We start from the raw sequence: 288358 nt of genomic DNA on the forward strand, positions 1-288358 counted from the left end.
GAATGTGGCATTATGCCTGACTTAAGTATAGTACATTCAAGACTGAGTCTTTTCTCTTTTTCCTCTACACTCATACTGCTCACAAACATTGGCTAGTTAATCGCAGTGTCTCGTGTGTGTGTGTGTGTGTGTGTGTGTGTAGTGTGTGTGTGTAGTGTGTGTGGTGTGTGTATTTGGGGGAGTGAGAACACATGACATTACCAATGTGAGAGAAGAAAACAGGGTCTGAAAGAGTTTTTAACTTTTTTTCTGATACAACATGAGCAGCCAAGTAGGACAAGAGTCACAATTCTCTTTACTAAAGTCTTATTGTTCCTCCTGGCAGTTCTGGCCTTCATTGAATGTTGTCAAAATTTTCAAACTTTTCCCCAAACATTTGGAGTTTTCAAAAAAATGCCTTTTGCTCCCAGGCAGTTTTCCATGCACTATGGGAGAATTTGAAACAAACCCAGAATTGCTTATTCAAGCAAGCTTAAATCCTTATAAAAATTAAAGCATGCTCAATTTCCAACATTTTTAAAAAGTTTAATGTATTTTGTCCTATTTCTTCAAATTGCTCTTCAAATGGTTTGGATTTACCCAAACATAAAATAGAATTTTGCCAAGAATCTTCTCCCCACCCTTAATTTTTAAACCCATGTGTATTTTAAGGGAAATTTAATACATGTGTTTCTAATTCATGTGCACTTAACTCATCAGAATCTTGTTTTGTAAGACCTGTTTGAAGTTTAAGAAGTCTTTTTGGAGCCTCCCTTTAATAACTCTTTTCAGGCCTTTATTCTTAGACGCAGGAAGTCACATTTTGCCAGGAGTAAATGAATGTCAAGCCCCAAAAGTTCACATTTAGTCCAAAACTGACAGCTAGGACACTTTGTTGGTGACTTTCAAAATTGAGTTCTTTCGTCCTTAGACTAAAGGTGTTTGATATGTGTAAGCCCCAAGCTCATCTTGTTTGAACATATATAAAAATCATCAGTGGTATTCGTGAAAGAACAGAACGCTAAGCTAATTATTCTAAACACATCATAAAATGATTAAAGATTTGCTAACAGACTTTTCTAAAAAAGCTAAGGTTGTTCCTGCAAAAATAAAAACACATAAAGGAGTGGGTACTAAGCCAGAAATAAATGTTAATGGGGGAGTGAGGTGGTGATGTGAGATACAGACAGATATCATTTACAGGGTAATAGACGACAACAGCTCAGGGCATGTGAGCACAGTACAGCAAAGATGTTGATGAGTTTGTATCACAGGTCCATGTATCATAGAATCTGACATATCTGGAATATGAGGATTAAAAAAGAACAAAGAGGCTCAAGACAGGATGCTGAGGAAGATGTCACTAATGAATTACAAAGACAAGGAAGACAACAGAGAAATCTGTGTTTCAACAATTACTACTCAGAATAGGATATTATCCCACCAGATTCCGTTGTCACTTCCGGCTGCTGTCAGCAGCTGTTCCCTCTGATTTTCTGTCTGTAGGCGGCCTCCTAGGTGTTCTGCGGACACTCAGGGAGAAGACGCATCCTCTATCCCGTTGGCCCAAAGAAGGGAGAGTCACAAAGACAGAACATCACAGTTCCCTTCGTTTCTTTTTTTTTTTAATTTCTTTATTGATTAAGGTGTTACATATGTGTCCTTATTCCCCCATTACCCCCCCCCCCCCCGGTCCCCCACCCCCACCGCACTCATGCCCTAGAGATCAACCAAAGGACTTGTATGCATGCATATAAGCCTAACCAATGGACACAGACAACAGGGGGGTGAGGGCATACCTTGGTTTCTTTATCCTTATTCATCCATCTATATATATAAAAGGCTAATATGCAAAGTGTCCCTGCAGGAGTTCGACTGGGAAACCAGGAGGTCTATCACTCCCTATCACTGCACTGACCCCCAGGAGGTGGTGCAGAATGAAGGAAGGTCCTGGCTGGCAGCCGGCAGCCAGCAGCCAGCAGCCAGGGAAGAGAGGACCAGCTGGTGGTGGGCAGCTGGAAGGAAAGCCCTGGCCAGCAGCCAGAAGGCCCTGGCTGGCCCTGATCACCAGCCAGGCCTAAGTATCCTACCTGTGCATGAATTTCATGCACCGGGCCTCTAGTTTCAAATAAAATCGGTAATGCTCCTGGTTGTCATGGGATAAGAAACATCACACGTTTCATGTTGCTCGCTATGGGAAAGAACATGTGCGCAGCCCTGGGAGGGTCAGGGAGAAGGCTGCCGTGGCTGGCCGGAAGAACCGCCGGAGGTGAAGAGAGAATTACGCATGCGGAGTTATGCTTGAACTGAAAATGAGTTTTGCTTGTCTCCGAAAGAGGCTCTCATTCCACCTCTCAGTGAGAAAGAGGGTGCGCTGGCCTCGCGGTGAACGGAGGCAGCCCGCCGAGGCATCGCCTGCCCGGTGACAGTTCTGAGAGGAGGCCCGGCCCAGCAGGAGCACATGTGTTCTTCCTGATCTGTCCCCTGCTCCGGAAAGAAAGCCCTCCGTGGAAACCACAACGTTACTTAATCAATTACGTCCCTTCTTCCTTTGCTTTGCATCTTCCCTCTCTGTTTGCCGTGACCACTCTCTGATGGTATCTCATTCTTTCTAGGGTTTCATTCCTCCCCTCCCCCCCTTTTCCTTCCCCCACAGTCTCCTTACTACCCCAACGTCACGTAGCCTTCAGCCCAGTTGCATTTCTCACCAATCTGTTGCTCTGTGCCCGCCTCCCATCCCATCTGCTCTGCGTCCCCAGCTTCACCCCTTCCCTTGGCTGTGACGGGTCGGCCTGCCTCTCCTCTGTGCCTGGGAGCACACCGGCAGCTGCTCCTTCCTTGCATTTTTTTCCTTTTCCTAACGTCACTTCCATCCCAAGCCTCAGCTCTGGACTGTTCATTGGTCATGTCGTCTGAAAATTGCACATTGTATTTTGCTTGACAACAGACAAGAAGGTGTCCTGGCCAGGTAGCTCAGTTGGTTAGAGTATCCTCCCAATACTCCAAGGTTGTGGGTTCGATCCTTGGTCGGGGCACATTCTAGAAACAACCATTGAACGAATAAGTAAGTGGAAGAAAAAATTGATATCTCTCTCTCTCTCTCTCCCTCTCTCAAATCAATAACTAAAAATAAAAACAGAGAAGGGGAGAAATGTACAAATAATTAGGAATTGGCTCATTGTAGAGGCACCGACGTACTTGATAAGCTAGTGGGTCCATTGTGATATTAACCATGAAGTTCTCACCTGCTGGGGCCTCTAGCCATCGCATTAAGAACGAGGCTTGGCTGAGATCCATGGAGGTGGTTGCCTAGGAGGATGCTCAACTTGCCAGCTCTTAGAGGAAACTCAAATATACAAATGTAGAGATAGCCACTGCTCCTGCAAGACCCCTGGGGGCTGAATGATCCGCTTCTGAACAACAACCGAGAGAACGGGACCGAATCGGGAAGTCTGAGAAACCCAGGAAGCTCTCTGCCAACTGGGTGAACTCTCCCGGCCAGAGGAGCCAGCGGGCACCCCTGTGTGTGTCCTCCTCCGGTTTGACAGGGTGGGCAGAACCTCTGTTCGGGTGCTCTGGACTCCCTGTGATACCACCAAGACTCTGTGCCCACCCACATTGCCTGGGAGCGAAGGGTGCAAGCAAGAGGTCACACAGCGGCCTCCCTGCAGGAAGCAGCATCCGCCCAGCCAGCCAGTTCCCTAACATGTCTTCTTTGGAGAAATGGGCATTGGGGTGCTTTGCCCCTTTTTAATTGGGTCATTCCATTTTAGTTGTTATTGTTCTGGAGTTGTATGAGTTCTTTCCATATTTTGCTTATTAGTCCTTTATCAGATAAATGGTTTGCAAATGTTTTTCCCATTCCATAGGTTGCCGTTTCTCTTTGTTGATGGTTTCTTTTACGATGCAGAAGCTTTTTAGTTTGATTTAGTCCCACTTGTTCACTTTTTATTTTGTTGCTTGCGCTTTATGTGTCATATAAAAAATCATTACCAAGACCAATGTCCAGGAGCTTTATACCTAGGTTTCCCTTTAGGAGCTTTATGGTTTCAGGCCTTACACTTAAGACTTTAATCCATTTTGAGAAGAATGCTTAAATTTAAATCAATCCTATATTCAATATGTGTTTGAGCATCTCCATAAACCTGGTAGCATAGTGTAGGCAACTCGAAATTACCTTGTGATTAGCATTTGTCCCTAGAAAATACTTATGTGTGTAGAAATAATCCAAGGGAAATACATGAACCATGAAACAATGCACACTGCATAAAGTGCCACAAGTAGAGTTTCATAAAACTCTATTCAGTGACGTTAGAGAGGAGTCATTGTTATTATTTTTTTAAAAAATAGTTTTATTTATTTAAGAGAGGAAGGGAAGGGAGAGAGAGATAGAAACATCAATGATGAGAATCATTGATCAGGTGCCTCTTGCACGCTCCCTACTGGGGATCAAGCCGGCAAACCCTGGCATGTGCCCTTGACAGTAATTGAACCTAGGACCCTTTAGTCCACAGGCCAATGCTCTATCCACTGAGCCAGACCAGCTAGGGTGAAATAACTCATTTTGAACTGAGACCCTCTAGCTGGCTGTGCAGAGGACAGGAGGGTGTCTTTCAGGTTCTGAAGGATGCCTCAGGATTGACCCAAGACAGGAAGGAGAGTACACCAGAATGTCAGATGAAGAAAACGAGGCTACAGGTGGGAGGTAATCAACCAAGGACCTTGTATGCACATATGCATGGCCCATGGACACAGACAATGGCCTAGGGCGGCGGGAGGCAGGGGCGGGCTGGGGGGGATGAATGGGGGAAAAGGAGGGACATATGTAATACTTTCAATAATAAAGAATTATTTAAAAATATATATTTTATAAAAAGAAAATGAAACTAAAAAGCCATGTTTAATTTTTCTTAGGGAGACAGCGTTGCACAAGTTTTAACAAGTCATGGAAAAGAGAGGAAAAAAAACAAAGGGATGTCAGTGCAGCTATGAAAAGGGTGCTGAATTCCGACTGGAAAAACGAGGGTCCTCTGCTCACATGAGCACTAAGGTACTGCATGATCCTAGTCTGAGACTTAACTACTAGGGTGTGGGCTGGAGGTCACAGCCTCCTTAACTATAGAATAAAGGCAGAGAGTGACATGAATTTGAGTTGTCCCTTCTCACCTCTGAGACTGCTTGTTCTCAGCTAAATTGAATACTCAGCTGCAATAATCCTATCTAATAAAGAGGGGATATGCAAATTGACCATCATGCTGTCACAAAGATGGTGGTGCCCAAAGCGGAGGCGGGGTTTCTGTGACACAAGATGGCTGCACCCACAGCTGAGGCCGAGTTCCCTTAACAAACAATCAGCAGGGACCTGAGGCTTCGCTCCCCGCAGAGTGGGGCTTGACATGGGACCTCAGGCTGTGCTCCCTGCCCAGCAGGGCTTGACTGGGGACCTCAGGCCACACCCCAGCCCAGGCGCTGGCCCGGGGGACCTGACGCCTCGCCCCCAGCCCGGCAGGGCTTAATGGGTCTTCTTGCACATTCTGGTCATTTCACGATCAAAGCGTGGTTCAGACTGATTATTTGTTGTTGGTAGCAATCAGTATTAACGGTTTCACCTGGTTTTAGAAGCTCATAATACGCCACACCTTCCTGATCCCACCAAACGCAGAGCATTGTCTTCTTTCCGAAGAGATTTGGCCTTGCAGTCGATGTTGATGGTTGACCTGGATCAACCCAAGATTTTGCGCATTTAGGATTTTCAAAATAAATCCACTTTTCATCGCCAGTCACAATTCGATGCAAAAAAGACTTTCTTTCGTGCTGTTGAAGCAACATTTTACTTATGACTTTTCGGTTTTCCATTTGTCTTTTGTTCAGTTGATGTGGCACCCATTTTCCTTCCTTTAAAATCTTTCCCATTGCTTATAAATGATCATAAATTGTTCGCTGAGCAACATTTAATCTTTCTGCAAGTTGTTTTTTAGTTTGACACGAATCTTAATCCAATAATGCTTGTAATTGTTGGTCTTCAAACTTTTCTGGTTGACCTAGACGTTCTTTGTCTTTCACATCAAAATCATCACTTTTAAAGCATTTAAACCAGCATTCACAAGTATCTTGAGATGGAGCATGTTCACCATAAGCTTCCCGAAATATATGATAACTTTTTTCTTCAAAATAAAGTAATGAATTAAAACTTCCCGCAAATGCTCTTTTTATGGCACGAAATTCAACATTTTTAATCGTAAAAATATCTATGATGTTAACACCTTTAGCAAATTTGACATATGAAGTTTTGAAGCTTGCTGTCAATACAATAAAATAGCATACATATCAAATTGCATATATATCAACATATGTGTAACTCCATCTAGTGAAAAAAAAATCCGCATTATTAACTGGTACACCTAGTATGTAGTAGTTAAGCAAATTGCCAAATTTACACAACTAAATCAGGTACAGAGTCCTCACACCTAAGTTATCTGGCCCCAGAACTCGTGCTTTTAAGTCCTTGGAGATGCTTGATAGATGTTTGTTAAACAAGTTAATGCAGCGTATTTATAATACAGGGGAAGGGCCTCTGACCTGGGGGCCAGAGGAGGTGGCAACTGGCAGAAAGCGTCTGCACGTCCGCGGGAGAGCCATAAGTAAAGAGAAGAAAGCTGCATTATGGGAGGGTGGAAGCAACACGCAGTTTGGTGGTGTTGGAGAACATGGGAAGAACGTTTTCTCTTTTCTTTTTCTTTTTAAATATATATTTCAGAGAGGAAGGGAGAGAGAGAGAGAAAAACATCAATGATGAGGAGAATCATTGATGGGCTGCCTCCTGCGCACCCCACACTGGGGATCGAGCCCGCAACCCCGGCACGTGCCCTTGACCAGGATCAAACCCAGGACCCTTCAGTCTGCAGGCCAACGCTCTATCCACTCAGCCAAACCCGCTAGGGTAAGATAATATTTATTATCTTTACATTTCTAGTGCCTAGCAGAGTGCTGGAGAACAGGTTGCACATTTAATGCGTTGATTTAATAGATGACTTTGTTTCAATGGTATTACCATTGCAGTTGACAGTCTGTTTCTCTCAAGTCTATTAATCATTTGCATTGATTTAAAACAAGAAAAACGATCAAGAGAAATAATCCTAAACCGCCACCCTCCCCCGCCCCCCGCCCCAGCTATTTATCCTGTGGGTTGATGGAAACAATAATATGAAGAGCCTTGAATATGAGGGCCTTATGGTTTCCTAACGCACCACCCACCCCGGCAGATGACTCTCAATGCCAGCCATCGATAATGCCTTTCACTGCCTATTCAGGCATTGACCATCAGAAACCGAACCTGAACTTCAATGATTCATTCAAAATAGACTTTCTATCCAAACCTTCCCGAGTCTCCCCTCCCTCCGGTCACTGCTCGCTCCCAACCATGAAAATGTCACCGCAGCACACTTGCGACAATGGCCCTCAAAGCCTGAGAAATCAGCAGGGGGCAGAGAGAACAGCAGAAATCAAAACATCCCGCAGCAGCCTTCCCATCTCCCTGTCATTTCCTGCCAGCCGGGCCTTCCATTCCTGTCTGGGTGCTGGTCCTCTCCAACTTTGGTCTTGTATCAATTTTTAGCAGCATGTATAATTTATTGCATGGAGGGCGAGAGAAACCCGGCTTTCTACACCATTGCGCCTGCAAAAGATGTGGCGCTTCAGCTCCTTAATGGTGTCATTTTGGCTGAATGCTATTAACAGATTACCCCTGCCTCCGGGCAGCGGAGCATGTGCGACAGAAAGATAACCTTGTGTTCCTAATTTAATATTAACTGTTTTCTCCATAGTACCTCTTTCCAGTACATTAACAACAAACCAGTATGGCCTTGTCCCCTGTGGTCGTATTCTGCAGCAAAAAAAAAAAAATAAAAATAAAAAAATAAAAAATGGATTACAGGATAGCAAGCTTCTGAAGATTTCCAATGAAGTATTACAAATCACTCACCACCCACTCCACCGACATGAAAAATAAACAGCCTCAGATTCAATCACGTTCAAGTCCTCCGATTGGGCTTTCCTGCACTTCAAAGGGTGCTCTTATTAATGTCGTGGCGAACAAATTTAACAGTCATTTTTCCTCCCTTTTTTTTTTTTTTCCCTGTGAAAGCCTCCAGTGGTGTTCAACATACAGTGAGATCAAGAAAGTGTGTTGTGTTATTTTATTTTTTTTTTAAGTGACTACACTGTCACAGTTAAAGATAAAAGCCTAAGCCATTTACCGGAACCCCTTTATGGGATTTTCATCCCATTCCATCCCCGGTAGCTAAATGTAGATCCCGCATTAGCTATCATGGCACGAGGGTATTAGTCGGCTCCCTTTGCGAGCGGTTCCGGGCCGGCGGCGGCCCTATCGCTCGCCACCACTCACATCCACGGGCATTGTGAGTTTATCTCATCTTCTGCAGCGAGGGCCCAGCCCGATTCATTCCTGCAGGCTACCTTACTAATAACCTGCTCCTTATCGGGCCCTCTCCACCTCAGCTTGTGATCAAAGACCCAATTAATAGAAGGGAGAAAGGTGAAGCATTCAAATAATGGAGACAGCTGTTCTTCTCTGGTGGAGAAAATCCATTTGTATTGTGATCACACTCCCAAGTTCTGCGGCTCCCGTTGAATTGTCTCCCTCTATTTCCGCTGATGATTAAAAGAAGAAGAAGAAGAAGAAAAAGTCACAATGAACTCCAGAGAGAATGGCAGAAACATCACCGTGGCTCAGCTCAGTCTGGGAATTATCAACCCCAAAGTGAAAATACAAGCAGATAAGGGAAGGAAATATCCAACAAAGGCCATATCAAAAAAAAAAAAATTTTAAGTTTTCTTTTCAAGCAGCATTCTCTATTCATCATTCTCTCTCTCTCTCTTTTTGTTCCCTTCTTGCCCTATCCTGTATTGCTCAACAGTCTACCTCAGAAAAGCAGAGGATGATAAGATCTTCAGTTCCACATGAGTTAAAAAGTAATTAAAGGCAGAGAGGAATCATAATTGGTTGGTGGAGACATTTTTTTTTATGAATTTCATGTGCTTATGGATGCAAAGAAACCTTATTAGAGCTCTGACAAGAAGTTGGATGTTTCTCCCAGAGTCACATCATTTTCCCCTACGCTGGTTTTTAAAACTGTTTATGTTCCCCCTTTAAACATTTTAAACACTTCCTGCCTTCAATGGCATGTATACTTCTCTTAACGGAGCCCCAACATGAAAAGATGGTATCAGGGATTCTCAGACACGAAGTATGTATGACCATGGCCACATCATTCCTCTGCTAAGAAATGGTTCTTGTCTGTGGCTGCTCTGGCCCTTCGGCCTGCTAATGGAGCAGCAAAGACCTCTTGGTATTTCCTCTTAATAAAAGTGTGTCAGATTGAAAAGAGCTGGAAGAGAAACAGCGATAGTCCTTTGCTCTGACTTCGTGTGGAACATATTTCCTTGTAAGTGTCTAAATCGAGATAGTGTTTGGCTTTGCCAAATAAGAAGAGAAACATGTATTGTTTTTCTTCCCTCAGGATAATTCTCTTGGAAAGCAAGAATGAGAATCACATATTTGAATTCCTGCCTGAACACATATAACTAGCAAAATAAACACATACAAAGCTACAGTAATGCAGTAAATAGAGACAGAAAAATCTTAAAGGGATGCTCTCCAAGGCTGAGAGCTCACAGGGGATTCCAGGATTTGTGTGAGATAGAGTAGAAAACAAACCAAAAAAAGCATTATGCATTTGCATGTAAGATAAACCCTTAAAAGAAGATTTTATGGGAATAAAGGATAATATGGACTAGTAAACAGGTTGGGTGTTCTTATCCTTTATCCTTAACTACAACTGTTAGAAACAACAGTATTGAATTGACTTTTGTTGTTGTTGTTAATCCTCGCCTTAGGATATTTTTTCCATTGATTTTTAGAGAGAATGGAAGGGAAGGGGAGAGACAGAGAGAAACATCGATGTAAGAGAGACACATCGATTGGTTGCCTCCTGCACACACCGTGGCTGGGGCCAGGGATTGAGCCTGCAATCGAGGTACACTCCCTTGAACACAATCAAACCTGTGACCCTTCAGTCTGTGGGCCAGTGGTCTAACCACTGAGCCAAATGGCTAGGGCTGAATTGACTTTTTACTTTTATTCTGAAATAAAGCAAACCTTGTTTTATTCACATGTTATAGATCTGCATATCCTTTTTTTAATGTTGAACCTAGAGCAAATAAATATGAAATAAAAACAATTCACCTTCCTCAAGAAGAAAAAAATAGTAAAAGCAGAACTATCGGTCATTTTCCTTAGGCATACTAAAAAATAGACACACTGTTGCCGAAACCGGTTTGGCTCAGTGGATAGAGCATCAGCCTGCGGACTGAAAGGTCCCGGGTTCGATTCCGGTCAAGGGCATGTACCTTGGTTGCGGGCACATCCCCAGTAGGGGGTGTGCAAGAGGCAGCTAATAGATGTTTCTCTCTCATCGATGTTTCTAACTCTCTATCCCTCTCCCTTCCTCTCTGTAAAAAATCAATAAAATATATTTAAAAAAAAAGTACACATTAAAAAAAAAATAGACACACTGTTGATGCCGATGAAATAAAAAACAAAAAACAGATTATGAAATGCAGCTTTAATTTTTCAGCCACAAAAAAAAAGATCTACAAACTTTTCAGTTTTTAGTGTATTTTCACTGTATCTATATAAAGGCAATAACATAGTTATATAGTTAATTTTGTGTAACAATCTCAGAATCATGAAAAAATATTTTTTTTAGATAAACAGACTTTGTTAGTCAACATATGATAGATTATGTTGTGGTAACAACCAACCACAAGAATCTCAGTGGTTTAAAATACTAATTTCTCATTTACACTGTGACCAATAGGGGTCAGCAAAAAATAAACTGATGAACAAAATAGATCCAGAGACAAGGAAGAATGGAACAGGCTGATGAATCTCAGAGAAAGGAGGGAGAGGGAGGTGAGAAGAGATTAATCAAGAAACTTATATGCATATATGCATAACCCATGGACACAGACAATAGTGTGGTAAAGACCTGGGGTGTGGGGGTGGGATTGAGGGGATCACTGGGGTGAAAAAAAAGGGGACATCTGTAATACTTTCAATAAAGATAAATTTAAAAAAAAATAGGATTGTAAAAGTTTTTTCATCTTTAAAAGAGTATAAATCCGTATAACTTCTTTCCGGATTGATCTGGCAATATCTAGCACATTTTAAATGTATTTTATTGATTTTTTTACAGAGAGGAAGGGAGAGAGACAGAGAGTCAGAAACATCGATGAGAGAGAAACATCAAGCAGCCGCCTCCTGCACACCTCCTACTGGGGATGTGCCCGCAACCAAGGTACATGCCCTTGACCGGAATCGAACCTGGGACCTTTCAGTCGTCAGGCCGACGCTCTATCCACTGAGCCAAACCAGTTAGGGCATCTACCACATTTTAAGTATATATCCTTTAACCCATCAAATCTAGTTCTAGTTAATTAACCTACAAAGATGTATGTATAAGAATATTCAATATAAGAGAAAATACTGAAAATGACCTAAGTATCCTTCCCATAGGGTACTGAGTAAATAAATTGTAATAAATACCTGTGGCAGAATATTAAGCATGCCTTAAGAAGAATAAATTATGACACTATGTGTAAACCAGAAACATTTTAAAGATCCACTCAGACATTCGTTTGTTCATTTATTTGTTACTTCAATATATATTTATTGAGTTTATACTGCATGGTAGGCACTGTTCTAGATACAGCAATTCCACAGTGAATGAGATAAACAAAGCCCTGCTCCATGGAGCTTATACAGGAAAAAGAAACAGAAAATAAATAAATTAATAGATAATATATTCTACTAGTATAGTGTTAAAATGCAGCGTGAAGGACTAGAGAGTGATGGGGGCAGTACTATTGTGATAGGGTCATTTGGGAAGTTCTTTCTGAAAATATAATATTAGAGAAGGGAACCGAGTTAAGTGAAGATGTGGGTCACACAAATATTGGCAGGAAACACAATGCAGGAGAAACAACAGTAAGTGAAAAGTCACTTGCTAAGTAGGGAGGGTACTTGTCCATGTTTGAGAAATAGTAGAAAGGGCAGTGTGGTTGGTATTCTAAGAAAGAAGAGAAGTAGAGGATGAAGTTAAAGATTTAAATTTAATTTATTTTGTAGAGTTTGACATCTTTTTAATGAAAAGAATTCATTTTGAAAAGCATAACAAAAAAATCCTACATAATAAAAAGGTAATATGCAAATTGCATCACTCTGCTACACCCATGATTGGGCCGGCTGGAGGTGCGGGGGGTGGGACTCAGGGTGGCCGATTGGCTGGCGGTAGGAGTGGGGTGCAGGGACTCGTGAGTCCCAGACCCCTGCTCCTCCTGCTGGCCTAAATGGCCGGCACTGCGGAAGGACCCATGGGGCCGGTGGAAGACGCTGGTGGCGGAACTCGGGATGGCCCATTGCGTGGCTGCTGGCACCAGTTTTCCGCCAGCAGCAGTTTTCCTCTGGCCACCCGCCGATCGGAGCGCCTCCCGATTGGAGTTCCTCTCGGGGTGGCCGATTGTGCTGGCTGGAGGCGCTCTGATCGGCGGGTGGCCAGAGGAAAACTGCTGCTGGCGGAAAACTGGTGCCAGCAGCCAGGTGAAGGAAGGTCTATTGCACGAAACTTCATGCAACGGGCTTCTAGTCTATAATAATAAAAGCAAAATATGCAAATAAACCGAACGGCCGAACAGCGGAACAACTGCCCAGACAACTGTCCGGACGACCTTCTGGACGAAGCCAGGGCTGCAAGGGCTGAGGCAGCCGGGACTGGGAATGCCTACTCTTGCACAAATTTCATGCACAGGGCCTCTAGTTACCATATTAAAAAACATGAAATTCATTAAGGTTCTTGGTGAATCTATCAAATTATTTTTTATAAAATTTATAACAATTTAAACATCCACCCACAATGTATAAGTATTCCCATGACAATATGTTCTTATCAATATAAAAATTATAATTTTTAAAATAACTGATCATTTTACATATGATGCTTTTTTGCTGATTTAATTTGCATTTTCAGAGTAAAAGCAGTTAGATTTTTGGGACATTCAATTTTCTCTTTAACTTATTTTCCAGATTCCAAACCATATTGTAAGAATAAATTTCTATTGTTTCAAGCCACCAATTATGTGGTCTTTTTGTACCAGAGCCTAGGAAACTAATACATTGACCACCACTAAATCTTTTATTTATGATAAAATGAATCAATTCTCATAATTAAAAAACATGATTCATAACCATTCTCTTGCCTGTACTTTATGAAACAGAGAATTATCTTCTAAGAGAATGCTCATGTGATATTATATTTTTATGAATAAAATTATTTGTAAAACTGCATATATGATAAGTAATTAATAGTGTGAATACACATGCCTTTGTCAGGAAAACTGCTTATTTTATGTTACATATCATTTCAAAATCAGGAATAATTGAAATAGAACAAAGAAATATTAAAATGTAAACATAGTATTGACTTCCTGAAGAAGAAAAAAAAAAAGCTGTGATCAAGGTTTATTAATAATCTACCAAAATAGTGAAAACATACTGAAAATATATTTCTACAAAATCCAGTGGAGCACAGACTAAGCGATCAGCAGCATGAGTTATAAACAACCAGCCCATGCCAGAGGAGCGTGATTGAGTTCCTTCCAGTTTCATTACAAAATTAGCGCACTAAGGAAATCCTGGAGTAGAAGCGGTATATTAGAGCATTACAAAAATACTTAATTGGATCTCATAAAATCCTACTTTAAAATTGAAGTAACATTGGCCTGCACACATGCACATTCACACAAATGGAAAATGGGTGAAAGGAGTATAAACAAGGAATAATGATCAACAGCAGCAGACTGAGTGTGTCAAAGAGCTATCCAGTGGTGAGTCAAAAGGATCATGCTTAGCCTGAGTTCCACTTACCATCGACTGTAATAATGAGGGAGAATGGCTGGCATTCCATGTGGTCATTAAAACAGCACAAGAGACTGACTCGTGGAGCCCTTGAACCCTATGGAGAAGTCGGACTCCAATGGAGTCGCCACAGCACAAACATGTAGGCAAGATGTAAAGTGAGTTTTTTCATGAAAAAAAAAAAAAAAGATGAAGTGCTAGGAAGCAGGGGTAACGGTAGGAAAAGTTAGAGCATTCAGTGAAATAACTACACAATGGTGAGTAAAACATAACACAATGATATTAAAGCCGAAAGAAGAGACTTCACGTTGACCTGGAGGCTGAAGTGTGCTGTAGTTAGAAAAGCTCACTTCAGTCTAAGACGCCTTACATAAAGTCTACTAACAGTTAAAAAAGTAGTTTTCCCCACTGATTTGTGTTAAGAAAATTAAAAATTGGTGAAAACCTTTGTCATCTTTATGGTAGATTCCTCAGCTGATCACAAAAAATAATTCTTACTGGCATATGTCTTAAAGCAGGCGTCCTCAAACTACGGCCTGCGGGCCACATGCGGGTGTTTTTGCCGTTTTATTTTTTTTACTTCAAAATAAGATATGTGCAGTGTGCACAGGAATTTGTTCATAGTTTTTTTTAAACTATAGTCCGGCCCTCCAACGGTCTGAGGGACAGTGAACTGGCCCCCTGTTTAAAAAGTTTGAGGACCCCTGTCTTAAAGCTCTCCCTCCTGATCTATAAGGGTGTTGTTTAGAATAAAAATGATTGTGTGGATTGATTGGAATGTAAATAAACATTCATTGAGCAAATATTTGCAGCACGAAATATGTGATAGACACCTACCTAGGGGCATGTCATTTACTAAAACAAAAACAAAAAAACAAAAACAGAAAATAAACAAACACAATACAGACAAATAAAGCAAGTAAGATGGAGTGTGATAGAGCAGGAAATGTACTATTTTGGATAGAGAGGTAAAAGACGTCAACTTTGGTAAGGGAACTCTTGAGTGGAAGGAGCAAATCCTACAGATATACGTGGTCAGAATTTTCCAGGTAGATGAATCAATGCAAAGGTGGGAAGACAGGAGACTATTCAGTGTGTTCAAAGGCAGCAAGGAGGCCAACAGGACAGAAGCAGGTAAGCTAGAAGGACAGTGTTTGGTGATACAGCACACAGTTAACCAAGAGACTAGGTCTTATTTACTGATAGGGTCTTATTATAGCAGCAGCTGGCATGGAGAGACACTACTGAGGCCTCCTGCTGCACGGAGCATGATTGACTGGCAGGTCCAGCAGCTGTCCGGCAGGATTCACCCCCACATGTTTGCCAAGCCACACTGCCTGCAGGCTGCCCCCTGTCAATGCCTGAGCACGTCAGGGGTACCGCTATAGGCACATTCCTGCCCAACGCCGGCCTCTCTGAAAGGTGTCTTTGGCTTGGATACTTGTGAACCTGCCACTACCCTGTCCACAGCTGTCCTCCATCACTGATCACCACCACCGCTGCCATCAGCCCGGCCTTCCGAAACAGGACTTCACTCACCTCTTGTCCACTTCTTCCCACATGTGGGATCAAATCATCAATGCCCTTCGTTAAATAAGTTGGACAGTAGAGGCATATGTGCATTTAACTTACATGCATCAAGAATCAACTGCAGCTACCCAGCAGCAAGAAAAGAGGGAGACAGGGGTGGAGGGGGAGAGAGATATGATTAAAAGAATAAAGTGTGGGGCATTCTGCCCCAGTTTTCTTTCAACGTGACTGTTCTTTAGAGGTTGGTCAAGCCACTTATTGTGGGAGTATTTCGCAGCTCAAAGTATGATTTAAAGACATGTATTTTTGGAACAGGTCATGCAAGAGGATCATGGATATCCCTAAATAGTGCCACATAGTACAACTACAATATAGAGCTTATTGGGGCAAAACCATAGAAGGAGAGATGTAAAAGAACATATGCATTGCACGGTAGAATAAGGATTCTACAGCGTAGGTAGTCAACACACACCATAGCCAAGGTTCCTGGAGAGAGGGGCCCGCCCACCTAGCACACCAAGAGAGAAGGAGGTATATAATTACAGGTTAGCCTGCGAGGTGCTGGTGAACAGCTACATTCTTTGAGTACCAGAAAAGATTTCAAGGACTCTCTAGGCCCAGAAACGATGCTACAGGTTATATCTTCCTAACTCCAAAGTCCGCATGAGGGCCCCCGGAAGATCCGTATCTACCCAAATGCTGACAGTAGCTAAAGGCCTTGCTCTATCTTTGCAAACTGTCTCCATCCAGCTCAATCAGCTCTCTGCTAAGCCACCAGGAGAGAGAGTAAATTGGCCTCCAGAATCATTCAAATTTTTCTTTCATCAGTACCCATCAACCCCTAAATATCGTTCAACATCTGATCAACAATCAAAGAAACAGCAACTTGATGGGCTTTCCTTTCTGCCCTACTCATTTCTTTGTCTTACCTTGAACCAAAATCACTTTCTTAGCTACTTTAATACGATGTATATAAGTACTAGAACTTGCATAAGTTTTTTTTTAATTTTTATTTATTTTAGAGAGGAGGTGAGAGGGAGAGAGAGATAGAAACATCAGTGATGAGAGAGAATCATTGTTTGGCTGCCTCCTGCAGGCCCCCTACGGGGACCCTTCAGTCAGTTGGATAGAGCATCGGCTCTATCCACTGAACCAAACCAGCTAAGGCAAAAACAGGGTTTCTTTAAAAACATTTTTCACCAGGAAACTAAGCATACATACAGATAAAAAATTATAACGAGCACACTGAAATGGAGACTGAGCCTGCTGCTTTCTCTAGGTGAAGCCATTGACAAGTTAATAACCTGTGCTCTATACGTCATCGTGCTTTTCAGTTCTTGCTTGAGATCCAGAGTGAGAACAAGTGCATTGGCATACTAGCAGATTTTAGGAGAATTTTTTAATTTCACTCTTTAGAGGTCATCAGAGGGCAAAGACAGGCCAGTGAGTGAACTGTGGGGAAGGACAACGAGTCAACTGAAAGAAGCAAGGGATGATGAGTGACTGGAGAAGAAAGGAGTCTGTTTCAGCACTTCTTGTCCCACTGTAGAGACTTGGCTTAAAAGTAATATGGTAACTGTTTTCAACGTGTTATAAAAAAAAATGCTCTAGACTTAGTATCGTGCAAACGATTATGGGGCAAAATCACTTCTCTTTGAAAATAAACTTGAAAAAATTTAAATATATATATGGATGAAAAAAATAGCATTTTCTCCCTAAAATTACATGTACTGAAAAGCAGATTGTAAACACACACACACACACACACACACACACACACACGCAGAAAAAATACACATTGTGTAGACATCTGGAATGGAATGCAGGAATTATCTTTTATATTCCACAAAATAATATACCAAATTATCTCCATTCACTCTCCATTTTTAGACTGTACTCAACAGGCACATTGTACAGGAATGATCAGCAGTTAGAGACAAATAGTGAAGAAAGAACATATGCACAGTCACAGAGCCTGTTACATGATTAGAGCATGCTATATCATTGCTAATGATACAAAGCTACGAGAGGCATCTTTGTGTTGAAGTTTCCACTGGGATAATTAAGAGTGATGTGAAAAAAACAAGAGTGATGTTGTGAGCTCAGAGGATGAGATGAGCTTCTAAAAGAAGGAATTTCTCAGAAAAAGAAAATGAATACATCATTTATTTAATGACTTTTTCCTGAATGTTTACTCTGTGGCTATAAGAAGTTTATAGTATACTAGAGGCCCGATGCACGAAATTCATGCAAGAGTAGGCCTTCGCAGCTGCGGTGGCTGCCTCGATCCTGCGGCTGCAGCCCCAGCTTCGTCCAGAAGGTCATCCGGAAGGATGTCCAGTCTAACTAGCATATTATGCCTTTACTAGGGGCCCAGTGCACAAATCTGTGCACCTTGAAAGGAACTGTGGGCCATGAGGCTGCGATAGGCACAGGGGCGGGTGTTGGCCCATCCTCCATGCCCCCGCCCGGCCTCTCCCACCATGGCCCCTGGTCCCTGTCTACCGGCAGCCTTGCTCCCACACGCTGATGACGCCAGCCCCACTTTCACCTGCTGATGGCACAGAGTGATTTGGGCTGGCAACAGCAGCAGGTTCGAGCAGTGGCTTCTGCCCAATCATACCTCAGGAGCAGGGGGAGGTGGAGAAGCCCTCAGGGGCAATCAGGGCCAGCAGCCACTGCTCACACCCGCTGATGGTGCTGAGCAATTGGGACCAGCGCTGAGCACCAGCAGTGGGTGCAAGCAGTGGCTCTGGCACTGGCATTGGGTGCGAGCAGGGCCGGCACTGGCAGCAGGTGCAAGTGCCGGTCTGGACCATGGTGCGTGGGAGCAAAGAATTTTCAGTAACCACCAGAGGCTCGCCCTGATGACAGCCACCGGGGCCCCGCCTTGGTCTGGCATCCCCATTCACCTGCTCCATCATCCGGCTGCAGCCGACACCTGCCATGTTCTGCACACACACCCTGGTGGTCAGCATACATCATAGCGACCAGTTGGTTGTTCTGGTTGTTCCACCATTCGGTCAATTTGCATATTAGCCTTTTATTATACAGGATTAGTATACATCTGTAGGTGTTTATGTATACACTGAGTGGCCAGATTATTATTATCTCTGAATGCATAATAATCTGGCCACTCAGTGTGTGTGTGTGTGTGTGTGTGTGTGTGTGTATTAGAGGCCTGGTGCATGAATTCGTGCATGGGTGGGGTCCGGCCAGCCTGGTTAGGGAGAGGGGACATGGGCGGTTGGCCAGCCTGCCTGCTGGTCGAACTCCTGGTCGAGGGGTCAATTTGCATATTAGCCTTTTATTATATAGGATTATTATAGATTTGGAAATAGAGATAGTAAAGAGGTAATTACAAAGTAGTGTGATAGCAGTAATAAAAATTGCTAATATTTATTGAGCACTTTAATACCACATCTACACTAATAGAAGAGTAAGATGCAAATTGACCACACCTTCATGGCGCCCACCAGCCAATCAGGAGTGAGTATGCAAATTAACCCAACAAAGATGGTGGGTTAATTTGCATATACAGGCACTGACCACCCCAGCCGCTCCGGGCCTCTGGGCAGCATGGGAAGGTGGAAAGGTAGCTCCAGGCCAGAGCAAAAAGGTGGCTCTGGCTGGAGCAAAGGTGGTACCGGCAGCCAGGGGAAGGAAGGCCCATTCTTGCACGAATCTTCATGCATCGGGCCTCTAATTAAAATATATTCTCTCTTACCTAATTTAGACTTCACAAAAACTTCACAGAAATTTATTATTTCTATTATAATACTTATCACAATTACTACTGTTGCCCCATTTTTCAGATGAAGAAACTGAGGCCCAAACAATCTAAATATGTCCCTGAGCTTACTCAACTGGTAAGAGGAAGAGATGCAACGTTGTGTGGCTTCAGGGGCATATTTTAAGCTCTCCTTTACACAGCCTGCAGGAGAGGAGGGCTGGTAAGGAGCAAGGAAATGGGGCAGTGACCTGGCCTTGCAGAAGGAAGAAAGAGTTGGGCAATGCTTCATTGAGAAAATAACTTACTGGTGACTCCCTACACTTCCCTCTCCCACAAGGATTTATTGATCATTTTACCATCAGAAAAGTCTAGCCCTAACCGGTTTGGCTCAGTGGATAGAGCGTCAGCCTGAGGACTCAAGGGTCCCAGGTTCGATTCCGGTCAAGGGCATGTACCTTGGTTGTGGGCACATCCCCAGTAGGGGGTGTTCAGGAGGCAGCTGATCGATGCTTCTCTCTCATCGATGTTCCTAACTCTCTATCTGTAAAAAATCAATAAAATATATTATTATTTTTAAATATATTTTATTGATTTTTTACAGAGAGGAAGAGAGAGGGATAGAGAGTTAGAAACATCGATGTGAGAGAAACATCGATCAGCTGCCTCCTGAACACCCCCTACTGGGGATGTGCCCGCAACCAAGGTACATGCCCTTGACCGGAATCGAACCTGGGACCCTTGAGTCCGCAGGCCGACGCTATATCCACTGAGCCAAACCGGTTTCGGCCCAATAAAATATATTAAAAAAAAAAAAAAAAGAACAGTCTAGAAGAAAATGCCTGGTTGGCTCCCTTCGAGAGGCTGCACAGCCTGGTGAGAAAGAGCATTGCAATTGAGCCAGACCTCTTTGGGAGCGAAACCTTTGCTCACCCTTCAGAGCGATATCACCTTGGGCAAGATTCTGTAAAAGGGAGATAAAGAGTCCTACCTCACAGGTGTATTATGGGAATGGAATGAAATAAGCTTATCTCTGTAAAACACTTACGCAAAGCACACTACAGAAGCACCAAAGAAATAAGCTTGCAAAGGTTACAACACCCAGTGCATCTGCAAAGATTCTCTGGGAGAGGAGAGCACAGATGGCTCTCGTCTTAGGAATACCTCCTCATTCCCAGCTTCTCTCAAGTGGGACCGTGAGGTTCTTGGTGGCTGCTGTGCAGGAAGACCTGGGAGTGAGAGGGCGGGAGGCTTGGTCTTGGCTTTTTATGAAAAGAGCCAGAGATTTGGATATAGACATCCCTGGATTCAAATCTTGACTCTGTTTCTTCGTTCTTGGACAAATAATTTAATAACTTGATTTTCAATTATTTTTTTATTGGTGCAATAAAATAACAACTCCTGGAACTAAATAAACAAAGCTTGACATCAAGTAGGAAGTAAAATGGTGACTTATTAAGCAGAGCATTTTAGGAAAAACCAATTTATCTCTGGGCTTCACTTTCCTAGTATATGTATCAAAACTTATGGAAGGCCCTAGCCGGTTTGGCTCAGTGGACAGAGCGTCAGCCTGCGGACTGAAGGGTCCCGGGTTCCATTCCGGTCAAGGGCACAAGCCCGGGTTGCGGGCTCGATCCCCAGTAGGGGGCACGCAGGAGGCAGCCGATCTCAAAGCCATGAAATCTGGATCTGTGGGAGGGGAATTCCATGTGCTGGTTGTTTGAAAAGTCCTCCCAGCAATTCTAATATGCAAATAACACTAGCCTATGCCAGTGGCTCTCCAATATGATCTTCATCAGAATGCCGGAAAGCTTGTTAAAACGTAGAATTCTGGGTCCCACTCCCAGAGTTTATAATGGGCCCGCATGTCTAATGATTACCAGGTGAGGCTGGGGATGCGGGATTGGGAGCCACGCTTTGGGAACCACTGGCCTATACTTTCATGTAGATTGCGTTGGACTTTGGGAGAAGCAACGCCAGAGGGGCTGTTTTATGGAGGGAAACAAAAAGACGAGAAATGAAATAACAGGCCGCCTTAGGCATAGTCGTTTCCAATGTAATCACTTCCATGCTGCTCACAATTGAATAGAGATGCCAGAAATCACAGAATGCCATTCAGCTGAGCGATGGAGGCAATAGAAGAGCCAATACTTGGGCAACACACTCTGAACTAATTGTACTTAAAGAATCCTGAGAAGGAAAGGGCCCCAGGCATGCCATGTGTCTCCAAAGAGCCTATCGCTTCTCCACCAAAGCGGCCATAAATTCAATTCTGGTAATAAAGCTCTATTTGAGTAGACTGACTTCTATTGGTGATTTGAAGAAATATCGTTACATCTGCATGCCGTACTCGGCCTGTTGGCTTCGAGTTAGTTAACAGGCACTTGGAGTAGCAATGAACGGTGCTGTTGTTTTCAACTTTTCCTTAATGTTTAATATTTATGGCTGCATCCTAGTTTTCCAGAAGTCTGAGAGGGTCAGTTTCCTGGGTAAAGGCAGGGGATGCAATGCATCTTGAAATGCAACGAGGGTGATCTGAGCACTTAAGAGCTTCAGTTCAGCGTTTTGCAATCACATAGCTCAGAGTAATTTATACAATCAATTAAAGAACATTATCAAGGGATGATTTGACTATTGTTGCCATGCCAACCAGTGAAATAGTGCCTTCATGTTTAAAACCTGCACCTGGTGATGGATGAAGCTGACTTTGAGGACTCAGACACAATCACAGATGTCCAAAGGTGTGGAGGGAACGTGAGTTAGAGCTTTCATGTTGTACCATTTTCCTGGCAAACGGGTGTTGATGGCATGTTGCTCACTTTCTCATTAAAATTCTGTCATTTATCACAGTGTTCTGTGTTCAGAGCTGAAACTGAAGTGAGAATGCACTTAGGAAAATATGATAGCAAAATGGATGCTGTTCATTTGCAGGGTGAGTTAACTTTTTTAAAAGTTGGTGTCAGCGTATTTATGAAAAGTCTGTTAATTGGGCACAATTTTATCCACCTAAATGGGTATGTCTTAAATACTTTCACAATAATTAAAATTTTGGATGGCCAATGGCTTCCAGTGCACTGAGCTGAAAAGTATTTGAAGTGGGTCTCTGTAGAACACAACAGAAATAGAAAATACACTGTCCAATGTCTGTATGTGGCCTGATTTTTTATGCTAATGGCCACGATGAAATCAATAAACCTTAAAGACTGCAAGGTAGACTGGTCTTTTAATTCACTGAATGCCAGAAATCAAGGGAGGTCCAAAGGCATTCTTAAGTATAGTCTATATTGGTAAGCAACAGAAATGAAATTAGAGCTTATATATATACTAGAGGCACTTGGGGGGTCCCTCAGCCTGGCCTGTGCCCTCTTGGAGTCCAGGACCCCTCGGGATGTCCACCTGCTGGCTTAGGCCCACTCCCCAGGGGATCGGGCCTAAGCTGGCAGTCAGACATCCCTCTGGCAGCCCAGGACCCTCGGGGGAGCAGGCCTAAGCCATTAGTCGAACATCCTTAATGCTGCAGCGGAGGTGGGAGAGACTCCCGCCACGGCCGCTGTGCTGGCCAGCCATGAGCTGGCTTCTGGCTGAGCGGTGTTCCTCTTGTGGAAGCGCACTGACCACCAGGGGGCAGCTCCTGCATTGAGCATCTACTCCCCTGCAGGTCAGTGCACGTCATAGTGACCAGTCATTCCTGGTAGTTTCACAATGAGGGTCAATTTGCATATTACCCTTTTATTATATAGGAGGATATGGGATTGGCAAGCCAATTCTCTTTCCAGCATGCCAAAATTGTATGCCTTATTAAATCAGGCCTTTCCTCAAGCAATTGATTATATGCTAATATGTGTGATAGATGCATTACCCATAATATTTTTAATAGTGTGATAGTTATACATTTAGACTCTGGAGCCAGACTGTTTGATTTTCAACTACCCCCTTTGCTAGCTACGTGACATCGGGCAAGTTATTTGATATTTCTGCCTCAATTTCCTCATCTGTAAAATGATAACAGCATCCACATCATAATGTTGTTGTGAGGATTAAATGAGTTACAATAGGTAAAGCTCTTGGAATAGTGCATGGTCGTTATTATATGTATCATTATTATTACTGCTTTATCTTTCAAGACTTTATCAATAGTGGTTGAGGCAATTAGTAAATTTTGCTTTCCATTCGTGAGTCCGTGGAACCTGGAAAGTAAAATGCAAAGTTCAACCAATGATATGCTGGACTGCATGATCTCAGGAAAAGTTGCATTGAAATAAAGAAACAATATAAATAAGATGAAATAAAAGGTGGTAGATCTAGGCACAGGAAGCAGACAATGTGATGGTGTCATCTCATGTTCTATAGCAAAATGCGATTTTCTTCCACCTCCAGCTCCTTTTTGAGGTGTAACGGATACTAACCAAGGGCACCTTTTGTAGAACGTAAAAAAGCAGCAGAGACACTTTAAAGGAAAACTATCCCCAAAGTTGTGCTCAGAGACCAGGTTCGCAATAAAAAGATGATTTTAAAAAAAATTTTTATGTTATTGTTTAAAGTATTACAAATAGTAGTACATATATCTCCTTTTTTTTCCCCCATAGACCTTCCCCCATCCTCCCCTACCCCCTGGCGCATGCCCTCATCCCACCCCCCCCAACCCCCCCCCCCACCCCCAGTATCTTGAGTCCATTGGTTGTGCTTATACGCATGCATACAAGTCCTTCGGTTGATCTCTTTCCCCTCCCTCCCCAACACTCCCCAGCCTTCCTGCTGTATGATCTTTTAGAGGCTTCCATTTGACACTGGAACCTAAAAGCTGCTGTCCTTTATCCTGACACTCCTCTCTGATGGAGAGAAACCAGATGGAATTCAAAGATGGATTGACATTGAGGGGAAAGAGAAACGGGACCATACAGGTCTGGGCGGAAGGAGGTGGCAAGCTGTGCAGGAAACCACACAGCAGATACTTCCTGTGCCAACGTGAGCAGGACTCATGTGAACCTCTAGGTGGCTCATTGTCTGAATTAATAGTTTATATAATAAGATTTTTATTTTTTATTATAGACTATACCTTCCCCTGTTTTCAACATTGAATGCATAAAAAAGGGGGATAATTTACATAATCAGGAAACATCAGAAGCTAAATTATTTTCTTGGCCACTGTGAGACATACTAATGATGAATTTAAGAGTAAGTTTGTGTTCATAAGTTTCAGTTTTATATCCCACATATGAGTGAAATCATATGGTTCTTAGCTTTTTCTGTCTGACTTATTTCACTTAGCATAATGTTCTCAAGGTCCATCCATGTTGTTAAACATGCCATCATCGCCATTATCTTTGAAATAAAGTCCCAATCATCCTCGGCCTACAAAATCCCCCATTGTTTTGTTTTGATATTTACTGAGAGAGAGAGAGAGAGAGAAACGTTGATTTGTTATTCCACTTATTTGCATTCATTGATTGCTTCTTCTTTTTTCCCCCCTTCATATATGTGCCATTTCCCAGTGCCCCATTTCCCCCTGTTTTTGAATTTATTGGGCTGACACTTATTAACAAAATTACACATGTTTCATATGCATAACTCCACAACACATCATCGTACATGCATCACCACACCCCCAAGTCAAGCCTCCCTCCATCACCATCCATGGACAGTCAGCTGGTGGTTGGGGAGGAGGGTAAGGTTGCTTGTTGTATGTGCCCTGACAGGGGATCAAATACTCAACCTTGGTGTATGGGGACACCACTCTAACCAACTGTGCTACCTAACCAGGGTTGGCCAGGGGGTTTGATTTTCCTGCCTTTGTTCACCTGACATCCTCAGCCTAGACTGACCTGCTCCTGCCAGCATGGTGACGACCTACTGTGTCAGCTGCCCTTCGAAGTCTTCACTCATTGTCACTGGAGAATTGAAAACGCCGACTTTCAATTTCCAATACACTTCTATTGGGCTTTATTACAGTGTTTATTTACTCATTTTTCTCAACTACAGTGCTTAAAGTCAGAATTTGTGTCTTTTTCAAATTGGCACCCCTGACAGGTTGGACAGTTCCTGGACTGTGGTAAATGTTAACAAAAATCTGTTGAAAACATGAATGAATGAGAAGATTAGATATGGGCTATATTGACAGACACACACAAGCCTTCGTGTACATGCCCGTACATTATTTATATAGATACATTATGTGTATCATATCTCTCCTCATGGCACTAACAAAGCTCCTCTTTCAGAGAGTTCAAAGAAAAATATTAGGACATTGGGCCAAAAATGAGTTTGGTCAAGCATATGTTGAATGACCGGCCACAGGAAACTGCCTATTTTAGAAAACTGTCTAAAAAGCTTAGTGTATAATATAATACTTTCAACAATAAAGAATTTAAATGAAAAAAAATTCTCTTTACCATAAAAAAATAAAAAGCTTAGTGTACAGGGATTGGCAAAAGTAGGTTAAATTACCTGCTATCATTACCTAAAAGCAAGGATATGAAATAATAACAATAAGAAGACAATACAAATAAATAATATAATAATAAATACAGACTAGTACATACATACATACTAGAACAAGAATAAACTCTGTTTCAAGTACTCACAACGATAAACATACTTTTGCCCACCCCTGTATTATTACCAACCTCAACCACAAACACAAATACCCACAGGCTCACTGAACTGCAGAAATAGTCAGAATACTGTCTGAGAAACTCAGGAGGGCATAAGACCTTCTCAGTGATCATGGAAGACAGTTTAAGACTCAATGACTTTCGATGGGACAGAAACATTTCTGGTCACTAGAATGGTTTTTGCTCTCTTTCTTTCATCATAAAAAAACAGTGCAACATAGTTCCCCTTCCAACGGGGACAGTCTTTCCAGGAAAAGACTTGACTTCAGGTATTGGAGTCTCACACAAAGAAAACGGAGCAGAGTCCTCCCGCCACGTTAGGAAAAAGCCTGCAGAACATACTTGCCCTTTTCCACCTCTGGTTTCTCCGACTTCCTAGTTCTAAGAAATCGTTTTTCTTGAAGGGTTATTAAAAAAAGGTGCACGAGGATTTTTAGTCACTGAATAGCTCTTATGAAACGATATCACGATGAGCTAAGTGAAAATTAGAGCCACATGCCTAAGATTTCCCTGAGAAACACACATATCCCTTAAAATAAAGAACATAAGTGCCAGGAAAAAGAGTATGTTTTTAATTTGTTTGAGTTGAAAACATTTGAAACACATTTTTAGATAGTTGCCCACAATTTTCCAAAAGCCATTGAATTTCTTATAACCCCTAAAAGATGTCTTTCTTCTTAAGGAATGGCAGGGAGCCCTGGCTCATTAACTAACTCAAAATCCTACCTTCCATTGCCTTTCACCATGACTTTCTCCCCCACCCCTACCCCCCAATTCTAAGTTTCTTATTGTGGGCCCTTCTTTCAAAATCACTAGTATCCAAATTCTATATTTTCCCATTGATTGGAAGACTCACACGGGTAACTGCAAAGCATAATGCAGAGCCATACTGAAAAAGGAACCCTAGTGCACTGCTGATGGGAATGCAGAGTGGTACAGCCACTACGGAGAACAGTACGGAGTTTCCTCAAAAGAATGAAACATGGACCTGCCATGATCCCACTTCTAGGAATATATCCTAATAATCCCAAAACACAAATCAGAAAGAATATATTCACCCACCCCTATGTTCATAGCAGTGCTATTTATAATAGCTAAGATCTGGAAACAGCCCACGTGCCCATCAATAGATGAGTGGATAAAAAAGCTGTGGTACATTTACACCATGGGATACTTTGCAACTGTAAAAAAGAAGGATCTCTTGCCCTTTGAGACAGCATGGAGGGACCTGGAGAGTATTATACTAAGTGAAATAAGCCAGTCAGAGAAAGACAAGTATCACATGATCTCACGCATTTGTGGAATCTAATGAACAAAATAAATGGATGGACAAAATAGATCCAGAGACATAGAAACATGGAACAGACTGATGAGTCTCAGAGGGAAGGGGGGTGTGGGGGCAGGGAGAGTTCAACCAAAGAACTTATATGCATACTAGAGGCCCAGTGCACGAATTCATGCACCAGTGAGGTCCCTTGGTCTGGTCTGCGAGATTGGGCTGAAACCAGCTCTCTGACCTTCCCCGAGGGGTCCCGGATTGCAAGAGCATTCAGGCCAGGCCGAAGGACCCCACTGGTGCACTATCAGGGCCAGGGAGGGATGCGGGAGGTTGGCCAGCTGGGGAGGGCTCATGGGAGGGCTCCAGGGCATGTCCGGCCCATCTTGCTCAGTCCTGATCAGCTGGACCCCAGCAGCAAGCTAACCTACTGGTCAGAGCATCTGCCCCCTGGTGGTCAGTGCACGTCATAGTGAGCAGTTGAGTGGCTTTAGCATATCATTAGCATATTACACTTTGATTGGTTGAACGGCCGACCAGTTGACCAGACACTTAGCATATTAGGCTTTTATTATATAGGATATGCATAACCCATAGACACAGATAATAGTGTGGTGAAGGCGGGGGAGGGGGCGGGGGGGGGCGGGTGTGCAGGATGGAAGGGGTCAATGGGGGAAACAAAAGGGACATATGTAATACTTTCCACAGCAAAGATACATTTTCAAAAAGTCATACTGTGCATAATTGATATAATTTCTTTAAATGAAGGGTGCTAGAGAATGACCAGAAAGAGGGAGGATAATCCCTGGAGCACTTTTTAAAAGTCTGCTGGTCAGAGAAAGTACCCTGCAACTTTGCATTTCAGAGTAGCAAGACATTATGAACTGAATTCATGATGAAAACATATGCTCTTCTTGTTAGACCATCCTCGAGTACATCTGGAAATCAGAACATAGATGGGAGAAAGAGCAGCTGGGTTTTCTTAACAGAGACCATTGCAGTTTCCTCAAGCAGGCTGGAGGAGGAGAGGGGGACGTGGAAGATTCTGATAAATTTCAGTGGTCTTTCCTCTGGACAGCTTCCTTGCTCTCTTCACCTCTCCCACCTTGTTATATTGGACTAAGTGAAACAGTTTCTGGTCTTGGGAGTTCATATTTTTAGAGAATTTGTTGTGCCATCAGAGAGAAAACGGAGGAATAACCATTCCAATGCTTGACATAGATTGATTTCGCCATAAAAAAAAAAATCTGAGTGAAAAAAAAGCAGTTATAAAATGAAAATGGCTTCACCAAATTTGGATTTGGATGCCTGACTTTGGCAAATGACAGAAACTACCTGGTTTTGGTAAAGTCATTTGGGTGGAAAACATGTTTATTTCAGCTCTGATCGGGTGCCAAGAAAGGATTGTTTCTTAACATATTTTAGCAATTGTCTCTCTCAAGGTGTGATTCACCTTTTCCATCTTTCCAGTAGACTGAGGTCTTCATGGAGCGTCTGATTTCTATTGTATCCGAGGGCCCCAGATGTCTTTTGTCCTACCTTGCCAATGAAGGCTCCTCCCCTGTCACTTTGAATTGAAAGTGGTAACCCGAGACCAGGGCTACTTTATTTCAGTAAGGCCTTTGTAACAACTTCAGAAGCCTTTTCCATCCTGCACCGGAAGGCCTCAACTTAGCCTGTGAAGGTGTCCATAAACACCAGGAAAGGTCTACAATTTCCAGCGGCTCTTGGCATCACCCTAAAGTCTATTTGCCAATTATCTCCTGGTCCTGTCCCTCAGGTTTATACCCCTTTTATTACTGGAGCTGACCTGACTTTAGGATTGTTTCTGGTGAAAACCAGGCAATTTCCTATGACCTTTTCTATGGTCTTTTGCATTTGTGGACTGACGATAAACTTTGCAGCCAATGAAAAGTTGGATCCCTACCATAATGGGTTTCTTGGTGTCAATGAGTAATCATCTGTCCCATTCAAAGTCCTCCAGGCTTCTTCAGTTGTTCTGTACTGAACATCTAAGTCTGGAGAGTTGGCATGAAAATCACCCCTTGTCTGCTCTCTGGAGATTCGTTGTTGAATGCTGTGGCTTAACCGGAGACAAATCCACACTTGGAGTGATTGCTAGATCTGTAGAATTTGGGTCTTTGGTTTATGCCTCCGGTTTTGTGGCTTGATCGGCCAAATTATTTCCTTTTGCTAGATAACTATCAATATTTTGGTAGCCCTGGCTAGGAATTATGGCCATTTCTTTGGGCATTATGACAAAATCTAATAAGGCTAGTATTTCTTCTGAATGTTCAATTTCTTTCCTGCCTGATTTTAATATACCTTTTTCTGTCCATATAGAAGAAAACAGTCAGTAAAATCATAGACATTTCTTGTAATGGTATTTTTTCTGATATGTCTCCTCAAGCACGGGAAATCAAAGAGTAAATAAACAAATGGACTATATCAAACTGAAAGGTTTTGCACAGCAAAGGTAACCCAACCAAATGAGAAGACAACCAACTAAATAGGAGAACATATTCTCCAATGATACAACTGATAAGGGGTTAATATACAAAAGTTATGAAGAAGTTATAAAACTCAAGAACAAAAAAAGAAACAATCAACTTTTAAAAATGGGCAAAAGGGGAACAACTATAAAAATGTCAACATTTAAAAATTTTTATAAAAAAAGTAAAAGAAATAGGCAAAGAACCTGAATAGACACTTCTCCAAAGAAGACATACAGATGGCAAAGAGGCATATGAAAGGATGCTCCACTTCACTAATCATCAGAGAAATGCAAATTAAGCCACAATGAGATATCCCCTCACACCTGTCTGAATGGCTATCATCAATAGATCAACAAACAAATGTTGGTGTGGATGTGGAGAAGGTGGAACCCTGGTGCACTGCTGGTGGGAATGCAGATTGGTGCATCCAATGTGGAAAGAGGCATGGAGTTACCTCAAAAAATTAAAAATGGAACTGCCTTATGACCCAGCCATTTCACTTCTGGGTATACATCAGAAGAAGGCCGAAACACTAATTTGAAAGAATGTATGAACATCTATGTTCACTGCAGCCTTATTTGCAATAGCCAGGATGTGGAAGCAACCTAAGTTCCCATTAACAGACATCTATATATATAAAAGCCTAAGCGATCATTTGACTGGTAGCTATGATGCACACTGACCACCAAGGGGCAGATGTTCAACGTACAGGCATGGAAACATGGAACAGACTGATGAATCTCAGAGGGAAGAGGGGAGTGGGGAGGTTGGGAAGAGATTAACCAAAGATCTTATATGCATACTAGAAGCCCAGTGCATGGATTCGTGCACTGGTGGGATCTCTTGGCCTGGCCCTCTTGCAATCTGGACCCCTTGGGGGATGTCAGATTGCCAGTTGTGGCCTGATCCCCACAGGCCAGGCCAAGGGACCCCACAGATTCATGCACTGGGCTTCTAGTTTGAATATAAAAGTTGTAGGACATGTACACAGTGGAATATTATTCAACCATTAAAAAGAATATGAAATATACCCACTTGTGAGAGCATGGATGGACCTAAAGGATACAATGCTAAGACTGAGAAAGAAAAATATCATATGATTTCACATATATTCCCAATCTAAAGAGCAAAATAAATAAACAACATAGAAATAGACTCATAGATACAGAGATCAGGCTGTTGATTGCCAGAGGGAGGGGGCTTAGAGGCTGCGTGAAAAAGGTGAAGGAATTATGTAGTATAAATTGGTAGTCACAAAATAGTCATGAGGATATAAAATAAAGAATAGAGAATATAGTTAATAATATTGCAATATCTAGGTATGGTGCCAGGTGGGTACTTGAAATATTGGGGGTACCATTTTGTAAAGTATATGATTATCTAACCACTAGGATGTACACTTAAAACTAATCCTATATAATAAAAGACTAATATGCAATACGACTGAACGGCAGAACAACTGGTCACTATGACGCACACTGACCATTGGGGGCAGACGTTCAATGCAGGAACTGCCCCCTGGTGGTCAGTGCACTCCCACAGGGGGAGCACCGCTCAGCCAGAAGCCGGGCTCATGGCTGGCGAGCACAGCGGCAGTGGCAGGAGCCTCTCTCACCTCCGTGGCAGCACTGAGGAACAGCGAGCCGAGCGGTAAGGAGCAGTGAGCAGGCGGGTGGTAAGGAGCGAGGGGTCCCGGACTGTGAAAGGGCGCAGGCCAGGCTGAGGGATCCCCCGCCCCCAAGTGCACGAATTTCATGCACCAGGCCTCTGGTACAAAATAATGTTGAGTGTAAACTGTAATTTTAAAATTAAGAAAATAATTAATTAGTTAAGAATTGATACATAGTACAACATGAAGTTTGTGAACATTTTGCAGAGAATCAGTCTCAAAGGATCATATGTTATATTATTCTATTTATATAAAACTTTCAGAATTGGCAAATCTATAGAGACAGAAAATTGATTAGTAGTTGCCTAGGGTTAGTAGGAGTCTGCAGCAGGTCACTGAAGGATAATGGCTTAGAGCCCTGGCTGGTGTGGTTCAGTTGGTTGATTCGCAGTTGGGCATATGCCCTGGTTATGGACTCTATCCCATTAGGCAGCATGCAGGAGGCAGCCTGTAGATAGATGTGTAGATGTTCCTCACATGGATGTTTCTCTCTCTCTCTCTCTCTCTCTCTCTCTCTCTCTCTCAAATCAATAAAAACATATTTTTTTAAAAAAGAGAAAATTGGCTGAGAGGTACAGGGTTTCTTTTTGGGGCGATGAAAATGTTCTAAAATTGATTGTGGTGATGGAGGCACAACGCAGAGAATGTAATGAAAGGGTTTGAACTGTGCCCTCTAAAATGATGAATTGTGTGGTATGTGGATTATATCTCAATAAAGCTTTTCAAGGAAAATAGAAATACTTCTCCTGAGGTCATTGTCCTGAAATGAAATATAGTAGGCCTTTTGTGGTTTAGCCACCAAGTTTTAGTCCTTAATTCTCTTTGAATACATGTTCTTGAATGTACACTGTGTTTCTCGCTTAGTTAATTTTCTGGTCTTCCTAATAGAGCTACAGTGCCACATATTTCCACTGTTTGTGCAGATAAGCAGCCTTCGCTTCCAATGGATGTTTTTATTAACACTATGCCTAATGATTGAAAATAAACATGTGCAAGTCTGAGCTCTGCTGCCTGCCTCTGACTCTCCTCCTGCTGGTTCATGCTGCGAAGCCTTGATTATAGAAGCTTGCAGGCACCCTGGTTTATCTGAGCATGTCCTTAACTGGCAGTAATAAATGGAGTTCATCCTGAAAATGAACATTTACATTTTTCTTTTGATCATCCTGATTAAGAAAATTCATAAACATATACCTCTAAAAAGAGAAATAAGTTACGTTCCATTCAAAAGAAAAGGCTCTACGCATGATAGACTGGGTTTTTAAAAGATAATCCTTTTTTCTTGGATGAGTACAAGCAGAATTCCAGAATCTGAAATCAATGTCCCAAAACTAAAATCAGGAACGAATGCAGAATACTTAAATTAGAGAGAGAGAGAGAGAGAGAGAGAGAGAGAGAGAGAGAGAGAGAGAGAAGACACCTAATAATCTCAACTAACAAAACTAACACTTTTTGGGGTGTGATAAGAGGTGTTTTTTTTTTCTTTTTTGCTTGCCTATACGCTTTCAATTGCATTACTCACCTTCCTTTTCAATAATTCATACTTCACTCCATTTTTATGAAACCAGAAATTCTCTACCCTCACTTTCACACATTGCGTCAAAACCATTCCATTAGTAGGGAGATGAACCTTCATGTCTGCCTGGGAAATTGTCCTGACAGACACAGTAGATAACCCTTGAAGGTTTCTACCAAGTGGAACACAGATATTCCTTTTTCATAGAAAACATTTAAGTCAATATACAAAAACCAGGACATGAGATAAAATATATTTTCCTTCAATAATTAGGTAATCTACAATAAACATGAAAGAATTTAGCAAGATATTACATGTGAAGTGATTCTACAAATTACAAGATGTTATACAAAGATTGGTTAGTACTGGTACAGTCAAACCTTGGTTCTCCAATGTCTCCCATCTCCAGTTTTCCGGTTCCTGACCAAGTTGTTCCAGGAAAAAATGTCTCAGTCATTGAACAAAAATTTGGTTCTTGACCTGACAACCCTTTCTATCAGCATGACAAAAAGCACCTCTCAGGCCCAAACAAAGGAGAGAATGCAAGTCAGTTTACCACTAAACCTGGCTGTGAATATTCTGTGGATGGATTGATTGATTGATTGATTTTTGCTTTGTTTCTGGTGAAATGGATGACTAGCACAATTCTAAAACAAAAAAGAGGCCATCAAGGGTGCTAACGTGAAAGAAACAACAATCACAGGCCATTAAAGAGGTAGAAAAACTGTAGTTAATTTTGATAATGAAAAAGCAGTTAGCTGATGACAGCATTTCAGAGGCAGTGATATGTGAAAAGGTGAAGATGCCGAATACTGACTTCCTGAAAGACACCCTTGGAACCAGTGCTGAAAGTGGTCCCTTTAAGGCTAGTTGGGGGTGGTTTGAGAAATTTAAGAAAAGAAGTGTTTGTTTATAGATTAACCAGTACATTAAACATGTACTGCATATGAAAAGGGTTAAAACAAGAGATCAACCAAAGGACTTGTATGCATTCATATAAGCCTAACCAATGGACACAGACACCAGGGGGGTGAGGGCATGAGTGGGGGTGATGGAGGGGCAATGGGGGGATAAGGACACATATGTAATACCTTAATCAATAAAGAAAAAAAAAGAAAAGAAAAAGGTTACAACAGGGAATCCTTTGTGGGTCTGGAACAAATTAATTTAATTTACATTATTTCTAATGGAAAAAAATGATTCGTGTTTTTTTTTTTTTTTTTTTTTTTAACGAATTGCTTCTCAAACAGCCTTCTGGAATGAATTAAGTTCCAGAACCAAGGTCCCACTATAATTTCTAAGAACATATCTATTGTTACTCATTTGTAAAGCTGATGATTTGAAGAATTCATAAGATTGAAATGTCAATCTGTAAAATTCTATGGATATCAAATTATAATTCAAATTAAAATAGGAATTTTAGAGGTGAAATAGGCAAGTTTAGGGAATTTTTAGAGTTAGGGGTCCATGGAAAAAAACACAGGGCTACAGAGCAGAAGTTATATTTCCATAAGACAAGGGAGCAGCAACAGCTACATTTCCGTAAGGCAAGGGAACTGGGAGTAGCCAAAAGGTCTATATTTACAAAATAAAGGAAGAGGAAGAAAGCCCAGAGGGAATAGGAGAACGATGAGGGAGGAGGGCATCACATGTCCCATGTGATGTTTGACCTTTGAGCTCAGGAGTTACTATAGTAACCAAATCAAAGGGGATATTGACCAATCAGAGGGGATATAAGGGCACAGGAACTGCAACCTGTATAAACTGTGGAAACAGGAAGTTGGTGGGACTCTTTCCCCATCCCCACGTGGGAGTCTGTACTTGTTCTTCAATAAATTTCCACCTTTTCTATACCATCTTCCATCCATGGACTCCAACAGACCAAGAATTCGGAGAACCACCCTGTCTAGGGGAACACTACGTGTTCCAGTTAAAAAATCCCCTATCAAAATTAAATTTACTCATATTTGATTCTACAGTGTATTTCCATTTTTCTAGGAAACATATTGTACTTATCAACATGACTTAGTTGTAACAAGATTTTCTAATTACTGAACCTACTGAGGCCTAGATCTTCAATAAACAATGATAAATAAGTTTGCTTCTCCCCACCCCCCCAAAAAAAAAACAAAAAAACAGCCTCTGCTAATGAGATTTCCTAATGCAATACCAAGGCAAATTTTATTTTATTTCATTTAATGATTTCACAGCCTCTAAATAAGAGGTTCTTACGAATTTCTGTAGTTTAGTAACTGAAAAGTTTGATCAATTTGTAAGCAAATGCTTCAGAAAGTTAAGACTGGGTACCCTTTCTCTGTGATATTTGTTTTATGGAAAATGGTTTAGTAACTTAGAGCTCAATTCTTTGGAGGAATGGAGGAATTCATGACAAGAAATCAAGACCACCACATTTCAACTGATTCCTCCTTCCTCCCTGTGAATTTGTAACTGTGATAGAAAATGCTGTCTTTAAAAACTTTCTATTTTATATGAAAACAGAAGTGAGGAGGAATATAGGGGCAACCTGGGGTGGGGGTGGGGGGGATAGCTAGCAATCTGAATCTGTGCCAGTGACCAGTGTCCTAGTGCACATTCTTGTTAGCCTATAACTAAGTCACTGCCCTTCCTTAGGCAATAGTCTGTTTTCCTGGGTGCTCCCAGTTTGCAGGGGCCACGGGCTGGGAATTTGGCAGCTTGGCCGGAGTGGGGGTCACTGGCGCCACCCAGGCCAGGCATTTAGATACAATCTAACTTCCCCATTCTAACTGACTCAGGAGGGGCTGTGAACGCCCACCACAAAAGCCCGGAAGTAAGGAAACAGATAGGAAACAATGACACTTAGGGATATATAAGGGGTGATCTCCTTGTATTAGCTGTTCAGGCTTTAGATCTGCGAATCCCCTGAGCCAGTGGTCGGCAAACTCATTAGTCAACAGAGCCAAATATCAACAGGACAACGATTGAAATTTCTTTGGAGAGCCAAATTTTTTAAACTTAAAATTCTTCTAATGCCACTTCTTCAAAATAGACTCGCCCAGGCCGTGGTATTTTGTAGAAGAGCCACACTCAAGGGGCCAAAGAGCCGCATGTGGCTTGTGAGCCTCAGTTTGCCGACCAATGTCCTGAGCCAGCAGCGCTGCTTTAAATAAAGGGCTTTTCCTGAATCTCCAAGTACTCGCTGTGTATTTTCCAATTGCCAGATAAATTCTGCAACAGAAGTAAAGCTGATAAATGGCTGTCTTGAGCCCCAAATAAATATTTAATTTCAAAATACTTGAGGTCCTTGTCCCTATAACTGTCTAGTTGTCTAGTTTGTGGTTAAAGGGGGGAAAAAAAAAGGTTAGTTTGAGATATTATCTGGTCTGAAATCTGTTCTTGTAACTGGTGTGTTTTTTTTTAAGCCAATCATATAATTTTTTTGTTCGATGAATAATAAAATACTTGTAATTTGAATGTTTTCCCAAATCTCCAATGATTTAGTTTTTAGAATGAATGATTTAATTTTTATACGAAAGTTTCTAACAATGGTTGATTCATTATGAATCTGTAAGAAAAACTCTTCAAAACATAAAAATTTTTCTTATTTCTTCAATAGACTAATACCATATTTCATAGACTCGAAGACTCCACAAATTGCAAGAAACACAAATATTTTGTATACATTTTAAAAAGTGATGCCAATTAAACTATGGCACAATGCTTCTTATCACTTAACACTTATTTTATATTTAACAAAAGATCTTTTTGAGACTTATTTGGACATAAATATTCATAGAAAGGGAAATATAAGGAAAATAAATTCATTATGGCTTTGTGACAGGTAATTCTTCAGAACACATCTCAGTAGCAAATATAATATAGGGTGTACTTTGGGGCATCTCCCTTTCTAAGATTCCATAAAGTATGTGGTCATTGCCTCATAAGAAAACATAGAATTATGGTTATTCTTCCATAGATTAATATTTGCTTCACTATATCACATTTATGCTTCATTTTTCTATGTTCTTCTGATAAATAACTTTCTGTTTCAATGCCAGCTCATAGTGTAATATTTTTATAAGATTTTTACAGCATTTACCAGATTCAATTGAAATAACAAAAGTAAGAATAGCAATGATCAAGTTCACACATAAGCGGGCAATGACTACTATGCCATGCTTGCCTCCTGACCATCAATTGTAAGATGCATGCTGGTTTTAAAGATGTTAAAATATGGAAACATTTAAATCTTTTTTTAAAATATTTTTTTTAATTGATTTCAGAGAAGAAGGGAAAGGGAGAGAGAGATGGAAACATCAATGATGAGAGAGTATCATTGATCGGCTGCCTCCTGCACGCCCCCTACAGGGGATCAAGCCCGCAACTCGGGCATGTGCCCTTGACCAGAATTGAACCCGGGACCCTTCAGTCCACAAGCTGACACTATCCACTGAGCCAAACCAGCTAGGGCGGAAACATTTAAATCTTAGAACTGATGGAACCCAATAACAATCTCTTGTATCTGTGTCATAGTGACTATTAGCATATACTTGTCATGAGATGGACATGAGTACTGACTCAGTCATTTAATTACTATGTTAGCAAATTACTTAACTTCTCTAAGCTTGAGGTCTCTTGCCTAAAAATAAACATTATATTAGAATCTATTATATAGAATTATTATAAAGATTAAACAACATAGTTTCTAAAAATAAACTTCTCATTAAATATTAGATATTAGGATTTAGATGATAAGCATTGCTTTTCTTGGTCTTCACAACTGCCTGTGTGGTCAGTAAAAAGACAATATTATCCCCCATTATGCCACTGGAGAGAACAACAATCAAGAGATTATGATCTGCTCAAGATCACAAAGTTAGTAAATGACACTCTGGGAATATTAGAGCCCCTTCCATATTCCTCCTAAATTGAAATTAATAAATACACATATATTTTCTATTCCCATAAAAATGTTGAATTAATTTGAGGAAAATGAAAATAATCTGAGCATTATAGATATTTTTTTATGCCCCAGCAGTCCATGTGTCTTTATTCTAAAAATAATACCTATTCCGGTTATGGAATTAGGATAACGCTGGCCTCATAAAATGAGCGTGGATGTCTTTCCTCCTCTTGAATTTTTTTGGAATACTTTGAGAAAGACAGTTGTTAATTATTCTCTGAATAGTTTGGTAAATTTCACCTGTCAAGTAATCCTTTCCCAGGCTGTTGTTTGTTAGGAGTTTTTTGTTTGTTTGTTTTTAAATTTATCTTTATTGTTGAAAGTATTACAGATGTCCCATTTTATTCCCAGTTATCCCCCTTCCCCCTGTGCCTGCTCCCCCCAGGCCTTCACCACACTATTGTCTGTGTCCATGGGTTATGTATATATGCATATAAATTCTTTGGCTAATCTCTCCCCTCTCCTTCCCCTCCCCCTGCCCTCCCTCTGAGATTCCTCAGCCTGTTGGGAGTCTTTTAATTACTGTTTCAATTTCACCAGTTGTAATAAGTCTATTCAGATTCTGTGATTCTTCCCGATTTAGTTTTGGAAGATTTTATGTTTCTAGGAATTTACCCATTTCATCCAGATTGTCCAATTTGTTGGCATATGGTTATTTATAATATTTTCTTACAATCTTTTGTATTTCTTGGGTGTCAGTTGTCACTTCTCTTTCATTTCTGATTTTATTTATTTGGGTCCTCTCATTTTTTCTTCATGAGTCTGGTTAAAGGTTTGTCAATCAAGTTTATCTTATTAAGGAGCCAGCTCTTGGCTTCATTGATCTTTTGTATTGATTTTTTAGACTCTATTTTATTTATGGCTGTTCTGATCTTTATCATTTCCTTCGTTCTATTCACATTGGGCTTTATTTATTGTTCTTTTCCAAGTTCTTTTAAGTGTTAAGCCAGATAATTTATTTGAGCTTTCTCTTGTTTCTTGAAATAGGTCTGTGACTATGACTCATCCTCTTTGAACTGCTTTCCCTGTGTCACACAGATTTTGTTTTTGTTTTTTTGTGTGTGTGTGTTCTCATTTTCATTGCTTCAATGATCTCATTGTTAACCTATTCATTGTTTAGTAAAATGCCATTTAGCCTCCATGTTTTTGTACGTTTTCTTCTTGCAGTTGATTACTAGTTTAATAGCATTAGGGACAGAGAATATACAAGACCATAGTTAGCAAAACAGCATGGTACTGATATACAGACATATAGATCAATGGAACAGAATAGAGAACCCAGAAACAAACTCATGCCTTTCTAGTCAATTAACATTTTATAAAGGAGGAAAACACATACAATGGGCTAAAGATATTCTATTTAATATATGGTGTTGAGAAAATTGGACAGATATGTGCAAAAAATGAAACTAAACCACCAACTTACACCATGCACATGAATAAACTCAAAAAGAATTAAAGACTTTGGACTAGAAACCATAAAAATCCTAGAAGAAAACATAGGTAGTAAAATCTCTTGCAGCAATATTTTTTTCTGATAATCTCCTTGGGCAAGGGAAGCAAAAGAAAAAATGAACAAATGGGACAACATCAAACTACAAAGTTTTTGCACAGCAAAGAAAACCATCAACAAAATGAAAAGACAACCCACTGAACGGGAGAATATATTTGTGAATACATCTGATAAGGGGTTAATAGCCAAAATTTCTAAAGGATTTCTAAAACTCAGCACCAAAAATGAAACAATCCAATTAAAATAAGAACAAAGGACCTGGATATTCTCCAAAGAGGTCATACAGATGTCCAATAGACATATGAAAATATGCTTATTAATAGAGAAATGCAAATTAAAAGCACAATGATGTATCACCCCACCCCAATCAGAATGGCTACCATCAATAAATCAGCAAACAAGTGCTGGCAAGGACGTGGAGAAAGGAGAGTCCTCGTGCACGGCTGATGGGAATGCAGACTGATGCAGCCACTGTGGAAAGCAGTATGGAGATACCTCAAAAAATTAAAAATGGAACTTCTTCATGATCCAGCAATTCCACTTTTGGAAATTTATCTGAAGAAACACTAATTTGAAAGAATATATGCACCCCTATGTTCATTGCAGTTATATACAATAGCAATATTTAGAAGCAGCTCAAGTGTTCATCAATAGATGAATGAATAAAACATCTTTGGTGCATTTACACAATGGAATACTCGTCTGTAAGAAAGAACACTTACCCTTAGTGACATCATGGATGGACCTGGAGAATATTATGCTAAGTGAAATAAGCCAACCAGAGAAAGACAAATACCATATGATTTCACTCATACGTGGACTCTAATGAGCAAACTGAACTAAGAAGCAAAATAGAGATAGACTCATAGATAGAGAGCAGGCTAACATCTCTGAGGTGGGGGATGCATGGGGGAATAAAGGGATTGAGCAAAAATGAAATAAAAAAGAGACTTTACTCATGGACACAAACAACACTGTTGTAATTGCCAGGAGAGGGGTGTGGATGGAGGTGGAGGAGGGTATAGAGGGGATAAATGGTGATGGGACAAAAAGAAAAATAACACCTATGTCAAACTCTGTATCTATGTGCTTTTAATTGGGCCTCAATTCCTGGTTCCAGATGGAACCTGGGCCCAAATTCAGCCAATCAGAACTTTAAGTTTTCCTGGCTGCACAGAGTGATTCCGAAATAGGCCTTTAATTCATGCCAGGACCGTCAGAACTTATCAGGACTAATAGCAGGACTTTTACTGGGGTAACCAAAAAAAGATATTGCAATAGAAAGAGCATTGTGCCGTCTGCTTGGCTTTAACTTGAGGAGGTATGAGGTTGAAGCAGCCGCTGCTATCTTGTCACATCCTCTTAGTGAAGCCAAAACACGAAAGGAAAATGGGCAACACTGAATTGGATATGTGATCTTCTAAATCCAGCCATGCTTGATTTTAGCCCCAATTTTTTATATAATTATCTGCGATAATAAATTCCCTTTCTGCGCAAATTATCCCTGTGGGTAGAGGCTCAAGGTAGGGCAATACGGTCTAAAAAGTGGCATGTGTTTGACAGGCACCATGACTGCCAGGGCCAAACGTAATTATTTATCTTTGTTCTAAAAAAGCAGAATTAGTCCAATAGTAATGATGGAACAATAATGCTAACAGATTTTACATACAAACAATTTTTTAACTGTTTACTTGGTTCATTTCCATGCTGCTTGCCAAGCACCCCGAGGCCTTTCTATAATAATGTACAGTAAGCAACACTGTGGAAAGAGTTGGTTTGGAAATATTTTAATATCCTGCGATATGAGTGATATGGACATGGAATTGTCCCTTTCACTAAGGCTACGTTCACTCTGATTGACGTCACTGTGCAATTAAATTTGCTTCCTTTTAATACCCTGATATCTGACTAGTCAGGACCCCAAATGTAATTAGCTAGTTACAATGATTTATTCAGACTTATTGTGTCTATCTAAATATGCCACAGAGTAAAATGTAGGTTCATCAAGGAAATCACTAACACTAATATTTAAATATAAAAATATATAAAGAGAAAAGGGGCAAAATGGAAAATTAGAACATCTCTTTTACCATGTGTTTAGTTAATTTTCTTTGCTGAAATGTAAAATAATACTTACTGAGGTGTTTAGTGTACCTGAGGTTCTTTCATGAGAAATTAATCACTGGGACATTTGTATACATGTGGAGAAATCTACATCTCCCCACATTTTATTTCCACCAGCAGTAAAATTACAGTACTATTTTGATTTTTTTACATTCCTTTAACATGCTGTTTTATGGTGTGTGTTTTTTTAACATAACATTTTATTTATTTATTTATTTATTTATTTTTATTTATTTTTTTAATATATTTTTTTATTGATTTTTTTTTTTTTTTTTTACAGAGCGGAAGAGAGAGGGATAGAGAGTTAGAAACATCGATGAGAGAGAAACATCGATCAGCTGCCTCTTGCACACCCCCTACTGGGGATGTGCCCGCAACCAAGGTACATGCCCTTGACCGGAATCGAACCTGGGACCCTTGAGTCCGCAGGCTGACGCTCTATCCACTGAGCCAAACCGGTTTTGGCATTTTAACATAACATTTTAAAACCATCTACTCCTACTACTAATTCACATGTATTGTTAAAATGCTTGTACATAGCCCTAGCTGATTTGGATAGAGCGTCAGCCTGCAGACTGAAGGGTCCTGGGTTTGATTCCAGTCAAGGGCACATGCCTGGGTTGTGGGTTCAATCCCCAGTAGGGGGCGTGCTGGAGGCAGCAGATCAATTATTCTCTCTCATCATTGATGTTCTATCTCTCTCCCTCCCTCTCCCTTCCTCTCTGAAATCAATAAAAAAAAGTATGCATTAAAAAAATAATAATAAATTACAAATTAACATTAACAGGAAATGTAAGAAAATGGAAAAAGAGAGTGTGCAAAGAGTAGTGCCATTGATAAGGTTGAAGGCATTAAACAAAGAAAATAAAAGAATGACTCATGGACAAAGACAACAGTATGGTGATTGCCAGACGGTAAAGGGGGAATAAATGGAGATAGAAGGAGATAATGAGACTAAGAGGATTTGACTCCACCATGTATTTTGCCTCCTTGATGTGACCACACACCAAAATAGATTCCAAAGACCATGATACATTTGACATTTAAAAACTAAAATATGTATATGCCTTGTTTATTTGATCATGGGAGACAAGTGTGAATGTGTATTGAAAGTGCTATAAATTCTTGCTATGCAATTCTTTCTGATTACACTTAATAGATTATTGCTATTGAATTTTTCTTCTGTATGCTGCCTAAGGAGGTCATGAAGAGATTTTTATGTTGGCATTTTTCTTTGTCTAAAACTTAAAACTCCATTCATCTAAAAATTCACATGAGAACACCACGAGGGGCTATTTTACCCTGAAGTGGTATAACCTTTTGGTTGAGGCTCTGTCGGTATGCAAAGCAGAGTGTATGATCTGCTTTGTCCTCCCAAGTTCTGTCTCATTTATTCAGAAAATGCATAGTTTGAGGGACAAAATCAACTCTATGAATATCTTTCAGCTACATCTTCACAGTGGTGAAAAGGGGTGTACAAGTGAAGAAAAAAAAAAATAGCCCACGTTGACTGCCAAAAGTCTCTTCTGTATTGTAAAAAAAAAAAAAAAGAAAAGAAAAAAATTAATTGCATTCACTGATGACAAGTGTGGGAGCCTTTGGCAGACAAGGGGAAAGGACTCTGCCATGTATCTGCTGTTCAAAAATCCTTCTCATTCTGTTTAACACTTTCTTCCTTCAAGTCATCAAAAATAATTTTTTACTGATTATGCTGACACCCTCAATAATGCCAGAATTTTTCTTGCATTTCAGATGTAGCTGTCTGTCGTGATCCGCATCAAGTGTGCTGTCTTTTTCTTAAATGTAGCATATATGTAAAAATAATAAAAATACCTTTTGAAATCATTAAGCTGAAGTTTGACTTCGCTTTATGAACACTAGTTCAAATCTGCCCTGGAAAGGACAAGGAAAACATTCGTTTTCAATCCTCAGAAACTAATTTTACCTCCCAGACCACGTGATGTCTTAAAGCAGGCTAAGCCGTATGTGTTTGCTGACCGCACAGTGTGGTATAAGATAAGACAATTTTAGAAGGTGAATTATTTTAGTCATTTCCCTTGTAAAATGGTTTCTTTCAGAATATTTTTAATGTAAAAGAGGAACATAATTTGCCCACAATAAAAAATGGGAAAAGTAAAAATTCACTACAAGTTGTTTCATGGAATAATTGTATTACTGAAAATGTAACTGCAAACTGAGTCATATTTTTCCATTGACTTGTTTTATATGAGAAAGATGTGATCAGTACCTATATAATATATCATTTGCCGTATTCTTGGAACAACTTTGATTCTGCAGTGTTCCTAATATCTGTATCTTTCACTAACTGACCTCTTCTTAACCCTTTTATTACAAGTGTGAAAGAGTGTAACTTCTTCTTCAGATTGAAGCATATGGTTTCTGCAAATAATCCCCCACCTTCTCCTTCCTTGATTCTTAATAGTATTAAATGGGATACTCTTTCTAGCAGATAATCTTATGTATAAATTGAAAGTAGAATCCTCATTATTTCAGTGGCTTTGTGCTCTAAATTACATTCAACTGAATATCATTCTACCTAGAAAAATGATCACCTAGCTAAAAATAACCAGTCAATAAGATGCGTGCGTACACACACACACACACACACACACACACACACACAAATAATGAAAGATCAAAGACACAGAACAAAAGCAAAATATCAAGAAATAGAATTAAATCAATAACAAGCCAGAGAGGGAAATATATATGTTTTTCCCATTACCCTATAGAATAGGGTAGCCACTGGGTCCATAAGGCCCACAAAATCATTTGGTCTGGCCCTGCCAAGGCATTAGGGATGAGTTAATTAAATGTTTGACCAAATACAGCAGGCTAATTTTTAAGTTGATAATTGTGCATGGCACCCAAATGATGTCATAGATATCCAAATGACCCTTGGCAGAAAAAAAGGTTCCCCACCCTTGTTGTAGAGGAAAATTGCTAAAACAACATGGTGCCTCATGGAACCCATTTAATGTGCACTCATGGAACCCATTTAATTAATCATTAAATCTGTTGGTTGAGTCATAGATATATGTAGTAACTATCACCACAAGGACTACACACATCAAACATGTTGCCTAAGGTTGTTTTATTATTAAGAGTTTCAGAAACACAAGTCTCTAGTTTGCCAGTAGATTTTCCAAATCTGTTTAGGCATGGTTGGGTACCACCAAGGGACACATTAGAAACCAAAGGAAAAGAGGATTTCAATGTAGCAGATGTGATAAAAAATTCTGTCACACATCTCTGCCTTACAAACACTGTCTACACAGGTAGCATAATCTACTCAGATTAAATTTAATATATTACTGTACAAAAATGTACAGCTATGAGATACAAAATAAATACTGGTCATAATAAGGTTTGGGAGGGGGAAGCAAAACAAAGAATTAATTCTAATTTATGGTGGCTCTCTACTCATACTCTTGTTTACCAAATAGTCTTGATAAAACCGGATTTGTTTATTTTATTTATTTGTTTATTTTTTAGCGTCTTTTATCTCTGAGTGCTCGGTGTTTTTGTTGTTGTTGTTTTGTTTTGTTTTTTGGTACATTTTATTTATTTTTTTATTATTTAAAAGAATTTTTCCCAGCACCTTCTCACCCCTCCATGCCCTCTTCCACCTTCACCCATCCTCCCCCACCCACCGCAATCACCATAATGCTGTCCATGTAGCAACTACACTTGGTTCTCCAGGAAGATCCCGCCTGAATAGAAGCATTTCAGGAGCGTGACTCTGGCAAAGCCCACTCCCCAGCCAGAGGCTAGGAAGTCAAGTGTTGGTTTCCACAATGAGTAGGTAGGTTTCCTTGTGTGGGAAGTTTCCCAAACATAAAAAAAGTCTGTGTAAAATCTGTTCAGTGACCACACATATGACATGCACACAAGATAGCAACTCCAAGTCACGTGGAAGCCAAGGTTACAGAGAAATAGAAACTATGGTCCTTTGAGAGGAAACTTGACAGAGCAGAGGTCCAGACAAAAGCAGTCCCAGGAGAGACAGAGCCTGTAAGGGAGGGGGAGGCCGGGCTGTCCTTGCTCAAGCTGATTCCATGTGTTTTCATCAGACACAGGTCCCTGGAGTACTTAAACAGCAAGTTTGTAAAGGCATGCCAGACAGTGAACTCCTTCAAAATGTTGACAGAGATAAATAAATCTAATAGTGAGCCTCTCAGAGAACAGAGGGGTGATTATGTTTCTAATGGGTTTAGGAAGTGCTCTTTGATGGTGTTTAACAGAACTGAGCTTTGACAGCCCACACACTTGGTTGGAATCCTGGCTTCACCGATTGCCTTATCGCCTCACCATGTTCTAATGTCATGAAATGATGAGTCATTTACATGTGTATCAACTATCGCTGCGGCCTTGACACAGAACTTAGCAATTAATGCTGAACAAATTCTTTCCATTAGTAGTAGCAAAATAGGACTGATTTCATTCCTTTAGATTAAATAGATTAGACAAGGGACTACTTGGTAATTAGGGAGGAAAATGCACTGACAATATGGGTTCCCAACAATCCATGTTGGAATGTCTCATTTCTAGAAGGGTTGCTTTAGAAAATTAATCGTATATAAATTTTTTAATTGCCACACATGCATACAGTGGCTTCAAAACACCATATCATGATTACGGTGACTATATATCACATTGGCTGTGACGTGGCTTCTTCCAAGTCCAAAAGCTAGTTAACATCTCATAGAATATTCACTACCCTCTCCCTTTCCAATGTTTGTGTCTAAACATCGTTTCTTAAGTACTCATATTGATCATACTGACTAATACTCTTGGTAGCAATGATGAAACACTATTGATTTCCTCTTGTAAACCCCAGCTCGAACTAACATATCTGGAGTGTTGCTTCCTTGAACTCCATACGAGCTCTCTTTTCAGACCTCTTCCATTCTTATTGATTACATTGGCGGATGGAAATCAGGTGTGAAAATCATTAGGCCTCCTCACAATAGGACAGATTTTGACTCTTATCGAACTCTCATGTTCTCTCTTCCCTAATTAAGGCACAAGAACATTTTATCATGGAGAAAGAATGAGCTAGATTACAGGTCTTATTCCTTCTAATGGCATGCATTTCACCCAATTGGGGGGGAATAATACATTTTTTACTTCATTGCTTTGCAAAGAGCCACTCACTCAGTTCTTCCAAAGGAAGAATAAAGAGCGTGATTTTACATAAAAAGAGCGCTCTGTTATCCAGGCTACAAAAGAGAAATAAAGTCTACAGCTGTTCTCATTTTTTTTTTCACTAAACATTTTAAAACACAAATAAAGAATAGCATGTAAATGAGTTAGTGGCATAGAATCTTATTTTAGAGCTAGAATAACCCTTAACGTTGACAGTACAAAAAAAGCAGTGACAAGCATCGGCTTTGGAGTCAGATGACCTGGATTAAAGCCGTGGTTTTAAATTGGCTGCGTTACCTTAGGCAATTTACCAAACCTCCTGCAACCCAACATTTCCTTTGGTACAGTGATAATTTAATAACAGTTATAAAAATAAATCTTAAAATAGGCTAAAATGCATTAAAAATAAATAAAAATGATGAAATAGGACTGTAACAAAACCTTCCTCATAGGTTTGTTGTGAGGGTTAAATTAATGCTCAATGCATGTTCTTTATTCTTTTAATATTCTGTGCATTTCAATCCCATAAGCATAGCATGTTAAAAAAAAAAAGCTTTCCATAACCTTTTATCAGCTTTAGTAATTAAATGAAAAATCCTCAAAAATAATTTTTTAAAGCCCCACTGAGAATGTGTGATGAGGAAGAAAAGAAAAATCATTGATCTCTACCAAAAAAAAAAAAAAAAAGTCAAAATACAGAATTGCTCCAGACTGGTAGTAGTTTAGTATAAATATGCAGACAGAATAATCTGGTTCACTTTTACCAACTTATTTCTACTGAAGTATTCATAAGAGCAGGGCCATTCGATGAAGATTCAGCCTACAATAGTTCAGCTTTTGTTGATCCCAGATTTAAATGATTATTAAGAACAACAACAAAAACGCATTAATATTAACATCCCTGATAAAGGCTAGATCTACCAACTTGCACAGAAGTAGACACTTTATAAGCAAAAAGATGGGCGTTAGGAATTTGAAAGCCCAGAAAATGCAAATTAGACTGCATTTTACAAAATACGGCTGCTGTCCTTTTCAATGACTTTCTAGGGACTCAAACAAGGATGAAGGAGTAGTAGACCCCCTTCCACTTCTGAAGTATGCCTTCTGCCTGCTTTATATTTAGGTTTAGACAATACAATAACGATTGTAACGGCTATCTAACGTCGTGCCAGGCATTCTACATCGTATTGTACGTGCATTCTTTCACTGAATTCCTACGACAAGTCTATGAGGAAGTCAATTCCTTTTTCAAATTTTACAGATGAGGAAACCAAGTGTAGAAAGGTCCCCGGTCAGGGCTGGTCCATTGTTCATCAGTCCTTCAGCTGGGCCCAAAGCTGGGCTGTGAACAACCCTCCAGACAACCTCTAATTCAGGTGGACTCACTACCTGAGTTATTCCCAGACTCCCTCCTGCCTCGTCTATCCTGTAACGTTGAGTCTAAGGAGCTCCAGACCTGGTGCAGCCCCGGGAATAGGTATGTGGATAACTGAATTCTTTCTCATGCTTTGCTCCTTCCCCATTGCCAGGTGTGTACCTGTCGGAGCACAGGTCCTCAGACGCCGGGTGTTAAACAGAGAAGACATGAGAAGTCACAGGCACATACAGGAGAGACTATTGCAGGCCAAGTAGCCGTTGCTACTATAGGAGCCATCAGACAAGGTCGTTCTTCAAACTACAAAAGCGGCTGCACACCTGGCTGGTCAATGGCAACTTATATACACGCTCAAACAGAAGAGGCCTCATGTTAATCCGTGATGCTCGTGCCATGTTAACATAAACAGGTTACCTCCTCGCCTGCACACATGTGTATGGCAAATTGGCCTTGATCATCCGGCATACTCTGATTAGGGTTCCCACAGCCCCTGGGGCTGTTTAGAGGTGAGCTTTCTTTCTTGATGCCAGAAAAGGAGAAAAACGTGCTCATTTGCCTTAGAGCTCCTGGTGCTAAGTTCTGGGGAACAAGGTGGAGCCATAAGGTTCCTCAGAGAAAGTCACCCCTGTGAAAACTGCTCCTTTAAGTTTTTAGGCCACTGTGGATTGTACCGATGTAATGCATTTGGAAGGCATTCAGTTGAAGAGAGGAAATGTGCTATACCGAAAAAAGCTTCAAAATCGGTTCTGAGACAATAGGAGGCTTTTTTGTTCATTAGCTTTATAATAAAGAGAAAGAATTTAACTCCTTTGGATCTCATTTATAATGTGGGCATCCTATCTAATAAAGAGGGAATATGCTAATTGACCCTCACACCATCGCAAAGATGGCGGCACCCACAGCCAATAAGGAGGGAATATGCTAATTGATTGCCACGCCCTCAAAGATGGCGGCGCCCACAACCACAAGATGGCAGTGCCCAGTTCCCTCAGTCCCACCGGGGTGCCTGCCTCCTGAGTTCCCCAGTCCCCTCAGCCCCCCAACTGCCCAGGGCCGGCCTGAGGTGCAGGCAAGCTTGGAATGGCAGCTGCCCAGCCAGCCAGGGCCATCCGAGTCTTAGGTAACCAGACCGGCCAAGGCTTGCATTGCCAGCAGTGGCAGCAGCAGAGGTGTGATGGCGCATCGCCTTCCCCTGATTGCTGGGTCGCCTCCCACCCCGGAGGGCTCCCAGACTGTGAGAGGGGGCTGGCCAGGCTGAGGGACCCCCCTCCAGTGCATGAATTTTCATGCACCAAGCCTCTAGTAATATAAAAATTCACTTACTCTAAGACACACCTTCTTTTGCATTTTAACATATCTGAAATGGAGGTGTCTTACAAGCGATAGCATCTTCCAATCTCTGCTTGCCAGGTGGCGGTGATGCGGTATATGTTATTACTCGTGTATGTGCAAACGAAAGTCACAGATTGGGTGGCAGTGGAGACAACAGAGCATTCCGTGAATCTCAAGGCTCTCCACTAGGAGTATGGGGAGGATAAAAGATAGGGGTACTTGTAATGTGTTTACACATACAAAGCATACACATAAAATGTTAACTCTGAGTCTGTTTTCAGTTTATAATATCTCCTTCCAAAAATTCCTTGGGGGCAAACTAAGTTTAAATTATCTTGTCCAAGATCGTTCAGTTAGGCAGACTTGGTAAGTGGACCTATTCCTAGCCTATGCTGACCTTAACCACTCAAACTCAACTTTCCAACTTCCCGTGGGCGAGAGCAGCAGCACAGGCTAAAGTGGGGAGAGTTTAGAAAAGGTGTGATTTTGTTTGTGCTGCAGGAGAGATAAAGTGGGGTCGGGGAGCCAGCGGGGACTTTTTCCACCAGAAAGGAGCATCAAGAGCACTCTAGGGAAGAGGGTGTGGGCAAAGGCACAGAGGCAGGAAGAAGATAGCAGATGTATCCGTAGAGAAATATGTGTGGTTGGTAAGGAGAGTGGTGGATTGAAGTGGAAAGAAGGAACATTCATTATGAAAGGCCTTGAATCTAGGCCATGGTGTTCAGCCTTTATTCTGAAAACAACTGAGCTGCCAATAAAGATTTCTGAATTCATCCAAGTTGAAAAGTTGCAGCTGGGGAAGACTACTCTGTTAGGTGTATGTAGTTAGGAATGATAAAGAGCTGACCTTTGTAAATTAAATACAAGGGGAGGGACTGGTAAAGTTTATTTGTATGTGAGGTCATGTTTATAATAAATGTAATAGGAAAGAGGGGCAATACATTACAGGAGCTCCAATGAAGAGTGCCTTATAGAAAGTGTCCCAGTAAGATTGGGAACTGTAGCAGTACACAGAACTACCTGATTATGCCGATGCTAGACCTTTCAGATCCTTTAGGGATATAAATTATAACATCACTCACGTGTTGGTCATTAAATGGTATTTACTTTTTTTTTTTTCCCCACGAGGTGCCTATTACCTACTTCTGAAACCAGAGTTTCAATGAACATAGTTTGAGAAATGCTGAGTTACTCATTAACCCAGTTACCCCTCTTTTTATTAGTAGTTTCTATGCCAGCCTTGAACGAGCAACCTCAGACTCCTTATAAACATCTTTTATTCTAAATTTAATACTTTTGATTCAGAAAGACAGGTGACCACGCTACTGAAATTAACTTAGATGATAACGTTGTAAGAACATTTTATGAAAGTAGGCAGTAATCACAACTGGCATGGATACATATATAACATCCGGATGTATGTCGTCTACCTTCCCACCCTCTTCATGGCATCTTCCTGACCTCGTTCTTGTGTAGCTCCTCCCAAGAACATTCCTGAGGCAAGTGCAGGGTCCCCAATAAGTGAGTTGTGAGCTGAACTGTTTTGGAAACCTGTGCAGCCTCTACCCCCTGCTCCCTGAGGACCACGTGTTCTCTCCAACCCTCCAGGGAGATGGGGCTAGTTCTACAGTAAGCCCAGACTCACCATGGCTCCACCGTCATCAGGAGCTGCTACATGTGGGTGGAGATCTCGCATAGAAGGGAACAAAACTGCCTCACGTGGCCTGTAGGGCTGCAGAAAAGCACAAAGTGCTGCATGCTCACCTGGACCTCAGCCCTGCCATTTCCTTTCTCATGCATGCCACCATTAACATGTTCTCATGTTTTTCAGCTAGTCCCCATCTAGAAGCCTTCATATACACTGGGTGGCCAGATTATGATGATCTCTGAACGCATAATAATCTGGCCACTCAGTGTGTATCCTATATAATAAAAGGCTAATATGCAAATTGTCCCCTTGACCAGGAGTTTGACCAGCAGGCAGGCTGGCCAACCGCCCATGTCCCCTCCCCCTGGCCAGGCTGGCCGGACCCCACCCATCACGAATTCATGCACCAGGCCTCTAATATATACATATACTGAGTGGCCAGATTATTATGTGTTCAGAGGTCATAATAATCTGGCCACTCAGTGTATATTCCCTCAAACTCCCAAATGCTCATGTGGCTCACTCCATAACCAGGATTCTTCTGAAATACAACTTCCTTAGAGTGACCTTCCTACGCCATCCAAATTAATACAGTTCCACCCTCCGGCCCATCACTGCTCTTCCCCTATCCTGCTTTATGGTGTGTTTTTTCCCTAGCACTTATCAGTAACTCCATATTTATCTAATGACTTACCTTTCTCTTCCACCAGAATGTCAGCCGCAGGAGAACAGAGATTTCTTTCACTCCCAAATGTCTCCCTAGAGATGTTGGTTCTGTAGGCCAGCAGTTGGTCCCAGAAAACTAGTGTTGATTGGCAGCCCAGGTTATGTTGAAACAACTAAGTAGAGCAGTATTTGGGAGGCACCAATTGACATCCAATTTTCCCTAATTTGAACTTGGTGGTTGTTATTGGAGGTTTACTTTGTGGTTTTTGTCATCCCATTTGTTTTGCTGGTTTTTAAGAAAAGAAAAATGTCTCCACTTTCCGAGTCCATAAAACCTATGACTCGGTGTCTTGGTGACTTGCCAGGACTCATTTAAATAGTGACAATGGTAACTGCAAAGGGAATTAGAAAGCAAGAACCCCCTGGAGAGATGGGCTAATCTCCAGATAATTGAGAAATGACTCGATGCTGAAGAAAGTATATGCTGCTAATTTGCTGGACCCCCGTCTATGAAGTATGGTCATGGTTATCTTTTTTGCTCATTTTCAGCTCCTGTCACATAGTATTTATGTGAAACATTCCCTACTATTTTCCTACCCCCAATGTCTATGTTATTATCATCCATTCCTCTCACGTGGCTTGGTGGGTTAGGCTGACATGCTTGAGGGAAGTGGAATGGGATTTTCAATCACATCAACTGCTTAGGTTCGCTTTTTTTCTGGGAAAGAACTAGCTCTGGACTGAGACTCTATCTCCTGGATCTGAGTTATCTCTGTCAGAGCAACTCAGGGGCAGCAAAATGCTGGCAGACTCACCAAGGGCACGTGCTGCCTAGACTCTGTTTCTGGAGAGAAAAGGGTGAGCAGATTTCCTGCTCTCGGTCTAGGCCAGTGGTCGGCAAACTCATTAGTCAACAGAGCCAAATATCAACAGTACAACGATTGAAATTCCTTTGGAGAGCCAAATTTTTTAAACTTAAACTTCTTCTAACGCCACTTCTTCAAAATAGACTCGCCCAGGCCGTGGTATTTTGTGGAAGAGCCACACTCAAGGGGCCAAAGAGCCGCATGTGGCTCGTGAGCCGCAGTTTGCTGACCATGGGTCTAGGATAAGCTTCACAGAAGGGCCTTCATGGGATTTCAGGAAGGAGGCAGATATGATTTGATAAAGTACTAAGATCAAAGAAGGGAAATAGCCTGGCCTGTATGGCTCAGTGGTTGAACATCGACCAGGAAGTCATGGTTTGATTCCCGGTCAGGGCACATGCCCCGGTTGCGGGCTCAATCCCCAGTGTGGGGCATGCAGGAGGCAGCTTATCACTGATTCTCTCACATCATTGATGTCTCTCTCTCTCTCTCTCCCCTCTCTAAAATCAATAAAATATTTTTTATAAAGAAGGGTAATAGTTCTGAATATAAAGAGGTCTGTTGTTTGTAGATGTAGGAGGAAATGGGAGAGCTAAAGAGAGCAAAAACTCAAGGTGAGCTAAGCAGTCAGAAAAGGGAGCAGAGATGGGAATCCAGAACCTAGAACAGCCCTACATACTCGTCGGTGAGACCATGAGGTCCCGACGATACCCGTTGTCCCTGTACTAGTAGGCTGTTCGATGACTGAAACCCCAAAGGGTTTTCTACTGCCCTGCTAGTGGCAACTACATGAATAAATGAACAGAGAACTGTAATCATGAACTGTGCGTCTGTCGCCAATAACCACAGTAAACCCATCAAATAGTGATTGAACAGTTCCCTCACCCCTTTGGCATTTGTACCCTCTGATGTCTGTAAACAGTGGCCACGCTGCCTCTTCATCACCCTCTGACCAAATTGCACAGGATTTAGTCTTCAAGACACTGCTCCAGCCGGTTAAATCATTCCCCTGGCTTTCTGTACCCCCAGCCAATTTGTTCATTTCTGGAAAAGCTGGCACCGCATTACTCTAGCTGCAGACTCAAGGCTGTATTTACAGTAAATATTTACTGAGTGCTAACTGGGTGCTTGGCCCCGAGTTAGGCCCAGGAAAGAGCTCCCTTTGCCACTGATTGATGCAGGTACAGTCATGGCATCTTCCCCCACCCCACCCCACCCCCATTTCAGATTCTCACGGTGTAATTGATCTCTTTCTTGACAGTGGAAAACAGAACTCCAACACAAGAACGTTAGCATTAAGAACTAAAAGCAGATATTCCTTCTCTTACCCATCAGGTGTTTTCTCTCCAAATAATTTTTTTTTTTTTTTGTAATCCTCACCCTAGGATATTTTTCTATTGATTTTTAGGAAGAATGGAAGAGAGAGGGAAAAAACAGATAGAAATATCGATGTAAGAGAAACACATCAGTTGGTTGCCTCCGCACTTGCCCCGACCAGGGTCTGCAACCCAAGTACGGGCCCTTGGTCGGAATCGAACCCGGTACCCTTCAGTCCACAGGCCAACGCTCTACCCACTGAGCCAAACTGGGTAGAGCCCAAGTAATTTTTATTAGAATAAAATCGACAATGATATTATCTTCACCTTAAGGAGTTCTCACAGGCTTCCTGTATATAATCTTGAAGTGTTTTCAACAAATGTTCTAGGATGCTGAACATTCCAGAAGCAAATTCCCAAATTAGGTTGGCCCTACTGCCCTGCTTCTATGGAGAAGTGGCCTGGGAAAGAAAATATTTTCTGTATTTGTCTGACTCAGTTTCCCCAGTATGACTGAGAATAGACTGCACAGGGACAGGTTTGAGCCAATACAACTTTATTTATTCACCTTGGAGTACAGGTATCAACACCCACCAATACAGAAAGAACCCCTTTGTTCATTCCCTCCCCACCCATTTCAGAAAAATAGCTCTATGTTCTTTCATAGTAATCCAACATCATTAACACATCTAAAAAATGTTGTCCACCACCATTTGGATTTTGCTATTTTTCATGTAAACTACAAAGCATTTCCTATTTGTCCAACATATCAACTTGCATGAAAACATCACAGAGGTGGTGTGTTCAGGAACTACTTAGAAGGGAACTGTTTCAATGTGTCTCATTTCTTTCTTATCTGCTAGTTTCTGGCCTGTTTTATTCTGAAGAGAAAAAAAGATATATAAACACATTAAAGGATAAGCAACTTAGGTCAGGCTGGCCTGTTTAGGGAAAATAAATCATTAACTACCGCATTAAGTATCCAATACTAACTATCACAATGGGGGGGGGGGATAGGGAGATGTTCATTATTAATTTAAAATTTAGTTTTGTATGTTTTTTCCTTGTGTGTATTGCCAAGTTCCTCGAGTAAGAAATGTGAGAAAAGCCACATTTCCCAGGAAGACAAGTTAGGGAAGCCAGGCCTTGGGACAGGCACCTTGCTGAAGAAGCTGAATAGATGGTCTCGGGACAGCCTCCCCCGTAACCCGCATCCACCTTCATGCCTTCTCCACACACAGGTGTTTGCACGTGTTTTGTCCTCTTGTTCTTTGCAACCACCTTTTTGGCCCATAAAGTTGAGAACATTCGGGAGGAAGAGGTATTTCCGCTACAATGTAATACATACATTACTAAAAAAAAAAAAAAGAAAAGAAAAAAAGAAAAAGAAAGCACCAAGAGAAACAAAACGATAAAACAAAAATCTTGTGTCATGAAAATTACACATAAAAATTAACAGGAGCAGAGAGGTTGGGGCTTCAAACTCCAACCAACTTTATAACTACCGTGTGAAATAAATGTGTGGATGTTTAACAATGTACAAACACAAGAGTGCAGCCCGGCCGGCGTGGCTCCGTGGTTGAGCATCGACTTACGAACCAGGAGGTCATTGGTTCGATTCCTTGTCAGGGCACATGCCGAGGGTTGTGGGCTCGATCTCCAGTCAGGGCCGTGCAGGAGGCAGCCAATCAATGGTTCTCTCATCATTGATGTTTCTCTCTCTCCCTCTTCCTCTCCCCTCCTCTGAAATCAATAAAAATATATTAAAATAAAAAATAGTAATAAAAAAAGAAGAGTGAAAATGCTGGCGAATTTAACTAGAGCAGCATGGTGGACAAGGCAGCTGGAAGCCAGCTCTGCACCAGGGGCCCTGCCAGTCAAGAGGGTCTGGGGGAGCTGAGCAACCCTACAGCCAGAGCCTGTAAGGTTAGCATGACCCTCTCTGGAAAGGTGTAGGCACTCACTTCTAATTTGCAGTTAGCAAACCAAGCTCTTCTTCCCTCTGATGACCGATTCACCTCACACTCTTCCAGGTCCTCTTGCCTGGGTAGCACCCCCCACTGAACTAACCTGACGTTTGCATCATCCTGACATCATCCTCTACCCACCAATCATGGATGAGCCACGTCCTGTGACAGAGGCATGCTTTGTCACCGAGGAAGCTCCACAGATGCGCTTCAGCACCCCCAAGGCTGGACCCCCGGGCCAGGGCCACTGGGTAGACAGCCATGGCACACACAAGGTAAAAGGGAGGCAGAGAATACAGATTTTTTTTAAAACTTTATTACACAGTAAAGAATACAACAATACCTGAATCATACTTTAAAGATTCACAGGTTGACAGACCATACATTACAGTCCAACTAAGGAAAAAAGGATAAACAAGAAACCACAGTTCAGACATAGTAGACTTAAAAGCTCAAGAGTATGCTGACAAAAGCATGATGCCTAGACCCCACCCCCCAGTGTTAGTCTACCATTAACTTGTGGTACATGTCTGAATTAAGTATTGCACAACAACTTTAATTTTTTCACAAGAATGTCGCAGAACCCAAAATAATATTTTAAAAAAAATTACTTTAAATCTGCATTTCAACAGTCTCCAATTTTTTTTTTCTTTTCTGTCCCTTGAGGAATTCGGACAACACGGAGTCACTTTCTTTCCCTAAGTTATTCCAGACATAGGCATGCTTTGCATAAGTAAACCAGCCTTGAAATTTTTAAATCCCCAAGACATGCACCTACACATAAAAAATAAAAAAAAAGTTAGGAAAAAAGGAAATTTAAAAGACAGGTAGCCCCGTCACACACAGTCTCATGACAGAGGAAAAAAGAGTCAGAGACAGAAATAAGAGATGGGGGACGCCCTATTTCTATCTGCGACCACCATTCAATTCTATCCAATGAAGGTAACTTCTTAAAAATGCGTTATACCTACAAATTATACTCTCACATAGCCTGTACATACGTGACAAGCAGAAAAGGAAAGTAACAAAAGTTTTCTTTTCTTTCTCTTCTTTAGGTTTATGAGGTCTGCATTGTTACCAAGGAGTGATATGGTTTGCAGCTGTATGAGCTTAACTTTTGGTATCCTGGTTCTTTTGTGCCCATTTGGTTTGACTAGACCAGTTTTTTGTTAGCTACTGGTGCAATATACATGCTGTCAAGAGGTAGAGTGAAACTTTTTGCCACTGAGGAGAATGTAGCAAAACAGGAAGAGGAAGAGGAGGAGGAAGAGGGAGAGAAGGAAGAGGAGTCAGAGACAGAGCTCAGAGTTAGGGATTTTTTTTTTTTTCTTATTTGTTTTCACTCAGGGTGCCCTGAATTAAAAGGGATGAGACGTACTGTTACTAATCCTTATTTTACACACTAGTGTGAAGATAACAGTGCTGTTTCACATACATCACAGCTTCTAGAGATAACGACCTGTGGGTATGACATACCTCATTTTTTTTGTTGTTGGTGGGGTGTGGGGGGGGATTATTTAACCCTTCGTAGCCTAGAACATATAATAGCTCTGTAAGAAAGGACTGTCCAGTGTCACAAGCAGACTAGAAAGCAGAGTGAGGTCAAAGGATTCTGGGAGCACCATGATAAAAGATCACCCATTCAGAGCCTGGTTATGTGCTTTCGCTTCCCTTTAAGCAGGTGTGCTGGCAGGTGGACTTCCGACATGCAGATCGATGGATATACTTGCTCATCAGAACTTTCTACACTAAAAAGCCATTTAAAAAAAACAACAACATCATGACGGCACCCAAACAAAAGCAAAGCCAAGGTGAATAGGAAAATAATGGGGATGGGGAGAATGCTTAAAAAAAAAAAAAAAAAAAAAAAAAAAGGTCTAGGTTTAGGAGACGTAAAGCAAACAGATTTAGGATTGCCTCTATGCAGATACTGAAAAGCCGTTTAAAATGGTATCCAAGGGCTACATTAAAAACGAAACACACACACGCACGCACGCACGCGCCAAGAAACCAATGGATCGTTTCAGGTTTTTAGGTAAATGCCTGGTGTGTGTATGTGCGTGGAGAAGGGTCTTCCCAGCCTCGAAAACTTTGGTTGTTTACACAGCCTGCAGCACGGCTTCCCCTGAAGCACACAACCACATCCTGGGCTACTGGTTTCAAAACTAACAAGTAGTTCTGGTCTGGACCCCGGACAAAGAAGGGTTCATGGATTCACACGAGACCTTGCTGAACACAGTTCACCTGCTGATCACTGGGCAAGGAGTACTGGTGCTTCTCAAGATTCGGCTTTTGGTCCGTCCGATCAGTCTTTGGCTGACTTCCCTTTTGTAAGAACACTGTGTAACCTGGCATTCAGCACTTAAAGCTGTCAGTCTACACCTCAGCATTTGGAGCTCTAATGATTTAACATTATTTTATTTTATTTTTTTTGTAAAATTAGAAATACTTAAACAACCTTACAGCAATATGCATGCACTGTCTTTTTTTTTTAAAGTAGAATATCTTATTTTTTTTAAGAAAAAGTCCCAATAATGATTTTTCCAAAAAAAAAAAAAAGGAAAAAAAAAGAGGAAAAAATCCACTACTACTCTGTGCTACAGCTAAACTTGGTGAAATGGCTCTAGCATATTCAAAAAGTTTGCTTAAAAAAAAAAAAGCATGCCTAGGGAGTCATTGTGACAGTGCACAATACATTTATGTACATTCCCTCTTACAAAAACACCGAGGTCAGCATTCCATGAACATGCTGGTTTTCAGGAAAAAAAAAAATCCTAGAAGAGAGTGAAATAGCAGCTCCGAAAGATTTTTTTCTTTTCTTTTTTCTTTTCTTGAGGACAACCAAAAAAAAAAAAAAGTCTTTCCCTCCCACCCCCGAACTACTAGAGAAATATCACTAATACATATAGATATAAAAGCAGCATAGAAAGATACAGGTTTCTCACCAACTAGGAATAAAGAGACTAAATGTGGGCGTATGGTTAAACTACAATGCATCTTCACATTTGTCCAACACATTTACAAGAAAAACACCATTGGAAACCTCACAGGACAGAAGTGTCTTCACACGAAGAGAACTACGCGCTTTTAATTAAAAAAAAATCTAAACAGGGCCGGGCTGGAAATTTGGAAAGGGGCTGGAGCCACCATTTTTTTTTTAAAAAGTATTTTTCAATATAAAAATGAATGAGCTGGAAAAGACCCAATGTCTTACTCTGTGGAATCTCGCAAAAGTGAACAAACGTTGAAGGGTTAGTTAGGGCAGCCGGCTGATGTCAGAGCTGCCAGAATGCTAATTAACTGCAGGCTGAGTCTCTTAACGTGTGTACACGTGTGTGTGTGTGTGTGTGTGTGTGTGTGTGTGTGCATGTGTAAAGGAGCCTTTTGTATTAGGGCATTTTTTTTTTCTTGCTGCTGTATCCATACATCCCACTGCAAATCACCTTTCATTTTTCATTCTGTTGACCTGGATATTATTTCTTTTCAGAAACTTGGGGGGTGGGGGGTTGGGGGGGGAACGAACATCTGTTTCTCCTTCCAATATGCTGCACATATGTGTGTTTTGTAGCGGGTCTTCAGAGTTCACTTAGCAACCCATGGATGCCATTCATCTTCTTGTTAAAACGTCTACCACTGTAGCCAATGCTCATGCCCTCGAGGGTTTTCCTCTTTTGTTTCCCCCCCATTACTGTATATCAGGAACACTGTGTCTTAATCTTAGCATTTTTGCTTTCAACAGCAATGAGCAATCTCTTGGTTTGCTGTTTGGTAAAGCATCGGTTAATGAGGTCATCTAGTTTAAAATCCCAGCTACTGGCGAATAACAGGGAGGAGGTCAAATCTATCACTTCGTGTTATATTCTCTGCTCTCTTTTCAGTTCTCTAAGGAGGAGATCATCTTTGTTATCCACAGTAAGTCCTTACGACCCGTGACTGGCCCTCTGTTTGACTACCGGTTAGGTTCTCTCTTGCTCAAGGACTGCAATAGGAAAGTTCATCTACACACAAACAGACAAACAAAAAGAACTTCGAGCATCTGAGGATGGAGGGTTGGTTTCGTGTTGGTTGTGTTGTGTTTCCTTGGACAGTTCGGAGTTCACATCTAGCGAGGGGTTGTCTCTATGGTGGAGGGGGTCCCCGGGGTGGTTGACCTCGGGGTGGCTGCTGGTGGCGTGTCCATGGGGCTCCCGGCCCCGCTGCTGGGCGTGACCGAGGAGCTGACCGCAGGCGTGTCCCCCTGCGGCTGGGCCTGCAGGGTCTGTCCACAGATGTGGTGGTGCTTTTCCCAGTCTTTGTGCTGGCAAAACGAGCCACAGTATCGAGCCGTGTTGCAGCCGCTGCAGGTTTCGCTTGCTTTACGGCCACAGTTCCAGCAACTCTAAGGGAGAAGGCAGAACAAAGCAAAATCCCAAATGAATCCACTGTCCAAACCGAAGGCTGGGGAACTGTGCTGGGCAGCACTGCCCCCTTTTCTTTTCTTAAATATTTTTTTTATTGATTTCAGAGAGGAAGGGAGAAGGACAGAGAGAGATAGAAACATCAATGATGAGAGAGAATCACTGACCGACTGCCTCCTGCACGTCCCCTACTGGGGATCAGGCCTGCAACCCAGGTATGTGCCATTGACCGGAATCGAACCCGAGCCGACACTCTATCCACTGAGCCAAACTAGCTAGGGCCTGCCACCTTACTTTCAAGAACTCTGTGGTAAGAATGAAAACTCCAGGTGTATGTGTGTGCACACACTAAACACACAGAGATGCAGGTTTTGGTAAGATGGCTGCCCAAACTTTCGGCCAACAATTCTTATGACATCCAACACCCTGGCTGGAGCAGCTTTCTGCTTTACCTGTCAAATCCCTTCCTTTTAGGTTTGCTGTATCATGGTCGCACACAAACATGTCACTCTTGGCAGAAGCATCTTCCTTCCAGAGAGAACAGAAATTACAAAGGGCCTACAAGAACCCTATATTAGACTCAAAGAAATGTCATGAAGATAGAGTAGTCTATTCCCTGCTCTATCAGACTAGAGATTGAGATAAGACCCTTTAACCGCTCCGTGCATTTAGTTGTTCCCACCACACTCAGTCGGTGTACCTGATAAGCAAACTCAAACAGTCCCCTTGACTTCCGCTCCCTGCAGGGCAGGGTCCCTTGGCTTGCTTGTTCTCTGTTATTCTCTAAGCACCCAGAAAAGTGCCTGATATTTTTGGCAGGTGCTCAATAAACATTTGACTGAATCTGAGTATACTTAAGTTGACTTTGAGAAACTAGAGATACTCAAACTGCATCAATAATAAGGCATTTTATTTACACACAATGCATTCCAGCTGATGGAGTTCCTTCTAGCTTAGCGACCCTGTGTAGTCAGAAAAGTGGAGGAAACGAAAAACTTAGACATTAGCAAGCCCAATGCTCATAGGCAGTGCTTTCAAGAAGTGAAATAAGCTCAAATGAGGTTGCCTCTGAGATTCAAACTTTGAAATAGACACATCATGAATCAGAGCACAACGTATTAGAGACGGAAGAGCACCTGTATAGGATCGATCACAGGGAAGAAAGGAGATTTGGGGAGGAGGTAAAAGTCTCTCAGGCACCCTAGGAGGAGGCAAAACCTCAGGAAGCCAACTTTAAATTTTCCTACTGTAGTTCCTTTGGCAAGACCAACCCCACTGCGAATGCTCTATAAAGGGAACTTAGCCTTGTGCGTGCATCTTTTTGTCTTCATCTTCCTTGGTTTTGGTTATTTTCTTGCAAAACAAACTTCTGTTGGGCGCAACGTAATAATCTTTAGTGTGAATTTAAGTTGTGTGGCCTTCTTTTACTTTTGGGAATGGCTGTGTCACAATTAAAATGCACTTTAAAAAAAAAAGTCCTAATATATATGAATATTAACCCTTTGCATTCGCTTGCTTTTTTCTCGAGCTGTTACTGATGCTAACCGTGTCCAGTCACACTCGACATCCGAGTGCAAAAGGTTAAAATCCTCTCCACTGTGTGCCCTGCATTTGTTTTGATTTAAGCATGCTGGTGGTGTGGCTTCAGGTGGGCTCAGGAGCCTACTTTGAACATCCCAGTGGAAGGTCAGCCTGCCACCCTACTATGTGTGGCTTTACCTCCGTGCAAAACGTGCAGAGAAATGTTCAGCAGTCGTCCTAACTTTGTTAGGAAATAAAGGACCTCCTGGAGTTTCACGTGCTTAAAGCCTATGAACTCAAGAACTTGACTTTAAAACTTCTAGAAAGAGCTCAGCTCTACATGCTTATTTTTTTACTCTTCAGAAATTATGGCGCCAATGAAGGTGGGGGATAAAATCCAGAAAAACCTCAAGATCTCAAACGCTGGTCCATGGGGGGTGTTTTACATGAACATACCTGAGGAAATACATGTTCACAGCATGAATAAAATTACAATTCACCATCAGTCCTGGCACAAATTTTTCTTTTTTCTCCTTTAATTTAACCAGGAAAATAACTCAAAAGATGTGTACTTCTGACCCGAGGTTTCATTGCAAGACGTGAAGCCCTTCTTCCTCAGAATTAATTCCATCACATTTGCATGTACAAACGACCCCGTAAAGTCGTGAGCAAACGTGGGCGTGGCCCTTAGGAGCCGTGAGGCCTGACATGGCACTCAGAGTGAAGTTTAGTCACTTTTAGAAGAATGCCAGGTGCATCCTGGAACAAACGCAGCAAATACTAGAAATTACTAAATGACAGCAGAAAATTCCAATGAGAGAACAGAGACTCAGATCCAAAACAACATTTTAAGGAAATTAAATATCTATCTAAGTCAAGTGGCTTCTTCAAAATATCCCCTGGTGTGAGGGTATTCTTTGCTGGCAGAGGCACGTTTTGGCAGACACAACAGTGGTAACTGCCCGGGACTCAACGCAGCCGTCAGATTGAAATCAGATGTAGGCAACCTTCTCAATTTAAGCTGATTACACACACAGACGACACCAGGTAATTATAGATGCATGTGTTGGGGGGTTGGATCGAGGAGACAGGATGGGGACTTCTTTTATTTTTAAAGTGTTTTCAAAGATGGGAACAATTTCACAAATAGAAAAAAAAATGGAATTATGCCAAATATAGAAACAGATGTTTTGGATCATGAAGCTGCTGGGAATTGAGCCTGCGTGTCTCTGTATGGCCGGATTCTGACCCAGGATTCAAGGGCCCTTGCTAATTTTACCTCTATCCCCATTCCCAAGTTGTTGGATCAAATTCATTTACCACCCACCGCTGGGAAAAAACAACCTTCAGTGGTCGGAAGGTACAACAAAGAGCAATTCAAATGACCCGGTGGGGGAAAAACACAAACAAATGACATATTTTTATTCCTCTAGACAGCGCACTGCAATGACTGTGCAGGGAACTTTAGCATAAGTATTCAACTAACAAAAAAAAAGTCCAAATTGCACATTCCCTTTAAAGAGCTCATTAGAAAACAGACAAAGCAATTTCTATGAATATATTTCTCTTGGGTGGTCCTTCTGAATTTCCTGTCCACTAGTCCCGTGGTCGGCAAACTGCGGCTCGCGAGCCACATGCGGCTCTTTGGCCGCTTGAGTGTGGCTCTTCCACAAAATATCACGGCCTGGGCGAGTCTATTTTGAAGAAGTGGCGTTAGAAGAAGTTTAAGTTCAAAAAAATTGGCTCTCAAAAGAAATTGCAATCGTTGTCCTGTTGATATTTGGCTCTGTTGACTAATGAGTTTGCCGACCACTGGACTAGTCCATACCTGCAAGACTGATGTGTGCCCAGTGACACTCAGCCCCTCACTGCCATGCTTCTGGGGACAGGGAAATGTACAGAATCCTGTGAGGACTGTCATCTGGATAATTTTACGTTTCTAAGCTTTCTGCTGTTCACAAAGGTGGGAACTAAAAATTGTGTATAATCCCCATAAATTGTGTACAGCCATAAAGGGCAAGGATACAGTGGTCAATGATTTAATCCAATGTTACATTTTTTTCAATTTGTGCTTGTTATATTCAGGCTAGTATTTCCCGATACTTGCTCTATTTATTTGTTTGTTACCTATTTTATTTTATTTTTTTTAAATAACTGAGCCTGCTGGTGACTCAATTACCACAATAGTGTAGAAGGCTCAAGAACAGCATTTCATAGCAAATTTCATTCCCAAATCCAATGGCACTTTAGAGTCTTCCCTTACTTGTGACAATATGGTCCCTTTTCAGCATAAGGAATTTTTTATTCCCTATCTGAAAAGTGGGAATTAGTTCACTGACCAAAATTGGGCTGAGTCAGATGAAGAACATGGGGCTGAACACCATGCTCCCCTTTGCTAAATGTACTAATGCCACAGAGAACATGGGATGATGGACTGAAGCTTTCGAATGCCAAAGCTGTATGTCAAAGACTATTAATACTTTGTTACATATCAGCATTTCTCTTCATTCCTAAGAACAAAATTATTTCTTTCATCTTGTTATTTTAGATCGAGAATGGACATTCTTCCCTACTGGCACAATAATATCTTTTCTGGTTCCTATTGTTGAAAATTCCTTTTCCAAGCAACAAAACACTTTCTCCTGAATTACCGTATTTTCCGGCGTCTAAGACGACCCCCAACTTTTCCAGTTAAAATATAGAGTTTGGGATACACCCGCCCTATAGATGACACCCGGTGTATAAGACGACCCCCGACTTTTGAGAAGATTTTCCTGGGTTAAAAAGTCGTCTTATACGCCGGAAAATACAGTACTTTTAAGTTTCTCCAGTTCTTACATACCTATAATTCTCCAGAAAAGAAAAGAAAACCTCTCACATGCAAAGAATGCTCAATGAATTTAGTAGAATGTTTACAATTAAAATTCCCCAAACTAAAAGAACTCTACACAAGGTAGCACAACCTACATTCACACTAAAGAACACATCTTACATTGCGCTCAACAGTTTAAAACCACTTTAAAATACATGTTGCAGCGTAGGAAACTGAGACTCAAAGAAAACTGAGGCTCCAAGAATAAGCAACTTTAGAGTAAATGACATGTAAAATCACACAGATAGAGTACATCGCTAATGTTTGATTCACCCAGGTCTTAGGACTGCAAACTAAATACTTTCGAGAATGTCACACTCTGTCCATTTCAGCTCTTTCTTAGAACCTGTTTTGGCAGGAATAAGGTTAGCAGGGTGGGTGCTCAACTCCTGAGAGTGGACAGAGGTTGGGCCAGGAATCTGGAACACTGAAGACAAGGTATCATGTGTACTGGAAATGGCTTCCAATTTTGTGTGGCTTGAGTCAGACTGTCCTGGGTTTCTCCTCCGACAGGCATGGACGACTACACAAAGAGGATTCCCACTTACTTCCCCTGACACTTCACTGGTGACCGGTTCCCTTTCTCCATCCTCAGTGTCCTTAGACTTTCTAAAGACTCACCACGACTCACTCTTTCCCTGCCCCTCCTTTTCCAACTCCCCTTGTTGAAATTCCGATATACTAAGATTCTGATTCTTCTACTGTAACTTCTTCTTCAGTTTGTTCCTTTTCCTCTAGATCAGTGATCAGCAAACTCATTAGACAACAGAGCCAAATATCAACAGTACAAACTCATTAGTCAACAGAGCCAAATATCAACGATTGAAATTTCTTTTGAGAGCCAAATGTTTTAAGCTTAAACTTCTTCTAACGCCACTTCTTCAAAATAGACTCGCCCAGGCCGTGGTATTTTGTGGAAGAGCCACACTCAAGGGGCCAAAGAGCCGCATGTGGCTCTCGAGCCACAGTTTGCCGACCACGGCTCTAGATATTTGGCGAGTGGGAAGCTGGCATAAAGGAAAGAAGCGAAGCTTCTCTTCCCACCAGCTCCCCTGTCAGGATGTCCTGGCTTCAACTGTTAGATGTAAGAAAATGACGATTGAGCCCATTTCTCCAGCTCTCGTTTCCTTCCTGAGCTGCTGTCCAGGATGCTCCCCACCCCCTAAGTCAGCATTCCCTAACCCTAACTCTCCGGTGGGGTCCATTTCAGTCATTGGCAACATTCGGGCCCAAGACTTTGGAAACTCCTATTGGAAACTCCTATTGTTTTAAGTCCCTGCAACCACTCAGTGCAAACCCCCCCAGACCTTGCTGCCATGGTCCCTCTCCCTTCCTTTCCCATCTCACGGTTACTGCCCACCTTCCTCCCCTGCCCTTCCTGTTAGACTATCTTCTTTTTTAAAATATAAATATATTTTATTGATATTTTTACAGAGAGGAAGGGAGAGGGACAGAGAGTTAGAAACATCGATGAGAGAGAAGCATCGATCAGCTGCCTCCTGCACACCCCCCACTGGGGATGTGCCCACAACCAAGGCGCATGCCCTTGACCGGAATCGAACCTGGGACCCGTGAGTCTGCAGGCCGATGCTCTACCCACTGAGCCAAACCAGTCAGGGCCAGACTATCTTCTTAACTGGTTTCGCATCTCTCTTACACAGACACACTGCTCATCTGTAAGCGGACCTGCTTATAAAACAGTTCCCCCCATCTCATTTGCACCTCTCTGCAAAGCGGGTCACAGAGACATGACCCCAGGTTTGCACAGGAGAAAACCGAAGCTCCGAGAGGCAAACCGCTCAAGATCGTTCCACACCCAGAGTTCCAACCCCACTACCACACAGCGATAGATCTAACAACTGGCCTTTGAAGAAATGAAACAAAACAACATCACAACACAGAGTCACAGCTCGTGCTCTGGGAGCTTCAAATTCTTTCGGGGGTCAAGGGGTCTGATGACGCGGCGCGGCTTTCCAGGAGCAATGCTTTGAGAGCCCCGTGTAGTGATATGTGGGAGCTACACGCTCCGGAGGCCACGCGGGGGGTTCGGGCCACGCTGTGCGAGTCCCGCTGGGAGTGGGGCCAGTAGTTCTGGAAGGAGTAATTAGGATGACTCTCTCAGAGGGACCTGCTCACACTATCAGGATTTGCAGATTCTAGAAACAGAAAGTTTCAAGATACAGTCAGTGTTTCTGCTTTGGTGCCACAAAATTGCCCAACTTCGATATACACGGTGCAGTTCTGCACCTGTGGGGGAGTATTGAATAAGGGCTGATTTAATCTGGGGGGAGATAGCACTTTAGTGGCTTAAAACTCAAGACTAATCATTGGGACAGTGCAATTATTTACTATCTGTTCTACGTTCACGTCTAGTAACTTGCTCCGATCACCTAAGCCAGTGGTCGGCAAACTCATTAGTCAACAGAGCCAAATATCAACAGTACAACGATTGAAATTTCTTTTGAGAGCCAAATTTTTTTAAACTTAATCTTCTTCTAATGCCACTTCTTCAAAATAGACTTGCCCAGGCCGTGGTATTTTGTGGAAGAGCCACACTCAAGGGGCCAAAGAGCCGCATGTGGCTCGCCAGCCGCAGTTTGCCGACCACGGACCTAAGCTAAAGCAAGATATGGATCTCAAAGAAGAGCTGTTGTGGGTTCTTTTAAAATAGGCCCTATCTAGCCCTAACCGGTTTGGCTCAGTGGATTAAAGCGTCAGCCTGCAGACTGAAGGGTCCCAGGTTCGATTCCGGTCAAGGGCATGTACCTTGGTTGCGGGCACATCCCCAGTGGGGGCTGTGCAGGAGGCAGCTGATCGATGTTTCTCTCTCATCGATGTTTCTAACTCTCTATCCCTCTCCCTTCCTCTCTGTAAAAAAATCAATAAAATATGTTAAAAAAAAAAAAAAGATAAAATAGGCCCTATCTTACTTGGGGGTGGGGGGGAGAGGAGGGACTATATAGGTATAAAAAGAGGAAATAAAAATGGAAAATAAAAAGTTTCAGATGGCCAGATTCAGCAAATGTCCTTTCTTTTGATGTATGCTAATGTTGGCAGTACATTCTTGGTGAGATAATGTAAACACTGTGAAAAGAGAAACTCCAGAAAATATCCCGTTGCTTAGATATGTCTGAGGTCCAGCGTCATTCTGCTATAATAATGACAGACAATGAACCCAAGCCAAGTCAGAGAACTAGGTGGGAATCAGCGGAAGGAAGTCCAGTGAGGGAACAGAGACACGGCCGCACAATCAGGACAGAGAGAATCCCACTCCTGCCGCATGGCCATCAAGCAGGTGGGATGCGGAGCGGCAGCCTGGCCTGAGGCCCAGCTCGCGCTCACTGCTGTGAGGCCTCTTGACCTCCTTAAACGCAAAATGAAGACAACAGCACCGTGGACTCCACCTGGGCTCATAGAAAGAGCAAATGAGCACAAGGACAGAAAGCACTTTCTACCACATCTGGCGCAGAGTTAAACATTCACTGTAGGTCTTCTTGTTTTACCCCAGGCAAAATAAACTCCATGTCACCCCCCAGGAACTATGCTGAGCAGGGGTCCCATGTGCTGGGACAGCCGGGGTTACAGGACTGCTCTGTCCCGGGAAAAGCTCGCCCTTTTCCTCTGAAAAGTGTTCCTGTTTGAATGATGCATTACATGGCCCCCTACAAACAATACCCATGTGTTAGCTGCCTTACTCCACACGTTCTTCCTGCTGTTTTCTCCAGTTCAGTTCTTTCCACCCCCTTCTTCCTTTCTGGAACTTTTCCATTCTTTACAGCTTACCTTTCAGAGCCGCTGGGTTTTCTAAGCAGAATGGACATTATTAGGTCCATTCAACACGTGTGAAAACGCAGGCAGGAAGAGAAAGACTGAATTCAGATATCATGGAGAGAAGAAGTCCTTCATGTAAAGAGCTCAGAAGAAACACATGAACAGCCACTCCAAGCTAGAACTCTGGTCTTCTGACTCCGAAGTTCAGATTCTTTTCTTTTCTTTTTTAAAAATATATTTTTATTTATTTCAGAGAGGAAGGGAGAGAGAGATAGAAACATCCATGATGAGAGAGAATCATTGATCGGCTGCCTCTTGCATGCCCCTACCGGGGATCGAGCCCACAATCTGGGCATGTGATCTTGACCGGAACCGAAGCCGGGACCCTTCAGTCGACAGGCCGATGCTCTATCCACTGAACCAAATCAGCTAAGGCCAGGTTATTTCTTAAAATCCCCCTGAAGGAGAGAAGTTGTGCTTTGTAGTTTTATTGATTCAGATTATAAAGATCATATGATCTAGGCAAGGGATGCATACATATCTACAATTGGAGGTTGCTTCAAATAAGAAAGGGAAAGAGCAAAAAGAATGTTTTAGCCAGAAAATTTCCTCTATCTTGTGATAAAGGACTGTGGAAAATATGGACAGATGATGCCCTGTGCTATTGCTCTCAAAACATGTGAAATTAAAATATGTATATTAAAAAAATCTCATTCCTTACCGAAAAAAATGGAGGCTGACAGGAGTAAAATGAATCACCCCAAAATCCCCAATGCAGTGACTGAGCTGGAGCCAGAATTCAGTCTTCTGAGCCCTCCTCCTGCCACACCCATCTGCCCCTGAGCTTTGCTAGCAGAAGAGGATCATCTGATTGGCTGAACGTGGCCTTTTAAGGGGTAGGACTCTATAATCTATTACCCAAACCAGGACACCTGAGAGTGAAAGGGGCGCTTCTGATCATTACATGGGGACAACAGAAGGAACCTGAGACTGTCTTACTCAAACTGAGATGCTTGGCACCTGGAGCCCCACCTTTATATATTACAGTGCACTGTCCTCATTTCCACATTCGGCCGCATCAACTACGTAAGCTTTTGTGCTCTAGCAGCCCTTTCCAATCCGCAGAGGAGATCTGTCCGGGTTAAATAACTGCTTTGAGCTCTTTTAAATATTTGAACTTGGGTTGTTCATGCACAAAAACTGAAGGAAACGTACTCCTTCACCACCGGCACACACGCCGTGGACAAATCAAAGCCACTAAGTGTCTGAAGGTTGCTCAAGGAAGACCACCCGATCGGGACACTGCAAACCCTACAAGTCCACTGAAGAATCACAGCTCCTTCTTCTTCCTTGACGGCTAACGGATCACCAAGTCCTACCCAGGCTATCTCATGGGTATTCAGCTAGTCCACCCCCAACACCACTACCAACCAACCATCTTCATCCAACCAACTACCACTAACCACGTAGATTGTTCCGGGACAGTCTTCCCTTGGGAGAATTAGAGACACAAAGCACTTTTATAGTGTGTGTGTGTGTGTGTGGGGGGGGGGGGGGTACGTGTGTGTGGGGGGGTATGTCTGGGGGGTGGGTGCATATAGACTGGTGTGCAAGTCTGGAGGATACCCAGCTACATTCAAATGAAATATTTCTTCCCTATCGTTCTTTCCTCTCTCAGGAAAATGTCTACATTACTTTTGCAGAAAAGAGGCTTAATCATAGGAGAGATCGCTCCATCTTGCTCAATCTTGAAAAGTGGCCTTGCAGTTCAAAGAGAAGAAAAGTAGGAAACAGGATCTGCGCTGCGTTTCTGTATCTGCACCCCCAAATCTCGGCCGTGATCCTCATGAAAAGACCCTTCTTCCGCCTCCCAGCTGTGTGACGCTAGCCAGGTGAGTGCCCTCGTGGCTAAAACTGTCACGTCTCCAAGTTTTAGCCACTGGATAAGACAGTTTCACACCTCTTCACATCATGGGCAAGACCAAAGCTTGTAGAGCCTTTGTGGCTTTCTCAAAGCCACAGAATTGTGGGAGACGGAACCAGGAATTAAATTTGGCCCTCTGAGTTCCACACCCTTCCTCCCAGCACACTGTGCTTTAAAATCCTTGGAAAGTGTCACCGAAGATAAGGATAGTGCCATATTAAAGATCAGTTTCCCAAGAGAGCCCCAAAGAAAAACAATAACTGTAGAAAATCACTCATACCTAGGTTTTTTCCTTCCTATCTACTATTATCATAGCTACTATTTGATACACCATCTATGTATATAAAAGCCTAGGCGACCGTTATGACTGGTTGACTGGTCGCTATGACAACACACTGACCACCAGGGGGCAGATGCTCAACGTAGGAGCTGCTCCCTGGTGGTCAGTGCACTCCCACAGCCAATCTCCCACGGCCAGCCAACCTCCTGCGGTTCCTCCCCCAGACTGGGCAAGATGGCCCCGATCGCCGGCCAGGCTGAGGAACCCCACGGGGGGTTCCAGGAATTTGTGCATCGGGCCTCTAGTATTTTTATAATGCTGAGTACTAGGGTCAAGATCATACATTTTCTAAACAGGTTTTATGAATAAAGATAAAAAGCTTATAGACACTGAAGGGGGGTCCTCAAACTTTTTAAACAGGGGGCCAGTTCACTGTCCCTCAGACCGTTGGAGGGCTGGACTATAGTTTAAAAAAAACTATGAACAAATTCCTATGCACACTGCACATATCTTATTTTGAAGTAAAAAAACAAAACGGCAAAAACACCCGCATGTGGCCCGCGGGCCGTAGTTTGAGGATGCCTGTTAATTAGAGCATGTTATAGATGAATACAAAGACCTAGTTCTCAATTTCTTTCCACACATTTTCTCTTCAGGATTTAGTGATTTACAAAATACTCAACCTAAACAACAGACCTGAAACATTCATGTGAAAGTGACAATGTTTTAATAATGCCAACAACTGTGTCTCCCAGCATTACTGACTTGAATAGAGCGGGACAAATTCTCTCCAAAAAATGCGAATGATTTTTTTTTTTAAAGCACAAAACAAGGACCTTAAATATCTTAGCCACAGATGCCAATAACACTGAATTTATGTCTAGGTTAACTTAATAATGAAAAAGTCAGCAATTGAAGGGTAGATAAACTTCCCTTTGTCCCTCTTTTCCCGAGCAACTTTCAAATGCTGAAAATCAATTCCTTTTGTCCTCTTAATATTCATCTGCTACACATTAAATACAAATTCTGGGCACCGAGGGATTCCCACAGGGTCTTTCATCTACAGAGAGGCCTGGTACAAATTAAGTTCTTACTCTCCCTCCCAAATTATAGACATGTATTCTGGTAGACCATCGTTTTACCAGCTCATGGTTGTGCGAGTTCAGTTAATTGTCCTTTATGCACACTTACTTTGGGCTTGGGCATTGTGGTGCTGTATCAGTGCGTAGTAGTGCCACCTGCTCCGACTTACAGACCATTTTAGAAAGCAATCTGTTAGAGACTGTGTACTTCCCAGATCCTTGAGCCATTTAGGCTCTGTGTGTGTGTGTGTGTGTGTGTGTGTGTGTTTTAATATCCTGGAACAGTGGTCGGCAAACTCATTAGTCAACAGAGCGGCAAACCGTGGCTCGCGAGCCGCAGTTTGCGGACCACTGTCCTGGAACAATACAAAATAACATCGCCCCTGTCAGTGATGTCACCTAATAAAATGATCTTAATAGTTATTAGAAATAATGTGGAAAAACAGACTGTGCAGAAGATCTCTTAGAAATGTTTAATTGAGGCAAACATGGTTCTAGCATTGGATTTAGGACCAGTAGTCAAGGAAGTGACTTTGATCCCAGGCATGTCATGCGTGTTTGGGGAGCAGCTGACACAGGGTATCGCTGTTAAAGCCCTGCCTTGAGAAGGAAGCCTCGTGCATACGCTATCACACACAGCTGAGTGTTGAGTCTCCAAATGGGGCTAGGAAGTTATAAGAATTTCACTTCCATCTGGTACCTCGCAAATACATTAAAAATTTCCTTTGGCGGAGTTGTTCTTTTAGGTCTCTAATAAAGGCAAAATTTGATCAGCTTTCAACCAATTCCACAAGTGCCAGGACTCCCCTGATTATTCTAAGTTTCACCCCAAAGATTTGTTGGTCTCAGTCCAGTAGGTGCTTTGATTTGTGATCTCCTGGATCACAACTGGGCCCTCCAAAAAGAAGTCTGACCATTTGCAACAGCCTGGGTGGACCTGGAGAGCATTACGCTGAGCGAAATAAGCCAGTGGGAGAAAGATAAACACCACCTGATCTCCCTCATTCGTGGAACATAAGGAACAACATAAACTGATGAACAAAAATAGATCCGGAGACACAGAAGCATGGGACAGACAGTCAAACCTCACGGGGAAGGCAGGAGAGAGGGGGGTGGGAGTAAGAAATCAACCAAAGGACTTGTATCCGTGCATAGAAGCTTAGCCAAATGGACACAGACAGTAGGGGGTCAGGGCATGGGCTGGGGGGTGGGGAGTGGGCGGGGAGAGGCCCATGGGGGAAAAAGGAGACAGATGTAATCCTTCCAACAATAAAGAATTTAAATAAATAAAAGATTGGGCGCTCTCATCAGCGGAGCCCCTGTCCGCCCCGGGGGGCTCCCGGCCCTCACCTCGCTGGAGTCCTCCTGCTGATTGATGACGGCCAGCGCGTCCTCCGCCGCCTGCCGCTTGGCCTCGGCCACCGTGCGCTCCATCTTGGCCCGCTCGCTGGTGATCATGTCGTGGGCTTTCCGCTCGGCCTCGGACACGGCCTTCTGCAGCTCCGTCATGGCCTGGCGCTTCACCTCGTTGACGGCCTCCTCTGCAGGCCCGCGGACCACAGGGGACAAGAGGACAGTTCTCCGTTAGCTCGGGGCGCAGGGCGCGGGGCGCTGTCAAATGGGACAGGTGCATGGGGCGGCGCTCCTGGCTACCTACCCACACAGCAGATGCCTGACATTCCTTGGGAAAGCAAAGGCTGGGGCTTTGACTTGCATTTCTAGGGATATTTTTTTAAAAAATATATTTTTATTGACTTCAGAGAGGAAGGGACAGGGGGAGAGAGAGAAACATCCATGATGAGGGAGAATCATGGATCGGCTGCCTCCTGCACGCTCCCTACTGGGGATCGAGCCCGCAACCTGGGCATGTGCCCTTGATCGGAATGGAACTCGAGACCCTTGAGTCCTCAGGCCCATGCTCTATCCACTGAGCCACACCAGCTAGGGCTGGGAATATTTTGTAAACTACTTCTCATCATTACTACAATTTTCCTACCACCACTAGGACCTCCAGAAAGGGTTGAGAGACCAGGCTAAGTGTTTAAAGGACAAAACCACGAGAAAGCTGTCCAGATGATTCACACACATAAAGAAGGCGGCCTGCCACCAGGCTATCGGTCGGCGATTTTCAACCGGTGTGCCCCAAGGATTGTTAAAACGTGCAATACCTGACTACTGAGTCAGGAGCACTGACCTCTTTTCCGTTAGATTGCCAAATAACACTTTTTTCAAATGGCAACAGCTAACACAATAGTCACTGGTGTGAATGAATCAACATCATGCCTTATGCCTATTTTTTTTTTCAGAATTTGATCATTAGTTTATGTGTGCCACGATATGAAAAAGGTTGAAAATCACGGCTCTACGTTAATACGAACATAGAAAAGTACATGGGTAAAGTTTTCAGAAAAAATAAAGGAAATACATTTTACACATACACATATTTAAGGGCAAACAACTGTTTTAGTGGTTAAAAAAAATAAAGCACAACAGTAAAAAGGTACTTCGTATAGCAATTAAGCTAGTGCAGACCTTTTAAAGAAAATCGATGATAAAACAGACAGATGATTCAGCTTTTCTTTTTCTTTGATCATTTCCTGAGTAATAGGGATGTGTACCTTTATAGACTAACTGACGGAGATTTTTAAAAATCACTTTCTCACTTACAGATTTTAAGCTGTTGTCTAATAATCAAATCCAGTTAATCAAGTAAGTGCACAGTTTCACATAACCAACTGTTGCACTGGACAAAACAGAACTGAGTCACATCACAGGCCGAAACCATCGGGCCTGACCACAGACCTGCAAGGTGTCCAGTTAGCCTTTTTATTTTAGCTGCGGGAAGTGTGCAAAGATTTGGCTAATGTACAACACAAGATTGACAACTAAAACAAGTAATTTCCATTTAAAAAATTAACTGTCCTAATTAACAAGGGAAAATATCCTCCCCCTGAATTAGTTTATCTAATTTTCATCTCCATTCAAAGCAAAATGACAATGATTAATTGAAAATTTAATAAGGAGTAATTATTAACTTGGCAAACCTAGTACCAATTAACACTCTATTAAAACTAATTATGACATGTTTCAAGTGCTTGCACTTAATTGTTTCACCCACTTAAAAAGCACCTTAATTAAATGTTCTGTTTAATTAAAAACATAGATTCCTAATAAAAATGTTTTACTGTAGATTAAAAATGTACGCGATGCAAATACTCCTCTGGTTTCTTAAATGTTTATGGTTTATTTCACACATCTACCGTCCGTGACTTGAGGATCATCAAGAGCCCTCCACTGGTAATTAACTGTCATGACTTCTGTAGCCTTCCTCATTTGAGCAGCGTTATTCCTGAAGTTCATTCATTGGCAATTACTGGCTGATGGGTTTTATAAAACTAAAATATAAGGGAAGAGAGCCAGACTGTAAATATGAAGTAAAATACCTTAAGCTTTTACTGGCTGCTTTAAGATATGCAATTAAACTCTGAATGGAAACAGCACTGCAGAGCGTGCAGCACCTTCTTCAGGAACGGGCAGGGGAAAATGCCTTCATTACACCATCAGAAATGCCGTGGGGCAACCAGGGAAGTACTGCCCTTCTAGCCATACAGCCAGGGTCTCATGTAGCTTGAATATTCAAAGCGAATTAAAATTCTGTCTAAGTGGTAATACAGGACAATAATTTTTGCTTACCATCAAAGCTGTAGCTTGACTAATTGTATATGCAAATCAGGCAATTTGTATTTAAATTATGCATTCCTATTCTAATCCCACAGGCATCTACAGATCAGCAGAGAGAATTGGTAGGACATTTTCAAGGTGCTTGAATATTTATTACCAATGGCAAACATTCACTGATCAGTTGGAAAGATATATATATATATACACTGAAGAAAACATTCAGTTGCAATTTAAGAACCATCTTTATGTTAGATTTGTTCCAATTTTATAAAGACCTTTTGTAACACTAGAGTATGTTTGGTTTCCTTTGCTTTTAAAAAATACTACTTGAGGGGAAAATTGATGGGACCTTTCGCATTTGTTAAATGACTTTAAAATGTATACTGTTATGTTGTACCGTATTATTGAGCAACATAAAAATTTTGAATAAAGTCTGTAGATTAAGTAATAGTGATGTAACAATGTCCCTGTTCTCATTTTGGTAACCACATTGTGGTTATATACGAGAATGTCCTGTTAGGAAATACATGCTAACGTATTGAGAGTAAATGTTTGGGTTGGAGGTGGATAATAGGATGCATAACAGAAAAAGGAAGGGAGGGAAGAGAGGAAAAGAGAGAAAATACATTAAAGCAAATACAGTAAAATAGGGGAAAACTGGGTGAAAGATTTAAGAGAACTTTTTAATAATAATTCCTAGAACTTTCTGCACGTTCGACATCATTTCAAAATAAAATGGTGGAAGCTACTATATGCTGTGCCTTTAAGTACAAGATACGCTTTTTGCTATTACAATTTTCTGTGAAAAGGAATGCAGGAATATATGGATGTGGTTATATTGCCACTATTCTTGTTATACTACATTGTGGTTATACTACATCGACTTTTGAGAGCTCTAACCTGGATATTTTTCAAATGCTTTCAACTTTATTTCTTATCAACTGTCACAAAGGTAACATATAATATTTTCATTGCAAAGACACGCTTTATAGGTTTTTCTCTAAAGAAAAAAATAATTTGCCCACAGCAAATTTCAGAATCCTGGAAAAAGCTTTCAAAGTGTAATAAGCTGAGCGCAGACACCACTTCCGTGTTTTCATTACGATGGATGCCTGGACGCTGCTAACACTAGGCATGCTTTTTAAGACGCCTATGAAGATCAAGATTATAAGCAGTTATTCGAGATTTCAAGAGGAAACTGTCATCTATACTTTGGGAATTTAATACACTCCTTAACATGTAGCATCAAGCCATAGAAACTATTTGTAAACTATTCCTATGCGTATTAGGGATATCATATTAGACTGAAGACCTAATACACCTAAGAGGCATATCTAAAAAGTATTCCAAACATTTACTTAATAACGTTTAACTCTTCTTAGAGCAGGCATCGACACAATACACAGGTGCTTATCTTCCTCTACTCTTGAAGTCTTCACAATGGAAATTATACCCAGAATTGGTTATAGAAACCCACAAAACCGACAATAAATCATAGTGAACTCAGTAGATTACAACATGTCTACAAAAAAACTGATTAAGTGGACAATACATAGTGCAGTTTTTGTCTTTTTGTTAAAACAACCACTTAGTTGTTATATAATTAACAAATTATGAAATTCACTCATTTAAAGTTTATAATTCAGTATTTTTAGTATATTCAGAGTTGGGCTACTATCACTACAATCCATTCTTAGTAATATGTATAATGCAATCTGGAATCTGCTTCCAATTGCTTACCACTTACGGTAGGACTTCCTTTGTGCATAGCTATTCCAGTGGACTTTCCTACAAAGGTGGTACAGTCAGAAGGAGAAATCTGCTCTCACTTAATAGCAGCCAAACAAAGAGGGGAGCACATAAGAGCACAGAAGGAATTCGGATTACACAAGACGTTGCTGTCAATTTTTCTTTATGAACTATCGAGGATTTAATCTAAATAAGGGAAATGCAAGTAAAAAGTCATCCTTCTGCCATACAAAATAGGAATTCTTTGCACCTCGTACTGGAATCAGTTGCACTGACAGCTTAAAAATGGGGGAGAAAAATGGCCAGGAGAAAGATGTAGCAATTCTTTTTCCAGATAGGTGGCACCCAGCACATTTTAACAGCTTAGGAGCATCCCATCACCGTTGTTTACACAGAACATCTTAGAGGCGATGTTGTAAATCTGGGAAGACTATGCAGCTGAGCAGGATATATAGTTGACCTTCATTTCAAGCTGGATGGGTCTATCTAATTTGCATATTGACATGCAAGAGACTTTTCTGGTTCTCAATCTAAGGTACTAAGCCTAGAATACGATCGGATTTTAAACTCCTTATTGCTCTGGGGAAAAAAACCACAGGTAATTCTTAGAAAATCTATAAAAAACAAACACTTGGCTAAGAGCCAAGAGACCAGAGTCAGCAAGTTGCATAGAACTACACACACATCTGAGTCAAATAAAAACTGAAAGAGGAAACTTTTATAAAAAAAACAAAACAGGAAACCCTTCCCTGGTTAGGGTCACTAGCCCTACACCCATCTGACCGCTTGCAGAAATAACAGTTTTCAGTTTCTCAGCTCAGAAAAACTATTTTAACGTTTGAAGTCACAGCAGCTCCAAGCCACACTGTGTGTTTGTCATGTCATCTTTAACTCTTGAAACAGGTTGATGCTTTATCTCCTGAGTATGTTTCTGTAAGATTTTTGCTCAACTTCTCTCGTGTTGGTGTTCCACCAAGATTCTGCCAGATCTGAGCTGCTTTAAGCCAAATACGTCAGTGAATCAGCAGGAACTTTAAATCTAATTCCAAGTGTAGGGCAATATCTCTTAAGGACAATCAAATGGAAAAGAAAAATAGCAGGAGGTTAGCAACTTTGTCATTTAACTTAAAAAATATGTCGCTGTGATTACTGAATATTATTAATTAGCTCAGAAGATCCACTTCAAAAATTGGTTATAACCATAACATTTCTGAGTGTCTCAACAAGTCTGTTAGTTTTGATGTGGTCTTCATTAAAATTTAAAAATTCAGAGGAAAAGCCTAAAAGTATGCAATTTAAATTAGAAAACACCAGATTTTTTTTTCTTTCATGAAGAAAACATTGCATGAAATGAAACCATTACAGTCCCTGAAAATCAGGGGTTTATAATGAAAATATTGTCAGCCTCTCAATTACAGCGCCCCTAGCAAATGCTACTAAAATAAAAACTATCGCAGGTTCCAATCATGCCTAGTGTAAGAATATTAGTCAGGATTTTTACATTTTGTTTTGTTGGGGGGTGTTTTGCATTGTTTTGTGATGGTGGTGGTTGTTAGCAGTAGAGTCCTTTCTTGTCATTCTTCACATCACTGCGTTTAACAACTGCACACAGCTGCCAGAACACTAAACTCGTGTTTTTAAACAATTCTTACCAGCTTTCTTCCAGATCTCCTCTGGCACATATCCAGAAGCAGGCCTGTGAAGGAATTCCCGATGTGCATCTATAAAAAGGATAAAAAGCAGTGGAGAGAGGAGGAAAGCACATGAGCACCATTATGTCATTATAAGGAGGAGAAGTTAGCTATGCCCATTCTATTGGCTTCTTTACAAAAACAGCTTTAAAAGGCTAAGCATTTCACGTCTAGAAAATAAACAAAAAGAGCAAGACCAGTCATCAGGGCTGGGTCTTGGCCTAAATGCCTTATATGCTTAAAGCTGAAGCGATTTGAATGATTTCATTACACAATGTGTTTGGAAACACTGTTCCCAGCGTGGGTCACTGCAGGAATTTCCATGCGTATATTTTATTTACAGAAAACAAATTGCATTGGTAGTTTTTCTTTCAAGAGTCAAACTGGTAGTTAAAAAAATAAAAGGTTAGGATAATAAAATTTTCACCCAGCTTTGACTCTACCGCCTTTCAATAAATGGTGAGCCTTACTGTGTGGCTAACCAGTTCTCACACTCAATTACTTCTTGTCAGCTGATTTCTCAACAGAAACTTTGCAGGCCCGAAGGGAGTGGCAAGAAATATTCAAAGTGATGAAAAGCAAGGACCTACAGCCAAAATTACTCTACCCAGCAAAGCTATCACTTAGAATTGAAGTTAAGATAAAGAGCTTCCCAGACAAGAAAAGCTAAAGGAGTTCATCACCACCAAACCAGTATTATATAAAATATTAAAGCATCTTCTTTAAGAAGGAAAAAAAAAGAATATATGAACAATAAAATGGCAATAAATACTATATATATACATATACATGTGTGTGTGTGTGTGTGTGTGTGTGTGTGTATACTTTAAAAATTTTTACACAAATTAGATCACATGGATTTGACATGGATGAAAGCAAGAGAGAATCATTAGAATGGATTCAAATATTCAGTGGACCAAACATGCTTTATAAAAAAGAAAATGAAGTTCCACTTTAAATGAAATACTGTCCTTATTATGCTTGTCAAAATTCAAGTTTGAGAAAACAGATAATATAATAATAAAGCTGATATAGGAATGCTCATCTCCAAATAACATATTCATGGAAATAACATGGAACCTTTTGTATATTTTTATTTAGGCATGAAAATAAACTTCACGTGTATACAATCATCTATAGCTAAAATATTCACTACATGTCTTTCACATTGGATTTTCAATAAAAGCATATGTAATGAGACATTCTGAAGAAGAAAATCATTTTAACTTTAAATGATATAATAATCATTCAATTATTGATAAACTTCAAGTAACTAAAATTTTCTCTACCTGTATACAGCAGGTAGCAGACTGATTTTTTAAACAATATTTTAACTAATGGTATGTTGAAGGTCAAAAGAAATTCAATCCAGATTTCTATATTTTGGGAAGCTACAGAATATTGAAAATGGAAAAAAAACAATCATTTTAGCTAAGTATATGTCATTTTATACTTAAACGCCTCAAATAAATATGAATGTTTTGAAAACTGTAGGGTATATAGAATATCAACTGACCAGCAAACAAGATATCCCCAACTCTTTTGAATTAGGAAAGGCTTATTATGGTTTGGTGAAGGGTATATGAAGCCTCTGTATTATCTTTCCAATGTTTCTTTAAAACTAAAATTATTACAAATATATAAAGTTTATTTTTAAAAGCTTACATAATTTTATGACTTGATAATCAGAGAGACTAGACATATGCATGCTCATGTGCACATTCATTTCTATAAAATAAATGATAAAAACCAAAATGTCTTTAAGTAATTTTCATTCATAAAACAAAAACCTAGGTAAAATAGTTTGGTGCATATGTAACTTCAAGGAAATGTGATATAGCTAATTAGATTTGTCGATATTACTTTCTACATCACCATAAGGGAATCTAGAATAAATGAAGTCAATCAAGTTCACATTCAACCATATGACACAATGGAACAGAGAGATTTACTTAAGACAACTTTTAAAGGCAATTTTTTGGGAACCCTTTGACTTAAGACTAGTTTATTCTTAAAGGAGGCAAGAACACACAATAGGGTAAAGACAGTCTATTCAATAATTGCAAAAAAATGAAACTAGACCACTTTCTTACACCATATATAATTATAAACTCAAAATGGAATAAAGAATTAAATTAAGACGCAAAACCATGAAACTACGAGAAGAAAGCACAGGCAGTAAAATTGCTGACATTTCTCTTAGCAATATTTGTTTCTGATATATATCCTTGGTAAGGAAAACAAACAACAAAAAAGGGGGCCCCATCAAATAAAAAAAGTTTTTGTACAGCAAAGGAAACCATCAACGAAATGAAATGAAAAAAGCCTACAGAATGGAAGAAGATATTCCCCATTGATATATCTGGTAAGGCATTAATATCCAAAATTTATAAAGAAGTCATACAACTTAAAACCAATAATCTAACTAAAAAATGGGCAGAGGACCTGAATAAACACTTTTCAAAAGAGAACATACAGATGGCCAAAAGACATATGAAAAGACATTCAAATGTCACTAATCCTCAGAGAAACGCAAGTTGAAACTACAATGATAGATCCCCTCAAACTTCTCAGAATGGTTATCATCAATAAATCAACAAACAACAAGTGTTGGTGCGGGTATGGAGAAAGGAAACCCTTGTGCAACTGTTGGTGGGAAAGCAGATTGGTACAGCCACTGTGGAAAACAGTATGGAATTTCCTCAAAAAATTAAAAACGGAACTGTCTTATGACCCAGTGATTCCACTTTTGGGTACATATCCCGCCAAAACCCAAAACACTAATGAGCCCCCTGTTCACTGCAGCACTGTTTACAATAGCCAAGATATGGAAGCAACCCAAGTGCCCATCAATAGATGACTGGATGAAAAAGCTGTGGTACACGCAGGGGTGGGCAAACGCAGGTTTATTGTGAGTATGCAAAACACAGAGTTTGTTCTTCTATTATTATTAATTTGTATTGTTTCCATGCCAAATAATGCAAATCTACTTTCGCCCACTCCTGTACCTACAATGGAATACTATACAGCCATAAAAAAACAATGAAATTTTACCATTTGAGACAGCATGGATGGAACTAGAGGGTATGATGCTAAGTGAAATAAGTCAGAGAAAGAAAGACAAATCCCACATGATTTCACTTTTATGCGGAATCTAAAGAGCAAAATAAACAAACAAAAGAGCAACAGACAGAGAGAGATCAGACTGATGGTTGTCAAAGAAGACGGCGGTTGGCGGTTAGGGGGCTGGATAAAGGGATTCAGAAGTACAAATTAGTCACAAAGCAGTCATGGTCCTGTAAATTATAGCACAGGGACTACAGTCAACAATATTGTAATAATGTACGGTGCCAGGTGAGTACTTGAAATATTGGGGGGACTGTTTTGTAAAGCATGTGATTGGCCACTATGCTCTACACCTGAAACTCACACAAAACAATACTGAATGTCAACTGTAATTGAAGAATGGATGAATAAATAAATATCACAAACACACAAAAGGAGAGAAAAGTCTGAAGAGAGAGAGGAAAAAAAAAAAACCTCACCAAAAACACACACATAAAAAAACAAACATGCAAAAAACAACAACAACAAAAAACAAACAAACATGCCTTCACCAAAGTAGCAAAAAGAGTGTTTTTCACTTATTGGGTTATAGAAAGATCAAGTGCTCCATAAAATTATTTTTTATAAATGGCCAATCATTTTATAGGGAACAGGCAAGGTCCAGTATCCATGCATAAGATATCAGTTACCAGTCCCAGGCAGCAGAGTCAGAAAAGAGTTAGTTCCGGAGCCCAGTGAAGCTGAATCTTGGCTCTGGTGTTTACTAGCCATGTGACATTGGGCAAGTTCAGGGCTACATGTCTCAGTTATCATATGTATAAAGTGGGGACAATATTACTACATTTGAGAGCACTGCTGTGAGAATTGAATGAGGTTCTTCCTATTATATGCTTAGCACAGCACATCCTAAACTCTCATTAGATGTTGTTGCTATTATCCTCATTATTATTTAGTAGGTTATCCAGTAAGACTATATACTTAGGTTCTCATAACTAAGGTGAAAAAAGACCTTAAAGTTTGTTTTTTCTCCTAGCACTTAAGTCAAATAGCATAAAACTTTAAAGAAAACAAAACCATTGTAGAGGTTTAAATTAAGCAATACATACCAGTAATTTTTTGTTCCCTGCTTTTAAGTCACTTGAGGATAGATGTTATTTTTATAGTTAGCAATTCACTGTCTTAGTCTTCGATGAAAACTCCTCCAATTCCTTAGATGGTATTTTTATAAATTTTATTCTAACCTCACAAATGTTTATACCCTCCACATTTACTCAATTTACTCAAAGATAATGTATATGGCTCAGTCATCTGCCCACCTTCCCATATGCTGTATAGTAGACATTGTCCATACACCACATGCTAGAAAGTGGTGCAATCTTTCACCTACCTGGCTACATCTCTTAATGGGGGGAAAAGGGGAGACATATATAATACTTTCAACAATAAAGAATTTTAAAATTAAATAAATAGAAAAAAAAGAAACAAAAATTTTTTTGCGTGATACCATAATCAATAAAGAAATTAAAAAAAATTTTTTTTGCAATGACACTTAGGTTCAAACTCCACTTAACCTAGAAACCTGATAGAAATACTAAAGCCAATCAAGCAAACACTTTCTTAATCCTCTACTACTTCATTAATCTTTTTTTTCCCAAACAGCAGCAGAATCTGAAGGCAAATTGTTTTTATAAAATACACATGCATTGTCCTCCATATATATACTTTACAATATCCTCTTCAGTTCTAAGTGTGTCCTACCAATGGAAAGAATGGAGTAATTAATCACAGATGTATTCCTCAGAATCTATTCTGATACACCGATTAATACCATAACAGCTACACAAACCAAATGACTAATAAATGTAATATTTCTCTCCTGATTAAGTATCAGCAATAACAGAATCTATATAGGCAAAATTGAATTTTAAAAACAATAAAAATCTTGTAGTTGATCAATGTTATGAGAGAAAACTTCTCTCCTAGGACTTCCTTATTTTAGAACAGTCGCTAATTTAGACAAACCTATGCAAAAGACCTTACATTTCGAAGGCTCAGAATCTAAAGCAGCTGTGTTTTAATCATTAACTCTTGACTCCCTATAAAATATCAGTTGCTATAAAATGGATAGTTTAATAAAATGTAGTGGTAGAAACAAAGAAGAGCTTATACGAGATGGTTTAAAATGTGAGACATTTATCTGTGTCTACAGAAAGATGAAAAAAAAAATACATAGCAAAGTCCTCCTAAAGTAAGTTCAGCTTTCCTTGGGATGCAAATTGCTTAAGGGGCAAGAGAAGAGGAAAGCCCCCAGAAGATAATACATCTATTAAGAGAGAAGCCCCAGCCAAGGTGGGAAAAATGTTATAAGAAATGTGAAAGAACACAAAGCAATAGATGATGTATGAAAAACATGGTTGATGCACTACACTTACGACAGAATGGAGACCATTGGATACTAGATGCAGCGAGGGCCGCCATCAATATACATGAAGGGATGAGCTGATAGCCTTTGGAGAACCAATGTGACCTCACATGACCCAGGACAGCAAGGCTCAAAGCTTGGCAGCACCTAGGCATGGCCTTCATCCTGTAGTGGGCAGAATGAGGCTGTGATCATGATAATAGCTATTACAAAACCATCAAAAAACAGGACGGGTTAAGAAAGTTCACTTTTTACAAATGCTACTTATTTTTGTTTTTAAGGATAATCAATTCAAAAATTTCCATATTATGTTTTAAAAGCCCAAACCCAACCTTCTTTAGGATTTCCATCTTTAATAATAAAAATACCTAATGCTCCAGGAGGCAGTCATCTCTTCTTGTTAAAAGATGGACATCTTTTACTGAGATGTGACTAAAAATAGTCACATCTTTTTAGACATGATATACTTAAATACACTAGGCACTTTACATCAGGAGCTCAGCTGAATGGGTCTTGAAATGAATTTCATTCTGTGATTTAAAGGACTCAATGCAAACGTATAAAACTCTAAACATTTATATGCAGATATACTCTGAAGAACATGTTTGTGGTTTTTAGAATTTGATAGTATAGAAGTTGAATGCTATATTTCTTTGGTTGGAAGTAAACTATTTTTCTATGATCTTCCATTAAGAATCAGGGTCCCAAAGGTACAAAAAAAAATCTATATATATAAAAGCCTAAGCAACCATTCGACTGTTCGACCGGTCGCTATGACGTGAACTGACCACCAGGGGCAGACGTTCAACACAGGAGTTGCCCCCTGGTGGTCAGTACACTCCCACAGCAGGAGTGCCTCTCAGCTGACCAAGGGGCGCCAGATGCAGGGCTCGCAGCTGGCCGCTGCAGCCCGGAGACTGCAGCAGAGCGGCAGCGAGCCTACCGAGCGCCGGCAGGCACAGCGGGGCCGGGATGAGCAGAAGCGGCAGGCAAGAGCAGCAGGCGGCCTCAGACAGCCAGTTTCAGCCCCATCCCCGCAGGACACGCCAAGGGACCCCACCAGTGCACGAATCCGTGCACTGGGCCTCTGGTTTATTATATAAGACAGAATTCCCCTGTTCTAGTTTCTCTGCCTATTAAACAAAGCTGTCACCTAAAAATTACTGCCTGGACTACTTTCTAAATAAAAAAAAAAAAAAACACCTCAGAATCTACTATAACTTCATAATATCAGCTGCCAAGCAAAAACACTAGTTTCTTGTACCACTGTCCTTTGAAGTTCCTTTTGGGATTGCATGTTAGAAATAATAAGGATAGCAATTACTTATATCATGCCTACTATGTGTCAGGGACTATCTGATATGCTTTACACATATTAATTCATTTAATGTACAAATACCTATGAGCTGTGTATTATCATCATCCCCGGATTACAAATGAGGGAACTGAGGCAGAGAGTTCCTTGCCAAAGGTCACAAGACTACGAAGAAGAGAAACCAGGGATTCAAATCCAATCATTCTGCTCAGAATCAGTGCTTTTAACCTTCATGCTAAGCCGAGCATGTAGACGGTACTGAGAAATTCTACAATTCAATATGACAATCATAAAGTTTGCCAGCCAAAGGAATTTTAAATGCCAATTCCTCTACCAATCTATTTGGGGCACAGAGTGGTATGTATTGAACAAATTTCTAAGATTTTTTAGGAACCATTAACTTAATGTTTCATTCCATTTAAAGCAAACAAAACCTCTCTCTGAAATGTCTCTTTCTGGCAAGAGGCTAAACCTTTACCAAAACACACTGGTGTTTTCTACATTTCATACCCTCTCGCCACAATATTAAAATTTTTTTTTTAAAACCACACACAGGGGAAAATGTGATCATATTTCAGCTTTATGCTTTCGTCTCTAACATTAGTCCTAAGTCTATTTTTAAATAAGACTCTCTAATGATGCAGAAGACTTCTGGAGAAAAATAGCCATTCTAGAATATACAGATTCTAGAATAGTTTAAAAGCAGTAAAAATAAAGTAATTTAGAGACTGAAATGTCAGGAGCCAAGAGAGTAATGTGCAGAGCATATTGAGATGAAAGGAAATGAAGGCAAAGGAGGAGAAGCAACAGCACAGAGGCCCAGATACTCCAGGAGCAGATCAAGTGTAACCAGCAGCGCCCTCCCTACCTACCTGTACAAAAGTAATTGTACTTAAGCAATAAAATGTCAATTCTGATGGCACTAACTTGTTTTCTGTAAAAGTACAAATGCATCAATATGTCATACTTTGAAAATAGAAAAAAAGTGTTTAAAAATTTACCTTTACAATTTTGTGAAGACTTGGATATTTAGAGTTTTTCCCTGGAGTAAGTTAATAATAATAATAATAATAAAATAAAAATCTATTATTTTAAGAATAAATCTATTATTTTGAAAGTCCTCCAAGATATTAACCTATTGTTAACTTAAAGAGTAGAAATGACATCATAAGTCCAATGTGTACTCAATTTTAAAATTGTTTAAGAGGCTATTCCAAATAGTCCTCATTCAGTATCTGGGGGAAAAAGGCCCAAAATTCAATTAGGAATAGTTAATCATGTTATCTTACTAATCCACACAATGACTGAATAATATGGATATATTTCGAAAGTAAGAATGGTGATGGGCTTAACAGATACAATACAGCAGTCTTCTAAGTTACATTCTCTTCTGTGCGGCCCCCAAACACAATTTTAAAATGCTAAGAATGTGTATGTGAATGAACCCTGCCAGAATTTCCAAGCTAGAGATATAACCAGGGCAACCTTGTGAACTAAATATACTGCCTATAACGTTATTCTCACGTTCTCAAGTTCTCATTTGAAATCCGACAACAGCTGAAGAATTCAGAAAGTCAGGTGAGAAAACACACAACGTAACTCTAGGATATGGAGATCTATATGTACATAAATATCTAGACGTACTATAGCTCCATCTGGATTCAAATACCTCACTACACACTTTACAGAGCCAACAACAACAACAACAAAAGATTTACCAGCCAATAATCTCCAACCCTTTCATTACACATCACTATATTCAACTCCAAAACCTAGGTGAGAACCTTAGAAAGCACTGAATGCAAATGCTATGGCCCCTGATCACAAGCCACCTGACCTGCTGTGTCATTTATAGCCACAGCTGAATTGGTACATATAGCCACATGCCGACCCCACAAGATGGAACTCCAAGGCCTCAAGAATCTACTGCTAAGTACACAGAGTGAAACAGCTGCTGCCTGCTCAGATGTGCGCATTGGCTGGCTCTTGGCAGGTTTCCTCTGACGTGGCCAGAGTTTCTGAAGAGGAAATCTAGGGTCAGTGTCCCTAAGGACATGACTGTCTTACCGGAATCCAAACCAATAAATGAAATACTTGTAGCCTTTGACTAATACCATCTACAAAAGCTTAAAGCCAAAGCAGTTGTGCCAAAAATATAAATTCCTTAAGCATCGTTAAAAGTAATATAACTCCCCTTAAGAAGGAGTTCTTCTTTTGGTCGAGAATATGATTGTATATTTTCAGAAAACAACTCCAAGACCATGTGGATTCCAGCAACAGAGAGGAATCGACAGGACTACTCCAGCCATGAAGACAGAAGAGAAGCAGTCCAGAGATGGAAGACACCGACGTCGCCTTGCCATACTAGCAGTTAGCAGCTGTGCGTCACTGCAGGTTGCCCAGGACCAAACCAGAGAGAGTCGGACCTGCATTATCACCATTTGTCCACCATCCAGAACTGAAATGTCATTGCTGACATGTACACATAAGGAACTGTTGGACATTGAAGTTGGGTCTCAAAAGAACTGTTGGCCCAGAAAGAAACCCACTACAGACTGATTCATTTGACTGTCAGCATAACTACTATTGCTTTTCTCATTTTCGGTTCTTATAAGTGTATTTCTAATAGCACATGATCTCACTCATCTAGGGGAAATAATGAACAACATAGACTGATGAACAAGAACAGACCCAGAAACAAGGAGGCATGGATCAGACTGTCGGGCCTCAGAGGAAGGGTAGGGGAGGGTGGGGGTAGGGGGGAGAGATCAACCCAAGGACTTGTGTGCATGCATATGAGCCTAACCAATGGTTAAGGACAACAGGGGGGTGGGGGCATGCGTGGGGAGGGGTGTGGGATGGGAATGGGGGGATGAGGACAAATATGTGATACCTTACTCAATAAAGAAATTTAAAAAAAAAAGGAGTCTTTAGAAACAAGTTTACTCTTTCGGTTGCACAACAGGAGAACGGAACCTCTCTTTCCGGCGAATGACCAACTTTGGTTTCGCCAGGATCCACGTGCCACAGGGGCAACTACATAATGAGTGTCCTCTGTTCTGCGCGCTGAAAATAACTCACTTAAGCATGAGGTTCTATCGGTTTCCGACATTTTTCTTTTCCAGAGCACAGCAGATAGCTAACACTCATCCTGTCAGTTCGGGGACTGAGCTGAAGTGGCCATCTGGTGCCAGACCTCTAGCTGGCTCCTTTCCTTCCTTCTCCACCAGGTCAGAAGTTCCTCAAGGGAAGGAAGGAATGATTCACCTCTTCCCTTTATCACAGTGTCTAGCATATTCCTGGCACCTAGCGAGCCCTCAATCAATAAGTACTGACTCAATCAATGACTCCATGAACTTGTTCAATATGTGTCAGATATTTTTACTCCCAAAGTTTTATTTACTTGAAAGCACTCGATTTTTGCTGATACTGAATGGTTATAAATACCCACCCACCCCCCTTTTTTTTATCCTGAGCAGATCTGTCATGATTAACCAATTTTTGTTTCCAATAAGGAAATAAAAAACAAGATGCTTATGCTGCTCCAGTCTAAATAGCTTTATTTGGACCAATATCAAGTGCAAGTCAAGCTTGATATTGCTTGCTCTCACATAACCTAACAAATACAGACTTGTCTTTAAAATATGCTTTCGAATGATGCCTGCTGAGTAAATTAAGTGACTTAGAATCTTCCTTTTTTAATAGTTAGTATGGTAATAGGCACTCAGCATTCAGGGGTTAGTAGGAATCACAAACCTAAGTGTAAAGGAAACTGTGTTGGCTAGAAATACTTTTAATTAAGAAGATCATATAATCAATAGTGATAATTAGGCCAACATCCTGAGCTTCATCCAGCATGCTTTACAACATGGGCTGGACCCTAACCTGAGTCACCTGACAGGTGTGGGGTTGAACATAAGAAAACAAGAGAGAAGAGGTATCCACATCGATCCATCTCCACTAAGTTTACTCACATGATATACAGATACAATGTCCAGCAATAAAAAGGACGACAGCTCATTATTCATTCCAGAAAAACAGTTCACAGGCCGCTCAAAAATTATTTCAGGTTTAAGATTCCTTCCACACTCAGGAACCAGCTCGGAGACATTGCACGTACGGTTCCAGACCACCACAATGAAGCACGTATCAAAATAGAGTGAGCCACATAAATTGTCTCGCTCCCCGGTGCCTATAAAAGTTACTACGTTCACACTATATTGTAGTCTAATAAGTGTGTAATTGCATTATGTCTAAAAAAACATGCACATACCTTACTTGAAAATACTGTATTGCTAAAAAAATGCTAACCATCATCTGAGCCTTTGGAAGGAGCCCATACACCTGTTCAACACAGGGTAGGACACAAACCTCCCATTTGCACAAAACGCGGTATCTGCGAAACGCAATAAAATGGGGTATGCCTATAATTCCTAATTATAACCCCAACAAGCTCCACATATCAAAAATAAATATGGCTCCATATTAGCTTTCTACAATGCTAAAGTATGGCTACATTAAGAGTCCTACATGTAACTAATATTAACAAAATCATGGTTAAGGAACCTAAGTCAAGGTAAAAATCACACAGTAAGAGAGCTACATCTTCATCATTATTTTCAAGGGGCGGTGGGCAAGGGATGTAGCCCTTAGGTCTCTCTTCCTGGGGGAATTCTGAGGTCATGCGGTGGCTGGTTTTTGTTTGTTTGTTTTTGTTTTTAATGTAAGATACAGCTAAAAAATACGATTGTCTTTGCGACTGTCTTTAATTACCAATCAGACACCACACGTCCCTGCTGGCAGATTCCCCAGAGCATGCTGGAGGTACAGCAGCCGGGGCCCAGTCCCTGAGCTACTGCTTCTGCACGTTAGAGGGAGGGTCCGAAGAACTACATGATGAAGGAGCACATGTGTTCGTGACGTGTGTGAAATTCCGGTTTAGCTTTGAAGCTGCACCACGAGCCCAGCCCCGTGACCTGGGGAAGAAGCTCACGCTCTGTGGCTGCCATGCACACTAAGCCCATCGGCCCCGGCCCCTGACAGGCCAAGACCGATCTGAAGATGTAGGAAGTGTTTAGGGGTCTAAACGCCCTGCATATCGTTATCTTGGAAAAGACGAGTTCGACGGGGAAATCAGTGCTAGCCTCAGAAAGAGCTGTTCCATGGGCCCAGCTGCAGCAAAGATACCTAATGCCACTGGGTCCGGGTTGACGGGGCTCTGCTGCCGGGAGTGGCTGCTGCTGCCGCCGCCCTTTTTCAAGTCCTCGGCGTCGCTGTAGCGCCGGATCCAGTAATTCAGTTCCTCTCGGTCCGCCTCCTGGCATCGCCTCAGCACGGTGAGAGAGCGCCGTGTCTTCTCCACCATGTCCATTATGCAGTTCAACAGCTACGTGCAAAGCAGGGGAGAGGGAAGAACGCACATGTCAATCACTACAACTTAAAGACTTGGGTGGGTGGTGAAACGTACTATGTTAGGGCAATGATGGGTGCTGTTTTAACTCCTGAAGTCTTTAGTCTAATATTTGCAAAAGGTTGGATTTGAAATGGAGACCCAATGGATGAGTCAACTCAGTGGGAATGAGAACAAAGGGGGGGGGGCATGAACACGAGTCACAACAAAGAGGGTATACAGCCACCTTTCCAAGTATTAATCCCAACACTGCATCGGCCACGTGAACCTTCCACAATAAAACTATTAGCCTGGTTTTAAGAATTCCCTTCCAGGCCTAGCCGGTCTGACTCAGTGGATAGAGTGTCAGCCTGCGACGAAAGGGTCCCAGGTTCGATTCCGGTCAAGGGCACACGTCCAGGGTTGCAGGCTTGATCCCCAGTGTGGGGCGTGCAGGAGGCAGTCGATCAATGATTCTCCCTCATCACTGATGTTTCTCTCTCTCCCTCTTCCTTTCTCTCTGACATCAATAAAAATATATCATAAAAAAAAAGAAGAACTCCCTCCCATGATCTAAACATGTCCCTTATGTAAGTGGCTTTGGTATCAATTTAGAAATCAAATCCTATATTGCACTTCAAACATTCTCATTATTTTTCCCCCAAGGTTAGCAGAAAACATAATGCCTTCAAAATAGCCCCACACGTTTATTTTATCAGGTAACCGCACTCTAGTTGCTTTCAAAACGTTTAAGCTAAACAATTACCAACATCTTACATGGTCAAGGTGTTTCCACTCCTCCGCCCACTCTCTGTCAGTTAGCCTGTGGTCAATCATTTCTTCTTGACGTGTGCCATGCAACCCTACAAACACACAGAAGAAGATTACATCGTCTTGAAGCATTCAGGGCATAAGTCACATACACACAATGTGAAACAATTGTCAACCTTTTCAATGGAGACACTCAGATTCAGAATTACCTTACAGGCAGGTTCCTCACAGTGACAAAATGTTAGAACCAGAGCCCTAGCCAGTTTGGCTCAGTGGATAGAGCGTCAGCCTGCGGACCAATGGGTCCCGGGTTCGAGTCTGGTCAAGGACACGTACATTGGTTACAGGCACCTCCCCGCCCAGGGCCCTGGTCGGGGCACGTGCAGGAGGCAACCAATTGATGTGTTTCCCTCACATCGATGTTTCTCTCTGTTTTTCCCTCTCTCTTCCAGTCTCCCTAAAAATCAATGGAAAAATATCCTCAGGTGAGGACTGACAAAAATTTTTTTTTAAAAAAAGTTAGAACCAGAAAGAATCTTAGAGGCGATCTGGTCAGAACCCTGTCTTTTACGCGTGAGGGAGTAAAGTGACATTAGCCCCTGAGCTAGCTTCCCAAGTTAACATCCTTTAAGTGAAAATAAAGACAGCAAAAAATCATTCATGGGCAGGAATATGCTTTTCTAAAACAACATGATAAAAAATTTTCCACATTTCAGCATGTCATAAATGAGCACACTCCTATGACATATACCATACCTCCGTGACAAAGTCAGGTCATAAAGAGGGGGCTTACATAACATGAAAGCTGCACGGACCCATTCAATTTGCCAACATACATAAAACAGAAATAAATCGAACATCCTCCCTGAAAAAAATCAATATACCAGACACAGTTTTGGACAAATATCATAAATCCAAACCAAGAACCTAAAAATCCTAACTTGTAGTCCATAGCATAAGTATATTTGCATCACAGTGAGGATGCTACCATTAAAAAAGTAACACATAAATGCTTACCAAGTGAGTAACAAGAGCAAAACTCATGAGCAGTCCTCAAAGATGCTCATCAAAATGGAAAACAAATGTGTCTCAATAGCCAAAATAGAAAGCAACCCATGTGTCCATTGATAGGTGAATAAAGAAGATATGATCACACACACACACACACACACACACACACACACACACACACATATCAACAGTAAATATGCCATATTATGCAGCAATGAAAAATAATTAAATCTTGCCATTTGCGACAATATGGATGAATCTGCAGGGTTGGGGACCCTTTTGTCTGTCCAGGGCCATTTGGATAGTTATCATGTCATTCGAGGGCCATACAAAATCATCAACTTAAAAAATTAGCCTGCTAGCCCTAGCCGGCTTAGCTCAGTGGATAAAGTGTCAGCCTGCAGACTGAGGGGTCCCAGGTTCGATTCTGGCCAAGGGCACATGCCTGGGTTGCAGGCTCGGTCCCCAGTGGGGGGCGCGTGAATCATCCGATCAATGATTCTCTCTCATTATTGATGTTTCTATCTCTCTCTCCTTCTCCCTTCCTCTCTGAAATCAATAAAGAAATATATATTTTTAAAAAATTAGCCTGCTATATTTGGCCAGACAATTAACTCACCCCTAATGCCTTGGCAGGGCCAGACTAAAGGATTTCTCAGGCTTTATAGGGCCCTCAGGTCGGACGTTCCCCACCCCTGATCTAGAAGGCATTATGCTAAGGAAAATAAGTCAGACAGAGAAAGACAAATCCCATAAGGTTTTGTTTATATGTGGGACATAAAACAAAACAAAAGCAGACCCACAGGAATAGAGACCAAAGGATGATTAGCAGAGGGGATGGGGGAGGGGAGAGTGGGGAAATGTGGAAGGGGAATATTGTTGATAGCACTGTGAATAGTTTGTATACTGACAGATAATTACTAGAATTAGAGGGGTGGTCACATTGTAAGGTATAAAAGTGTCGGGTCACTATACTGTGCACCTGAAACTAGTATAACCAATATAAGACTGTACATCAACTATGCTTAAATTTAAAAAATTAAATGAATACCAAAACAACTTGTTAAAACATGAAGAAACTGACACAATTAAACTGGGTAACACAATAAAACCTTTTATTTGCATTGCATAAAAAACGCCAGTCAACTATAGCATAAAAAAGAATAGAGGGGGGTTGGGGGTTAATGGGGGGATAAGGACACATATGTAATACCTTAATCAATAAAGAAATTAAAAAAAAAAGAATAGAGTGGAAGGCTCTGATAGGCGTGGAAAGGGGTTGCTCTTCCTACAAAGTCATTATGCATGAAACACCTTAGGTTCCACTGTAAATGAAAGGCATTGGGCTATGGCAATTTCTAGTTTAAACAACTGAAACGCTTCTTTTTGCTTTGGAAACTCTGAGTGGCAAATTAAGAATGGCATGAATTGGGCTTCCGGACACCTGGGGTCTTCCTCTGAGGGACTATGTCAGAGTGCAGTCACCACAGAGTTATGAGACCCTGCATCACACCCCTATGAAATCTGAGTGGCTCAGAAACCCCCTCTTCGATCTGATTTGGAAAAATAAAGATGAAGAGCCACATGCCTGTTCTCAGCCAACCATAAAATAGGGGCAAATATCAACTGTGAACAATGAACAAATGTATGGCAACTTTTTCTCAGACTAACTCCAAAGCTAAATATAAAACACTCTGCATCATTCCTGCCCAAGGAGAGCATAACCTGAGATATATTTTAAAAGTTAAAATTGTCAATGCCACCTATTGGTAAAACTGTAGAACTGCAAATATGCTGGGGGGAAAGTAGCATTTAGTTGTTGCTGTTTGTTGTGACTATTTTAAGTGGAAATGTTTGCAAATGTGTAATTTTTGTTGACTATTGGTTGCCAGTGTTTTAAAGAAAAAGCATTGCCGCTGAAATGAATCATCACAGAAGAGAACGAGAGAGGGATGAAGGTATAAAAGTAGCACCGACTTTCACAATGGAGACCTTTAAGAACCAAGAACTCCAGAGATTTCGGAAGTTTCAAAATTCAGCTGACTAAATAAGTAACGATACAAGTTCTAACATGTGGAATGATAATAAAGTGAAACAGGGTGTCTGTGGCTAATGAGATCCCAACATTTGTGGAACAGAATTAAGCTTTATATAATTTTTTTTTTAAATGCAAGTTTTAGAAACATGTCTGAGCCCAAGTACTTGGTGAAAAAATATAGGACTCATTTGCTACCTTTGAACTCTGAAGGTCATTTGTTAGAGTCGAGTCTTTAAAAGGAAAACATAACACAACTCAAATAATGTAAAAACTTTACATTATTTCATTTCTCTATTTCAGATGCTTAAATTTTCATCAGCACACAATTTTTATTTATATTCCTAATACCAGGGAGATGTACTAGGAGACAGTGGCTCATCGGCATTAAGGAGCACATGTTCATTTGTGGGAAGTTTGACACTAATGTTGAGTCTTAACCGATTCTTACGCTTTAGAAGGTTTTAACTAACTAGGCTAAAACTCTAAGTTTATTTATAATTAATGCTGCTGATAAAGTTATTTTATCAAAGGATTCTAGTGAGTATATGTCCCTACATATAAGTGGCATTTATAAATCATATCAGACTAAGTATAACTTTATGACAATTTTTTAAATCTTCACCTGAAGATATGTTTATTGATTTGAGAGAGAGAGAGGAAGAGGAAGGAAAAGAGAAGAAGGGAGAGAGTGAGAGAGGGAGAGAGGGGGGTGAGGGGTGGGGTTGGAGGGAGGGTGACATCAATGTGAGAGAGAAACATCGATTGGTTGCCTCCCTCACGCACCCCGACTGGGGACCAAACCAGCAATCTAGGTTTGTGCCCTGACTGGGAATCTACGCCACAACATTTTGGTATATGGAACGATGATCCAACCCATTGAGCCACCCAGCCAGGCTTTGACAATTTTTATATTTTCAAAAGGGCAGCCTGGTATTAGCACCATAATTTATCTCTCATACACCAAGATTTAATTTTATTTTAACACATACTAAACTCTGCCAGATTTTAAGGATGATTAAATAGTTGCGCATATTATAGATATTAGTACTATTAATCTTAGAAGCTAATATAATTTTAAAATAAGAAACATGGTCTGAAAAAAATTACACAAAACCAATAGAAGTAATTCATAAAGGGATTTTTAACATTACTAGATGAAAACATAATCATTGCACATAAGTGTAATTACCTCCTTGATGGTTACTTAATAGTGCACTAGAACTAATAATACCTAATAAAATGGTAATATGCAAATTACCATCACTCCGCTATGCCCACGATTGGGCCGTTGGGAGGCTGGGGGCGGGACTCGGGGTGGCCGATTGGGCTGACTCATGAGTCCCCGCCCCCCGTTCCTCCTGCCGTCCCCAACGGCCGGAGCTGCGGGAGGACCCATGGGGCCAGCGGAAGGCGCCGGTGGCGGAACTCCAGGTGGCTGATTGCGTGGCTGCCAGCACCAGTTTTCCGCCAGCAGCAGTTTTCCTCTGGCCACCCGCCAATTGGAGCGCCTCCCGCCAGCGCAATCGGCCACCCAGAGTTCCTCCACCAGCGGCGCGGAAACGGAGCTGGAGGAACTCTGATCGCGCTGGCGGCCAGAGGAAACGGCGCTCCGATCAGCGGGAGGCCAGAGGAAAACTGGTGCTGGCGGAAAACTGGTGCCAGCAGCCAGGTGAAGGAAGGTCTTTTGCACGAAACTTCGTGCAACGGGCTTCTAGTATTTCATAAAATAGCATTTGCTAACTGAAGAAATGGACCATTTCCTAGCACCTACAAAGTGGGATATCTTGAATTGCCCTTACAATGACCTGGTGACTCCACTTCTACTTGAAAATGAACAATCAGGTGTCTGGGGCATTGAGTTAGAGACAAATGGCCAGGCTTTTGCTTGGAGGGGGTTGTTACCACATTTGATTTCGGGGTCAAAATATCAACCCTGCCTGAGAAATCACATAACCACTTTTGAGAGTTGTTCAGAAATGGTACTGAGAGAACATTAGATTGACTATGAGGAAAGCACACATTATATGCTTAGCCCCTTCTCGGACACATTGTGATTGCAGAACTGACTACTGTAGGGAAGCAGAACTACTACTTTGCTATCTCACAACCTGGGCCTTAACTGCCCCTCACCTTACCCTACTGCTTTCTAAACATTTAGAGCAGGCGTCCTCAAACTACGGCCCGCGGGCCACATGCGGGTGTTTTTGCCGTTTTGTTTTTTTACTTCAAAATAAGATATGTGCAGTGTGCATAGGAATTTGTTCATGGTTTTTTTTTAAACTATAGTCCGGCCCTCCAATGGTCTGAGGGACAGTGAACTGGCCCCCTGTTTAAAAAGTTTGAGGATCCCTGACTTAGAGGGTTGTATGTGGAAAGGCAAACAGACCTTATATATGGCAGCCCCATGTGCTAGTAACCTGCTTAAACATCTACTGTACACTGCTGCTCACCAGGCTACCTCTGCCTGTGGCTAAAATCGCTGTCCCGACTATTCAGGCATTGAGTCACCGGCTGCACTTCCCAGAGCTCTGCATCCTCAGGTCTACGCTCTGGTTTTCCACTTGCACTTTCTCCCTTCCCGTTTCCAGCATCCTTGCCCAACAAATCACCCATGTCAGGAAAATTAGTCAGCAACTAGCCATGAGGTAAAGAGAAGTCCTGTTGGTGGGTGGCCTAGACACAGAAGATGGAAAAAGAGAGGGTTGGCTATTGCTCTCCGTCAGCTTATAAATAGCTTGACTCGCCAAAAATTAAGAATCACTGGAATCTAATGAACAAAATAAACTGATGAATAAAACAGACCCAGAGACAGAGAAGCATGGAACAGGCTGTCAAATCTCAGAGGGAAGGAGGGGGGTGGGTGGGTGAGAAGAATTCAACCAAAGAACTTGTACGCATTTATGCATAACCCATGGATACAGACAACAGTGTGGGGAAGGCCTGGTGCGGGGGGCCGGTGCAGGCTAAGATGGCTAAATGGAGCCAAAAGGGGGACATAGGTAATACTTTCAACAATGAAGATTTAAAAAAGAAGAAGAAGAAGAATTGCAGGAGCTCCAGGAACAGTGCTCTGATGATACCTTCACCTCAACCACTGATCATGCATCAAAACCCACCTTGTTCATCTTCCCTCTCATTTTTCATGCTGTTCACTTGCTCTTTAGAAGGCAATGTCTCCTACATGCTTCGTTTCCCCTGGTTTTATTCAAAGAATGAATGGAGGCAAATGGAACACATCTTTATCCAAACTCATTCCATCTCTGGAATGATAAATCTTTGACACGAAATTTCAATACTAAATGCATTCACTGGCAGTTTCAAGTTAAAAAAAAAAAAAAAGGCACCGAATCCTTCATTCCTCAAAGCACATTGGTTAAGGCAGAGACATACATCCAATCCCATAAGAAGCGAGCAAATCGTTCCGTCTTACCCATAGGTCTGTTTCTGTCCCTGAGGTCCCTGTGGCTGGGGTGTCGATAGGAGTCCCTGTAGTGGTGGGCAATGGCCATATCGTCCAAACGGTAATGCTGAGGTGGAGGTGGGGTGGGGTGAGGCAGGCCATTGGGCTGGTAGGATAAGCCATTATTTGGACTGTACCGCTGGCCTGGGCTAATAGTGCATGGTCGCTTGCTTGGATGTTCTGAGTGCAAAGGCTCTCTGTCAAAGCCATTTTCTTTGGTTCTGCGGGGGCGGGGGAGGAAGGAGAGAAAGATTTTGTTTCATGATATATTCAGAAACCAGCATAATTCAAGCACTCACATTTGAACTTGCAATATAAACAATATTCCTGTATTGGTCAGAAACTCTGTAAACTCAGAAGATCACTGACTGGTAATTCACTGAAACCCATGCTGAGGTCTACATGATCACCGAACTGCCCACAGGAGAAAATGGTTCAATTCTCAAACATCTCTTAGGAAATACATTTTCATTTGAGGCTCATACATGTTTAGGGTCATGAATAAAAGGAAACCCCAATCTCACTCCGTAGATAACATTTCTATTCAAAAGAGAGTAGGTGATTCCTAACATATTACCCTAAGACATTGCATCTAGTGAAGGTTCAAGTCAGACATCATTCTCCTGATGAATTCTTCAGGTTAGACACCTACTCCATGCATCCAGCCTGGCTAACTTTCATATCAGAGAACACCTAACAGCTGTGTTGCCCAATGCAGTAGCCACGTGTCTGCTTAAATTTAAATGTAAGTTAATTAACATCAAAGTTTACAATTCGGGTCTTCAGGAGCAGTGGCCACATTTCAGGTGCTCAGTCACCACTTGGGGCTATGGCTACAGACGGGGACTGCACGGACAGAGAACATTCCGGTCATCACAGACAGCTCTGTGGGAAATTGCTGATCAAATGAGCTAACACAATAATGCAATGCAATGTCTGGCACTCTCCCATTGCCTGGGGTCACCTGGGCATCAATCGGCGGTCACACGGAGCTAGCTGCGACTAAAGAGATATTAGGTGAGCCCCCTTATTTTAAAGTTGGGGAAACATGCTCAGAGATCATACGTGACCTCACTGGGGTCATCAGGCCTCGGGGCAGGACAGCACACCCTGACTGCACTTGATTACATGACACGCAAAACTCTGCACTTGGCTTTCGGACGGAATACACTGATATAAATGAGACCCGATAACTAATCACCGCTCCTACATTTCTTCAAAAAGAGGTGGGGCTGGAGAACCATTATCCGGCTGACTAGATCTCTATTTGTAAGGACAAACTTCATATACTCAAGTAAGACAGGAACAAGCCACATCCCACTGTGATGGGAATAACAGCTCCCACGCTAATTTCTGATGAAGGAGCTGGCCCTCACCGCCAGACCAGCACTCTATCGTTAGACCCGTCGTAAAGTCTATTTCCCGTGTACAATGTCCCCATAAGAATTCTACCAAGTCGCAGCAGCTACAGGTTTCTGCACGCCTTTTGGATTCTACGTTGGGAAGAACAGCATAGAGGCCTGAAGACATTTCCCCCCATGTTCCTGGCTTTCAGGATAGTCTTTGTCTGGTAGTACTAGAGGAACCGGAGTAGCAACTGTCTTAACAAGGGCGATCATTAGGGCCAAGAGATTCTACAACGAGCCATCCTTTACATCGAGTAGGGTAGGCCCCCAGTGACAATTTACACGCATGAGATGGAGAAGGATAAAGGATTTGGAGAGAGAAGGTACGGCACACAAAAAACTGAGGAAAACTCAGAGTTCAGTGTGCAATGAATACATGCCCACTGCATCCTGGAGAAAGATGCATTGTCCTGGAGACGGCAGACTGGCCAATGCTGGCCAGATGTCTCAATGAGGCTCCCATCAAAGTATGTGTCTGTCCTAAAGCATCATTAATATCAGACAAAAATGTCCACTATAGCTCAGACATTGCCTAAACGTGTTTCTTTAACGTAATTTTAAAAAGTGAAAGGAAACATTTTATATACTGATTTATCTTCTAAGAGTATATCTATGTGATTCTAATCTGTATTTCCATGTTCTATACATTCCTGAAAAATACACTTCAACATTCAATGCATATGGCCAGCACAAATCAGTTGAAAAAATACTGCAGACTATTAGTAGCTATGAACATAATGCTAACACATCACCTACCTTACGGGCAGTGTGGTGTAGTGGAAAGAGCTCTGGACTGGGAATCATGAGCTATGAGATCTAGTCCTGGCTCTTCCATGACTAGCTGTGTGACCTTGGGCAAGCCACTTAACCTCTCTGGACCTCAGTTTGCTCATCTGTAAAATGAAAGGGTTGGACTAAGTCAGTGGTTTTCAAACTGTGCCACCTGAGGCACTGAAGGGATTCTGCAGGCAATGAAGAACTTTTCCTGCAAACAATCAAGATTTAAAGGGCCAGAGGAACCCACATCTTCTTATCTGGTTTTTTATAAATTTAGGTTCCATTTCATTTTATTTTTTTATCTTTATTGTTCAAAGTACTTTATAGGAAAAAGTCTGCCGCTAAAATCAAGTTTGAAAACCACTGGACTAGATGATTTCTGAGGTCCCTTCTAGTTTGACACCTCTTTAATTCTATTTTCCTATATTTACGTCTAAATGTAATGGTGCTGGCCCTAGATGGCTTGGCTCAGTGAACAGAGCCTCCACCTGTGGACTGAAGGGTCTGGGATTCGATTCCGGTCAAGGGCACATGCCCAGGTTGCGGGCTCAATTCCCAGTAGGGGGCATGCGGGAGGCAGCCGATCAATGATTCTCTCTCATCATTGGTGTTTCCATTTCTCTCTCCCTCTCCCTTCCTCTCTGAAATCAATCAATCAATCAATCAATCAATCAATAAAATAAAATAAGCGGCATGGTTCTGCAGATCCAAAGACATAGGGCTGATGGTCCTCTGGCCAAACGGTGCCTGTGTCAACCACTTTAGCCAGCAGAGTAGTTCTCTGTTCTTTGCTTTGAACGACGTATTATTTATAGCTAATTCTTTGTGCAGAAATAGGAAATATCCTCTAAATACCTTATAGCGGCCACTGTTGCACTTCTAAATATACAAACGTTTTTGGCCCACTTGTGTTAAACCATTTCAACTTACGGGTTTTGTCTGCCCTTGTTCAAATATAACAACATACAACAGTAAAAGAATTCTTAGAGTTTTTAGAATGTTGTTTACCTTTCCCCTTAGATCAGCCACCTGGTCAGTTATTATCCAAAGAGATATTTCCCCCTCAGCAAGGACACTGACATCCTAAGCAGGGCTCAGTCCCGAGTCTGTCCTATCATTCCTATCAGGACTCCGCTGTCCAACCCTGGGCCCTAATACTCCGCTCGCTATGGAAACAATAGAGCTCATCACCTCACAGAAGTAGTTAGATGCTAATAGCACAACATTAAAACACTCACGGCGCTCAAAAACAAGCCTGTGAAAGGTCTGACTGGTCCTTCCTTGAATCATTCACGTCTAGTAAAAGGTTAAGCCTATTTAAAGGATGCATGTCCAGAAATGTAACTCAAACAGGTAACTAAAGCAATGCAATTGTTATTTGTCTGTCTCCTTCTTAGAATGCCTACAACTATCTACACCTCATTTGCCTGAGCAGATTCCAAATTTGTTTATTTGTTGCCCTTTCAAACTGTAGTAGGCAAAACTAAGTGAATTTAGATAAGAATTTTACATAATACCTTACTTTTTTTAAAATATATTTTTATTGATTTCAGAGAGGAACGGAGAGAGAATCATGAATCGGCTGCCTCCTGCATGCCCCCTACTAGGGATCCAGCCCACAACCCGGCCATGTGCCCTTGACCGGAATCGAACCTGGGACCCTTCCATCTGCAGGCTGATGCTCTATCCAGCTTGAGCCATAATACCTTTCTATTGGTACAAAAAAATGTATCTAAAACAAAATATATTACAAATTCCCTACCTCCTTAAAAAAAAAAATCAAACCTAATTCTTCATGACAACCCATAGTGGTTTCTGGGTTTTGCTATCATTTTAGAGGAAGTAGGATATTCCCATGAGAGATAACAGAAAGCTGCATGACACGGGACCATTACTACCGGGCCATATGGTAGGAAGAGCCTTCAGTCTCTCCATGGCCAGGCAGCCACGGAGATACCTCCCAGGCAGCATGCGAATACCTCCAGGAGTGAATGAAATGCAGGTGGATGAGGACCACTTCAGACAAATAAGCATGATGCCTGGACCTTCCAGGATGACAATACAGCAGGTTCAGAGCCATCTGAGCCTCCTTCTCTCCCCCAACAAGAAGGTGGCATGTGTCTCCCAGAGCTCGCCATCTGCTCAGCGGATAACTCCTGTTACTGGCTGTCCCCTGCCTTTCCTAATTCCTGGCCACTGCTGGCATCTTCAATTTATACTGCTCCTACTGTCCGGGGCTGTGCTTTCTTACTCTGTTCTGTCAACGTTACATTTGGAGTGAAGCGCTCCAGTTTTTTTTGGTCAGTGAACCAATCATAGCATTTTGTTCCTGGGCTGGTGATGGCTATTTTCATTGTTGTGTGTCTCAGAGATGCAGCTTTTAAAATGGTAGAAAGCAAGAAAGGCCCTAGCCAGAGTATCAGCCTGCGGACTGAAGGGTCCCAGGTTCGATTTCGGTCAAGGGCATGTACCTTGGTTGCGGGCACATCCCCAGTGGGGGTGTGTGTAGGAGGCAGCTGATCAATGTTTCTCTCTCATGGATGTTTCTAACTCTCTATCCCTCTCCCTTCCTCTCTGTAAAAAAAAAAAAAAAAAAAATCAATAAAAATAAAAAATAAAAAGAAAGCAAGAAAGACTCTTAAGGGAGAGACTATTTTGTATCATACTGAAAGTGACTACATTAAGTTTAACTTTAATGATTTATTGATTCAAGGAGTAGGGTTTTGTTGTTGTTTTGTGAGTGGGTGTACATAGATACCCACTATGTGTAATACACTATCCCGAGCTTTAGTGGGCATACAAAGATAATCAAGAGATAATCCCCCAGCACCCTCCATAAAATTATTTAATACCAGACAAACATTCTTTGTGGAAGTATACTGGCAATAAATCTTTTACCGTGAAGACAATTCAGTTGGAGACATGACTTCTATATTTTCACACAGGACCTGCACTTGGCAGGTACCATAAACATCATACCAAAGTAACATGGAAGAGTAGAGTGAGAAAAAAAATCACTCCAGAATGTGCACTTGAAAGAGCAGGGTCTATGAAGTTGGTTCAAATTTTGGCTCTGCTATTGGTTGGACATATGAACTTGACCTCTATGAGCCTCTGTGTTTTCATCCACAAAATGGGAATGATGACCTCAGAGTTACTGAGAGGACTAGCTGAAAGAATCTACATAAAGAGCTTAACACATAGTTAGCACTCAATAACTTCAAGCTGATAGTGTAGAATCCTAGTTATGAGCAGAGAATCTAGGGTTAGAATCCCATCCGTGCCTCTTACAAGCTATGTGACCTCAGACACATTGCCCTGCCTGCCTGAATCTACGCAATAGGACTGTTAGGAAATAAGTGCTATGTGTTAGCATGTAAATTATTTAGCACAAGGCCAGGCACATCTTAAGGTCTCAGGGAATAGTAACCATTTATGATTGGGAAGCCTGTATTAAATAGTAGATATTGTCTGAGTTAGCCTGTGAAGCATGACTAGAATTATGGCATGAAGACATGAAGAGTATTCAGCAGTGCCCGGCTGATGTGGCTCAGTGGTTGAGCGTTGACCTATGAACTAGGAGGTCATGTTTCGATTCCCAGTCAGGGCACGTATCTGGGTTGTGGATTCGATCCCCAGTAGGGGGTGTGCAGGAGGCAGCCAATCAATGATTCTCTCATCACTGATGTTTCTCTCTCCCACTCCCTCTCCCTTCCTGAAAAAAAAAAAAATATATATATATATGTATTCAGCATGGCTAGGCTAGCATGTCCATGTTGAGACCAGTATGGAGAGACCAAAATGTCCTCTACAAACCATGCTATCTCATCATGTAAAGCAACTTAATACTATTTCACTAGAATCCTTCACAACTGGAAGTATTTTTAAAAAATTCATTTCTACATGGATGATTACTCCTTGAAAGTTAAATATGCATAAAAGATCTGACACAAAACAACAATATATTAATATAAAATTAAACATATTTTTCCTACAAAACTGAATACTGTAGATAATAGATTTAATTTTTAACTTCTAGTCTCTTATTCATAGTTAATTAATCTTGCAATTCCTTGTAAAGTGTACCTATTTACCTTTATTCTTAATAAATACAAAAAAATAGAAACATCATTCATTTTACAGAAAAAAAATGAACCTAGTAGTTTCAGCTTGTGTGTACTGTGTTGGCAAATGTTATATATTCAGTGAACATGGTTTCAAAATGATAGCCTTCTGCCCAGCTAGCATGGCTCAGTGGTTGAGCATCGACCTATGAACCAGGAGGTCACGGTTCGATTCCTGGTCAGGGCACATGCCTGGGTTGTGGGCTCAATCCCCAGTAGGGGGCATGCAGGAGGCAGCCAATCCATGAGTCTCTCTCATCATTGATATTTCTATCTCTCTCTCCTTCTCCCTTCCTCTCTGAAATCAATAAAGATATATATTTTTTTAAAAAAAGGAAAGAAAAGAAAGTAAATTTCACTGCTCCATACAGGGGAAAAAATGATTTTGTAGGCTTCCCCAGAGTCTTCATTTCTCTGTAAATAAGAATAATGCTTTAAAAAAAGAGAGACATAACCAGTGACAGTCATATTTGAGGAGCGAAAAAAGTTAAATTTGCCAAAAAGCCATCCCTAAAACATGTGACAACAGTTTAGTAGATTAAATCTGCAATTATCACAAAATGTAAGCCCCCAAAGTTGTAAACAAAATGTAGAGTGCTCTTTGGTTCGTGACGTGTCATGGACAAATTACCAGGATGTGTTTTCTCCTCAGGTGTCAGTCTTTCCCTCTCCCAGTGACTGATGGTTCCCTGTGTTATTACAGAAACAGATTGATCTTTTTAATGAGCCAGTTTAATAGACTCCAGCATCTCGACGTGGCTGCTCATCCATGTCAGACCATATGCGCCCGCCAAACATTCAGGGAAACAAAAAAACCTCTGCCGTCAGACGGCTCCGTCCTCTGCAGTGGGTCTGGAGGCGCAGATAAATAACCAGAGGAGAGCAACATGCATGTGCAAACAAGATGCAGGGAATACAGGCAGAGACAGACGGGAGGGGCCCATGTTATCTTGGCTCCGACCGAATTCCCACAAGATGCAAGTGTATTTACACAACACGCTCTCATTCCCCTTCCTCCTAACGCGAAGGAAATCCACTTGCCATCTTTCCGTTGCAACACACCTTCCGGGGTTCCACGTGAACAAGAAAGCTCCATCCCAAGAGCAAGCTTGCTCCTTCCCGCTCCAGCCGCCAATTCTGTGGATGAGTCACCCCGGGGACAATGACACTGAAGGCTCTCTGAGAGTCTGTCCTACCGTAGTGACGGCAAGCATGCATGCACACACATGGCTACAGCGCACTAACATGACGTTTCCGTATGATGTCAGCACGTCCTTCAGGGCTGACCTCAGCACTGCCTGAGGAATGGCTAAAGGCACAGCACTTTCAAATGGAAATCACTGGGAAAGAACCCGTGGGGCAATGGCTGGGCATATAGGGAAATGAATGAAAAAGTGTTCAGGCTGCCTGTTATGGCTCCTTAGCACAGTGGTTCTCAACCTTCCTAATGCCGCGACCCTTTAATACAGTTCCTCATGTTGTGGTGACCCCCAACCATGAAATTATTTTCGTTGCTACTTCATAACTGTAATTTTGCTACTGTTATGAATCGTAATGTAAATATCTGTGTTTTCCGATGGTCTTAGGCGACCCTGCTAGCGGTTCTCAACCTGTGGGTCTCAACCTGCTGTAGAGCCTAAGACCATTGGAAAACACAGATATTTACATTACGATTCATTAACAGTAGCAACATTACCTGTTGTGACCCACAGGTTGAGAACCGCTAGCAGGGTCGCCTAAGACCATCGGAAAACACAAATATTTACATTACGATTCATTAACAGTAGCAAAATTACAGTTATGAAGTAGCAACGAAAATAATTTCATGGTTGGGGGTCACCACAACATGAGGAACTGTATTAAAGGGTCGCGGCATTAGAAAGGCTGAGAACCACTGCTAGCAGCTTTCTAGAATACGTTGTGTCCATTTCCAATTTTGCCTATAGGATGAGTTTTACATTTATCACAGCTCTCTAAACCTTTCCCTGTTACCCTCGCCTCCACCCAAGCAAATGCTTTTTCTCCCCAATTTTCCACCCGGTCTCCCCCTGATTCTTTTCCTACACTGTTCTGGAAGAAATGGAGGTGCACCCGCTTTTTTCTCATCTCATACCTGCACCCAGTACCGCCTTCCTGCAGGGTAAACAGGATCACACAGAACGCACAGGGGAAGCGCCTATCCTTGGGCCGCTACTTGGTTTTCAGGTTGTGCCATGCAGACACCTGGGTTAAGTAGTTCCTTTAAAAGCTAAAGGACTGAATGCTTACATGTGGCCGAGGAAAGACGACTTGCAAGAATAAAAATAAAAAGGAGCACTATTGGTAGGTCACATATGAAAGTGAGTCTACAGTATGTCAGAAGTAAACCAGTGTTTAACCTTTGCTTCGGGAATTTTGCACTATTAAGAGAGAGGTCCTATGTCAAGAGGAGAGAAATTCCAGAGATTATAGCATAAAAACTATAGTAACTGTATGTAAACTGGCTTGCTTTTAATGACATTCTGTGTGCCCTAGCCAGTTTGGCTCAATGGATAGAGCATCAGCCTGGGAACTGAAGGGTCCCGGGTTCGATTCCGGTCAAGGGCCCATACCTCGTTTGCAGGCTCCTCCCCGGCCCGGGCCCTAATCGGGCGCGTGCAGGAGGCAACCAATCGATGTGTTTCTCTTACATTGATATTTCTCTCTGTCTCTCCCTCTCTCTAAAAAATCAATGGAAAAATATCCTCGGGTGAGGATTAAAAAAAAAAAAAAGAATTATATTTTTTAAGTGACAATTTTAATACTGTGTGTCTAAGAACCATCAGTGGCAGTTAGCACATTTGAATATCATTCATCTTTACCTTTTACTTTACTTAATCTTTAAAGAATTTTTTATGTTTTTTTTTTTTAGAAAGGGAGGAAAGGAGAGAGAGAGACAGAGACAGAGACAGAGAGGCGGGGGGGGGGAGGGGTGTTGTTCCACTTAGGTATGCATCCATTGGTTGATTCTTGTATGTGGCCTGACTGGGGATCAAACCACAACCCTGGCGTGTTGGGACGATGTTCTCCCCAACTGAGGGAGCTACCTGGCCAGGGCCTGCCCCTTTGACTTCAATATTATAAGCAACAAAGATGAGCCGTCACCAAAGCCTGGCACAGGCCGGAGCGTCATCCCTCTGTAACATCCCAGGCCAGAGCGAGGCCCCCAAGAGGGACCCTTCAGCTTATGGCTATTTTGCAGCAGGTGCAGGTGAGCAGTGTAGACATCCCGCGCAGCAGGTCCGCGCCCCACGGGTACCAGGCCAAGGCCGGGCCAGCCCGGCCCTCTCCCCCTCACCTGTCTGGAGTCCGCCTCTTCCCGTTCTCGTTCACGTCGAGGAGCAGCTCGGAGGAGTCCACAGGGGAGGTGGTGCTGGCGTCCAGGAGCAGCTGCTCGTGCTGGGCCAGGTACTGGGCCGGGTTCTGCTTGGCCAGCCTCGCGCAGTGCAGGAGCTCACGCTGCAGCAGCGGCAGGTTCGCCTGCAGGAGCGGGAGGGGGTGAAGGCAGCGGGTTTGACTTCCAGGATCTCCGTGCTGGGCGACAGGGTCAGCGGCTCCCTCCCCTGGACTGCCCCGAGCATGAGGTGCCTGACCTGGGGGAGCCACCTCACCTCTTCGGCTTCCAGGACCACGGGGAGCACGGGGATTGGGACGTATTTATTTTTAAGGTCCTTCAGATCTGTATCTATTATAATACTAAGCTCCCCAGGATATCAAGTTCCGGCTCCATCCATCAGCAATTTCTGTTTATTCCTCATGGAAGACACAGGGTAGGTGAAATACTTACACACTTCATTTGTGAACCTAGTAACTTGCCCAGGTAAAACGGGCTAATCCTATGAAACATCTCTGGTCTACTACGAACTTCAAATAATAATAATAATAATAATAATAATAACAATAATAATAATCATAATAGAGATGAATGTAGAAATTATATTTAGTAATTGTCAGATTCATACATTTAAGTAATGCCCTGAGTGTGCTCAGATATCCCAAGTGGAATTCATGCACAAAGTAGCATATATGAGTGGTCTACGAAAATAACCTGCTTTCTTTATAGCATCCTTATTGTAAAAATTGCACATAGTTTAATAGTACTCTCCTTCCTCACCGAGCCCAGCACTTGGAAAAAGATTTCCAGAACTTGTTTGTGGACACAGAATCCTGGCAATCTCAAAGGTAACGAAAGGGAAGGAGACAATTCCACGCAGTAAACTGTTCAAATGGAAATGGAATTTTACTCTAAGAAGTAAATTTGCTCTGACATTATAAATCCAGGTTGCTGTTGTATTTTTCTCTCCTCTCATTCTCTTTTATTTTTCTCCCTTGGGAGGAGGCAGGGGGGACAGAGTGAATAGGTGGCAGAGTGAAGAACAACACTTACCTCTCCAAATTCAAGGGAAGACCCATAACCTAAACCTCTCTGCAACCCAGGGTCTTATGGGTAGGAATACGATGCCATGCATATTAATTAACCCGTCAGTTGAAAAGCATTTCTGAACACAGGAGGGGCCAGCTGGCTTCCTCTTTGGGCCTCGAGTCTAGACTATCAGGGACAGGCACCAGGGCTGGACTGGAAACTCATTCCATTACCTGAGGTGTTAACCAAGGATCCATCCCATAAGAATGCCAAAGCGTGTTTCTGCGCAAGGTATAAACTACTCGGATATTTGCTAAAGATAAGCACATACCACGCGCTGAAGCAAGATGCTAAAAATAAACCATTTGCAGTTAGTCTAGAGGGTCATGTGGGTAACAAATACATTTTCAAATATTTTTAAACTCTGTTTCCTCCTTTAGCGAAGGCAGATCTCAGACACTGGGTGCCATCCATAGGTAATAAAATAGCAATGCCACCTGAACATTTAAAACGTTTTAAGAATCATTCTGAAGCCTATGGATGAGATAGAAAAATTGTCCAAAACAATATACTGCAAACCTCTCTAAGTCCTGGTTGTTTCAAAGGATTCCAAAGATTTTTTTTAAAAAAATGATTTAATAAAGGAGGAGACAAAAAACACACACCACAAACACACACAAAAATAGTATCTCCAGTACTCCATTAACAAAGCGTGAGATTCAGAATGATGGGGTGGGGGGGGGATGGGGGCCGAGGGGGGAGTAACACTGTCCCATGACCTTCTTCATCTTATCTTCAGCATTCTTATCAAGAGGAGGCACCTGGGATATATCATAACCCCCACCTCCCACGTACACTGCAAACCAGACTGTGGCCATGCTGTATGAACTAGAACCGGTTGGGATCACAGCGCCAGGCTCTATCAGATTCCTTCTGTCAGGCATGCCAGCAATATTTAAGCAAGCAGGCAAGCAGAGTTCCGCCAGCTCCGAGAGACAAATTCCTGAATGATAATCAGGAGGGCTGACTCCCCGGCTGGACATCTTGTGTGCAGATGTGTTTTGGCAAAGCGTTCCCGGGCTCCGATCCAGAAACAGCCTTAAGATATGCAGGACAAAAGTTGATTTGAAGACACACAAAACAGCAATCCCGAAGACAAGTTATACAACGCACATCTCTTTGGCTGTGTGTTAGAGATAATAACTTCTTAGTTGCAGACTCAAATACGTTTCTGCAAAGGAGACTGTGAAAGGGTGGATGTGGTTAAAGCATACCTATCCTTCTTAACGGATGTCTACAAGGGAAGAGGCTTATAAGAAAAGAAGCTGTATCTAGGACTGTTTTCACTAAACAAAAAAAAAGTTTCCTTTAATCTGTATTTTGGTGGGATCCCTAACTTCATGTTTAATACAATCCCTGTCACACAACTGAGTGATTAATAGTAAACACGCATGCCTCCAGTTTCAAATTTAAATGTATGGATGGCACAAGACAAGAGGCTTTCACGTGGCGCTCGGCTTAATTTAGTGGTTCCATAAACATCTTCTTTCAATTTAAAAAATATGGTAATACAAAGCAATTCTGCTTGCTCTAATTCTGGTGCCAGATTAGGTAATTAGAATGGTGTCTAATATCTTTCCAGTAAATGTTTCTCCATAAATGCAAAATGGAATCGAGGGTCTGAGGGTTACATTAGCTTAATGAAAACAAGACTTTAATGCATATTGTTAGAGCAATGTTTGAATGCACTTATTAAGGCCCGAGTTCCCACAACCATATGGTTTTTGTCATTAATGTCTCCTTTGAGAAAAAGCACTAAAATTAGAAAAAAAAAAGTTTTATCTTTGATTCCAATGATCCCAACTAAATGATATGGTAACCATATGGTGTGCAGCAGCGATAGAAGAACATGGAAGTGTCCTTGTATGCTTTTAAAATTTTTTTTGGCTGCCAATTTGACCCTGAAAGGAGCCACCCCACCTTTTTTTTTTTTTTCCTCCTTTTCTTTCCTTAGTTTTTTGCAAGCAAAGAAACTAGTGGTATTTGCACAGGAAATGGAATTCCTATGATGAAATCTTCACAGAAAGCAACTCTCTTAGAAAACCAAAGATTCTAGACTCAACTGACATGTTCAAAAAACAATTTGCTTTTGAAAATACATGATTGTAGTCGAAGCCATTTTGGAGGGAAATACTGACACATCATACCTGTAACCTTACGTACACAATATAGAAAAGAATGAAAAGAACATAATGGAAATCTGGGTTTCCATATAAAAAGATATAATTTAATGATTTGTCAATATTCTCAGAACAGAACTATGTCATTTCACTTCAACTAGAATAACAGCAGGAAAGACTTATCATCCATAAATTTCTGAATGTGGGCTCAGTTCTGACAGCTTTTCTAGGTTTTGGGGTAGTTACTTGAACCTTATATGTCTGATATAAAAAAAAAAAAAAAAGATGGAACCTCACAGCAAAGAGGAAGGCAAAGCAGGATCTTTGGATGCTCATTTTGAAAGTGACCTTTAAAGGTGAAGGCAGCAAATGAGTCTTTCTCATTTAATCCAGCTGCAAAGCCCACGGTTAGGATAAAAATGGGTTTGTTCCTCCATGTGGTATTCACCGACAACCCACTATGCCCGAGCGGTGGACATAATTTGCTTTTCTATCAAAAATTTGTTTTTCTATCAAAAATTTGTTTTTCTATCCAAACTGTCAATTCTTTTTTAAAATATATTTTTTATTGATTTTTTACAGAGAGGAAGGGAGATGGAGAGAGAGCTAGAAACGTTGATGAGAGAGAAACATCAATCAGCTGCCTCTTGCACACCCCCCACTGGGGATGTGCCCGCAACCAAGGTACATGCCCTTGACTGGAATCGAACCTGGGACCCTTAAGTCTGCAGGCCGACGCTCTATCCACTGAGCCAAACCGGTTAGGGCAAAACTGTCAATTCTTTTAGTATCAATCAGTGAAGGAACCGCCTGCTGTCCCAAATAAAAATGTCCCTTCTTTCTCTTGTGAACTCCTTTTGTGTTTTTCAGTTGCTTTATCGGAGAGGCAGTAGTTGGAGAAGGTGAAGCCCACGAAACTGAGGATTAAATACAGTTTCTAAACCACACCTCAGACGATCTCAGACAGACAGACCCTGCATCTCACTGACTCCCAGTTTCTTCACTGGCAAAGGGGGCAAGAGTCTGCTCTTCCTATCGCATTAGGTTGTTGCAAAAATAAACTAGACGGATTTTTAAAACTCTGAAAAACTAAAAAGAACCAATCTCACGTTCATTCTAAAGACAAGCAAAATGTCAAATATAACTCAAAGGACCCAAAACAAACAAACAAACAACAAACAAAACCTTTATTCAAAGAGATTTCTCCATTCTTCTCCCAACTTAGCTATTCAAAACACTCTGACTTATCATTTTAAGACTGCTTCAGAAACGATCAGAAAAACCATATATATTCAGCCGAAACCGGTTTGGCTCAGTGGATAGAGCGTCGGCCTGCGGACTCAAGGGTCCCAGGTTCTATTCCGGTCAAGGGCATGTACCTTGGTTGCGGGCACATCCCCAGTAGGGGGTGTGCAAGAGGCAGCTGATCGATGTTTCTCTCTCATCGATGTTTCTAACTCTCTATCCCTCTCTCTTCCTCTCTGTAAAAAATCAATAAAATATATTAAAAAAACATACATATATATTCAGATAGTTTTCACCCAGTAAACTAAGTAAAAGCACCCTTAAGTTTCTGACCCCCCCCCTCCACTCCTAAAAAGAAACACTGTTGTGACCTAGCAATAATATGCTTTGAAATACTTTCCACCTGTCAGAATGGCTATTATCAACAAGTCAACAAACGACAAGTGCTAGCGAGGATGCGGAGACAAAGGAACCCTCGTGCACTGCTGGTGGGAATGCAGACTGGTGCAGCTACTGTGGAGAACAGTATGGAGTTTCCTCAAAAAACTAAAAATGGAACTCCCATTTGACCCAGTGATCCCACTTCTAGGAATATATCCCAAGAAACTAGAAACACAAATCAGAAAGGATATATGCACCCCTATGTTCATAGCAGCACAATTTACCATAGCTAAGATTTGGAAACAGCCTAAGTGCTCATCGGCAGATGAGTGGATTAAAAAACTGTGGTACATCTACACAATGGAATACTACGCTTCAGTAAAAAAGAAGGAGTTGTTACCATTTGCAACAACATGGATGGAGATGGAGAGCATTATGCTAAGTGAAATAAGCCAGGCAGAGAAAGATAAATATCACATGATCTCACTCATTTGTGGAATATACTGAACAACATAAACTGATGAACAAAAATAGATCCAGAGACAGAGAAACATCAATCAGAACGTCAAACCTCAGGGAAGGTAGGGGACAGTGGGGTAAAGGGGAGAGATCAACCGAAGGACTTATATGCATGCATATAAGCCTAATCAATGGACACAGACAACAGAAGGGGTGGGGGCATGAATGGGAGGTGGGGGGGAATGGGGGAATAAGGACACATATGTAATACCTTAATCAATAAAGAAATAATAATAAAATAAAATCACTGAGGGAAAAAAAAAAGAAATACTTTCCAGACAAGTGAGCTGTACAGTACCTTCAAAAATGGGATGACGAAAGGTCGCAGTGGGAAGTTAGTAGCTTCTTGCAGTTTGGAATGAAATTCTTCAATTGTCAAAGTAGAGTTCTGTGGAAGAAAAGATGTAGTATAAACACATTTGTCTCTTGGTAGATAGTAAAAACAACGAGATTACTACATTACTAATATGGTTAAAACACTGTAATAACCAGCAGACACATATACAGGAAGCAGTATTTTCCATATAATACCTTTGACTTTGTAAAAAAAAATACTGCATATTATATTCATTGTATCATCCACCTTTTAAAATAACATCTGAAAATGGAAGACCATAAATATGGAACGTGGAGAATAATGTGCATACTTTGGTTAGAGAATTTTTCCTCTAACATTATGAAGAACCTTTTAATATCACCCTTTATGGGAAACTCTTTATTTAAAAGCACAACTGATCTCATAGTGGGCCAAAGGCAAGTGTCAGAATCTCAATCCACCCCGCAGGTCACGTCTGAATTACTGCGGGTGGAAATATTCTTCTCCCGTCCTTCCATCTTACATTCATCCTATGTCTACCAAAGCATCTTTGCTCAGAATGAACAGCTAAGTTGGGTGGTGTGCTGCACTATTGAAGCCAAGGAAAAAGTTTGGGCCTTCTCCGATTCATTGAGTCTTAGAGAGGGTGAAAAAACTCCCCAGTTATCCAAGGTATTTCATTTAGCATAGAGGCAATGTTTATTGCTCAACCCAAAAGAGACTACAAAAGGACTCTATTCACTCTAACCTATGCCATATAAACAAACCCCAAATACTCAGGGTTTGTATCCTGCAATGGGTGATTTAACAGGCAACAGCCTATTGTAAAGGTGTTGAGTAAATTAACTATATTTGGTTCATTTTCCTTAGTCCCTAGGCAGAATTGCAACTGTAAACTGTAGTCTGAACTTCAAGCCTTCAATTATCCTCATGCCTGAAAAACTGGGATGTTTGCGACCTAACAGCTTTAGAATATTGTTCCCCACTTTTTGGTGCAGTTCCTTTTACTGTTATGATAAAGTATGCGGTACCAAGTTCTAAGCTTTTTATACCCCCAAATTCAAAACATATTAACATGAAACTATGAATAAACACTAGCTTTCTAACTGTAATAATAGAGGTTAAGGAGCCCTTTTTTTAATCTTTTATTTTGCCTCTTTATTTTCAGTTAGTAAATTTTTAAAAAAATTTTAATGTGTTAAATATATTGGGGTGACATTAGTTAATAAGATCATATAGGTTCAAGTGTACATTTTCATGATGCAAGATCTGTATACTGCATTGTGTGCCCAATAGACAAAGTTAAATCATCTTCCATCACTACCGTATTTTCCGGCGTATAAGATGACTTTTTAACCCAGGAAAATCTTATACGCCCAGTCGTCTTATACGCCGGAAAGTACGGGATATATTTGGCCCCCTTTACCTTTTACTACCCCTCTCCTCCCATTTTGTTTCTATGGCTCATTTTCCCAAAAGCCATTTTGGTTGTGTTTTGCACATTAAAACAGTTACTAATATTTTTTTCTTAACTGTCTAAATAACAGCATAATGAGATTCATTATGATTTACTACCTGAGTGCAAATCGTAGGTCTATCACAATATATATTTGACTTCTGCAAACCTCATTTTCCCCACATATAAAATGTGTATAAAAATCACTACCTCAAAGGATGATCCCAAGATTTAAATAAAATGGCTTGTATTCAATGCCCAAAACAAAACCCATTACCTAGTCCCTAGTCATTCACTCATTTGACAAATGTTCACTGCCTGCCTCTTATGTACAAAGCACTATTCATTAATGTTTCCCCCTAACTTATCTCCATACGGTTTTCAGATAAATAAGATGTATCTTCAAAGTATGCCACTTAAGATGTGGAAAAGTCTACTTAAGGCTACCAAATTTTTTATATGTTTAAAGTTATGGAAACCACTGTTAAAGACATATCAAATTTATAAAGCAGTTGCCAAAAGAAATGTTTACTAGTAACAACACATTTACCATGTTCTTAATACAATTACTGTTTTGCATTTACTTTGTGGTTCTTCAGTCTAACTTATTTAGGTGTTGAAAAGCCTATTATGCAAAACGTGAGAATGGATGAAAAGGAAAAGATAAGCTAGTGACAGAAGTAACTTCAGGATGCTGACATTCTTCTGTCAAATTCACCTTCCTGTCCTGAGGGGGACAAGGTGAAGCTGATGGATTGTGGGGAACGTGGGAGCTTTTGTTCTTAGAGTGCAGAGGAGAGGGAGACGACATTGAAAAGTTCCACATACTTAAAAAAAAAAAAAAAAGTTGAATTGCAACATCTCTGGCAATGTGAGAGGCCGTGATTTGAAGCATGTCTACTGCCTTAGACTCTCAGCCAGACTTTTCATTTGGGAACTTCTTTGACAGAACACAACTGGTATGTCTTTGCCCTTGATAAATCCACGCAATAAAAACAAATGATCTATTTCGAGAAAAAGGAAACTGCTGCCTATCATCTGAATCTCAGTTCCACGATTAGCCCAGATACTGAAAGAACTGACGTTGTGACTCAGAACTTCTCCGTGATTCCGTCTGCTATGGGAAAACCACCTTCCTCCATGGAAACCCTCCATGTGTACATGAAATCATGGAAATGCAAAAGTGAGTTAGGACTCTAAAAAAGGATGTATGTTCTCGTGGCTAGAGTGATAATGTATAGACTATACTATAATGTTCCTAAATCAACACTTTTATTCTCAAACTAATCATTTAAGTAATTCTACCTATACCAAAAAAAAAAAAAAAAGTTTTTATTCAAAAACCAATTAGTGGTTGCAGGAGTTGAGGGGAGATAAAATTGGGGTGTTCTCGTTTTATGGGGACACAGGTTCAGTTTGGGGTGATGAAAAAGTTCTGGAGATGAATGGTGCTGATGGTTACACAACGGTGAATGCGCTTAATGCCACTGAACTGTATGTATAGTTAGAAATCCTTAAAATGATAAATTGTATGTTTTATATATCTCACCACAGTAAACAACTCTTAATGTGATTAGCCCTAAAAATGAAAACACATACGAGACATACGAGGAGAATGTTATTTGTTATAAATTCTAGTTCACCATCTAGGCTAACAAAAGTCCCCCAAAACAACGAAGTTAAAAAAAAGGCACTGAGTTACATTAAGTGAATCTTTCACATACCCCAAACACTTTGTCATTGTTGAAAGAAACTTAGCCATGCCAGGAGGATATACGTATGGAATTTTAGACACGCCTACCCATTTATGGCCAAGATAGCAATAAATACGCATATAGCCATATCTTCATTAGTCAGATAGTAATAGAAACCATGGTGGGGGTGGGGAGGTCAACACACAATGCAGAATTTAAAACCTTGTTACATAATGATCGGACCTGGACCCAATGTCTAGCAGTAAAAACCACTAGAATAAAATACCCACGAGAAAGGAGACTGTATTTTTAACCCCCCCCCCCCCCCCACACACACACACACACGCTCCCTTACCCCCGAAAACTGGGCCAATTTCTGTTTGCTTACCACCAGTCCTAGGACGAGGGTGCGGACTCTCTCTCCTATCTCTGGTGAAATGTCATTGCCAAACTGCTGCAGGGTAGTAAGGAAGCGTTTCAGTTTACTGAGTTGCCTGGCGCCACAGGCTGGGGGCAGCTGTTGATTAGCCAGGGAAGAAGAGGAAGAGGAGGAAGGCCCATTGCTAAAGCCATTGGGCGGCGAGGGGGCACCATTCAAGGCTGTGGGTGAATGGCTTGTGCCATTAGTTACTGTCAAGAGCACAAAAGCAGAGAGAAAAGGTAAACTTACAGAGAAAATGCACAAGAAAACGACAACCAAGTTTCCTCCCCTTTTAAGTCTAGTGAATTTTCTTAAAAGCTGCTAGATACAATATTGTATTCGTTTCAGGTGTAGAACCCAGGGACCAGACATTATATAACTTACAAAAGGATCACCCCAATAAATCTAATGCCCATCTGACACCATACATAGTTATTACAATATTACTGACTACATCCCCCTATGTTGTAATTGAAAAAAAAATTTTTAAAGAAATTATTTCAAGTTAAAAATAAATACAGCCCCGCCGGCATGGCTCGGTGGTTGGACGTGGCTCAGTGGTGGAGCGTTGAACTATGAACCAGGAGGTCACGGTTCGATTTCCCGTCAGGGCACATGCCCAGGTTATGGGCTCCATCCCCAGTAGGGGGCGTGCAAGAGGCAGCTGATCAATGATTCTCTCTCGTCATTGATGCTTCTCTCCCTTCCTCTCTGAAATCAATAAAAGTATTAAAAACAAAACAAACAAACAAAAACACTAGTGGAGCTTTTTTTGCAAAACGCTTTGACTTCACAGGCTCACACCGGCTCAGGTATTCTATAATTAAGTGGGTCTACTCCTCACACTGCACAGAAGCTGATTATAAATGGAGTCGGCTGTAGCACAGAGACAGCCCTGCCGCCCATGTGCACATATGCCAACCACCTGAAATGTTTCAAACACAGAACAAACAGCACTTGGATGTCAGCCTTTGGTCACCAGCTTACATCAATATAACGGGACTATTTCTTTCTCAGCTGTCCCCCTCCTAGAGAAAGTGTACATTTGGTGGAGACTAAATTTATCACTGGACATTTTTAATCATGTTTTATACACACAAGCTGACAGCTATGTTTATAAAAATTGGACTTTCCAGCTTTAACCTTACACCACCCAATTAGAAGGCTATTTTCTTCTCCGCATAGTTCTTAACCCCTTCTTTAGGGGAAAGCCAAACTAGATAGGATAATTATCATGGAGTTATTTCAAGAAATTCAGAAGGTACATATCTATCCCATTGACAAGAGTTGGTGGTAATCCGGTAAATTCATTTCTGATCATATTTACTTGAACATCGAGATGCTAATTGATGATAACCTGGAAAGATTTGGACATTTCTCCCTAAGGAAAATGTTGGTTTTACGTTAAATCAATTAATTTGACAAACTGATTTTTCCCAAACACCTTTTTAACTATAGTTTTGATAAACTATCCCCAACAATAGTTTGAAGATGTTTTAAGTACTCTATTATTCTTCAAGTTTCAGGATAGTAAGAAAAGAAAAAAATGGTCGCTTGTCCTACATGAGCACCAAAGCAACCCGTCAAGAAATGACAGCTCACCAGGACTTCTCCCGGGAGACACTGCCGATCACTGTGGTTTGGGATAACAACTGAACAAATACAGGACGCCAGGGTCACAACTTGGCACGGCCGCGGCCTCCCGCTCCTTACCCATTGGGAAAGGCCTTTTCAATGGCAATGCAACTCTGCATACCCAGTCTAGACCAGGGGTCCTCAAACTTTTTAAACAGGGGGGCAGTTCACTGTCCCTCAGACCGTTGGAGGGCCGGACTATAGTTTAAAAAAAAACTATGAGCAAATTCCTAGGCACACTGCACATAGCTTATTTTGAAGTAAAAAAACAAAACTGCAAAATCACCCGCATGTGGCCCGCAGGCCATAGTTTGAGGACGCCTGGTCTAGGGTGTGTATTTTGTCCGTTTTTAATCCCATGAATCTATTCTTGCCTGTTATTTTTTATGCATATAGATTTAATGGCACATCGTCTATCCATACTATTATCTGCAATAGATAGCTTCTTTTTTTTTCCCCACAAATCCTTGATGACAATTTTAAGCAAGACTTTGAGACAGATGAATACAAAGCTACCTGCTATCCCTACTACAATATACTGGAAAGAAAGGACAGTTGAGATTCTGTCAGAATATTCCGTCCTTTCCTTGCATGACACAGAAAGCAATACACTCCACTGATTCAGAACAGGAGACCTGAGCCAAGATGGAATGAAGTCTGGGAGTTTCATGTCCTAGCTGGTTTGGCTCAGTGGATAGAGCGTCAGCCTGCAGACTGAAGGGTCCCAGGTTCGATTCCAGTCAAGGGCACATGCTTGGGTTGCGGGCTCGATCCCCAATGTGGGGCGTGCAGGAGGCAGCCGATCAATGATTCTCTCTCATCATTCATGTTTCTCTCTCTGTCCCTCTCCCTTCCTCTCTGAAATCAGTAAAAATGTATTTAAAAAAAAAAAGTCTGACAGTTTCACAACAAGAAAAATGCTCCTTATTTTGGAAAGATTTCTGTATACAACTGTTGCATAAAGTCATTTTGTGTGTGTGTCTAAACATTAGGTTTTAAACATAGAACCTAAAAATGTTAGATTTCAAAATGATTTGTAAATAATAGAAGAACACAGTATTAGAAGATCAGATGTAACCTGGAAATAATTATTACATGTTCCAAGTCAAAATGAACAGACTAAAATAAGAAGCTCCACATTAAAAGTCGGATTAAAAGTTATAGTGGTAATACAGACCAAACGTAGTGTTCTTCACTCACGGAGATGTTAGTAAAAAACATTTCTGAAGCAAGCACAAAAGACGGGCAAATATTGCCATTCCTACAAATTATACCTAAGATACAACATATATCTGTACTCAATACCTCACTGGAAAATAAATGATTTTTTTTTTTGGCTTCATTTCTGCACAATTCATTGATGCTGGATCTTCTTTTCTCTTAAGTTTCACTTGCCGCAAAACTTTTAAACTTCAAAATGAAAACAGGAAATGCAGAAATGCCTACTCACGCGTTGTTGGAGTAAAGGAACTGGTTCTTGGGGCTCCTTGAGTTGTCGGGGGAGGCGGCATCGTGGGAGGAGTCAGCCTGGACGGAGTCTTCACATCCACAGGTGAGTCTGGCATCGTGGAGTGCTTCTCAGTGCGATCTGGAGGATGCCACCGGGAACATGTTACTTTCTCAAGCACCTCAGTGTTCTAAGTGGGGGGAGTCATCGGTTTCACAGGCAAGTCAACGCAAGAAATCCATCATCTCCTATCAGTCAAACAAGGCTTATCTACTGAAGTTGAAATCAGGGCTTTATCATCCAGACCCCGCTTATGTGGGAGCAGCAACAGATTGCAGGGCCTCATTGGTAACGGGGTGGCTTTACATCCTCTTGTTATTTCTAGCGCGGGCAAATGCTCCCTTGTTAGTGTTACAAACAACAGCAAAACTTCACTCAAGGCAGGAGCCAACATTCGCAAGAGGTAAAAAATAGATGAGGAAGTAAGACGGCAATGAACCCCTCCGACCGCTAAGAAATAACACCCATCTGAAGTTCTGTGGTGTAGACGAGATACGGGTAGGAGCCAGCGATGTTCATAACCCCTCTCAGCCCCTTCCCATGCTGAGTTTCCCAGCCTGTGGGGTGACACAGGGTATGTGTCCAGGACCTAGATCTCACATCAGTGTTTTCTGCCCTGTTTGAAAAACCACCTCCCTCAGCGGCGTATGGCACACAATGAAGTTAAGCTGTTGTTTACTTAGACTTGGTGAGTTTCTGACCCACCGCTTCAAAAAACATGAGGCCAATATTTCAATGAACAATCTCAGGTAGAGCGAGAATAAGAAAAAGTCCCAAATTGAGAATTAAAAAGAACTAAAGACCCTCCATATGTTTTTCATGAGCAGGTGACAGATCTGGAGAAGTTTTCTGATTACCCAATAATGAACATTTGCTCAGGCCTGTTTTCTACTAAGTATACGCTTCTCTTGAAATGTTAATTTTTTTTCCTCAGTCTAATCTCTTTATCAAATCCCCAGTAAAAAATACAAGTTTCTGTTTGTTTCTTTAGATCCAATTTTCCTCAAACATGTGTAGAGATGTACACACACACACACACACACACACACACACACACACACACACCAAACGCCTTCTGCAGCCTTAGATACAGATATTCGCACTCCGGGTTTTTGAAAAGTAAAATAACACAGACTATTGGTAAAGCATGGGTCTTTAAAAATATTATAGCCATATGGGTACAGAGTTAATGACTCAAAATAACTGAAAAGTCAATTATTACAAGAAAACGAAAAGCCCAAATTACTACTCTGCCCATTCTAACATTACCTCACCTTTACTCACAGCAGATTCCTAAGACTTGGGTTGCCAGAGGACACAATATTTAAACGCTGAAATTATGTTAATGCCATGCTGGGGGAGGTGTAATAAGAGAAAGACCATCATCATCATCATCATCCTCATCCTCATCATCATCCTCGTCGTCCTCAGAAGAGCCCTCTGACCGAGGATCTCCCTGGTCAGTGGCATCAGGGCCTCTGGTTGAGCACCGCTGAATGGCGCTGTCGTGACTGAGTGCTCTGAGCGAGGTGATGGCAAAGACACCGGGAGAGAGCACGCCCACCTTTCTCTTACTGCTAAAAATGGCCTTCATATTGCTTTTCCACGTTATTTAAAAACCAGAATCAGTAGCCCTAGCCGGTGTTTCTCAGTGGTTAGAGCGATGGCCTGCACAACCCCACAGGGTTGCCGGGTCTGATTCCCAGTTAGGTTAAGGGGGGCACGTACCTAGGTTACAGGTTCCATACCTGGCCCCAGTCAGGGCACATGCAGGAGGCAACCAATTGATGTATCCCTCTCACCTGGATGTTTCTCTCTTCCTTCTCTCTCTCTCTCTCTCTCTCTCTCTCTCTCTCTCTCCCCTCCCCCCCTTTTACTCTCTAAAAATCAATGGGAAAACATCCTGGGACGAGGATTAACAAACAAACAAGAAAAGGATCAGTCAATCAATTATTCTAGAAAAACACAGACGTTAGGCAGGTTCGGAACCACTTCTTCACTCGTTAAATCCATTCCACAGTCTACTCACCTCAACCAACCTCAGCAACAAGGGACTAAACAGCTTTCTGCTTATGTTGCAGCTGAGGGAAGAGGTACAGCAGCACATACGAGTCACCCTAAATAAAAGCAACTATTCCTGTTATGCCAAGGAAGGAGGGATAAGGCGGGCCTGCCAGAGGCAGCTGGGAGATAACAGTGGGAACCGCTGGTCCATCTGGTTTTCATTCTGCTAACACTCACGCTGAACTGTGAGAGAAGCCAGGCCAGACACTCAAGGGAAGCACCTCGTGGCACAGACGGAGGAAGGAGGAGCAGGAGGAGGGGGGGGGTGGGGGAGTGGGAATAATGAAAAAGTAAAGTAGTGAAAGGAAAAGAGAAGAAAGAGAGAAAAGACCAAAACAGGGAGAAAAGAGCCTGAAGGGGGGAGAAACGTGCCCCGGACAGCTTCGCTTACCTCCGGAGCTAAAGGCTGAGCCTTCGAGGACACAGACCCCACCTTACTCAACTTGACCTGATTCTTGAGCAATGCCTACACTTGAAAACATACCTTAAACTCATATTTTTAAAATTTTTTTAAATAAGGACAAAGAGAAATAAACTAAGACAAAAAGAAATAAACTACAGAGATGACAATGGGTTTCCTTTTCAAACTTCAGATCATCTTTATCATTCTGAATTCATCTCTCCAGTGTTAGGAAAAAAATTGATATAGCATAATTTTTATTTGAAAACGTTTTGATTATGTGTCTTGGTCCGTATTTGCAACGTAACTCTCTCCAGGAAATCATCATTATCATCATCATCATCGAAGGTAGGCAAATGATTTTAAATTCCTGAAATGCCATCCATATTTTAGGAACCATAACAAGTAAGCAATGCATAGCAAATCACCACAACTTCTAACGGGAACGTGTCCATTGGAACTGGAGTACATGTGGAGCTCTACGCATTTGACATGAGCCACATTTCTGAGATGGTTAGCTTTACTCTGATCAAATGGAGTTCCAACCCAGAGGTCCTACAAACTTAGACAAAGTGGGACCATGTGGAACTCATTCTGGGCTGTTCGGTGCAATCAAGCCAGGATGGAGATAGATGGTGAAATAACCAGTCAGACCTAACCCTTACACACACACAGAACTCTCTGGAGTCAAAAGATTTAAAATAAAATCAGAAAATGTGTTTCAAGTATGCTGAGTTCTGCGGCATTTGTTTTGAATTAAAAAAACATTCTGAAATATATATGCTTGTAATTTTTATGGCAAACAGTAAAAAAAAAAGCTGATTTAACCGCAGAAGCATTTCACTCCATTTCAAATGAGAAGATATGCTAAAACCAATGTTGTTGTAATATTTCTTATGTAATTTTTAAGTGCATGTAAGTATGTTGTTCTTGTACGTAATTTCTATTTTTGGTTGCTGTAGGAGAATGCTGACATTTATTGAAGGGTTTTTTTTTTTCGACTAAGTATATTCATCTCTTGAAATTTCAAACTTTTTTTTCCCCTCAAGCTAATATCTTTATCAAATGATAAAAGAAAAACAATTTCTATCAGATCGGCAAGGTATGTGTAATCAAAAGAACTGACTTTACTTTTACCTTAATGATTCACACCAGTTCTAAACAAGATTTTCCATATGTGGTTATTTCAACCCATATGGCATCTATCCAACACATATGTACTAAAGATGGCTGATGCATGGAAGAGAGTGTGGCATATATAAATACATTACGGATACCATTTCAATGTCAGGGTCTTCCAGAAGTGGTATGTTTTCCATTTCCTTTTTTTTTTTTTTTTTTTTAAGTAAAAGGGAAAAGGTATGTCATAATCTACCCTGACACTTATTTTACTTTTAGTGAGTTCAAATAGTTCCAGACGTGTTTTTAAAGTATAAAGAACAGGCAGTCTACATTCCCCTTGTTTACATACTACTCAGGAGGTGATTAGTGTAAAAAGACAGAAAGTTCAGTATTGATAGATTGTATATCTTTTTCCATCAGAGTTTATTATGTCAATTAGGGTATCTATGCCTCAGAGGTGTTATGGATTGAGGAACTTCTTGGTCAGCTAGTAGTTAGTCCAGAGTTAGTCCTATTGGAATAAGTGTTAGTTAAGAAAGCTAGAAGGTATGCACTAAAGAGGATTAATCCCAAGCTGAACCAAAATACTACTAAGTGAAAAAGAGAAGACAATTAGGGGAGAAAAACACTGTGTTTAGGATTTCCTTTTTATTTCTCCAGAAAATATGGCAAACATAGTTCTGACAATACAGCCATTTAGTGACTCCAATGTTTGGGTGTGAGATTTTCCAAGAGACTAATGGAGACCAGATGGTGGCCAGCCCGCCCCCACAATGGTGCCATCTTATTTCCCGGAGAGCACTCCTGGTAATGTTCATTCCTGCTCAGAACCCTTCACAAAACAATGCCTGAGAATAAAAGGGAAATGCTCACATTTTAAACATGGCAAAGTTATAAAGTGGGAGAATATTTGGCATAATAGGAGAATTTCTAGGTTTCAAATGTAGACTCAACAATTAGTTGAGTAGTAAGGCCTCAGGCAAGGTAGTTATCCTGAACCTCAATCCCTCATAAAGAGAATGGGAATACAGCCTGGCCTGAGTGGCTCAGTTGATTGAGCATCATCCTGTGCACCCAAAGGTTGCTGGTTCGATTCCCAATTAGGACATATAGTCAGGTTACAGATTCAACCCCCAGTCAGGGTATGTAGGAAAGGCTACAGAAGGCAGCCGACTGATGTTGTTCTCTCTCTCGTCCTCTAAACTAGTCCTCAGATAAGGATTAAACATACACACACACACACACACACACACACACACACACACACAGAATAGAAATACACCCCTCTCTACCTCTTGAAGAGGTAGTACAGTGTCTAACGTACATGTTGGGCACCAACATGTGTGAGCTTCCTTCCCTTGTGTCTTCCTCTCTGTGATCCATTCACGGCTTTATTTCCAATGTCTTTCCCCTGACACTATGCTCTATTTATATGCACCTGGGTATTCCCTGGTTTTTCTGCCTTTCTTTTTCATGCTGTTGTTTCTTTCATCAAAAAGGACCTGTCCTTATAAGCCTAACAAATGGTCACAGACAACAGGGGGGTGAGGGCATGGGGGGGGGGGAATGGGAGGAGTAATGGGAGAATAAGGACACATATGTAACACCGTAATCAATAAAGAAATTTAAAAAAATAAAATGACAAAGAAAATAAAAAAAAAGGACCTGTCCTATCTTACGCGTTCTTCAGTACCACATCATTTTACGCGTTCTTCAGTACCACATCATTTTATAGCTTTCCCCCGTTTCCCGAGGCACCAACCACATCATGCTTCCTCTGACTATCCTTTAAAATTTACCACAGTAGCCTAGCCAGCGTGGCTCAGTGGTTGAGCATCAACCTATGAACCAGGAGGTCATGGTTTGATTTCCCCGTCAGGGCACATGCCCAGGTTGTAGGCTCGGTCCCCAGTGTGGGGCATGCAGGAGGTAGACGATCAGTGATTCTCTCTCATCATTGATGTTTCTATCTCTCTCTCCCTCTCACTTCCTCTCTGAAATCAATAATATATTATATGTATATATATATAAAGAAAAAAATAAAATTTACCACAGTAAATTTTACAACAGTTATGCATGTGTATTATACATTCAAATAACCCAATCAGTAATAATAGTAGACACCTTGATGGCAATTTTTTTAAATGCCTCCTCAGGAAGCGTCTAAAAGTAATTGTAATCATAAGAAGGATGGTCACATTCCTAACTTTTACAAATCCATTGCTATAAAAGTTCAAAGATATCAACCCTAATTTCATGGCGAAAGACAAATACACAACCATCAGCAGCATATACATATATAATGAAGAATGAAATATGGGTAATGAGGGAAAAATACTGGAGACCTTCAATTCATTTCTACCCTGTGACTAACTTATTATGTAGTTTTAGGAAGGTGTAAAAATGACCTGTTGTTACTTCATGTCTTATCATAGGTATTTTATGAAGGTTGTTACTTCTCAAACATAAATCTGATTTTATCTGTTCCTTGATTTAAAAGATTTTGGGAGTATCTCATTGTCCACAGAATAAAATATAAGCTCTTTAGCTTACTTATGTACTAACACGGTTGAGTTCCTACTCAAACGCCCTCTCTCCTCTTCCTGGACAACCCCGATTTTGTTCAGGTACACAGTTCTTGGGGGCGGGCCCTCCTCGTTTTACATGAACAAGGTCATCACATTTCTTTTGTCAGCAACAGGTCTCAGAGTTGGGTGTTGTATTCTGGACAATGGCTCATGAAGGGGCGTCTATGGAAGAGGTTCTAGGAAAGACTTCGCTCTCTAAACGCGAGGAGGAAATTCCCCTCTTCTTCTGATGTTGTACCTGTGTGATTCCTTCACTTCACTTCTCTGGAGTTTATTCTTCTTACATATAAAATTAAGCATCTTTTTGGCCTCAAGAATCTTTTGCAAAAGCTAATATTCTCTGTTTTTTTTCCTCCAGGTATAATCATCCCAAACACAAAGAAGACTACGCAGAGAACATATATCCGACAATAAAGTGACCACAAATAAAAAATTTCTGAAGTTGGCAGTTATTAACCAGATTTCCTGTTCACATAAATGTCTTAAGTCCACAGTATATACCCGCATATAAATTTTTTCGTAGACATTAAAATTAGCATGTATACCTTGTTTTCAAATACATTTTCAATCCTCATTCCTAAATCTCCATCAATGATTTAGTTATAAAATAACCATACCAAGGTCCAACTGTCCCTGTTCAGTTACCATCAAAACATTCACTTTCCTGGCCCAGGTTCCCAAAAGAGTGGTCTACACTCACTTTCTCTGTGTCCTCGTTTCCTATTCCATCTTATACCTACTTGTAGTGGAGACCCATGGAACTGCCTAGAAAAGTTTCCCTCCCCATAATGGGACCTGCCATACTCTCGTCTCATAAATATATTGGGAGCCACCATGTTTTTTTCATGACTTTGCATCCAGTATATTAGCAACTGGCCCAGGAACACCCCCAGTCCCTTCTTGCAAGGGGCTCACCTCGTGGCCCTGGCTGCCTTGCAGCGCCATGGCTCCACCCACTGGTCATTCTGGAAGGTTGTTCCGGAAGGTTGTTCCACCATCTGTTCTAATTAGCATATTAGCTCTTTATTATATAGGACTAGAGGCCCAGTGCATGAAATTCATGCACGGGGGGGGGGGGGGGTGTTCCCTCAGCCATTCCCTAAGACTTTGATACTCAGAACATTGATTAAAAAAAAACACAAAACACAATCCCACTCCAGAGGTAGAAGACTGCACTATTTATGTCCTCCTCCATATCTAGAAAGCAGTCTTTAGTGAAAAAGAAGGTCACTAACAGGCATAAAGAAGCAGAGAGAAATGGCAAGAGATGGTCTTGATAGCGTTAAGTCAAGGTCCTCAGTTTACTGGATCCTACAGGCTAGCTGCATCACTCAAATTCCTGCAATTTGCATCTCCCAAACCATCTACAGATCCTAGTCAACCAACCCTTCCTTTACCTGAAACCTAGTTGGAGTTGACTTTTCACTTGAAACCAAAGAATCCAGACTAAAATAACCCTGGAATATAGTAGCATCAAGGTATCCTAACTCTAATTAAAATTCTTCTTAATTACCTCTTCATTATTAATCCAAAAGTACTTGTATGCTTTATCTGATATCTTTGTAGCATCTGACACTGTTCACCACTTCCTCCTTCTTAAAACATTATTGTACCCAGAATTCCCGTTATTCAAACACTCTCATTTTTCTCAGGCCTTTGTGGCTTCTCCTTCTCAGTCTCTCTTATTGGCTCACCTTTCTTCACCTCTATGATAACTTCTGATAACTATTTCTCCCCATGTTATTTCATAGTTCTTCTTTAAAATTCCATTTTATTCCTTTTTCTTAGTGACTTCATTTGTGCTGTGATGGTCACACCATGGCCATAATGTGGATAACTTTACCTACAAATATAGCCTGTAACACCCTTTCAAGTTCTAGACTCAAACATCCAGATGGCTACTCATTTCAACAGCCTGAATTCGAACGCTAATCATCCCTCATCTCTCACCTGGCCTAATCAACAAACCCATTAAATGACTCCCTGCCCCCATACTATTCATTTCTATCCATCTCCAAATGACATCCAATCATTTGACTACATATCTCAAAGGTGATCAGAGATCTTGCCCCTCTCCTCTTAATCATCTTCAAAGACCTATCATAATGCTAAGCATAAAGTCCAGGTGCCTTAATAGGGCATAGAAAGACTTTTATGACCCATCTGGCTCTTCCTAACATTCCAGAACCATATTCATTTCTCCCATCCAATGCTATCTCCATCACAGAACTCCATACTGCACTACTGTGGGTCTCTCTTAGGCTTCCATCACATTGCATCCTTTTCATAGAATACTCTTTACCCCACCACCTGGTTAAGTCCATTATTCCTTTAAAACTCCATTCATGTGTCACAGAAACCCTTTGCTGATCATCTTTCCATCCCCAGCTGGCCCAGACTGTCCCACATTCCCCTATCACACTGTCTAGATCCCCTTTACAGTACTGATCACACTGTATTTAGAACCAAGGTCAGACCCTCCCACTGATCATAATCTACTTAAGGACAGTGATAACATCTTATGTGTTTTTATATTCTCAGTACTTTTCACAGTGCCTGACACATAGGAGACACTCAATACATTTAGTATTTTAGATTAATATACATTACATTACTATAATGCCATAAGTCATGCCCATAGTCGGAACTTTGAGACCTAGAACTTTCAAGAGACATGACATTTAACTAAAGATAAATTCACCTATGTATCTTTTTCCATTATCCTAAAAGAATCCTAAAAAGAATTTCTACATTCTGAAAACACTAAGTATCCAAAGATGAATCTAGAAAAAAACACTAGTAAGTTACTGAATTCACCAGTTTTTAAATGCCTTTCAATAATCACACTTTATTTCCTAAGATCTTTTATATTAGGGGGGAAAAGACTTTATAAGGTAACTTATACACGTATGACCTAGTCTCCAAAAGCACCATGTGGGTTTTTTTTACAATAATAGTATCAGTACAGAAAGTATATTATGAACCAAAAACACACAATTTTGTCCACATAAAGTTTTTCTCTTGCCTGTCTATAGATGGGAAGATTACACATTATTTTCTTAATTCCTTCTTGTTATTTTTCTCTTTCATGTAAATGTTCTACAGTGAGCATGTTTTATTTTTACAAGCAAAAACTACCCCAAAACTCCTTAGGATGAATCACCTAAAATCAAGCATTAGGCACTGTAGGCAAAGTATCAAACACTCGGCATGCTTTATCTCATTTTAAATCTCACTGTGAAAAGGGTACTTATAACTTTCCCGTCTTATATACAGGAATTGAGGCTCCGAGGGGTTGGATAATTTGTCCAAGGTTACAAGCTACAACTTATTCCAGGCCTTCTCAGCGTTTATTATCTGAAACTAATGTTATTTTATACATGATCTGAAAAACTGACATAAAGACATTAAGTGAACGTTAAATCTAGAGTTAGCATTATACTAGAACTGCACCTTCCAATACTACTGTATTAGTCACATGTTAATTAAAGTTAAATAAAATATAAAATGTGGTTCAGTCACACCAGTCACATTCAACTGCTCAAGAGCCATGGCATGTTGTCCGCAAAAGGACAATGCCACATATGAACAATGTCTCTGAAATGCTATCCTATATAACAAAAGCCTAATATGCTAAGTGTCCGACAGATGGACCAGTCACTATGACGCGCACTGACCACCAGGGGGCAGATGCTCTGACCGGTAGGTTAGCTTGCTGCTGGGGTCTGGCCGATTGGGACTGGGCGAGACGGGCCAGACACACCCTGGAGTCCTCCCACAGTCCCTCCCTGACCCTGATCATGCACCAGTGGGGATCCCTCAGCCTGGCCTGTGCCCTTTCACAATCAGGGACCCCCCCTCAAGGGATGTCGGAGAGCTGATTTCGGCCCCATCCCCGTAGGCCAGGCCGAGTGGCCCCTAGTGTTAGAAATAATGGCTCCATGGCAGGAGTCTGAAAGGGTGGGATGAGAGGGGGAAATGCCTTTGGCCTCATTCTAAATCCCTTCCTTTCCCAGTTAGGTCTTTCACTTGTACAGAATGGGCCTCTGCATACCATTTCATGTGATGGTTAACGAGTAGGAAAAATAAAAGTTTGAAACCCGATGATTAAGATAAGTGAGGTCTGCGTTCTGAGGAAGCGGGAGGATAAGATATGTTCAGACTAGGTAATTAGTAAACATCTAACTACGCTAATGAGAACAGGGCCAGGGCTCAGTCCTAGAACGAGCCAGTCAGCAGCTAGGTCAGCAACAGGTCCTCCATCAGGCATGACAGCCTGAAGCACGGCTTCATGCCCTGAAAGAGCCTAGATTTGGGTTAAGACTTAGGCCCAAAAGAACGAGGTGAACCCATACTGATCTATTACTATTTCTAGAAAAAAACAAACGCCTAAGAACAATGTTTTGGTCATTTCTGTATAGGAACCATATTGAATTTCCCTTCCCTTCTTTTACAGCACTTAGCAGCTAGCACTTGACACATTTACCTTGTTTTTTAATGTCCCCCAAACACAATGTCAGCTTCATGAAAGCAGAAATTCCCACCTGTTTTGTTAACTCCAGCTTCCACAGCATTTAGAAGAGTACCTGAAATAGCAGGCATTTGATAAAGATTTGTTGAATGAATGAATGAATGAATGAATGAATATATGAATAAAGTAAGCAAGGAAGAAAGCAAAGCTAGTTTCTATAAAACAGCTAGGGACATATTAGTGATTCTATGGTTATTAACTAGAGTGGGACAAAGGATTGAATAAACATACTGGATAAATGCTAAAAGCACACACTCATAATGAGATATCACCTCACACCAGTCAGAATGGCTATCATGAATAAACTAACAAACAATAAGTGCTGGAGAGAATGGAGAAAAGGAAACCCTCATGCACTAATGGTGGAAATGCAGATTTGTGCAGTAACTTTGGAAAGCAGTATGGAGTTACCTCCAAATATTAAAAATGGAGCCCTGACCAGTTTGGCTCAGTGGATAGAGCGTCAGCCTGTGGACTGAAAGGTCCCAGGTTCGATTCCGGTCAAGGGCATGTACCTTGGTTGTGGGCACATCCCCAGTAGTAGGTGTACAGGAGGCAGCTGATCGATGTTTCTCTCTCATCGATGTTTCTAACTCTCTATCCCTCTCCCTTCCTCTCTGTAAAAAATCAATAAAATATATTGTTAAAAAATAAAAAATGGAACTGCCTTTGACCCAGTAACCCCACTTCTGGGAATTTATATCAAGAAACACAAAAGAACATTATGCACCCCTATGCTCACTGCAGTGTTATTTACAACTAGAGGCCCAGCACATGAAATCGTGCACAGGTAGGGTCCTAGGCCTAGCCTGCAATCAGGGCCATCTTCCGCCCGCTCACCAGTCCCCAGTCCTGTCCCACCGCCACCCACCCAGTTCCCCAGGGTTCCCTGTTCACCATGCTGCGATCAGAGCCTGTGGGCCGAGGGGAGGGACCAAGAGGTCGGCCGTTCTGCCCGCTCGCCAGTCCCCAGTCCCGCCCTGCCGCCACCCACCTGGTTCCCCGTTCGCCATGCTGCGATCGGAGCCTGCGGGCCAGTGGGGAGGGACCGAGAAGTGGTCAGTGCACCTCCTAGCAACTCGTTCCAGTCAAGCGGCCATTCCAGTCGTTACGCCGTTATGGTCCTGGGCTTTTATTATATAGGCTAACCAAGATTCGGAAGAAGCCCAAGTGTCCATCAGCAGATGAGTGGCTAAAACAGCTATGGTACCTTTACACAATAGAATACTATGCAGCTTACGGCAACAAACTTTTATGACCTACTATATGCAAGAATCATGTTTAAACACCAGAGATAGAGAGTTAAAAATTATCCTATATAATAAAGAGCTAATATGCTAATTAAAGGAAGAAAATTTTACCTTTTGTGAAAGCATGGATGGACCTGGAGAAAGTTAGCTAAGTGAAATAAGCCAGTCAGAGAAAGACCAGTACCATGTGATTTCATTCATATGTGGAATTTAAAGAACAACCTTAACTAACAAGCAAAACAGAGACATTCATTCATTTCTGAGAGAATAGGCAGACAGCTCTGGTGAGAGGGGTTTTGGGGAGGTAGAGGGATTGAGCAAAAAGGAGAAAAAACTCATGGACATAGACAACAGTGTGGTGATTGCAGGAGGTGGGGAGGGTAAAGAGGATGGAGGTGAAAGAGGTATTGGGGGGATAAATAGTGATGGAGGGGAAAAAATCATGATACCAAACCTCTCCATGTTTAGAACTGAAAATAGGATGTATAAAATAAAGAAATTTTAAAATATTGTCTAACTCAGACTGTTGGCCACTCTTGCCCACCAATAACCACAAATTTTAAACTCATAAAGTAATCTCAATATCTTGCCTACTTTAAAAAAATCACAACAAAGATGCAAAGAAACAAAAAACACAGCAGAAAGAATTCATTTTGAAAAAAAAATTTTTTAGCTAATGTTTTGAGAGTTTAACCTCACTAGTATTTTTTTATTAGAATAAGATAAGCTTTTTCATCTAACAGCCTGATAGACAATTTATGATAATACTAGAGGCCCGATGCACAAAATCCATGCAAGGGGCTCAGCCCTCGCAGCCCCTCGCAGCCCCGGCTGGCTCTTGCCGCCCGGCTTCGCCCAGTTGTTCTGCTGTTCAATCTAAATTAGCATATTAGTTCTTTATTATATAGGATAATTTTTAACTCTCTATCTCTGGTGTTTAAACATGATTCTTGCATATAGTAGGTCATAAAAGTTTGTTGCATTAATAACACATTTTTTATTCAATTATCAAGATATCCATTCTACCCCCACTTACTATTCTATATACTGAAGAGCTAATATGCTAATTAGACCGAATAGCAGAAAGACCATCTGGATAACCTTCCGGATGAAGCTGGGGCTGCGGCTAAGGCTGGCTGGGGCTGCAAGGGCCGAGCCCCTTGCACGAATTTTGTGCATCGGGCCTCTAGTATACTATAATCATTAGATATAATGCAATCCCAATAGAAATATCAATGCAATGATCATCCATTTATTAAGAATCACTTATATTTCATATAGCACTTGAGATGTCTTCTCTGAGCATATGAAGAATTATAGTGGGGAGAAAATCAGACCAAATATGGATGGAAAACTCCAAAGAGCACCCATGTACAAACAAAAATGTTGCTTGCTAGAAAGCTAAGATCATTTCCAAAAACACAAACTTCTTGAAGCTATTTGTCAAATAAATTAACCACAAAAGTAATAAATGTCTCAATACAAACAAAACCATGCCCCCTCAAGGTTCACCACAACATTAACTTGTTACTAACAATAACTTAGGATTAGGATATATCCAAAACCATCCTTACAATATCACTACTACTACTTCCTTAAAAAGCAAAGTGGTAGAATTTTAGGAACATGGAAAACACTACCATAGAAGTCCACTATAATGGTAAATGTCTACATTCCTTGAGTAGCAGTTAAAAAAAAAAAAAGTGGGAACCTTGTTTCTCGAATTTAATTCATTCCAGAAGGCTGTTCAAAAACCGAATCATTTTTTCCCCATTAGAAACAATGTAAATTGAATTAATTTGTTCCAGACCCCCAAATGATTCCCTGTTTTAATCTTTTCATATATAATACATGTCTGATGTACTGTCTAATCTATAAATAAACACTTTAAAAACAAAAAGGACATGAAATGTACATTTAACAAAAAGGAAAGGAAATATACAATAAAAAATGAAAATCTACACTAATAAAAGAGAAAGATGCAAATTGAATTTACCTTCGTGACACCCACCAGCCAATCAGGAGTGAGTTTGCAAATTAACCCAACAAAGGTGGTGGGTTAATTTGCATACACAGGTGCCCAGCGGCAACAACGTAGGCATTTCGCACTGCCCCAGCTACTCAGGGCCTCTGGGCAGCGTGGGCAGGCGGAAAGGTGGCTCCGGGCCAGAGCAAAGGCTGTGCTGGCAGCCAGGGTAAGGAAGGCCCATTCTGCACGAATCTTTGTGCATCGGGAGTCTAGTTTAATAATAATAAGCAGCAACAAAAGCAAAACAAAACAAAACAAAACAAAAAACACAAAAATATTCACAGTACAATATCCTGATATTTTAACAGTGATAAACTGACTCACACTCACACATTCTCTCCTTTGTTTGATGCCTGAGAGACTTGTGACCAATCGTATAGCTATCATCATGAAAGGGTTGTCAGGCTGAGAAGCAAATTGTTTGAGATGGGGACAACTGAGAATCGAGGTTTGACTGTACTGGGGATCATATTTAAGTGCCTTTCCCTTGTCAAAAGTACTGACCAGAATACCTAAAGAAAGTGACTAAAGCCTTATAAACCATTTCTCATATTCTTATCTAAATCTTCTTTCTCTGAAAAACAATAACTTACTAGTACTTTTACAGACTTAGACTTGCAAGAAAACACTAGATTCTGTCCTGGTAGATAATATTTTCTGTCTACTTGAGCTGACTATATGCAAAATTATGAAGTTAGGCCCAGCCGGTGTGCCTCAGTGGCTGAGCGTCAACCTATGAACCAGGAGGTCACGGTTCAATTCCTGGTCAGGGCACATGCCCGTTTGTGGGGCTCGATCCCCAGTAGGGGGTATGCAGGAGGCAGCTGATCAATAATTTTCTCTCATCATTGATGTTTCTATCTCTCTCTCTCCCTTCATCTCTGAAATAAAAAGATAAAAGAAAAAAAAGGTGAACTTCATAAAAAAAAGTATATATATATATGAAGAGAGAGAGAGAGGTATCTTCAGTGGGCCTCCCTCTATTCCTCTCACCCCGAAGAAATCTGGAACTCTCATCCTATCTCTTAGCTAAAGATTAAATTTTGACACCCACCTAGTCCCAAGGTCAGAAGCTTCAGATCTGTCCCAGAAGTCTACTTCTGGACTAAAGTTGCAGTAATAATTTAAAATAATTCATATAAAGATGGTGGCTACACACACACACACACACACACACACTTTTCCTCATGGGCTAATGAATCAGAATTATCTGAGGTGAGGGAAGGAGAAGGGAATAGGAAATGCACAGAGAAACACCACCCAATGATGAAGGGGATATATTCTTATATATTCCCTTCTGCCCCGCTCTGAATACATCACTAGGTGTCAATAACAGCTGCCCCTCCAGGTAATATCCCTTTAACAAACAAACATAGTCCCTCTCTGCCTTAACTTGAAGAATAATCTGGTATAGATCTAATATAGGTCCTTCACTAATCAAAGAAGTATCAGTGGAAAAGACAATAGTTCCAGGCAGTTACCTACTCACGGATATAATCTAACTAGAGGCCTGATGCACGAAATTCACGCAAGGGGCTTGGCCCTTGCAGCCGCGGCGGAAGGTCATCTGGAAGGACGTCTGGAAGGTCTTTAGGCTGTCCAGTCTAATTAGCACATTATACTTTTATTATTATAGACTAGTGACCCAGTGCACGAATTCGTGCACCTTGAAAGGAACTGTGGGCTGCGAGGCTGTGGTGGGTACAGGGGAGGATCTTGGCCCATCCTCTGCGCCCCCGCCCGGCCCCTCCCGCCGTGGCCCCCAGTCCCCTGTCTGCCAGCTGCCCCGCTCCTGCCACCCCTGCTCCCACGCGCTGACAGCACCAACCCCATTTGCACCCGCTGATGAAGCAGAACAATTGGGGCTGGTGCCAGCAGCGGTACGAGTGGGGCCGGCGCCGGCAGTGGGTGTGAGCGGGCAGTGGGTGTGAGCGTGGGAGCAAAGAATTTCCAGTAACCACCAGAGGCTTGCCCTGCTGACAGCGACCAGCACCCTGCCCCGCCTTGGTCTGGTGACCCCGCTCACCTGCTCCACCATCCCGCCACAGCCAATGACACCCACCATGTTTCGCACTCTGCCGCCTGCTGCCGATGCCCGCCATGTTCCGCGCACGCCCCCTGGTGGTCAGCACATGTCATAGCGACTGGTTGTTCGGTTGTCCCGCCATTCAGTCTATTTGCATATTAGGGTTTTATATATACATAGCTGCCTATGGAGTGTCTACTTATGAATTTGGGAAGTACTAGGAAAAATAACTATTTTCCTTGTCCCTCTATAAGTGGTCAGCTCATTTTCCCCGTTTCTGTTTGAACATCAATGTCACCTCCTCAGAGCAGCAAGCCTTCCCTGGCCATCCAATGAAAAGCAGATTTTCCCGCCCCTTTGCTTGCTTCCTTCGCAACACTTGGAAAACTCAAAACTCTCTTTCGTCCTTCTCCTTGGAGTTTAGTGGGCTCCCACCCCAGAGCATGGCTGTATCCCAACCCCAGCATAGTGTCTGGCACAGAAGTTCTTGAAAAGATCTGTTGAAACAAATAAAGAAGATGGGATTCTAACTTTCAACAGGGCAACAATAAAATGTGAACTGGTTATAACATCAGTCAGGAAAGAAACACAAAGGGAGGTTAATAACCCTGAGTTCATCCTGAAATCAAGGTTAGATGTGTGGTGTAAGAAAGCAAAGAAGAAAAGCATAATAGGACAGAGAAAATGAAGAATTCCCACATTAATGAGCCTGAGGCCCTCCAGCCTGCTAGGGCCCAGACAACGTGAGGCAAGAAAGTCCTCAAAGGAAGTGACATCAGCAGCGTGGCGGCAGCAGGAGAAAACCTCCAGGTCTCTTCCTTCGAAGTCACAGGTTGGGCAGCTATAATCCAACAAAGGACGCCTTGCTCACCACATGAGCATGGATTAAAAAACGAAACCCCAATATTTGCTGCCTTCACAAAACCCATCTCAGCTGCAAAGACAAACACAGACTCAAAGTGAGGGGGTGGAAGATGATACTCCGAGCAAATGGCATCCAGAGAGAGCAGGTGTAGCCATTCTTTTTTAATCCTCACCAGAGGATCTGTCTTTTTATTGGTTTTAGAGAGAGAAGAAAAGGGAGGGAGGTAGAGAGAGACATCAACGTGAGAGGGAAACGTGGACTGGTTGCATCCTGCATGCGCCCCAACCAGAGACGGAACCTACAACCGAGATCCATGCCCTGAACGGGAATCGAACCTGCACTCTTTTGGTGCATGGGCCAATGCTCCAACCAACTGAGCCACCCAGCCGGGCCAGGTCTAGCCATTCTTATATCAAACAAAATAGATCTCAAGATACAAAATGTATCAAGAAACAACGATGGATACTTTATAATGATAAAGGGGACAGCACATATCAAGAAGATAACACTTATATAAATTACATAAAGTAATTAACAACAGAAGAAACTGACAAAAGTACAATTCTACTAGAGGACTTATATAACCCACTGACAGCAATGGGTAGATCATCCAAATAGAAAATATCAGTCCTAAATGGCACATAAGCCTAAATGGGCATAATCGATAGTTAAAGAGCTTTTCAGCCCTTTAAACAGCAGAACACACATTCTTCTCTAGAGAACATGGGACATTCTTATGGACAGACCATATGTTAGGTCACAAAACTGGTCTCAAAAATGTTTAAGAAGATTCAGATCATACCAAGCATATTATCTGACCACACACGTTGAAAATAGAAATTAACTGCAAAAACAAAGCTGGGAAAACCACAAATATTTGGAGTTTAAACAACATGCAACTGGACAATGACTAGGTCGAAGAAGAAATAAAAGAAGAGATAAAAAGATGTATAGAGAAGAGTGAGAATAACAATTCAACATATCAAAAAATTGTGGATGTAGCAAAAGTGGCAATAACAAAGAAGCTTATAGCATTTACAAGCCCACCTCGATAAACAAGAAAAATCTCAAATAAATAACCTAACATTTCACCTTAAAGAACTAGAAAAAGAAGAACAAACAAAGCCCAAAGTCATAGAGGGAAGGAAATAATAAAATTAGAGCAGAATTAAACAAAACAGAGAAGAGAAGAAAGAGGGGGAGAAATAATAAACAAACAGCTGTGTTTCTAAACCATAAAAAGTTTTTCACAAATCTCTGCAGAGAGTGAGAGAGAGAGAGAGAGAGAAATAGAGAGCACGCTCAAATAAACAAAATCAGAAATAAAAAAAGAAGTAACACCAGACACCACAGAAATACAAAGGACTATATAAGAACACTATGGAAGGCTATATGCCACTACATTCAATTACCTAGAAGAAAGGGACAAGTTCTTAGAAATATATAACCTGCCTACACTGAATCATGAAAACTGGAAAAAACATCAATAGGCTAATCAGGAGTAAAGAGATTGAAACAGTCATTAAAAACCTCACAAAAAATAAAAGTCCAGGACCAGATGACTTCACTAGTGAATTCTACCATTCAGAGATTTAATACGAATCCTTCTCAAGCTCTTCCAAAAAAAGTTGAAGAAGAGGCAATCTCCCTAACTCATTGTAGGAGACCAACATTACTCTGATACTACCACCTGGAGAGAGCGCGCGCGCACACACACACACACACACATTACAGACCAATATCTCTGATGAAAATACATGGGAAAACCCCAAAGAAAATACTAGCAAACCAAATAAAACAACACATTTTAAAGTATTACATTACAATCAAGTGGGGTTCATTCCAGAGGTGGCAAAATGGTTCAACAAATGCAAATAAATCAATGTGATATGACACATCAACAAAATAAATAAATATCACGATTATATCGATAGATGCAGAAAAAGCATATGATACACTATCCATTTATGATTAAACAATCAATAAATGGGTATAGAAAGAAAGTACCTCAACATAATAAAGGCCATATATGACAAATCCTCAGCTAATACCATACTCAATGGTGACAACTGGAAGTGTTTCCTATAAAATCAAGAATAAGACAAGCAGGTCCACTCTCACCACTGTTATTCAACACAGTACTGGAAGTTTCAGCCAAAGCAATCAGAGAAGAGAAAGAAATTAAAGGCATCTAAGTTGGGAATGAATAAGTAAAATTGTCACTTTTTGCAGATGACATGACTTTATATAAGAAAAATCTAAAGACTATACCAAAAAATAAAACCAAAAAACTATTAGAAACGATAAACAAATACAGTACAGTTGCAGAATGCAAAATCAATGTACAGAAACCTATTGCCTTCCAATATACTAACAATGAAATATCAGAAAAGAAACAAAACAATTCCATTTTCAATTGCAACAAAAAGAATAAAACAGCTAGGAATAAACTTCACAAAGGAAGTGAAAGACCTACACACCAAAAACTACAAATTGTTAAAAAAAAAATTGAAGAAAACACAAAGAAATGAAAAAATATCCCATGTTCATAGATTGGAAGAATCAACATAGTTAAAATGGCCATGCTATCTAAAGCAATATACAGATTTAATATAGTCCCAAACAAAATCCCAAGGGCATTTTTTAAAGAAATAGAAAAAAAAAATCATCACATTTGTATGGAACCACAGAAGATCCCTAATAGCCAAAGCAATCCTGAGGGAAAAGAGAATAATGCTGGAGATATCACACTCCCTGACTTCAAAGCTACAATAATCAAAACAGTGTGGTATTGGCCGAAAAGCAGACACACAGACCAATGGACCAGAACTGAGAAATAAACCCACATGTGTATGGGCAACTGATTTTCAGCAAAGGAGCCAAAAACATGCAATGGAGAAAGCAAAGCCTCTTCAATAAATTGGAAAGACACCAGACATAAAAATGAACTCGAAATGGATTAAAGACTTAAATATAAGACCTGAAACAATGAAATGCATAGAGGAACACATAGGTACTAAACTTAGGGACCTTGGACTTAGAGAGGATTTGATAAACTTGGACCCAAAGACAAGGGAAGTAAAAGCAAAAATAAGTGGTACTACATCAAACTAGAAAGCTTCTGCACAGCAAAAACAACAACAAAACAAAACAAAAAGGCAACCAACCAAATGGGAGAGGACACTTGGAAATAATACCTCGGATAAGTGGCTAATATCCAAAATATATAAAGAACTCATACAACACAACACCAGAAAGTAAAAAGTGGGCCAAGGATCTAAATAGACACTTTTCCAAGAACACAAGAAGACAGATATATGAAAAGATACTCAACTTGCTAGAAGGGAAATACAAAAAAAAACCCACAAACAATGAGCTACCACCTCATACCTGTTAGCCTGGCAATTATCAATAAGACAACAAATACCCGTTGGAAAGGATGTGGAGAGGATATGTTCTGTTGATTGATTATTCAACACCTGAATTCTGAACAGTGGTTAGTACATAGCTGATCCTGAATAAATATTGGCTGGAAAACTTCGGTAAGTCAAACACACTATGATTTAGGACAACAAATTAAAGAAAGTTACCAAGTTATACAGAGAAAAGCAGAGAGGGTGAGAAAGCAAACAGCACTGCTATATTAGACCCTGCTCTGAGCCAACTGGGAGTTGGGAAGTCTGGCTCTATCCTGTACACCCAAAGCCCTCTGTTCCTCCCTTCCCTTGTCATAACACAATACTCACCTTACTGTAAATATCTTTGTGTGTGTGCATCTTCCTTGCTAGGGTGAAATACCACTACTATTACTAATGTTGCTGAAATACCTTAATAGCAGCTATAGTTACTGAGTGTTTACAAAGTGCCAAGTACATGGCTAAATGCTTTATATGTGTGGACTCATTTAATCTGTGTAAGCCAATGCTATGGATGTTATTAATATTATCATTTTAGCCTGGCCGTTGTGGCTCAGGAGTTGAGCGTCAACCCAGGAACCAAGAGGTCGCCGGTTCGATTCCCAGTCAAGGCACATACCCTGGTTGTGGGCAGCCGATCAATGACTTCCTCTCTCGTGGATGTTTCCATCTCTCTATCCCTCTCCCTTCCTCTCTCTCTAAAAATCAATAAGAATGGTTTTTGGTGTTTTGTTTTTTTTTAAATATTACCATTTTACAGGTGAAAAAAAAAACACTGAGTCTTAAAAAAAAATTAAACAATTTGCTCGTTGTTGCATAGCTAGTGAACAAGATTAAACGCCAAGGAATGTGGTTTCAGGGCCCAGGCTCCTGATTTAACTATTATAATACCCTCCTCATATCCTCCGTGAATAATCCCCCACCAAATACATAGAGGCCACCAGGGATCTATGAAGGCCTGGGCCAGGTTTGGCTTATTTGCTCCTTGGCACATAGTAAATACTCAGTAAATATTTGCTGGCTGGCTGGCTGGCTGAATGGAAGACTTTTTCATTTGAGCCTAAGGTTGTTGTTTTCTGTAAAATGAAGCTGTGGATTCTTAAGGTTTCTTTCAACTGTAAAAAGCCCAAGGTTGTATAGGAAGGTAAAGTGCCTGCTACCTTTGACATGATGACGCTATTCGGAAGAGAACAGACAGGCAGCTAAGAGGATGGGGTTGGAGATCAGAAGAGCTTGAATGGAATCCTCAGTCCAGCTCCTAACCTGGGCAAATTCCTCAATCTCTGAACCTTCATTTCTTCCCCTTTAGATATGGGTAACCTAACAACTGCTTCAGGAGGTGATTTTTAAAAAAATATTTTTTTTATTGATTTCAGAGAGGAAGGGAGAGGGAGAGAGAGATAGAAACATCAATGATGAGAGAGAACCACTGATCGGCTGCCTCCTGCACGCCCCCTACTGGGGATCAAGCCCGCAACCCGGGCATGTGCCCTTGACTGGAATCGATCCGGGGACCCTTCGGTCTGCAGGCCGACACTCTTCCACTGAGCCAAACCAGCCGGGGCTCAGAAGGTGATTTTGGAGGATTAAGTGAGAAAATAGGAATGTGAGCACTTACACAAAGCCCAGGACACAATCAAGCACTGATGAAGGGCAGCTATTACTTAGGGCCACGCTCAGAATCAGAGCCTGGCTGATGCACTCACACACAGAGGGAAAGGTAAGCTTCTGTCAGGATGCAGCACAGCTCTCTCAGCGGAAGACCGTGCCTGATTTCTTATTTTACTGCCCTGAGCTGCCTTTGGGAGTCAGCACGTGCGTTAGATAGGAAACATCGAGCAAATGACTATGTTAAGTCAAAATGGTGGGTTCTTTCTTATTCCTTTCTCCTGGTGTCCCTACGTAATCTTATCCAGAGAATTCATCTAGGCCTCATTCTCTCCCATTTCTCATTCCTCTCACAAGAAATACCTGTTATAAAAAATAATGGGTGAGTGTAGAGAAAAAAGACTCTTCCTGAGGAGGAATCTTAATCCCTACAAACATCTCAGATATCTTCCGTAGCCTATCTGATTATAGAGCAGGCTGTCTACCGACCTCATAAAAAAAAAAAAAAAAAAGTTCCCTCTAAAAGTTAATTTTATTCAATTTAAAAATCATTTTAAGAAAACTGACATCCATTATCTAAGATTAGCTACACTATCCTCAAATATCCCTAACCCATGTTTATGAAATCCCTTCCCAACAAGAAACATTTATTTCTTTTTTCTTCGTTGAGCCCCAGTATTAGCAACCAAGAAAAAATCTACCAAAAAGGGGGGTGGGGGGAGGAGAAGAACTAGGTTCTTGCAGATCCCACAAAACTATAAGAAACTTTATGAAAGCCTCTATAATTCATTATTTCATTCAATTTAATATGTATACATAGATAAAATTTTAAAGTAAATGAAATGAAACAAAAAATAACATAACTATTCTGTTTTTTAAAGTAACCAACATAAAATATTAGACTAACGATGGCATATGGAAAACTTGTCAGTCCTATCTTCCTTAGAGTTTTGGAAAGACGGTACTAAAAATCATAATACCTTGTGCTAAATTTACCCCGAATTTTCTAAATTGCTTATCAGATAATGCTTACTTGTTTCACACAACTACCAATTGTTACCACCCATAATAACAGGAGTCAGAAATGGCATAAAAATAAATAAAAACTCAGACAAAGCTCATGCACAGTAAACAATGCACCTCCTCTGCCCACTCTCAAAAACCCTCATTAACTAATTTTAATTTTGTTTGATCATTGCTCTTGCTTATTCTCTTGTGCAGAAATTAATTAGCAGTAATGTGGGCAAAAGAGAGGCAGCAGGAAAGAAAAGGTCAAAATCAATTCACTCTGAGTAAACAGGCTGTAACTGACAGCTGGCTGTTTTCACATTTTATGAATGAGAAGACGGACGTGACTTCTGCAAGGTCTCACAGGAAGGCAGGTGTGAAGTCAAGGACAGACTGAGAACAGCTTCTGTGGGAAACATGGCTAACCAGGACCAAGAGGACGTAAGGCTGCTGTGTCCTATCTGTCATTTCAGGAGTTGATAAAGTGACTTGCTAGACAGGGCAGTTGAGGAGGGGAGGTGGGGAGATGGGGGTTGGCCTGGTGTGCATTCAGTACCTCGGGGACGTTACTGTGTGTGCAATGGCCCTTTTGGGGATACTCTTGCACAGAGTAAGACATGTTTTGTTTTCACAGACCAAAGATGTGCCAAAATGCAGAGCTAAGTCCTCCAGTTCTCAATACACTGACAGTCAAGGCCAGGAAAGGCCTCCCGGAGCTGTTTTGGGTGGCATGAACTTATTCAGGAGACATCTGTATGCCAGGATCCTACTTGTGCAAAGGTGGAAGAAACTGCAGGATTAAAAAAAAATCTATAATAATAAAAGCATAATATGCTAATTAGACCAGACATCCTTCCGGACGTCCTTCCTTCCTGACAAAGCCACAGCGGGCGGGAGCCTTGGCAGAGGCAGCAGAGGCCCCTAGGCCGTAGTCGTGGCGGGCGGGGGCCAGGGCCAAGGCCCTTGCACAGATTTCGTGCATTGGGCCTCTAGTAAAAAAAATAAAAAACTGAATCATGTGGTAGGTGCAAGGAGGACCCAATCTAAACACTACACTGAAACCAAAGAAAGTGAAAACTCTATCTGGAAACAGGATACAAAGCAACCAGATCAGCAAACTGCAGAAGGGATCGAAATGTCACAACTATGACGCTCACTGTACCACCGCTGGTCCCTCCCCAGCTCGATCCCCTGTTGTGGTAACCAGTCAGAAGATGGCGCAGATAAATAAATGGCTTCGAGCTCTAACAGAATGCCAGGTTTCTCCTTTTCAAATATATTTTTATCTATTTGGGAGAGGGAGAGGGAGAGGGAGAGGGAGAGGGAGAGGGAGAGGGAGAGGGAGAGGGAGAGGGAGAGGGAGAGGGAGAGGGAGAGGGAGAGGGAGAGGGAGAGGGAGAGGGAGAGGGAGAGGGAGAGGGAGAGGGAGAGGGAGAGGGAGAGGGAGAGGGAGAGGGAGAGGGAGAGGGAGAGGGAGAGGGAGAGGGAGAGGGAGAGGGAGAGGGAGAGGGAGAGGGAGAGGGAGAGGGAGAGGGAGAGGGAGAGGGAGAGGGAGAGGGAGAGGGAGAGGGAGAGGGAGAGGGAGAGGGAGAGGGAGAGGGAGAGGGAGAGGGAGAGGGAGAGGGAGAGGGAGAGGGAGAGGGAGAGGGAGAGGGAGAGGGAGAGGGAGAGGGAGAGGGAGAGGGAGAGGGAGAGGGAGAGGGAGAGGGAGAGGGAGAGGGAGAGGGAGATAGAAACATCAATGATGAGAGAGAATCACTGATCAGCTGCCTCCTACACGCCCCCTACTGGGGATTGAGCCTGAAACCTGGGCAAGTGTCCTGACTGACCAGAAATCAAACCATGACCTCCTGGTTCATAGGTCGATGCTCAACCAGTGAACCGCACCGCTGGGCCCAGTTTCTCCTTTTTAGATCTCACATACTGGAAAGGACAGAAAATACGTTGTGGGATATTTTTCATGGTTTTATTTAATACTCAAGAGAATCAGATGAGCAAACTGAGGGACATGGAGCAAGGAAGAGGCGGACAAATGAGGAAAGCATACCAAGTTTTGTTTAACTGCAAAGCCCAAGCTTTCAACATCTATGTTATCCTCCACCTGCACACCATGTTGTTATAGCAAGCACACTCAGGAGTCAGCTAATCCCACGCTGAGGAAGCTCTTTACAGGGTACAAGTAACAGTAAGTGGGAGTGAAAGGGAGGGCCTAGATAGGATATTCAGAGAGGAAAGGAGAAAGTATCGATAATTATGAGATGTGAACTTAGCTCTGATGATAACAAAAAATGCATAAATGACATCTCGAAAAGATGGAAAATACATAAAAGTTAATTTCCAAATGGACATGTATGCATGAGCACAACAAACCATAATTTAATAGCAATGAAATTCAAAGCTTTGACAAAACATTAATCTAGCATTTCCCATTTTCTCAAAATTGACTACCCATGGTAGTGATGCACAATCTAATTTTTCCACTTCAATTTCTACATCTCAAGACTTGGTTCCTCGCCCAAGCTACTGTTTCACAATTCCAACTGTCTGCAGAACAGCGGCTATTGTAAGGGTCTCAAACTCAACCTATCAGTGAGATGATCCTCTCTCCAAAACCACGTCTCCCTCCTACCTTTCTCAGTTCCACGGAGGCACTACCATCCTGCCAGTTACCCAGGCTCATATCAGTAGCAGCTTCTTGAGTCTATTCCCTCCTTTCTCTCAATAATAGCATGGCACTGCTTGCCGTCTCCTAAACTTCGACTCCTCCCCGCTTACAAATCTCCCCCCCACCCACCCATCCCTGTTGATCTGGGTCTTCACTGCTTCCTTCAATTCATTCCCAATTAATCTCCACTGGCCTGCCCGCTCCATCTCCATGGCAATCATTAACTTTACATCCCCGGCCAGACGTCAAGTCCCCCTCCTCTCTCTGACCCCTGCAGTGCTGTGCACAGTCTTGCCCAGAGCCGGCACCTCCATATTTTCCCTATCAGCATGCAGCCCCTCTGCTGTGCAGCCACTGAAACTCAGCCCTACTTTGTGTGGAGGGCGCCTGTGCAGCCAGTAGGACAGTTACTTCGAGAAGGAGCAGCAATCCCGTGGAGGTCAGAAATTCCAAGTGGGCCCAAGGAAATCATTCACATGATGAAACCGACACGACTGTGCCACACCGGGGAGCCGGCCCCACGGCCCGTCTTCCCCCAGGTGATGCGCCTGTGCCCTCAATGCGTTATTCCCATCGGGGCGGGGGGGGGGGGGGGGACCATGTCCCGCTGCCTCTGCCCAGGAAGGAGTGGCCTGTTCCGCAGTTGCCTCTCCTGTGCCGACAGGTACTAGGGTGACTGGCCCCTTCCTTATCCTGCTCGGGTTTTTCGTAATGATCGTTTCCTAACGCACCCCAGATTTCACTGACAGTTTATGTTTATTCCTTGTTGTCTGCTCCGTTTCCCCCACTCCCACACACACGAGGATATAAGTTTTACAAGGGGCAAGGCATTGTACCTGCTTTATTCTCAGACTCGCCCCCAGTGGCTTAACATAAGGTGGGCGTCTAATGAGAACTCAATCAATACTTGCTGCATGACGGATGAGCTGAACGCATGCACCATGGGGCTGTCATAATTGAGGAGCAGGTCCTTTTCTGAAACATTCATTACCCATATGACGTGTAAAACACTGTGCTACTGGGCACTACGAATCAAAAAGGAGTAAGAGTCGAGAGTCCTTGACCTCAATTTGTGCCGAAATTGCTTCATAGGTTATATTAGGTCAAAGGATGCCACCCCCCACTTCATCCGTTCACCCACTTCCTCCGACATCTGCCACCCACCTGCTTCGGTGCAGAAGCTCACTGTGGAAAGGAAACATTTGGTTCAGCGGGGATCTGAGCTCTGAGCAGCTGAGTGGGCCTCTCATTTCCCACGTTGTACTTGTAAGTAAGACCAAGAAGGGCCAGATAAAGAGTACATACAACCTGTGGGTCTTACAACCTGTGGGTCTTTTGAGCGGGGACCCCAGCCGGGGCGCCATGGTCTTCCTCGGGGCACTTCCAGGGGAGGAAGAACGGCTGGGCTGACCGTCAGCACTGTGATCGGAGCGTTTGTGAGAGGCAAACCCGGAGACGCAAGGAGGAGGCTCCTGTGGACGCTCTGGATGAATCGAATTGCACAGCTGCGTCCCGGGAACGCGGCCTGCAGTGCCCGGCGCTCACTGGCGATGTAATTGAGTGCCAGGTGGAGGGCATCGGGAAAGTGCTGGCTGATCTGGCCATCGATGGACCAAGACTTTTCCATCCTTGGCCGCTTTGGCCCAAAGGAGGCGAGAGGAAGGATCGGCCGCTGCCCTGGGGGACGGGAAGGGGTCTGAAGGCATCGTGTCCAGAGAGGCACAGGGCCACTGGGGCGGGCGCCCACACCCCTGCCCTCTGCAGCCACGTGTCCTAGGAAAAGGCGCTTCCCCCGTGATCCGAATGAAACCAGGGGCTGAGAATCGGTCGCCAACAATGTGTTGCGTTTGACTTGCAATTGTGTTCATTTACGTTTCAGGAGGGTAGGAGAGAAGACGCCTGTCTGTCCTCCTGGGGACAGACCAGCGACAGCGCATGTGGACTGTGCAAATACGCTAAGCTTGGTGGTGATTAAAAAAAAAAAAAAAGAGTATAGCCCGTGTACTTTCCATACATGCTAAGTAACAAAAATGTTTCCAAAGAGTCAGCTCACCAAATGGACTAATTCAGGCCTCCTCAAACTACGGCCCGCGGGCCACATGCGGGTGTTTTTGCCGTTTTGTTTTTTTACTTCAAAATAAGATAGGTGCAGTGTGCATAGGAATTTGTTCATAGTTTTTTTAAACTATAGTCCGGCCCTCCAACGGTCTGAGGGACAGTGAACTGGCCCCCTGTTTAAAAAGTTTGAGGACCCCTGGACTAATTCAACTGATCTGTTTTTAATAAATGATGAACTTGAACTGTAAACATTTGTCATTAGCGCTGATGACTTGAATGAGCATTCAATACGCGTTTTCAGCCCTTTAAGGACTTCTGGTTCGGTCGCAATTTACGAGGTGTCAGTCAATGACGTGTAGGCCCTGTTCTCCCTCCAGCCTTCAACGGGGGGCAGAGGATGACGGGTCGTTATTAAGAGCCTGTGTTGAGCACTATGACTTCACCATGACTAAAGCTGGTTATGGATTTCAACCCCGAGAAATACTATCACCTCTGTGGTCAAGCGTGTCGTGGGAGAAAGGAGAGAGGCAGGGAGGGAGGGGAGAAGGAAAGAGAGAAACAGGCAGGAAAAAAACCACACGATTGACACTCCGCCTGGTCTTTTGAAGGTGAGATGCTCACTTCACATAGACTGTGTGGTATGTTTCTTTTTTTTTTTTAATCCTCACCCGAGGACATGTTTATTGATTTCAGAGAGAGAGAGAGGAAGGGGGTGAGAGAAAGGGAAATATTGATGTGAGAGAGAAATATCAATCATATGTGCCCCGACCAGAATCCAAGTCATAACCTAGGTCAGTGGTCGGCAAACTCATTAGTCAACAGAGCCAAATATCAACAGTACAACGATTGAAATTTCTTTTGAGAGCCAAATTTTTTAAACTTAAACTATATAGGTAGGTACATTGTTATTAACTTAATTAGGGTACGTGGTATTTTGTGGAAGAGCCACACTCAAGGGGTCAAAGAGCCGCATGTGGCTCGCGAGCCGTGGTTTGCCGACCACTGACCTAGGTATTGTGCCCTAACCAGGAATCGGGACGACACTCCAACCAACTGATCCACCCTGCTGGGGTAGTGTAGTATATCTTTAAATATGTTCTAAGAAAACAAGTTTTGAGGAGGTACACATAACTCTTTCCACTACTGAAAAGCAAAAAATCATCTGGGAGAATTGGTCAAAAATAAAGCCCACATTTGGACTTCAAAAATACAGTAACTGAAGCCCTGGCTGGTGTGGCTCGGCTGGTTAAGCACTGGCCCATGCACCAAAAGGTCACCAGCTCGATCCCCGGTCAGGGCACATGCCCAGATTTTGGGTTCGATCCCAGTCGGGGTATGTACAGGAGGCAACTGATAGATGTTTCTCTCCCACATCAATGTTTCTCTGTTTCTCTCTCTCTCTCTCTCTCTCTCTCTCTCTCTCTCTCTTTTTCTCTCTCTCTCTTTCCTTCCCCATTCCTCTCTCCCTCCCTCTCCCTTCCTCTCTTTCTCTCAAATCAATAAAAACATATTGAAATAAATAAAGTAACTGAAAATAAAAATTATCCAAGATGTGGTCATTGTGTCTAGTAGGCAAGAGCCGAGAAATCTGGTGCGGGAAGCCGCCCATTGTCTTCACTAGCAGAGAGGTGTGGACAAGGAACCCGGAAGGCTGGTGACCCTTGAGCTCTGGCAAAGGTCAGGGCTGTACACCCACTGTTTAGTCCAGACAATGGTAGCTGAAGCAACTTCCCTACCAGACAGTCATGTAAATCCTTACTGATAAGATAGTCTGCCTGTTACTGGAAATTGCCTGCCTGAGGGCTATAGGTGTGTCCCAAATTGAATAAAAGGATGGCAAGACCAGTGCCCAAGCAGAGTCCTTCCTCTTGACCTGGGCTTCCGCCTGGTCCCCCAATATTTCCAAATTATTATTTCTTGTCTCATCTCTTTCATCTGCATGCGGCCCCTCTTCCAGAGCCCGAACCCTGAACCACGCGGGACATGGGTCACTTCACAATCTGGTAGTGCAATCTGCAGCATTCTATCATGTAAACCCAGCAAATTAAAAGGAGGAGGCATGGTACCAGGGCAGCTGTGGCACGGTGCCATGCAGCTTCCGCGTGTGAGAGCCCTGTCCTGCTAGACCCAACACCGCTTCCTGGTCGCATGGGATCAGTCTGGCTTTCTCCCTCCTCTCTTTCTAGAGGAAAACAAAACAACGTTTAAACATCTGAGCTCCTGTCATCCTGCGGCTTAGAAGGAGAGTGCACGCCGGGCGCGACCTGACAATATCTGGAATGGCCAGTAAGACTCTTTCTCAGGGAGGTAGCTATCCCCCTCTCTGAATTTTCCTGAAGCCTTGAAAACCCATCACTTCTGAAAGATGCTGTTAAAAATCCCACTGGTATTTAACTAAGGAAAATGATCAATCTTAGCAGCCAGCAGGCACTGCCTTATTCTGAACTATGATTCCCACCTCTCAAGTACCTATAGCTCTTCTACTTGGCTCCTCTCGTTCTTACATTCCAGCCAGAATTAAATAATGCTCAAAGTCACAGCAGCAATACATGTGACTCCTCTCACACCACGTGCAGATGGGGACAGCTCTGTGGGACATCAAAGAACACTTCAAGAGTCTCATAAGTGCTGACAAAACTTGCCTGAGTTACCCACTGTAACTCCTCCTTCATATTCTTTACACATAATTTGTGTTTCTGAATGTCTGAAGGAAAAATACAAAAAAAATCTACCAATTGAAGGGGGCAGAACTTCTAGCCAAAAATCCTATATAATAAAGCCTAATATGCTAAGTGTCCAACCAACCGTTCGTTCAACCATTCGACCAGTCACTATGACGTGCACTGACCACCAGGGGGCAGATGCTCCAACCAATAGGTTAGCTTGCTGCTGAGGTCTGGCCGATCAGGGGGACTGACTGATCGAGACGGGCTGGACATGCCCTGGAGCCCTCCCACAGTCCCTTTCCGGCCTCTAAAATATTTCTTCTAATTAATTTCCTTTCGATGTGCACAAATCCATGCACCAGGCCTCAAGCAAATACATAATTGAAAAGCAGGTGCTAAAGAAACTCCACTAATCCATATGCTCAATCAAGATATGCCCATGCCAATAGTAATGGAACTCTCTTTAGATATCCAACATCAGCAACATCTGCCCTTGCTCCTAATCCCACATTTCTCCTACAGAAAGTCTGACCAGCTACACATCGCCTTAGAGACCAAAAGACAATATTTGGAGGATTGTTTCTTGCTATTAGTGCATCATTCATGCAAAAACAAAGGAGCTCTTAATTTTCTCCATTTCCGTGAACTTAAAAATTCCTTACGAAAAGCTTACATCTAGTAACTATGCAACTGATTGATAAACACAGTTACTATTTTATGAATCAAGACTTTTTTCCTTCATATAACCACAATATTCAGAAGGCAATTTGGCTTCCTCATATTAAACCCCCCCCACACACACACACAAACAAACACAACAACAAATATTTACAGTCATGCACTACTTAACAACATTTTGGTCAAAGACAAGCCACAGATGCAAAGGGGTCCCATAAGAGTATAAAGAAACTGAGAAATTCCTGTTGACTAGTGACATCATAGCACAGCGCATTAATTACATGTTCCTGGTGACACTGGTGTAAAGCAAACCTACTGCCCTGCCAAACCTATAAAAGTATAGCGCACAGCCCTACCTGGTTTGGCGCAGTGGGTAGAGCATCGGCCTGCAGACTGAAAACGCCACATGCCCGGGTTGCAGGCTCAGTCCCCAGTCAGGGGAGGGCAGGAGGCAGCTGATCAATGATTCTCTCTCAACATTGATGTTCCTATCTCTCTCCCTCTCCCTTTCTCTCTGAAATCAATAAAAATATGAATGTGTGGTGTTTTTTTAAGTATAGCATATATAATAATGAACAATACATAACACTTGATAATGATAATAAACAACTATGTTCCTGGTTAATGTATTTACTATATTGTACCTTTCATCATTATTTTAGAGTAAATTCATTCTACTTATTTTTTTTTTTAAAAAGGTTGCTGTAAAAGAGTATGCCATGTTACCACGGCAGCAGCCTCAAACATCTTGTGATTACCACATCTCTTGATTGCATCCTTTTCTCTTGAGCTTGATTTCATCTCTTGTTTTGTACAGTAACATGCGGTACAGGTTTGTAGTGGCCTGTATCATCTAGGTTGGTGTACATGTGCTCTACGATGTTCGCATGACAACAAAATCACCTAATTACACATTTCACAGAACATATCCCCATGGCTAGTTAAGTAGCATATTACCATATGTATGCATGTATGTATGCATGTGTGTGTGTGTGTATCCTATATAGTAAAAGGCTAATATGCAAATTGTCCCTTCGGGAGTTCAACTGGGAGACTGGGAGTTCGACTGCTCATTATGATGTGCACTGACCACCAGGGGGCGACGCGGAATGAAAGAAGGCCTCAGCTGGCAGCTGGAAGGCCCTGACTGCCCCTGATCGCCAGCCAGGCCTAGGGACCCTACCCATGCATGAATTTCGTGCACTGGGCCTCTAGTGTATATGTGTGTGTGTGTGTGTGTGTGTGTGTGTGTGTAGTAAATGATAGAATTTTACTTGTAAAATAATTTCCAAGTTCACTGAGATACATTTTGGTTAAGAAGAAAAGAAAAAAAAAATCCCAGGTTGTTTCACTGGGCATGGGTTTTGTATAGAATTCCTTGAGTTTTCTTCCTTAGGTAATTCTAGATCAAAGGTAAGAGACTGCAGATGCTGCTGAGACTGTTAGCATGCAATATTTTAAGAGTACCAGAAAAATAAAAGTACCAGAAGAGGATTCCCAACAAGATGCTTCCAGCCGTTTAGTTTAAATATTCCTCGAAACCATCCCAAATGTTTTGTTATAATCCATGTGTCAATGGTAGATCAGCCACCTATTAGGAACTGGACACTGTTCTGGGTCTTTTAAATGAATGATCTCATTCCATTCTCACAATAATTCCATGGTTTTAGCGACTAATTATCCCTTTCCACCGAGGAGAAGACATACTAAAAAAGATTAAATAATGCTCAAAGTCAAACATCAAACAAATGGCAAGGCTAGAATCCAAGAGACATCTTACTGCTTCCAAGAATCCATGCTAATTCCAACTCAAAAGAATGCCTCAATGGATTTAAAGACTCATGGCGTTCCTTCAGTAGAATTGTTTAGTGCCTCCTCAGAACATGGCACATAGAGGCTCTAGTCATCCTTGTAAAAGGTAATTTAGATCGTATCACTTGGATGGCTTCTAGACACACCCAGAATGAATCCCCAACTCCTAGCAATGGGCTGGCCTGAAACGGGCTCAAACTACTGAAACGGGCTCAAACTACTTTTGAATATGCCAATCGTGTTCTCACCTCAAGGCTCTTGAACCTGCTATTCCTCTGCCACTAACCCGTCATACCACTCAGGTTTCAGCAAAAATCTTACCACCTTAAAGGACTTGATGATAAAGGGATTAACAAATTGATAGTTACAGAACAGTCAACAAATTGATAGTTACAGAACAGTCATGGGGATATATAAAGTACAGCATAGGTAATCTATATTAATAAAAGCCTATGTGGTCGTCACACCCTCACGCCATGATGCCCTCACACCATAATAATCCATCACCAGGAAGCTGCATGCACAGCGGGCATGTGCGGGTGGACGGGTCCCGGTGGCTCCATGCGGCGCAGAGGCGGGACCCCGGACTCCAGCCTACCTCTTTGGGGCAATCCATTGAGGAGTCCCAGGTGGGTGGGCAAGGCCTACCTCTTTGGGGAGGCCGATCGCGGGGCTCCCGCACTGTGAGAGGGCTCAGGCCAGGCTGGGGAACCCCCCTCAGAGTGCACGAATTTCGTGCATCGGGCCTCTAATGTAGTCAATAATATGGTAATAACTATGTATGGTGCCAGCTGGGTACTAGACTTATAGGATCACTTCATAAGTTGCATAAATGTCTAACCACTATGTTGAACACCTGAAACTTGTATAATATTGAATGTCAACTGTAATTGAAAAATATTTAATTTTAATTTAAAAAAATTAAATTTTCAAAGTGTCTTCTTCAAATGATTCTAAAATATTTTTTGTGGAATTTTAAAATATATTTGAAGACATTTTGCCCGCTGTGCTTTATTTTAATTTAAATAACTTTTTGTCACGTCTACCACCATTTTCTTCTAGTTTCATTTGTCTGTGTGTTTTTTGTTTGTTTTTTGCTTTTGTGAAATATAGTTTGATTCAATAAGAATGATATGGAACTTACATAACCGTGTGCCTCTAAACTGGAAGCAACACTTGCCCAAAATAGCTTTCTTTCCATTTTTCATAGAATACCCTGGCCCTGAATACTCCAATGAGGCCAAAGAGGGCCATACGCTCTCTAAAAACAAACAAACAAAAAACAGTCACTATAAATAAGCAACCCACCGACCCTCTATCCTGCTGTGTGTGTGAGTGTGTGTGCGCGCACGCGCGCGCGTTTCTTTTTGTTAATCCTCACCTGAGGACGGACATTTTTCCCATTGATTTCCCCCATGTACCCTGACTGGGCCTGGGATTGAGCCTGCAACCAGGTCTGTGCTCTTGACCAGGAACTGAACTTGTGGTCCTTTAGTGCACATGCTGTCGCTCTAACCACTGAGCCCCAAGGCCAGGGCCGTGCCCTGTTTTTAGCTGTATTTATCCCTGTCTGGAATTATCTTCCAGATGTGTGTGTTTCCAGTTTGCCTCCTGTCTAAACTGTTACTGCCCCAAGAGGAGGGACTCACTCGTCTTGCTCACCGCTGATTCTTCAGCACTCAAAACAGCGTCACACCCACAGTGCAGGCTCAATAAAAATTACTTGTTACGTGAATGACTGGACTCCAGATGCCATGGAGATCCATACAGAAATAGACACAGGCCTGACTCTCACAGGTAGCCAGTCTGTATTAAGGGGACAAACACACCAATAATCCCACAGGACAAAATGTTTTAAGGCTATGTGAACTAACAAAGTATTATAGGGTTTCAAAAAAAAAAAAAAAAACAGAAAAATCATCTATCAACAGAAGATTTAAAACTACTTATAATTTCATCAAGAAAAAATAAGAGGGAGGAAAATAAATGGGGGAATAGGAGAGAAAACTCCCTCTCTCTCTCTTTCCGTTCCTCCCTCCCTCTCTCCCTCCCTCCCTCTCAAGATATTCCTCAGACCGGAAATGCTCAGCTCAGTCAAGGCTTGCAAGATATAAACATCATTGAAATTCAAAAGCAGTTCTGAGAGAGAGGATGCCTCAATTGGTATGCAAGGGATGTTCCTCCCCCTGAATACATTATGAACTTGCAGCATGCTAATACGCCACGCAATCATAAGCACCAGATGGGGCAGTAGGCAGTACACGTCCCATCAAACCTCCAGAAGATGTATTAATGTTCATGCTCTTTAAAAAAAAAAAAAAAAAGAAACAACCCTCTGCCCGAGTCCCTAGACTTCCACATTTCTTAGCATTCAGTTACTCTCTCTCCACGCACAGTCCTCCAGGGCTCCGGGCGGCTCCTCTTCACCAGATGGTGCCAGGAATCATTTCCATCTATTTTATCGCAGGAGGCAAAGGCCACAGAGCGTGTCAGACGGCGCTCACCGAAGGCACACCAGGCACAAAAGAGAACAACGGGAGATACAGGAGACAGAAGAAGTAAATCTTCTCCAGGCACTCCCCATGAAACATTTTTTATTTTATTTTAATGATGCTGAACCCTTCTTTACATTCAACAGAAAAAAATAATAAAAAGAAGACTTTCAACCGTCCCAATTTTCAAGACTACCTGATATTATTGTGAAATTGAGGTCCAAACCAGTATTTTCTAAATACGACCAGCTAAACGAACAGAACTATGAATAATCAGAAGGTGGCCTCAAAACGAGGCAAGGGCAATAATACACCGTACCTGAGCGCCCTGAAACGGGCTCGCTTGTTTAAAAGTAACTCTCTAAGCAAACACAACCAGAATTCGGGTTGAAATGCACAGCCTCTCAACGATCTCAGTCAAGTTATGCCATCAGAAACCAAGGCTCTCAACCAACATGTGATTTGTAATTTCTTGAGTATTACTTTTTCAAGCACATCATTTAAAGGAAATAACTTGCCTTGATTTCTATTCACCTGGGACCTGACTGGTTTATTTACGATCAAAAGGGTCAGTGGGGGTGGGGGTCCTAGCTGGTTTGGCTCAGTGGATCAAGTGTCTGCCTGCAGACTGAAGGGTCTCAGGTTGGATTCGGGTCAAGGGCATATGCCCAGGTTGCGGGCTCGATCCCCAGTCGGGGGCATGCAGCAAGCAGCTGATCAATGATTCTCTCTCATCATTGATATTTCTCTCTCTCCCTCTCTGATGTCAATAAAAATATATTTCTTAAAAAATGGGGGGAGGGGTTTTCTCTAGAATATACAAGGAGACAAAAATTATAATTTATAGTAGTGATTCTAAACTTCAATATGCTTCAGAATTCCCCGAGAGCAAGTGCAAACAGAATGCTAGCTCACCCCCACAGTTTCTGATTCCATCGGTTTGGGGTGGGACAGAGAATCTGCATTTCCAGTAAGTCCCCGGGTGATGCTGATGTTGCTTGCTCATCCAAGGACCCCCCCTTTGAAAATCACTTATTAACATCATTCTGAACCAGGTTTCCAAAGTGCTCCATGGATCCTTGGAAAGTGTGTAATATCAACAATATTCTTTTATTTTTATTATTAATTTTTTTTACAGAGAGGAAGGGAGAGGGATAGAGAGTTAGAAACATCGATGAGAGAGAAACATCGATCAGCTGCCTCCTGCACACCTCCCACCGGGCATGTGCCCGCAACCAAGGTACATGCCCTTGACCGGAATCAAACCCGGGACCCTTCAGTCCGCAGACCGACGCTCTATCCACTGAGCCAAACCAGCCAGGGCAAGCAATACTCTTGCAAAAATGGAGCCACTGTCAGCTGATAAGCTGACTATCTATGAATTTTTTCAGAGGCACATATCGAGAAAAATACAAAATATTGTCAAATTAGCAAGACTGTTTTTTTCACATGTACATATGTATTTTTTTATTTTTCAATTACAATTTACGTTCAATATCGTTCCTTATTAGTTTCAAGGTATATTATGTAATGATATTCTCTGAAACACAAAAGTCCTGCCTATCTCCTTTCTTCTTCTTCTTCTTTTTTTGTTAACCCTCACCCGAGAATATTTTTCCGTTGATTTTTAGAGAGTGGAAGGGAGAGGGAGAGACAGAGAGAAACATCGATGTGAGAGAGACACATCAATTGGTTGCCTCCCGCATGCACCCCGACCAGGGCCGGGGAACCTGCAACCAAGGTACATATGTGCCCTTGACCAGACTCGAACCCGGGACCCCTTCAGTCCACGGGCCGACGCTCTATCCACTGAGCCAAACCGGTTAGGGCCTGCCCCATCACTTTCCAAGTGATTCCATTTAAATGTTGAAACACAGATAAGAGGGCAAAATATTTAAAGAAAGCTGCATGACTATAACATAGCCAATGGTTTTCAAGAAAATACATACCATGTACTACATGAATGATCTGAGAAATCTCTCTGGAGTCTTTAGGGTAAATGTTATCAAATTGCTAGTCATCTAAGATTACTGGTGGCTGAATTTACTGTATAACTGAAAAAGATAAAAAATATATATTTCATTAATTATTTGTCTTTTGCTAGACACTTGCTCAAGATGTCTGCGGGAGACTGAAAGCTCACACCCATCCTCCTCAACGACATGCAGGCGCTCAGGTAGCGGAAGAGGCAATTTCTCCAAATATTATGTACAATCGTCAAAAGCCCTTGACTTTGCTTTTGATTTTAGTAATTATGCCAAGAAGGTTTTCTGAACGTTTATATGTTGTATTATACTTTTAGTAAATATGATAATCATCAAACTTGTAATAGATGCCATTTTCACTACTATGCAACTAGCCACCACCAATAAAGTTGTATGGTCAGAAAATAAATTTGTTATTTTTCCTTAACTCTAGTGGAAAAATGCCTGATTCTTAAATATTATTTACCAAAGTTTTGTAAGATTCCATCTTAATTTTTTCTTCGTAATTAGCATGCTTTGTACATCTTTCTTTCCTTTAAAATCTGTGAACCCTGGTCCACTTTTCATTCACTCACTTATGCATTAAGCGAGTATCTGCTGATTGCCTACTATAATTCCAAGCTCACAGGTAGCCTAGAATAAAATTATTAGAACTGGGAAATTAAGATCTTAATTTAAATGGTAGCTTTATCAAGAATAATTTGATGCTTAAAATTTTAAACAACACAGAGGAGTCTGTATATTGGGATCCATACAAGATTGGAGAGAATTCAGATCTCTAGCAACATCCCCTACCAAGAGACATGCCTCTGTCACCTAAACTGATGTCACAAATGAAAACTGCCTCTTGCCCTCGCCGGTTTGGCTCAGTGGATAGAGTGTCAGCCTGCAGACTGAAAGGTCCTGGGTTCAATGCCAGTCAAGGGCACATGCCTGGGTTGTGGGCTCGATCTCCAGTGTGGGGCCATGCAGGAGGAAGCCAGTCAATGATTCTCTCTCATCATTGATGTTTCCATCTCTCTCTCCCTCTCCCTTCCTCTCTGAAATCAATAAAAACATTTTTTTAAAAGTATCTCTTATTCATATCTGACAAAAAACTAAGATGGGCTTTTCAGCCTTACACTTAAGCATGTGCTTCATTATTTTTACTCATCTACCTGGTTTCCAAATTAGCAAATTACTGAATGGATTAAAGGGTGAGCACGTGAATAGAAAGGGGGTGGGTAGAAAACCGAAAGAGATAAAAAGTCCTATCACGTGTGAATAAAACTCAGAAAAACTCATCAAATGTAGACAACACTCACTAAGCACAATTAGTCTAGAGACTAATGGGTCTCTATGGGTGCTTCAAACACTATCCCCTATTTTTAAGTCCAGGGAGCATCTACGGTTTGCCTTTAATAACTACCACTTAGCCATACCCGGTTTGGCTCAGTGGATAGAGCATCGGCCTGCGGGCTGAAGGGTCCAAGGTTTGATTCCAGTCAAGAGCACATGCAGGCTCAATCCCCAGTAGGGGGCGTAAAGGAGGCAGCCCGTCAATGACTCTCTCTCATCATCCTTGATGTTTCTATCTCTCTCCCTTTCCCTTCCTCTCTGAAATCAATAAAAAATATATTAAAAATGTATTATTATTAAATAATAATTACCGCTTGCATGTAAACTGTGCTTTTTAGGGGCACACAGGTTTACAATCATTATGACTGCCGTCATGTGAAGTAAAAGTGAGCTAGACAGAATCCCTGTATCTAAGGCAAGTAAAGCAAAGCTCAGGCAAATAGTAAAATGACTTGTTCAGACCCCTACGTGGAAGAACCTTGATTCATACTCAGGAATTGGCATTCTCAGTGCCCTTTGCTTTTGATAGATGGCCCCCCAAAACACAACATATTAAGTGTTTATAAGTCCTAGTCAAAAAGCATAAGATAAAACATGCTCAGCACAAACTGATCAAAAATATTGCTAAGTATGGGGTGGAGGGGGAAAAGTGAAAAAATAAATAAATATATAGCTAAGTATAAAGACCATGACCACTTAAAATCATTCATCAAAAGTTAAAAAAATTTAAACAAGTAAACATAAGCAATTTTGTGGCTTAACAAGATTATCTTCTGCTCTCTGGAAAACACTACAAAATGGTTCCATTTTCTTAGAGGTTTTGGTAAAAAGACGTATTAAGATGACACTGATATGATATCGAATGCTTTACCCCCAGAATATCTGAGTAAATTGTAGAAAAAAAAGGAAAACAAATACAAAGACATTCCTCTCTGTAGCAAATAGTTAAATAACAGGTCACTTCTTTCCACAAAGCTCTGTAGAAAAACTCCTAAATGTACAAAACAGAAAAAGTTTTGAAAGCCTGATCACATCTACATTTACTAGCCCTTCCTTTTGGCGATGTCAGGCTCCGCAAGCAAGCGCCGGTATATAGAAGCATGCCCAGGTCACTAAGGAGTTAGGTTTTGCCTCTGATTTTTGACACTACACGGTATTTTATAAAGCAATGATGAAGCAAAAAAGTCCAGAAAAAAAAAAAAATACAGTGCTTTCTAAGGACAAAAATCTTCACTTTGATTCTTTTCATATGTTCCTGTCTCCAGGCTATACAAACACAACTCATCATAGAGCAGAAAGGAAGGAGACAATGCATGTTCTCAGGCCTTGCAATTGCCTAGTTTATAAATTCAGATCTAACCAGGGGAAACATTGCCCATCTCAGAGGGAAAGTGCCAGAATCAAGGCCTTTCTTCATTTCCGTCACATCCTCGGCAGGACACGTGTTAAGCATCTCAAATGCAAGAATATAGAAATTGTTACCACGGGACCCTCAAGTTTTACTATGTACTTTCTTCCCAATAACTTGAGAATCATTCAAGCAAACAAGTCCGGGGAAAGGCAAGGCAGTCAAATCATGCGAAGTTCGCATGTAAAGGAATGTGATCAGAAGCACAGCAACTCTTTCTCCGGGTGCCAAGTAACTGAGCAGCCCGTTAAAATCATCCCGGATTATTAAGAACGCTGTTTGTTTTGCCCAGCTCTTTAAGAGTCTTGTGAAAGCCATAAACACGTGATAAAGACGCCTCCTACTATCCCTTCTTTCTAAAGAGAACGTCTGCCTATCCAATTCCATAGCTCTGGAGGCCAAACTCTCAGCAGTGTCATGCTCTCATCGGCACTTTCAAAATTATTGTCTTGCATGAGCATCAAACACTGTATGATGTTAACAAACCGCACAGAATGAAGCGAATTCCTCTAATAAAGTGAGGAATTTTTTTTTTTCCCAGAGTACACTTACCACTTAGCCTTTAAAAGGGAAATATGAAAAACAGAAGTGAAATCTTTTAAAGAAAGCATCCCACAATTTTAAAAATCAATTGCTTATTTATTTTTATTTTACTTTTTTTTGGACAGGGAGTGAGTGCATGGTGAAAAAAGATACCTGCTTTCCTACGGCATACGCGTCTTCTGGAAATACTATTTCTACATGCCTAGAACCTCCTGGGGCCAAAACGTGGGTACCCAGCATTCTCTCTACCAAGAGATCTGATTCCTTTTTAACCACACAATGTTTACCAATGTTGTCTGCCAATGTGTTGAATGTATCATTTGCTTTCCAATTTTCTACTCATCCAAAGCATACAAAATCACCATCTGAGCTTCTCATCAACAAAAGATAGCCAGGATTACCACATTCCAAAAGCTTTAAAAGGTGAGGTTTTAGTTAACTCTATATACAGCTTTGTCAGTAGTAAATTTATTACTTCTTTTGGGCTTTTCAAAATAATGGCATAACCCCCCTAATGCCTATCACTCCCACTGCACTCTTTGGAGAAGGAGGGATACAGAGAAATCACCACCATCCTAAACTGTTTTACCCAAAATCATTCTTGATGATTAAGGCCAATGCTTTTACATTTTAATGTTTCAGCAAAGAGAACTCTCTACCTTCTATGCTACTAGACTTGAAATTCACATATTCCCCTTTAAATGTTTCTATCTAGTTCCCATTGTAAAAATACCCTCTCATCAAGCCACAACATCCTCACCCCTCCTCAAAAGGGAAAGAAGAATAAATAAATAAAGGAATCTAAAACCAACAGGCAGATCTGAGAATGCCATCTCGGCCATTTAACTATATCTATATGTCTTTGGGCAAAACTGCTTAACTTATCTGGTCTTCAGGTTTCAAATTGATCACATGGTCACAGAAGCCATTTGCAGGGCTGCAGTGAGAATTAGAAAGTATAGAAGGTGCCTAGCCTGGGGCTTGGCCCATCCAGGCTTTCAATAAAAGGCTGCTTTTACTCTGCTATCAGAGATTTATTCTGTTCAGAGATGACAGGTATATATTCCCTTTGAGATTAAGAGGATCTCCTGGTTCCTTTGATTGGAACTCTTGACGTGTTGAAAAACATAATTAGGCTAGACATTCTCAGAAAGTACATTTACATTAATATTAATTAATGCAAACAGCTGTTAGAGAAAAGCCGGCCAGGCAGACCTGCTTCTTGGTCAGGTGTAAAATCTTATTGTACTCGAGTTATGAGTCATTTCAGTCAATGACTTATTTCACCGAAGAACTGCACTGTATACATTACTTTTGAGAAATGCCATGCCTGCTGTCACACAAATTAAAATTTGTCACACAAAATAAAATTTAATGAAGGTCCCGTCCTCAGTGTCAGAAAAACAAACTAGCCCTAGGCGGTTTGGCTCAGTGGCTAGAGCCTCAACCTGCAGACTGAAGGGCTCCGGGTTTGATTCCAGTCAAGGGCACATGCCCAGTGTTGCGGGCTCGATTCCCAGTAGGGGGCGTGCAGGAGGCAGCTTGATCAATGATTCTCCCTCATCATTGATGTTTCTATCTCTCTCTCCCCCTCCCTTCCTCTCTGAAATCAATAAAAAATATAGTTTTAAAAAAAGAAAAACAAACTAAAAACTATTACGTTACATTAATGGAGGGACTGACTGAGTCATAGTCATCTCGTACCTGGAACATTTTTCAGCATCCTACAAATCTCTACTTCGGTACCTGAATCTCCTTATTACAGTAACCTTTCAGTTGTCAGACCTTTACATCATTGGATCTGCTTAACTCGCTGATAATTAACTACAGGGAGGCTTTCTCGTTCCCAAACAATTCTTAGATGAATCTGATCACACACCTTTGCCCCAGGCCAAGTGATTACTGTTAACGCGATTTTCTCCTACACAGCTCTGCGGTCCTGGAGGAGGTGAGAAAGCATATGGTAAAAGCCATCCAGGGCAGACCATAAACGACCACAAAGTAAGACTGACACTGATATGGTAACGTGACTTCAGCTGCATCTGAGGTTTAGAGGAGGCCTGGTAAAGGGGGTGGTGAGCTGGGAGAAACCTCTCACTTTAATAAACCACCTCCGCAAGTCCCTTCCCCTCCAGGAGCTTCCGCCTCAACAACTGTGAACCGAAGGCACGTGCAAGATAACCCTCCCGGCTCTGGGCTCTGAACGTATTTGTTCCTCTAACGATTCAGGAGGCGGTTCCGAATGTTATAATCACAGCATCTTCTTTGCAAACATCAAATATCACTGGTGGTGAGATGGTTAGTCAACATTTCTACACTCTATAATGCCCACTAAGTGAATGTTTACGGTAAGAAATACAAATTAACTAGTTGTCTTATGAAAACTTCACAAATTATCACCCTCCCCAAAAGATTAAACACTTACCCTCCTTTTTTTTTTTCAATAGGTCATTAACTACACAGGAAGGTGCCTTGTGAAAGTTTCCAAGTATTATTTTAAAATAAAGAACTAAAACGTCAAATACTCCAAAATATTTACTGGAAATAATTTTAAAAGAAAAAAGGGATAGGGTGCCAGATTTTGAAGAAAAGCTGGAAAATCTAAATGTCTGCTACGAAGAAGTCATGTTCAATATAATCTACATTTATAATTGGATATTTGCAGTGCATATAGTTTTCTTTTAATAGCTAGCAGGAGGCTGGTTTGAAGAATTAGCCTAACACAATGGCAAACCAACTTGCAGGGTAAAACTGAGTGACAGTGAATGAACTTCGGTGTGTTTTGTTCTTGTATAAGAGCATGTAAATGCCTCTATTTAAGTGTGTGGGGGGGGGCGGGGGGGGGGATAACCAGGTGCATTATCCAAATGTTCAGTTACCAGGGACACTAACAGTTGTCGATCCATGGCAATTTCATTGCTGTTTTTTACACAAATCATCGCTTGCGAGCACTGATGTTAAAAACAGAAAAACAGTCTAGTACACAGTGGCTATAAATGCCAAATCAATTTTCAGCAGATAATAAAGTCCATGTTTTACAATCAGCAATGCACTGTTTTACTACCTAAAAATGTAAGCTAATAATATATAGCTCTACTAAATGGAAAATGCAGATACGCTGTTAAAAAATCGGCCGGCTGTGCGAGGATGGCTCGTCGCTGCAGGGACCTTCTCAAAGCTATGTGTAAGTGTTTTGAAAATATCACATGATGTGGCCATGTGTTAAGAATTACAGCCAGTTAAGTTCTCTGCTAAGAAAAATATGTGGGCAATTTATGAAATGCACTCCAGAATGGAGATGTCTTAAGTAAAACCAGATTTTGAAAACAAACCTTTTTCTTTTACTTTTTCTTTTTTTTTTTTTGAAACTTGAACTTAAAAAAAAAAAAGTTCCATGCACATCTGGAGAGCAGGGCCATTGAGAAAGGGTGGTCTGACCTCATATTAGCCATCTTCTGAAAGAGCAGCACTATTTCTGAGCTACACGGACTGCGCTCACTTATTGTCCTTTTAAGGAAACAGTCCGGAAAGCGCTTTGGAGGTCAACATATGTTCTTTGATAATATTATACCAAGATTGATTAAAAATATAAATGTTCCAGAAAGCTGGGAGTCATCTCTTGAAACAATCTAATGCCCAAGGTCTCACAGCCTTCTCATAAGAAAACATTTTCCGTTTTTCTTCTCTTAAACCCAGGATCTAGTTATTACAAAGTGACAGGCAGTGAAATGATATCTCCTTATACTGAATTAAGCCATACACATCATTGAATTGATTTCTTTACAGCATGCCTGGCCTCTTTTGACTTTTCCTAGTTCCTTTCTGTAACAATATGCTACCCAAACAGCGAAAGCATGTTTTTCTAAATGAAACTAAGGCTAGAAACCCCTAAACTGAAGACTTTTGTGTCCACCCACCCCCACGAATTGGTATGTCTTTGAACAAATTCAGTCTGTGTATATCTGTTTCCAGGCATCCCCATCTTTATGAAAAAGGTCTGACATCTGAGAATTGTTCATTCAAGTTTGATACAACCAGGAACCAGTTCTGACACATGACCTACCAATAAGTAATAATAATAATAATAATAAGTGGTGTTAGATAAATATATAGTCCAATTTTAAAAAGTGTCAACACCAGATTACCGGAAACACATCCTTTTAATCTTCTACATATAATGTCTTATTGAAAAATATAAAATATGCCCCAGGAGGTTAAAATTGTCCACTAATATAACTACATATGTACGGCCTAAAATAGGCTAAAAACATAGTCCACCCAATAGTAAAGTTTAAAAAGTGCAAATGGGTGTCAAAAATAGCCAAGTGTCAGATCTGCTCAAGTATCTCCATTCTGGCACATGCTCACAGTCACAGCTGCTAATATATTCTCTGCATCCAAGTAAAAGGTTTTCTAACAGTTGATGAGAGAGAGAGAGAGAGAGAGAGAGAGAGAGAGAGAGAGAGAGAGAGAGACTGCCCACACCTCAGGCTTCAGAACCAGGCAGATACCAACAACTCAACAGTAAAACAAAACTTGTCAATGATTCCAAAACTTTAAAAATAGTTCGATGCATTTTAAATAAAAATACTTGAAAACCATATAATTAGGGGTGGCCAGGGTCCTAACGAATCCCTTTCCCCATTATCATTCACAAATGCCTTTGGTTTACTGTGGGTTTTGTTTTAGCAAAACAAAATACAGGTTCTTCAAAACACTGGTAAGTCAGATCACTTCACACATGTATGGAGAGCATAAAAACAAAGAAGATTCCAAGGATGACATCCAACGAAAGTGTCCCAATATCCCGGCGAAGTAAAAAACACACACATACAAGCACTTTTTCACACTGATTACAAATAAAGAGGAGAGCTTCAGAAGTTCAAAATGACCCTTGCCCTACCTTGGTCATTGTCTTTTTTGGTAAACCGATGTCCCTCCTATTCCAGCCACATCCAATCCTCACCCACTGAACTAATGCAAACCTGCCGCTCTGTCCCGAAGGCCTCCCGTCTGCACATGTATTAATAGCGATGAGGGTCACAAGACACATCCTAACGGGGGAAACATTCTTCAAACGACTGCAATACCTACACACAACTGTGGCTGCGGAAAAGCGGCAGATAATGTTTCAAAACACCATCTGCGAGGTGTCCAGCCTCCGACCAGGCACAGCCTCTGCTGCCTGTCCTACCCGGGTCATCGGCACGGGGGATGGGGGTGGGGGTCCCCTCTGCCTTGTCCCTTTCAGCTGCAGAGAGACTGCAGGGAGCAGGCACCGTTCTGGGGAAGAGCAGAAACCCACCCGCTCCCCCGCCGCCTGCTCCTCCCAGCCTTCTCCCCCATAAGCAGCGCCTTCGCTGGCAGCCACCCCCGACAGGAACAGGCTGAGGCTCCAAAGATAATATTTTCCCGAGGAAATGGACGAGCACTCAATTTCCAGAACCACGACGACGACGGCTTCAGTAATTCGGCAGACTTTTTTCTTTATAATGAAATGATTTCGATGATTTGCCTGCGACATCCAAGGACTGTGAGCGAGGGCTAAGACCGGAATCATTTGCAGCTCCAAAGCATTCTTTACTTTCTCTAACACAAACAGCTTTTAAAAAACAAACAACACAAAAAAAACAGACCTCATCCCAGGGTTCCGCCATCATCTGACAACTCTCCTCACAGATGAAATGTCCAGGACACACCGATGACAAGGCACGAAATCCAGAACAGAAACAACACTTCTAAGTTGAGCTCCATCCCTCCAGCAAATGGCTCTGGCAACACAGACACGGCTCAGCTTTCCAAACACACCTCCCGAGTAGTTGTTTTGTTTAAAGGAAGGACTCCCACACCCCGTACCCCTGGATCTAGATCTTGATGGCTCGCTCTCTCTCTCTCTCTGCCACCTTCCACCTATCACCTCTGTCACCCCCAGCCCCTGCCCCCCAGAAGGCACAGCACGCCCCGGGGCAGGAGGTCTCTTCCAAGCCTCATCCAAAGTGAGCTCCCCTCCCGTTCAGATCAGAGAGAGGAGGTGCGGCGGCGCTCACTCACCGGGCATCCTGGAAGGCAGCGTCCACGCAGAGAGCGCCCGCCTGCTCAGCGCCAGCGCGGGCAGAGCTCACGCCTGGTGTTCTGGAATGAGCGCGGGCAGGCAGAGGAGGGCCATCAGGAGGGGCTGGGGCGGCATAGCCCCGGGCAGGGTGCTGGGCGCGTGCGCCTGCCAGGCAGAGACAGATGGAGAGCTGACACTCCGGGTTGCACTTGAAGCAGAAATGTGGATGATGACAGGAGCACATGTGGCCTTGAACCCAGCCCCTGTCTCTCCAGGCAGAACAATGACAGGGATGTGTGTGCAAAGGACCGCAACCGTGGCCTCCCCTTCTTCTCTCTCTCTCTCTCTCTCTCTCTCTCTCTCTCTCTCTCTCAGAAGTTCCAGAGCTCCAAAGAACAGACAGTAAAAAAAAGCAGAATGATAAGCTAAATGCTGAATAATTCATTCGCCGCCACCCCCAGCCAGTTACCAGTTAACCCTTGTTGTGCCAAAAGAATGACAAGGAGACCTGGGCCCCCCCCCCCCCCCCCCGAGAAACGATTCCTCTTCATCTTCTCATCATGGTGAACTATATTCAAAACACAAAAATCATGGGCACCAACTTCAAAGCTTGTTTATGGAACTGAAAAATCCCAAACAGGGGGAAAACGTATTTGTAAGACTGTGTCTGGTGTGCCAGTTTATCATACGGAGCCGAGTATCAGAATCCTGCCTTTTGTCAGCGTCTCGGCGGTGTGTGTAAAATAGAGCCCTCTCCAAGCAAAAGCAGGCCACTTTTCTCTTACTCGCCTGCTTTTAACCCCCTGTGATCCCTGCGCTGATACGCTCCAAACACTGTCAGCTTACTCTCCTCTCGCCTGCTTAGAGGGATCCCTGGGAAATGAAAACTAAATCTTCACTGTAAAAAAAGAAAAAAGTAGAAAAAAAAAGGCTTTTCAAAAGCTGAACGATCCTGCCCTCCTGATTTTTGATTTTTTTAAAAAAATTTTTTTTGCTCACCCTTCAATGCTGATCCTTCCCATGAGTAACACATACCCAGCCCAGTTCAATGGACTCTTCCCTATTAAGCTTTAATGGACACCGTGATACATAAAACGACAAGGCTTTGTTATGGGGCTTTATCTAAAGCTGGCTATTTCCCTCTCAGCGGTCCCTCTTTAGTCCTTTGTAAAACATCCCTGCCTCACAGGAAAAACATACGCCTGTCTGCCTGGCATGCTTTTTCCCCCCTAAACGCACAAGAACGCTGGGCAGGAGAAAAACACTGTTCTCCTCTGGAACTCGCCCTCCCTTTCACACAGGCACGCCCGTCCCCAGGTTTGTGTTTGTTTTAACCACGGGGCAGGCACGTGATGAGACGGATAGAGGCCTCCTCCCGGCTCACCTTCCCCACGCCTGTTCCACCCACTATCAACACACAAACAACTCTGCCCAGGAGCCTCTGACAAGCCTGCAAGTTCAAGGAACATGGCAGACGGGATCATCCCCTTTAACTCTTGCCATCCCTTCACAGCCTTCCTCTGCTTATTCTACCCTTTCCACACGCTTTTAGCCTTTGTCAGCTGGATTTCCCCCCCTCTCCTTGGGGCCTCGAAGAAACCATAAAAGCCCATCTGAACACACAGGCCGTGACTCCGACCTCTACCTCCTCACCAGGCCTACACTTCCCAGCAAGAGTGCACCCAGCCTGTTTCACAGCATGCCCATCTACGCGCGCACACCCTGCAAACCCTGCAGATAGATCACCTTTAGTCAACAGCGTCAACCCCTAAGCACTTCGACAGCCCCCCCAAATACCGCACCCTAGAAGCGCGGCGGCATCCAGTGAAACCCTCAAAATCCATCATTGCCAGGGACAACCTGTGAAAAGACTATAATTCATAATGATGACTCTGTTCTGTCACTAGTCGTATACTGCACCCTATTTATGGGGCCAATCTTTTTGTTCATCTTAGTTAGATGTCACTTGTAATGAGGTTCTGTGTAATGGATTTCGGTATAGTTAAGCACCAGGCGCAAACATTCTTATGACAGAGAGCTTTCCAGCAGGCATGAGAGTGGTAATCAATTAAGTCCTGCAGTAAGGGCCTTTCTGGAACCCAGCATCCTAAACCTGTATATCTTCACTTTTTTTAAAAAAGAGTGTTTTTTTAAAGCCACTCAATGATTTTTTTTTTTAATACTTTTACCTGTGTTAGAAAGAAAACATTTTCACAGTGGGAAACCCATCCTTTCATCAATATGCACGGTGAATCACTTCTGAAATAGAAAATCATACGACAAAAATGCATTACACTTTAGGAAAACTGGATGATATCCGGTTTTGAAACCAGGTCTTAATATCGGCACACTGCAAGCCGCTAAACCACAGCTCAGAAAATTGAACTTCCATATGCCGTGTGATTATGTATCTTTCCTATGTGTAAAAAAGCTTTTTAAGCTGTTATCTGACTACAGTAATTGCCACTTTAAATTGATCCACGTCAACAAAACCTGGATCCCTGGAGATTCTCACCTAGAAATCTGATTGCAGGAAGGGCCTGAATGAATGTGTGTGCTTCGGAGACTAGTTCAGCATTTTCTCCAGGAACCAGTTTCTTCTTCTGGTTCTTTAATCCAGGGAGGCAAGCAAAGCCGCAACCCTATTTGGCAGTTCACCTTGAACATGGACACCTGCATACATAGTTCTGTACAGTCACTTAGACAAAAATAACTTCCCCTTTAATGAAAAACAAAACAAAAGAAGCATATAGGTGCCAAGATCTCTAACGTCCAAACTGTATAATAAAAATGGACACTCAATAGCATGACAAATGCATGTATGTAACGTGAATGGGGGATGGGTGGGATTGCGGGGGGGGGGGAGGGGGGAGAAAGAATCTGAATTGCAAAAGTTTTCTCCAGTACAAAACACAGTCCTGCATCACCCCTGGAAAACATATTTTTAAAAATTAGTTATATTCCAAACAATCACAAGGGATACATGGCTGACCAATTAAGTACTTCCTCAGGAAAGCCATGCCAGGAAGCCATGTCTTTTTTCTTTTTTCTTTTTTAATATATTTCTTTATTGATTTCAGAGAGGAAGGGAGAAGGAGAGAGAGAGAGATAGAAACATCAATGATGAGAATCCTCGATCAGCTGCCTCCTGCACGCCCCCTACTGGGGACCGAGCCCGCAACCCAGGCATGTGCCCTTGGCTGGAATCGAACCTGGGACCCTTTCAGTCCAAAGGCTGATGCTCTATCCACTGAGCCAAGCCGGCTAGGGCTAAGCCGTGTCTTTTCATTAAGAACACAGAGCATGGTTAAGGCCAATTCATTCAAGTGAGTCACCAAAATTGGTACACTTTCCAAATTGGTACATTTCGTCAACACCTGAACGCCAGGCTCCCCCCCCCCAAAAAAATACACAAGCTGGTTTTTGACAACACATTGACATCATTCTCTAGAAAGGCATTATGGTCTTGTATTCCTCCCAGGTGTTTTTCACTTCTTTCCAAAACAGAGGAGCCCTATCATCGTACGTAATTTTCCTTTGTTCAAAACCTGACTTACCAGGAAGGTCTAGCGGTCTATGAAAATCGTCTGCAATTCATGAAAAGCTCTCTACACCAGTGAAGGCAGGGTTGGCCTTCCAGCTTTTCTACAGGTTTCCTCAACTTTTCCTCCCTGCGTCTCGCAGGCTGCGACTTCACACAGTGGGTATTAAGTGAGTTAATTCAAAGGAGCTGAAACCTCATTGATCCTAATTGAAAGCAATACACCCAACCAAATACGTCCCTACCCCATCTGCTCTGGCCTGCCACCAGCTATTCAATACAAGAGAATTAATAGTTTCAGATATTCTAACGGACCCAATAAAGGCACTCATTTAAGCAGGGCTGCATTAACAACGTGAAAAAGGGGGCAAAACGGGTTCAAGTGGAGCCTTTTACTCGGCGTTGCCTGTAACAAAGCTGAAGAAGGCTTATTCTGACTTTTTATGTGCAAGACTTGATAAACTGAATGAGAAGGCCCTCGATGGTCAGCCGAAGAGCACTGATGAATGGTCATTAGGGACCCCCCTGCTCTTGGAGGGGAGACTCCGCCACAAAGTGGCACCCCGGCTTGAAAAGGGTGGACCCCGCTAACGTCCAGATTTCTCTGCTGGCTCGTTCCCCTCTCAATGTCAGACCACTGGCCACCAAATGAGGCTGACATGTTGGGAAAATAATGTTTTATGGGCGAGTGGTAAAAAATAAAATGGACGCATTAGCTCTGCTTTCAAATTCAAATCTGCTAGATTTGTCAGAGCCCAAAGGGTTTGATTTTCCACCCAGCTGGGAGCTATTAGTGCTTTGTAAAGGCATCCCACTGACAGGGCAGACCTACCTCACTTGTGAGCGGTGGGGGCTGCGAGAGACGTGGACCTCACTTTTAGACGGTTTCCTAACTTCTCCTCACGTGGACAGTCAATTAGATAGATACCACCCCTGAGAAAAAGGCACATGAATTTGTGTCCGCCACTGGGAGACATCGGAAACTGTACGAAATAAAGGCCCTAACGGATCATCTCATGACAAAGATAAAATGCAATCATGTTGTGTCTACAAGAAAAGTAGTTTATGTGTTCGTTAAGAAATCAGAGGAATAGGGGGGGAAAAAACGCCAGAAAGTTCATTCAAGTGTTTCATCAAGGTCGGGGAACGGTTATCTGTTATTTAAACTTCTTCCTATACATGTCTGTGGTAAACAACTCTGTTTCCTTCCAATACCTATTCCTCTGGAGGAAATGACTGGCGAGCACTTGCACCTCCTGGACTTTGAACCGGTCCACAGAAGAGCTCACAAGAACTTGGCTTAAGTGACCAAAGCACAGAGACATGACTGCCATTTAAAAAATCTGAAGGGTGTATAAACACTGTGGGGTCAAAGGGTTAGTTAGGGCTGCCCAGGAGGCCTCAGGGCCAGCAGCAAGATGGAATACTGTAAAAGGAAACGTGCTAGAGAGAGGAAACTTGCCTGAACAGGCGCTTAGCCCAGACCGCACAGAAGCAGAAAAGCTCCAGTGCTTGGATCATCTGCGAGCTGGTGACAAAAGCACCATCCCACACAGTGTGCCATGAAGGACATGCGGGACGGTCTGTCCAGGAATCCTAATCTACGGGGGCAAGTGGCAGGTCCAGAGCTAGAAGTCACGACCCTTTCCTTCATCTGTCCAACTGGAGGATGGCGTAGGTCACTTTGATTTTTGTAGCTTCTTCAGTTCAAGTATGTTAATAGTGTGATCTGAACTGTAATTTGAAGGTTCCAACCATAACATGTTTTATAAATAATAATGATGTCCTAAACTGAAAACCTAAAGTCTCTGTATTTTTCCATCTTCAATGTGTCAGAATAAAATGTTACAGTATTTCAACAATTTTTCAAGCAACATACTTGATTTTTTAACTCTGGTTGAAGTATACTTTTCTATATTTCATAGAGAACATTATTTCCTCTACTTTGAATGAGAAGATGTGTATTAGTACGTTTAAATATGCAGGGTACACTTGTATGTATTTATGCAAAATAAGATGTTTAAGGTAAATATCATGTGCTAGAAATAAGCTAAATCTATATTTAATTATTATGAATTGTTTCTGACAGTGCCAATGCCTTTAAACTATTATAATGTATTGTGGTTCTTTTCCAACAACAACTTTTTAAAAAATTTTTATCGATTTCAGAGAGGAAGGGCAAAGGAGAGAGAGAGAGAGAAACATCAATGATGAGAGATAATCATTGATCGGCTGCCTCCTGCATGACCCCTACTGGGGATCAAGCCTGCATGCAACCCGGGCATGTGCCCTTGACTGGAATCAAACCCCGGGACCTCCAGTCCACAGGCCAACACTCTATCCACCGAGCCAAACCAGCTGGGGCCCAACAACAACTTTTGATTTTCAATACCTAATACTAAAAAAAAAAAAAAAATTTCTGAAATGTTATCATAGATTTAACACTTGCCTTGATTGACTGTTTTATTATTTAGATGCAAACTTCAGACCTGCTAATATTATTAACTACAGATTACACCATATGCACCAGCAAAGGGTTAAATTATGTTTCAACTTTTAAAGCATAACACTTCCTTCGGTTATCGACAAGGCTGAACACTGGCTCTATTAACTCTGTTTCTTCAAACGAGAGCATTTTCCTAAAAAAAAAGCCATCTGAAGTATAACACGGGCATGTAAACCTGCAAATAAGTGGGCATTTATCACTTCCTCCTATTTTTCATGACTATAAAAATCACTCGGGTAATAGAGAGGACACCCTAACTCCACATCCCTTCTCCATCTGACAAGGACTGGAACACGGGATGAAAAAAACCTTTGTTTCAGTGTCACCACCTCCCCGTCCTGACGAATGGCGAGTCCGTTTTGTGCAAAAGCAAGGGGGATGGCGTCTGCTCCGGTGAACTTTCCCTCCTCTGGGCACCAGAGACAAAACCTGCAGCTCGGCTCTGGGCAGCAGCCATCTGGCCGGCTCTCCCCGCGGCCCGGCCCGCCCCGTGCTGCGGGCGGCAGGGGAGGGGCCGGCGCTCTGCGGGGCTGTTTAGGACAGACCAATTCCGCATTTTCTGCTTGTAGGCTTGCAACAATCAAACGCTAATGAGGGCTGTGCATGACAATTTTGAAGACAATAAAGAGGTCTCCACATCTCTTGCCCAGGAAGACACACTGTTTTCAAAACGTCACCTTCCGTCCCAGAGCTGTTCTGGTCGGAAGGAGAGAGAAATACATAAATAAACCTGTGGGAGACAATAAGGTGATCAACGGGCAACTGAATCCTTAAGCTGTCCAAAGGAAGCAATCTGTGTAAGCCCATGGAACAACAGACCTCATCACCCTATGGACAGCCCTGGGACCTCTCTGTACTACCTCCTGTGGACACAGAGCTGCTCAACACTGATGGTTTTGGAGCCTGGGAATTCTAAGAGTATCAGTTGCCCCCCCCAAAAAAAATTATAATAATAACCATCACACTTCAACATCGTATATAACGTATCACATATCTTTAAATAAATGTTAATGCAAAATTGGCCTCTTCTGATAACATCTACCATTAAAAATAATGCAACAGTTCTAGGTGGTGAACTTATACATCGTGTTTATTTCTTTCTTTTTTTTAATTTTTCTTCATTTTCCAAATATTTTATTTTTTTCTATTTTCCAAATGAGCATGTGTTACATTTTGAACCAGAAAAAAAAAAAAAAGAATAAATATTCATGTCAATGCACTGGTAAAACTGAACAAAGACATCCATGTTTTGACCTCGACTGGAATTAAACTATTTTACACAGCAACAAAAATAAAACAAAATATTTATGTTCCTATAAATGTGTGTAAAGGGTATTCTTTTCATTAACAGGAATTAAAACACTTTCAACAAAATCCACCAGGTGGAGCAAATACACAGCAATAAAATATAACTCCCAGAATTTTTTCATCATATATATTTTTTACAGGACTTTTATCTCTAACAAACTCTCCCCTTCTATCTCTCCACACTGCAAATTAGGAATATCTATGCGCACACACTAATTTGCCATGTTTATAAACAAATTCAAGCTTACTCAAAAATGATTCTTGGCTACCATGGGTTCCATTCCAAATTTTCATTCCAAAATGAATGAAAATGCACACATACTAATTTGCCACATTTATCAACAAATTCAAACTTACTAACAAGGATTCTTAGCAACCATGAATTGATTCCATTATAAATTTTCACTTTCAAATGGATGCTTTATTTGTGCAAATAACACCCAGTACAGTATCCTTGCCTTTATGACAATGTAATTTTTAAAATGTTTCACTCCAGCCCTACTGGGTTTCCTCATGAATGCCTTACCCGCCCCCCCCACCCCCCCACCCCCGCCCCCGACCCAGCAAGGCCAGGCAGAATAGGGTTTGATGCTGTCTATTCTGAGATGCGCCCAACAGTTGTGAAAACTTGTACATCTCAACTTAATCCCCTTACTCTGTATGGAAACTTCAATTCCCACACTTCTTATTAAAATTATTCTTAATTGTAGATACCAAAGTCTCATTCAAGTTCTGGAATACTGTGACTTTTTGATGTTCTTATCAAAATGTCCTGTTTTCATTCCTGCTGGTAAGTTGCCACAAGTCTGCAATTCCTAAAAGAGTTTGGTGTTGCCCTAGCCCCATGGTAGGCAAACTGCGGCTCAAGAGCCACATGCGGCTCTTTGGCCCCTTGAGTGTGGCTCTTCCACAAAATACCACGGCCTGGGCGAGTCTATTTAGAAGAAGTGGCGTTAGAAGAAGTTTAAGTTTAAAAAATGTGGCTCTCAAAAGAAATTTCAATCGTTGTACTGTTGACATTTGGCTCTGTTGACTAATGAGTTTGCCGACCACTGCGCCTAGCCAGTTTGGCTCAGTGGATAGAGCGTTGGCCTGCAGACTGAAGGGTCCCAGGTTCCATTCCCATCAAGGGCACATGCCCGGTTGCAGGCTGGATCCCCAGTAGGGGGCGTGCAGGAGGCAGCCGATCAATGATGCTTTCATCATCGATGTTTCTCTCTCTCCCTCTCCCTTTCTCTCTGAAATCAATAAAAATGTATTTTAAAAAAGAAGTTGGTGCTTTCCTTCTCTTTTCTACTAGAGTGATTCACTTCCTCCCACTCTCTTCTCCCATAGATCTGACTTTTCCTTGCCATTCCACTCCACACTTACACGCAGGCACTCAGAACAAGGCACCGACACCATCTTCTTGTCCAGATGTTCTTCTTTAATTCCTGATGCCACCTGCAAGCGTAACTCCCTCCATTCACTTTTCAAAACCTCCACGCTTTTCTCACCTTATCCCCTCTCTGCTGCCAAGTCTTAAAGCTACACATGGCGCTAATGTTACTTCCCTTAAGGAAGCTCCAGTTAGCGAGAACTAGGAAAATAATTGGAGCTTAAAAATGGGGAAACCCCGTCTTTCTGTGGAGGGCACCAGTTAGGAATGTTGACTGTGGCTTAAGATGTATTTATGTTTTCTTCCCTCCTATTGATTCGGAGGTTGAAAAGAGAAATACAGTGAAAGAAATGCAGCCGGCTGATCCATACACAAACATGCGCATGCCTGAGGACACACGGAGCCACTCTGGCAGAGCCACTTAGGGCAGAACAGACCATGGTGATGCCGGCCCCGTCACAAGACACACCAAACACACACCAGGCTAGTCCAAGTATTGAAATGTGTATATACTTTCCACTGGAGGGGTCCACAAATACAGCAACTATGGACCTTGCCTTTAGAAATAGAATACAGAAAGAAGCTTTTAGAATAACTCCTACCCAACTCTTCCCTGTCAAGTCCAATCCCTTTATCGATGCAAAGAATGGGATCAATCCCTGGACCTGGGCTCATGCACACGCAAAGGTACCTACTGCTCTCTTTCCGTGCCCCTAACCCCTAGTAACAATGGGACACAGGTATGTGCGCCTAGAGCGGCGGTTCTCAACCTGTGGGTCACGACCCCTTTGGGGGTCGAACGACCCTTTCACAGGGGTCGCCTAAGACATCCTGCATATCAGATATTTACATGACGATTCATAACAGTAGCGAAATGACAGTTGTGAAGTAGCACCGAAAATAATGTTATGGTTGGGGGTCACCACAACATGAGGAACTGTAAGATCACCACAACATAAAGGGTAGCGGCATTAGGAAGGTTGAGAACCGCTGGCCAAGAGGGTAAATGCCCTTCAGTGTGCACGACAGAACCCTAACGAAGGGGCAGAAAACCCACATCACTGCCCGTGTCATCGCGCTTTCCCTTCCCTTTGCAAGAAGCCCACCCCCACCCACGTACCCCCCCCCCCCCCCGCCACCCCGTGCTCCCTTCACCCCCCCCCCCCCCCCCCGTTTGGACTTTCAATCAGCCCGCAAGTGAATCAAGACCCTGACAGGTTTCCTCTTGGTCAAGATAACCTTTTGGCTAGTCTCTGGGAATCTCCCATATGGTTCCATCTCCAAGCATCCCTCAGGTTTATCCTATACCACCCTCAAACCGGCCACACACTGCTTTCCAAATAGTGTATCGCACCACCCCCAGCAAGCTGCATCCAAGGCTGGGCCCTCCCCCCAGCAAATGTCCAAGGCCATGTTCAAATTCCGAGGAGAGAAAAATAGCCCCGGCCTTAAAAGTTCTCTCACCTTTGTTTCAAGATGGACTATCTCATTTTTTTTAACATATTAATTTGCCAAAACTGCCTCCTAAAAACCACCTTTAAATTACTGTTTCCATCCTGAACTACTAGAACTATTCGTGAGTCTGACCCACCCCCCCCACCCCCGAAAAAAAACCAACCAAACAAGAGCACATGTAGAACGTTATGTAACAAGACTTAGGGAAATAGGAGCCCGTTAACCGAGGCCAGTCCTCAGCTGGGTAATGCCTGTGGCTCTCCATAAAGGTCCTGTTCCACAGCAAGGCCAAAGTGTGAAATGAAAGGGCCAAAATTTTAGATCCATTTCAACCAAATAAATACTATCTGTCAGTGAACCCAGAAGGAGAGAGCAGGGGCCCAGATTGGCAGAACCTCCCATCCCTGCCCAAACCCCCTCGCACAGGATGCCTCCAGGGAGAAAGGAGCCCCGGGGCGGGGCCGCCTGGCGCTGGAGGACACGGGGCTGGCCTTGCAGGATGCCGGAGCGCCAGGCGGCTGCCAGGGATGCTGGCTTGTCACACACTCGCAGTGTCACACACTCGCAGGCGGCCTGTTTTGCTCTTCAGGTAATTAAACAAGGAAGCAGGGCTGCTGGGGCTGCGTCTGACCCCAAAGCTGCGGCTCCAGGGTTCTGCATATCAACTTCCGTAAGGACTGCCTGGAGCATCAACACAAGGTGCTTCTTTCTCTCTCTCTCTCTCTCTCTCTCTCTCTCTCTCTCTCTCTCTCTCTCTCTCTCTCTCATTTCAACCCCCCTCCCCCCCAGCTTTCTAAATCTGACCCAGAAACCAATCCTCCCAACAAAAACATCCACAGAAAGGTCAGAATCTATTTGTAATAATAAAAAAGAACCTCAATGCTGTTCCCTTCCAAATTTTACCTTCCAAATTTTACACAGCAAAAATATTACCCACATGGCAGGAACTTCGTAAAAATTCATACATAACAAATCTATGTAAAGCACTGCATCTTAATCAAGATGAATTATTCAAAGGAAAGAATACTGATATAATTATCATTTTTTATTTAGCACGTGCCTGCTTAAAGTGGGATTCTTCAAAATCAAAAAAAGCTCCCCAACGCGTAAGTCATTTTGAAAGTCCAGTTCACAACTTAAAACACTTGTTGTATCGTGTCATGAATATTGTTCTTTTCAGCTTCGATCAGGGGCATTATGGTAAGCAAATGCTACCTAGGATCTGGTTTATGGCATGTCTTCAGAAACCTTATTTGAACAAAACTCTAAAATATTTCCTGTGTACAAAGAAAGTCACCAATAAAACTCAGGAATATGAAAAAATACCCCTTGAAAGATTAAAGGATAGCTGTGGCATATTATATATAGGCACATCTATAATATACATGCACACAAAATATACAGATTAGAATCATACAAATAATATATTCTTCCTTCATCTCAAAATCCATAGAGTAAAATATTGGCTGAAAGAGATAGAGACCAAAAGGGAGAGGAATACAAAAGCGTGCCTGCCCGTCTGTGTTCAACACAAAGAACATTAAATGAAAACAACTGGCACGCTGCCAAATTCCTATAGAGGCAAAGAGATTCAAATAAATTGATTTCACGCATCACATTGACCCGAGATCAGTGCGCAGGGCTCCAATGAGCTCCGAGCTCCATGTGGGGTAAAGCCCATTAATGCTACCAGACCCCTCAAACACGACCAAGGAAAACGATGAATAAATGCAGAGGCTCTAAAAAACAGCACCCTTCCCTGAGAAAAACAACTTTCCTCTTTTCCTAGGAAATATACCAATATTTAAAAGTGCACAACATCATCTACATCACCTTTATAAAAAAAAAAATAGCTTTCTTAGAAATCCAAATGTGGCTTTCGAAACACATCCATTTCTATAAACGGGTCCTATGCAAATACCCCATCCTAGGATATGAACATAAATGCTGCTTTGCAACCAGTTTACTCTGACATAATTGCCTCCCAGGCTATTCCCTCTGCATCTTCTAGGAAACCAGTGGATCTTTTTTTTTTAATATGTCAAATATTGGCCATCACCCCTGGCTGACCCAAATCCACCCACCCCTCCCAATGCCACCCATTCCAGGACAACAGCCCCAAACCTCCTTCTGGAGTACCAAGCATCGTGCAAATATGGGGTACAATTTAAAACGCTGGCGGGAAACACACGAGGGTTTTCCCTTTGTCAGCTCTCCCCCAAGCTCGGGGCTGCCCCTCCGCAGCGTTTCCTCCTGGGCCCCCGGTCGCGCAGGCCTGTCTCCTGGTGACTTCCCCCTGGCGTCACCCGCTCCACAGAGACTCTCTGGGGCCACTCCAGGCCTTTCTCACTCACAGCCCGAACCGTTCAAGGCCAGAGTTCTTAGCTTTTTCTGCTTCCCAAATGACAATCCCGGGACCCCAATGGGTTCCTGGTGTTTGCCAATTTCAAGTATGTGATTTCTGTTTTCTACTTCTTGGGTCCACTTGAGTCTGAACCTCATATTTCTATACACCCATTACTATGACCAAAGGAAGAAAAATTAGAGGGGTAACTTTCCAATGCCACATTAAAAAAAGAAAGAAGCTGAATAGTTATAGCCAACACAAATATATACACTGAGTGGCCAGATTATTATGATCTCTGAATGCATATATATATATATACACATATATATACATACATATATATATATATATATATATATATATATATATATATGTATATTGGAGGCCCGGTGCATGAATTTGTGTATGGGTGGGGTCTGGCCAGCCTGGCCAGGGGGAGGGGACATGGGCAGTTGGCCGGCCTGCCTGCTGATCGAACTCCTGGTTGAGAGGACAATTTGCATATTAGCCTTTTATTATATAGGATATACACTGAGATCATAATAATCTGGCCACTCAGTGTATGTATGTATGTATGTATGTATGTATATACACATATATATTCACACACACACACACACATATATGTGTATATGTGTGTGTGCATACACACATCTTTTTAAAGAATGTATGCATACATGCATGCAGAAAAGAGAGAGAGAGAAGAAACTCAACATAGTGTCTCCGATACATGATGCTGAGAATTTGGTATTTGCATATTATAACAAATACCAGGCATTAGGCTGTTTTAAAATTCACGTCCTTGTCATGCAGTTTTTGTTTTTAATATGGATCTTGCATGCTGCCAGCAGGCCAGATATATACATGCCACATGGCTAGAAGACAATATGATAGCAATTAGATGGGGTGGGTAAAAACAATGATTTCTAGCCCTAGCCTGTTTAGCTCAGTGGATAGAGCATCGGCTGTAGACTGAAAGAGTCCCGGGTTTGATCCCGGTCAAGGGCACATGCCCAGGTTGTGAGCTTGATCCTCAGTAGGGGGCGTGCAGGAGGCAGCCAATCAGCGATTCTCTCTCGTCATTGATGTTTCCATCTCTCTCTCCCTCTCCCTTCCTCTCTGAAGTCAATAAAAATATATTTAAAATAATAACTAACTAACTAACTAAATAAATCAAGCACTCTCTTCTGATGGAAGATGACAAGAAAATTCTAAAGCAGGAGTGGTGGTGGTGGTGGTTATTATTACTAGTTTATCTCTTTATAATAAGATAATCTTTCTACTCTAGACTTTAGAAATCTAATCAACAGAGATTTGCATTCTCAGGAAATTAATGTTTAGTAACAATAATACATAAGGTAACAAAATAGAAGCAGAGGTAAGAAATGTCTCGACTACTTATTAAAATTGAATTCCCTACCTTCTCTTTTGAATTTGTCTCTCTCTAACTGCAGTAGAAGACCATCATACAATGAAGAAGGGGCAGGAAAGAAAGAGAAATACGGAGAAACTAAATCGTGACTTAGGCTACCTGAAAGGAGTCTGTAGCTGCACAAGTCATTATCTCCTTTTCTCTGGTCTTTCAGAAACAAAAACACCCTCCCTGGCCAGCGCCTTCCTGGGAGCTTTGTGAACAAGCCAGTAAGTATGTGTTAAGAATTGTAAGAGTAGATGTTGTGGGGCGGGCACCAGCAGGGATGTTTCCAGAACACTAGCCCCAAATGAATCCATCTTCTGCCACCCCTGTTTTCATATATTGAGACGGGCAGTCACAGAACCTTAGAATCTATCCCCAGAATCTAGTCCCCAAATCGCTTCCCAATTACTAGAGTGCCAGCCAGCAGCACGTAACATGTATGTTAGCTCTCGGTTTTTTCTTGGCGGTTGATCCTTATTCATCTGTGCCTCCGTACAAGTCACCTAAATCTGAAACAGAGCTGACTGTAGGAGACATCAACTCTCTAGAATCCATAATTCAGGAATCCCTTTAATTTTTAAATGCTGCAGACCTTCAGAAGTCTCTTGCTAAATGGCAACACACTTAGTTTATATTTGCTGTCTTCCTAAAGTTAGATATCATTCTTTTCCTTTTTAATGTGCCTTCTGACATGAATTCTGCTCAGGAAGTTATATTTGGCCAAAACATTTTTTTAAATCCGAATCAATAAGAGGTAATAAATTGAAAAGCACTTATTCTCCTCCTTCGTCAACAAACTATTTCTGAAAACACCATCTCTAGTTACAATAAACACAGAAATCATGGCATAGCTTTTACTCTTTAACTCCAAGTACTGCTCAGCTTATAACAGATGGGTTAGGAAACGTGGCAAGAAGCACCACACAACAAAAAGAGGGTGAAAGAAATGGGGTACTTGGTCATTTGGTATCTTCAGACCCAGAGCTATCGAACAAGGGCTCCCACAGCTAGGCTGACTGACCCAAACCCACACCCCAAAATTTCTAAAAGAAATGACTAAAATATATAACACAAACTCGTTACCAACAGGCACTAGCAGAAATACGGAAAAGAAAAGAAAATCTTCACAATTATAATGTATTGGTGAAAAATAACAGGTTGCTCTTTTTTTGGCACTTAAGGAAACTGCAAAATCAAAATACTTCTCTGTTCCTTACCTTGACAATATTCAAAGCTCCCCTTTTTCCGGCAGTCACCTATTACTAAGCTCAGTGCTCTCCAAGTGTTGCTTTTGACAGATACCATGCTCCACCAATCGCTCTGCTAATCTCCTCTCTCCTTTTCTGACTTGGACAGATACTATGTTCACCAGTCCAGAGATCAATCTTTTCTATTGACAACAACAAAGGGGGAAAAAAAAAAAACGCATATATCACAACCAGTCTGAAGTAGCACCCATCTGCTTATCCTATACTAGAGGCCCAATGCATGAAGATTCATGCAAGAATGGGCCTTCCTTCCCCTAGCTGCTGGCACCACCATCGCTCTGGCGGGAGCCGCCTTTTCACTCCAGCCCGGAGCCATCTTTCTGCCTTCCCACGCTGCCTAGAGGCCCCGAGCAGCTGGGGTGGTGCGGAATGCCCCCCTGGCCGCTCGGCGCCTGCATATACAAATTAACCCTCCAGTCTTTGTTGGGTTAGTTTGCATACTCACTCCTGATTGGCTGGAGGGGTGTTGTGAAGTTATGGTCAATTAGCATGTTACTCTTTTATTAGTGTAGATAATAAAAGGCTAATACGCAAATCAACCGAACCGCTGAACGACCAATGGCTATGACATGCACTGACCACCAGGGGGCAAACACTCAATGCCTCAACGCATGTGGTCAGTGCGCTCCCACAGGGGGAACGCCACTCAGCCAGAAGCCGGGCTCACAGCTGGATAGCGCAGCTGCGGTGACGGGAGCCTCTCCCGCCTCTGCGGCAGCACTAAGGATGTCTGGCGGGGAGCAAGCCTAAACCTTCAGTCAGACATCCCCCAAGGGCTGAGGAACCTCCTCCCCAACCCCCCCACCCCCGGCTCCAAGTGCATGAATTTCATGCACTGGGCCTCTAGTAAGATAATACTAGACCAGTGTGTTAGTTTGTTTCTTAAGAAATAGATACAAGCTCTTCAAAATTTGGAAGATACCAAAATAATCCCCATGTTCTCAGTCCTCATAGTTGACTTGCTCTAAAGGACTCTTAATTCTCCAATCCTCTGGCTCAAAGCTAGATACAGTCTGAACCTGACAATTCCTCTTTCCTTAAATTGGTATTAAAACATATGTACATCAATGCCTTAAAAGAATGTCAGATCTTACCTGCTTTGATAAAAAGTGAAATGAAATAATCTGTCAGATATTATGGTTTATTTAGAAAATGCTTTGAGACATGTGTTGCCACTTTATATTTTGGAATTTTACATGCAAGTTAAATCCTGTCTAAAACAAAGTGGTGTTTCCCTGTTCTGAAACTTAAATATTGGCATTAGTAGCTAAAATGGTCTGAAACTATTATAAATAGTAATGAATGAGCTTTATGTAATTAACTAGTTTAAATATATTAGTCACAATTATTGGTGAATTGTTTTACCAAATGAACAAACTTCTATCACATTTATTTTTCCTAGAGTGATTCTAATATTCTAATTTTCCCTGCTACATTTGAAAGATTTAGAATTCACTCATTTATCCTCAAATATTTACTGAGTTCCTATTACTCACTTTTGCTATTACGACCACTACTATGAATAGAAAAAGGTATCACTATTTAGTTCATATAATCTATGAAATAGAAAGCTAGCACAATCATATGCACATAAGGTAGGAATTAAATAAGTGAAAAAACAAAGATTTATAACAGTCTCAAAAAGTATTACGAAGGCTGTTGCTATTATTTTTAAGAGACCAAATTACTTCCTAGAAATTAAAAGTGGTGAATATATTCTAATGTATATAAACAAGCAGATTCTATTTTTTAAAAATCAATACCCTGTTGAATCTCAGAGGGAAGGCTGGGGTGGGTAGGTGGGTGGGTGGATGGGAAGAGATCAACCAAAGAACTTGCATGAGTATATGCATAACCCATGGGCAAAGACAATAGGGTGGTGAAGGCCTTAGGGGGGGGGCGGGGGGAAGACTTCAAGGGTCAATGGGGTCAGGGGAAGGGGGACATACGTAATACTTTCAACACATTATGATTCTGCAATCAGTTTTTTCTCTTTTTTTTAGAGTAAAAAATCCTAACATTAATTTGTACATACTCATGTGAATTCCTAATGCAATAAAACATAAGATGGTATGTATTATCACTGTCTTGTGTCAGGTCTTGCTTGACTTTCACCATCTCCATTGAAAGTCAGTTGCTTCTCGTTCTTTATGGCAAAAAATCAAATAAGCAAATGTTTACCAATACTAGGTACTTCTTAATTGGACATTATCTTGAAGCTCAGCAAAGATAATTAAAGAAAATTAGCTGAAACTGGGAAACGTTTAGTTTCCCATGAAACCTAATAATTTCATCCACAAATGGTAAAGCAAAACTTTCAGTAAGTAAATGACCACGATACATAGATACACATACACACACGTATAGATACTCAAATATTGGGGGGCCGGAGGGGGTGCAAGGAAGGGAGATTGGAAGGAAGTAAATACCTCTAGATGTTAAATATGATTATTTCTGGAAATGAGTCATTCTCTGCACAATCCTGTTATTTCCAGTGTTTCCATTCCAAGGGAAAAAGTAATGTAAAGAGGACAAACAAGTATCAGAGGGGGAACGAACATGGATACTTTTCTTAGCTTCAATCACGATAGTTGATACTTGTGCTTCAGCAACCATCAGCAAGAGATGTGAGAGAGCCTGAGAAAGTGGGTCATGACTGTGGGCAACAGCTCACAAGTCTCCAGTGAACAAATGAAAGAGGCAAAGCACAGTCACATCCCATAGGGTCTATTTCTCCCTTCTCATGACTGCTACATACCAGACTAACGTCTGGGCTTATTAATAAAAAATGGTGGCCTGGCTCTCAGTTTACTCTACAGGTAAACATCCTTTAAGGGAAGGCGGGGAGGGTGGATGGGTGGGAGGTAATCAACCAAGGACCTTGTATGCATATATGCATGGCCATGGACACAGACAATGGGGCTGTGGCAGGAGGGGGGGGGGGGCGCAGACTGGAGGGGGTCAATGAGGTGGGGCAGACTGGAGGGGGTCAATGGGGGGGGAAAGAGGACATATGTAATACTTTCAACAAGAAAGAATTATATAAATAAGTAAGTAAGTAAATAAATAAATAAATAAATAAATGTCTCATTATAAATGATCCTCCAAGAGAGAATATACTGTTCTCACTTTTTAACTTTACTTGTGTCGATTTTAATCAGAGTATTCTGAGGTGAATGGAGAAAAGTTGGCAGGGGAGATAGTGTTACAAAATATTTTAAATGTCCATGTTCATAAATTCTTACATGTTAGCACACAAGTACACATTCAAAGAGTACACGAAGCAAACCTCAAGTTACTCGTGAGAATTTTCCTCGCTTAACTGTTTTATATAGGGAACGCATTATATCACAATCAACAGGGTAATTCAAAGAAAAGGGGGAGCTAATGTTTAGATTTTTCCAAATGATAACGTGGGAGTCTTGTGTGTGTGCCTTCTACATCCAACACATGAAACGGTCTTCCAAAAAAAAAAAAAAGAAAGAAAGAAACGGTCTTCCAACATGAACTAACAGAACGAGTAACGGCCATGAGCACTAGGAAACACACATCCAGATACTTGTGATACTCATTCCGCTCCAAGTCTGTGTCACATGCAAATGATAGTAAATGCCTCTTTTCTTCAGTAATTGCTTTACTTGGAGGCTCAGCCCTCCCATTTGTAAAACCTCATTATGAGGGGAACAGACTGAGAAACGTTTAAAAGCTAAACTACCCCAAGTGTAGAACGCTTCAAACAATTTGTAGTTCTACAAGTGCGTTATTAAAAAGGCTCAACATGTTATATTACCATGGAAATTGTGGAAAACATACATTCCCAAACAAATATTACTTTTTCTCCATGGTATGAAGTAATGAAAACCACATGTGCAGATCTGCGATCCGTGCAGTAGTTCAGGCTGCAGCTAATAGAAAATACAGAAAGTAAACCCTGCTATATAAAAGATTCTTGTTACAGAAATATAATGTGAAAACCAGATGCAGACAGAAAACCTTAATCACAGATGGGAATGTAATCACTGGCAACACAGAATGCTTTTTTGATCAATTTTAACCATATGCACAATGTATTTATTTTTCTAAGGAATGCAATAACGTGAGAGAACCTTCTATTTGAATTCAGTTAACCTCATATTTATAATGCTTTTATCTTACTCCCCCATCCCTTCAATGTGTACACTGAGCCAAGGTTTTAAAAGGAAGAGTCGCGGGCCCTGGCAAACCATTCTTGTATCAGTTTATCTTTCAGAAATGTTAATAGGAATAAAGACTACACACACCAGAATCAACCTCAACAGAGAGCACGTGCAGTCCCCCATTACTGGGTTTTTCAATCATGGCCAAACACACTTCTCTAGAGAATTATATCAACACGTGGGGGAATTTCTCCTTTAGTAAATGACAGTGTTCCAAGCATGAGCCTTTAGACACACCTCTTTTTATCAATGAGCCTGGCCTGGATCAAACCTTAACTCTAACTTTCCTCTTTCCTTTCATAAAAACATTGTAGAGCAGAAATACTGTTCTTTTTTACATTAGTAAAAACACTAGTAGTTTTTGGTTCCGAGGAGAATGACCACAAAAGGAGTGTTATGTCCTATCTAACTTAGAGAACATTACCTTAGTGATTGTAGCTTACCTTTGTTAAGCCTCCACGATCTCATTTATAGGACAACTAGAGGCCCAGTGCACGAATTCATGCACCAGTGGGGTCCCTTGGCCTGGCCTGCGGGATCAGGCTGCAACCGGCTCTCCGACATCCCCCGAGGGGTCCCGGATTGCGAGAGGGCACAGGCCAGGCTGAGGGACCCCACCGGTACACGATCGGGGCAGGGGAGGGATGAGGGAAGTTGGCCAGCTAGGGAGGGACCACGGGAGGACTCCAGGGCATGTCCAGCCAGTCTCGCTCAGTCCCAATCCGCCGGACCCCAGCAGCAAGTTGGGGCGTCTGCCCCCTGGTGGTCAGTGCACATCATAGTGAGAAGTTGAGTGGCCTTAGCATATCATTAGCATATTACACTTTGATTGGTTGAACGGACGACCAGACGACTGGACACTTAGCATATTAGGCTTTTATTATATAGGATTCCCTGATATGAATTAGTCCACTGAGCACCATGTCTGGCTCACTTGAGGACTACACTCAACTTCCAACAGGAAGTGATTGGGACATTATTACTTGTGTCCCTCATTATAGGCCGCATGAACTAAACTTCAATGTCCCAACTCGTTTCCGTGACTACATTCACCCAGATTCTCCTCCTCTCTTCTACCTCTTAATATATATGCAAAGAAACACACAATACTGCCCAGCCAGCATGACTCAGTGGTTGAGCATCAACCTATGAACCAGGAGGTCATGGCTTGATTCCCAGTCAGGGCACATGCCTGGGTTGCAGGCTTGATCCCCAGTGTGGGATATGCATGAGGCAGTCAATTGATGATTCTCTCTCATCATTGATGTTTCTATCTCTCTTCCCCTCTCCCTTCCTCTCTGAAATCTATAAACATCTATATATATAAAAGACTAATATGCTAAGTCTCCGACCATCCGACCAGTCACTATGATCTGCACTGACTACCAGGTGGGCAGATGCTCAACACAGGAGTTGCCGAGCTACAGTGACTTGGCAGCAGCAGTTCTTGGGTGATGCACCCCGAAACCAGAGAGGAGGGAGCCCAATTCCTCATGGGGCTGTGTGATTCCACCTTCGGCTGTGGGTTATGTTGTTGCTGGGGCACTGTTGGCCCGAATCTGGTTTACTGCACACTTGCGTTTGTGTTCCACACCCTGTAGGACAGCAACTTTGCAGAGTGCCCTCTCACACTCCGGGACCCCTTGGGGAATGTTGGAGAGCCGGTTTCGGCCCCATCCCCACAGACAGGCCAAGGGACCCCACCTGCCGGAGGGACCCCCGCTCACTCTGCAGACATCGGGGGGAGGGACCATGGGAGGTTGGCTCCAGGGCATGTCCGGCCCATCTCGCCCTGTCCCACCTCTCCAGCCACCTTCTAATTAATTTCCTTTCAATGTGCATGAATCCGTGCACCGGGTCACTAGTATTTTTTCAAAAATTAAGAAAGAAAGAACCACACAGTCCTTATTCTTTCTGACACCCAAGACCCTCCATACACTGGCATACCCTACAGCTTTCAGCCTCCCATCCACCTGTGCCCTTCCAGGATGCAGGTCTCTGATGGATAACCCCCCACAGGATGTATCATTTCATCTTCATAGCTTTGTCCACTGACCCTTTACTTACGCCGACTTTTGCATGGCCAGCTCCTGCTTAACACTCAGGTTTCACTTCCCCAGAGGTGATTTTTCCAATGACCCAAAATAAAGACTCACCAGGGGCAACAGCACACCTATCATTCTCTCTGACATTGTTTTTACTGCCGTCATTGTGTTTAACACTAAGTAGAATACTCTTATCAACATCTTTATTATCTGTCTCCCTCCCCCACCACTAAACTGTAAGCGCTATGAGAGCAGGGTCTTGCCGGCTTTGCTCATTACTCCATCCTCCACACTTAGAAATGGTCTTGGCACATACAAAGAATGAAGCATGGCCCTAGCTGGTTTGGCTCAGTGGCTAAGCATCGGCCTGTGAACTGAAGGGTCCCGGGTTCGATTCCGGTCAAGGGCATATGCCCGGGTTGTGGGCTCCATTGCCAGTAGGGGGCGTGCAGGAGGCAGCTGACCAATGATTCTCTCATCATTGATCTTTCTTTCTCTCTCTCTCCCTCTCCGTTCCTCTCTGAAATATATATATGAAATAAGTCCATATAAGTCCACAGCATAAGTCCATATCCACACAACCTTCAAGGTGTAAATGCATTCCAGTAGTTTTTATGTACAGACTTTTCTCCCATTTGAGTTTACCAACTGAGTTTCCTGTTGTAGAAAAGAGATCTCATCTCATTCTCTATACATCTTCAGACCCTACCTCAGTGCACTCATTCTGTTGCAAGGCCCACAAAAAAGGAGACATGTTTATTCCACAGTGCTCATACCAAGTGCCTAGCACAGTGCCTGGCTCATAGAAAGTATCTACTCATCATTATACACTGAGTGAACAAAGAAATAAATGATAACCAAACACTATCTAATTTTTCTTCAAGCCCCTTCATTTTATTGAAATAAAGCATTATTTTAAAATCCCTCAAATATTATTATTATTATTATTATTATTATTATTATTATTTGAATCCTCACCCAAGAATATTTTTTCCCTTGATTTTTAGAGAGAGTGGAAGGGAGAGGGAGAGACAGAAACACGATGTGAGAGAGACACATCGATTGGTTGCCTCCCACATGCCCCCCTGACCAGGGCCAGGAGCCTGCAACCGAGGTATGTGCCCTTGACTGGAATCGAACCCGGGACCCTTTAGCCCTCAGACCCACACTTTATCCACTAAGCCAAACCGCCTAGGGCCTCAAATATTATTTTAAAGAATAAGAAGACAGTGACCAATCTGATTTATTTTTAGTCAAATCATATATCCAATAAGTTAACAAACCAAGCAATTAAAAATAGTAGAAAGCTCTTAAATATCTCCTCTGTTACAAACACAATTTAATTTTCAAGAAATAAAAGATCCTAAAATGACTACAGCCTACCCACAACGACCACGCCGAAGCCCCCTGCGTGCGTGCTCTGGCTGGAATGGAATCTCAGCTCTTACACTTATCAGCTATTTGACCTTGGACATGTCACTTCACACCTCTAACCTTCAAAATAAATCTGTAAAGTAGGATAATAATACCTTGCCAGGATGATAGGGAGATAAGAGAAAATACTTATAAAGTGCCTATCAGTGCCCCTAGTTCAAGTGCTTTTTATCCAAGTGCTTGGTTCCTATCATTTAATAGTAGAAAGGTGGCAGCACCTATTCTAACATTATAGTTTAAAGCATTAAAATAAAAGCATGAGGTCACTATTCAAAAATGACCTAGTGCAATCCCAAGCTTTTCCTTTCTTAAAGCCACAGCTACACTATTAGCAATAACAATATTATCAGTCAACAATACTAAAATGTGAGGAATGAAGCAGCAGGTCCTAAACATTTTGCAGTGTAAAAAAAAAGAGAGAGAAAAAGCCACAAGCTAATATTCTGTGACACACATCCCCGGTAGGAGGTGTGCAGGAGGCAGCTGATCGGTGTTTCTCTCTCATTGATGTTTCTAACTCTCTATCCCTCTCCCTTCCTCTCTGTAAAAAAAAAAAATCAATAAAATATATGTATATTTTTTTAAAAAGACAAGGCTGGATGGGAAGGAGTGGAGATGGGGGGTAGAGGAGAGTGCTGGAGGGGCAGTGCTCAGCCTGGGGCGGTGCCCAAAATTCAGATCTGTCTGTCCAAGAGGGAAGGGAAGGGAGTCCTGCCAACTACGGGATGACCTGGCGGCCTCTAGTAGAGGAAAAGCTAGGAGCCACAAAACTTATTTTTAGTCTCATTGGGTCCCTGATCAAAGGGACAGTTTTGCTTACAATTTTCAGGGAGATCATACTTTACAAAAATCTCACCTGCATACTTCCGGGCAAAAAAATAAACACACAAAACTAGTTAAGATGTGCATTGATGATGTTGCAAGTGAACTGACTGCCTCACAGGGTGCCTAGGGCTAATTCTGTCCATGGGGGTGCTGCTTGTTTGTTTGTTTGTGTTGCTGAAACATACACACCAAAATATGACAGCAGTAAGTTGTATATTCTATAAGAGAAAACACAGACAGGGGACCAAGGTGGAAAGAGATTGAAAAAGAAACATGTTCTTGGAACCCAATTTTCATTTTCTTCTTAGCCATGAAAGATTTCAGAACAGTATGAGGTAAATAACTTGAGTTCAAGGCAGGAGCGATCAAGAAATACTTTTAAAAACATCAACTAGTACCCCAATTGTTCTAGACTCCTACAAACCAGAAGAGAAGTCATATGGATGGTACAAAACGTTGGATGCGGTAAGTCCTACTTCTGAGGAGGAGAGATCATGAAGGCTTCAGAGAGTAGTTTCATTATAGACTTGGGAGACGATGTTGTGGGATCCCGTCAGGAAAGGGTCTTAATTAAGGCTGAGGTGAGAGAAGTCTAGCAAATCGGCAGTGTTGTCTATCTTGAACATCTCTATGCCCCAGCTGTCAAATGGGGCCAGGCTCTGCATTAAGTATTTGCTGAATGAAGAGAATGAAGAGTAATTCTAAAGAGGCCAGGTGGGACACTGAGCATGAGCAAGCAAGTCTTGACTGAAAGTTATGCTTCACACATATCTCATGGGATCCTCACGACAACCTTAGGAAGTCATGTCATTACTACCCAGATGAAGCAGGGTTATTTCCAGGTGAAGCAGGAGAGGGGAGGAGGTCAGGTCGTAAAGCACTGGGGTGCTGGGTCTTTCCACCACTCCACTCCACTACCTCTGGCAGTTAACAGAGCAACCCTGTTTCCCCCCCACCCTCCCACCCCCACCCCAGGAGGGCAGAACCCGCCCATCGCAGGCTGATGCTACAGTCTCCAGCCTTGAGTGAAACAGGAACCAGACTCGCAAAGAGACTCAAGAGGACCAAGCGACATACAACAAACTCTCCTTACAATCATTCAGGCCTGGCCCCTTTCTTCTGCCAAAGAAACTACTCCTGTAAGCTTCTTGGACATACCGCCACAAGTTGTTCTTTTTAACAGCCTATGATTAATTTTTATCAAGCACAACTGACAACAGAAAAACATGTCTCCAAAAAATTAAATTCTGTTGCAAAGGGTAAAAATTCCTTCCTTTTTACGGCAGAGTAGGATTCCATTGTGTAAAATGAGCCAGTCAGAGAAAGACAAGAACCATATGATCTCACTCATATGTGGAAGTTAATGAACAAGTTGAACTACCAAGCGAAACAGAGACAGGCTCACAGATAGAGAGCAGGCGGACAGCTTGGGGTGGAGGATGTTGCAGGGGGAGGGGGGATTGAGAAAAAATTTTTTAAAAGAGAGCGAACTCATGGACATGGGCAACAGTCTGGTGATTCTGGGGGGTGGAGGGGATGGATGGAGGTGGAAGAGGGCAGAGAGGGGATAAATGATGATGGGTTCATTAAATTAAAAATTCAATTCTGCCAGATTTTATAACAAAACCACAAATGGGAACCTAAAGAGACTTTGCTTTGGGTGATGGGCATACAACGCAGCGTTCAGATGATGTCTTATTGAGTCATACACTTGAAATCTGTATGGGTTTATGAACCAATGTTATCCCAATAAATTCAATTAAAAATATTTTTTAAAATATTGGATCACAGCCCTAGCCGGTTTGACTCAGTGGATAGAGCATCAGCCTGCAGACTGAAGGGTCCCAGGTTCGACTCCTGTCAAGGGCACATGCCCAGGTTGTGGGCTCGATCCCCAGTAGGGGGTGTGCAGGAGGCAGCTGATCCATGATTCTCTCTCATCATTGATGTTTCTCTCTCTCTCTCTCTCTCCCTTCTCCCTTCCTCTCTGAAATCAATAAAAATATATTTAAAAAATATTAGATCACAAAAATAAAATATGTTAAACAGTTAGGCTACCCACAACCCCATTACAATAACTTTGCCTTGATAAATCCTACCTGTCTCAAGACAAACTTAAATCCCAACTCCCTCCAGCCTCTAAAATTTCATTTACTGTATCATTTAACTGGCAAGTAATCAAACCCTATGATCATGTGTAGATATTTAATTTGTCCTGCGTGGGTTTACCATTCAGTGGGAACTGAGCCTGCTACCTGCTCGGTGTCTCCATCTAACATACTGCTTTACACATAGTAGGAATTCATTAAACATTTATTAATTTGCTAAAGGTTTTCAGCCAAGACTACAAATTTCAATTTTCTTTCAGATACTCTAAAAGGTGTCATTATCGGGGCTACCCAAAATGCAAATGCCTTTCTTTAAAAATAGTCAAATTAGGTTTGGTGATTCACTTATTTTATTGTTCTTATATTTTTCCTCTGATATTTTATATCTGCTCCCTCACGCCAACTCAAAGCTTGACTTGTACATGACAATGGAGATGGATCACATTTACTTTACATTTAGACCTGAACCCACCTATCTACCCTGATTTAAACAAAGGGATAAGAATTCACTGCCCACATATGTTTCCCACCAAAGGCCCAAAACATGGGTCTGGTTTCTAAATACACCTAGCTAGAGATGAGAATGAAAATATGTAACAGGTAGGCAAAGGGGTTGGGTAGTAGAGAAGACTTGTCTGACACATGATAAAAGTTAGCCAATCCGAACACTCACTTAAAAAGAACACTTTCACGGGAAAGGTTTACTATGTCAGTCTGATAAACACCACCGTTCCAGTCCCAATATCATCTGCTGTTCTTCCCAGCTGTGTTTGCTCATCACTGTGTACATAACATATGCATAGATTCAGAAAATAAACTAGCAGTCTTCCCTAACCTGCTTTACAGCTCACATCTCCCTATGTCCTGAGGTTAGGGAAGAGAGCATAGTACAGCTTGTCTTAACCAAACAGATCAACCACCTTCCTCAGATTTTGTATTTAAGGCACAACTTACATCCTGCTCACAACATCCACTGGGGGATGACTTCCCCATCTTTGATACTCTGCTTGCCAAATCTAATGTGCATCTGAAATGCTCTCTGCAAATGCTGCTAGCTCCCTACACCACGACTTTCGTCAGCACTTGCAGGTACCATTATCTCTCTACTTTTTCAAAATCTTTCTGATCTCCTACCTGGTCACCAGGTGCACTCCCATGAGGTGTAATAGAAGGGACCTTTGCAACACTCCTTGTAACAGCACCTTAGAGTTGGCTTTCTCTCCTGGTGCTCGAACAGACCTGGCCACATCTAGCTGACCCCTGTTCTGGCAAGGCTGCCTCTTAGTATTAGTGGCCCCTTGTTGAGCTTCCTTAGACAAACTGCCATTACATCTCAGGGTATTATTTTCTCTAATGCAATATTCAATCCAGTCAACTCAGGTACCAGCTAAAAGCTCACCACATAACTATTTTAAGTCATTTTCCTTTATGGCAAAAAAAAAAAAAAGAGTTCAATTTGGCCTCCCACCGAACTTTGAATGCCAACGAGAAAATATTCTACAACCCATGAAGCAACAGTGATTCTTGTGGCTGTCATTGCTAAACGACAGATGAAAATAACCTAACTTTAACTGTAGATATTCCTGAAGAACAGGAGAAGTTTCTGTTGTTGTTATTGTTGTTAATAGTCAACTGAGGATATTTTTCCGTTGATTTTTAGGGAGAGGGGAAGAGAGAGGGAATGACAGAGAGAAACATCGATGTGAGAGAAACACATCGATTGGTTGCCTCCTGCATGAGCCCTGACCAGGGCCAGGGACAGGGAGGAGCCTGCAACCAAGGTATGTGCCCTTGACCGGAATCGAACCCGGATCCTTTGGTCCGCAGGCCGACGCTCTACCTGCTGAGCCAAACCGGCTAGGGCAAAAACAGTAGATGTTTCTACTGCCATCCTGGATGAGGACAAAGCGCTCAACTTGACCAAATCACAAATATAAGAATGCAATAGCTCCTACATTGCAAAGAAATTCAGCCCACGTTCATTTTTTTTTTTTTAATTTACAAATTAGGATTAAATTTCTTTTTTTAAAAAAAATTTCTTTTAAATATATTTTATTGATTTTTTTACAGAGAGGAAGGGAGAAGGATAGAGAGTTAGAAACATCGATGGGAGAGAAACATCAATCAGCTGCCTCCAGAACACCTCCCACTGGGGATGTGCCCGCAACCAAGGTACATGCCCTTGACTGGAATCGAACCTGGGACCCTTCAGTCCACAGGCTGATGCTCTATTCACTGAGCCAAACCAGTCAGGGCTAGGATTAAATTTCTAATAATGTCTATATTTTTTAAAAACTAAAGAAAAGTACAAAATCAAAGTGTTATTGGTAATAACTGGGCTTTCAACTCTTTTTAGGAGCGTTAGAAGACTTTCTTCAGACAATGCAAGAGGGCAATTTTCCAGTCTTTCTTATTTAAGAACTGATTCTTAGCCAAATGATAATGTTCCTTATTCATTTAAATAAATTGTTACTTACCAGGTTCTCTCCAAAAATGATTTAAAGAGGTAATTCTCTAAATATCCAAGTGAAGTGACTTAAGTCCAAACCAGGCGTCCTCAAACTACGGCCCGCGGGCCACATGCAGATGTTTTTGCCGTTTTGTTTTTTTACTTCAAAATAAGATATGTGCAGTGTGCATAGGAAATTTGTTCATAGTTTTTTTTAAACTATAGTCCGGCCCTCCAACGGTCTGAGGGACAGTGAACTGGCCCCCTGTTTAAAAAGTTTGAGGACCCCTGGTCCAAACCATGAGACTGTGGGGTACCATGAATACAAGATAAGCACAACCAATCACCACTATTCTTTAGCCCAACCCATTACACCTGTCCCCAGGCACCAAATTCATCTTATCCAGCAACTAAGAAGGAAAAGCATAAAAGTTATTTTATTGAGAAAAACCTAAAATCTTTTGATCCTTCTCATTGCATAAACAGGTTCATTCCTCTAGCACTCACCTCTGAAAAAGGTACAGTAACAGCTAAAATCTCAGACAATCATCTAAGGTCCAGGATGGCTATGGAAAAAATGGCTCCCTACTCCCAGTGGCACTCTTTACAAAGGAGAGCAGTAGAAAGACAGCAATGTTCTACACTGATTTCATTTCCCAGTTATATGAAGACTAGTAGTGTCCCCCCAACTAAAAATTAAAAATATAAATAAGGCCCTAGCCTCTTTGGCTCAGTGGATAGAGTGTAAGCCTGTGGACTGAAGGGTCCCATGTTTGATTCCGGTCAAGGGCACATGCCCGAGTTGAAGCCCGATCCCCAGTAGGAGGCATGCAGGAGGCAGCCAATCAGTGATTCTCCCTCATCATTGATGTTTCTATATCGCTCTCCCTCTCCCTTCCTCTCTGAAATCAACAAAAATATTTTTAAAAGTAATATATATATGGATTTATTTTCATCCACCTAACCATGGGAAATTTCTGAAAGCCTACTCGGTATCAGATATAGGCTCATACATATTAACGTTAAGAAGCCTATTAATCACCGAGTCTGCCCATCATTTCAGTTCTGAAGAGGGAAGCTGAGGGCTAGAATGCATCTCCAGCCACACAGCAAAAGTCAGTGACTAAACTGAAAAGGGAACCCCAGTTCACCGATTAGTCAGAGAAAGGCACACATACAAGGCCCATCTTTTTGTAACACAAAGAGTGCTCGATACTATAGAACTACAGTCACAAACTCAAAATGGTACAGAATCCCTCCCCTTCTATCTTGAAAAGTGGCCAGGAAGTTGGACCTAGCTAATTGGGTGATGCTGAAATCAAGACAAGCTCGAGGACCAGGGACACATGGTGCTGAATGACAGATCAAGGAAGGAAACAGGCTCGTTCCTCATAGATTCAGTGAAGTGTGGGAAGGTGGCATTTGACAAGGGAAAAATCCGAGATTAGGAAATATGGAGGGACACAAACTGGCACGCACTTGGGGGTATCCAACGATATCTATCAGCTAGGAGCCAATCTGTTTCCTAGGTTAGGGGTGGGGGCATAGGAGGAGAAAACCATGAATGGATAGATATCATAGCTGTTAAGGAGAACATTAAACCAGGTATTCAAAGAACAAGAAATTTGGGAACAAAGTAGGTAATCAATTTGGGGAACACACAGAAACTTCAGTTTTCCATGAGGGCAAAAGGTCAGGTCAGAAGAGCAACTACAGCCAGTCTCGGAGTGAGGGCTGGAGCTCTCTGAAATAAACAGAGTGAAATTCTGGTTTAAGTATTTACTTAAAATCAGTGATGACCTGGTAAGGGGGGTGGGGGTGGGAGGTAAATCCAGGCTCATAGTAGGTCTCTAACATTTGGCAGTTCTTTTCTCTCCCAAGACCGACAACTAGGTGGCAGCCCTTGAAAGCCTGGAGCACATGCAGAAGTGGTACGTGCCCCAGGCGATAAAAGATTAATGAAGTGAGTCAATCACATCACCTAAGGCACTTAGAAATGCCTAGGTTTTTAGACAAATAATGGGAAAACTTTATACTCGTGCCCTTTCTCCACGTTCAACAAGATTTATATTCTAAAGGCCCCATTCACCCAAATACTAACTTTCCTTGGATATCTTGACCAAAATGAAACTACAAAAACAAATGCTTGCTTTATTTCTTCTAGAGTTACATTATACAGGTCATCATGCCCTCCCTCGCCCGCTTGGCGTCAGCCTGAGGACCAAAGGGTCCCAAGTTGGATTCCGGTCAAGGGCATGTACCTCTGTTGCAGGCTCCTCCCCTGCCCCGGCACGTGTAGGGGGCAACCAATCCATGTTTCTCTCACATCAATATTTCTCTCTGTCTTTCCCTCTCTCTTCCACTCTCTCTAAAAAATCAATGGAAAAATATTCTTGGGTGAGGATAAAAAACCCACACACATTACACAGGTAATCTCAATTAGAACTATCAAAGAAGGGGGACATTAACAAAGTAGGTCTCTGAATCAGAGCCTGGACATCATGTCATGAAGTGTGAACATTTTGAAGAGTCCCAAGAAGTTCTCCCCTGTGGACACTATCTAAGGTCCTAAGGCTTCAACACTGAGCAAGGCTCCAGCACAAACCACTCAATAGAGGAGACACCAAAGGATGGGGCTGTCCCCGTGGAATACACTTCCTGACCCTGACACATGACATGGCACCATTTCTTCAGGGTGGCAAAGTCCTTAGGACTTTACCAGAGAACACATCCACATGGAGACCCAGGTCAGTGAAAGATGTGCTAGCACAATATGCCACAATTTGGCTTCGAATCTGAAATTCCTTCAAAGCGTTATTCTTTGGTTGGCTACCTAGATGTCCTCACAAGAACATGCTCCATACAGAGTGGGGAAAAAGTAGGTGGGGCAAAAGTAGGTGTACAGCAGTTCCTATGGAAAGTTAGACAACAATCCATCAATCTCATAATATAAGAATAAACTGTTTCATGTGAACCAACTTTTGCCCCACCCTGTATTGTTCTTTAAGCTACCTCTTCTTCGGGTGTGTCAGGAGAAGCACTGCATTTGTCAATCCAGTATGCTAATGTGTCTCATTGTCTGTCATCCCCTAGTAGCCCATTCTGCAGATATTCTGGGTTTATTTATCTGTGAAGGGAGTGTCTGGAAATTCCAAGTGTGAAGCCGAAAGCTACATAGCCTCTCGCTGATCCTACCCAGCGATCACATCTCACCCTGGACAAATTACTATCAACACAGGCCAACCCAACTGCAATTGTGGATACCGTTCATATTGAACCTGATCCAAATGTTATCAGTCTTCTGCCTTAATTCTCTATGCCCAGTTTCAAATGGATTGCACTGCCATTCTTATTACAGGGATGAAGCATTATTTATACTGATTATTTAAGATGTGTTAGAGTTTTCTTCCTCATTAATTCCGGATGATTTAAAAAAGAACCTGTCTTTCCTAGAAATGTCACTAGTGAAAAGCATCTAATTTTTTCTCTAATGCAGTATTTTCCCTGTCCATAAAACTTATTTGATTAGCAGTGCCACAGAAGCTAAAGCTTTTGTATGCAGGCACTCAAGCATAATTTAATCATTTTATTTAAGCATGAAAAATATTATTCTGAAAGCTCAGTTAGGTAAAAAAAAAAATCTCCGATTAGTTGAAACTTACATTTACAGGTATATTAAAGGTGAAATAAATCACAGGATGCTCAGTATGCAATGGAACAGTGTTAACTTTGTTATAATAGTCAGCAGTAAGTTAAAAAATGTATTGTTAGAAAATGTAAGGAATAACTATCTCATGTTAAATAACTATTTAAACAGGCTTTTTTAAAATAAATTTTGATTTGTATGAACCCCTTTTATAATACCCGATTTTCACCTATGGAAACCACTTTCATAGCCAAACAAGATGAGGTTCTAATTACATAATACCATTTATCTGCTGAGGATGAAAGTGCCAACAAATGAAAATGCACATTAGGCAAGAGGTTGTCAAAAAAGAAAATTGTCTTTTTTTTCTTTTTGTTTTGTTGTGCGTGATTTTTTTTTTTTTTAATAACCCACTCACTAACAAAAGACTGCAGTGGCTTCCAAATTATAGGTTGTTATTTTTAGTGGAAGTAGTTCAATATTCATATTGGAGCAGATGTAGCAGTTTAACAAAACAGCTCTTCAAATCCTGCACAAATTGAAAACAGGAAAACTGATTGCATTTTCTCTTATCACTTTCCTTTTCTGAATTGACACTTTTGGCCTTCTGAAAATTTACACATGGCTTTCATCTCAAAAGCACCTGCTGATCAAATAGAAACCTAACATTTTCATGAAAATGGTATAAAGGACTAGTTTTGTTCTAACCACTGTAAAGGGCATCGGTTGCCTACTTGATGGCAAAAATTGCTGTGTAGAAGGCCTGTGAATAATAGCTTTATATTTCCACGGCGGTTTCAAAATATATGTGATGTCTTTTTTTAGTTTCTTGCATATTCACTTTTTGTCTAATTCACATTTCTTTGACTCAATGTCTGCCTCCTAACACTTAGTTTTCTTATGCAGAGCCTCAGTAAAGCGCAGTGGACAAAAGAGCAGATTACACTAAGAAAATAAGGAATACTTCGAATTTATTTTCTCTGCCTCTGCTTCAAATACGCATATATTTATCTTTACGTATTACTGTCTATGCAGGCAGGTTGGGGCAGAAGTAGGTGTACAGTTGTGGGTATGTGGAACACAGGGTTTACTCCTGTAATATTATGAATTAATTATGGTGTTATTTTCCATCAGGACTGTAAACCTACTTTTGCCCCACTTCTGTATGCCACCCACCAAAATGAAACAAGGAAGCAAGCAGTCAAGTCAGGTCCTATTTTGGAAGGGGACTTGCACAGTCTCTTATCAGACGGAGATTCAGCAGTTCTTGGATGTCTGACCATCCCGGACTGGGATGTCCCCCACACGCAAACTGGTACCCATCTACAGGGTGTGACCAACCGCTTCCTACCCCCAGCGAAGGCCAAAGTCGATCTTGAAAATGGTTATTATTCGGAAAATCTGCAAGAGTGCTATCTAGGCTGCTTCTGAGGTTTTGAAATAAAAGCGCTCCACACATTTCCCTGGAACACCCAGTTGCGGGCAGCATGAAAGATGCTCCGACAACATGCTATCTCTCGCTTGGCCTCTCGGCCCACAGAGCTCTGCCCCCTCGGAGAGACTCCAGCCTGTCCACGGGGATTCTGCCTGGGTGACCAGGGTACCCGAGGGCAGAAATGGCACCCGGTCACACATGTGCCAGTCCGGCCAGTTGGGCTGTGAATTGCAGCGTGGCACCATGCTCACTGAGGCAACAACAAACCTGAAATGTCAATATGCTCAGTCAGTGGAAGTGAAATAATGGGACTCTATTGTCTTACCCCAAAGGATTGTGCTGTCAACAAGAAAACATGCCCCCTAGCTTTAAACAAACTGTCATGAGGCTTTTAGGGACTGGATCGTATTTGCCTATGAAAATACCTATCTTGACAAGGGGTAAGAGGCAAAACAATCTTTTTTTTTTTTCCCACGCTCACCCATCTCGAGGACCTTCCAAAGTTGACATGATAGTTCTTGGAAATACACTCGTGAATCAATAAAACACTTTGTGTTCTTCTTTTTCAAAGCTAACTCCAAGGGGGAAATGTCCATGGTGCAAATCCAAAGTCCCAGTCTACCTAATAGACTCCGAGTGACTTTTTTTCTCTAGACCAAATGGAAACCACACCAGAAAATCAACTGATAGCATATGAAAAGTCAGCTTTGTTAGCTTTTCTCACTCACTCGAGTACATTAGCATCCATTCACCCCTCTTTCAAATCAAGTCACGTAAAACCAGGCACAAATGATCAATTCCCAAAGCCTCCACCTTTTTTCTCAGGTTGTCAGTCCTCCAAATAAGGGGCAAATGAAACTCGTGTTAAAATAAGGGGGAGCGGGGGAGGATGCTGAGAAAGCAGAGCAGGGGGTGGAGGGGAAGAGGAAATCAGACATTTAAGTCATTCAAATTCTGCCCAAGTTGTCTGGCCCTCCCTCGCCCTGGAAGACTGTCTCTCTCCCCTTAAAATAAAAATGAACTAATCAAGTTGTGAAGAAGCTTTTTCTCTCCCCTCTTCATCCTAAAGGCTTCGGTGTCCAGTCAATAAATAAGCCATTGTTCCCCCCTTTTATGGAGTCTCTTTAGAGCTATTCAGGCTGGCAAACCTAAACCCAATTCGAGATAAGGCCCTCTGGTAATCTCACCTCGGCGTGTCCAGTCGGGATAGCAGAGGTGATGGGAGATAGCGGCCAGGCCAGGGCTGAGGTCTCCTCGTCACCCATACAACAAAAGGCAGATTTCTCTTCCTCCCTCTGCTAATCTCTAAATGTAAATTCTCTCTGCCCGCTCAGAGGAGCGACAGATAACGTGTTACATCTTCACTTCTCCCGGTCTTATCGACTTCTGAATCATTTGGAGAGGGAGAGAGGGAAAGAGAAAATCAGCCTCTCCCAGCTCTCCCCCCACCCCCTCCTCCCCACCCCTCCCACCTCCCCACCCCTCCCACCTCCCCACTCGCCTCCCCTCCCTGTTCACTGAGATTACCTTCTGGCTAAGGAGCGCGAGAGAGGCAAGGCAGCCCAGGCGGCACCCAGACCGTGGCTTTGTATTCATTAAACACACATCAGAGCTTATCAGAAGTAAAAGGCTTGTCAGGATGGCACATTGTGTGTGAGTGAGTGTGTGCGCGCAGGAGGCAGCGGAGAGGAGCCAACGTGCATCGGGGTGATTACAATATCAGCAGGGCCCAGATGGAGGCAGGAAAATAAACAGAGGGTGCATGTGAGACAGAGCAGGAGAGAGAGGAAAAGTAGGAGAGAGAGGGGAGAGACAGACTGGAGGAGGAAAAAAAAAATAAACCTGAAGGAATAAGGGCAGGGTTTCAGGCCCTAGGATGGGGGGCGGGGAGGGGGGGAGCAGTAAGAAGGATTGAGGTACCCCAAGGCTGGGTGAGAATGCACAGCGGGTGGTCTCCTGCATTCCCAACTCTGTGCCTAATCTGAGAGAAAGGGAGGAATCCAGGCTCACAAACTCTATTTCTGCTCCAGGCTAGCCCGTGCACATGTTGGAGGTTCTGTTGAGGCCAGAGGGTGAGTATGCCAATGAGATATTCGCCTGCTTCCCTCCACTCAAATAGCCACCGTTTGTAAAACAAACCTAGGTGAGCGCTCAGAGCGATTACACAGCCTTCCAGACCAACCTCGAGTGGGAGTTCTTGCCTCTTTCTTTGCTGACCCCAGTACCCCTAAATTACTTACATGCACATGCACACACACACACACACACACACACACACACATTCCCCCCAAGACAGGGACAGACACAGGCAAGATACTGAGCATCTCTGGGCTAATGCATCCCAGCACATGACCTGTGCAGCCAGCATTCCTGTGATAAGAAGGAGCACTTAGGACTGGTGGCTACAGGTGACCCCTGGAGACATCTCTCCACCTCCAGATACTGTGTTGGGGGGGAGGTTCCCGATGTGTACATCTCAGAGCCTATTATGCTCCAGGTGGGAATCTGAAATGGAGGCAACGAGTCCCTGCTTGAGCTGCCTCACAGCTCTTCGCCCACCCAGGGCCCAAGAACCCCTCGGAGATCAAGCAGGGCTGAGGCTTGTCCATCAGACCAGAGTTCATCCTCCACCCCATGGGGGTTAGGAAGGAGATACATCTGGTCAGTCCCGTAGTAACTCCTTTTCCCTTTTAAAAGCACCCATCAGACAATCTGAACACCTGATCAGATCCTTAATGGAGGGCAGATAGTGCAGCAAAAAGGTTACTCTTGCCCTAGTGGGTTTGGCTCAGTGGATATAGTGTCAACCTGTGGACTGGAGGGTCCTGGGTTCAATTCCGGTCAAGGGCACATGCTGGGTTTCAGGCTGGATCCCCAGTAGGGGGTGTGCAGGAGGCAGCCAATGATTCTGTCTCATCATTGATGTTTCTCTCTCTCTCTCTCCCTTCCTCTCTGAAATCCACAAAAATATATTAATTTAGCCCTAGCTAGGTGGATAGAGCGCCGGGCCTGCGGACTGAAGGGTCCTGGGTTCAATTCCAGTCAAGGGCACATGCCTGGTTGCTGGCTCGATCCCCAGTAGGGGGCGCGCAGGAGGCAGCCCATCAATGATTCTCTCTCTCATCACTGACGTTTCTATCTCTCTCCCCCTTCCTCTCTGAAGTCAATGGAAATATATTTTTAAAAAAATATTAATTAAACACAGGCCACTTTATCGGTGGGGGTGGGGAGTATTTGGTTGTGTTAAGAAGCTCCCACTGCAGTATGAAGTGTGAGTTCAGGATAAAACAGCCAGTAAACTGCATAACTGCTCACGGCCTACCGTGACACTGGGGGTTAGAAAACACTGTGTGCGTGGCCTCTCGATATAAAGGGACAAAAATGGTAGGGCTGAGAGGAGGGAGGCCAGTGAGCAGAGAGAAAAAAAACAACATACATGAGCAAGACAGTGGCCCCACAGGAGACAAATTGGAAGCAGTCCTTTAGAGAAGGAGGCGAAGCATGGTTTAGTCAAGCACTCACCTCCCCAAACAGCCCAAACACAGTGTTATGTGTAGTGGATTCCCGCCCCCCCCCCGCGGCTTCACCATGCTCCCCCCACCTCTGACAAATGAATTAAGGGAAATTTGATAGGTAAGGCGCAGTGAAACCAGCTGGGCATAGCTGGAAGCTGGGCATAGCTGGGGGAAGGGCATGAGTGAAGGCCAGGTACAAGGGGGTCGGCCACAGTCCTCCAGGGACCCAATCACCTGGACAGCCTCGTGGTGTCCCTCAGGTGAGTAAAAGGTGGTACTTCTCCGAACACCCGCAAACAGTGGCCAGGTTCAGTCATTCGAGAAGGGCGCGAGGGTAGGAAGTCAATCACTTGGCAGGTGCATTACCTAATGAGTGAGCTCCACGTGGGGTAGACTCTGTCCTTCTCCCGTGTTTTAAATGTCATAAAAGATTTCTGGGTATCATTTCCGCTCTTATAAAAGGTGACCTCTCACGTGTCCCCTAGTTGTCATACAGAACTGCCTTCAGAGTAACCAAACCCAACCACACATACCTTCCCCTTTATTACATTTCAGTAGATCAATTGGGACACAGGCTACATGCAAATGCCTGTAAATCGAATGCAACTCTAGGAAGAAGAAAAAAAACACAATTTACAAATGTCCAGTGAATTTTCCATTACATGTTCTTTGGAAAAATGCTATTTAAAAAAAAAAAAAACAACAAAAAAAACGCGGTACTTTCAAACTCAGAAAAGGCTTCATTATTTTTCTTTTAAAAGCATCCAAACACTTAAGACATGAAGAAGGGTGTGCAAAAGCTAATCTGTCTCAGGGAAGGTAAGGGATGGTGGGGGTAAGGGGGAGAGATCAACCAAAGGACTTTTATGCATGCATATAAGCTTAATCAATAGACACAGACAACAGGGGGGTGGGGGCATGAATGGGAGGTGGGGGGTAATGGGGGAATAAGGACACATATGTAATACCTTAATCAATAAAGAAATTAAAAAAAAAGGAAGACCAGAAAGCCTTATAAATGGCTCTCAAAAAAAAAAAGCTAACCTGCCAATGTTCTGATTTTGTAAGAGGTGCAGTATTTCTATTGCTACCTTGAGTTCATTGACTTTTGACTCACAGTTATAGAAAAGATCCACCAATTCTCAAATGGGAAGGATCCATGACTCTTCCAAAGCAAATACTTTGCTGCAAAGCTTTCCATTTTTTAAAAAGCAATATAACAATCAAGAACTATAATCACAGAATAAGTGTCCAACAGAAAGTGGTTTCTATAATCACAGCTGTCTTAAAGTCCAGGCTGGTGCCTAGAAATCTTAATTGCAACTAGTTCTCGTCTTAATAATAAGACGAGAACTAGTTGCAATTTGAAGTTGCCTTCCTATAAAAGCAAGAAGTCCATCTGCCCCAGGCAGATAAGTTTTGAAGCATTAATTCAGATAAAAATCTAGCATTTCCTTTCTTTCTTTGAGCATGTGAATTCTAGTGTGCTATAATGTGAGAATTCCAGCATATGACCATTACGGCATAATATCTCATTGCTCAGCTTGTCATTATTTCATTTGTAATTCTTATGTTAATTATGTTCATAATTACTATAAACAGATGTGGCAGACATCCATGTGACCTTTTATTGAGGAATGCATTCCTCACTTATTTTACTTTAATTTCTCATTTATGTGGAACTGAACTAGAGAAAGAAAAAAAAAGGCTTTCTAATTTCCGGATGTTTTGTGTACATAAGTTAATACAGAACCTACCTTCTACATCACTCATCTTCATTTCAAAATATTAGACTGTTCTTGACATGTAAGCAGCTCCCCAGCACATTTTTAACTTGCACGCTGGACCTCCCTGCTTCTCACTAAATTGCTGCTCTGGATGTCAAACAAAGGCTAGCATCCATCTTTAAGTGGCTTGTCTTTTTTTTTTTTTTTTTTAAATAGCAAAGGTTAATGCAGCAGAATTGTGCTTCAAAACCAAGTGCCTAGCAGCTACGTAGCGATTTATTCACTCATAACTCCACCATCACCCTCTTTACATAAAACACATTTACAATAAAATCAGTATGGATTTCATTAGCTGAAAACCTCCTCGAATTTCATTTCTTTGGCCCTAATCTATAATTAGTGTGGACAGACAGGTGCAAACCCTTCTCCTCCACAGATGGCTACTGGAAATGCTGCAAAGTAGCTCCTTCTGTTTAAACAACACAGAGATAACCTGCTCTGTCTTATCACTTACAATTACCTCCATTAAACTGAACTAATGTTTGCTTTAATAAAATGCTCACTGTTCTTTAAACATTATTTAGGAACTCTTATATTAATGGGTGTAAAAAAGAGAAGTGAGGTTGGAAGGTATCGCTTTAGATAATAACTTGTGCTGAATAAAATGTTCCCAGGAATGGCTCACAAAGGTGCTAGTGGACTTAACAGTTATTTTGCATAAATAGGGTTAATTATGATATTTTTTAAAGGCATTTTAGTGATAAACACTTTTTAACAAGTAAAGTGGGAGGAAACTTAACATTTTCCTGAGGTGTAGAAGGATGAAACAGTTCATTTTTTTTTCTTATAGATTTTAACTGGTTATTAAAGTAACTGAAAATGCTAGATTCTTTTCAAAAGATATTCATGTTAACCTAATTTTATGTATTTATGTAACTTCTTATAGATTATTCTGAAAGTTGTATGAGTTCATCATTTTAAGGGACATTTTAGCAACTAACTATGAATGTGAGTGTACTGTGTAAGCACATGGTTAAAAATAAATCCACTCCATAATAAAATAACTTCTGTAAAGCCAAACATCACTTCTTCCTTCTTCTGCTAACAATAAAGTCTATGGAACACTATATGATTAATAAGTTGCATCTAAAGCAAAAAATTGTAAATGCCCAAACAGCAACAAATAAATATCTTTTCTCACTGAGCTTATGTAACTTACGGTAACAGACTCCAGTAAAATGCTACTGACTCGTTTTTTTTCACATGCAAATCCTGCAGGTGCCAATTTTTCAGACTGCTTTACTATGAAGGGCGATGTTGCCTGCCTAAAACCTCAATGAAGAAGGCTTTGCATTCAGTGCCTGTCAGCTGATGTTCATATCAAAGAAGTGAGAAACAGGATTTGACAGTGAAGAATGTTCTAAACTGACAACCACTGACCAGTATTCCTATTAGAAGCATTGCTTTCTCGTGATCCCTTTTCAATGTGTAGGGTAAAAAAAAAAAAAAAAAAAGTGTTTTGTTTTCTGCTGAGATTCTATTTTACAATAAAATAAATAATAATGGTACTTTACATTTGTGTAGTCCTCTGCCAATTTTGAAGTGCTCTTTTATCTGCAAATATTTAGACTAACATCCTCAAGGAGACAACTCATCATCAAATACCAGCATCGAGAGCAATATTTTACTTTACTTTAGAAAGGGAAAACTGTAAAAATATTAAAAAGCTGCTGTCCTGTAGCTGCAAAATATACTATCCTACCACTTCCAGCAACTTGCAATTAATAGTACAGTTCGCATTGTATGGCAAGTAGAATGCTTCTTATTAGAAAGGTCCTTTAAGGATCATTTTAAAAAAATCAAATTATTAGCAGCTGTTAGTGGGTCACAGGTTATTTTAGGGATGAACCTGGTCACTGGAGAAACTACATAGTCAAATTCTCCCACTCAATACTCAGCTTTTCAAATAAGGTGACTGCTGTTTAAATGATCTGCAATAAAATTAATGCTTAGACAGACTTTTAATATAAAGAGCCACTTTTCATGCACTCAAAATAAGCCAGACTCTGTTTCTTTGGTTGTTTTTTGTGTTTTTTTTTTTTTTTTTTTGGGGGGGGGGGTTGGAATTTTGTCTTTTGAAAGAATAAACCAAAGAAATACCAAATGCTCAATGCAGTCCATGTAAAGAAATGATAAGACCTCAACTTCCTCAACATCCATTCTAGCTGCAAAAAACAGCCTGGGTCCAACTGAGATTCCACGATGAATATTGGGTAAGACGGTCAGACCTCCCTTTAAAAACAGCCATCAGTAAAATAAAAGGAAGGGGGGGGGGGGAATCAGATAGCCCTATCTATGTTATCGGAAAGCCCCCATGATGGGAAAACGAGACTACATGTTCCAGTTCAAGAAGCCGGGAGGGAAATCAGGGAATTAAGAATTTGCTCCTGCTCGTACCCATCACAGCTGACATCAACACCCAGGTTGGGGCTCTTCTGGTTTAGGAAAACAATGGTGTTTGTCAACTTTTCCTAAGGAGCTGTGTGACAGGAGACTCCCACGGCCGAGGCAAAACGCTGCAATAAACTAAAAGCCCCCCCCCCCACACACACACACACACTAACAAACCATTTATCACAGAGAAGCCAGTCCATTTGTATTCCAGTGAGTGTGCACTCACTGGGCACAGACCCAGTTCCACTCTGTTCCATGCAAAGGGAAGGGGGGGGGGGGGGAGAGAGATGATAAAAGCCACTGAGCGCACTTAAAACCGTTACAGATGTTTTAAAGGAGACCAGGAGCGGGGGGAACCCTGTAAAACAGATTTCAGTTCGCGGAGAAGGTAGAGAGAAAACGCTTTGGTCAGCAGCCCGACCTTTATCAGGGGATAAATCAATGGGCAGCAGCTGCGGACAGCCGTTTAGACCCAGACCCTGGGCGGATTAATTAAGGGAAGGGAAGTTAAAAATTCCAGGGGGCTCCGAGGCCCACGAAGCACGTGAAGTTGGTCTGGGGTGGCCTCTGCGGCTCTCCTGGTCCTCACTGCCTCTCCCCAGCCTTGGGGGCCGGTCTGCCACGGGGTGTGCTAGCTATTCCTTCAAGCCACGGTTTACAGACTCGCTCAGGAGGCAGCAGCCAGGCTGGGGGGCAGGCGGGGGGGGGCACGTTTGGGATTTGAGGTGCCCCATCTTGAAGAAAAGCTATGCTCCAAGGATTTCTCCATTATGCTTTGCACGGAATAAGGAGACCCAGGGCTGCGAGGTCCCCCTGCCAAATGCTCCCCACTGAAAGGCGCGCGGGGGTGGGGTGGGGTGGGAGGGCAGGTGATTTTAGTAACCATCCTACTTCCCATCTTCCCATCATCTCAGCGCTCCAACTTTCCCAAGGGTTGACCTCCCTTTCCAAGAAAAAAAAAAGAAAAGAAGAGGAAGGAGAATTTAAGCGCCGGTGCTCAGATAACTGCGTTGGATTAAGGCGCCCGGACCAGCGACAGGTCCGCCCCGGGCGAGGGGTCCGGGTGCGCCATCCACCCCGGTCCCTCCAGGTTCGCAATGAGAGCGGCGGGCGGCGGGGCCCCGCGCGCTCCCCCGGGAGGGTTCAGCGGCTGAGCCAGACGGGTTTCTGGAAATCAACACAATTCCCCCGGACGAGGCTCCCCGCCTGGGCTCTTCGGGGCGGGAGCTGCAGAACCCGAGGCTCCGGCTCCGGAGAGGTGGGCGCCGCCTCCGGGCTGGCACGGGGACACCCCCGGGGCCAGGGCGGCGGGGCCCCCGAGGGCGCAGAGGTCGGGGCGGGAGCCACGCCGCCCGCCAGCCCCGCGGGGAAGCCCGCAGGTCGGGAGGTACCCGGAGGGCTAAGGACCCTAAAAGCCTGGCAGTGACCGGGTCAAGTTCCCAGACGCGCGCGGACGCCGGCCTGCCGCTGAAAGGACCGCGACCCTAGCGCAGCCGGGTCTCCAAGTTAAGATTCGCTCTCCTGCTCCTTAGAGCCAAGTTTTCCTCCGTCTAAACGAGCCTTTCCCTTCCAGATTGAAAAACAAACAAACAAACAAACAAAAACACACCACGGTGCGGGTTTAGGGCCACCTGCCAAAACGCACCGTGGGCACCCTGTCCAGTTGTTCGGTCGGCGTTGGGGGGTGGGGGGGGGACCACGAGTCATCTTCCTGCTCACATGGCGTGAGTGACCACGGAGAGAGAAGAAAAATCATTTCTTAAAGGCGGTCGGGAAATCTAAGAGTGCAAACTGCATCCGCGGCTGACCCGTGAAGTTCAGTGTCACTGCAGACTGGAGTCCCCGGCGCGGTTCCTCCTTCCCCCGCGGCGCAGTCCTACCCTAGCGGAGCGACCAGTACAGCCCCGCTGCGGGCTCGGGGCCGGATCGCCCCAACGCCAAGGCCGGCCATCGGAATCCTCGTAGCGATGGCCTGGGGCCCGGCCCCGCCGCCCGCCCGCCCGCCAGGCCGGCCCTCCCGCGGGCACTTACACTGCACAGGGCCGGAGAGTCCCACCATCCGCCACGGCTTCCGAGATGCAAATAAAACTTCCCGTCGTCTCGGCCGGCCGGCGGGGCGCGGGCGCGGGCGCGGCGCCGCCTCCCTCCCGGGGCCGGGGTCCACGCGGCCGCTGGCCCACGCGCGCTCGCCAGGAGGCCGCACAGTCCCGCCGCCGAGCGCCCGCGGCCGCCGCTCCCGCGCACGGCGAGCTGCGGTGCCAAAGCCCGGGGTCTGGACGTCGGCCAAGGCCGCCTCCACGCAGAGCCCCAGGCTTGCGGAGCTCCGCACCGCGCTCCCGCCTCCCCCGCGCCCGCCCTCCGCCTGTCTGTTGTTGCTGCTGCTGCTGCTGCGGCTGCTGTGGCAGACGAATGCGATGCGGGGCGCAGCGATCGCCCCTGTCGCCGGCGGCGCCTGCGTCTGCCTCGCCCGCCCGCCCCGGCTCACTCTCGAGGAAGGCGACGACGCATTTATCTGCGGGGCGCCCGGGCGCTCGCGGGGAGCGGGCACCGCGCGCGATGCGCGGGGAGCGCCCACACCGGCCCCGCCGCGGCGCGCGCCCGCGCCCTGGGCGCCGCGACCGCACTCGGGGGAGGCGGTGGCGCGGCAGCTACCAGGTGCAGGGAGGAGGGCTCCCGGCGGGGCGAGGGGAGGTGGAGGTAGGAGACATCTGTGTCGGGCAGGGGTCGCGGAGGTCAAGTATATGTTAACAATGGGCAGTCCCGGCTGGCTGGAGCGAGCGGGCGGGCGGGCGGGCGGGTGCGCGGGCGGCCTCCCTCCCCGCCGGCCTCGCCCTCTCGCGTGCGGGCTGGACGGCGGGCAGGCTCCCTCCTGCAGATGCCTCACCAGGCCGCCTGCCCCTCGGCCGGGGTGCCCTGCAGTAACCCTAGACGACCACTGTCCCCGGCCATCTGGAGTGCTGGCTGCCCTGCCGGTGTCCCTGGCTGGAGAGGCAGCTCAGCTAGGCATCAAGGCGCTCTCAGATCTCCTCTCTAATCCCCTTCTGTTAGCTGATTTACAGACTATTTGCTTTCGCATTAGATAATAGCCTTGGAGAAAACAGTTATTTTTTTTCCCCTTTGTTTTTCTACTTCTCCCATAGAATACCATGAAGAGGGACCTCTTTCTAGCTTACGTGTTTTTTTTTTGTTGGATGTGTTCCCCTCCCCCACACGTTGAATATCAATACTTCAGAAGGGGGGAGTCCCAGAGGACAAGATAGGGTGAAAGAATTCCAGATATTTCCAGAGTAAATAATCTCAGAGTGAACAGGACTGATAATTTGTTTATACAGAGTAAAAAAAAAAAAAGCACTTAAATAATAATGAAAATATTAACATGGGAGTAAAATATGATCCGATCATAGCTTGCAATGAGGAAAATGGCATCTCTTAAAATGATGTTATGGTGCCACTACTACAGATGTTATTATATTTAGTACAACAATTTGAAATCCTCCTCTAAACCATGTTTTTTCCCAACTGGCCTCAATCAACGCAAAATGTCCTGTGTACATGTTTCTAAATCTCATCTTTACAAAGGAAAAAATACTTAAGACGGAGTCAGAGTCGGCCTTTATACAGTGGGAACCGATGAGACATTCCTGGATTTTAATTTTAAAAATGGCTCTTCAAATATTTAATATCCCTTCCCCCATCCGTTTAACCCCAGCTGGAGCTTCCAATTCTGAAGTCTTTTCATACTCCACTAATTTTTAGCAATTCATTTCCAGAAAAGACTCATTGTACATTCTTCCCTCTCCTTGGGACATTTGACTAATGAATTATAATGGATTGGATTAATGAATTGTAATGTTAAGTCTTGGTATTTGATATTATGATGCAGTTAATTTGAATCTCAAATCTTATCAAGTTGTACATTCTGTAGTAGTTTCTGCATGTACAGCTCATTTTTTTCTATCCTTGCAAATCTTAGTACTAATAATCTTCAAATATAAAATTGTATGTACACCACTATAACTCCATTGTGTAGGAAATTGTGTCAAAGCACCTTACTTATTTTTTTTTTTTTAGAGAAAAATATTTTTATATTTTATTATCCTGTTACTTGTACTATTTTCTCTGTCCCCCAAATTGAAAACCAATCATTTGGATTCTGGAACTACACATTTATCCTACTTAAAATTAATAAAATGATATCTGAATAAGGGATGATTCTTTTGAAATAGTGTTACTTCTAAAATCTTTTTAATATGTAGAATTAAAGTAAGTCAACAAATTTTAGGGTGTAATAAAGAGGGGGAGAAACAAAATATACATATCCTGCCACATTTTTCTTCTTCTTGTAAATTGCACCAATGAAATTATATTAGAAACATTAAACTTCAAAGTCAAGGTTATATAACTTGTAGGAAATCAAAACAGTTTAACACTATCAGGCCATATTCACAACAACGAGACATGTATTCTATGAGATTCTACAAATCGTATAGGATCTTCCCTTTTGCCAGTCATACTTCTGGGAAAAATAATATATTCATTGTTCTAGTTATACTTTCTTTTTTAAAAATATGGTAATGTTTTCTACTCAATTCGGCTTTACATCAGGTAGAATATGTCACTAAATCTTATTTTTTAATTGATTTTTAGAGGGAGAGAGATATCAGTTTGTTGTTCCACTTATTTATGCATTCATTGGTTGACTCTTGTATGTGCCCAGACTTGGAATCAAACCCACAACTTTGCCCTATCAGGATGACACATTAACCAACTGAGCTACCTGGCAGGGCTCAGATTTTAATTTTTTTATTTTAATAATAGCAGTTAAAGAACTTGACTGCTTATTGCCACTCCCTTTAAAGGCCTGTGTTCTACAAAACATAGAATATAGTTTTCTATAGGGTTTCTTCTTGTATTATGTCCTAACTTCTTTATACAAATAATAACTATGTATATGGACCAACTGAAGCATGAGGTGAATCTTGAACTGCAAAATCTAGGAAAATAAAACATTCAATGAAAAGGGAGGAGCTCATTGATATGTGTTGTGGGAGGGTGTGAATTACCTGAAAACAGCACAAGTCCATGAAATATTTGGTTATCATAGCCTTGGGGTGGGAAATACACACCACATAACATTCATAACACAATAAACTATTAATAGTTACATTTTATAAAACTAACCTTAAGGAGACAGGGGTCAGTATTAATTTTTTTATCTGCCACTCACAAGAGAGATCGGGTTTCTGTAGTTTCAAGACTAGTTTGCTGAGCCAAAAAAAGTAATAATAATCTTAAAAATAATTTTTAAAAAGAGATTGTTTATAAAAAAAATAGGTACTTACCCTAATGAAACCATTAAATTGAAAAATAAAGTAATACAATGTTAAACTGTAATAAACCCTTACCAGCAATTTTCTTTTTCTCACAAGTTAGAAGACTTTTTTTTTCACATCATTAAATTTTTCATTATTGTGAAGGTACCAGGGTCTTTCAATTACAGGTTGACTTCTTCAGTAATGTTGCCTAAGGATGGTTTGTTTGTTTTTTCCCCTTAAACCAATCCTTTAAAAAAAGCAGAGATCATTCAATACAAATTTTAGATGGGTGTTTATTACCTCTTTGGAGAAGTGTGATTGACCTCTCACAAAAAGACATCCCTATCCAAAATATGAATAGGTACTTCATTAGCACTTTTAAAATTCCTTCTTACAGATCTTAACGTTTAAGTGACTCTCAAGCTGTCATTTTCTATACCTTGAAAAAGTCCTGTTCACATAGGTTGATGAAAATCTTTAATAACCAGGTTACTTATTTTTAACCCCAAAAATTATTTATTTGTGAAAAAATAAAGGATGGAAAATAATAATTATGTTTTCATAAATTTAGAGCTTGCCCACTATTTGCAATTTCCCTCCCTTTTGCTGGGTAATTTTATGTAGTTTACTTTCGGAGCTTTGCAAGAACAAGTTTTATTCCAAATCTTTGCAATGTTGTGCTTTAACTTGCTTAAGGATTCAGACAACAAGTAAAAGAATAAATTACAAGATCTTTTTATTTTATTCTATAGTAGTTAAGCCACATATGTTTAGTAGACATTCAGGGTATGGTATAATGCATTAGCTCTTAGAGACTTTTAAAATAAGATAATAAACAGATTTTAAATGAAAATGTTATAAGTTAAACTAAAAATGGCTCTCGCTATCTCTTCAAATAATTTGATCAGATTGGTCTGATTTAGTTTCAAGCCTGCAGACAAAGAGTTTAATTTTCATGCATGATCTCAATGTGTTCAGATAATCATGTGTGTTTCTCTGTAGTACTTTAAAACCAGTCTGCACCCAAAGAGCCAAAGTCGCAAAATTTCAGTTACTTATTTAATTTGCAAAAGGAATTGTTAAAGTTTGGAATGTTTTACCAAATAATTCATAGTAATGTTTCTTCAAATGAAGAGTTTTACTTCTTTAGTATTTAAATATTTATATTTGTCAGATTTTAACACATTAAACTGCAGGAATGTATTCATTGAAAAATATAAAACACACGTGATTGCATGTCATACATATAAAAGTGTTTTTATATGCACAACTCTCTGTAATCTATAAATTATCTCATGTGATGGTTTATAGCTAATCCATGAAAAATAATGATGCCAAATAAAAATATTATTCATGTTTCTAATTTAAATTGACTATTTCCCACCTCTATTTTTGAAAGTTGACATTTTAAATACTATAAATCAGAATAAAATCATATAACACCCTTCCCTCGCTGAAATTCTATATTTTTATTTTCTATTGAATGTGCCCAGAGGTTATTTTTCCTTTTACACTGTATTTTTAAAAAAAATATTTTCATTGATTTTTCAGAGAGGAAGGGAGAGGAAGAGAAAGATGGAAACATCAATGATGAGAGAGAATCATTGACTGGCTGCCTCCTGCACACACCGCACTGGGGATGGAGCCTGCAACCCGGGCATGTACCCTGACTAGGAATTGAACCATGACCTCCTGGTTCATAGGTCAGTGCTCAACCACTGAGCCATGCCTGCTGGGCTACACTGTATTCTTTTATTGGTGGTTATTATCAATCCTACCTAATAATAGACAAATATGCAAATTGACCATACCTCCAACACACCCACAAGCCACGCCCACCATCCAATCAGAGTGAGTATGCAAATTAACCCAACCAAGATGGCTACAGCCACAGAGAGCAAGGTTTCCAAGTAACAGAGGAAGCCAAGCTTTCCGCCTGCCTTTGCCAGGCTTAAGCCTCCACTCAAGCCACAAAGTTTCAATTATAGAAGGTAAACAAATTCAAACAGAAATGGCGGCAGAATGGAGCTTGAGAGAGCAGGCCAGGGTTGCCGGCAGCAACAGGGGAAGCAAAGCTTTCCGCACACCCTGTCCGGGCCCAGGCCTCCGCTTAAGGCTACAAAGTTTCAATTATAACCCCAATAGAAATGGCTGCGGGCCGCGGAGGGAGCCCCAGGCTTGGCTTTGCTCCAGGCTACAAAGTTTCAATTGTAGAAGGAAAATAAATTCCAGATACCAGGGCCTCCGCTTGGGTTGCCAGGGGGCGTGGCTGGCCTGCAAACCACCACAGGCCCCTTGCTCAGGCCTCCCCACGCCCCAAGGGAACCCCACCCTGATCCGGGACACCCTTCAGGGCAAACCAGCTGGCCCCCAACCCTGTACCAGGCCTCTATCCTATCTAATAAAAGAGTAATATGCAGATTGATCATCACTGCAACACACAATAGAGCTTCCCCCATGTGGTCAAAGATCCTGCCCCCATGTGGACACAAGATGGCCACCACAAGATGGCCAGCAGGAGAGGGCAGTTGGGAGGCACCTGGCCTGCAAGGGAGGGCAGTTGAGAGGGACCAGGCCTGCAAGGGAGGACAGTTGGAGGTGATCAACCCTGCAGGAGAGGGCAGTTAGGGGTGATCAGGCCGGCAGAGGAGGGAAGTTGGGGGCAAACAGGCTGGCAGCGGAGTGGTTAGGGGGTGATCAGGCTGGCAGGCAGAAGCGGTTAGGGAAAATCATTAAGGCAGGCAGGCAAGCAGTTGGGAGCCAGCAGTCCTGGATTGTGAGAGGGATGTTCGATGGGCAGTCGGACATCCCTCGAGGGGTCCCAGATTGGAGAGGGTACAGGCTGGGCTGAGGTACAACCCCCCTCCATGCACGAATTTCGTGCACTGGGCCTCTAGTGTCTATATAATTCTCAATTAGGTGCATATTACTGTGGTGCACGTGTACAAAGACAGGAGTCTTTATTTTGTTCACTGAACAGTGCTAGGCACATATTACTGGTATGTGCTCAATAAATATTTGTTGAACAACGAGTAAATAAGATTAGGATGCTACAGGAGTTAGATATCTTCTCTTATCTACATAAGTCACCACCAACTTGACTTCTTTTTTACTGAATTATTGAGAAACCTATGATTTTAACACTACCAATATTTTAAATGAAGCAAATGTGGGCAACCAAAGAAAAGGTTCTTCTATGTTGCTTTATATGTATGTGCATTTAATGCTTCTTGAAATAATGGTTAATTTGAAGTGAAAAAAATATATACATTCTTACGTGTTTTTGTTTTAACTATTTATAAAATTATTTTAGATTTTACAATAGGCTATAATGTTTCTGAAATTTCAGTTTATTTAATAAGCTAAATTTTTTTCTTAAAAAATACTATGGAATGAAACTTGAACCTAGGGGGGATCTTAGAGATAAGTAATTCTTTCCTTCTAATCATCTATAGTAGTTGAACTGTGTATTCTTCAGTACACTCATCAATATGCAGTAAAAATTCATAAGCTGTTTAATTTGGAGCATGTTCTTATTATTTCCTTTCATTAATATCTCACTGATGCTTTATATAATCCATATTGTTTTATGGTGATTATAATCCCCTAGTAATCACTTTTATTTGGAAATTCATGCCTTAGTTATGCAGGATAAGTATATCCATGCTCACACTGAATTCACCCTCTAAAAGATGCATATGTTTCAGTATTTTAATCATTTCATTGTCCCTAATCCTTTAAAAATATCAATTTACTCTATGGAACCTCCAGTCTAATGAATCCCATATTAACTTATAAGACTTTTCATGTGGGACTCACTACATCACTGTAGGGCATCTACCCCTCAGGGGGAAAAACAAACAAACACAGCAGCTACCTGGCTCATAGCATAGCAGTGGCAGAGAAAATATTGGCGGGGGTGTGGGGGGGGGTCTGGGGGGGGCGCAACAAATCTGTAGCCAATCTAGACTGCTTATAATCATGCTTGGCATTGAGTTGTTTTGCACAGTTCTGACTTTTTTCTCCGTAGGCCTGGCCACCAACTGAGAGACCCTGGTGTCTCCGTGGAAGACACTAACGGTGACCCCATTGCCTGAGACTAGGGGGATTCTCCTTCCTAAATTCACCCCCAGAGGTCATCTAAGGAGGGTGTTTCTTTGAGGAAATCATTTGATCCATGTACCCTTAACTTAGGCACCTATAAAACCACAGGACCTGTTATGTGGACCACCCAAATTGCCTACACGGGGTGCAATTTGGTCCAATTTCCTGAGTTGGGAACAAATTCTATGAGACAGGAAATTTTGATTTGTCACGTTTTCTAGGAAAAAATAACCACTTGTAGACTGGCACTTGTCCTAAATGCTCAAATTTTTATTTTTATGTAAATGTTCCCTAATATTTTTACAACCAAGATGTGTACCTACATCTAGTTTTTTTACAATTTTAATACATCTCATAGAAACGACTTATTTTTCTAACACAGAAGAGCAAATAGATTCTCCTTTAGAGCAATGCATGTCGAGCGTTACTGTACATGCTAAGCATCCGGAGGATTGTGTTAAGTTGCAGAATCGGGGTCAGTGAGTCTGGGCTGGGGCCTGAGATGCTGCATTTCTAACAAGCGGCTAGATGATGCCCGCAATGCTGGCCCCCACGCTCAGAAACAAGGTTTTAGATGACTGGAAGCATGGAGAACACCATTCCTTACCATCATCCTTCACAGAGCATTCTTTCCACAGTTTGCACAAGAGCCAACAGCGTGGATGTGCTCAGAAAATACACAGAACATCATCTGGGGCTGTGGGAACCCTAATCAGAGTATGCCAGACGATCAAGGCCAAGTTGCCATAGGCATGCGTGCAGGCGAGGACGCAGCAGTGTTATGAGGTGAAAGGTCCCCTTTGCCCTACGCAGATGTGCGGGCCATGACTCAGGAGTGGCAATATGCGTATGCACAAGCGCACCCTTATGTGACCTGTTTACGTTAATGTAGCGTGAGCATCACCACAGGGGCTCTGAATCTAGAACAGAAGAAAAGCACACTCAGATATGAATGGGTTCCTAACATCCCCACCGGCTGTTCAGGCACCTGCAACCAACACTGAAGCCCGTTATCAGAGAGAATTAAAGTCACAACACTGCTTATCTAATCAGGAGTGGGCGATCTTCAAAAGGTGAGCCAGGCGTGGGGTGATTACTACCAGGAGGGTTAGGTCACAACTCGCCCCTAAGGGGTCCGTGATAGCCAGCCCGTGCCTGGGACTCTATGTGTCTCCTGCGATGTGTCACTAAGAAAAGCTACTGTCAACTAATCAATGCCAGGCGTGATGTTGTTGTAGGCGGCAGGTAATGGCTCCAGGTGCATGGCCAGTGGGGTCAGACCAAACCTGGGTTCAGCAACGTCGGTACTTGGGTTCTGGCTTGGAAAGAATTCTGAGCAGGACCCAAACTGTCAGAGAACATTTATTGGGTGATTAAGTAAATGAATAAATAAATAAATATGACAAAGGTAGAAAAAGTAATTCCTAGAAGAAATGGGCTTAGGGCCGAAACCGGTTTGGCTCAGTGGATAGAGCGTCAGCCTGCAGACTGAAAGGTCCCAGGTTTGATTCCGGTCAAGGGCATGTACGTTGGTTGCAGGCACATCCCCAGTGGGGAGTGTGCAGGAGGCAGCTGATCAATGTTTCTCTCTCATTGATGTTTCTAACTCTCTATCCCTCTCCCTGCCTCTCTGTAAAAAATCAATAAAATATATTTTTTTTTAAAAAAAGAAATTTCAATCGTTGTCCTGTTGATATTGGGCTCTGTTGACTAATGAGTTTGCCGACCACTGCCCTAGGGGGAGGAAAGGTCAAGGGGTCCAAACCTCAGGCCCAGTGGTATGCCAGGGGAGGAAAAGTCACCCTGGGGGCGGGGGGAGTCTCATCCTACAATTGACTGTCCATTGCTAGTACCTGGGGCTCTCCACCCTGGTGACCTGCCGTACCTGGCCCCCCTCCTTGCTCTGCTCCTGTCTAACTGCCTACAGCACTATGATAACTTCCTGTGAATAACTACAGGCCATCACCCCCAGCCACACACACACACACACACACACACACACACACACACACTCCCTTGCAGTGGTGAGTGGAGGACCCTGAGTCTGAGACATCGCATCATAGACTCCGCGGCACATGGCAGGGCTCAGCCCTGGCTGCCTCAGCTCACCCACTTTGGAAATTACTTGACTTCACCTTTTTGACATGTTATGACAATTAGGCCATATTGTGCCGGTTGAACTGAAAGGTATAGCACTTTGAAAATGTAATGTCAGCTAACGACTAAGAAGAGAGAGATACATATATTTTTCCGAAAAGCAATCATGTAGGTATTTTTATTTTTCTAAGCATTCTGTTTGGGCCTCACAGAAGAGATCTGAACCTTGAGGGAAGGCTAGGCCAGACTGATTTCTTTTAATTGGGTTTGAGTCTTTGGAGCTGGAGGAACATCCACTAAAAGCCTAGCAATGGAAAACAACAAGTTCATGTCACTTGACAGTGGTTCTAACACATCCTCTCTCCCCTCAGTAATTGCATATATTTTTGTGCTACAGGCCTCTTTTGTTTTCAACTCATTGGGTACCATAATGGCAAACAATTTATGTTCAGTTGACCAGAATGCCACTTCTTTCCATTTAAAAACACAACAATAATCACAACAATAACAAAACGCGCGGTGACAATCGGGAACTCTTAATAATAATTGCTTGCTGCAATCTAAATGAATCCATCCTTTTTCCACCTCTCGCTACTGTTTCTAATATTGGAGGAGGTTTTAGATTTTTTCCTAAACAATAGATTTTAATTAAGAAGATTTATTAAAGACAGGTTTCCTTCCCGTGATTACATTTCCAGTTCCAGAGACATCTGCATTTCAAAACGCACCACATATTTTCATAAATATTCCACAAGTCCCTCAGAGCTTTTTGGTATTTCAATTTCCTCCAACCTCTTCTTAACATCCTCACATGCATTTGCGTGGTCCGCCTGTTTGTACCCAGTCAGTATAAAACATTGCTTCACTCAGGTATTGTGTTCGAAAGCAGATTCAAAGCATTCCCCTTCTCCGTGAATCGAGATTTTCAAAAAGACAAACTAAGCTCAGTAACACGCGTCTAACAAAAGATTTAGGTTCCTTTCAGAAGTACTTAGGGTGGCAGGGTAAACAGGGAGGCTGAGTGTGCTTTGAGGTTTAAATCATTGTTATTTTAATAGAGTGGGAAATTCATTTAGATAGCCAAATCTGATAGTTACCCAATGAAAGCTTTTTTTTTGTCTATGTTAATATAGTTTTAAATGTTTAGTTTTTGAAACGCAGTTTTGCCAGAAAATTATTTGACGATAGAAGCCGTCTTAGCAGCTATCTTTAGATGCACCTCATGAGTGGCAGTAAATTGTCGATTGGGCCTTGTGTTTTATATAAAACTAGCGTTCCTGTTGCAGGAAAAATCCTGCAATAGGGTTTCCTGCTGCACTCTACCCCGCCCCGCCTCCGCTCCTCCCTTCTCCTTCCCCTGGCTTGCTTGCTTCTCTGAAGCTTTGCTCCCTTCAGCATCTCTTGGCTTCTTTCTACGCTGTGTTGATATGCAAATTAGCCGCCATCTTTGTTGGGGTAATTTGCATATTCGTCCTGATTGGTTGGTGGGCGTGGCTTGGCGTAGAGAAGGTGCGGTCAATTTGCATATTTGTCTATTATAAGGTAGGATTGTAAGCCAGTCTATTAAGCTTGATCCGAAAGGTGCAAAGAACAGAAATACTCTCCGGTTACGTCATTGACCTCATGAGGGTTCCTTGTAAGGATAGGAGGGGACATGCAGAAGGCAGCAACCTGGCAGGGTACACACAAGCCTTACAGGCGAGACTACACCGGTAGTGACCCGCTTATGGTTTTTGTGCTTCTTCGGCAGCCTCCCCTAATGTCCCACTGGCTCCCTGCCTGCATGTGCTGGCCTGATCATGACCCTGTGCTCTCCATCCCTAAGCAACTGCTCCTTTCGCTACCAACTAATTGCTAGGTCCTCTCACCTTCTCACTGACACTGTTATAATGAACTATGTATTAGCAATAGGCCAGGAGCAGAGGGAAGCCAGATATCATAGGCATGTCATGTAGGCAGCGTCACCAGGAAGCTACAACTTGCACTCCCTACGGGTCCAAGAGAGAGGACATAGATGCATGGCCAGTAAAGTTGGGGGGCCTTGCGGAGGTGCTTGCTGTCAATCACACCTGGGGACAGACATGGTTGGCCAGAAAGAGCATGGCCACTGCAAGGGCTCAACATTTGGCTATTGAACCCCCTGAACAAAGGCGTTCACTCTCTGATGCTCTTGTGCTCTTACTGCTCTTGGGACTCTTGGGACTTGTGTGGTTCTGGGTTTGTGGGGCTCCCCTTGCATTTGGCAACATGGCCCATGGCCGTGCGGACCCCACACACAGTGGACTAGCCCAGTGGTCGGCAAACTCATTAGTCCACAGAGCCAGATATCAGCAGTACAGCGATTGAAATTTCTTTGGAGAGCCACATTTTTTAAACTTAAACTTCTTCTAACGCCACTTCTTCAAAATAGACTCGCCCAGGCCATGGTATTTTGTGGAAGAGCCACACTCAAGGGGCCAAAGAGCCGCATGTGGCTCGCGAGCCGCAGTTTGCCGACCAGGGGCCTAGCCTGATCCTGAAATGGACCCGGCTCCCACATGGAAAGCAAACTGTGGACATTGGCTTTGCTTCTCGCTTCACTAAAACCCAGTGACATGTCTTCTGTGACTGGACTAAGAGAAATGGGACTTTGGAAACCCAGGAATGGGATTCCCAGAAATAATGCTTTCTACCATCTCTCATCCTCCCTTGGGGGCTTATTCCAGCGGTACCCCAAGAACCCCACTTCCATCCATGGCAATAGATTCTGCTCATTCATTCTGTGATTTCTAATAACTCATGGCTTCTGCTTACTCTCATGTCTTTCAACTCCTAGTCTCCTGCGAACTAACATATACTCTTTTAAAATGGAGAGACAGAGAGACTGATGGAATCAGTCAACCACCGACTAGACTTGGGAACTAGGGCACCTTGCTGTCTGGAGGCGGGCTCAGCATCCCATCCCTGGTGTAGTCCTCTGTGGTCAGGGTGGCAAGGTCATGTGGACAACTTTCCTCAGAAGGAAGACCTTCTTCACAGTGTCCCAGACTCCTCTCTAAAACACCCAAATAACCTTAGGTGCTTTGGAAATAATGGGATTGTGTTTTTGTTGTTGTTGTTTTAAATCATATATGAGTGTTTATTCCAGTACTGCTGGCAGTATAGAGGACAGGAGGTCATCCACAAAAATGGGCCCTGCAGCCGGAAATAAGCCAGCTGTTTATATAGGGTAGGATAAAGATTGCATGGGGAAGTAGGGATTACAGGATTGGGGAAGTAGGTTCTGCGGGCTGGAGTGTGACTCCATTGTTTGGGCAACAAGGTTGTTAATCTTTCCATGACAATAGGCAGTGCTTGAAGGAGAGTGGACCACATTCCTAGGTTGACTCCCAGGTCCAAGGTTGACTCCCAGGTCCCCCGGGCATACAACCCAGGTTGGAATGTCCTTCCTTTAACCAGAACGAGGCAATCCCGGTTAACCGAGCATGATTAATATTTCCCATAACTAGTCCCCAATATTCTTTTGGCCCCTAACATCTCCCCAGAAAATAGGATTGTTTTAAGCAGACTAGATATTTGCCTGGTCTAAGAAAGGGGAAACAAATAAATTGACATTGGCATTTAATGATGAAATGAATACTGTAAAACAGTGATGGCGAACCTATGACACGCGTGTCAGCACTGACACGCGTAGCCATTTCTGATGACACACGGCCGCTGAGGCGGCCGCATGCCGAGGATGAAACATTTGCGAAATAATGTTTTTTCCTCAAAGTGACACACTACCCGAGTTATGCTCAGTTTTTTGGCAAAGTTTGACACACCAAGCTCAAAAGGTTGCCCATCACTGCTGTAGGAATTCTGAATATTCCTGAAAGGTTTTTCAGTTTTTATCCTGGGGTTCACTATGACCTCTGTAAAGACAGCACAGTATTAAGAGAGCTCTCAGGCTTTGCAGTCTCAGAGACCTGGAATTGAATTCCTTTTCTGCCACTTGTAATCGAGGTGGCCTTCAATTACTGTACTTCACTTCCTTTAAGTTTCCATATCCTCAGCTAGAAGTGTTTACCTCTCAGGATATCTACAGAGCACGCATTCCATGTTTTCCCAAAGTACATGCGCCCCGGCCGGCATGGCTCAGTGGTTGAGCATTGACCTATGAACCAGGAGGTCATGGTTCTATTCCCAGTCAGGGCACATGCCCAGGTTTCGGGATCTATCCCCAATGTGGGGCATGCAGGAGGCAGCCGATTGATGATTCTCTCTCGTTATTGATGTTTCTACCTCTCTCTCTCCCTCTCCCTTCCTCTCTGAGATCAATAGAAGTATATTAAAACAAACAAACAAAAAAACAAAGTAAATGTGAGCTAGTATCCAGTCTTGGTGTGAAGGGTGGTGATTGGATTTTTAGAATAATTTGCTGCTGCTTTTTTTGGGAAGAGAAACCTAAATACTTTGTACTTCCTTGCTTAGTGGATGACAAGAAATACAGCGCTCTGTTTATTTGTCATCACTCCCCTTCCAACACCTTCATGACTTGACCTGTCTCTGTTTGCTTATATTAAGAGCTGCTTCTTTTCTATATATTAGCCACAGTTCTGATATTATTATTGTTGTTGACTTTAAGATGGGAACTAGAAAAGGCATAAGTGTTGTAGAAAAATCACACATAGTTTATAAGGCGCATTTTAGTTACAATTTTCACTTTGTAAGCCATTTACTCCAAAAAGTAATGGCACATACAACATACATATTGTTGTGCTTAACAGTTGGAGAAATAGTACTACTAACTGGCCATTATAGGAAGTGAAATTGAGAGCTATATAATAGATTTATGGTCACTTGGAATATAACAGTTTATATATATACTAGAGGCCCGGTGCACGAAATTCGTGCAAGGGGCTCAGCCCTCACAGCCACGGCCACTTGCCTCAGCTCTCACAGCCCTGGCTTCGTCCAGAAGGTCGTCCCGAAGGTCGTTTCACTGTTCGGTCTAATTAGCATATTATGCTTTTAATATATATCCTCACATGCAAAACAAACAAAAATGTATGTAATTACATGCACTTTTACACATGTATATACCTAAAAATATCTAAATATATGCATATGCCTAATCACACTATGTATGAATTCTCTTTTTTAATCTTCATTTTTAAAAAGTCAAATTATATCTGATTTCTAGTCCCTATCCCTACATGTCAATGGGAAGTCCAATTGAGGGTGGTCTTTTTCTTTACACCCTGGTTCCGTAGAAGCCTATGAGCCCCACTGAACTAGATTTAGAGACTCTAGTTCTTACTTTCATCCACACAAGTATCACTGAGGTTTCTCTTGCCTAAGTCACAAAGACCTCTTGAAATCCACAATCCGACTTCAATACTTTTCTAGGGAACAGGAATATTTGCAAAGGTGGTGAATGCCCCCTCCCATCATAGTTCATGCTACATGCCAAGCTCAGTTCTATGTAGCATTTTCCAGGTTATTACCTCCCGCACTCCTAAAACAACAGTGCAAGAGAGGTACTAATATGTCCCCAGGAAACAGCCCGGAGCTGGGGTAACTTCCCAAGCCTTCTCATGTTGTAGGCGCAGGAACCGGTGGGGTCAGACCAAACCTGGGTTCAGCAACCTCGGTACTTGGGTTCTAGCTAGGAAAGAATTCAGAGCAGGGCCCAAACTGTCAGAGCACATTGACTGGGTGAATGACAGAGGTAGGAAAAGTAATTCCTAGAAGAAACAGGCTTAGGAAACAAGTTATGGAGGTAAAGGAAGGACCCTTGGAGCTGGGGAGTGAAGAGGCTAATGGTAATGTGCCTGGGAAGGGGAGGGGGAAGAGGAGAGGGAGAGGTAAGGGTGCTCCTGGGAGGGAGAGCGCACTGGGTCCTGGTCCATAGGGTTTTGTTTTTGTTTTTGTTTTTTAATATATTTTATTGATTGTTTACAGAGAGGAAGGGAGAGGCATAGAGAGCTAGAAACATCGATGAGAGAGAAAGATCCATCAGCTGCCTCCTGCACACCTCCTACTGGGGATGTGCCCGCAACCAAGGTACATGTGCTTGATCGGAATTGAACCTGGGACCCTTCAGTCCGCAGGCCGATGCTCTATCCACTGAGCCAAACCAGTTAGGGCCTTAGGGTTTTAAGAGTGAAAATTTTAGGGGAGGTTCCAGGGGAAGATCTCAATAGGATATTCAGTAGCTTTCCAGTGTGTCCATTCAGGGGTGTGCTCTCCACTGATTGACTGGCCGGCACCAGGGCAGGGGGCCATTCTTCAATGCAGCTGGTCCTGAGGTCAGCCATGGTTGGTTTTGTTGCTTATCTGGGCCTGGAGCTGAAATACAACTCGAGGCCTAGATGTGAGGGAGGAAAAGTCAGGGGGTCCAAACCTCATGATCAGCAATAGGAAAAGTCACCCTGGGGGCAAGCTCCCACCCTACAATTGATTGTCTGCTGCTAGGCACCTGGGCCTTTCCACCCTGGTGACCTTCTGTATCTGGCCCATCCTCCCTGCTCTACTCTCGTCTAACTACCTACCACACTCACATCACATAGATCACAGAAGCAGGATTTGAACCCTGGTGGCCTGGGCTAACGTAAGTCTAGTGCAGTCTCTAGGACTTCCCCTACCCTCTAGAAGTTACAGGTGAAGTCTCTGGGATCAGGGTTTGTAAAAAGCAGTGTTTCTCTTCTCCTAAACTTCTCAGGAGGAAAATAGTAAAAAGAATCTGCAAGATCATTCCGCTGATACCGAGTTCTATGAGCTAGCTTGCCTGGAATCAAACAGCAAAAGTCCTAGGCAGTCTGCTGAAATCCGAGCTCTCTTTGTGGGGTCTGGAATCTCAACACTTGGATCCCTGAAACTGTCTCTACTTCCTTAAAGGGGAGTTGACAGGATGCAGGTAAAACAATTCCTAACTCCGTGGCTGCTAACCTGGGCAGAAAACAAAAGAACAAACACACACATCTCAGGGTTATTCCTGTGAAGGAATGACCTTCTTAAGGAAGAGAACACCTAAGTTAAAAGTTCTTAAAATTCCTTAAGTTCTCAAAGAAAGAGAAGGAAGAGAGATTTCTAAAAGATTGAAAAAGAGAAAGAAGAAGAAAAGAATGAATGAGAAAAGAAAGAGAAGACAGGAACTAAGGTCCAAATCATCTCTGCCCAGGTGTTAAGGAAAAAGTAGCAAAGTAATGCAAATGTGAGCATTATCTCTACTTTCACAGGCACCACACCTCTGGGAGGGGCACAGGCCAGCACTTCCCACCCAACGTGACTATGTTTCAAGGCTTAAGCCTTAGCTTAAGTAGGGAATCCGCCCTTCAAAACACCTACTTGGCCAGTAGGGAAAGCCTTTCTGACTTCCTCAATCATCTCCTTTTGTTCTCTCTAACTGCCTGAGACAAGCACATAAAGGGTCTAGAGCACATTATTTTCCCCTGGGGTAGGCTCATTCATTCACAAATGTAAGGATTTAGGGCCCCTGGATATTCTCTGATAACTGTATGAAATAGATATAGGTAAGAAACATAGAGGATATATATCCTATATGTGTATATACTTTTAACACAGTTGTGTGTGTTTTTTTCTGTTTTTATACTTTTCAACCACTGTAATGTTATTTATTGTCCTTAAAGTAACAAATATTTGTATTTGGTGCTATTTTACTCTTCTAGTTAAAGTGCCTTTTCTAGGGAAAAAATTTAAGAGCCTCAAATATATTCTGAGATGTTACCTAGCATATAGATTCTGGAAATCTATACATACTAGCACTTAGAAATAAACATATTTAAAAAAAGATTAGCTGTCTAACTGAAGATTTTGCACATAATCTGTCACTTGGCTAAATGTCATTAAACTAGTCAGGGAAAGGTGGGTAGAGGGCTGGGAAAGGTGGGTAGAGGGCATCTCAGAAGTATGAGTTGTCTTTTTAAAAATTATTAAATGTATTGGGGTGGCATTGGTTAATAAGAATATACAGTATAGATTTCAAGTATCCAATTCTATAATGCATCGTTGTGTTGCACTGTGTTCACCACCCAAAGTGTATTCTCCTTCTGTCAGCATGTACTTGACCCCTTTTACCTTCTTCTACTTCCCCCCACTCTGCTCCTTCTGGTAACCACCACACTGTTGTCTGTGCCTGAGTTTTTGTTTGTCTTGTTTGTTCGTTTGTTGCTTTCTGTTGTATATCCCACATGAGTGAAGTCATATGGTTCTTGACTTTTTTCATCTGACTTATTTCACTTAGCATGAAATTCTCAAGATCCATCCATGTTGTTATAAATGACAGTATTTCATCTTTTCTTATGGCTGAGCATTATTCCATTGTATATGGTATATATATACCACATCTTCTTATCCAATCCCCTATTTTTTTTTTTTAAATTTCTTTATTGATTAAGGTGTCACATATTTGTCCTCATCCCCCCATTCCCATCCCACACCCCTCCCCATGGATGCCCCAACCCCCTGTTGAACTTAACCATTGGTTAGGCTCTTATGCATGCACACAAGACCTTTGGTTGATCTCTCCCTTCTCCCCCCACCCTCCCCTATCCTCCCTCTGAGGCCCGATAGTCCGATCGGTGCCTCCTTGTTTCTGGTTCTGTTCTTGTTCATCAGTCCATGTTGTTCATCATTTCCCCTAGATGAGCGAAATCATGTGTCACTAGAGATGTACTTATAAGAATTGAATGTGCGACGGGCAATAATAGTTATGCTGACAGGCAAAAAAATCAGTCTGTAGTGAGATTCTTTCTGGACCAACAGTTCTTTTGAGACCCAATATCAATGTCCACCAGTTCCTTATGAGTACACGTCGGCACTGACCCCTCAGCTCTGGATGGTGGACAAATGGTGATAATGCAGGTCCGACTCCCTCTGGTTTGGTCTCGGCCGGACCCAGGGGGGGCACGGCTTCACCCGGACCCGGGACCCAGGCTCACCCGGATCCAGGGGCCCACGGCCTCACCCGGACCCGGGACCCAGGCTCGCCCGGATCCAGGGGCCCGCGGCCTCGCCCGGACCCGGGGCCCAGGCTCGCCCGGATCCAGGGGCCCGCGGCCTCGCCCGGACCCGGGGCCCAGGCTCGCCAATCCCCTATTAAAAGACACTTTGGTTTTCCTGAAACCAGACAACCAGTGGGTCCAGGCTGCCTGTCACTACTTGAGCCAATTAAGCAGAGACAGGGTTGAGAAAGGGTTGAATCATATATGAATGTTTATTCCAATACTGCTGGCAGTATGGGAGAGTAATAGGTCATCCTCAAAAATCTGCTCTCCTGCACCCCATAAGCCAGCTGCTTATATTGGGTAGGACAAAGATTACACAGGGGGACAGGAATCACTGGCTTGGGGAAGTAGGCAAGGTGGGCTGAGGGCGCTGGGGTGGGACTCCATTGTTTGGGCAACTAATATTCCCATGATAATAGGCAGGTCTTTTAAAAAATATATATATATTTCATTGATTTTTTACAGAGAGGAAGGGAGAGGGATAGAGATTTAGAAATATCGATGAGAGAGAAACATCAACCAGCTGCCTCCTGCACACCCCCTACTGGGGATGTGCCCACAACCAAGGTACATGCCCATGACCAGAATCGAACCTGGGACCCTTCAGTCCACAGGCCAATGCTCTATCCACTGAAATAGGCAGGTCTTGAATGGAGATGGACCACATTCCAATGTTGACTCCCAGGGGCCAAGATTGACTCCCAGGTCCTAGGGGCATACAACTCTCAGCCAGGTTAGAATGTGCTTTCTCTAATCAGAACAAATCAATCATGGTTAACAGAGCATGATTAATATTTCTTATTATATTTCTTATAACTAATAGCTAGTTCCCAATATTCTATTTCTACCCCTAACATTTCCTTCCATGTGTGACCAATGCCGTAATGAACTCAGGTTACATATATCTTTGCAAATACATGTTTTCAAATTTTTTGGGTAGATACCCAGAATAGGGATTGCTGAGTCGTATGGTAACTCTATTCTTAATTTTTTTTGAGAAACCTCCATACTGTTTTCCATAGTGGCTATACCAATTTACATTCCCACCAACAGTGTATGAGGGTAAGGAGTTATCTTTTAAAGGAGAAAATTTTAAAAGGAATATCCATATTCTCACTTTTCAAAGGAGATAAAATAAGCCATAATTTAACCTTATTTTGAACCACTGTGATGGTAATTGCTTTATTTTAAAAAATATGGGTTTATTGGCTTCCTTTCAAATTTATTAAATCAAAATCTGAATGAAGTGAATTTTGAAACTTGTTTTTTACACTCTTTCTCTGTGAGTCTTATGCCACAAGCATAACATTTCTCTCTTGGGAAACTCTGAAACGTAAACAATACTTTTCAAGATTTGGTTCTGCTAACAATATGATCTTAGGTCACTCTCTTCCTTTGTCTAGATCTTAATTTTTTTTATCTGTAAAGTGATACAGTTGCTCTAGATAATCTGTAAAAATCTTTCCCAAATCTATGTCCTATGCTCTATGTTTTATGTAATGAATCTACGTAGGACAATTCAAAAGTTTGTGTCTTTGAATCAGATTGAGAATGTGATAATAACATTGTACATTTGAATAGCATTTCCAAATCTTAAAAATAATTTCACTTTATATAGCTCATTGGGCCTAATAGTATTGGACAGTAGAAAGGGTACGTATTACCCTGGTCTTTTTACAGATTAAAAAAGGCTCATAAATAAGTAAACAAACAAATAAAATAAATAATAAATAAATAAATAATGGGACTTCTTCAAGGTTAACTAGTAATTTGGGTGTAGTCCAGAATTTGGTGTTTTACACTTTCCCATATTTACATGCACATTTATTCAACCACAGTCAGAGAGACCATTTGAAATTGGGATGACCAAAATTTTACTTTTGGCTTACATTATTTTTTTATTTTTATTTTTTTATATTTTTATTGATTTTTTTACAGAGAGGAAGGGAGAGGGATAGAGAGCTAGAAACATCGATGAGAGAGAAACATCGACTAGCTGCCTCCTGCACACCCCCCACCGGGGATGTGCCCGCAACCAATGCACATGCCCTTGGCCGGAATCGAACCTGGGACCCCTCAGCCGACGCTCTATCCACTGAGCCAAACCTGTTTCGGCTTGGCTTACATTATTATAATTATTGTAAAATCACAGTTTTAGAAAGTGGTGATTGCATTTTCAAAATTGACTTTAGAGTATTTAACCTTTTGCACTCGGATGTTGAGATTAAAATTACTCTTTGAATGTATCAATAATTTGAAATATAAAAAAATCCAAATAAATAAGTTTGTATGAAAAGAAACTCCAGTTTTTTATTCTACTGCCGCGCTTTGTAAAATCTGGGGTATTTAAAAAATTAAATCCCGAGTGGAATAAAGGAATCGAGAAAAAAGCAAGCGAGTGCAAAGGGTTAAATTCACATTATGAGTTTTGCATAACCATTATCCTTCATGGCCTCACCTATTCTTTGGCAGCAAATACAACACCATGTGCTAAAAAAAATTGTTTTAGCCCTATCCTGTTTGGCCAGTCATAGACCATCAGCCTGCAGACCGAAGGGTCCCGGGTTTGGTTCCGGTCAAGGGCACATACTTCTGTTGCAGGTTCCTCCCCGCCCGGGGCCCTGGTCAAGGTGCCTGCAAGAGGCAACCAATAGATGTGTTTCTCTCACAGGGCTATTCCTCTCTGTCTTTCCCTCTCTCTTCCACTCTCTCTAAAAATCAATGGAAAAATACCCTCGGGCGAGGATTTAAAAAGAAATTGTTTTACATTCTTCCCAGACACAACTAAACAACATTTCCCAGGCCCCTGTAGACAGGGAGGGGCTCTGGGACTGAGTTCTGGCTAATGAAATATGAGTAGGAGTGATATATATCACTCCCAGAGCTGAATTATACAAATCTCCCAGGCTTCACCATCCATTATTTTTATTTGTTTGTTTCGTTTCTGTGGTGACTTTGGAGGTTGCCGGTTGAAGGTAGCATTGGTGGGAGCAATCTGGCTCCTTTCATGAATATAAGGAGCATCATGCAACATCCCTACTCCTAACTCCATTAATTTCATTGGATTGTATCATTAGAGTTAAAATATTGGATGTTAAATTACTGAGGGTTTTTTTTTTTCTTGTGAAATTACTGAGATTTGGAGGTGACCTATTACAGGGGTTACACTACTTTGATTAATAATATTCTTAAACTTTGACTCTTGTTTTGTTTTTTGTTCCATTACTAGTTGATAGTTTATATACTCATTTATCATCTTAAGAGTTTTGTTTTCTGGAAATTACACATTATCCTTGATTGACTTACCTCTTCTCAAATAAAGCAAATATCTGAGAAATCTTATTTAACTGTATTATATGCTATTGCTTTTGAGTTTTAATATATTGATAAAGATATAATATATATATATATACATATAACTATATATACATGAACACATTTATAAATATAAACCCACAAGACATTATTATTGTTTTAAATAGTGAATATTCATTCAGAACTTCTCAGCTTCTGAATCTTTTAAAAAAATAAAGGCCATATGTGGGGGACAGGAGGAATGGTGGTGAAGGGATTGAGCCGAGAGAGAGAGAGAGAGAGAGAGAGAGAGAGAGGTCTTATATTTGTGACTATCTTTAATAAATCCTAAAATTTAAGAAGGAAATTGCATGGCTTATGTACCAATTTTAGTGCAGTAAAGAAATGGAGGATTTATCCATCATCTCACATATGTACTTAATATCTACTTAAGTTAAAGGGAAGGTCCAAAGTCTTTGAGGAAGACTTAGTATTCATCCTTTCTTTACCCACAATTCAAGCATTACTAAAAAAATTTTAAAAATCTATATTTTTTCTCTCTAGTGAATTATAGAATGATATATTGTTCTTTTTTAGATTCATCAAAATAGGAGGCTGTTGTTTTTCATTATTTTGTTCCATCAATTATATTATTTGGTTTTGTACCAAATAATGTGTTGTTACGTACAAGAAGACCAAATCAGAGAGAATGAACTCACCTCTGGGAAGTAAGAGAATTAGTAATTAGGGTGTTGATAGAAATTGAAGAATTTCTGACCAGTGTGGCTCAGTTGGTTGAATGTTGTCCTGTGCACTGAAAAGGTGCCAGTTCAGTTCCTGGTCAGGGCACATGCCCAGATCGTGGGTTCAATCCGAGTCAGGGTGCATATGGGAGGCAACCAATCAATGTCTCTCTCTCACATCAATGTTTCCTCTCTCCTCAAACCAATAAAAACATATTTTTAAAAAAGTATTTCTGAAACAAACACTACAGGTATGAGGTAGATAATAACCAAATTTTCTAAGCAATTAAGCTGCTTAAAAATATACTAAATAATTTTGGCGATCAATTTCTACCTGACTATAGAAGGGGACCAATGTAGTATATTGGAATTAAATAGACTGGGCATGCCCTGCCTGGTGTGGCCCAGGTGGCTGAGCATCATTCTGTGCACCATAAGGTCACCTGTTTGATTCCCGGTCAGGGCACATGCTTAGGTTGTTGGCTCAATCCCTAGTAGAGGGCACGCAGTAGGAAACCAATCAATGTTTCTTTCTGACATCAATATTTCTCTCTTCCTCCCCCTCTCCCTTCCCTCTCTCTCTCTAAATTCAATAAAAACATTGTCTAAAATAAATAAATAGCCTGGGCCTGGATCCTGCCTCCATCCTGAGAAATTTACTTACTGGAATGTAATAATGCATCTCAAAGAATTGAAGGGAACGTTGAAGAACCACTCAAAGAAAATGACAAGTATCAAGTCAATACTTGAGGGGCAAGAGCAGGACACAACTGAGAGTCTTAAAACGCTGCTGCGGCAGTAATGAACATGCTCCAAATGTGTTTTTCCTCTCTCCTCCTATTACTCTACTCAAATACCTGCCCGTGCAAATGGATAGGTGTGTGGGCTTAGGTTGCATGTCTACCTCTTGACCAGGTAGAGCACTTTGATAAGAGTGCACTTCCAACCTGAGCCCGTACCCAGTGAGAAACAGCTAGTCTCTGAGAAACAGCTAGTCTCCGAGAGAAGACAGGATGCTTTCATTTTTTATTTATTTCAGAGAGGAAGGGAGAGGGAAAGAGAGATAGAAACATCAATGATGATGTTTTCGCTCCTTTCAGGAATACACAGGGAAAAGACATGTGAATGTGACCTATGAAAATCATTACAGAACAAGGCAAAGTTGCTTTTAGGGTTAGTGAGGTGTTATATTGAATACTAGAGGCCTGATGTACGAAGATTCGTGCAAGAATTGGCCTTCCTTCCCCTGGCTGCCGGCACCGCCTTCGCTCTGGCCAGCGCTGCCTTTCCGCCTTCCCACGCTGCCCGGAGACCCGGAGCAGCTGGGGCAGTGCGGAACACCTGCATCCTGCCCCGCCCCCGGCCACTCTGCGCCTGCGTATGCAAATTAACCCACCATCTTTGTTGGGTTAATTTGCATATTCACTCCTGATTGGCTGGTGGGCGCTGCAAAGGTACAGTCAATTTGCATCTTACTCTTTTATTAGTGTAGATACTTTATATTTGAGTACAAAGAGGAAGCTAATTCAGAAGAAACAGAAGCATAGCAGACCCCTGAAAATGACTTATTAAAGGACCCTGAGGACATTTAAGAAAATAGTTTGGCATAAAATGAAAGCTTTATATCTTTTAAAAATATATATATTTTTATTGATTTCAGAGAGGAAGGGAGAGGGAGAGAGAGATAAAAACATTAATAATGAGAGAGAATCATTGATCGGCTGCCTCCTGCACGCCCCCTACTGAGGATCAAGCCCACAACCCGAGCATGTGCCCTTGACTGGAATCGAACCCAGGACCCTCCAGTCTGCAGGCCAATGCTTTATCCACTGAGTCAAACCAGCTAGGGCAAAGCTCTTTATCTTATATAAATTGGTATCCGTGGCAATTGATGCAGGATCCACTTTATAAAATCTCTACATTAATAGCAGATTAGGCTCTAGCCTGTTTGGCTCAGTGGATAGAGAGTCAGCCTCCTGACTGAAGGTCCTGGGTTGGTTTCTAGTCAAAGGCACATGCCTGGGTTGCTGGTTTGATCCCCAGTAGGGGGTGTGCAGGAGGCAGCCGACCAATGATTCCCTCTCATCATTGATGTTTCTAGCTCTCTCCTTCTCCCTTCCTCTCTGAAATCAATAAAAATATATTTAAAAATATTTAACAGATTCATCGGTTTTGTTACCTCTGGCTACCTCTGTTTATTCTTCCCACAGTTCCTAGGATAGGTGCTTCAGACCCCTGCTTTCCTTGATTCTAGCCATCCTTACCCCAAAGTCTGTGTAGGATTTCATTGGTTGACGACCATCACCCCTCAAATGGTTCCATATGTCAACCCTGACGTTACCACTGTTTCCCCTGATCCTTTACTGAGGGTTCCAAGTCTTTGCAGACTTTTAATCTGGGTTCCTGTGGCTTTTGCTCCTTGGCTGCTCATGGCCCAAATAGCCTTTCTTCCCCTTGTGGTTGTTTCATAGCCCCGCTCGAAAGCAGATGCTCTGGCTCCTTCCACAAGGAATCCTGCCAGTTTCACAGTGTTTTCTTGCTGCTTTTGGCTCAGCTCTTAACTTTCCAAGGTCCAATTGTAAGTCACCATGTGGGACAGACCAAAGAGGAGGGATGTGGTAGATGAGGGAAGGGGATATTGTGAACAACATGTGAAATAAAACTGAAATTATTCTCAAGGCATACGTCATATTTTTCTATCATTGACCTTCATATATTTCAGATGTCAGTTGATTAACAAGAACACTTTTCCTATGCGATAGGGGAATATTGATCAGTGGGGACTGTGCTTTTAAGGAATTAAATTCAAGGGGCCTGCTTTCGGCAAATGTTCTGTTCTTGTTAATTATTTTTTAAAAAATATATTTTTATTGATTTCAGAGAGGAAGGGAGAGGGAGAGAGAGAGAGAGAGAGAGAGAGAGAGAGAGAGAGAGAGAGACATCAATAATGAGAGAGAATCATCGATCGGCTGCCTCCTACTGGGGATTGAGTCCACAACCCAGGCATGTGCCCTTGACCAGAATCGAACCAGGGACCCTTCAGTCTGCCAGCCCAGTGGATGGATCACTCTATCCACTGAGCCAAACCAGCCAGGGCCAGTTGCCTATTTTCATAAGTATAATAATGATGGTGTAGAGCTGATAAATTTCATGTATGCATTTGAGCTTGAATTAAAAAAAAACATTTGATTGGCCCAGCCAGCATGGCTCAGTGCTTGAGCATCGACCTAAGAACCACAGGGTCATAGTTGGATTCCTGGTTAGGGCACCTGCCCAGGTTGTGGACTTGATCCCCAGTAGGGGGTGTGGAGGAGGCAACCAATCAATGATTCTCTTCCACCATTGATGTTTCTATCTCTCTCTCCTTTTTCCTTCCTCTCTAAAATCAATAAAATATATATATGTATTTTAAAAATTGACTGATTTGAGAGGAAGAGAGAGAGAGAAAGAGAGAGAGAGAGACATTGATTGGTTGTTCCACTTATTTATGCATTCATTGGTTGGTAATTGTATGTGCTCTAACCAAGGATCCAACCCGCAATCTTGGTGTATTAAGATGATGTTCTAGCCAGCTGAGCTACCCAGCCAGGGCAATACTTTTTTCTTTTTTGTATCAATTTGAGGAGGAAGAAAGAAAGTAATTCTGACCTAATGATAAACTTTTTAGAGAGTCATATGCCCTTGGACACATAATCTCATGCCTCCATTTCTCCCATGCAAACTTAATTCAGCCCTCCTCAACATCTTCCCAAACAAATGTTAGGCAACTAACAGTGTTAACAGTTAACATTTACCAAATAAATGAAATCAATCTCTACAGTGGCAGGAAAAAAATGCCGTTAATTTACATCTATGGACTCTCTGCAGTTTATGATCATTATTTCACTTTGTTTCTATAGCTCAAGGTAAATCTACTCTCTGTTGATCATTAATAACTGGAATGAGACTGTGCAGTATTACAGAAATGATATTGGATGGGGAGACAAAAAGTATATCCCTGTTTGGCTACTATCAAGTTCTGTGGCCTTAAACAAGCCATTTTATGTTGTGCCTTCGTTTCCTTATCTGTAAAGTGAGGGAGATGGCCTAAAAAATAGTCTATGGCACTTTACAGATCCAATATGTAAAATTCTATGACTTTAAACTATAGATGAAATATGTGTAATGGCAGATGCTTATAATCATGGCCTTCTGAGTAGAAGAAAAATGTTGACAAGTCCTCAGTTATCCAATATATCTAATTCCTAGAAAAAAATCCAAATATTGAGATAATTTGTTTCACTTAAATGTGCATCCACTTCTATTTCCTCAGTCAGTTCTAACTCATATTATGTGTATGACAGAGTTTGAAGCTATTTGCCATGTCTCCATCAATGAAAATGTACAGAAGAGAGTGCTTTCTAGAAGTTACCCATTATCATGATAAAATAAAATTATTCTGCTGTATAAAAAGAGGGAAAATAATCTGAGCTTTCGATGAGGAACTTCAAAGTCTAGTGGAGGGCAGGTGGTGGTTCCATTTGTTTAAAACTATTTAACTTTTTAGGTCCAAGGAGTCATATGCATAAATAAAAAAGAAAAAGATTTTCAGGAGGGAGAGAAACTTTTGATGGTTGGCCTAATAAAATAAAACTACACGTTAGTAAAAACTGAATTCAAAGATGGTTCCAACACAGATGAGCTTCTTGCTGGACCGCGTCCAACCCCGACGGCTGCACACACTGTAAGCACCATGTGTTAGATGCAAACCAGATCGTCTCCGTGTGGGGAAGACCGGCCAGCTTTCTTGGCCAAGCTGCTGCCATAAAATACACTCGCGATATGGTTTTTCATGTTTTTAAGGATATTATACTTTGATGCACAGTCTACATTTGGTCTCAAATTGTCCAGAGCGTTATCGCAAATGACTGGTTGATGACTGTTTTAGCAGAATTAGGTTATATATTGCCAAATTGCTTTGTGTCACTGCAAATCATTGGTCTACAATGCAAACTGCTGCTGCCTCTTTTTTTTTTCCTTAACTTTTAAATCTTAGGCAAAAGAATACAATGTGCAATTAAACTCTCTCATTAGGACTAATTTGCCTTTAACAATTTACGTGCATCGGCTGCCTTTTGATATCATCTGTGAAAAGCAAACCATGATGGGATCTCTAAAAACACAGGAAACCTAAATGTCAAAACTGCATTTTCACACTTGGCTAGAAACATCCCTGCCTCGTATAAAACACCTATGTTCCAAAACCTGGTATTTGCTTTGGAGACTTACAAAGAGTTAACACGGCTTGTCTGGCATCAGATATCGGTATAATGGGCTTTTACTGATGTAATTAAAATTTGCTTATAATTAATACAGATGAATTAGTTTCTGCACAATAATAGTTAGGAGATTAACAAAGGCCACATTTTGGCAACAAGACTACATTCTTTTCCAAGTGCTTTGGGACCTTATCCAATGAATGTCTGTCCAATCCGGCTGATTCTTCAGAGATGCCATATGGCACAGCTATGCATTCTGACATTTTTTTTTTTTTCTCTAAAAGGCAGCCATATGACACAACTGATCTTTAAAACGTTGTCAGAAGGTATTACCTGGGTAGGCTTTGAGCTGCTTTCCAAAAACTTAGCAAGCACAGGGGCTATTAATTATGAGCAAAAGAAATGTGCATGCACACACTGGAAACTTGGCATTCTTTCCTCTCTAATCACAGCTGATCATCCCAGCCCGTTCTAGCTGGGGAAGTAAGAAGCCCTCCCATTTTATAAGCTTCCAAGAAAAAAAAAATATATATATTCTGCTTCAAAACATATATTCAGCAATTTCATTATAAAATATCTGTGCACTTGCTTCTAACATCCAATTATTTCACCACCTGTACTTTCACCACATTCACTGATTTTATTTTTTAAAATATATTTTTATTGATTTCAGAGAGGAAGGGAGAGGTAGAAAGAGATAGAAACATCAATGATGAGAGAGAATCATTGATAGCCTGTCTCCTGTACACCCCACACTGGGGATCAAGCCTGCAATCCAGGCATGTGGCCTGACCAGGAATCGAACTGTGCCGTCCTGGTTCATAGGTCGATGCTCAACCACTGAGCCATGCTGGTCAGGTCATATTCATTGATTTAAAAAAAAATTTTTTTTAAAGGACTTAATTGTCTAGTAAGAGCCATTTATGGTAAAAGCTTACAAAGACACTACACTTTTCTTGCTGTCATAGCAACTAGTATAACCACACAATTTTTGTCGTTGCCTTTAAATACTTTAAATATGAAATGTTAGTGCTCATTGATCTAGATATTTACCCAGTGTATATATTCAGGGTGGATTGTATCAAGGCCTAAAACAGCAGTTCTATTTTTTTTTTTTTTTAACAGCAGTTCTTGACATGTGGCCTCTGGACCAGCAATATCAGCATCACCTGAGAATGTGTCAGAAATGCAAATTTTGGCGTCTCATCTGAGTCCTACTAAATAAGAAACTTGGGGAAGGTTGGATGTAGGGGAGGGAGGGGAGATAACAATCTGAGTTAAAACAAGCCCTACAGGTAGTTCTGATACTTGATAAAGTTTGAGAACTATCACACTAGAGGATGTATTTGCTCAACACATTTTCAATGGTTACTTAGTAAGTACCTGGTTTCTTCCAAAGTGCTAGGATGTAACCTGGTCCTACCCCTTAAGGAATATGTATTTGGTATCAGTTGGTTCTAATCAGAGAGACACTAACTGCTTTAAATATTTAAATCAGAGTAAGTTTAATATAAGAATTGACTAGACAGGAAACGGAAGAGCTTGTGAAGACAAGTGATGATACTGAGGCATCCCAGAGATTACTGGCAGCCAGAAGTCACTATTACCCTTGGGAGGTGGTGTTATCAGAGCTTAGGGGTCAAGGTCACCTGGCAGGTCTCTTCTGTAGGCGAATGGAGGTACAAAAGAGTGGCAAGTGTTGCTATAGACCCGAAATTTCTGGGCAGAGAGCGTTAAGTGATAGAGTCTGCTTCTTTCTTCCTACCATCCTCCCACTAGTACCCCCACATTGTCCAAGTTCAGTAGAAAACTTGCTGGCTGGGGTCAGCCTACAGGTGATATTCTAGCCATACAGAGCAGAGAAGGCTGGGCAATACATCCCAGCATTAGTGCATGTACCTTCAGGGGATTATGATTATTATCCAAATGCTCTACCTAGACTCTTCTTTGTAAATTGCAAGTAAAAGTTGAGAAATACTTTAAACTTGCATGATATATGAAAAGTCCGAGTAAATTAAAAATAAGGAGTATTACAGGGAAAATAAAATTCCAATTTATTTTTTATCCTGTCAATGTAATACATTTTGCATATTCTCCCACATGAAGATATTTAGCACGAAGGAGATACTTATGTCCATGTGCAAATAAAATAGGTGAATTAATTATACATTTACTATAAATTTATTTTTTTAATACTGACTATAATGATTTAAGCTCTCAAAAAGCTAAGCACTCACACAAATCATGTCTCCAGTGCTTTGTGCTGATCAATAATTGTTCTGTTAATTATGGAGCTATAGGACACATTAGGCCGTTTATAATTCTGCACACTGAAGAACAACTCTTCAAAGCTGAAAATACCTTTCTGTTTAGGTTGGCTTAATGCAGTGGTCGGCAAACTCATTAGTCAACAGAGCCAAATATCAACAGTACAATGATTGAAATTTCTTTTGAAAGTCAAAATTTTAAAACTTAAATTTCTTTTAACGCCACTTCTTCAAAATAGAGTCACCCAGGCCGTGGTATTTTGTGGAAGAGCCACACTCAAGGGGCCAAAGAGCCGCATGTGGCTCGCGAGCCGCAGTTTGCCGACCACGGGCTTACTGCATTGGAAGGTGATTAGACCACATTCTCAAGTCATCTTTTGGCAAGCAATGTTTTCTTATTTTCCTACCAAGTATATTATTATTTTGAAAAACTAAAAACTAAAAATCACTACCAACCTACATATATATTTTTTCCTACTGGGTTTTTATCTAGCTTTCAAGCATTTCTGTGAAGGAATCTTTCACTCATTCAACAAATATTTATTGTGTGCTTATGTAGCACAAAACATAGTGGAGGGGAAAAACACTTTTAATAAGAATGAAACTTGTGCAGAGAGCAGTCTCCAAGGCTGGTTTTCAATAGCCTGCTGGTCAGATAGTCCTTGGGTTAGGTCAGACTCCACATACTTTGTTTTGTAGTTAAGTCGCCATCTCCCATCTATACTAATAATAGGGTAATATGCTAATTAGACCAGGAGACCTTCTGGGAGACCTTCCAGATGTCCTTCCAGACAAAGCCATGGTGGCAGGGCTGAGGCAGAGGTGGTTAGGGTCAATCAGGCCAGGAGGGGAGGGCAGTTGGGGTGATCAGGCCGGCGGGGGGGGGGGGGGGGCGGGCAGTTGGGGGAGAGCAGGCCGGCAGGGGGGGACAGTTGGGGGCAAGCAGGCTGGTGGCGGGGGGGGGGCAGTTGGGCAGTTGGGAGCGATCAGGCAGGCAGGCAGGTGAGCGGTTAGGAGCCAGCGGTCTTGGATTGTGAGAGGGATGTCCAACTGCCAGTTTGGGCCCGATCCCACAGGGGGCCCAAACTGGCAGTCAGACATCCCCTGAGGGGTCCCAGATTGGGGAGGGTGCAGGCTGGGCTGAGGGACAACCACCCATGCACGAATTTCGTGCACCAGGCCACTAGTTTATTTATAAAAAAAAAAAAAGTTCCGTCATTTCGACGTATGTACATATGTGCTTTATGTTTTTTACTATGTATTTACCACAAGTAAAGGTCAGGAATTGTTATCTTTCTTTTAAATTTTTTTGCTGTTTCACTTCATTACTGCTGTGTATGTGCTCCATGTGAGTGACGTAGGTGCTTATGTAGGTGGGTTCCGACGTACAGGTGAAAATCGCGTTACGTTGTGCCGTAGGAATGGATCTCCCATGTAACCCGAGGACCTACTGTATACATGCATACAAGTCCTTTGGTTGATCTCTTATCCCTCCCTCTTCTCCTCCCCTGCCTTCCCTCTGAGGTGATGGTCTGTTCGATGCTTTTATGTCTCCGGATCTATTTTTCTTCAGATTATGTTGTTCATTATATTCCACAAATGAGTGAAATTATGTGATACTTATCTTTCTCTGACTGGCTTATTTCACTTAGCATAATGTCCTCCAGGTCCATCCATGCTGTTGCAAAGGGTAAGAGTTCTTTCTTTTTTACAGCCTCATAGTATTCTATTGTGTAGATGTACCATGGGCTCTTAGGCTGTTTCCAAATCTTAGCTATTGTAAATTGTGCTGTTATGAACATAGGGGTGCATATGTTCTTTCTGATTGGTGTTTCTGCTTTTTTGGGGATTACTGGATCAAATGGGAGTTCTATTTTTAGTTTTTTGAGGAGACTCCATACTGTTTTCTATAGTGGCTGTACCAGTATGGATTCCCACCAGCAGTGCAGGAGGGTTCTTTTTTCTCCACATCCTCACCAGCACTTGTTGTTTGTTGATTTGTTGATGGTAACCATTCTGTCAGGTGTGAGATGGTTCCTCATTGTCGTTTTGACTTGCATCTCTTGGATGATTAGTGACGTTGAGCATGTTTTCATGTGTCTCTTGGCCTTCTGTATGTCCTCTTTCGAAAAGTGTCTATTTAGGTCCTTGGTCCTTTTTTTATTGGATTGTTTATCTTCCTTTTGTTAAGTTGTAAGAGTTCCCTATAAATTTTGGAGATTAAACCCTTATCAGTGATAACATTGGCAAATATGTTCTCCCATGCAGGGTTCTCTCCAGCTAGTCTTCAGAATTTTTTTTTTTTTTTTGTATTTTAGTTGTAATTCCAGTTTGGTCTTGGGACCATGTCTGTGTAGCATCCACTTACTCTGCCGCCATTTTTAATCCCCCTATTAGTTTTTCTTGAAAATATTTTATGATTCAGTGAACTGGCCAATTTGATGGTAATTGAAAATTGGAGAGATTTAATTTACCTATTTATGTAGTCATTGGAGTGTCCTAATTTTCTGTAACTTTTTTTTGAAGGAGATGTGACAACTGGTACCTATTATTTCTTCTAGTCAAGTCTACTCACTATAAACACATATCCTTGTTAATATGGACTTACAGATTATTTGGTTGATGTCAAAATTTGTTGGCATACTCTGCTTCCTAAGGAGATAAAATAATCCTTAAATTTAAATACATTGTTTACATTGATGAAGCTAAGTAAATAAAGCACTAATATTGCTCCTATATTATGCTGGCTTTCATAGTGAGAACATTGGAAATCTTTGTTTAGATAGGCTTCAGAGTGGTGATATTAGTGTTTTTGGAATTACTCAATTTTTATAGTTAATCCAACAGGATACAATTTATTTTTTCCATCGGGGTTGGGTTATACTTTTTTTATGGGCTGGTTTATGTGATTTCAACCAAAATAATCAAATTAATTGAATGTAATTTTACTCTTCTTTTTTTTTTTCTAAATTATGCGTTCTTAGTTGGTCTGAAAAGGTTGTTTGGTTGAATTTACACAAGCATAGCAATGTGCATGAAAGCTGCATTTCCCCAGAATAAAGAGATGATTTTCCGGCCCTAAAACACACCAGGAGTTAAATACCACTTATCCAGTCAAATAAGCATCACAAAACAAAAGAATAGACAAATATTATGGTCCAGTGGTTCTGATAAATACAAATTATCCAAAACCTTCAATCCAGGAATCAATGACAAGCAATGCCCAGTTTCCCTGAACTCCCTGCATAAGAAGTCATAGAAATACTAGTAATTGTAATGCTTAAAAGCAGAACAAACAACAGTCTAGCTAGGTTCCCTGAGCAATCTTTTGCAAAGACAAAAAGAACTTGCAGAGCCCCGCCCATGGTGTAGGTGAGCATTTGAAGTTCTGATTGCTTGTCTGAACTCTCCAGCCTCTGGCTGTGTGCGCATCTTGAGGGGAGACCTTGTCGTTTTTGGCATGAAACAGAATGAGGAGATCTGAACCTAGGAGTCTATTTTTTTTTTTTTTTTGCTAGATGCATGTGTACAATTTCTGTTAATTTTAATGAGAATTATGTTTGCGCACTGAAGCAGGATACATTCAGGAGGAGTCTTGCCCTAGGATGCATATTTGTGATTTCCGTTTTAGGGGCAAAACCCTAGGGGAACCTTGCATGGGGGCCCAAGGGCAAGCTCGGAAGCTCTGCAGAGAAAACATGCACAGACCGCCAGGTCGTCTTACACCGGTAATGCCAGAAATAGAAGGTGTGTATGCACTACGTAAGCCTGAATTTTGTATTGGATGTGGATTTCCCAGAGTATTACCTTTACCTTGTGGTCATATAACTAAGAAATGACTACCAAACAATAAAATCCGATCTTATAATGAAAATATCATTAAGGAATGATATTAGGTGAATAAAGTCATGTATATTTTTTAAAGAAATAATATAGCCCTAGCGTGTTTGCATCAGTGGATAGAGCGTCGACCTGTGGACTGAAGGGTCCCGGGTTCGATTCCGATCAAGGGCACATGCCCAGGTTGCAGCCTCGATCCTCAGTAGGGGGTGTGCAGGAGGCAGGGATCAATGATTCTCTCACCATTGATGTTTCTATCTTTTTCTCTCTCTCCCTCTCCCTTCCTCTTTGAAATCAATAAAAATCTATTAAAAAAAAAGAAATAATCCAATTGAAATAAAAGAGGCAATGAAAATGGTGTAAATGAGGAAATTAACTCTTGCAGACATTGAAGATTATGGACAATTGAAGTCTTTACATTGGTGCGTCCTGTGTGAAAACTTTTTATGTGGCCCTCATCTATAATGAATAATCTCATGGCAGAGATCTGTTTGAAAGAGATATGATTGATGGTCTATCATTCCTAATTCACTGTTTATACTGGTAGTGAGACTACTGGGAAAATACCTCATTCATCAGGGTATTAGTGAATTCATCCAACGTATGGCACCTTCATTTTAACAAACTAAAGGAGAACAGCTTAATGGGGGAAATTGACAACCATCTCTGATTCCATGGTAATGCAATTAGGCTGCTCCTCTCCAGAGCTTTTGCTAATTCACAAAACAGCTTCAGTCGGCAGGTCATAAGTATATGATCATTTTTCACACTTTGAAAACTAATGATTTCTTGACATGAATCAATAAATCTTGGTGAAGTCCTTTATACTTTTCATGTTCAGCATGCAAGTCAGTTTTAAAACTCATGTGTATTAAATCTGACTTGCTATCCAGCCTGTGTTTACATAATCTAATTTAACAAAATCTCAAATAAATGTGTAAATGAAGTGTTTATAGTAAGCACAAGGAAAGTTTCCCTTTCATTGAGAAAGTGTGATATGGTGCATCAAACTATTTTAATTTGCACCCTGAAATACCCATATTTGCAAATGTGCCACACACAGAGAACTGTTGCTCTTAAAATTTCTATATTAAATTTTGTATGTTATTCTCAATAGATGAGTAAAGAAAATTTACTACGTATGACACAGTATGTACTACGTTGTTTATCTAAAATGAACCGATTACAAACTGATGAACGGAGTGGATCCAAAGACATGGAAGCATGGAAGAGAGTGCGGAATCTCGGAGGGAGGGTTGGGGAGGGAGGTAATCAGCCAAAGACCTTGTATATATTCATAACAAGGTATCTTGTATATATGCATATACAAGACCTTGGTCTATATGCATAAACCTTGTAGATATGCACATATGCATAACCTATGAGCACAGACAATAGGGTGGTGAGGTGAAGGCCTGGAGTGGGGAATGGGGATGGGCTAGAGAGGGTCAATGGGGGAAAAAAGGGACATATGTCATACGTTCAACAATAAAGATTAAAATACTACTAATAAAAAATAAAATAAATTTAAAAAATAAATTAAATGAATCTATTACAAAGCATCCAGAAAATATTTTTAAAATATTTTTAATTGATTTTTTTACAGAGAGGAAGGGAGAGGGATAGAGTTAGAAACATTGATCAGCTGCCTCCTGCACACCCCCTACAGGGGATGTGCCCACAACCAAGGTACATGCCCTTGACCGGAATCGAACCTGGGACCCCTCAGTCCACAGGCCAACGCTCTATCCACTGAGCCAAACCGGTTAGGGCCAGAAAATATTAATAACTAGTTTCTAAGCAAAAAAAATATTTGTTCATCTTTCTAAAACAATTGCATAAAAACAGGAAGAAAATGTATATATATGTATTAAGTAGCAAATATCCATAGCAGCGCAGCATTTTTCTAACAATTATAGTTCCGCATCTTCTATCGCAGTGGTCGGCAAACTGCGGCTTGGGAGCCACATGCGGCTCGCAAGCCGTGGTTTGCCGCTCTGTTGACTAATGAATTTGCCGACCACTGCCTTAGGGAAAAACACTTAAAAAACATTTTAATAATGTACTAATGTCTTTAACCTGAAGTCAAAACTTCTGGGTAAGGGTAATGCCTTACGCAGTGGTTGGCAAATTCATTAGTCAACAGAGCGGCAAACGGCGGCTCGCGAGCCGCATGTGGCTCACAAGCCGCAGTTTGCCGACCACTGTTCTATAGGGAATAAGAACGTGGACAGGCCAATGACTACAGCAGGTAGCAAGCAGTGAGGTGTGCTTAAGGATGAATTGTCTAACAGCTACAAAAGAGGTTATACTATGAAGTACATGGCGTTTTATTCCTTATTCCTGGAATAGTTGACAATTTATCTGGGTGCAAACTGAAATGATAATCATAAACGTACCTGCTGTGATGTCCTTCACATTAAATTTGTTTTATTCACTGTCATGGTTGTAAAAATGATGCGCTTTATAACAGGGGTAGACAAAGACGTGGGCAACAATATGTTTTTAAATGAAAAACAAAACAATTGGCACTTGGCTCATGAGGTTTTCACAGTTATTTGGAATTGCTGATGAAAAGAAATTTTGCATGGAACATTGTTTTTCAAGTGTTCGTGCACTCTGCTGCACTTGCATTCCTTAATATTTGCGATGATGAGTGATGGATGTGATATACTATCTAGAAATAGACTGTGTCTTTACAAAGCAACACTAAGGGGGTGAGGGGACATCAATTTCAGTGATTGGAATTTCCATTTAGTCTTGTGCTCTATAAATCTAGCCATAAGCACACATACTTCCTACAGGCACCATAATACGGAGCAACAGAGGGAAATGGCTAACATAAATTACAGATTCTTAAACACTGAACATTTTTAAGCCAGATCACTAAATTGCAAATCATGAAGATAGTTTGGGAAAGCCACTTTAAGAACATCCTTCATATGTTCTACAATCCAAGAGATACTAATCAGTACTTCACAACTAATATTACAGAGGGATTTATACTCTTCAGATCCACGCACAACACACTGAACTTTTGCATGTCTTACTCTAGCGGATTTTGGTTTGATTTGGGGTAAAGTATGCAGTTCCCTCCCAAATAACCAACTTTACAACTAGACAGGCTTGTGAAATGTGATGTGAAACAACTTCTAAAATTATTGGACCTCCTCTTGCCCTCTGATTCTGATCATGAATCTGTTGGAGGCCTGGCATCCATTTTATGAAGGTTTGTGCCAGGAAAATATTTGGATTAATGGTATCATTTGGTGACAAGTTAGTGACAGTAGGTCTAAACGAAGCGAAGCGACCATGGAACTGGAAAAGCACGCCAGTGGGATAGACTCGACTGTGGCTGTTGGGACAGTAGCAGGGAGGATGCAGGAGCCACCCTATTGGCGTCGTCACTTTCCCAGTTCATCAAGTAAGGTCAGACTTCCCGAATCATTTGCCAGATGGGCAGCTCGTCAGTTTAAATACCTGATATGAAGCCATCCATCATCTGATAACGTGATCGTTGGGCTGCAGCTGGCTGGGCGCTCGGCAGCCCGAGCGCACACGTGATGGACTGAAGCCAGGGAGGTGGACTTGGTCGGTGGCCCTCCCTTGATAGGATTTGCTGTTCTCCACTGGACCATGGAACAGGTGGAGGCTGGGAGAGAATGAAAAAATTTACCATGTGTTGCAGGGATTCGAGCCTCACCAACTCACCCCTCCACTTGAATACCAAGCAAAGCCAGACACCAAAACTTGAGTCAGACCAAGGTCAGGCATGGCCCTAGGACAGAAAAATAGAAGAGATGCAAGAGGAAAAAGTAAAACAAACTGGAGAACCTGGTTTCCTGTCCTAAGACCAACTTGAAACATTTGCAACCTGCCTACATTGTTTTCTAAACCAAATGGCTGGAGATGAGATTTTTCTCTGAAAGTTAACTTTGTTTTACTCTTTTTTTAAAAAAAAATAAAAATAAAAAACAAAGCATCTTGAGCACTTTTAAAGGAGAAAGGGAAAAGAGTAATCTCTAGGGAATCATAAAAAATGATGTTATTTTATGCTCACCATGGAGAAAAACTAATGCAACAAAGAAAATTAGATAAAGAACAAGTTATGAGCTCTTAAACCGAAAGTGTTTATTGTATGTGAAATGTAATTATGCTGATTTAAGTGCTTGCTGCTCAGACAGTCTAGAAATTACTGGAGTCGGGTCTAACCTTTCACTGGAGACAAAGGCTTTGCTGAATTCCGCGGTAGTTTAGAAAGATGGGGCTGTGTAAGGGAGGCCTCATTTCTCACTCCAGTGGACCGCTCTGTGGAACTATTCCTTTATTTGTAAAAGTTAAAATCCCTCCGGTGGAGAGCTTGCAACTGAGACAACAAGGTAACCAGTGATGACTTCATCCTTTTATGTCCTAAGTGGAATAATATAAAAGTTTATTCTGCTTGGCATATGATACTCCTTATTGTCGTACTTCTTAGCGAGGGGCTATTTCAGTGGGCGGCAAACTCATTAGTCAACACAGCCAAATATCAACAGTACAACGATTGAAATTTCTTTGGAGAGCCACATTTTTTAAACTTAAACTTCTTCTAACGCCACTTCTTCAAAATAGACTCGCCCAGGCCGTGGTCTTTTGTGGAAGAGCCACACTCAAGGGGCCAAAGAGCCACATGTGGCTCGCGAGCTGCAGTTTGCCGACCACGGTTCTAGTTGATTTGCTGTTCCTCACCAACAGTAAGCTCTCTCGCTCCTTCTTTGTCTCCGATGAGTGAGTTGGTGTTTCCACCATTACATGACTTGTGACTCCCAGATACTTGCCCGGGAATGTGATTTGGCAGCTGCGAGGGGTGGAGTCATTTCTGAAGCAGATTCTACATCTAGTTTCCATTTATTCCTCTTCACATTTTCCATTTAGGGTACTGGATCTGTCCATTCTCAAGCAAATGAGGAGTATAAATTCTCACAGTTTGGTCCAAAAAGCACTGTTCTGATTGGTCAGGATAAAGCTCTGGTTGGTTGAAGATGTTAATTAGGATTTAGCTGCACAGCTTTGATTGGATGATAACAGTCTCAATTTTATTGGTTGAAACATAATTCCAAGATCGCCTTTACCAGGGCTGGCTCAGATGGCAGGAACACAATGGAGACGGGCAGTTCAGTGCAGGCTCCTCCCTGAAGTGCGGTTTGTGTGAGAGGACCGCGTTTAGAAAAGGATGCTAGCCACCAGGAGATCTTGTTAGTAGCTCTCTTCTTTCCCAGGGTCAACACTAGTTAATGTGAGTGAGCTACTAATATATCCTGACTGGCTCAGGTCTCACTTGTATTTATTTTATTATTAATACTTACAGGGAGTAAGTAACTCAGATTGATTGAAGGGGAGAGTTGGAGGCAGAAAGGAATTAGAATCACAGCCAAAAATAAAAGAGAGAGAGAGAGAGATTGTTGCCAAGCCCTGGAGAGTCTCTAATATTAACCTAAAAAGTTCTGATGATATATCTTAGTCAATGGACATTGTTGAGGTACTCTTATCATGAGTATTTCTTAGATCACATGCTCTAATAAATTATTATTGAAGCAATGTGAAATTGCATAAAGCATGAATAGAAACTCTTCAACAAATATTTTAAATCAATTCACCACACCTGTAGACTGTTGAGAGATCTACTTAGCCATAAAAAAAGCTGGCAACGAAAGATATGAACGAAGCTATTTGTAGAGCCAAGGGCAACCTTGCAATCAATGACAAACTATGCAAGGCCAGGCCAAGCGTTGGAAAGAACTACTGGTTATAGACTGCTATCTTCAGCTCGTTGAAAGAAATTCTCTGGAGCCTCTATATGCAACATACCTTGGGGCATGTACCATGAAAACACTTTTGGTGCAACTACCTTAAAAAGAGATCTTTGGCTATTTCATTACATAATCCTCTTGGAACTGGTCCAGGCTTTCAGAAAAACTTTTTCATTCGTGTGAGCAGTATTACAGTGAGGTTTTAGAAATGTTTATATTTCAAATGGACAGCTAGTACTAAATATGTCCTTAGCATGTTCTAATGTTGGGGAGACCTTGAAAATAGAGCATGAAGCATTTGATTGCCTCAGTTCATGAAGAACAGGCCAAACGAAGGTGTAGATAATCACGAGGCTTTATTTTCCATCACTATTGTCATCATTATAAAACTTTGCTAGAGCATCCAACTCTCAGGTCTTTAACATCATTTCTGAACGTATGTTCTCTGTGGATATTAATAATCAGAGAAATGGAGCAGAAAGGAGCCAAAACAAAGAACATAAGTAGTTTAGAAACAAGAGCATAAACCAAGTGACCAGTGACTTGTTCCGTACTGACAACACATAAAAGAAGGCATTTTGATCTGTGACTCACTATAGTCAGATCATTTACTCCTCTGTAGACTTGGCTTTGTCTTTGTAACAATCAAGTGCAATCGTAAAAATTAGCTAGTAATCAACAAGGTGATGGTTGCCAGAAACTCTTAGACTGATGTTGGAGTCACCCCTTGGACCAAGCTTTTATTTAAAAGCCCAATTGGCTGTTGAGGTCTAAATACACTTTTAGACTAGTTAGAGACAAACGACCCAGTGATGAGGATCTGTGACAGGAAATGTGAGAAGCACATACTCTAAGAAACCATTATATTAAAAATTCAAGGGAGCAACGTGGGCATTCATCCAATGTTGTTTAGTAAAGAAAATGATTATGAGATATTTATATTCATAAAAATTAGAGAATTAATGTTTATGAAGGAAGAACACTGTTCAGTCAATAAATAATTAAAACTCCAGTTCCTCTTTGCTTCTACTGACCTTTCAGTCAGGAAAATAAAAGTACTTTAATTAAGCTTAAGATCTTCATCAGGTGGCTTAATTCTTTTGAAAGAGCTACTTGGGACTAATGTGTCTAGTACTCCCATTGTCATCAGTGGGAGGTCTGCCAGTTTCAGAATAGAAAGAACAGAATACATGATTATAAATGACTTCCCCTGTTGGAAATTATTCCAAAAGGTAAAAACATTTTCTTGAGGGTAGTTTTCTAACATCAAACTGCCCAGGGTTCTAATGCAATACTATCACTTTATGTATGTAAGTATGTATGTATCAATATATGTATGTATTTATTTTTTAGTGCCCCAGTGCATCTATTCAACAAAGATGTTTACCGCCTCTGATAGTTTTGATGTTTAAAGGAGATAATACACGAGACATGCTTACAGTCATGCCTGGCATGTGGTGAGGTCTTAATATATGTTAGTTATTATTGTTGAACTAGAGACCTGGTGCACAGATTCATGCACCAATGGGGTCCCTCAGCCTGGCCTGTGCCCTCTTGCAATCCGGGAAAAGTATCCACAGAAAATGTCAAAGAATATATTAAAGGCCTATGCAACTAAGAGTTTGTCAATAGATTTGGTCTCTAGTTCTTACTTTATAAGACCACATTAAATATTCTATTCATATTTATTCGTGCACTGGTCGGGTCCCTTGGGGGATGTCGGACTGCTGGTTTCGGCCTGATCCCCGCAGGCCAGGCTGAGCGAACTGACCAGTGCACGAATCGGTGCACTGGGCCTCTAATATGCATATAAGATCTTTGGTTAATCTCTTCCCGCCCTCCTCCCTCCCCACTTCCCTCTGAGATTCATCAGTCTGTTCCATGTTCCATGCCTGTGCATTGAGCGTCTGCCCCTTGGTGGTCAGTGCGTATCATAGCTACCGGTTGAACGGTCGGACGGTCACTTAGGCTTTTATATATATAGATAGATTATAATATTAATTCTAAGTTAGGGTGGGCATGTGTCAAATAATAGGTGAAAAGTACATACTACGAGAAGTATCTGCCGGTACTATGATATAATGCTGGCCATTTTTCTCTTAGATATGAGTAACCAATGAATGGCTCTTGATTTCACCAAATTCATTAGGCAGAGATTTTCCAGGGTCATAGCAGTGAATATGAGTAAAAGTGAGTCTGGAAGAAATGTAAGAGGAAGATGAAGATTAATGACTAGGCAGGGTCAGATACCCCTGAAAGAAGATTTCTGTGGTATTATTGAAGGAACACCTGACCAGAGTGAGAAAACTTCCATCTGCCTCCACTAGACTACAAGCCCTCTCCTACTGGGCATCATGCTTTATTCTAAAGAGAATCCTCCATGCCTTCTACAGTGTTTGGTTCACAGTAGGCATCCAATAATTACTGAATAAATAAATGAACCAAACATTTAATCTTATGAAAATCACATTATTTGAATCCCAATATAAATTTTATTTTTGAACTTCCTGAGAATCTGAGCTATTACATAGAGCAGTGTGTCCTAAACTTTAATGCTCATACAACTCACTTGGTGATCTTATTAAATGACGATTCTGATTTCGTAGATCTGGGACTTGAAATTCTGAGTTTCTAAAATGTTTTCTTGTGAAGTGTTCTCTACAGACTGCAGATGTCAAATAGGAAATGTCCAGAGAGTTGTTGTGAATAACCTCTCTTAGATCACTGGAAATAGGGAAGAGTAACTTTAGACAGATACAAATACATTACTATTTGAGTTCATAGAAGGAATGGAGGACTCTGATTATTTAAAGACTTCATGAAAGATGTGACATTTGACCTTTAGTTGAAGGGTGGGTAGGATTTGTGACAGTACTTTACAATTTGCAAACTATTTTTAAATTTCATATTCCAGTGATTGTCTACAGAGATTTTATAGACTCTTTTAGTTTTACAATAACCTGAAGAAGTGGACATAGATTTTTAGCTTCATTTTACAGAACTGGAAAAAGAGATTAGTGAGTTTCCTGGCTAGTGCATAGCAATTCTGAGGCTGAATCATAGGCAGCGTTTTTATTCAAGCACATCACATTTCCTCTACGTAGATAGGGCTAAGCCTCTGATGCTATGAATTTGTCACTTATGAAAATTGACATTGTTTACCAGGACCTGAATAGTGAGGAAGGCCTAATGAACATCATTGCCATATGATAGAGTGAAGCCAACACAGAGACTATACCTACTTCTCTCTTTACTTGCCAGCTATTTTCAAGATTCAGCTAGGAAATTAAAAGGGACAGAATCAATAAACTCTGGTATATCCATTTTTTTTCCCTTGTAGAGAAAAGTATCCACAGAAAATGTCAAACAATATATTAAAGGCCTATGCAACTAAGAGTTTGTCAATAGATTTGGTCTCTAGTTCTTACTTTATAAGACCACACTAATACTCAGGCAATTGTTTTAAAATTTTGAAGAGGTTTTTGAATTTCATTATCATATCTTTTCCCCTCTCAGCATTCATGAAGGTCAAAAGTACAGAGATCAATATGTCTGAGAAAATATCAAACATTAACAATGTATTAGTTAACCACCATATAGCACAGGTATTAGGCAAAACTCTGTTCAGTTCTGATTGGTCTGAAACAGCTTTGACTCCATAGAGATTTACCAATGAAGTGAGCAAAATGTAAATTCATTTTTTAATATTTTCCTATGGTTCCAGGTAAATTTTTCCTACAAAATGAGAACAAATGCATTCACTCTTACAAATGTAAAACAATTTCCATGTCCTTTGCCTAGACCTAATTTTGGTTCATAAGGTTGCCCATAGAAGTGCTATCAGTGAGGTGTCCTGTTGCTGGTGGAAGTGGCTTCTTGGGGTGCTGTGGGAACAAGAATTCGCTGAGGCTCCCACAGGAGGATGAGCTATCGTGGAGAGCTTTATTGATGAGGTCACATTAAGGGAGTTCCCCTCCAAGGTCCCACCATGGAAAAGTCCCATTTTGTCTTCAGCAGGGCTAGAGTCAAAGCCACCACCCGGAGTCTCACTCCACAGTAAAGTTCATTCCAGTCCAGTATCTGGCTAGCTTAGCTTGTGCTCCCAGCTGAAGTCCATAGGGCATGGGGTCTATATGACCTTGGTCCATGCAACTTCTAGGGCCACAGGATAGACTGGCAAGGGTCACGGAAGAAGCAAGTGTAAGGAAGCAGGAGCAAAGCAAGAGGAAAGGGAGAGAGAATTCTTTGTTTGGGAATTGAACTAGGAGCTGAACCAATGAATCCTTCAGGATTTTGCATGCCTGCTGTGGCTCCACCCTCCCAGCCAACCCATGGTTCCGCAGCCTAGACTGACAGGCAAGCACCTTTCCTATGTCACCTCAACTTAACTGTGCGTGCGCCTGATAACCGTGGCAATTAGCTAGTTACTAAAAATAGGAAAGGAGCAAAGGGGGAAGGCCAGGCAGTGTAAGCATGCCATTTATGCCGCTTCATCAGGAAGCTGTACCTTTACACTCCCCAGGGAACCCCCAGCCTATTCCCTGCAAAACATTGGGAGAAGGGATCCAACAAAGGAAGGATAGACGCATGCCCAGGAAAGTTGAGGAAACATGGGGAAGGTACTTGTCTGTCAATCATACCTGGGGACAGAGGACAGAGATGGTTGGCTGGAATGGGCGTGGCCACTGCAAGCACGCGGATATTTGGGAATACACAATCCCTTACACAAAGCGGTTCTCTCTCTTGTTGCTCCTGTGGCTCCTGGTGCTCTCGGCGTGCTTGGCTGGTGACTCTTGACTTTTGGCTTCCTTGCATTTGATCCTGTGGCCCATGGTCATGTGGACCCCACACACAATGGGCTAATGGACTCTAGTGGGAACCACAAACCCTGATGCTGGATTGGACTCAGCTCCACTATGGAAGGGAATCTCTGGTCACTGCTCTGACTTTAGCTTCACTGAAGCCCCAGCTACACTTCTTTTATGACTGGACTAAGGGAAACGGGACTTCGGAAACTCAGGGGTGTAATTTCCCCCAAATAAAGCTTTCTACACTATTCAGTCCCACCCTGGGATTCTTACTCCAGCCGTACCCCAAGAACTTTACTTCCACAAGCCACTGGGGGAGATGAGGCCTTCTTCTATCCTGTAACAAGCCCACCTTTCCTTTTTTAAAATTAATTAATTTTTAAAAATATTTTTTTATTGATTTCAGAGAGGAAGGAAGTGGGAGAGAGAGATAGAAACATCAATGATGAGAGAGAATCATTGATCGGCTGCCTCCTGTACACCTAACACTGGGGATCAAGCCCACAACTCGGGCATGTGCCCTGACCAGGAATCGAACCACGACCTCCTGGTTCATAGGTTGATGCTCAACCACTGAGCCATGCCAGTTGGGCATCTTCCCTTTTTTAGAACCTTCCCCCAGTGATCTGCAGGGAATGGACCCGTGGTTCCCTGGGGAGTGTAAAGTTGCAGCTTCCTGGTGAAGCTGCCCAGATGACCGTGCTTATATGTCTGGCCTCTCCTGTGCTCCCTTCCTATTATTAATATTAGCTAGCTAGCCATGATGGTAACAGAAAGTATCTGAAAAATAGCATATTCAGCTATAACTATATGTTAAAAATTGCCAGGGTGGAAGCTACAGGGTTCCCTGTTCTTAGCGTAGGGGCCTATACCACTCAGAAAACATGCATTCAGTCCTAACTTCTAATTGTCTTGTATTTTTAATTCGTACCAATTCTACTTTGGTGGGCCCGCGTGTAAAAATAACGAGAGCAGATTCTTCAGAAGTTGGGAAAAACCGTCTAGCCTCACAATTGCTCTCTCAAGCAACAGAGATGGTACCACAGGATTTGAGACAGATGGCAGCCAATCCAAATTCAGTATGGTAAGCAGGCACCACTCAATAAAACTTTAATTGATGCATATGTTATCTGCTAACTTGTTTAGAAAATGGATCTGCAGCATTAGCTCAAAGCACTTAAATGGCCTGATAGCCCAGGACAGCATGTTGGGCTGCCACCTGGAAGACCTAAATTTCAGAGCAGATGCAACAGTAGTTGAATGAAGCTGGTGGTTGATAGTTCTAGAATGGAGATGGCAGAGTCAGCATCCAGCTGTTCCCGCCACCTTTGCTGACTCCTATTGTTCTGGTGTCACTTCCACGGGTCCCTGAAATCACTCACGTATTGCGTTCTCCTCCCCAGGAGAGAGAAACAAAGCTCTACACCATAAGGCTGCCATGGGAAGGGGTGTGTGCCCCATGACACCCTGGGAAACGTGGAAGATGCTTTAGAATGCAGTTCAGTGAGGAGAAAAAAAAAAAAAGATAAAGATCTGGATGAAGAATGCCTGACATATGTGCAAATTTGTGCCAAAGGACGGGAGCCAAGACCGAAGAGAAGGTTCCTTCTGAGAATGCCAAAGAGATCTTTTGCAATTCATCACTCGCATTTGTCTTGCTCTGGCTAATAGTAAATAACACTTTACACATGCCTCGGAGGTCAGCTTATCGGAGCCCTGGCTTCAGAGAGAGATAAGGAGTGAAACTTATCATTTCTCCAAACAGGGACTCTCCCCGCCTCCAAGTTAAGTAGGGGAATGAGTAGAAGAGAAATAAAATCTCAAGATCTTCGTCTATTTAAAGACAGACAATATTAAAGAAAGGAACAAAGCGAATTGATTTTCGGAATCATCACAGAGGAATTTTTGCATTTGAACATTAGTGCGCTGCTCTATAGAACCCCAATCTAGATGAAGAAAACTCACAAATGGCCCTAGCCGGTTTGGCTCAGTGGATAGAGCTTCGGCCTGTGGACCTAAGGGTCCCGGGCTCCATACCTCAGTTGCAGGCTCCTCCCTGGCCTCAGGCCCTGGTCAGGGTACGTACAGGAGGCAAACCAATGGATGTTTCTCTCACATCAGTGTTTCTCTCTGTCTTTCCCTCTCTCTTCCACTCTCTAAAAACAATGGAAAAATATCTTCGGGTGAGGATTAAAAAAACGCAAACCCACAAATGCACCCCCCAGATACAATATTGGTTTCTGACCTATACATGACTCTATTACTCCCCACGCAAAGGTTTTGGAGCAGATGAGGGGTTTGGAGTAGCTTGGGTACTTCTCAGCTGCAATCTGCATAGTGTTTAGTATTCAGTGAGTTAAAGCAGGCAATGAAAGGGAACTGTCAACGCAATCTAGAAGATATAAAAAAAAAGGAAGGGGGGGCAGCAGTATGCTAATAATCCACTCAGTAATTAAGTGAAGATCTCTGCCAAGCTCCACTGCCACTTTCAAAGGGTAATTTGTACAGGAAATCATAGAGTCATTGTCAAATCATTTCAGGATAAAAGGAAAGTCATCAACTGAGATAAGATAAATGCTGGGTGTCTGGCAGCATGTGCCCTAGGAAATGCCTTTGCTTTTTAATTTTTTTTTTCCCTAAAAAAAAAAAAAAAATGCAAAAGTGAGGCTAGAAAAACTTGACAGGTTGGAATCTGCATTTACTATTAATAACAGGGGCAGTCTATGCCTGGGCGCATTTTTAAATGGGTTACTTGAACAAAAAAAAATGGTACAATAAATCTGTTAAGAGCACTTAACTTGTAACTAGTACACTATGTGTGATTTTTCTGTCCGCCACCCCCACTTTTGTACCAGGAAGAAGCTTTTAATCATTTTCCTTTTGCATCTCTATTTTAGCTAAATTAGGGTATTTTCATGTGCTATTAAGCATCCTGTTCTCTTAGGAAGACAATGCTTCCATTTCTGAAAAATTAATTTTTTTAAAAAGAAAATCCAAGGGTGGGGGAGGGGGAAAACCAGGTCCTCCCATTATTTTCCCTTTTATCCCTTGAACTCAATATTTTAATTTTGATCCTATTTGATCTTACACATAATATTATACGATTAATGCTTAAGTTTGTGAGATACTATTGTCATTCTGTAAAAGTAGAGAGCACAGTTTTTTCCTTTAATGTTATTCTTATGGAAAAATCTCAACAAAATGAGATGTCTATTTTCTTTGTCATTCAAATGTGCATGCTACCTAATTGCCTTATTCCGGCTAACCTGGGTTAGACAAATGTCTCCAAAAAGAATAAATTGATGCATGCATTTGCGGGTAGCTATTTCTACCCAGCTAAATTGATTGCTTAGATGAAATGTTTCACCCAAATATTTTCTTAAAACGGATGTCTCCTGTCAGACTGAAAGAGAAGTCTGTTTGCTCTAGGGAGCAAAATGTCGCAATGTTTGAGACTCACTCTGAAAGGACTCTCTCCGTATGGCACTGCTCCATCCATAAAAGCATGGACGGGAAAGTCAAGATAGCAGAGCTTTATGAGCTGGCTAAACATAGGAAATATGGAAAGATTGTTCATGCAAAGGATTTACCTCTTATCTGATTGCTAGACAAACCTTTTTCAGATGAAACCACATATTTTATAATTTATGAAGTTATTCATTTAACCAGCCTATAAGGAGTAACTACCTCTGTGCCAGGAGCTATGTTAAGTCACTGAGCAAAGAGTTTATTTTTAATGAGAGAAGTAAACAAACAAATAATTAATGAATTTATTTATTCCATTGACATTGTCTTTATTCGTATCAGTTTGCATCACTGGATTTGTTATTTGGTGCTTAATTTAAAAAGGATATTTGGTTAATTTTGTGTAGACTTCTAATGATTCCTTAAGAACAGTTAGGAGCCTGTAAATGTTTCCTTCTTTCTTTCCTTTCTCCCTTCCTTCCTTCCTTCCTTCCTTCCTTCCTTCCTTCCTTCCTTCCTTCCTTCCTTCCTTCCTTCCCTGTATTCCTCCCTTCCTTCCTCCTTTGCATTTATCTACTCTCCATTCTACTAATCTATCCATTCAACTCTATAGAGCAAGTACTATGTAGCAGATAGTATGTATATGTCAGAATATAAAGCATTTGTGCCTTTGAAATTAGAACCGAATGAAAAAGTGATGGGAAAGAGGACATAAAGTAAGGATAAAAGAAGATGGATTGTCATAAAACCTTAGCACTTTATTTTGTGAGTTAGGTAGAGTTTACAGAACTCATTTTGAATATAAAATTGAAGTTATTGACTTAACAAGATTGATCACTTCTATTTATTTGTTTTTATTAAATTTATTGGGGTAACTTGGTTAATAAGATCATATTGGCTTCAAGTGAACATTTCTAAGATTGATCATTTGATTCTCCTGAAAATCTTTCCTTAAAATGTAATAATACCAGTAAGCAGTTGAGGAAGAAGACCATAAAGCAGACATACAAAGAAGGCTGAGCTGACCATAATATTATATATTATTAATGTCCACTAGGAGAAAACAAAAACTGATATTCTTAATAAGGACCTGAATTGTCATGAACCCCTTAAAATTAATTTTATTGGGTGCTCCCAAATTGAAATGTTGGGGGGCGGGGGAGATGAGCAACAACAACAAAATAGGCCTCAAAGTGCACAGAGTATATAGTAGGCTGCTTATTTTCAATCTCATGTTTTGGTTTGATTATTGTGCATTTAAATTTTACTAATGTTTGGAGGATGACAAGCATATTTGAGAAGTGATTTTTATTTTTAAAATATTTTTATTGATTTCAGAGAGGAAGGGAGAGGGAGAGAGAGCTAGAAACATCAGGGATGAGCAACAATCATTGATTGGCTGCCCTATGCATGGATGGAGCCCGCAACCCGGACTTGTGCCCTGACCGCAAATTGAACCCTGACCTCCTGGTTCAAAGGTCGACAGTCAACCACTGATCCACGCCTGCCTTGCAGAAAAGTGATTTTCAGGATCCCAAATCCTAAGTAGCCATGCTATTTAGAACCAACAGCTATTAACTGTTGGTTAAAAACTGAATAATTGCCAGTTTTCCCAGCAGAAAGTTTTATTTAGTAAGGTTGATTTGCAATAACTGGATAGTCAACTTGCAATGTGAGTTGCATTTCATAACTCAAATCATCATTAAAAAAGAAAAGCCCCTCTATTTTTCTAAGCGTCCCTAGACTCACAGATTTCTTAGTGCATGAATATAGCTTCTAAAGCCTTTCTGTAAAAGTGGCCAATTCATGGACCTTCTCTTTTGCTTTTTTGTAAGTGAAGGTGATATTCATAACCTTACTGGAAATTCTAAAACACTAGGTAGTACCAAAGATATTAGAAAATATTAGTTAGTCCAGCAATTTCAAATAACAATTAGTGAAAATTATTTTGATTGACACTAATTAATATTAAATAGGAATAGGTTTAAAATAGCACCTTTGTTCTCAGAGTATCACAGGAGATATTTACAAAGTAATAAGTTAAAATACTGGGAACAGCGTGACTGTGCTAGCAAATGAATCAGCCATTATGTGCCCAACAATAGCTCACACACATATAAGTAATTAATGTCCTTGGAATGTACTTCATCATACTTACTTTTCACAGTGTTAAATTATTACCCTAATTTTTATTCCAAAGACTTTCCTATTTATCTGGTATTCAATTATTTTATTGAGTATATTACCATTTAATTTTAAAAATTACTATCATTTTAATTATTTTTTGAAGGAGCTTTCTAGTTCATTGCTCTGCATATAATCTCATGTGCCACTTCTTGAGTATTACAAAAATTTAAAAATAAGAATGGTCTAAAAATTAATAATCCAAGTTAGTTGCTTTGTTTCTCTATTTGTAGCCATAATGGCAAATGGGTCTTTCTTTTTAAATTTGTTTTAAAAAGTATGTATTTGTGTGTGTGTAAAATGTGTGATTACTTTTGTTCTTCTCTCATTAAACAAAAACAGATGTCTCCATCTTATTACATTAAAGATTAGACATATAGTATTTTATATAATATGTACATTTGTTTTTTATAGTTCTTTTTATAAGAGAAATTTCAGACTAGCTTAGAGGTAAGCTACCAATATCAATGATTCATCTTTCAAAACAAATGTAATAGTTTTATCCAATCAGTGAGTGGCTAAGATTCCACAAAGGGTGTTTGCTGAATGCACAAAGTTAAAAACAGAACAATATATGCTGTGGCAATAAATAATTTTTGGTCTTACAAATCCTAATCATTTTATGGTTTATCTGAACAGCAGTTAAATATGTTCTTTGAACTCCTTTATCTGTAACAATATTTAGATTTTTTTTTTCATGCTTCTGTTGGTGACATTTCCCAAATCAAGCAAAGGAAAAGAAAACTTAATCATTGCAAAGCATAAAGCAATTTGTAAAATTATACAGCTTTTTCCTTCCTCTGCCCCTCTCTCCTTCCCACGTCAAGTGTAGACCATATGCTAAGGCTACTCCTTAACTATAACTGACTGTTGTTACTGTAATAATCAGTCTGTGTCAGAGCAATTACTTAAATTCATCCATCCTGGTTGTTTTTCACAACCCACAGCACACTGAGCAGAACAATGCCGCTGACAATCCAAATGGCGCAGATGGAGTGATCATACCTCACACCCTGCCTGACTGACAGGTACCTGCAGGAAGGAGGAAGGACCCTGTCATCTGGAGGAGCAGCTTTCTTGTTGCCAAAGAGGAAGAGCGCGAGCCCGTGTTGCACATTTGTCACCTAGGGAATCAGCAGCGACTTCCTTGTGGCATGTGCCAAACAATGACACGATTCTTCTGGGTGGGCAGCACGGTGGGCATTATCCATGTTGAGACACTGGCTTTACGATATGAAACGGCGGGTGTGGCTCAGTGGTTGGGCTTCATCCCTTACACTGAAAGGTTGCCAGTTCAATTCCTGGTCAGGGCACATGCCCGGGTTTGCAGGCTCGATCCCTGTCACGGGGCGTGCAGGAGGCAGCTGATCAGTGTATTGGTCTCACATCGATATTTCTCTCTCTCTCTCCCTCTGTTTTCCTCTCTCTCTCTGAAAAAGAAATATCAATAAAAAATCGCAAAGAAAAAGATATTAAACCCGTTAATCAATGGGTGTTGCAGTCTTTGTAAGACCCTCACTAGCAGACCATATGGATTCAAATCCAGTCGTCTCTTCTGCCTGTTACCAGATCAATATTTCCTGTTTAGAACAGTGTTTGTCTCTTATATTTCCTAACCAATAGTTGTTTGGGTGTTTGTGATGTGATGTGATGTGGTGTGTGTGTGTGTGTTTGTGTGTGTGTGTGAGAGAGAGAGAGAGAAAGAGAGAGAGAGAGAGAGAGAGAGAGAGAGAGAGAGAGAGTTTCTTAGAACATAATGGGTTCATGCACATTGAAAGGAAATTAATTAGAAGGTGGCTGGCGGGGTGGGACTGGGCGAGAAGGGCTGGACACATCCTGGAGCCAACCTCCCGCTGACCCTCCCTGGCCAGCGCTCCTGGGGCAGCGCCATGGCTCGAAGGGCATCTGCAGTCACCGCAGCTTGGCAGTTAGCCAGATTCGGGGCCGACAGTGCTCCAGCAACAACGTAACCCATGGCCAAAGGTGGAATCGTGTGGCCCAGCAAGGAATCAGGCTCCCTCCTCTCTGGTTCCGGGGTGCATCACCCCAGAACCATCGCTGCCAAGTCACGGCAGTTCGGCAGCTCCTGCATTGAGCGTCTGCCCCCTGGTGGTCAGTGGGCATCATACCTACCAGACGGTCAGAGGGTCACTTAGCCTTTTATATATATATATAGATGTTTGGGGCTGCTTTTGACCAGGAAGCCAGAGTTGAGGAGTTAAGACAGAGATTGTAGGGGATGCAAAGCTAAGCATATTCCTGTCTTGCCCCTTACAGGAAAAGACTAGGCCCATCTAGATTCATCTTCACAAATCATTCTGCCTGTTAATTAACACCTTTTCCTTAGGACTTGCGTTTTGGGCCTTCTTTCTTTTCAAATTTTATACCTCTTGGGTGCGCTATTCCCATTTCTCCACACACATTAACGTCTAACATTTTGTTTGCTGCTTGTAGCTCTTTCTATAGTGATGTTGTGGTCAGAAAGCCCGGATTCCTTTCTGGGCACTGCCACTTACTAGTTGCACGTCCTTGAGAAATCTGTCCTTACTCTCTCTGAGGCCACCTTTGCCTGTTATAGAGGGCTAATCGTTCTTACCTCTCAAAAATTGTGCTGACTAGCCCTACCCGGTTTGGCTTAGTGGATAGAGTATTGGCCTGGGGACTGAAGAGTCCCAGGTTCAATTCTGGTCAAGGGCATATGCCCTTGGTTGTGGGCTCGATTCCCAGTGTAGGGTGTGCAGGAGGCAGCCGATCAATGATTCTCTCTCATCATTGATGTTTCTCTCTCTCTCTCTCTCTCTCTCTCTCTCTCTCTCTCTCTCTCTCTCCTCCCCGCTCCCTTCCTCTCTGAAATCAATAAAAGTATATTTAAAAAAAAATTGTGGTGACCATGAAAGGACCTAAAGTCATACCTGAGACGTAACGGGTTTCTCTTCTTTCCCTAAACTCGGTCCCAAACCAAGATTGTTTGATTCTCTTTTTGTACTCATGGATGAACACAAGTCCAAACTGTTTTTTTATCCATTCCCCTCATCAGTTATCGCGTTACTTCTAATGTTGCTTCTATAGCCTTTGAGACTGTCTTAAGGAGAGTATTTCTCTCATTAGCATTTTTTAAAAAATTTACAAATAGGTAGGTCAGGGACCACTGCTGATACCAGTGACCTACGGAGAAGGGTCACTGAAATAGACTGCGAAGGCAAAGGAGAGGTTATTGAATCCAATTTGTAGTTGACCACATGCTTAGAAATAAAAGCGATGCCATGTTGTCTTATTGCTGAAAGCAAGTAAATAACCTTGCAAAGAAGTTCAGAATTAATTGAAGTTGTAGTAACTATATATGGTGATAAGCCAGCCACCAGAGAAATGCAATAAAAAGTCAAGCCGGGTGGTAACAAATACATTGATTAACATATGTTAAAACAGCACAGAATGTAGCTGAGAAACATAGAATTATGAAGGTGGAAAAAAACACACCAAAAACGGCTTCAATAACAGTTTTCAGCTATAGCTCAGTTCTCTATTGCTAAGATCAGAGCGACTCCATTAAAAAAAAACCTGTCTCAGTGAGAGAGAATATCAGCCCGAAAGGCCAGCCTGCTGCATGACCAGCAAAGGCGCTGATTTAAATGAACAAATGGATTTAATACGTTATCGAGATAGCCTTTGATTTTCTGATCAACCGATTAGTGGACCATCCCCAGCTGTTGCAGTTTGAACAAGGCTTGCAAGGGTCAAACGAAGACCTCTGGACTCCTCAAAGCATCAAGTGATCTATTAAAGCTGAAATGCCTTCCGCTGGAGATCTTCAGAGAAACCACTTCACCTAAAAATGAGCCCAGTGCGTACAAAGGGACTGGCACGTGACCCGTTTGTAGCCCAGAACGGAGAAGGAATCCTGAAATAGCACATATGGCTTTCGAATTTTCAAAGTGCTCTTCTCTCCATTAACTCGTGTGAAAAGACCAGGTCCATTAACTTATGGAGAGAAAACAAGGTTGCTCTTTGCAGATATAAACCTCCTCTCACCCTCCCCATTTTTTTCCCCCCCACAGAATGTAGGACATGACTCAGTTTCTTAACACATTGGGAAACATTTCTTCAAAGAATGGAGTGATGTGTGAAGGGGAGAAACAGAAGGAGCATAAGGAAGACAATATGGTAACACACAGTTAAGTTTCCAAGACTTGATAATATATCTCTTGCAAAATATCCCTGGATGCTAAAGTGCATTCTGTTTATTATAGCTCAGTGGCTCAGCTGGCCATGTAACATGTTAGCAAATGGCAGACGGAACATGTAAAGCAAGGTTGGACTATCGGGGCTTTCACTGAGAGGGAACTCTGGGGCTTGATGTTGGTTTACATTGTCTGGGGGGCATCAGAGAATGACTAAAATTGGGTGATGGGGAAAGGGGAATTGAAAAATGAAGAGACTGAGTCTCCCAGACTTAATCAATAGTAGCATCCCCTAGCCCATCACAGAACCTTCTATATTAGTAAAGCATAAATGTACCCTCAGAGAATGGCAGTTTAATTGAGACTCCTATTATTGGGGCCAATATGGGCTCTCCCTAGAAGAGAAGTGTCACCCCAGGTGAGCATTGGTTTGACTGCAGCGTCTGCCGGTTGAAGGGAGGATGCTGTTCCCCTCACCAAAGCGTTCAGAGAAGAGGGTGCCACGTGGCCTGAGCAGTTTATAAAGAACTAAGCAAGCTGGCCACATACTTTTACAGCAAGTGAGTTCTTGCTAGGCAAGTAATTGCCAACATTTTATATTCTGCAAAAGGCCTTGTAAGCATTTAGTGCAATGTACCCTCATCACTCCTGCTGTTTTCACCATCATTTCTAGATTAGGAAACTGAGCTTCAGTGGCTTATAGAGACTTTCCAGTAATTCAGCAGCACTATTTCATAATATCACACTCTCACAATAACATAGGAATGAAAAAATTGCCATTTGATTCATTTACGGAATGAATTATACCCACAAGCCTTTTTTCCCCCGCACTTGAAAAATGACACGTCTCTCTACCTCCTATATGCTGATCTCATTTTATTATTATTATTAATTATTATTATTAATTATTATTGTTAATCCTCACCCAAGGATATTTTTCCATTGATTTTTAGGGAAAGTGGAAGAGGGAGGGAAAGACAGAGAGAAACACTGATGTGAGAGAAACACACTGATTAGTTGCCTCCAGCACCAGCCCCGACCAGGGCCCGGGCCGAAGAGGAGCCTGCAACCAAGGTACGTGCCCTTGACTGGAATCGAACCCGAGGCCCTTTGTTCCTCAGGCCAACACTCTATCCACTGAGCCCAACTGGCTAAGATTGATCTCATTTTTTAAGATAATAGATTTTCAGGGGAAAAAAAATCCCCATTACTCATGAAAATAAAAGTCCATTAGAATAACCCATAGAAAGAAGCAGAGCATATTGTATATATTATAATTAATGTTCTTATATTTATAATTATTCTGGTTTGTTTACCTTTTACTCAGGTACATTGGCCAGTGTTTACTTTTAGAGTTGTTGTGAAGGTTATAGCCAACTACCAAATTCACTGCATCAGGAAAAGACCGTTAATTGCTAATTGTCTCGAAGATTTGCAAAGGTGAATGCTCCATAGTGTCTTCAAGAAGCACTCTCAATTGGTTATGTTTTAATATCGAGCAATTTTTCAAAATTTCTAAGGGCATCTGAAAACTCATAATCAACCTCCAAGATCTTAGCACGGTGGGCCATCTGCTAACCAATTACTCCACTGTATCTTCACTCCCCAAACCCTTAATTTTTACAAGCCTAGGAAGTACCCACTACCACTCTAGACTTACTAAATCGGTGCTATTAAATTTGAACTACAAATAAGATAGTACTAAATACCTGAATTACCAAATTCAGTCCCTTAAGTTGTTATTCTCTCTTGGTTGAATAAGGGCTATAATAAAAGAGAAGTTTAGAGCTATAGTCTCAACAGAGAAAATAAAATTTAAAAAACTTCATTGACTAAGCAGGGTAAGATTATTTCTGAGTTGCAGTTCATGAAAAAATAAGAATTACAAAGAGAAAGAATGTGTGAAATATCCTAGAATTGTGTGGTGTTGTTTTTTTTAAAGATTTCAATAGTCTCATGATTAGGTTTATTCAACTTTTTGCCTCTAATATTTCGCAATATAAGTCATCTTAAAAATTAGTTATAGATTACTATCCTTCACATTTTATTCTCGGCTGTCCTTCTGCTTAGAATCCTCACTGGTTCCCAGGTGCTGGAGGCAATACAATTCTCAAGTGGTTTACTATCTAAGGCCAGTTTCTTTCTAGATAAACAATTTTTTTGTGATAGCTCAGCTGGCCTATTCATTGTTCCCAGAATATATCAACAGCTTTTCAAAATATCTTCTGTCTAAAATGTTCTTCCACTTTTCTGCCAAACCTTCGCTCTTCTTCAGAGTCCGGCGTCGGGCCCACATTTTCTGTGAGACGACTAGGAGAACACTACCCTTTAATAACGGCTCTCTCCCTTAGCAGCCTTACAATTTCTTTTATTGTAACATTCTTCATGTCCTATCTAATACATGCCACCCCTATTGTTACGTATCTTAATCTTTGACCGGTTAGGTTCCGTGTAAGTCACGCGTTGTGTTGCTGGGATTCTACTACACTTGACACTGCCTGGTGGCATCGGTGATGGCTGACACTGAATACTGTGTGTGAGATAAACGAAGTGGACCAAGCACCTTACAGATATGGACTCATTCAATCCTCACCTAACCCTAAGAGGCAGCCACCATGATCATCTCTGTTCTACAGATGACAAAACTGAAGTACAGAGCAAGTAAGTGCCTTGTCCCAGGCCAAGCAGCTAGAAATGGTGTGCGTGAGATTTTGAACCCAGATGGTCCCACTTGATTCCCAGTCACTTAAAGTGTAATCCTGGAGATTATTGATGGAAAAAAATGTGAAAATTTAAAATTATAAGCTAAAATTTTTTTGTAGCATGAGAAGAACAAATCTAAAACATGCCATATGAGAGTCAAAAAAGGATATAGCTTTGGAGAATCACATTTTAGGGATGAGCATCATTTCATTTTCTTAAATGAATAAAAATGTATCTATTTGTGCCAAATTGCATTGGGACGTGAATCAATAGTCAGATGACTCAGGTTCCCAAGCACCACTTCTGGACTTAGCTGCCCACTTCTCCATAGCTGTGCACTCGTGTTCTGTCCTTCACTGCTCAGTTTACTGCTGCTTGAGAGAAACACAGGGAAACGGGACGTTTTAAAAAACAAACTGCCCGAGCTGGTTTGGCTCAGTGGATGGAGTGTTGGCCTCCGGACTGAAGGGTCCCAAGTTATCAGTCCCAGGTTCGATTCCAGTCAAGGGCACATGCCCGGGTTGCGGGCTCGATCCCCAGGAGGGGGCATGCAGGAGGCAGCCGATCAATTATTCTCATCATTGATATTTCTATCTCTCTGAAATCAATAAAAATATATTAAAAATCACAAGACAAAAAACCCTCACAAACAAAACATTGAAATGATTGCCTTAACACTGAATATATCCGATATATCTTTTTATAAAATGATAAGCAAGACTGCCTTCATAAAAATACAATAGTTTAATGATGACAGATGTCAAAACTTCATCATTTTTTTGGGTAGTTTTTCAAGGGACTCTAAGCAACTGCCTTGCATATTGGACATATTATGTCAACCTGGGCTGGACATGGCTATGGAATGGTCTTAATAAAATGAGACCTGTCATTCATGAGGCATTTTATTAGGGTGAGAACTCAATAAATATTTTAAATTTCCTATAAATTGGATATCTAGAGATACCTTAATGTGTAAACTAATAAATGGCAACTCTTAATGTTTAATAATTTTTATTTTTACTATATATTTTATAATCACTATTTTCATTAAAATTAAATCATGTAAATTAGTAGATACAACAGTTTGAGAAGGCTTAAAACTTTGTGACCATTAATTTTACTTATAGGAATCTATCATTAGGAAATAATGAGAAATGCCAAAGAAAAAATTGGAAGCCACAATGTTTATTGCAGCATTACTTATAAAATGAAAAATAAAATCTCTGTAAATATCCCAAATTAGAAGGAAAAAATTATGGTACAGTTGTACAATAGAATATTTATGTAGCAATTAAAAATAAAGAGTGCTTTAATGACATGAAAATGATTTCAATAATCAGCAATGTTAAGTAAAATACAGCACACAAAATTATATGTAGTGTGATTACAAGTACTAAGAGAAACATGGATTTAAAAAATAAGAATAAGAGAAGAATGAAGATGATGGCACAGGTAAACGCCTGTACTAGTACTTGCTGCCTCCTACAACCACATCAAAATTACAACTAAAATACAGAACAACCATCCTCAGACCTGCCTGGAAGCTGGCTGAATGGAAGTCCTACAACTAGAGAAGTAAAGCAGAAAGTACACAGAGACTGGTAGGAGGCGCAGAGCGGCTGGTCCGGCACCCATGTGGGCCGCTTTTCTAACTGGGAGGGAGATGGCCTCTGCGAAGGCCGCCAGGAGGAGCAAGGGGTCCCAGCCCCACACAGGCCCCCAGCCCAGGGTCCCAGAGCTGGGAAAAGAAGTCCCTACAGGCAGTAAGAACTATGGGCTGTAAAAACCAGTGTGGATTGTGGTTGAGAGACACAGAGGCTGATGGAGACCCATGTGTCCCTCTTAAAGGGCCGTGCATGAACTTACTCAGACTTGCTTCCTCTGAGCTCCAGTGCCAGGAGGTGTTGGTGGACCCAGTCATATATGAAGAGGAACTAGATGGTCTGGCATCGGGGCAGGAACTCAGGGGCAGCTTTCTCCCAAATGGAGGTGCTTGCAGGGGTCATTGCTCCTGTGCTGGGATCTCCCAGGTCTCAGGGCTGACTGGCAGCCATATCAGCGTGGCCCACACTGTTTGCTCCGCCCCCTCCAATTTGCAGCCCCAGGCAACCTGTTTGTAACAGCTTTTTCCTATGAAGGGCCTGCCCTGGCTCAGGCTTCAGACTTTGCTAAAATCTCTCAAACAAACTGCAGCTGGGTCAGCGTGCCCCAAAGCTATCAATTAAAGGCCCAAGACCCAGCACTAGCCTGAGCCGGCCGTGCTTCACAGCTGGGCCTGGTTTGGGCACCTCCAAGCCCAATACAAATAGCTCCTGCTGGGTGTCCCAGGCAGTGGCTGACTCTGTACCTCCCTGGAGGCTCTAGAGCCAGTGTACCCAGTGGACAGCTTCAGACCAGAGCAGATTACAACTTTACACATCCTCAAGCTACAGACTCAAGAGGCAGATTCAGTGAACGCCAAAGCCCCACTGAAGCAAGTCCTGCTCCATCGGGGTATCTCCTGCACAGCAGCTCTCCCACTGTAGCCACAGCTGGTCCTCACAGCCAATTGGCCTGGAGGTCAACTCCTCCCAGTGACACCAATAGCAATCAAGGCTCAACTACAAGACTGTGCACACAACCCACACAGGGGTGCATCTAGAGTGCCCAGCTCAGGTGACTGAGGATGCTGAGCCACTGGGCCCTACAGGACACCTACTATACAGGGTCACTCTACCAATTCCAGGAGACATGGTAGCTCTACCTAATACATAGAAACAAACACAAGGAAGCAGCCAAAATAGGGAGACATGTCACAAATGAAAGAAATGGAAGCAAGCAAACTTCAGGATACAGAGTTCAAAGCCATGGTTATAAGGTTACTCAAGGATCTTCATGAGACTTCAAGGATCTTAGTGAGGGAGTCAAAGATATGAAAAAGAACCAGTCAGAAATTAAGCATACACTAACTGAAATAAAGAATAATTTACAAGGATTCAACAGTAGAGTAGAGGATCCCAAGAATGAAATCAACGATATGGAATATGAGAAAGCAAAAAACACCCAATCAGAAAAGCAAAAAGAATCCAAAAATATGAAGATAGTGTAAGGAGCCTCTGGGACACCTTCAAGTGCAACAACATTCGCATTAAGGGGGTGCCAGAAAGAGATGAGAGAGAGCAAGATATTGAAAACCTATTTGAAGAAATGACAGAAACTTCGCCTACCTGGTGAAAGAAATAGACTTACAAGTCCAGGAAGCACAGAGAGTTCCAACTAAGAGGAACCCAAAGAGGCCCACATGAAGACACATCATAATTATAATGCCCAGGGTTAAAGACAAAGAGAGAATCTTAAAAGGAGCAAGAGAAAAACAGTTACATACAAGGGAGCACCATACGACTGTCAGCTGATTTCTCAACAGAAACTATGCAGGCCAGAAGGGAGTGGCAAGAAATATTCAAAGTGATGAATAGCAAGGACCTACAACCAAGATTACTCTACCCAGCAAAGCTCTCATTTAGAATTGAAGGTCAGATAAAGAGCTTTACAGAGAAGAAAAAGCTAAAGGAGTTCATCACCACCAAACCAAGTATTACATGAAATGTTGAAGTGTATTCTTTAAGAAGAGGAAGAAGAAGAAGGAAAAAAAAAAAAAAAGAGCAATAAAATTGCAACAAATACATACCTATCAACAATTGAATCTAAAAGTCAAAATAAACAAGAAATCTAATGAACAAAGTAAAATGGTGAATAAAATAGAATTGGAGGCATGGAAGCATGGAACAGACCGATGAATCTCAGAGGGAGGGTGGGCAGAAAGAGATTAACCAAAGATCTTACCTATGGACACAGACAGTAGGGGGAGGGTGAAGGCCTAGGGTGGGGTGGGAACCAGGTGGAGGGGGGTAATGAGGGGAAAAAGGGGGACATCTGTAATACTCTCAACAATAAAGATTTAAAAAAATAAGAAGAATATATGCTACATACAAATAGAAAAAGAAACCTATAGAAAAAAGACAAGAAGCAATTATGGAAGTGTTTCTATGGGTATCACTGCACAGTGTTATTATGGGTGACCAATTATTTTCTTCTTTATGCATGCCGGTAATTTAAAAAAAATTAAATGTGGCTTTTCTACTTTTATTATCAGAAGAATATCTTTGACTTAAAAATGTTAACTACAATAGAAATGGGTAGTGTTCAGAATGAGAAGATGACAAAATATGAGTTCTCACATTTTTTGAAATGATTATTGAAGTTATTAATGTCATACAATGGTCTTCAGAGCTATGACCAAGCAAAAACCACAAAGGCTTATCTATTGAATGGAAAATATTAGCTATATTGTAGGTAGCCTCTGGATCTTTTGTGTGTCTTGCTTATGATGCCATTATTCAAACAGATTTCAGTTATACGTTTATTAACAATTAGGAATTATGTAAAAATTCTTTCTCAAACTATAGCTATTACTTTGTGCAATTGTTTTGTGAGTAAACATCATGAGATTATTTCTACAAAGCAGGAGCATACATACTTAATTACTTATAAAAAGTACCCTAGAGGCTGTATTATTTACTTGTAGCTTAACTAAATTTACTCAGGCAATTTATTAATTCAAAAAATACTATTTTTTGAACCAACTTATTTGTCATCTCCAGAAGTTCAAGGGAGAATAGTTTCTGACAAGGGGATGGGCAGGATTATACTCTCTGGGCATCTGAGTGAAGCGTAAGACTGAGTGATACCATGTTTTACATGTGATGGGTGTACCGCTGAGTGATTTTTACACTAGAGAAATATATTTATAATTCCTGCTATCACTTTTATACTTCTAGTATGTTCCTGTATGTATGTATGTATGTATGTATGTATTAAAATATTTTTGATTTCAGAGAGGAAGGGAGAGGTAGAGAAGGATAGAAACGTCCATGATGAGAGAGAATCATTGATCGGCTGGCTGCCTCTGCACACCCCACACTGGGGATTGAGCTCCAAACTGAGCATGTGCCCTGACTGGGAACAGAACCGTGACCTCCTGGTTCATAGGTCGACATTCCATCACTGAGCCATGCCAGCCAGGCTATTTATTTATTTTTTAAAATCTTTATTGTTGAAAGTATTACATATGTCCCCCTTTTTCTCCCATTGACCTCTTCTAGCCTGCCCCTGCTTCCCCACCTTATTGTCTGTGTCCATAGGTTACATATATATGCATACAAGGTCTTTGGTTGATCTCTTCCCATCCACCCACTCTCCCCCACCTTCCCTCTGAGATTTGACAGTCTGTTCCATGCTTCTATGTCTCTGGATGTATTTTGTTCATCAGTTTATTTTGTTCATTAGATTCCACACATGAGTGAGATCATGTGATACTTTTCTTAATGTTTTCATTTCTCAGAGAAGCAGTGAAAAAATATTTTACACAAGACTTCAAAATTGTCTCCTGAACGTGTCTTCGCATAGAAACATGCATATAGAGGCATTCCATATGCAACATAAAAATTTGGGGGAAAGATGTTCTTTGCAGTATTATTACATTTAAAAAGGAGAATTCTTCTAAATATTCAGAATTGGGAAGAGTGGAGTCCATGAAGACTTTAAATTACCATTAAAAATATAAAGTACTATTTAAGTGGAAAAATTAATTTTTAATAAGTAGAAATGTAAAGCCCCAAACCAGGATATAAAATTACTAATGGTGGTTAATGAACAAGTAAATTCTCAGGTCTCTCTGTCTCTAATTGTTTCTTCAGAGAAAAACGGAGTTAACTTTGTTTAAAGGAAACAGTCTTAAGTCTTTGGGAGGGCTCCACAGTCTTTTACTGACCTAAATGTTTCAAACTACATTTCTCAATAACGAAATAACACAAAGTAATACTCTGTTAGACAAATTGTTGCAGGTCAAAATTATAATTCCAGCTGAGGCTAACTTAATAAAACTTTCTATACAGACTAAGCATTTAGAAAATATAGAGAATCTTGTGGTTGTCTAAACAGGTTTTACAGATGAGGAAACAATTCCAGCTACTTCTAAAAGGAGCCAAAAAGAGAAAGAGATTTCCTTTTATCTCCTTGCTCAAGGTCCATTCTCTTTTCTCTGGAGGAATCTGTGTACTGTTTCTCAAACTGAGCGTATTCCTTTGAAATCACTGTTCCTCTAAGCCTGGTTTCAAAACAAAACAAAACCCAGTCCCAAACACCACGGAAAGTGAAATTACAAAGGTAACGTTTGATTATCTTGATTTACTTTAAATTATCTTTTCTACTTGTTGTCTTAACGGGACAAAGGCAGTACAAACTTGTTAGGTGCAATTAAGTGTGGTTATGTTCAAAGAAAATGGAGTCCTACATTAAATCTTATGTGGACTGACTCACAGTTCAGTGCGTTACATGAAAAGCAAAACAAATATAATGTTTAAAAAAAGCTAATGAGTTTTAGTAAAAATATCCTCACAGAATAAAGTGCTGGCAAATTTTATTGAATTGGGAGTCTATTAATGTTTCCCCCCGCTCCATACAAAACAGAGTTTGGGAAAAGATTAGAGTATTTTGAATTCAATACACTTTGAACTGTCATCTCAAAGATTTACTTAAAAAATAAATTGATGGCAGAATTCTATAGAGCTTTTCTTAGGAAGAAATGAAAACACATTAGAAAAAAAAAGTACTATGACAATAGCACTTTTCTAGGAGCTAAAAGAAATTAGGTCATGCTTAATGAAATCAGGCAGCAACCCTAAAATCAACCGGAATGTTCTGGCTCCTTCTTCTTACATAGTTTTTGTGGGAAACAGAGTTTCTGAGATTCCTTTGAGTGTTTTAATTTATATTCCAAAATATATGATGAGCAGCAGAAGTACATATGATGGAAAGGAAAGGAAACGAACATGTATTATGCAATTATTTTATGGGCCATCATCACTCTGGGTACGTGTATTTTCTCAGTTAATATAAATGGAGGGGTTACTATAGCAACTCAAGCCATACACAATGTAAACATAACAGAATAAATTCCACGTTGGCTGCAAGAGCAATAATTCACGTATTCTTCATTCTGTATCTCCCAATGTTATAAGGATCTCATTTAAAAGGCTAGATGTATTTCTATGCATATAAACTGCACATTTGCCATGTGACTTTGGGATAGAGGGGAAAGAAAACTAGTATTTAATGGGCAACCCATTTTAATATATTCAACAGATATTTATTGAGCATTTACTATCTTTAAGACATTGTTAATAGGTATTAGGAATAGAGATATAAACCACGCAAAGTTATTATTCTCTAGGAGATTGGACATGCTCAGGTGAGGCCGATATGAAATAGGTAAATCAGCAAATGTGCCCGATAGTGATACATGCTCAGCAAAGATTTGAACCCAAGTGATTTATACAGACTGGCTCGCTGTCTACTTCAGCTGCGGCGGGCAAGGATGGTGTTCCTGTGGATATGGCAATGTATGACATTTTATTTTATCTTTGCCATACCCCCAGAGGTAATGATAGCTTCATCTTACAAAGCTAAGTAAGTTTAAGTACATGTCACACAGATCACACAGCTATTACTTTTCCCTTCCCAGATTCATGTTGGACTCTCAAGATTTTTTATACAGTTTGATACTGGGGATGTCTCTCTTTATATTTTTTATAATTTTTTGTTCCAACATTCTGAGTTTTTAAAGAGCTCATAGTTTATGGGGAGCAGGTGGGCCTCTTCCTGCCCTTACAGGGAAATGCCAGAGTGTGGTGGTTTTGTTTGTTTGTTTGTTTGTTTTTAGAGAAAGAGAGTCGAAGCGAGAGGGAGAAGACAGAGAGAAAGAAACATCGATGTGAGAGAGACACATCCATGGGTTGCCTCCTGCACGCTCCTCGACTAGAAGCAGGGAGTGAGCCTGCAACCAAGGTACGTGCCCTTGACCGGAATCGAACCCAGAACCCTTCAGTCCACAGGCCGATGCTCTATCCTCTGAGCCAAACCACCGAGGGTGGTTCTTCTCTTTTAATCTAACAAAATAATCCACGGAGGAAATGACGCTTATCGCTATCCTCAAACTTTTCAGCAGTTATCTTTCCTGTGGTGAACACTTAAAAACAAAGATCTGTTTTCTGTCTGGCTGGTTTGTTTGTTTGAAGAAACCTTCTCCTCTCTGGAAAGCATGTTTGTGCTGGAAGGGAGCACGGCTGCCAAAGTGGCTCAGTGAGGGCTGCCCCTCAGGATGGCCTCGCACAGAATGTGTGAATGTCTGTCATCAGCTGAGATGCAGCTTGAACAATAGCCCCTTGGCTCCCCTCCAGCCCTAAATAAAGCTGCGGAGGAGCAAGGCAAGGTTCTCCCTGCGCCCCTGGGGGAGGCAGGGCAAAGGCTGGCAGTGCTTCTGATAGTTAGAGACTCTCTCCTTAAGAAAAGCTCACCCCTTCCCCCCGGGCCAGAGAACTGGGGGGCCTCCTCTGTTCCCAAAGTGACTTCCGCTTACCTTGTGCTTGTGGGACCCGCGTGAGGTCATCAGTGGCGTGTTTTTCCCTGTCGGCCCAGTTGTAGCCTGGGTCCTTCTAAGCCTCATATTCCCGTTGGGAATTCCCACCCACTGGGTCCTTTTCTGAAACCAGCTTAGCACAGTTTTGTTTTCTTCCCCCTTTTCCTTCTAGCGAATGCTATCCCATGACAAAGTTCGGTACTTTGCCTACTGCTTTCCTCCATCAAAACAAGGACCAGTTTGTAGAATGATCACCTTTCATTCACAGGACAGTCATTTATTGGAGCATTTCAGTTATCATGTTTGGGGAGGGGGTTCGTTACGCAAAGTGAATCCGACCAGACTTTGACCCTATCTTGTGATCCCTGATCCCCCCACCCCCCAAATGTCTACCCTGCATGTTCAGTTGCTGCAGGACCTCTCCATCTCGACGTCCTACTTTTCCTCACGTTACAATAACACCTCTCCCCACCCACTCCCTATGCCGATTCTTCTTCTGCAGTTTTCTGTCAAGAGTGTCAACAAGCCCTAGCTGGTCTGGCTCAGTGGATAGAGCGTTGGCCTGCAGACTGAAGGGTCCTGGGTTTGATTCTGCTCAAGGGCCCATGCCCGGGTTGCGGGCTCGATCCCCAGTCGGGGGCATGCAGGAGGCAGCTGATCAATGATTCTCTGTCCTCACTGATGTTTCTATCTCTCTCTCCCTCTCCCTTCCTCTCTGAAATCAATAACAATATATTAAAAAAATAAGTTTGTTAAAAAAAGAAAAAGAGTGTCATCATCTTTTTAGTTATCCCTTTCCAATGGCAAGCCTCTCAACCTGGTCGTTGTCCTTTCATACTGTCTGTTGTCATCTTTCTACTCCAGTGTCAAGGATGCTAGGTGTCAACCTTCTCAGCTCATCTGGGTTACTATAATAATTTAATTTGTCTCCCTGCCTCTGACTGTTTTCTTTCCCATGCACCCTAGGCACATGCCCCTGCTATCTTCCACATTCCAAAGCTTCTTGTTATCTATGCAAAAATCTCCGTGGCCGCCCACTAGGTTGGCTTTCAAGACCTTCCACATTGAGCCTTTCTAACTTCTGAAGTTCCTTCCCAGGCACCCTTGCTCCGATACTCCCGGCCAGCCAGGTGAGCTTCCTGTCCCTTTTCACTTTTGCCTTTTACTTCATGATAACCCATCCTCGCCAGTGGTTGACCAGGCAGCCCCGTGCATATAGCTTAGTCCTGTCTTATACAGCTTGGGTCAAGTCTGACTTATTTTCTGGAATCTTCTTCACGGTGTCAGTTAGCAGGGATTCCTCTCTTACCTACATTCCTAGAGCGCTCACTCTGCCCTACTTGGCACTGCTACCTGTTTTTTGTTTTTTTTCCTCATTAAATTTTATTGTTTGGGAAAGCATAGTTATTTTCCAGGCTTATTATTTTAAATGAATTAAAAAATAATTCAACGTTTACCATTTTCATTTCTAATCTGGTAAATGTCAACAGATAGAACCTATCTAAAACAAAAATTTTTGGGGGGGGTCCTCGATAATTTGAGAATGTAAAATAGTCTTCAGATGAAAATATTTGAGAAGCACTGCTCTCAGTAAAGAGGTGGCTCAGGCCCTAGCCGGTTTGGCTCAGTGGCTAGAGCGTCAGCCTGCGGACTAAAGGGTCCCGGGTTCTATTCCAGTCAAGGACACATGCCCAGGTTGCTGGCCCGACTCCCGGTGGGGGGTGTGCAGGAGGCAGCCAATCGGTGATTCTCTCTCATCATTGATGTTTCTGTCTCTCCCTTCCTCTCTGAAATCAATAAAAATATATTAAAAAAAAAAAAAAAAGAGGTGGCTCAGGGCAGAGAATGTTGGGGTTGTGAGATGACCCAGGAAAAGATAACATTTGAACAGAGTTTTAAAGAATAAATAGTGCATTGCTACATGTTATGGACTAAATGTTTGTGTCCCAGAATTCACACATGAAAGCCCTAACCACACTGTGATGGTATTTGCAGATGGGGCCTTTGGAAGATAATTCGGTTTAGATTAGGTCATAAGGGTAGAGCCCACAGGATGGGGTTAGTGCCCTTATAAAGAGTGAAAGAGAGACAGAGAAGAAAGAGGGAGAGAGAGAAAGCAAGCAAGCAAGCAAGCAAGAAACAAACCTCATGAGCTTGTACGAAGGAAAGACTATGGGAGGACATAGAGAGATGTTGGCTGTCTGCAAGCCAGGAAGTAGGCCCTCATCAGGCAGGAACTACCTGAACATTGACCTTGGCCACCAGAATTGTGAGAAATAAACATCTGTTGTTTAAGCACCCAGTCGATGGTATGTTGTTATAGCGGCCCAAGCTCACTAAAATGCTATAGTTGTTTGACTGTCTCTCTTGCCACCTTCCTCTTTGTTCAACTTTTCTAGCTACTTCAGTGTCGCAGAGGTTTCTGAAACACATTTATCAAGTTCCTGCAGGAGGGAGTGCTTTTGTACTTAAAATTGCCTCTGGGACATGACTCCTCAAGATATGCATATAATCTGCTTGTACACTTCCTTTGGATTTTTGGCCAACTTTTTTTTTTTTTAAATCTTCACCTGAGGATATTTTCCCATTGATTTTTAGAGAGAGTGGAAGAAATAGGAAAAGACAGAGAAATATCCATGTGAGAGAAACACATCAATTGTTTGCCTCCTGCACCAGCTCTGACCAGGGCCTGGCTGGGGGGGGGGGGGGGGGGGGGCGGGGGGGGGCGGGGGCAGGGGGGTTAACCTGCAACCAAGGTACACGCCCTTGACCGGAATCGAACCCGGGACCCTTTATCCACAGGCTGACGCTCTATCCACTGAGCCAAACTGGCTAGGGGTTTTGCCCATCTTTGATTCCTTATCATCTGAGCTAAAATAGTAACTTCCATCAATATCTCTCCCCTTACATAGTTCCATTTTTCTCCAAAGCAAGTTCTGCATTTGACATGATATGGTCATCTATTTATTTAGTGCCCCTCTCCTGCACTGCAGTGGGGTTCCATGCGGGCAAAGGTTGGTTTGCCTTCGAAGTGCATTATTCCGGCTTCAGAGCGTAATGTCTCACACATGGATAGCAATGCCCTTGATAAAATCTGTCGAATAAATGAATGACTATGGTCTCCTACTTTCTCCAGGGTCAGAAAACCTCTTAAGAGCATAGATTCTGCCTTATCAGTCTTTCAGTAACCAGAACTGAATAGGAATCCAGTTACCTCCGCTGCCACCGTCCACCCAACTAAGATCACCCCCACTAAGGTCACCACGGTAGAACAGACACATCCGAAGCCTATCTTCTGGCTTCATTGTACAGTTTGTAGTCCTGTAATTATTGAACACACCCTCCTTCTCAAATCCCTTCCCTTCCCTTGGCCTCTAAGACCCTGGTCTCTTCATCTGTCCCTCTACTCCTCCACATTCCAAAGCTCCTCTGGGTGTCCTACCATTTGACTGAAATCGGACACTATCTACAGATAAGAGTGAGCTCCCACAGGGTAAGGACCTCCCTGGTGAATTAAAACAAGGAGGCCATAGACCAGTGGTTCTCAACCTTTCTAATGCCGCGACCCTTCAATACAGTTCCTCACGTTGTGGTGACCCCCAACCATAAAATTATTTTCGTTGCTACTTCATAACTGTAATTTTGCTACTGTTAATGAATCATAATGTAAATATCTGTGTTTTCCGATGGTCTTAGGCGACCCCTGTGAAAGGGTCGTTCGACCCCCAAAGGGGTCGCGACCCACAGGTTGAGAACCTCTGCCATAGACTGCCATAGACCGAGGTGGCTTTAAAGTGGTGGCCTCTGTAAGCAAATTGAAATCTAAGCCTGTAAATGCCTCAAGGCTATGACATTGACACCTGAGGATAACCAGTCACAAACAGCCAACTAGGCCTGAAGCTGCAACCAATCAAATAATTTCCTTTGCATGCTTCTCTGTATAGCTTTTATGGGTGCGCACTTTTGACCACTTCCAGTTTGGTACTGCCCAGTTGGAATCGGCTTTTCTCAAATAAACTCTTACAAATGGATATGCTCCAGTTTACCTTTTAACACCCCCGACCCCTAAGACACAAGCTGCAATTTGTCACTTAAGCTTCTTACTATTCTCAAACGGTATGCGAAGTTATAATGGCCACCATAATGAGATGGTAGCTTAAGACTGAAGAACAATCCAGGCAACTCCATAGACTATCACAGAATTTATTACAGAGTAATTTCATTAAATGGATGTGGGGTCAGAGCAGACAGACGACCAGCAATCTACAGATCACTTCTGCTAACAGACTCCTGTTACACTACTTTTTTATAGTGTAACAGGTACTAATGATTGACAAGACAACGGCACAAAGAATGTAGTGTGTGCCGGGGGCCATATCTCCTAGTGGTTTTGTGACGGATGACTGTTTATAATTGATAACTATCAGCAGTTTGATATTTATCTCGGTGGTCCATGTGATTCTAGTAACACAAACGATTGAAAGAATGTCATGTGGTTTTAATTTAAAAAACACACAACATGTTTTTATTGATTTTCACAGATAGGAAGGAAGAGGGAGAGAGAGATAGAAACATCAATGATGAAACATTGATTGGCTGCCTCCTCTACACCCCCTACTGTGAATCAAGCCCGAAACCCAGGCATGTGCCCTGACCTGGAATAGAACCATGACCTCCTGGTTCATGGGTTGATGCTCAACGACTGAGCCACATGAGCTGGGCTGTGGTTTTAATGTTTAATTTAAGAACAGTGAATAGTGAATTTGAATTTACAATACCTTAATCATGGAATCACTTAACCCCCCTGAACCTCAGTTTCTTCAAAACTAAAATGGGCTAATAATGCCCAAACCTGAGGGTTAGTGTGAGACATTAATGATTCCGTGCTTAAATTTCTCTTTGTGAACAACAGAAGAACACTATTAAATGAAAATAATTATTTCAGTAGTTAGGTTTAAAGGGGGATTTCCACTTTTGGGGAGAGCAAGATACTTGTCTCCTTCATCCTAACATCGTTGAAGTTGTCTCATAACTTGGATCAGAAAAACAATTTCGCCGAAAAGGCATAGCCTGTATTTTGTCTTGCAGAAACCTCTCTAAGCAGAACACTGAATACATGTTTTACACTTGGACAAATAGTTGTTATTCACAGACAGATGCTGGCCACATGTCTTGAAAGACAAGATCAATGAAAAATGCCAGCAAATGGGGAAGTGGAGGGAAGGCAGAACAGTTATTTCCTGAAGCAACACACCTCCCCGTCGTTGTGAGTGTCTGTAGCCGAGCACGCCAGGGCCCTGGGTGTGGTTCTGCGCAGCTGACTGCAGTGTAACTCAATTAGGGACTTCTCAGTGGCTGGGCATCTGGGATCTCAAATGGTTGTTTATGTTCTCCAGATGGCCAGGGACAGCAGCAAGGATACATTTAAAATGAAAGAATACAGGGGTGGGGAGAGAGTTAGAGAAGTAGTTAAGCTGCTTTGTCTTTTCCTTATTGTAGTCTGGTTTTGGAGGTAGGGTAATAAAACAACCGCTCCAGAGAAAAATGCTTTGCACTCATTAAAGGTGCTTAAATATCTTGAGTGGTTTCCTCATCATAAAAGGAAGCACTCCTTGCATAGACACCTGCAACCTAAAGAGGAGGTACAGGGAACAATGCCTTTTAGAATTACAAAAATGCTTGGATTGCATACCCATTGTTTGTATATCAGTGGTCGGCAAACTCATTAGTCAACAGAGCCAAATATCAACAGTACAATGATTGAAATTTCTTTTGAGAGCCACATTTTTTAAACTTAAACTTCTTCTAACGCCACTTCTTCAAAATAGACTCGCCCAGGCCGTGGTCTTTTGTGGAAGAGCCACACTCAAGGGGCCAAAGAGCCGCATGTGGCTCGCGAGCCACAGTTTGCCGACCACGGGTATAAGTCAATGCATACCTTAATAGTGGTGATGAGAAAAATCTTTCTAATGAAAAGGGATAATGATTGAAGATCACATGGACATCTTTAAAGACAAAAATAAATAAAACAAAACAAAACACCAGGCTATAATGGGACATGTGTGAGATGGGAGTTTTGTGACCTTTTCATTATAGCCTCAGCACCGATCATGCTGAAAGTTGGTGGAATATTTGAGACGAGGCATTCTATGATTGGACAAGGTGTTTCTCCACAGATAAGTGTAATTCGTGATTTGCCGTCTATATGGCCTAGAATGGGCCCTGCCTCGGCGATGCTGAGTAATACCCAGCTGCCCGGCATTGTCTGGTCCTTCCCATCGCCTACCAGTTTAACCCAGAACGGTGCTGGTCTCACTTGAAGAGGCACAGGGGTACCTGCTGGGGGACTGCATGGTGTCACCTGAGGGCTCTGATCACCTCACCCATATGTTGATGGAACCTTGCCAGTGGCCGCGTTATCCTAATCCGAGAGGGTGGTTATAACCTGACATCCATCCGGGAGTACATGACTGCCTACCCTTGTACCCTCTTTGGAAACCCGCTCACCTGCTGACCCTGCCTCACACAGCCCCTACCATCAAGGGCCCTGGCCTGGATCACGTAGAGCATCCAAGTCCATCACAGATACTGGTGTCACTTGTGGGCCATAAAGGTGGAAGACAAAGAGGCACCCTCCAGTTACCAGTTAATTACTGAGGACGTGCTCCAACCGGCCAATTCTGGGTCAACCAAGGGGCTGACCACGCTAGAAGGGCACACTGTGGGTGCCGGCATGGGGAAGGCCACCTTAGCATCATCTGAGCAAGAGTTCACTCCAGCCCAGACCAAGTCAGAGACAGCTGTGGTGGAGCTCACTCACGCAGGACCAGTCTGGACCAGACCACCTCAGGGGAGCCTCAGGCACTGACAACCAGACTCCTCCAGCCCCACCTGTAAAGGAGCCCCACTCCAGATATCCCCAAGTAAGCTGAATCCCAAGAGCGTGGAACTAGACAGCGAGGCTCAGGAGGCCCTAGAGTCTCGGGCCCCAGCAGAGGAGAAGTTACTAGGAGAGGCAGCTGGAGATCAGGACATGGATGATTGAGTGCTGGTGCCTGCCTTTGGGGACACTGACCAGGCCAAGTTTTATACTATGACACCACAGCCCTGGTGTCCCCACGTGGTGGCAGTAAGCCCCATTCCTGAAGCAGGCCTGTACATGACTCAACCTTGTCAGGACCCAGAGCATTCCAGAAGAATGGGTGTGTCTGTCTCGCTATGTGGTCTGTGGTGGTTACATCCATTCCCATAAGCTCCAGGATCTAAAAGGCTCAAGACCCCCGTTGGCCCTCAGCTACGTTGACCTGTCTACCTATTGTTACCAATGCCAGGCTTATGTCCACCACCGGGCTCTCCTAGATGCAAAGAACATCGTCCACCAGAACAAGTGTGGGAAGGACATGCCCAAGCACACTAACTCCCAGAATGTGTTCCTCTGCTCCACCTCCTGAGGCCCAAGACAGACCAGCCTTGGTTCATTCCAACCTGCACCCCCTTCCCCCTCCTGAAGACCCTTTCCAACTCCGCAAGGTGCTGATGTAAGTGTAAGTACCTGGAAGAGGACCGTGATGATGAATTGTAGGCCTCCCCTTGCCCACTGCTCCCGGCTCTCCATCTACTCTGCCCCAGAAGAAAACAGGGGCAGCTCCGTGGCCCCAAGAGGGGGCTGATATCAAGAAGATAATACTTTGTAGGGAGCGGGGGGAATCAACTGGCAGGTATGGTGAGGTTGCATATGTAACAAAGTACAAGCTGTTACAAAAATAAATGTAAAATAAAATAGACAGCCCTGGCCAGCTTGGCTCAGTGGTTGGAGCGTTGGCCCGCAGACTGAAGGGTCTTGGGTTTGATTCTGATCAAGGGCATGTACCTCAGTTGCAGGCTCCATCCTGGGCCCTGGCTGGGGCGCATGTGAGAGGCAACCCGTTGATGTGTCTCTCTCACATTGATGTCCCTCTCTCTCTCTCTCTGTCTCTCCCCCTCCTTTCCACTCTGTCTAAAACTCAATGGAAAAAATATCCTTGGGTGAGGATTAACAAAAAACAAAAACATAAACAATAAATAAATAAAATAAAATAAGCATACTCATGCTCCCGTATAAAGCAACTATGGGGTTCTAGAACAGAGCAAAAAATGTACACCGCGTTGTTATGCTGCCTAGGCCTTTTATGCCTGGTGAAAACAGAAAGAATTTTTGATTCAGGGAAAACGTGTTTCCACCCTCCGGTAGCTTCCCTCCCCCAATACAGCTGCATTAGCATGCGTTTTTTAGGTCCCCAGGTGAGTAGTATGGCGGTAATTACATTTTTTGTGTAATCTTAGCAAAACTGAAAGAGCAAGAGCCTCTTTGAAACGCTACGCTCTGTGATGGCACGGGCCTTTGTTCCTCTGTAGACGCACTTGCAGCCCCAGCGCGGGAAGAGGAAGGGGAGGTTTTGGCAGAGTGCATCTGCTGCTCCTGAAGGTGTTTGAGAAGAGGTCGTGCTCCTGCTGTGTGAGTCCCGCTTCAAGCCACGAGCAGCAGCACCTGGAAGAGTCCTCCTCCAACTACCGCTCAGGTCGTACAGATGGATGTTGTTGTGTGGCTCCTGTCAGATCAAAAGGAAGCACAGCTCAGCCCAAGCAGGTTGCCTCTGCCCTTTAATATGTAAAAAGCAAAAACCCAACAAAACAGGTGCCTGTGTTAATTGCTACTCCCAAGGGCATGAACTGGGAGCAAGAAAAGGAGCCGCGCTTCAAAACTGTAGTCAGAGCAAACAAAGACCTTGAGAGACAGGGTTAGCCAAGAAAGATTAAAAAAAAAATCATCTAGTTAAAAATCTCACCAGTTGAATGGGATGACAGATGAATGATGGATGCAGGTGGGAAAATGGGATTCTCTTCAAAGCAAGGCGTGTGATGTGCAAGGCAATGAGGAAACTCCCTTCCTGGAGGATGTGTGCATGGGGAGCCAGTAATGCCTGTCTTGTGTGCTCATTGTATTGTAGGAAGCTGCTGGAATAGGTCCTCTGGGGAGCTGCTATGAAAGGAGGAAAAACCAAGAGCAATTTCCCATTTTGGTAGAAATTTAATGGAATTGTAATTGTCATTGTGCTACTCGTTAAGGTCAAATTTTTATGAAAGGAAGAACAAAATAAGCAAAACTCTGAAGACATGAGCTTTTCAGCCTGCTCCTCTGTTAACTAGTCATAGCGTGCTATGATTTTTAACCTCGCCGAGCCTCCATTTTTTTTTATTCTGTAGAAGGAGAGTAACAATAATCCCCTTTCTATTCTTTTAAAGAAAGTAGCGATCCTGAGTTTAAAGGAACGATGACAGAAGCTGAATAGGCCTCCCTGAATAATAGATATCATTTGGGTTCTGGAAAAAGTAAAAGAATATGAGACCTTGATGTCAGTGGTACAGCGGGTTTGCCACTTTGCTATGGAGCTAAGCAGAACACGCTCTCTGAAATGCTAAAGGGGGTGAATGGACTTGGGGATGAACGTGGCAGTTAAGCAAGCACCTTCATTTTGTGGACTTGCATATTTAGCTGCTTCGAAACACAGGGGTTTCCTTATTGCGTTTCAAGGGTAAGACTGCTACAGTCCCATCGCGATATTCAGTGGTGAAACCTTGTTTGTTACTGCCATTCCCATTTCTTTTCACTTAGAATCAGGAGAAAGTTACATTTCAAATATCTAATAGCAAATAAATAAATAAATGAATAAACAACCAAATAAATAAATAAAACAAACCTTGGGTAAAGTCTTCAAAATATGTCTTATCTTGGATAGCCAATGCGTTCTATGGCTCGTTGTGTACAGATAGGTGAACATCATTGATCATACCTGAGAAACAAACACACAAATGAAAACAGATAGAAAAAGAGCAACAAAGATGAAAAGAACCCCAATAAGTCAAAACTAAAACCAGTCCAAACAAACAAACAGAAATACTTGGGGATTTAAATAAACAAATTTGTATGGATTAGGAAGGTAGTAGAGCCATTCTTTTTTTCTGGTTGAATTGTGTATTCTTTCGAACAGAACTACTTAAATGGTCTCCCAACCTCATATTTCGTTTGAATGGAGTGCTTGGCACTCTGTGTATTTGTGAATGAATGAATATGTAAATGAGTGAGTGGATGTAGATCCTTATGCTACCAGATTAACTTTCCTGATAATCATTATTATCCTGGCACAGGAACCAAGTCCTGTCTTTCTCCAGGGATGAAGGAAGGTCCTGCCGTCACAGGCAGCCAAGATCTGACGCTTGGAGCAGAGTGAAAGGACACTACGCAGTCCAGCAAGTTTTAGCTCCTTATTTTCACCAGGAGGAAACATTCTCAAAATATCTCCTAAAAAAGAGGTCAAACTGCATCCTTAGCATCCTTTCCCCCCCTCTTTTCTATGTTATCATCCTCCTGAAATCAAATTATTTCTAAATTTGCAGCTATGCAGTGCACAACCATGCAGCTGCTGGCTCGTTTTTTTCCTCTCCAGTTGGTACTTTGCCCTCCTTTTCCTTAATGTACAAGCTCAACTGTCAGTACATCCAGTTGAATAAGAAGCTGTCAGGAATTTCCACAAATAATTAAAGCATAAAAATAAATAATTAATGACCAGTGTGAGAGAATGTTCCTTTTCTTTCTGTAACACTCTTTGTGAAGGATGAACGCCAGAGAGCCAAGATAATCAAAAGCCCAGTGCTGGGTTTCTCTTACACATTTCTATTGATTCTTTATTTCCCATGAAGTATTTATTGTCTTAAGACAGTAACATTTTTATTTCACCAGCATAGAGAAACTGTAATTTGAATTGATTTCCTTTAAAGAAAGAGGTATATATAGATATATATATTCAAGTAATTAAAATATAGTTTTATAAATATTCTGGCTCAACTCTGGAAAGACTGTCTCTCTCTGTGTCTTTCTCTCTTCTCTCCCCGTCTCAGAAACATCTTTCTTCCACCTTTTCCTCCTATTTCCTATGTATTTGTCATTTGCAACAATAGAGAAAATATAAATGAGGTAGACAAGGAGACTGGCAGGTCGAATGGGACAGCATTAGCTTAGCTTCAAAGCAGAACTTTGAAACTATCTGTTGCTTGTCATTTCATTTCCAGCTCAGAATTATAGACCGGAAAACATAATATCTTTTGTGTGTGTGTGTGTGTGTGTGTGTGTGTGTGTGTGTGTGTGTGTGTGGCGGGGGGGAGTAGGGGGTTCACCACTGGTTGCCAGTTTAGTTACTGCCTTGTAAGGTATAGAAGGAAGAGAGTCATAACTTCGAGAGAAATGGAACAGATCCCCAATTAAAACAAAAACAAAAATAGTAATTTATTAAGGAATGTATTTTATATATTTTTTATTTACCTGTTGTTTCTTTTTTTTGTTTTGTTTTGTTCATTTATGTATTCCTAATGCCTATCAAACAGCAGGTTCTTAATATATATTTGCTGGGTGAGAGCCAGTAGCTCACACGTATTGATCACCCTTGTGTTGTTGTATCACAGCTCCTAACACTTTCAGTGAGAGATGAGGTTGCAGGTGTAGATGATTTACCAAGGACACTTGCTAGTGAACACAGAGCTGAGATTCAGACTCAGCAGGCTGACTCCAGAGCCTGCTAATAAATATCTCTTGGCTGCTTAGAATATTAAAATAATATTTAAGTGGAGAGTTATTTCCTATCTCCTGGGTAGTTCAGCAGAGAGGGGAAGGCCATATGATTTTATGTTCCCTTAACACAGTCAACAATCTAGATCAACAGTTAGATCATATCACTGAGGTAATACTTGTCTATTTTATACTACTTACATAGATATGGTTTAATCAAACATTGAGAATTCTTGCCCAAGTATTAGAGCTGTGTTCTGAAATATGAGCTGGTGGACCCTTTAGATTGTAAAAACCTTGAGGCTATAAAAAACAATTAATTTACACATTTAACTTTTGTTGGGTACCTATTACATTCCAGGCACCTGGCTAGGACAAGGTAAACATGTATTATGCATCTCTATGTCTTCAGAGTCTAGCAAAGTACTGTGAGAATATACTTTAAGTATAGTATTCAATGAAAATTGCCCTAGCTGATTTTGCTCAGTGGATAGAGTGTCGGCCTGCAGACTAAATCGAATCCAGGTTCGATTCCAGTCAAGGGCACATGCCCAGGTTGTGGCTTGGTCCCCAGTAGGGGCATGCAGGAGGCAGCTGATCAATGGTCTTCTCTCATCATTGACATTTCTATCTCTTTCTCCCTCTCCCTTTCTCTCTGAAATCAATAACAATATATTTTAAAAAGTTTATCAATGAACAAATTCAATGATGTAGAGATACAGGAAGTGGGGGAGATTGGAGGTGAGAGATAAGAGTACAGATTGTACTCTGTTGTTTTGGAGGTATCTCTTGGACGCTGAAAGTAGAGCTAGAACTGTGTGAGATTTTTCATAACAGTTTATGGAGTTAGAATGGAAGAAACACAGGGAAAAATCTAAAGCTCAACAAAATTTAATAAGAGGTGGAGGAGACTGAGAAAAATGACTGGAATAGTAGGAAGACCATCAAGCAAGTCTGATATCTCATAAGCACAGTTTTAAACTTAAATTTCCTTGATCACCAATGATCACTAGCCCACTTACATGTGTTTATTAACCGTAAGATATTCTTTAGTGTTTAGAGAGTTTAATAAATAATGGAGTTGTTCATGGTCAGTAGTGCCCATGTTTGAAGAAGACCTCCATAAGGAATATTTTTTGCTTATTTTTACCTTACACTTGAAAAACTGTAAAATTGAACATGTACACAGAGATGTACAGACCACATAATATACAACTTATAAAGCATTACAAACGAAACAACCACATCGCCACTGACCGGGTCAAATAACATCCCAGAATCTCTTCATGTCTCACCTGCGTTCATAGGTTTGGGCTAGAGCCTGCACATAGCTATTCTAACAAATGTCCCACATGATCCTGAAGTGAAAACAGAGGCACTGTTCTACACCAATAAAATAATGCAAAATATAAATC

The 288358-nt window shown here is 41.9% G+C and overlaps 1 protein-coding gene across 3 annotated transcripts; it reads right to left on the reverse strand.

Moving 5' to 3' along the window:
• Positions 1-56028: 56028 nt before the first annotated feature.
• RUNX1T1 (RUNX1 partner transcriptional co-repressor 1) lies at positions 56029-167113 on the reverse strand. Of its 3 annotated transcripts, none has more exons than XM_079796556.1 (11): positions 166800-167113; positions 120140-120277; positions 117022-117263; positions 113466-113555; positions 107778-107959; positions 98125-98375; positions 91652-91737; positions 90673-90871; positions 78644-78712; positions 72912-73102; positions 56029-60092 (listed from the first exon to the last, which is right to left on the reverse strand). In XM_079796556.1, the coding sequence occupies exons 1-11, from the start codon at positions 166804-166806 to the stop codon at positions 59817-59819; spliced, it is 1731 nt and encodes a 576-aa protein (XP_079652682.1). In that variant the 5' UTR covers positions 166807-167113; the 3' UTR covers positions 56029-59816. The 3 variants fall into 3 exon arrangements, with proteins under 3 accessions (XP_079652682.1, XP_079652683.1, XP_079652684.1); XM_079796557.1 differs by lacking the exon at positions 166800-167113 and adding an exon at positions 166385-166511; XM_079796558.1 differs by lacking the exon at positions 166800-167113 and adding an exon at positions 165652-165794.
• Between the last annotated feature and the right edge of the window lie 121245 nt (positions 167114-288358).

This window comes from Cnephaeus nilssonii (assembly GCF_951640355.1).
Source record: "Cnephaeus nilssonii genome assembly, chromosome: 18".
Lineage (NCBI taxonomy): Eukaryota > Metazoa > Chordata > Mammalia > Chiroptera > Vespertilionidae > Cnephaeus > Cnephaeus nilssonii.

Excerpts from the sequence above, each read along its gene's own strand:
- RUNX1T1 (XM_079796556.1), bottom strand. Across the intron at positions 117,264-120,139 it reads TTCCTTTACTCCAACAACGC|TAACTAATGGCACAAGCCAT; the intron begins GTGAGTAGGCAT and ends TGCTCTTGACAG. Across the intron at positions 78,713-90,672 it reads CCCGGACCCAGTGGCATTAG|ATGCACATCGGGAATTCCTT; the intron begins GTATCTTTGCTG and ends TCCTTTTTATAG.